Genomic DNA, 279,133 nt, shown 5'->3' with positions numbered 1-279,133 from the left:
AGGATGAGGAATTGGCCCTGGGGTCTCCATCACTCGGTAGTGTAGAGCAGTAATCGGTCTAGAGCAGGGCTTCTCACCACAAATTTTGGTGGTTCCCGGGTGCAATTTTTCTCAAAGACTTTAGGAAAATCAGATAAATATTCACAGCTACATGACCAAAGCATTGACATTTATTTATGTAGAGGCTTTTGGCAGACTCAAACCTTGTCTATACTTACCTAGAACGTTGAATCAAGAACCACAACTCCATCTTCGTTAATTGCGTACCATCAGTGCCGTCTTAATTTGACCATCAGTGCCGTCTCCACAGCTGGAGGTTGATGGAAGCAAACACCAGTCGACTTCCCTTACGCCTTGTGAATTGAGGAGTACTGGCGTCAACAGAGGGTTAGAACACAGTGGAAGACCTAAGGCAAGCAGGATCCTGGAAAAGGCTACGGATCTGGTGCCACTGACAACCAACTGAAAAATTGGAGAGACCTAGAATATAAGGAATTCTGGGGAGAGGAGAGACTCTAGAACCCAGGGACACTGCAGGGTTTATAAACAGTGAGATACTTGGAGCTCACCAGGTTTCAGAAACATCGGGAGTCTAGGAACAAATAAATCGCCAAGTTTTCAGCTCTCCCTAAGTCTGGGCAACTTTTTAGTTCATGACTTCTAACCTGTGTGTTCCACTAGTGCCGGGGCACTGCTGACGAATTAGTCAACAAATGCTGTCTTGACCAGGATGAGAAGAGACATCCTGAAGACCTCCCAGAACTTCTCCCCTCCAGATCCCATCTTGTGGTTCCATTCCAGACCTTCTGGAGATATTGTAATTGTTGAGGCAGGCGACTCTGCCCCCATCCAGCAGGCGGGTCTCCTGGAAAGCCAGGTAGGGAGCGCTGAGAGCAAAGGAGACCAGCCACACACTCATAGCCAGCTTCTCAGCCTGGGCCAGAGAGCAGTGGCTCTGGGACCAGACGGGATGGTGAGTGAGGGTGTAGAGGTCCAGGCTGATGAGGGTGAGCAGGAAGACGGAGGTGAACATGCCACGGAGACGCAGGTGTTGAGGAGTTTGCACGTGGCCGTGCTGAAGACCCCGTGGAAACCCAGGAGGATGTAGATGGCAAAGAAGGGGATCGGCAGGGTGAAGAGGAAGGAGCAGGAGACCAGGATGAGGTTGGGATGGCCCAGGAGGGAAAGGTGCTGTGAGGAGTCAGGCTGATGGGAAGGGGTAGGGGCTGTGAGGGGCTGGGACACGTGAGAAGGGGGGGTTGTAATGGGCTGTGAGAAGAGTGGAAAAATACAGGGGAGACTGGAGACGAGGGAGAGTCAGATGTGCGGAGCCCAGGCCTGGCAAACCCCATGTTCCAGTCTCCTCCCTGCACGAACCAGCAAGTCCCTCAGCTTGCTACAGGGAGAACCAGGCGTCCTGGCTCCCAGTCCCCACCCCTGGGTTTTCCCATTCCTGGCTCTCGAGGGTCTGGTTTGCCAAGAATACACACCCAGTCTGGGGAGGGCTTACTGGGGCTGAGGTTTTATGCCGGGCAGGATTTCAAAGGAGTTTTCTCACAGACACACGTCCCCACCACACGTCAATAGCACGAGAGATCTCAGAGCTATTCACCTGCTTTCACCACGGGACTCTTCCCCACTCCCAGAGATGGGTTCAGAACCCAGCAGTCCTGGCTCCCAGCCCCGCCCAAGCTAACCCCTCTTGCTGATCCTTCCCCCACTTGTTGTCCAGATAATGCATCATTTGTGTCTGAGCTTCTCTTGTGAGTTCACAGTTTATTTCTGTGGTTATCTCTGAAGTGCAGCTTGTGTCATGAAAAGGTGCAAAACACAGGCCCTTCCTCCCCACAGGGGCACCTCCCAATAGATGGGCTCCTAGCCCCACATCTGCTGTATTAGTGGGGCTGGGGGCCAGGGCACCTGGGTTCTCTCCCTGCCTCTGGGAGGGGAGCAGGGGCTGGTTCTAAGCTGGTGTCTGATGCCGTGGTGGGTTCTTTGCTTCAACTGTGTCCCGTGACCATTTGTTTACGGTTTGCAGCTTGTGGATCTCAGAGAGCAGCTGGGGGCGGAGAGTGCAGAAGACACAGAGTTAAGGGGAGTGAACTCCCCACACGGAGGAGGGCTCAGGAGTGCTGGGACAGACTCACAAATGCTTTGCTGGAGAAACACACCTCATCCAAGTCTCTATCTGCACTGGCTCCTGCGCCGCCCAGGTGAGTCGAGACGACAGGCAGAGGCAGGTTTTAAGGGGAATTTTCTTTCTAAGACCACGTAGAAGCCAAAGAAATGGGCCATTGTCAAGGCAGACCAGTGGAACTCCCTGCCACAAGGTTAAGATGAGGTAGCAGGGGAGGTCTGTCACAGGGGTGAATTTTACTCTTTTTCACATTAATTGGATGAGGTGTTCGCAACTTGGGAAGTTCTAAGACATAGCACTCCCGTTCCCTCCCACAACCCAAGGGAGGTGGTGGAATCTCCCTCTCTGGAGATATTTAAGAACAGGTTAGATAGACATCTGTCAGGGATGGTGTAGACGGAGCTTGCTCCTGCCTTGAGGGCGGGGGGCTGGACTCGATGACCTCTCGAGGTCCCTTCCAGTCCTATGATTCTATGATTCTATGAACCCTGGAGTTCTCACCCCCATTCCCAGAGTCAAGGAGCAAACCCAGGAGTCATGGCTTCCAGCCCCTCCTTCTCTAATTATTAGGTCATTCTAAAGTTCTTGGTGCTTTGCAGAATGTAAGAATGGCCATACTGGGTCAGACCAAAGATCCATCTAGTCCAGTATCCTGTCTTCTGTTAAAGTCATGGCCTTCACAATATCATCTAGCAAGGAGTTCCACAGGTTGACTGTGCATTGTGTGCATAAATACTTCTTTTTGTTTGTTTAAAACCTGCTACCTATTAATTTAAATTGGTGATCCCAGTTCTTGTGTTACGGGAATGAGTAAATAACTTTTTTTCTTAATTTCCTTTCTCCACACCAGTCATGGTTTTATAGACCTCAATCATATCCCCCATAGTGTCCTCTTTTTTTAAGATGAAAAGTCTGAGATTTTATAACCTCTCCTCATATTGCAGCTGTTCCAAATCCCTGATAATTTTTGTTGCCCTTTTCTGAACTTTTTCCAGTGCCAAGATATCTTTTTTCAGATTTGGTGACCACATCTATATGCAAGATGTGGGTGTCCCATGGATTTATACAGAGGCAATAAAGTATTCTCTGTCCGAATCCCTATCCCTTTTTTAATGATTCCTAACATTCTGTTAGCTTTTTTTGGCTGCCGCTGCACGCTAAGCGCATGTTCATAGAGAACTGTCCACAATGACTCCAAGATCTCTCCCAAGAGTGGCAACAGCTAATACAGTCCCCATCAATTTGTACGTATAATTGGGATTATGTTTTCCAATGTGCATTACTTTGCAATTATCAACATTAATATTCATTTGCCATTTTGTTGCCCCATCACCTAGTTTTGTGAGAGCCTTTTGAAGCTCTTCACAATCTGCTTTACTATCCTGATCAGTTTAGTATCATCTGCAAATGTTGTCACCTCAGTGTTTGCCCCTTTCTCCAGACCATTTATAAATAAGTTCAGTGCTTTTTTTCGAAGAAAAAAGGTGCCGGTTCTCCGGGGGAAAATTGTTGAGCAAAAGCAAAACAAACAAACAAAAAAGAGGAAAAAAAGGTGGATTGGGGGCTGAAATGCAGTTGGGGCCCCTTTATGAACTGCATGTCCCAAGTGGGTTTCTGTCGGGAGCCAAGCTGCCCCAGGAAAATACCAGTGAAGTCTCCTCTGACAATAGGTGCCAGAACTCTGCAGGGAAATGCCGTTCATTTCCGGTATGCTGGGAAAATAGGTGCTGGCATGCCATACCGGGGCGTACCATCACAAAAAAAGAACTGAATAAGTTGAATAGAATTGGTCCCAGTATGGACCCTTGGAAGACCCCACTAGTTACCTCTCTCCATTCTGAAAACTGACTATTTATTTCTACCCTTTGTTTCCTGTATTTCAATCAGTTATCAATCCATGAGAGGACCTTCCCTCTTATCCCATGACAACTTACTTTATTTAAAAGCCTTTGGAGAGGGACCTTGTCAAAGGCTTCCTGGAAACTAAGTACATTATATCTACTGGGTCCCCCTTGTCCACATGCTCAAAGAACGCTAGTAGATTAGTGAAGCATGATTTCCCTTTAAAAAGAACCATGTTGACCTTCCCCAGCAAATCATGTTCATGAATGTGTCTGACAATTCTGATAGAAATGTAGCCGTGTTAGTCTGGGGTAGCTGAAGCAAAATGCAGGACAATGTAGCACTTTAAAGACTAACAAGATGGTTTATTAGATGATGAGCTTTCGTGGGCCAGACCCACTTCCTCAGATCAAATAGTGGAAGAAAATAGTCACAACCATATATACCAAAGGATACAATAAAAAAAAATGAACACATATGAAAAGGACAAATCACATTGCAGAACAGGAGGGGGATGCGGGGGGGGGGGGGGGAGGAAGGAAGGAAGGTAAGTGTCTGTGAATTGATGATATTAGAGGTGGGGAGAGTGGGATGTTTGTGAGCTAATGGTATTAGAGGTGATAATTGGGGAAACTATCTTGGTAATGGGTAAGATAGCTTGAGTGTTTGTTCATTCCTTTTCGGAGAGTGTCGAATTTTAACATGAATGACAGTTCAGAGGATTCACTTTCAAGTGCAGATGTAAAAGGTCTTTGTAGCAGAATGCAGGTGGTTAAGTCATTGAGAGAGTGTCCTTTCTGCCTGGTACTGATGTTAGACTTACCGGTCTGTAATTGCCAGGGTCACCTCTGGAGCCCTTTTTAAATATTGGCATCATGTTAGTTAAACTCCAGTCGTTACTTGTGGAAGCTGATTTAAAGGACAGGCTACAAACCACAGTTAATTGTTCCGCAATTTCACATTTGAATCCTTTCTGAACTCTTGGGTGAATGCCATCTGGTCCCGGGGACTTGTTAGTGTTCAGTTTATCAATTTGTTCCAAAACCTCCTCTAATGACACCTCAATCTGAGACAATTCCTCTGATTTGTCACCTGAAAAGAATGGCTCAGGTTTGGGAATCTCCCCAATATGTTCTGTCGTAATGGCCGAAGCAAAGAATTCATTTAGCTTCTCTGCAATGACCTTATCATCGTTGAGTGCTCCTTTAGCATCTCAATCGTCCATGGGCCCCACTGGTTGGTTAGCAGGCTTCCTGCTTTTGACATACTTGAGGCTGGCACACCCTGGCCAAGGCTTGATGGGTGCGAAAGCGATTTGGTATAAAAGATTCCAATTTTACAAGGCCATGGCTGGGGTACAGTCTGAGGTAATAACCCAGGGTATGTCTACACTACCCTCCTAGTTCGAACTAGGAGGGTAATGTAGGCATACCGCACTTGCAAATGAAGCCGGGGATTTGAATTTCCTGGGCTTCATTTGCATAAGAGGGGAGCCGCCATGTTTAAAACCCCGCTGGTTCGAACCCCGTGCAGCGCGGCTACACGGGGCATGAACTAGGTAGTTCGAACTAGGTTTCCTAGTTCGAACTACCGTTACTCCTCGTGAAATGAGGAGTAACAGTAGTTCGAACTAGGAAGCCTAGTTCGAACTACCTAGTTCGTGCCCCATGTAGCCGCGCTGCACGGGGTTCGAACCAGCGGGGTTTTAAACATGGCGGCTCCCCGCTTATGCAAATGAAGCCCGGGAAATTCAAATCCTGGGCTTCATTTGCAAGTGCGGTATGCCTACATTACCCCGCTAGTTCGAACTAGGAGGGTAGTGTAGACATACCCCCAGAGAAGCAGCTTTGAGGACAGAGGCTTCCTGTGTTACAGGGAGGGGGGAAGAACCCTGCCCGTTCCCATGGGCCGGGTGTAGCAGCAGTTCCCGTGACAGGTAGATAACAGCTTGTTCCACCTTGTAGCAGAGAGTTCCACTGGTGTCAGGTCCTGCAGGCTAGTAGACAGCAACACCGATGTGACCTTCTGAGCCGACCCCTCCCTGGAGATAGATTGGAGCCAGGCCTCCTAGAGGGGAAAGGCCCCATAGTCCATCCCCACCCCTCTGAGCCAGCCTGTCCTCCAGCTCACAGCCACGTGGTGTTCTCAGTGTAGCTGTGTGTTAGACCACCTACACTAGGGCTGTGTCTAGACTCCACCCCTTTTGCGGAAAAGGGATGCAGATTAGACACAGTGCAATTGCAAATGCAGCGGAGATTTAAATCTTCCCAGCTTCATTTGCATAAACATGGCTGCCGCTTTTTTCCGGCTCGGGGCTTTGCCGGCAAAAAGTGCCAGTCTAGACGCAGATCTTTCGGAAAATAAAGCCTTTTCCGAAAGATCCCTTATTCCTGATTTTAAGAGGAATAAGGGATCTTTCAGAAAAGGCTTTATTTTCCGAAAGATCTGCGTCTAGACTGGCGCTTTTTGCCGGCAAAGCCCCGAGCCAGAAAAAAGCGGCAGCCATGTTCATGCAAATGAAGCGGGGGAGATTTAAATCCCCGCTTCATTTGCAATTGCGATGTGTCTAATCTGCATCCCTTTTCTGCAAAAGGGGTGCAGTCTAGACACAGTCTAGGGCTACTTAACACTCATGTGGCCCACGACCCATTGGTTTGTGGCCCACGGTGCAGTTAGGATTTACATGGGGCTTGACACGTTGCCCACAAGTGGGAGCCAAAACAAAAAAGGAGTCAATAGAACTATGGCATTTTATTAATAACAGCAGAACTGACTTAAGTGGGCCTGTGTATTGTGTAGTCTTGCCTTAATCTTTGTATTCATGCCCATCAGTGTGAAAGAAGCTATTTGCATTTATTTGCATATGTATTTACATGTTTATGCAACCACACTTAAGTTGCGGTCCTCAACATGTGCTGTGAGTATCATTGTGGCTCCCGGGGCTTCCAAAGTTGAGTAGCCCTGGACTAGACTGTCCCCTTCCTCTGTCCTGCCATGTCTGCTCTTCCTCCTCTGCTGCTCATCACTCCATCTTGCAGCAGTGAGTTCCACTGGCCATAGCCCAGTTGCTGAGCATATCCAGCCTGGATGTTCTAAAGGACCAGATAGGGCCCGTAAATTCTGCTAAGATTCTGTCTTCTCCAATGGTATATTCCCAGCCCATTGTGGCATTTCTCCTTTCCTCCTCTTCCACACTCCTCTCATCCTGTGTTGTGCCTTCCAAATCTAACGCCTCTTCTGTCTCTCCCCAGGGAACCATGGAACACAAGATCACAACTCTCCCACCAACCACAGAGGCAAACTCCAGCCAGAGCCCAGCAGCTGTGAGCCCCATTCACCTGGCCACAGTCGGGTTGCTCTTCATCACCTTACTGGTGGGTGTGGTGGGGAACGGGCTGTACCTGTGGGTGCTGGGGCTGAAGATGAGGAGGACGGTGACCACGCTCTGGTTCCTCCACCTGGTCTCCAGTTCTGTTCTCATCACCCTGCTGATCCCCTTCTTCGCCACCTACGTCCTCCTGGGTTTCCACTGGGTCTTCGGCACGGCCATGTGCAAACTCCTCAACACCTGCGTCTCCCTAGCCATGTTCTCCTCTGCCTCCCTGCTCACCCTCATCAGCCTGGACCGCTACATCCTCATTCACCATCCCATCTGGTCCCAGAACCACCGCACCGTGCACCGGGCTGGGAAGCTGGCTGTGGGTGTGTGGCTGGTCTCCTTTGCTCTCAGCGCTCCCAACTTGGCTTTCCGGGAGACCTGTGAGGTGAACAGGGGCAGAATCGCCTGCCTCAACAACTATGCTCTTTCCAAAGACTGGGACAGAGCTGAGATGCTGGATCTGGGGAGACAGATCCATCTGGCTGACTTTGTGATCCAGTTCCTTCTGGGCTTCCTGCTGCCCTTCTGCACCATGGCAGGATGCTACAGCCGGGTGGTGTTGAAGATGAAGGAGAAGAGACTGCTTTGGGCTGGGAAGCCCTTCAAAGTCGTGGTGGCTGCAGTGGTTTCCTTCTTCCTTGGCTGGCTGCCCTACCACCTCTACTACGGATTAAAGCTCTACAAGGATGTACCAGAGTCGGTGACGGGCGCTGTCTTGTTCATTTACGCTGTCATGTCCTGCTTCAATGCCTGTTGCACCCCAATCCTCTACCTGTTTGTGGGGGAGAAGTTCTGGGAGGTCTTCAGGACGTCTTTTCTCACCCTGGTCAAGGCGGCGTTTGTCGATGATCTTGAGCGCAGTGTCCACGAGTCTAGTGGAAGACACGGGTCAGAATTGCAGAACATTTAAAAGGGGATGATCTGAATTTGCATGGTCTTAGGGAGAGTTGAAAACATGACATGCCCCATTCATTGTTAGACCCCCCCAATGGTTCTTATGCCTGGTGAGTTCCAGGTGTCTCACTGTTTATAAACCCAAAGTGTTCCTAGATTCTAGATTCACAACTATCTCCAGATTCCCCTGGGTTCCAGATCTATCAATATTTTCAATCTCTGACAGTCGTCAGTGGCACCTTTTACTGGCACCAGAGTAGTAGCTAGATCTAGAACCTTGTTTGGTAAAATCTCTCACTGTGTTGTAACCTGAGTCGCTTGGTTTCTCCATCGCTAGCTGGCTCTAGAATCTCATTCATTCTAAGTCTCTCTGTTCAAACGCCAGATCATTTGTGGGTCATCCTGTGTTGTGAGCTGGGGATCTCTCCAGGTTGTGGGACACCCCTCTGCCCTCATGAAAGGACTTCAGCATACCACGAGCCCTTCCTCTCCCTGGGGTCTGTCTCAATCTGTGAGGTGCTGGTGAAGCATCTGGGGTATTAAAGCGGGGAAGTTGGAAACCAGGAACTTACAGACCAGATGGGGAGGAGCATGTAACAGACCTGCCCCCTGCGGCGGTGCTGACTGACAGGAATCAAATCCCACTTCATTGTCTCTGTGTTAAGCCACAGCGCTGGAGTCCCTCAGTCTCAGACCGTGTCCACGTGGGGGTACTGTGTAGCACTCCATGTCTCAGGCCAAAGGAAATTAAAATGCTTCTCCCTGGGGCCAGTGTCTGTAGGCGTATGTAACAGGAGGATTGAGGGGCTTTCCACGAGCACCCCGGCTAGGCCTGCTTCAGTCAGCAGGAGTCTTTCAAAAGCCTTGCAGCTACTCACCCCTCCAGCCGAGTCCCACGCCACAGGGGTGTTCACAGCCCCCTGCTGGGGTGCACCTCGAATAGGGCCCAGCCTGGTGTTCTTTGCTGAGTGTCCGAGTCCAATCCAGGCTCAGTCTATTTCCCGGCTCAGGAGGAGAGCAGTGCCAGGGGAGCTGTCCTGGAGACAGTGTCCAGACAGCTCCCCCCACTCAGAATTATGTCTGGTTCCACCAGCCCTTTTAACCATCTCCTTTCAGGTCTGGCTGCAACTGAGCTGCTACTGAGCCTGTGGCTTCTCTTATAGTCCTCCCCAGTTCCTGGTTGGCTGGTTATTCCATGGCCTCTCCAGCCTCCTGGAGGACTTCTCTATGGCCTTAAGGCCTAGTCCCATTACACCCCAATACAGCATGTGGCTGGGTAGATTAGGCCCTGAGATTTTTTGCTAGAAGCCTCGTGGCTTTGCCCCAGAAAAGCTCAAGGAAATGGATCCTCCAAGCTGCCTCAAGTGGCTGTGAGGGAAGCAGCCAATGAGAGAGCTGCAGACAGCAGCCAATGGGGGCCAAGCAGGCCCATATAAAAGGGGCTGCAGTGCAGCGCACCGTGGTGTTTCTTGCTGCAGTTGGAGGGGTGTTGCTGGAAGTGACAGGACCTTGGACAGAGCAGTGCTGCTGGGGATGGTGAGATGCGGGTCCTGGCTGAAGAACATGCTGGGGCCACAGGGAATTGTAGCAGTGACTGGGTGTGCTGAAGGGGACAAGGCAGATGGCTGAGGTCTATAGGGCCCTGGGGTGGAGTCTGGCGCAGTGGGGGGACCTGGATTCTACCCCCCCATGAGGACTTTGGATGCACCTGAAAAGAGGGATCTGAACTCTGTTACTGGCTGGACACGTCCCAAGAGGGAGGAGGCCTCGCCTCCAGGGAGGGAGCCCTGAAGAATTCAAGGGCAGGGCAATCGTAGGGAGCCCAGAGGGGCTGGAGCCACCCAGACGGGCTCTGTGCTGGGCCTCGTGGGACAGATCATCAAGTCTGGGACTGGGGAGTCTTTCATTCCCTCTGCGAGGCCCCGTGGGCTAGTTCCACCCAGCGAGCTGGCCGGGCAGTGCCTGTGCGCTATGTGCTCCCGGAAACACAGGCAGCTTGTACAGCAGGTCTCCCACAGCGTCATCATTCTTGTGGCTTGTCTCTTCCCCCTCCCTGATCTATCGCTGCTCCCGGGACTGGGGGCATTGGAACCAGACGCAGGCTCCTGGCAGGCAGGTCTAGCCCGGCCGTGAGGTGAACTGAAGTGGCTGCATCAGGTGCGGGGGGGGGGGGGGGGACCACTAGGACCCAGAGTGAGGACAATTGTGTCTGCTGCGGGTGCATATGTAAGTAGCAGAGCAGTCCCCTGACAGGAGCAGAACAGGAACAAGGCAGAATTGAACCTTTCAAAGTTTTGGCCCAAGCGAGGGGGCCTGGGGATGTCATTTGAGCTCCCCACCTCAGGTGCCAAAATGTTGTGGGCCGGCCATTCTGTCAGGGATCGAACAGGCCGAATAGTCTAGATCCTAGAAGGGAGAAACCGGGGCAAGGACTCCTGGGTTCAGTCCCAGCTCTGGGAGGGCAGTGGGGTCTATGGGTTAGAGCTGGTAGCTCAGCTCTTTGAATCATAGAATCCTTGGGTGGGAAGAGCCCTCAGGAGTCATCAAGTCCAGCCCCCTGCCCAAAGCAGGACGAATCCCAACTCAATCAGCCCAGTCAGGGCTTCGTCCAGCTGGGACTTAAGCACCCCTAGGGATGGAGATTCCACCCCCTCCCTAGGGAACCCAGCCCAGCGCTTCCCCACCCGCCTAGGGAAAGAGTTTTTCCTAATCTCCAACCTAGACCTCCCCCTCTGCAACTTGAGACCATTGCTCCTTGTTCTGCCATGTGTTGCTAGTGAGAACAGCCTCTCTCCAGCCCCTTTGGACCCCCCCTTCCGGGAGTTGAAGGCTGTGATGAAATCCCCCCTCCCTCTTCTCTAATGCAGACTGAACAAGCCCTAATCCCTCAGCCTCTCCTCATAGGTCTTGTGCTCCAGCCCCTGTATCATTCTGGTCGCTCTCTGCTGGACCCTCTCCAATGTGTCCACATCTTTTCTATAGTGGGGACACAATTCTCCAGATGTGGCCCCACCAGAGCCGAATAAAGGGGAACAATCACTTCTCTAGATCTGCTGGCAATGCTCATCCTAATGCAACCTGATATGCCACTAGCCTTCTTGGCTACAAGGGCGCCCTGTTGACTCATCTCCAGCTTTTCATCCACTGGGATCCCCAGGGCCTTTTCTCCCAAACTGCTACTTAGCCAGACAGTCCCCAGCTGGTAGGAGGGCTTAGGATTCTTCTGTCCCACGGGCAGGATTCTGCACATGTTCTTTTAGAACCTCTCTCTTTGGGCCCCATCCTCGAATTTATCTAGGCCTCTCTGGACCCTGTCCCTGCCCTCCAGCGTATCTACCTCTCCCCCTAGCTTGGTGTCATCTGCGAACTTGCTGAGGGTGCAGTCCATCCCCTCAGCCAGGTCATTAACAAAGATCCTGAACAGTGCCGTCTCTGCGGACATTGATGCTGCTGGCCACACGCGTGGGTCTGTTCTTGTCAGTTCCCCTCTCTGCTTGCGTTTGGTTCGTTCTCACACCACAACAAGTGCTGCCGAGAAAGTCGCCGCCCCCTCCCCGCAGCTGATACCTGCGTAGTCAGGCCACGCTTTGTCATTGCTGGATCTGGCTTGCACGCCGACCACAGTTGGAGCCACGGCTCACACGCCGTTTTAGCAGCAAAAGCCACAGCAGCTGGGTCAGCTGCTTAAAACCCGGCTGAAGTTGCAGCCCTGCAGAGCCTGGCCCCGTGACCTGGAGCTGCAGCCGCATGTGACTATGCAGGGTCCCCAGCCGGTGTGTTTGAGTCCCACCCCCGGCAGGTTTTGCTCTGAGAACATCTCTGTTCCTGCTGGACGTAGTGAATACAAGCAGAGAGAGGGTAAGTTTAGAAGATAGGATACAGAGAGAACAAGTTAAAAATCACTTAGGAAAGTTAGATGTCAGCAAGTCACCAGGTCCTGATGAAATGCATCCCAGGATACTCAAGGAGCTGATAGAGGAGGTATCTGAGCCTTTAGCTATGATCTTTGAAAAATCATGGCAGACAGGGGAGATTCCAGAAGACTGGAAAAGGGCAAATATTGTGCCCATCTATAAAAAGGGGAATAAGAACAACCCAGGAAACTACAGACCGGTCAGTTTAACGTCTGTCCCAGGGAAGATAATGGAGCAGGTAATTAAGGAAATCATATGCAAACACTTGGAAGGTAATAAAGTGATAGGGAATAGCCAGCATGGGTTTGTGAAGAACAAGTCATGCCAAACTAATCTGATAGCTTTCTTTGATAGGATAACGAGCCTTGTGGATAAGGGAGAAGCGGTGGATGTCATATACCTAGACTTTAGTAAGGCATTTGATACGGTCTTGCATGATATTCTTATTGATAAACTAGGCAAATATAACTTAGGGTATGTCTACACTACCCCCCCATTAGTTCGAACTAGCGGGGTAATGTAGGCATACCGCACTTGCAAATGAAGCCCGGGATTTGAATTTCCCGGGCTTCATTTGCATAAGCGGGGAGCCGCCATTTTTAAAACCCCGCTGGTTCGAACCCCGTGCAGCGCGGCTACACGGGGCACGAACTAAGTAGTTTGAACTAGGAACGAGGTGTACCGGTAGTTCGGAATAGGAATCCTAGTTCGAACTACCTAGTGCGAGCCCCGTGTAGCCGCGCTGCATGTGGTTCGAACCAGCGGGGTTTTAAAAATGGCGGTTCCCCGCTTATGCAAATGAAGCCCGGGAAATTCAAATCCCGGGCTTCATTTGCAAGTGCGGTATGCCTACATTACCCTCCTAGTTCGAACTAGGAGGGTAGTGTAGACATACCCTGAGATAGGGCCACGATAAGGTGGGTGCATAATTGGCTGGATAACCGTAGTCAGAAAGTTGTTGTTAACAGTTCTAAATCCTGCTGGAAAGGGATAACAAGTGGAGTTCCTCAAGGGTCTGTTTTGGGACCCGTACTGTTCAATATCTTCATCAGTGATGTAGATATTGGGATAGAGAGTACGCTTATTAAGTTTGCAGATGATACCAAACTGGGTGGGGTTGCAACTTCTTTGGAGGATAGGGACATAATTCAAAATGACCTTAGCAAGTTAGAGAGATGGTCAGAGGTAAACAGGATGAGGTTTAATAAAGAGAAATGCAAAGTGCTCCACTTAGGAAGGAACAATCAGTTCCATACATACAAGATGGGAAGCGACTGTCTAGGAAGGAGCATGGCGGAAAGGGATCTAGGGGTCATAGTGGACCACAAGTTGAATATGAGTCAACAGTGTGATGCTGTTTCAAAAAAAGCAAATATGATTCTAGGTTGTATCAACAGGTGTGTGGTAAGCAAAACTCGTGAAGTCATTCTGCCGCTCTACTCTGCACTAGTTAGGCCTCAGCCGGAGTACTGTGTCCAGTTCTGGGCGCCACATTTCAAGAAAGATGTGGAGAAATTGGAAAGGGTACAGAGAAGAGCGACAAGAATGATTAAAGGTCTAGAGAACATGACCTATGAAGCCAGGCTTCATGAACTGGGCTTGTTTAGTTTGGAAAAAAGAAGATTAAGGGGGGACATGATAGCGGTTTTCAAATATCTAAAAGGGTGTCACAAGGAGGAAGGAGAAAATTTGTTCCTCTTAGTTTCTGAGGACAGGACTAGGAGTAATGGGCTTAAAGTGCAGCAGGGGAGGTTTAGAATGGACATTAGGAAAAAATTCCTAACTGTCAGGGTGGTCAAATATTGGAATAAATTGCCAAGGGAGGTGGTGGAATCTCCCTCTCTGGAGATATTTAAGAACAGGTTAGATAGACATCTGTCAGGGATGGTGTAGACGGAGCTTGGTCCTGCCTTGAGGGCGGGGGGCTGGACTCGATGACCTCTCGAGGTCCCTTCCAGTCCTATTATTCTATGTTTCAAAGGCCTCACAGGCCCAGTGGGGTTGTCTTGAAACATGAGAGCTTTTCGGCCCTCTGAGGAAAGGGGCAAGAACCAACAAGATTGGTCAAGGGGCCTTACATAGACCTTCCCCCACCTGATGTAGGGTCTCTGAATTTTTTTCAGGTGGAAACTTAGATCTCCTTGGACTCCAGCCCAGTAGCACAGGGGCTGTCGGAGAGATTGTGCCCTTTTCTCCCCAGTGGGTATGTCTAGACTACATGCCTCTGCTGACAGAGGCATGTAGATTAGGCTACCTGACATAGTCAGTGAAGCGGGGATTTAAATAATCACTGCTTCATTAAAATAAAAACGGCCACCACGCTGTACCGATGATCAGCTGATCCGGCACAGCACGGCAGTCTAGACGTGGATCTGTCGGCAGGGGAAGCCTTTGCCGACCGATCCCGTAAACCTCATTGATTAGGCATGTCGGGTAGCCTAATCTACATGCCTCTGTCTGCAGAGGTATGTAGTCTAGACATACCCAGTGAGACCACCAGGCATCAGGCTGCTTGTAGATCAGCGTTTCTCAGCCAGTGGTACCCTTAGGGGTAATTGAGAGAAGTCTGGAGAGTATGTGAACAGAACTGAAACTTAGAGAAAACTGAATTTTTGTTTCAAGTTTTACAGCCTTTATTATTTTTGCACTTGTTACACCCAAAAATGTCATGGCCTGCCTGGCTACAATTAAGTTTTTTAAATAAATATGTTGCAATGGCAGGAGAAAATGGTGTGTCTGAAAACGGTAGGTACTGGGGGTACTTATATATTAAACTATATATATTTTAAAAGGGGGTACTTTATAATGAAAGGTTGAAAAACACAGAGCCAGGCCGGGGAAGATTGCAGATCCATAGGGATTGATTCTCTGCCCTCCTCGCTCCGTGTCTATTAGGGAGGAAAAAGTGCAACCGTGTACACAGCCAACAAGCCCGGGGTCATCGGCCAACCTTCATTGCTACACGCAGGCTCCCAGTACGCACCAAACCTCCCGGAGGGGGAGGGGGAGGCAGTGTTTGTAGGCAAGCACTGGCCTGTCTCCCATGGCCTGTGAGAGGGAGGGGTCATCCTCCAGGGTCCGGTGTACGTTGATTGTCAGTGATGTGCTGGAGGGGTCTAAGCTGGGGGCTGTGGGACCTGGTCTACACGAGAGAATTAATTTGAAATAACAAGCGGGGCCTCTGCACTGCCAAGCCCGTTATTTCAAAATCTGCCCTCCTGCTTTCCTCGAGAATAAGGGTCATATTGAAATAGCGGTTGTGTGGACACTCCACTGCTGCTATTTTGAAATAACGCCCCCACCAGAGACATTCAAACTCCTTACTCCCCAGTGCTTCTTGGGGAGGGCTGACGGATGGTTTAACAAAAACACTGAACTCCTCGCCCCCCCGCCCCCTCAGTAAAAACCACCAGGAAAAAATTCTGTTGAGAAAAAAAAAAGGGGGGAGCCAAAGTTATTAAGCAAAAGGTGCACCACTCCCTCCAGTTTGGGACCACACAGAACCCACAATGCACCCACATGTACCCCTGAGCCAGGCCTCCCGCAGCGTCCCCCATCCCTATGCTCTCACCCTTGCCTCAAACCCAGTCCCTCCTAGAGCCCCCCCATCCCAGTGCACTCCCTCTCCCCCAGAGCCCCGTCACCAATCAAATCTCCCCCGTCCCCCGCAGAGCCAGGCTCCTGAGGAACAGGACGGCAGGGTAAATGAATCTGACCTTTTAAAGTGGTTGCTCCTGCTGCCTGGCTGCCTCAGCTCACAGCTTGTAGGGGAGGCATCACGTGGCCAGCTCCTGGGTCTCTGCTGGTCACGTGGGCCAGAGCAGTGCACTCCGCTCCCAGCCCAACCCAGCGCCTCCCTAGCGTGGTGCCCTGCGAGTGCCCCCTCATGCCCCTTTCACTGTGACTCTGCTGTGCTCTTCACGCCCCTGCCCCCGCCAGAGGAAAATTGTCCCCGCCTGGCTTCCGTCCCAAAGAAACAGGAAATACCAAACACTGCACATTGCACATGTCTGGGATTTTCTTTTTTTTTAACCGGATGGAACCCGCAAATACCGGACAGTCCGGGTGAAAACCGGACACCTGGCAACCCTATTCCTGGGGCTCTTAATAGAGGTAGCACATCCATATTAAGGCTACATCTGTACTGCAGTGTTATTTCTGGAAGCCTCCGCTATTGCAAAATACCTATTGCGCATCTTTTGTGGGTGCCCATTATTTCAAACTGTAATGGCCTCGCTATTCCGACGTCCCTGTAAATCTCATTCCACGAGGAGTAACGGACATTTTGGGAATAGCAGGTTATTTCGAAAGAAGTGCTGTGCAGACAGCGCCAAACTTCAGTTGAAGCTATTTTGAAACACGCTCAAACGTAGGGTATGTCTACACTACCCCGCTAGTTCGAACTAGCGGGGTAATGTATGCATACCGAACTTGCTAATGAAGCCCAGGATTTGAATTTCATTTGCATAAGCGGGGAGCCGCCATTTTTAAATCCCCGCTGGTTCGAACCCCGTGCAGCGCAGCTACACGGGGCTTGAACTAGGTAGTTCGGACTAGGGTGCCTATTCCGAACTACCGGTACACCTCGTTTCATGGTTGCTTTTCTGGAAAAAGTGGCCAGTCTAGACACAGCCAATGTGTTTGTGCTAGCCCTTCCTGTTACCCATAGGACCATGCTATCCTTCCCATCCAAATGACTGAGCATTGTGATTGCTCTGACATGCTGAGGAGACATGCTCTTGGCTTGCAAGTGTTAGTAGCTAATCACAAGGATCATTCTGACAGGAGGTCTTTCCCTTTCAGCCACAATCACATTGTCACTGGGATCATCGACCAAATTAAACACAATCGTCTGTTTTCAGATAGTTGTCTCCCCACAATGTCAGCGTTTCATTTTCCTCTATGCTATTTCCTGAATACCTGAAGCCAAGGACACAGAATCATGTTTTCAGAAGAAATCGGCATTACACCCTTTTAGGTACCTAGATGCACTAATTAGATTTTCAAAAGCAACAATACCTGGCATTACAAATCCTCGTAAGTGCTCACTGCCAGCCAGCCCCCAGGGTTGCTAAGAGAGGGTGCTGTGCCCCTGCCCTGGAATCTCTGAGGTATATTAAGCTTCTCTAGCCTCAGCAGTCACAACACTGGCTCTTTCCTCAGCTCCTAGTGCACGTTTCCTGGACACTCACTTAATTCCATCTCAAACGGGGCTCCTCAGGCCTCCTGCCCTAGGGCCAGGACCAGCACTGATCCCCAAGATACCCCAGTTACTTACACACACCTGATCCCTCAAAATCACCTGACCAGACTTGAAGCTTCTGGTTTGCAGTTTTCTCTGTCTGCTCCACCCCCTCCTCTTCAACAGCGTCTCCCCTGGTGCAGCCATGGCTGGAGCATGCACAAGCTGCCGTCTGGGACCACCTCCTCGGCCCGCGCAATGGGAGCCGCGCTCGGGGCGCCTCTGCCCAGAGCACACGGGGCATGTTGCTCTGCCTCCCGGAGCGCGGCGCTGGAGGGGGGCCGCCGGGGGGTTGTGCCCCAGGCAGAGGCGGGACAGGCCTCAGGAAGATGGAGAGAGAGGCCCAGCTACTCGCTGTGCCCGGGCAGCATTTGCAGCCCCGGCCCCGCTGCCATCCCGCCTCTAGCCAGGCTCTCCTCCCCCACGCACTGAGCCTCCTTCCCCGAGCCACAGCTGGCCGTTTTTAAAAATAGTGCCATAACGTCACGCCGATGTGGCTCCACCCCCCGTGGTGCACCGCGCATGACCCTGCCCCCAGCACAGCCCTGGCTCCACCCATCTGCTGCTGCCCGTGTTGACGGCGCATGCTCCCCATGCCCACTTTCCCTTCCACTGGCCCGGTACCTTCCCCAGCTGGGGTCAGCTTGCCGGCCTCCTTGCCGGAGTTCCTCGGTCCGGTGGGGTCTTCTAGTGGGGCCGTCCGTCCCGGCAGAGTGGTGCCCCAGAAAAAGTGGTGCCCTATGCAGCTGCGTACTCTAAGGACGGCCCTGTTGCAGGTGTTTGTCTTGATTGGTAGGCCTGGAAGAAACCTGCTTGAATCTTTCCTTTAGGAGGCCTTCTTGAACTAACGGATCCCAGACAGACAGACAGATGCACATTTCTAAAATATAGAGATAGAAGAACAGCAGGTTTACCTGACATTGCTTGGTACGTCATTCCGAAATTCCATCAAGTGTATTTTATTCCTTCATCCCTATAAAGCCTTCACTATGTTTGAACACAAAGCGCGCGAGTCAATCTGGTTTCCAAATGTGAATGCCCATCGAACGCACGATCGTCATCCTGGCATTTGAGTTGATTCAGGCAGTTCTTGCACCACAAAACTCCTGAAATCGGGGGTAACCCTGAGCCCATTCCCCACTGGAGAGTTATTTCAGAACAAGCCTCCTTCTTTCGAAGGCATAAGTGGAACATCCACACGCCCGAGCCTGTCACGTCGAAATCTGCTCTCCGGCTCTCCTCGGGGAAGAAGGCTTGTTTCAAAATCGTTATTTTGAAACAGCAGCACTGGGGCGTCCACACTCTGGCTATTGCGAAATAACAACTCCCCAGACTCACTCGAACTCTGCTCCCCACCGTTGCCTGGGGCTCTGAGTGACCGCAGGGCCTGCGGGGGTTTGCTGTTGGTCACTAGCAAAAACTGGGGAGCGAGCTCAGGCCAGAGAGGCAGGGGGTGCAGCAGGCCCACGGTCCCAGGCTGCCCCCCTGGGGCCCTGTCCCACTCGTTTTGAAACAGTGGCTGTTGCTTGCGTGGTGGTTTGTGTCAGACTGTCCGGTGTTCAGTTCTGTTTATGGTTTGCAGAGTAGCTGGGGGAGGAGCGTGTAGGAGACACAGAGCAAAGGGGAGTGAACTCACCACACAGAGGAGAGCTCGGAAGTGCAAGGGACAGACTCTCGGATGCTTTGCTGGGCAAACACACCCCATCAGAGGCTCTCTCTGCGCTGGCTCTGTGGTTCCACAACCTGCTACTCTGGTGAGTTGAGACAAAGGGCAGAGGGCCCCTGGTTGGGTCTAAAGGGGAGTTTCCATGCTAAGGCCTCCTAGAATCTACAGATATTTGCTGTTGGCAAAGGAAACCAGTGGGACTTCCTGCCACTGGCTTTCAGCAAGATCAGTCTGTGGCATTCCCTGCCACTGGCTTTAAGTGGGGTTAACCTGTGGGACTCCCTGCCACTTGTGCTCAGTGGGATTAATCTGTGGAACTCCCTGCTGCTGGCGCTCAGTGGGGTTATCATGGGGATTGCGCAGTCAGAGTACGCAAGTGAGATGTGTGTTGTGTGAGTGACACTTCCATTTTATCTGAAACAGATGGCGTGTTCTCTAGTCACCAAATTCTTCTTCCCTCCCACTGCCCACTGCCCAGGAGTTTTCTCCCATCGCTTCCACCCTTCCTGGGAGTCCTGCCTCCCAGGCTCTCTAGCCATTAGGCAATTCTGCCCAGCACAGGGAATGCCAAGCTAAGAAGGCTGTGGGGATGCCGTGCCAGACAACCCCAAGTCTCACATGCACGGCACAGCTCCAAGCACCACAGAGGACTAGAAACAGCTCTGTAGATTGAGACTTCCTGTGTGAGACGTGGGGAGGGAAGGACTCTGTCTATTCTCATGAGTCAGTGTGCAGCAGCCACCCGCAGAGGAGCCCAAGGGATGAGGTGCGGGATGAATGGATTTTTCCCCTTGCTGCAGGGAGTCCCGCAGGCCACACGTCCTGCAAGTGGGGCATTACCACAGCCAATTCCCACCTGTTTAGGTCAGTGAGTCCCCACACTGAAGACAGAACCAGCACCCCCTGGTGGGGAAAGGTGACACCCCCATTTCCCACCCTTCTGTATCAGCCGGCCCCTCCTTCTGGTCACAGTCTCAGTGTTGACCAGTTCTATGACTTTCTCTTCCCGCCCCCCTCTTGCACTCTGCTATGGAGCTTGTCTCCCCCTACTGGCCGTAGCGCTATCTTGCGGCAGTGAGTTCCACTGGCTCTGCCCAGTCATTGGGACTGCCAGCCTGGATAGTCTAGAGAAATTCCAGAGAACCAGAGGGTGTCTTGGTGCATTCCTTGCCTGCTCTGTTATGTCTCCCAGCCTCTTCTTCTACGCTCCTGACTCATCTTCTGTCGCCCTTTCCAATCCCTCTTCTGTCTCTCCCCAGGGCATGATGGAGCAAGGCAACGGGACCCTCCCACCAGTAACCTGGGCAAATTCTAGCCAGTCACCAGCATATACGAATTACATTCAGCTGGTTGCAGCCGGGTTGCTGATCCCCACTGTCCTGGTGGGTGTTGTGGGGAACGGTCTGTTCCTGTGGATGCTGGGGTGGAAGATGAAGAGGACGGTGACCACGCTCTGGTTCCTCCACCTGGTCTCCTGTTCTGCCCTCTTCACCCTGCTGATCCCCTTCTTCATCATTTACATCCTGATGGATTTTCACTGGGTCCTTGGCACGGCCATGTGCAAACTCACCAGCACCTGCACCCACCTGGGCATGTTTTCCTCCGTCTTTCTCCTCACCCTCATCAGCCTGGACCGCTACGCCATCATCTGCCACCCTTTCTGGTCCCAGGATCACCGCACCGTGCGCCAGGCCCAGAAGCTGGTTGCAGGGGTGTGGCTGGTCTCCTTGGCCCTCAGTGTTCCCTACCTGGCCTACCAGGAGAGCGGCATGTTGAAGGATGGCAGAGTCGCTTGCACAGATTATTACGTTATCTCCAGAAACCAGACTGGAGATGCCTCGCAGGAGCCCGCACACATTGTGCTGTTTGTGAGCCGGCTTCTGCTGGGCTTTGTGCTGCCCTTCTGTGTCATTGCAGGATGCTACATCCGGATGGGCCTGACAATGAAGGAGAAGGGACTGGCCCGGAGCGGGAAGCCCTTCAAAGTCATGGTGGCAGCGGTGGTGTCCTTCTTCTTCGGCTGGCTGCCCTACCACCTCTACTATATCCTGACGCTCTTCAAAGAGGAGCCCAAGTCATTGACTGTCATCTTCCAGCTCATTTGTGTCATCATGTTCTGCGCCAACGTCTGCTTCATGCCCATCCTCTACCTCTTTGTGGGGCAGACGTTCCGTCAGGTCCTCAGGGCATCCTTGCTCTCTGTGATCAAAGCAGCGTTTTATGAGGATCTCGACAGCGATGGGTTGGGACCCGAATCCAGTGGGAGGAACCAGCGAGAAACTGACTGCACAGAAGTACAGAAAAAACTTGGGGCTGTGCTAGTTCTTGCTACCTAGTGACATTAGTTTCATGGGATTCTAGCTATTTTAACATTTTTTAGCTTGAATAGTTCCTTGGGTCTAGATTCAGAGCTGGCTCTAGATAATCTTGTGTTCTAGGCACCTTGGCACATTCTAATCCCCCTAGCATCTGGAGGGTTCTAGATTCCTCTTTGGTTCTAGAATGGTTTCAGGCCTTGTACATAAGTAGTTTTAAACTCTAAATGCTCCTGTGAGTTCTCTATTAAACTGACTCTAGAACTGTGTGTCGTTTTAGATGCCAAAATGTGTTCAAACTGCATAAACTCCCATGTATTCCAGATACATCACTGCACGCCAATCCCCCAAGGATTCCAACTTTCATTGTATGTCAGAGCCTGCTGGAATCACTTGGGTTCTAGATTTCTGGATATTGGTAGGACTTCACACTCTGTAACTGATTTGATACCCTCTACCCTCAGCCCTGAGCCCCCTCCCACACTCAGAACCCCTTGCCCTCACCCTTATCCCAAGAATTTGCTATGTTCCCCCATACGGCGGTGACGTGTCCCACATAACAAAATTCATTCTGCAGCTGGGTGTGAAAAATTGGAAGAGTGGTCAGAGCAAGGCGGGGCTTGGAGCAACATTCCCTCTCATATGATCCAGCCATGTGCAGATTGTTCCCATCCATGTGTGGAATAAATTTTGCAACGTGTGCTGGGGCATGTGCACCACCGGAAGAAACATAAACTTCACTGTGGGGCAGTATTGGAATCTCTCCTGAGAGACCCGGCTTCTAGGGGACACTGGCTTGGAGCCAGGACTCCTGGGCTGTGCCTTGGCGGTGGCAGGGGAGCGGTGTAGGTCTTGCTGTGACTCTCCCAGCACAGGTGGAGGGTGAACTCTGCTTGAACCCTTCCCCCCTGCCCTCCCACTGCTTTTGCAATGACACTGGTCTTGTGGAACCCTGCTGCCACGAGATAGGTCCGGCAGGGTGGCAGGAGACATCCACACACGTGGCTGGAGGCCGAGCCGGGTCCCACGGTGCCGCTGGCCGCGGGCTTGCTGGGATCTGCAAAGGGGCTGGGAGGCTGCTGAGGCCATGAGGAGAGGCAGGATGTGCACAGGCCAAGGCCGGCTCAAAAAGCGGCTGAGGGGGGAGCTGGGCTCCGGGTCGGCTCAGGGAGCTGCTGAGGGGGGAGCTGAGTTCCAGGAGCTGCCGTGACCATCTGGCATGTACAGAGCAGCTTGGGAAATGCTGTGATGGGAACTGAGACGGGCCCTGGTCCTTCCGCCCAGCTCTGGAAGGGGACGTGAACGTCACACAGAGGTGGGACCCGACCTCCTGCAGAGCTGAGCTGCCCCACACCAGGGAGAGCTCCGGCAGCCCAACCAAATCCCCCTCCCGCAGCGCCAGGCACCAGAGGACCGAGACAGGTAAGTTAATCTGACTTTTAAAGTGGCTGCTCCTGCCACCCGGCCTGACTGCCTCTGTTCGCAGTGTGTTCAGGGAGGCAGCATGTGGCTCAGCTTCTCCTGGCTCACTGCTCCGCTCCCACCCCATCCTAGCACCCCCCTAGTGTTTCGCCAGGAGACAACTGCCCCCCCTCTCCCTCACTACGTCTCTGATGTAGGACTTCTGAGTTCCTAGCAGCACCAGTGAGTTTGCTGGCTGGAGACCCCTTCTGGACCACGGCCTTGGCTCAGATGGTCGGCCAGGCCTTTGCGCCGAGCGTCACTTTGCAGAGACGTTGCTCCAGACAGGAGAAGCAGGCTAAGGAATTGGCATTGGGGTCTCCATCACTCGGTAGGGTACAGCAATAATTGGTCTAGAGTAATAATTGGTCTAAAGTAATAATTGGTCTACAGCAGTACACGGCCTAGAGCAGTAATCTGTCTAGGGTATTAATCGGCCTAGGGCAGTAATCAGTCTAGAGCAGGGCTTCTTCCAACAAATTTTGGTGGCTCCAGGGTGCAATTTTCTTCAAATACTTTAGGAAAACCCGAGATATAGGCAGTTACATGGCCAAATTATTGCCATTTATTTATGTAGAGGCTGTTGCAAGACTCAGGCCTTGCTTGTACTTTCTTAGAAGGTTGACTCAAGAAACACCACTCCATCTTCGTTACTTGCACAGCAGGAGTCGATGTGCCTTAATTTGACCATCAGTGCGGTCTCCACAGCTGGAGGTGGACAGGTGCAAACGCTCCTGTTGACCTCCCTTACATCCTGTGAATTTCGGAGTCCTGGTGTCAACAGAGGGTTAGAACACAATGTAAGACCTAAAGCAAACACGATCCTGGAGAAGGCTACTGATCTGGTGCCACTGACAACCAACTGAAAAATTGGAGAGACCTAGAACATATGGAATTGTGGAGAGAGCAGGGACTCTAGGAGCCAGGGACACTGCAGGGTTTATAGACAGTGAGAGACCTAGAACCCACATAGTGGAAAGGGGCAGTGTCATGATTATGGGTTAGCCAGCAGCCTGGGGATTAAGGGGTTAACTACACCTAGCCAGGTGGAGTGACCAGTAGGAATGTAGGTGGGACTTTCAAACTGGGACAAAGGAATTTGGGTTTTTTCCTTTCTCCCTTTTGTCTCTCTGACTGTGTGAGTCCTCTGCAGCTACAGAGAGGGGCAAGCATGTCTCTCTCTCTCCAAGACACCATTCTTCATTTTCTGTAAGTAGGGTAAGGTTTAGTTAGTTTCGTTAGGCTTTATTGTTTTAAGGGTTGGGTATGGGATCTGATGTCTGGCACTGCTTAAAAGATGTTTTGGTTTTTCTTTGTAACTAAAGTTCTAGGCCCATGGAGTTTCTCCATGAGTATATTTTGTTACCTTCCTCTCTAGTCATTATACTTGCAACAGGAATATTGTTGTAATAATAAAAGTTCTTTCTTTTCTTTTTATTAACCTGGCAGTGGTTAATTGTGTGCCTTGATTTTTGATTTATGGGTGAGATTTCCCAAATGATCTTTCCCCTGATTTCTTTGTCAACATTTGGGTGGTGGCAGCGGAAGTTTTATTCCCAAGATCTAGGTTTTTAAGATTTTGGAGGAAGTTTTATACCAAAGCCTGGTAGATAAGGCTTTGGGGTACACTTGCTGGCCCCCACTTCTGCATTTATCATGCCAGAGTGCGGAAGGAGCCATGACAGGCAGAATCGCCTGCATCCAAAGACTGGAACAGAGCTGAGGAGACAGATCCATCTGTCTGTGTTTGTGATCTGGTTTCTGCTGGGCTTCCTGCTTCCCTTCTGTACTATGGCAGGATGCTACGGCTGGGTGGGGTTAAAGATGAAGGAGAAGAGGATGGGGTGGGCTGGGAAGCTTTTCAATGTGATGGTGGCCACAGTGGCTTCCTTCTTCCTCAGCTGGCTGCCCTACCATGTCTACCACGGATTGAAGCTCTATAAGGATGTACCAGAGTTGGTGACTTGGTCATTTGCACTATCATGTCCTGCTTCAATGCCTGTTTCAACCCCATCCCCTGCCTGTTTGTGGGAGAGACGTTCTGGTAGGTCTTCAGGATGTTTCTTGTCACACTGATCAAGGAGGCGTTTGTCGACGACCTGGAGAGCAGTGCCCGTGGGTCTAGTGTAAGACATGGGTCAGAATTCTAGACCTCTTCAGAGGGGATGATCTGAATTTGCCTAGACTTAGGAAGAGTTGAAAATTTGGCATCCCCCATTCATTCTTAGATCCTTAATGGTTCTAAGTCCTGGTGGGTTCCAGGTGTCTCACTGTTCATAAACCCCGAGTGTTCCTGGATTCTAGATTCACAGCTATCTCCAGATTCTCTTGGGTTCTGGAACTATCAGTATTTCCAATCTCAGACAGTCATCCGTGGCACCCTTCAATGGCACCAGAGCTCTCACTGTGTTCTATCCCGAGTCACTTGGTTTTTCCATCACTAGCTGGCTCTGGAATCTCATTCATTCGAAGTCTCTCATTGTGTTCAAACTCCAAGTCCTTGGGTTTTAGATTCCAGATCCAGGACATCAATGGAGTCTGTTGTTGTTCGTCCATCGTATTCGAAGAGGACCTTGACATCTAACAGGTTATGGACTGTTCATGGTGTGTCCGCAAATGGCTGATAAGGCCGATACAGGCACGGAATGTTCTACCACAGGTCGGGCAGACATGTGTGGGCACCACTGTTGCAGCTTTTGCAACTCTGGCTTTACGGAGTGCTCGCTTCTCTTGTGCTATGGTTGTCCTTCTGGCTTCAGATGTTTGACAGCCTTGGTAGATCAGCGTGTGCCATGTTGATCGGTCTTGTGCCAGGGTCTCCCAGGAGGTGGTGTCAATATCCAGGGACTTGAGAGAGGCTTTAAGCGTATCTTTGTATCGCTTCTTTTGTCCCCCGTGCGATCGCTTCCCTTGAAACAGCTCACCATAGAAGAGCTGTTTAGGGATGCGATGATCTGGCATCCTTGCAACATGGCCTGCCCAGCGTGTCTGAGCTTTCATCAGCAGGGTGTAAACTGACGGCAGACCTGCTCTAGAAAGGACTTCTGTGTCTGGCACCTTATCCTGCCACCGGATCCTCAGAAGTCTGCGGAGGCAAATCGTGTGGAAGTGGTTCAGTTGCCTAGCGTGCCTCCTGTATACAGTCCAAGTCTCACTGGCGTACATCAGGGTAGTTAACACTACTGCTCGATAGACTTTAAGCTTTGTAGCAAGGCTTATTCCACGGCGGTCCCACACTTTGGTCAACAGTCTGCCGAACGCAGAGCTTGCCTTGGCGACTCTGCAGTTGACCTCGATGTCAATTGTCACTGAGCGGGAGAGGGTGCTGCCAAGATATGTAAATTGGTCCACTGCTTGCAGCTTTTGTCCCTTCACTGTGATGGTGGGCACTTGATGCTGAGCTTTTGGAGCTGGCTGGTGCATCACTTCGGTTTTCTTTGTGTTGATGAGAAGGCCGAAGTTGTCGCAGGCTGCTGCAAATTTGTCCATGCTGGCTTGCATTTCCTGCTCTGATCCAGCATTCAGGGCACAGTCATCAGCAAAAAGGAGATCTCGTAACACAGTCTCTTTTATCTTGGTGACAGCCTGGAGTCTTCGCAGGTTAAACAATTTCCCATCGGTCCTGTATCTCAGTCTGATTCCCAAGGAACTGTTCTGAAAGGCGTCTGACAGCATGGCTGAAAACATTATGCTGAACAGGGTCGGTGCCAGCACACACCCTTGCTTGACGCCGTTTGTGACGGGAAAAGCCTCTGAAGCTTCTCCATCATCCAAAACATGAGCCGTCATGCCGTCGTGGAACTGACGTACCATCAAGATGAATCTGTCAGGGCACCCAAACTTCGACATGATGCGCCACAGACCTTCGCGACTGACAGTGTCAAAAGCCTTGGTGAGATCCACGAAGGTGGTGTACAGTTCACGATTCTGCTCTTGACACTTCTCTTGAAGCTGTCGGGCTGCGAAGATCATATCCACCGTGCCACGCTCTTTGCGGAAGCCGCACTGTGTCTCGGGTAATAAACCCTGTTCCAGGTGGTTAATCAGACGATTCAGCAACACTCGTGCAAGGATCTTACCTGCGATGGAAAGCAGTGATATTCCTCTATGATTATCGCAAACTTGTCGATTTCCTTTCCTCTTGTAGAGGTGTACGATAGACGCGTCTTTCAGTTCCTGAGGAATAGATCCTTGATTCCAGAAGGACTGGAACAGCTGAGTGAGTTTGTTGACAAGCACTGCACCACCACCCTTATAGACTTCCGCTGGAATCGCATCAGATCCTGGGGCCTTGCCACTGGACAGCTGGCTGATGGCCTGTAAGGTTTCAGTCTCTGATGGTGAGACATCCAGGCTGTGGTTGATATCCGCCTGGGGCATTCTATCAATCGCCTCGTTATTGATGGAAGATGGGCGGTTCAGTACGGATTGGAAGTGCTCAGCCCAACGCTGTAAAATCAGAGCCTTCTCAGTAATGAGAGTTGCACCATCTGAGTCCAGTAGAGGGGAACTCCCTGAGGGCTGAGGTCCATACAAGGATCTAAGGGCTTCGTAGAACCGTTTGGCATCGTTTCTATCAGAAAACTCCTGGATTTCATCTGCTTTGGCACTCAACCAGGAGTCCTGCATCTTACGAAGCTTGTTCTGTACGATCCTGCGAATGTTGTTGAAGGCATTTTTCTTAGCTGTTGACGATGGGTCATTCTGGTGAGCACAGTGAAGGCGATGCTTTTCAGCAAGTATGGCCTTGATCTCTTCATCGTTTTCATCAAACCAGTCCTGCTGTTTCCTGTGTGAGGGTCCAAGAACCTTTAGTGCAGAAGAGTGCACAATATCCCGGAAGCGTTCCCAGTCCTTCTCAGCATTTTCTTCTAATTGCAGCTCTAAAAGTTGGTTGCCAAGATCTTCTGCTAGTAAAGTTGCTGTGTTGGGGTTCCTCAGTCTACTGACATTGATCTTTTTCATCACAGCTTTGTTTCCCTGCGGACGTCTCTTTGGCTTGATGTGAAAGCTTAATTTGGAGATGATAAGTCTGTGGTCAGTCCAACAGTCAGCACTCGGCATGGCCTTGGTCACCCTTACATCCTGTCTGTCTTTCCTCCGCACAATGACATAATCAATGAGATGCCAGTGCTTAGAGCGTGGGTGCATCCAGGACGTCTTTTTGCGAGTGGGCAGGCGGAAGATGGTATTGGTGATGATCAAATCATGAGCCGCACATGTCTTCAGTAATAGTAGGCCATTGCTGTTACATTTACCGATTCCATTTTTTCCAATGACGCCATCCCAGGCAGTGTGATCAGATCCTACTCTCGCGTTGAAATCGCCAAGTAGAATCAGCCTGTCAGTGCGCTTCACGGATGAGAGTAGGGCATCGAGATCTTCATAAAACTTGTCCTTTACTTCATCCGGATTCGTCATTGTGGGCGCGTAAGCGCTGATCAGTATGGCTTGCTTTCCTCTCGGTAGTGGAAGATGCAGTGTCATGAGTCGGTCATTCACGCCCTTGGGAAGACTGGCAAGATTGCGGACAAGATGATTCTTAACCGCAAAGCCAACTCCAGATTCACGACGTTCGTCACTGCTGCGTCCACGCCAGAAGAATGTGTAACCACCTCCTGTTTCCATGAGCTGACCTTCATTTGCTAGACGAGTTTCACACAGTGCCGCAATATCGATGTTAAATCTTGTGAGCTCTCTGGCGACCAGGGCTGTTCTTCTTTCTGGGCGGTCTGCTGAAGGGTTGTCCTGAAGTGTGCGTACGTTCCATGTGCCAATAGTGAGTGGTGTCATCTTGCATTTTGTTCGAAATTTTATTGTTCGACCGCATGAGATGGGATCCCCTCCAGCCGCGGTAAGCTGGCCAGGGTTCTGTGAAGCAAACAATGTTTAGGGCACCTTTTCTAGCCCCTTCCTCTTACTACGGAGGTGAGCAGTGCAATCCTAAAGAGGGCTGCTCAGTCACTCAGGTAGACGCCGAATCCAGCTGTTGCTTCCACCAGCAAGAAGACGACCATTAGACCTGAGCCGCCTGTGTGCAGGTCCGCGGCTACAGCTCCCAGTGTATCCACACCTGCTGCTTCGTCGCTCGCCCGTCGCCACAGGACTTAGGAGATGTCAAGATGTCAAGACTTGCGCGTGAATTGGATTAAAGTGAGGGAGAGGTGCGCATAGTCAGCCTCACTCTCTCTTCCCAGATTCCATCTTACTCCAATGGCAGGACTAAAGTCGAGACGGTTGTAGATGGGCTGGGCGCAGTGGTTGACCAGGGCATCTTTCATGTCTTGCCGTGCTCTTAGCGTACCACATCGCTTGCAGAAACCACCTTCATGACCGTTGGTCCTATTCTAGTAGGTCTCATCCGCTCGATCCGCCGGAGTCTGTCTTCACATGCTCGGGATAGACAATTCCCTATCTCACCGAAGGTCGATGACCCGACGGCTACTCTCAACCTGGTTTAGCCAGCCTGTCGAAGCTGTTGCCCGGGGTGTGGCCGCTGCACATGCTACAGCTACTAGGAGCCACAGGTGAGAGTTGAGTGACAAGTGGGGACCAAAGGTGGACGAGCTGCCCTAAAAGGACACGACATGCCCGTACATCAGAGGTGCTACCCCTCCCTGAACACCCCATACACCCCAATGGAGTCTAGAGTTGTATTCAAACCACATAGAATCCAACCAGTTCCAGATTGGTGGCTAGAAGGTTAATTGTGGTTCTAGATTTCCAAATGGTTGAAAATCCTGACACAGGATATTTGTAGGATTAACCTATGGGATGCAATGCAGAGGGCTGGACTGATGTCAGAGGGTGACTTTCCAGTCAATGAGATGAGACGTTCCCTATTTATAATGCTCAATCTCTGTCCCTGGTCAGAGTCAGGTTCCTGCCTAGGAGTCTTGATTCCCAACCACCCTCCTCCTCTGCTCTAACCACTAGGCTCCCCAGTCCTTGGCTAGGAGTTGCATCATTTGTGAGTCATCCTGTGTTGTAAGCTGGGGATCTCTCCAGGCTGTGGGACTCCCCTCTGCTCCCATGAAAGGACTTCAGCAAGTCACAGGCCCTGCCTCTCCTTGGGCTCTGTGTGAATCCGTGAGGTGCTGGTCAAGCATTGGGGGTAGCAAAGCAGGGAGGTTGGAAGCCAGGATCTTACAGACCAGATGGGGCGGAGCATGTAACAGGCCAGCCCCCTGCGGCGATGCTGACAGACGGGGAGCAAATCCCACTTCATTGTCTCTGTGTTAAGCCACAACGCTGGAGTCCCTTAGTTGCAGACCCTGTCGACATGGGGGCACCATGTAGCACTCTAGGTCTCAGGCCAAAGGGAAATAAAACGCTTCCCTTCCCAGAGCCAGTGTCTGTGGGCGTGTGTGCCGGGGGGGCACTCCCCTCCTGCGAGTACCCCCACAGCGGCCCTGCTTCAATCTTTAAAAAGCCTTGCGGCTGTTCACCCCTCCAGCCCAGTCCCACGCCGCAGGGGTGTTCACAGCCCCCTGCCGGGCTGGACGTCTAATAGGGCCCAGCCCGGTGCCCTCTGCCGAGTGTCCGACTCCAGTCCAGGTTCCATCTCTTTCCCCTCTGAGGAGGAGAGCGGAGCCACCAGGGCTTCTCCTCCTGGAGACAGTGACCCGGCAGCTCCCCACTCCGAGCTGTGCCTGGTTCCACCAGCCCTTTTAACCATCTCCCTTCAGGTCTGGGTTGCAACTGAGCAGACCTGAGCCTGCAGATTCTCTTATAGTCCTCCCCTGCTCCTGATTGGCCGGTTACTCCTGGGCCTCTCTAGCATCCTGGAGGACCTCTCTGTGGCCTTAGCGCCTAGCCCCAGTACACCTTACTACAGCGCGTGGCTGGGTAGACTAGGCCCTGACATTTCTTGCTAGACGGCTTATAGCTTTGCCCCAGAAAAGCTCAAGGAAATGGGTCCTCCAAGCTGCCTCAAGTGGCTGTGAGGGAAGCAGCCAATGGGAGAGCTGAAGAGAGCAGCCAATGGGGGCCAAGCAGGCTTATAAAAGGCGCTGCAGTGCAGAGCACAGGAGGGTTTCTCGCTGGAGTTGGAGGGGTGTGGCTGGAAGCAACAGGACCTTGGACAGAGCAGTGCTGCTGGGGATGGTGAGATGCGGGTCCCAGCTGAGGAACATGCTGGGGACCCAGGGAATTGTAGCAGTGACTGGGTGCATTGAAGGGGACAAGGCAGATGGCTGAGGTCTATAGGGCACTGGGCTGGGGTCTGGTGCCGTGGGGGGACCTGGATTCCACCCCCCATGAGAACTTTGGATGCACCTGAAAAGAGGGAACCGAACTCTGTTACTGGCCGGACAGGTCCCGAGAGGGAGGAGGCCTCGCCTCCAGGGAGGGAGCCCTGGAGAATTCATGGGCAGGGGCAATCGTAGGGAGCCCAGAGGGGCTGGAGCCAGCTGGACGGGCTCTGTGCTGGGCCTCGTGGGACGGACTGAGCAGCAAGCCTGGGACTGGGGAATCTTTCATCCCCTCTGTGAGGCCCCAGGGGCTAGTTCCACCCGGCGAGCTGGCCGGGCAGTGCCTGTGCGCTATGTGCCCCTGGAAACACAGGCAGCTCGTACGGCAGGTCTCCCACAGCTTCATCATTCTTGTGGCAGGACCAACCCCAACTCAATCATCCCAGCCAGGGCTTCGTCCAGCCGGGACTTAAACACCCCTAGGGATGGAGATTCCACCCCCTCCCTCGGGAACCCAGCCCAGCGCTTCCCCACCCACCTAGGGAAACCGTTTGTCCTAATCTCCAAGCTAGACCTCCCCCACTGCATCTTGAGCCCATTGCTCCTTGTTCTGCCATGTGTTGCTAGTGAGAACAGCCTCTCTCCAGCCCCTTTGAAACCCCCCCTTCCGGGAGTTGAAGGCTGCGATGAAATCCCCCCTCACTCTTCTCTTCTGCAGACTAAAGAAGCCCTAATCCCTCAGCCTCTCCTCATAGGTCATGTGCTCCAGCCCCAGAATCATTTTGGTCGCTCTCTGCTGGACCCTCTCCAATGTGTCCACATCTTTTCTCTAGTGGGGGGCCCAGAACTGGACACAATACTCCAGATGTGGCCTCACCAGAGCTGAATAAAGGGGAATGATCACTTCTCTGGATCTGCTCATAATGCTCCTCCTAATGCAACCTGATATGCCATTCACCTTCTTGGCTACAAGGGCGCCCTGTTGACTCATCTCCAGCTTCTCATCCACTGGGATCCCCAGGGCCTTTTCTCCCAAATTGCTACTTAGCCAGACAGTCCCCAGCCGGTAGGAGGGCTTAGGATTCTTCTGCCCCAAGGGCAGGATTCTGCACATGTTCTTTTAGAACCTCTTTCTTTGGGCCCCATCCTCGAATTTATCTAGGCCTCTCTGGACCCTGTCCCCTCCAGCGTATCTACCTCTCCCCCAGCTTAGTGTGATCCATGAGCTTGCTGAGGGTGCAGTCTATCCCCTCAGCCAGGTCATTAACAAAGCTGTTGAACAAAACCAGCCCTAGAACTGATCCTTGGGGCATTCCGCTAGAAACCGACTGCCAGCCAGACATCGAGCCATTGATCACTACCCGTTGGGCCCGACAATCTAGCCAGCTTTCTATCCACCTTACAGTGCATATATCAATCCAGACTTCCTTAGCTTGCTGGCAAGAATCCTGTGGGAGACCATCAAAAGCTTTGCTAAAGGCAAGATGTGTAACATCCACTGCCTTCCCCATGTCCACAGAGCCAGTCACCTCATCACAGAAGGCAACCAGGTTGGCCAGGCAGGACTTGCCCTTGGTGAATCCATGTTGACTGTTCCTGATCACTTTCCCCTCTTCCAAGTGCTTCAACATGGATTCCATGAGGATCTTCTGCAAGATTTTTCCAGGGACTGAAGCAAGGCTGACCGGCCTGTAGTTCCCTGGATTGTCCTTCTTCCCTTTTTTGAAGATGGGCACCACATTTGCCTTTTTCCAATCATCTGGGACCTCTCCCGATCTCCACAAGTTTTCAAAGGTAAAGGCCAATGGCTCTGTTGTCACATCTACCAACTCCCTCCGTGCCCTCGCATGTAGATCCAGGACCATGGGTTTGTGCATGTCTAGCTTTTCTAAATAGTCCTTACTCTGTTCTTTCCCCGTCTCCTCCCCATACCGCTCTACCTAGTGCAGCAGTCTGGGAGCTGACCTGCGAAGACAGAGGCAACAAAGCTTTGATTCCTTCAGCTTTCCCCACTGTCTGTCACTCGGTTACCTCCCCCTCTCTGATCATCCTCTTCTTGCTAACAGGCCTGTCGAAAACTTTCTTGTTCCCCTTCACATCTCTTGCCAGCTGCAACTGCCCTTTGGCCTCCCTGATAGCTCCCCTGCCTGCCCAGGAAATAGATTTATCCTCCTCCCTTGGGCTCTGTTCTGTTTACTGGTGTGTGCGGTGGCTCCCCCGGATGTGGTGCTCCCTAGCGGGGACCAGCCCCACGGCCCATTCCCACCCCCTGAGCTAGCCCGTCATCCCGATCTGAGCCAGGTCACGTCCTCTGCCTGCATCCGTGTCTGAACCGGTGCAGGATTCCCCCCGTCTCCTCCCCCCTTCACTGGTCTCCTGTCCCTGGCCACCCACCAGACTGCCAGTGCGAGTACCAGCCGTGAGGTAGACGCTGCGAGTGCTCTCTGGCCACAAGGTGGCGCTAAGGTAACAGGCGCCCTCGTACAGAGACCCTTGGGTCAACCCTGCTCCAATCCAGTGGTAGAAGGTCCCACGGGTTAACCACACCAAGTATCCAGTCGCGGGGAGTCCCAGGGGTAACCACGTCCAGTATCCAGTGGAGGGAATGCCAGGGATTTACCACCCCCCCCGTATCCAGCCGTGAAGAGTGCGAAGGGTTAACACCTGGTATCCAGAGGAGCAGGGAGTGCCAGAGGTTAACTGTGCCTGGTAACCAGTATCCAGGAAGGGCCAGGGGTCATCCACACCTGGTATCCAGTAGCAGGGAGTACCATGGGTTAACTGCCCTTAGGCTCAGCACTTGCAGTTGCTGATCTGTTTGGAGCAGCAAAAGCTTCTTTTTGCCCCGAGACTTTTCCTTTCTGGTGTTGCACTTTTTGGCGCAGGGTTTTGCCGTATTGTGAGCATCCGCGCCCCAGGCAGGACAGTCCCACACGGCTTCGCCCGTGTTCATAACAATGCCCCATTGCTCCCCTCTCCCCTGTTTGCACAGCTCAGGCTGGCAGGTTTCAATCAGCAGCAGGACCCCTCTGGCCTCTGCCCAGAGGGCTGGGTGCTCACGGAAGGCAGATTCACAGGGCAGACTCAGCCCGGGGTTTTCCAGCTCAGCTGACCCTTTCCATTGTGTTGCCAAACTCACAGGATTTGAAATATGCCCCCGTCAGTCGGTTTAGTCCCTGGGGGACTGGCTGGCAGCAAATATTCCTGCCTCTTGGCCGGGTTAGGCTTCTCCGCCATGTACCAATCACTCGACGACTTGTACATTTTAATCTGTGGCGCTATCAGACTGAAACCAGTTCAATTTCCTCTCCTGAGGCTTTGTCTGCACCTGGGGGAACCCATCTATTTGCCATCCTAGGTCTCTGGCTGCAGGCGGCCCGGCTCCCCCCATGGCTTTCACTTTCCTGCTTCTCGCCATCCCAAATGTTCAGAAATGCGGAGTCAGGCCCCCCACAAGTCGCGTGACTGGCTTTCAGATCCGGAGATGCTGCACATCTACTCGACGTGGGGGTCTTTCATTTGGCTTCTCCTTCCAGAGCTTTGAGGGGCTGGGGTCACCTCTGGACGTGAGTTAGAATCTCCCGTCCATGGCTGAAATGAGCCCAGATCCATTGATGCCCTTGAGGCTTTGTGGGGAATGTTCCTCGTCGTGTGACTCGTGGACAAAGCCAGGGGCTGGCGGCGCCGTCTCTGAGGACGCTGCCGCTACTGGCCATGCGAGTTGTCCCGTTCTTGTGCGTTCCCCTCTCTTCTTGCTTTTGGTTCGTTCTCACGCCACAACAAGTGTTGCAGAGAAAGCCACCGCCCCCTCCAGTCACCGCCTGTGTGGTTATTGCTGGATCTCACTTGCACGTACGCCTGCAGCAGGCTCAGGCAATGCCGACCACAGATGGAAGCCACGGCTCAGATGCTGTTTTAGCAGCAAAAGCCACGACAGCTGAGTCAGCTGCTTAAAAACCCAGCTGAAGTTGCAGCCCTGCAGAGCCTGGCTCCGAGACCTGGGGCTGCAGTGGAGAGTGACTATGCAGGGCCCCCACCCGGTGTGTTTGAGTCCTGCTCTGCGCAGGCTTTGCTCTGAGAACATCTCCCTTCCTGCCTGAAGAGCCCATATTTCAAAGGCCTCGCAGGCCCAGCCGGGGTGTCTGGAAACATGAGACCCTCTCGGCACTGGGAGGAAAGTGGCAAGGACCGACTGACTGGGATCAATCAGTCAAGGGGCCCTTCATAGACCTTCCCCCGTCCCTCTCTGAATTTTTTTCAGGTGGAAACTGAGATCCCTTGGACTCCAGCCCAGTAGCACAGGGGCTGTTGGAGAGATTGTGCCATTTCTACCCAGGGAGACCACCTGGCGTCAGGCTGCTTGTAGAGAGCCAGGTGGGGGAAGATCGCAGATCTGTAGGGCTTGATTCTCCACCCTCCACACTCTGTGTCTATCGGGGAGGGAAAAGTGCAACCGTGTACACAGTCAGCCAACAGGCCTGGGGTCATCAGCCAACAATCATAGCAACATGCAGGCTCCCGGTACGCACCAAGCCTCCCAGAGGTTGTTCTGGTTCTGCAGAGGGAGATTGTCTGTAGGCAAGGACTGGCCTGTCTCCCACGGCCTGTGAGGGGGGGGTCATCCTCCAGGGTAAGTTGTAGATTGATTGTCAATGATGTGCTGGAAGGGTCTAACCTGGGGCTGTAGGTCCTGGTCTGCACTAGAGAATTAATTCAAAATAGCAAGTGGAGCCTCCGCACTACCCAGACCGTTATTTGAAAATCTGCCCTGCTGCTTTCCTCGAGGGATACGGGTTGTTTCGAAATCACGGTGATGTGGATGCTCCGCTGCTGCTATATCGAAATAACTCCCCCCCCCCCCGAGTCGTTCAAACTCATTACTCCCCACTGCTTCCCGGGGCTCTAAATAGAGGTAGCACGTCCGTGTTAAGGCTTCGTCTATACTAACTCTGGAACCCTGAAATGCCAATTCCGCATCTTTTCAGTGCCCCCGTTATTTCAAAATGTAGTGGGCTCACTATTCTGCTGTCTCTGTAAACCTCATTCCACGAGGAGAATGGGATGAATAGCGGGTTAGTTCAAAATAAGCGAGGTGTAGACAGCGCCAAAATTCAAAATAAGCTATTTTGAAATAAGATCAAACTAAATTACACAGTGTGCCTAGCTGAAATGGCGGATCTTATTTCGAGCTACAAGTTCAGTGCTGACGTACCCTATAGGAGCCTGACTCGGACTAATTTTGAGGCTTCCCTGTATTGTGGATACACTATTTTGAAATTGCTATTTCAGGAGTTATTATTTTGAAATAAGTTATTTCACAGTAATTTCCTAGTGCTGATGTGCCCAAGGGTTCTGTTATTTTCCTTGTCGGGCCTGTTTTGAAGTAGCTGACTTTTGGGTTCTTGTCTGGCTCTGTCACTCTGGGTATGTCTACACTACAAAGTTAATTCGAACTAACAGACGTTAGTTCGAATTAACTTTGATAGGCGCTACACAGGCAAACCGCTAATTCGAACTTAATTCGAACTAGCGGAGCGCTTAATTCGAACTAGGTAAATCTCATTCTACAAGGACTAACGCCTAGTTCGAATTAAGTAGTTCAAATTAAGGGCTGTGTAGCCACTTAATTCAAACTAGTGGAAGGCTAGCCCTCCCCAGCGTTCCCTGGTGGCCAGACTGGGTACCACCAGGGAAACTCGTCTGCCCCCTTCCCAGCCTCGGAGCCCTTAAAGGGGCACGGTCTGGCTACGGTGCCCGTGCCAGGTGCAAGCCTGCCAGCACCCAGCCAGCAGACCCTGCACCTGGCATGGCATGAGCCAGCCACCCGCTGCCACCCAGCCTCCGCCTCTTCCCGGGACCAGGCTGGCAGCTCCCAGGAGCCTGCCCGGGGCCGCAAGAGGTGGGCGCCCGCCTGGTCTAGTGCGGAGATCATGGACCTCATCCACGACCTCCGCAATAGGCACAGAGAAGTGGCCGTCTAGGGCAGGAGAGCTGCCAGCCTGGCCACCCAGGAGCAGGTTTGCATGAAAATCAGGGTGGTCCAGTGAGACCCCCGACCCTGAGCCCTGAGCTTAGAACATAAGAACATAAGAATGGTCGTACTGGGTCAGACCAAAGGTCCATCTAGCCCAGTAGCCTGTCTGCCGACAGTGGCCAACACTAGGTACCCAGGAGGGGATGGACCGAAGACAGTGACCAAGCCATTTGTCTCATGCCGTCCATCTCCAGCCTTCCACAAACAGAGGCCAGGGACACCATTTCTACCCTCTGGCTAATACCACTCCATGGACCCAACCTCCATGAATTTATCTAACTTCTCTTTAAACTCTGTTCTAGTTCTAGCCTTCACAGCCTCCTGCAGCAAGGAGTTCCACAGGTTGACTATTTGCTTTGTGAAGAACAACTTTCTGTTATTAGTTTGAAGTCTGCTACCCATTCATTTCATTTGGTGTCCTCTAGTCCTTCTATTATGGGAACCAATGAAGAACGTTTCTGTATGCACCCTCTCCACACCACTCATGCTTTTATAGACCTCTAATATATCTCCCCTTGGTCTCCTCTTTTCTAAGCTGAGAAGTCCAAGTCTCTTTAGCCTCTCTTCATATGGGACCTGTTCCAAACCCCTGATCATTTTAGTTGGCCTCCCCTCTCCCACCTTCTCTCTTCCCGTCTCCCACCTCCTTTTCCCAGTCTCCCCGAGTTTCGTTCAATAAAGAGAGTTTCTATTTTTGAACACACGTGTCCTTTATTTTGTACATCAGGAAGGGGGCTAGAGAGGGGTAAGTGGAAGGAGTTGAGGAGGAATGGGGTACGAGCCCCCAATGGGGAGGACTGGGGTGGCTCTGCGGGCTCCTTGGGGTGGAAGCTCTCCTGCAGCCCCCCGATTGACACCCCCCCCGGATGGCAGCCTGCGGCAAGTGCAGCCGGGTTGATGGCCAAGTGCTGTGATGTGCCGAGTGTGGGCACTCAGGGCATTCCAAGCCAGGACTGCTTTGCAAGCGGGGAACCCCTGAGAACTGTCTGTCCAGGGTGGGGGTCAGGTCCCTTTAAGCACAGCCCTCGGCTAGCCTGAGACAGCAGCTCCACACTCTAAGTCCTAATCTGATGCCCTGCCGGCACTGTTTCCGGACATCCTTAACCTCGGTTCAGGATCCACTCAATGTGGACATGCTAGTTCGACGAACTAGTTATTAGTTCTAGCTGCACTAGTTCGAATTAGCTTAATTCGAATTAACTAATTCGAATTAAGTTAGTTCGAATTAGTGCTGTAGTGTAGACATACCCTCTGTTTTCCCACTTCCCCAGGTAGGTATTTTAGTTTTAAGAATGCCCAATAAAGATCTTGCAGATGTTTGTCTCCTTCTGTAGGACTGGAGCAAACCCACTTGTATCTTACCTTTAGGAGGAGTTCTTGAACAAACCGACTCGCAGACAGACGGACAGATGCACATTTCTAAAATATAGAGACAGAAGACTAGCAGATTTACCTGACATTGCTTGGGTCCGTAACTCAGGAATTCCATCAAGTGTATTTTATTCCTTCATCCCTATAAATCATTCGCTATGTTTTAACACAAAAGAGCGCTAATCAATTTGGTTTCCAAATACGTTTTCTTCTAGTTTTCAAACCTTAAGCTTTGATTTAGCTGGGCCAAAGCTGAGCACTACTCCAAGTTTCTTGGTTTCATCTCTTTTCTGTAAGGCTTATTGAGAAGCGATCCTGTTTCAGGTTCTTCCTATTTTTCTGGCTCATCTTGGTTCGGTTTCTTTCAACATTCACTGAGTGAGATCAACCTAGGGGCCTGGACTTGATTTGGTGATTCTGTTTCTTTGCTGTTTTGTCTTATGAGAAGCAATCCCATTCCAGGCACATCCCGTTTGCCTGGCGCAACCCAACCCTGACCTCGCTTTTAGTTACGAGCAGCGGACGCTGCCTGCCAAATTTGGTGATCTTAGCTCAGACAATTTAGGAGGAGTTCTTCACCAAGCAGAGAAACTCTCAACTCTATAGCAGATTGTGATCTTGCAAATAAAACAGGCCAAATTAAGAAAGGTTACGAAAGACTGAAACCCACTGTTCTGGCTAAATGTGTATATGCAGTTGTGAAATTGTGTTCATACAAATCCGGGGCGGGCAGAGACCTCTGGAGTCATCGAGTCCAGCCCCCTGACCAACGCAGGACCAGCCCCAACTCAATCTTCCAGCTGTGCTGCAGGCCTTTATTACAGATACTCACTCCTCCTGGGCCCCCCGAACCCGGGATGCGAGTGAGCAACGGATTAACCCAGGTTCACCCTGATATCTTAGCGAGGATGTAAATACGCGGATCCATTGCATCACTCATCGAATCCACAATCATCACCCTGTGATGAATAGATTGAGACCTGCCCCCTTCACACCGTTTGAATTGACTCAGGCTGTTCTCGCACCACAAAACTCCTTCAATCGGCAGCTACAAGCGGGAACGGGGATGTGACCCCGAGCCCTGGTCCCCAGTAGGGAGTTATTTCGGAACAAGCCCCCTTCTTTCGAAGGCAATAGCGGAACGTCCACACGCCCGAGTCCGTCACGTTGAAATCTGCTCTCCGGATCTCCTCGGGGAAGAAGGCTCGTTTCAAAATCGTTATTTCGAAACAGTCCACACTCCCACTATTGCGAAATAACGACTCCCCAGACTCACTCGCACTCTACTCCCCTGCGCTGCCTGGGGCTCTGAGTGACCGCAGGGCCTGCGGGGGTTTGCTGCTGGTCCCTGGGGAGCCAGCTCAGGCCGGAGAGGCAGGGGGCCCAGCAGGCCCACGGTCCCAGGCTGCCCCCCAGAGGCCCTGTCCCACTCGTTTGGAAACAGTGGCTGTTGCTTGCGTGGTGGTTTGTGTCAGACTGTCCGGTGTTCATTTCTGTTTATGGTTTTCACAGCAGCTGGGGGCGGAGTGTGTAGAAGACACAGAGCTAAAGGGAGTGAACTCACCACACAGGCAGGGGACAGATTCTCGGAAGCTTTGCTCGGCAAACACCCCATCAGAGGCTCTCTCTGCGCTGGCTCCGTGGTTCCCCAACCTGCTACTCTGGTGAGTTGAGACAAGGACAGAGGACCCCTGGTTGGGTCTAAAGAGGAATTTCCATGTTAAGGCCTCCTAGAAGCCATAGATTTTTGCTGTTGTCAAAGGAAACCTGTGGGACTCCCTGCCTCTGGCTTTCAGTAGAGTTACTCTCTGGAATTCCTTTCCACTGGCTTTCAGTGGGTTAACCTGTGGGACTCCCTGCCTCTGGCTTTCAGTAGAGTTACTCTCTGGAATTCCTTTCCACTGGCTTTCAGTGGGTTAACCTGTGGGACTCCCTGCCACTGGCACTCCATGGGGTTAATCCGTGGAACTTCCTGCCACTGGTGTTCAGTGGGGTTAAGCTGTGGAACTCCCCACCACTGGCATTCAGTGGGGTTATCATGGGGACTGAGTAGTTTTCAAGTGAGATGTGTGGTGTGGACGACACTTTCTCCCATTTTACCCTAAGCAGATGAGGTGTTTTCTATTTACCAAACTCTACCCAGAGGTAGGGCTGGAACCTGGGATTCCTGGCTCCCAGGCCCTCTAACCATTAGGTCTTTCTGCCCTGCACAGGGGATGCCAATCTAACAAGGGTATGGGGATGCTGTGCCAGACAACCCCAAAGGTCCCTGGTGCATGGCACAGCTCATAGCACCTCTGAGGGCTGAAAACAGCTCGGTGGATTGAGGCTTCCTGTGTGAGAAGTGGGGAGGGAGCAGCAGCGGCCCGCAGAGGAGCCCAAGGGATGGGCTGTGGGATGAATGGATTTTTTCTCCTCGCTGCAGGGAGTTCCGCAGGCACCAGCTCCTGCAGGCAGTGCTCACCACGGCCAATTCCCACTTGCTTGGGCCAGTGAGTCCCCGCACTGGAGACAGATCCAGCACCCCCGGTGGGGAAAGGCCGGGCCTCCTATTCCCTTCCCCTCTGAGTCAGCTTGTCCCCTCCCCGTCCCCATCACAGTCATTGGTGGTCTTAGTGTTGACCTGTACTAAGACTGTCTCTCCCGTCCCCAACTTTCCACTCTCCTAAGGCATTCATCTCCCCCTACTGGCTGTAGCGGTATCTTGCAGCGGTGAGTTCCACTGGGTTTGCCCAGAAACTGGGACTGCCAGCCTGGAAAACCTAGAGAAATTCCAGAGGACCAGAGGGTGTCCTGGTGCATTCCTTGCCCACTTGGTTATTTCTCCCAACCTCTTCCTCCAAGCCCCTGTCTCATCTTCTGTTGCCTTGTCTAATCTCTCTTATGTGTCTCCCCAGGGCATAATGGAGCAAGGCAACGGGACCCTCCCGTCTGTAACCTGGGCAAATTCTAGCCAGTCCCTAGCACCCACGAATGACGTTCAGCTGGTCTCAGCAGGGTTGCTGTTCTCCATCTTCCTGGTGGGTGTGGTGGGGAACGGTCTGTACCTGTGGGTGCTGGGGTGGAAGATGAGGAGGACGGTGACCACGCTCTGGTTCCTCCACCTGGTCTCCTGTTCTCTCCTCTTCACCCTGCAGATCCCCTTCTTCATCGTCTACACCCTAATGGGTTTCCACTGGGTCCTCGGCACGGCCATGTGCAAACTCATCAGTGCCTGCACCCACTTGGTCATGTTCTCCTCCGTCTTCCTCCTCGCCCTCATCAGCCTGGACCGCTATTCCATCATCTGCCGCCCTTTCTGGTCCCAGCATCACCGCACCGTGCGCTGGGCCTGGAAGCTGGTTGCAGGGGCGTGGCTGGTCTCCTTGGCCCTCAGTGCTCCCTACCTGGCTTTCCAAGAGACCAGCATATTGGAGGATGGCAGAGTCGCTTGTGGAAATTATTACAATGTCTCCAGAGACCAGGGTGGAGATGCCTGGAAGGAGCACATACACCTCGTGCTGTTCATGAGCCGGCTCCTGCTGGGCTTCCTGCTGCCCCTCTGCGTCATTGCAGGATTCTATGTCCGGATGGGCCTGACAATGAAGGAGAAGGGGCTGGCCCGGAGTGGGAAGCCCTTCAAAGTCATGGTGGCAGCGGTGGTGTCCTTCTTCTTCGGCTGGCTGCCCTACCACCTCTACTACGGCCTGACGCTCTTCAAAGAGGAGCCGAAGTCACTGACTGATGCTTTAGAGCTCATTTGTGTCATCATGTTCTGCATCAACTTCTGCTTCACACCCGTCCTCTACCTCTTTGTGGGGCAGACGTTCCAGCAGGTCCTCAGGGCATCCCTGATCTCTGTGATCAAAGCAGCGTTTTACGAGGATCTCGACAGCAATGGGTTGGGACCCAATTCCACTGGGAGGAACCAGAGAGAAACTGACGGCACGGAAGTATAGAAAAAACTTGGGGCTGGGCTAGTTCTTGCTACCTAGTGACATTAGTTTCATGCGATTCTAGGTATTTCGACATTTTCTAGCTTGAATAGTTCCTTGGGTCTGGATTCAGAGTTGGCTCTAGATAGTCTTGTGTTCTAAGCACCTTGGCACATCCTAATCCCCCTAGAATCTGGAGGGTTCTAGATCCTGGAATCTCGTGTATTACGGGGACTGACAGATCCCTCTTTGGTTCTAGAATGATTTTGGGCCATGTGCGTAAGTAGTTTTAAACTTTATATGCTCCCATGAGTTCTATATTAAACTAACTCTAGAACTGTGTGTCATTTTAGATGCCAAAATGTGTTCAAACTGCATAAACTCCCATGTATTCCAGATACATCACTGTACACCGATCCCCCAAGGATTCCAACTTTCATTGTATGTCAGAGCCTGCTGGAGTCGCTTGGGTTCTAGATTTCTGGATAGTGCCAGGACCTCAGACTCTGTAACTGGTTTGAAACAGTCTGCTCCCAGCCCTGAGCTCCCTCCCACACTCAGAACCCCTTGCCCCCACCCTCACCCCGAGAATGTGCTATGTGCCACCGTACGGCAGTGACATGTCCCACGTAACAAAATTCATGCTGCAGCTGGGTGTGAAAAATCAGAAGAGTGATTAGAGCAAGGTGGGGCTTGGAGCAACGTTCCTTCTCATCTTTCCCAGCCATGTGCAGATTGTTCCCATCCATGTGTGGAATGAATGTTGCTCTATGCGCCGGGGTATGTGCACCACCAGGAGAAACACCTCGCTGTGGGGCAGTGTTGGAATCTCTCCTGAGAGGCCCGGCTTCCAGGGGACACTGGCTTGGAGCCAGAACTCCTGGGCTGTGCCTTGGCGGTGGCAGGGGAGCGGTGTAGCTCTTGCTGTGACTCTCCCAGCACAGGCGGAGGGTGAACTCTGCTAGAAGCCCCCCCTGCAACACCGTCCTCCCGCTGCTTTCTCGGTGACACTCGTCTTGTGCCATCTCTGCTGCAGTGAGATGGGCCTGGACGTCTCGTTTGCAAGCCGGTGGCAGGACACGTCCACACACGCGGCTGGAGGCCGAGCTGGGTCCCACGGTGCTGCTGTCCACCAGCTTGCTGGGGTCTACAAAAGGGCTGGTCCTAGATTAGCCCAGGAGGCTGCTGAGGCCATGAGGAGAGGCAGGATGTGCACAGGCCAAGGCTGGCTTGAAAAACAGCTGAGGAGGGATCTGGGCTCCGGGCCGGCTCCGGGAGCTGCTGAGGGGGAAGCTGAGTTCCAGGAACTGCCGTGACCATCTGACGTGTGCAGAGCTGTTTGGGAAATGCTGTGATGGGAACTGAGATGGGCCCTGGTCCTTCCGCCCAGCTCGGAAGGGGAAGTGAACATCACACAGAGGTGGGACCCGACCTTGCACGGAGCTGAGCTGCACCACACCAGGGAGAGCTCCAGCAGCCCAACCAAATCCCCCTCCCGCAGCGCCAGGCACCAGAGGAAGCAGACAGATAAGTGAATCCAACTTTTAAGTGGCCACTCCTGCCGCCCGGCCCGGCAGTGTGTTCAGGGAGGCAGCACATGGCCAGCTCCTCCCAACTCGCTGCTCCGCTCTCACCCCATCCTGGCACCCCCCTAGCGTGTTGCCCAGGGACAACTTCCTCCCCCACCCCGCTCTCCCCCATTACACCTCTGATGTAGGACTTCTGAGTTCCTAGCAGCACCAGTGAGTGTACTGGCTGGAGACCGCCCCGGACCATGACCTTGGCTCAGATGGTCGGCCAGCCCTTTGCTCCAAGCGTCAGTTTGCAAAGCTGTTGCTCCAGACAGGAGAAGCAGGCTGAGGAATTGGCACTAGGGTCTCCATCACTCGGTAGTGTACAGCAATAATCAGTCTAGAGTAATAATCAGTCTAGTGCAGTAGTTGGTCTAGAGCAATAATCGGACTAGGGCAGTAATCAGCCTAGGGCAGGGCTTCTTGCAACTAATTTTGGTGGCTCCAGGGTGCAATTTTTCTCAAAGACTTTAGGAAAACCAGAGAAATATGCACACCTACATGGCCACATCATTGCCATTTATTTATGTAGAGGCTGTTGCAAGACTCAGGCTTTTTCTGTACTTTCCTGGAAGGTCGACTCAAGAAACACCACTCCATCGTCGTTAATTGCACAGCAGGAGTCGATGTGCCTTAATTTCACCTATGGTGCAATCTCCACAGGTGGAGGTGGACGGGTGCTAATACTCCTGTTGACCTCCCTGACGCTCTGTGAATTGAGGACCAAGGGTTAGAACACAGCGGGAGACCGAAGGCAAACACGATCCTGGAGAAGGCTACTGATCTGGTGCCACTGATAACCAACTGAAAAATTGGAGAGACCTAGAACATATGGAATTATGGAGCGAGCAGGGACTCTAGAACCCAGGGACACTGCAGGGTTTATAATCAGTGAGATACCTAGAACCCACCAGGTTTCAGAAATATCAGGGTTCTAGGAACAAATAAGTCGCCAAGTTTTCAGCTCTTCCTAAGTCTGGGCAACTTTTTAGTTCTCAACTTCTAACCTGTGTGTTCCACTAGTGTCTACGTTCTCCTGGGTTTCCACTGAGTCTTCGGCATGGCCACGTGCTAACTACTCTACACCTGCATCTCTCGAGCCATGTTCTCCTGTGTCTTCCTGCTCACCCTCATCAGCCTGGACCGCTACATCCTCACTCACCATCCCATCTGGTCTCAGAACTACCGCACCTTTTGCTGGGCTGGAAAGCTGGCTGTGGATGTGTGGCTGGTCTCCTTTGCTCTCAGTGCTCCCTACCTGGCTTTCTGGGAGACCCGCATGGTGGAAGGGGGCAGGATCGCCTGCATCAACAACTATGCTCTTTCCGAAGACTGAAACAGAGCTGAGATGCTGGATCTGGGGAGACAGATCCATCTGGCCATCTTTGTGATCTGGTTTCTGCTGGGCTTCCTGCTGCCCTTCTGCACTATGGCAGGATGCTACAGCCGGGTGGGGTTGAAGATGAAGGAGAAGAGGCTGGGTTGGGCTGGCAAGCTTTCAGTGTGATGGTGGCCGCAGTGGCTTCCTTCTTCCTTGGCTGGCTGCCCTACCGTGGATTGAAGCTCTACAGGAATGTACCAGAGTCGGTGACAGGTGCCGTCTTGGTCATTTACACTGTCACATCCTGCTTCAATGCTTGTTTCACCCCCATCCTCTACCTGTTTGTGGGGGAGACATTCTGGTAGCTCAGTGGTCCCCAACGCGGTGCCCGCAGGCGCCATGGCGCCCACCGGGGCACTTATGTGCACCCGCCAGGTGCCGGCTCTAGGCACCAGCAAACCAAGCACATGCTTGGCGTGGCACATTGCCAGGGGCAGCATTCTGGCCGCCCCTGAGAGAGGGCGGAGAACTCCTGAATTCCTAACCCTTACCGCCTGACGTGGGCCTCCCTGTGCCCACCCCAGGCAGCGGGCGGGGCAGTGGAGCAAGTGATGGGCCAGCAATGAGCCACCCTGGGCAAGCTGGGTGCGTGATTGGCTGAGGCGCCATGACATCATGGTTCCAGGGCTGCCTTCCTCCGGCACCAGGGAGAAAAGTGCGCCCTCTAGTGAGCGCGAGAGGGCGTCGCGGCGGGGCGGCCCCGGCAGGAGCACTGGCCACGCGCCACTCCAGTTGCCTTCCCGGCGCAGCTTCCAGTGCCCAGCACCCAGCAGCAGCGGAGCGGGAAATGCCCGAGGGAGCCTCCCATCCATGAAGCAGACTCCGGCGCCCGGGGATAATTTGCGCTCTTCTGACTGGCACCAGCCAGCTCAGCCCGACGTGCAGGGGGGCGCAGCAGCCCGGTCTGGTTGGTCTGGCGGTGAGGCTCTGCTGGAGGGGGCCTCGCCTGCCCCGGCTCAGAGATTTGGGGGGTGGAGGGGAGAGGTGTCCCTGGCCTTGCCCTTTATGTTTCCCGGCTGTGTCCACGTGCATCCGCAGGGGGACCTGTGCCACTTTCACCCTTTCCTCAGGGTGCGCCGAAGTTTCTGCACGTGCTGGGAGGAGGGGACAGGAGGGTTTGGTGGGGAGCGGGAAAAGAGATGGAGTTCGGTCAGTGGGGGGACGTGGGAGAGGGGTGCGGACTGGGTCAAGGGGGGAGGGAAGAGGAGAGGAGTGATGGGGTTTGGCTGGGAGGGAAGACAGGGCACAGGGTGGATCATGTGGAGGATAGAAGGGGGGGGCAGACTGCGTCCAGTCACTGGGGGGTAGAGTTTGCCTGGGAGGGGAGAGGAGGTGGAAACTGAGTTTGGTGAGTGGCGGTTGGGGGGTCGGCATGTGGGTGGAGGGGAGACAGGACGTAGGCTGGGTTTGGCCGGAGGGCGCGGTGGGAGTCAAAGAGCTGCAAGGTGAAAGGGGCGCTTTCCTCAGTGCCTGTCCTGCAGCAGTGTGCAAGGTGGGGGAGGAGAACGGTGTGTGGACAAACCTTTTTTTGCTTGAGACGGTAAAAAACCTAGAGCTGGCCCTGCTCGCAAGGCACGTGCGGCCCCACCCCCAGACGTGCGGCATACACACGGCCCCGCCCCCAGTGCCCGGCGCACGTGCAGCCCCACCCCCAGGCGCCCAGCAGCCCCAAAAGGTTGAGGACCACTGTGGTAGCTCTTCAGGATGTCTCTTCTCACCCTGGTCAAGGAGCCGTTTGTCGAACTCGAGAGCAGTGCCTGTGTGTCCAGTGTAAGACAAGGGTCAGAATTCTAGACCACTTAAGACGGAATGATCTGAATTTCCCTGAAGTTGAAAATTTGGCATCCCCCATTCATCGTTAGATCCCCAATGTTCCTAAGTCCTAGTGGGTTCCAGGTGTCTCAATGTTCATAAATCCAGAGTGTTCCTGGATTCCAGATTCACAGCTATCTCCAGATTCCCCCGGGTTCTAGATCTATCAGTATTTCCAATCTCAGACAGTCATCAGTGGCACCCTTCAATGGCACCAGAGCTCTCACTGTTCTATCCTGAGTCACTTGGTTTCTCCATCACTAGCTGGCTCTGGAATCTCATTCATTCGAAGTCTCTCATTGTGTTCAAACTCCATGTCCTTGGGTTTTAGATTCCTGACCAGATCCAGGACATCAGAGTCTAGTTCAAACCACATAGAATCTAACCAGTTCCAGATTGGTGGCTAGAAGGTTAATTGTGGTTCTAGATTTCCAAATGGTTGAAAAATCCTGACACAGGATATTTGTAGGATTAACCTATGGGATGCAATGCAGAGGGCTGGACTGATGTCAGAGGGTGACTTACAGTCAATGAGATGAGACGTTCCCTATTTATAATGCTCAATCTCTGTCCCTGGTCAGAGTCAGGTTCCTGCCCAGGAGTCTTGATTCCCAACCACCCTCCTCCTCTGCTCTAACCACTAGGCTCCCCAGTCCTTGGCTAGGAGTTGCATCATTTGTGGGTCATCCTGTGTTGTGAGCTGGGGATCTCTCCAGGCTGTGAGACACCCCTCTGCCCCCATGAAAGGACTTCAGCAAGTCACAGGCCCTGCCTCTCCTTGGGCTCTGTGTGAATCCGTGAGGTGCTGGTCAAGCATTGGGGGTAGCAAAGCAGGGAGGTTGGAAGCCAGGATCTTACAGACCAGATGGGGCAGAGCATGTAACAGGCCAGCCCCCTGCGGCGATGCTGACAGATGGGGAGCAAATCCCACTTCATTGTCTCTGTGTTAAGCCACAATGCTGGAGTCCCTCAGTCTCAGACCGTGTCCACACGGGGGCGCCGTGTAGCACTCCAGGTCTCAGGCCAAAGGGAAATAAAACGCTTCCCTTCCCAGAGCCAGTGTCTGTGGGCGTGTGTGCCGGGGGGGGGAGGGGGAGCACTCCCCTCCTGCGAGCACCCCCACAGCGGCCCTGCTTCAATCTTTAAAAAGCCTTGCGGCTGTTCACCCCTCCAGCCCAGTCCCACGCCGCAGGGGTGTTCACAGCCCCCTGCCGGGCTGGACGTCTAATAGGGCCCAGCCCGGTGCCCTCTGCCAGGTGTCCGACTCCAGTCCAGGTTCCATCTCTTTCCCCTCTGAGGAGGAGAGCGGAGCCACCAGGGTTTCTCCTCCTGGAGACAGTGACCCGGCAGCTCCCCACTCCGAGCTGTGTCTGGTTCCACCAGCCCTTTTAACCATCTCCCTTCAGGACTGGACTGCAACTGAGCAGACCTGAGCCTGCAGATTCTCTTATAGTCCTCCCCAGTTCCTGATTGGCCAGTTACTCCAGGGCCTCTCTAGCCTCCTGGAGGACCTCTCTATGGCCTTAGCGCCTAGCCCCAGTACACCCCAGTACAGTGTGTGGCTGGGTAGAGTAGGCCCTGTGATTTCTTGCTAGAAGCCTCGTGGCTTTGCCTCAGAAAAGCTCAAGGAAATGGATCCTCCAAGCTGCCTCAAGTGGCTGTGAGGCAAGCAGCCAATGGGAGAGCTGCAGACAGCAGCCAATGGGGGCCAAGCAGGCCCATATAAAAGGTGCTGCAGTGCAGAGCACAGGAGGGTTTCTCCCTGGAGCTGGATAGGGGTGGTTGGAAGCAACAGGACCTTGGACAGAGCAGTGCTGCTGGGGATGGTGAGATGCGGATCCCGGCTGAGGAACATGCTGGGGCCACAGGGAATTGTAGCCACGACTGGGTGTGTGGAACGCAACTAGGCAGGTGGCTGAGGTCTATAGGGCCCTGGGCTGGGGTTTGGCGCAGTGGGGGGACCTGGATTCTACCCCCCCATGAGGACTTTGGATGAACTTGAAAAGAGGGAAACGAACTCTGTTACTGGCCCCCAGGAGGGCAGAGGCCTGACAGGACCTGAGAGGGCGAAGGCCTCACCCCAGGGAGGGAGCAAATGGAGGGGGGAGCCCAGAGGGGCTGGAGCCCACCAGACGGGCGCTGTGCTGGGCCTTGTGGGACAGATTGCTCAGCGAGCCTGGGACTGGGCTGCAGACGGACGTTCCAGAGGGGCTGAGACTGGCCCCCGTTAGCTGCAGAACCAGGCCAGGGTCTGACAGGCTCACAAGGCTGTTCCTTACTCTGGCATGATGAATGCAGAAGTGGGGGCCCCCAAAACACCCCCTAACCTGATCTCCACAGGCTTTGGTACAAAACGTCCCCGCACAATCCTAATACCTGGACTTTGGGGAATCCGCTGCCACCATCAAGTATTTTTGAACCCACAACCAGGGGTGGACACTTGAACCCAACCCCAGGGGCATCCCAACCTCCTTTCCCCAAAGAGCTTGAAAAAGAAAAGAGAAAACACACCCTGCAGTCTGCGGTTGCTGTCCCTAGCCAGGTGCATGAGTCTCCAGGACACAGAAGTGAACCAATACCAGGTTAAATTAAAATAAAGAAAGAACTTTTAATATCAAAATAATATCAGAATTGCAAGGATAGTTGGAATGGCTAGATGGTAAGAGCCACCAATTAATATACTCGGGGGGGAGGGGGGGAGAGCCTATGGGCTCAGGACTTGGTCACAAAAGAGAGGAAAACCAATTCCTAACAGCACAGACATCAGATCCAAATTCCCAAACCAGAAAACACTAAACCCTGACAGATTTATCTAGACTTTACCCAACTTACACGTTATGACGAGTCTTTTTCTTGGAGAGAGACATGTCTTCTGTCTCCCTCGGAATCTAGAGAGCAACTTGTCTCAGAGTCAAAGGAGGGAAAACCCCAAAATTCCTTTGTCTTGGTTTGAAATTCCTTTCTGCATTTCTATTGTCTGTCTGCTACCTGGCTAGGCACAGGGACAAAGTTAACCCCTAGGGTATGTCTAAACTTGCGGCCTAATTCGAACTAGGACTGCAGATGTAGGCATTGGGAATTGCAAATCAAGCCCGGGATTTAACCATCACCTGCTGTTGTCCAGCAAGGGTGCTACAGCGCAATGAGGCCACATCGAGGGAATCACTCAGTCCTGCCAGGGGACTCAGGGACACCCCCAGACAGGCCTTGTGATCCGTGTCCTCCAGGCACATGCGCTACAGGAATGGAATTACACCCAGGGGTCCCAGGCTCCACCAGCCCCCTACCCCACCTGTGTTGCAGGCCCCCACGGCACTGAAAACCTGAGGACACTGATGGAAAGAACAGGCAGAGGCAGTGGAGGAAGAAGGCACCTTTATTGCAGATACTCGCTCTGCCTGGACCCCCCAATCCGGGCTGCAAGTGAGCAATGGACCAACCCAGGTTCACCTTGATGTCTTAGCGGGGATGTAAATACGCGGATCCATTGCGTCACTCTTGATTCCCTAATTCACTCATGTGAGCGCCTGTCGAATCCCCAATCATCACCCTCACCCAGTGATGAACAGACTTAGACCCGCCCCCTTCACACCGTTTGAAGAAGTTTCAAAGTGTGAGAACAACCTGAGTCAACTCAATCGGCAGCTACAAGGGAGAAGGGGGACGTGACGCTGAACCCTGGTCCCCACTAGGAAGTTATTTCGGAAGAAGCCCCCTTCTTTCGAAGGCATAAGTGGAACATCCCGAGCCCGAGCCCGTCACGTCAAAATCTGCTCTCCGGCTCTCCTCAGGGAAGGAGGCTCATTTCGAACTCGTTATTTTGAAACAGCAGCACCGGGGCGTCCACACTCCGGCTATTGCGAAATAACAACTCCCCGGACTCACTCGAACTCTCTACTCCCCTGCGCTGCCTGGGGCTCTGAGTGACCGCAGGGCCTGCGGGGGTTTGCTGCTGGTCCCTAGCAAAGCCTGGGAAGCCAGCTCAGGCTGGAGAGGCAGGGGGCCCAGCATACCCACGGTCCCAGGCTGCCACCCAGGGGCCCTGTCCCATGTGTTTGGAAACAGTGGCTGTTGCTTGCGTGGTGGTTTGTGTCAGACTGTCCGGTGTTCATTTCTGTTTATGGTTTGCACAGCAGCTGGGGGCGGAGTGTGTAGAAGACACAGAGCAAAGGGGAGTGAACTCACCACACAGGCAGGGGACAGACTCTCGGATGCTTTGCTGGGCAAACACACCCCATCAGAGGCTCTCTCTGCGCTGGCTCCGTGGCTCCGCAAACTGCTACTCTGGTGAGTTGAGACAAGGACAGAGGGCCCCTGGTTGGGTCTAAAGGGGAATTTCCATGATAAGGCCTCCTAAGACCTGGTTTTTTTTTTGCTGTTGTCAAAGGAAACCAGTGGGATTCCTTGCCGCTGGCTTGGAGCAAGATCAGTCTGTGGAACTCCCTGCCACTGGCTTTCAGCGGGGTTAGTCTCTGGGATTCCTTACCACTGGCTTTCAGTGGGGTTAGTCTTGGGACTCCCTGCCAGTGGTGCTCAGTGGGGTTAAGGTGTGGAACTTCCTGCCACTAGTGTTCAGCATGGGTTAACCTGTGGAACTCCTATGCACTAGTGCTTTAGAGGATTAACTCGTGGAACTCCCTGCCACTGGCATTCAGTGGACTTATCATTGGGCCTGGGAGTCAGAGTTTGCAAGTGTCTCACATTTCAGCAAATTCTCCCACTACCTAGGATTTCTGACCTGCCGCCTCCGCCCCTTCCCAGAGGTAAGGTTGGAACCTGGGAGTCCTGGCTGCCAGGCCCTCTAACCATTAGACAATTCTGCCCCATTGAAGGGAGACCAACCTTACAGTCTGTGGGGATGCCATGCAAGAGAACCCCAAGGTCCGATTTACTGCACGGCTTGCAGCACCACTGAGGACTAGAAACAGCTCAGTGTATTGAGGCTTCCTGTGTGAGAAGTGGGGAGGGAAGCCTCCTGTCTATTCTCAGAAGTCAGCGTGCAGCAGCAGCTGGCAGAGGAGCCCAAGGGACGGGGTGTGGGACAAATGGATTTTTTCCTGTTGCTGCAGGGAGTTCCATGGGTACCAGCTCCAGCACTCAGGACGTTACCACGGCCAATTCCCACCTGTTTGGGCCAGTGAGTCATAGAATCTTGGATTCATAGAACCATAGAGCTGGAGGAGACCTCAGCAGGTCATCAAGTCCAGCCCCCTGCCCTAGGCAGGACCAATCCCAACTAAATCAACCCGGCCAGGGCTTTGTCAAGCCGAGACTTTAAAATCTTGAGGGCTGGAGATTCCACCCCCTCCCTAGGGAACCCAGCCCAGTGCTTCACCATCCTCCTAGGGAAATAGTTTTTCCTAATATCCAACCTAGTCCTCCCCCACTTCCACTTGTGTCTCCTCACTGGAGACAGATCCAGCGCCCTCTGGTGCGAAAGGGCCCTGCATCCCATTCCCCATCCTTCTGAGTCAGCCTGTCCCCGCCCCGTCACAGTCACATGACGTTCTTAGTGCTGACCTGTTCTACCACTGTCTCCTCCCTCCTTCCACACTACTAAAGCATACAGCTCCCCCTGTTGGTTGTAGCACTATCTTGTGGCAGTGAGTTCCACTGGCTCTGCTCAGAAATTGGGACTGACAGCCCAGATACTGGGTGTCCTGGTGCATTCCTTGTCTGCTCTGTTATTTCTCCCAACCTCTTTTTCCACGCTCCTGTCTCATCTTCCGTTTCCCTGTCTAATCCCTCTTGTGACTCTCCCCAGGCCATGATGGAGCAAGGCAACGGGACCCTCCCACCTGTAACCTGGACAAATTCCAGCCAGTCCCCCGTACCCACGAAGGATGTTCAGCTGGCCTCAGCCGGGCTTCTGTTCCCCACTGTCCTGGTGGGTCTTGTGGGGAACGGTCTGTACCTGTGGGTGTTGGGGTGGAAGATGAAGAGGACGGTGACCACGCTCTGGTTCCTCCATCTGGTTTCCTGTTCTCTCCTCTTCACCCTGCTGATCCCCTTCTTCATCATCTACATCCTGATGGGTTTCCACTGGGTCCTTGGCACGGCCATGTGCAAACTCATCAGTGCCTGCATCCACCTGGGCATGTTCTCCTCCGTCTTCCTCCTCGCCCTCATCAGCCTGGACCGCTACACCGGCACCTGCCACCCTGTCTGGTCCCAGCATCATCGCACCGTGCGCAAGGCCAAGAAGCTGGTTGCAGGGGCGTGGCTGGTCTCCTTATCCCTCAGTGCTCCCTATCTGGCTTTCCAGGAGACCAGATTGTTGGGGAACGGCAGAGTCACTTGCACAAATTATTACACTGGCACTGGAGACCAGGGTGGAGATGCCTGGAAGGAGCACATGTACCTCGTGCTGTTCATGAGCCGGCTCCTGCTGGGCTTCCTTCTGCCCCTCTGCGTCATTGCAGGATGCTACGTCCGGATGGGCCTGACAATGAAGGAGAAGGGACTGGCCCGCAGCGGGAAGCCCTTCAAAGTCATGGTGGCAGCAGTGGTGTCCTTCGTCTTCGGCTGGCTGCCCTACCACCTCTACTATGGCCTGATGCTCTTCATTGAGGGGCCCAAGTCATTAACTGCCACCTTCCAGCTCATTTGTGTCATCATGTTCTGTGCCAACATCTGCTTCACACCCATCCTCTACCTCTTTGTGGGGCAGACGTTCCAGCAGGTCTTCAGAGCATCCCTGATCTCTCTGGTCAGAGCAGCATTTTACGAGGATCTCGACAGCGATGGGTTGGGGCCTCATTCCCATGGGAGGACCCAGCGAGAAACTGACTGCATGGAAGTATAGAAAAAACTTGGGGCTGGGCAAGTTCTAGACACCTGCTGACCTTAGCTTTATGGGGTTCTAGGTATTGCAATCATTCCTTAGGGTCTAGATTAGAACAATAAATCAGAGAGCTGGAATAGACCTTAGGAGGTCATCAAGTCCAGCCGCCTGCTCAACGTAGGACCAATCTCAACTAGATTTCTGACTGGCTATAGATTTATAGCAGGCTCTAAACAGTCTTGTGTTCTAGGCACGTTGGCGTATCCTTACCCCCTTAGTGTCCTGAAGGTTCTGGATTCCTGTTTGGTTCTAGAATGGTTTTCGGCCATCTGCATAAGTAGTTTAAAACTCTTTATGCTCCTGTGAGTTCTATATTAAACTGACTCTAGGACCGCAAGTTGTTTTAGATGTCAAAATGCTTTTGAACTGTATAGCTCTCCTGTATTCCGGATACATCACTGTGGGCAGATCCCCCAAGGATTCCAACTTTCATACTGTGTCACAGCCTGGTAGAGTCGCTTGGGTTCTCGATTCCTGGGACGTGCCAGAACCTCACACTCTGGAACTGGTTTGAAACTCTTTGCCCCAGCCCTGAGCCCCCTCCCCCACTCAGAACAACTTGTCCCCACCCTCACCCCTTGTCGCCACGTTTAGCCAGAGAGTTTGCTGCAATCCCCATATGGTGGTGACGTGTCCCAGGAAACAAAATTCATGCCGCAGTTGGGTGTGAAAAATTGGCAGAGTGGTCAGAGCAAGGCAGGGCTTGGAGCAACATTCCCTCTCATATTATCCAGCCATGTGCAGATTGTTCCCATCCATGTGCGGAATACATTTTCCAATGTGCGCTGGGGCATGTGCACCACCAGGAGAAACACAAACCTCGCTGTGGGGCAGTGTTGGAATCTCTCTGGAGAAGCCCGGCTTCCAGGGGACACTGGGTTGGAGCCAGAACTCCTGGGCTGTGCCTTGGCGGTGGCCGGGGAGCGCTGTAGCTCTTGCTGTGACACCTCCAGCACAGGTGGAGGGTGAACTCTGTAAGGACCCCCCCACTTCCACTTTTGCGATGACACTGGTCTTGTGCAACCCCCTGCTGCAGCGAGATGGGCCCGGAAGTCTCTTTGGGAAGCAGGCAGAGGGATACGTCCACATGCACGGCTGCAGGCCGAGCTGGGTCCCACAGTGTCGCTGGCCGCCTGCTTGCTGGGATCTGCAAAGGGGCTGGTCCTAGGTCAGCCAGGGAGGCTGCTGAGGCTGTGGGGAGAGGCGGGATGTGTGCAGCCCAACCAAATCCCCCTCCCGCAAAGCCAGGAACCATAGGAGTTATTTCGGAACAAGCCCCCTTCTTTCGAAGGCATAAGTGGAACATCCACGAGCCCATCACATCGAAATCTGTTCTCTAGCTCTCCTCAGGGAAGGAGGCTCATTTCAAACTCGTTATTTTGAAACAGCAGCACCAGGGCGTCCACACTCCGGCTATTGCGAAATAACGACTGCCCAGACTCACTCAAACTCTCTACTCCCCAGAACTGCCTGGGGCTCTGAGTGACCGCAGGGCCTGCGGGGGTTTGCTGCTGGTCACTAGCAAAGCCTGGGAAGCCAGCTCAGGCTGGAGAGGCAGGGGGCCCAGCATACCCACGGTCCCAGGCTGCCCCCCTGGGGCCCTGTCTCACGTGTTTGGAAACAGTGGCTGTTGCTTGCGTGGTGGTTTGTGTCAGACTGTCCGGTGTTCAGTTCTGTTTATGGTTTGCACAGCAGCTGGGGGCGGGGCGTGTAGAAGACACAGAGCAAAGGGGAGTGAACTCACCACACAGGCAGGGGACAGACTCTCGGATGCTTTGCTGGGCAAACACCCCATCAGAGGCTCTCTCTGCGCTGGCTCCGTGGGTCCGCAGCTTGCTACCCTGGTGAGTTGAGAAAAGGACAGAGGGCCCCTGGTTGGGTCTAAAGGGGAATTTCCATGATAAGGCCTCCTAGGATCTGTGGTTTTTTGCTGTTGTCAGGGGAAACCAGTGGGATTCCTTGCCACTAGCTTGCAGCAAGATCAGTCTGTGGAACTCCCTGCCACTGGCTTTCAGCGGGGTTAGTCTCTGTGATTACTTACCACTGGCTTTCAGTGGGGTTAGTCTTGGGACTCCCTGCCAGTGGTGCTCAGTGGGGTTAAGGTGTGGAACTTCCTGCCACTAGTGTTCAGCATGGGTTAACCTGTGGAACTCCTATGCACTAGCGCTTTTGGGGGTTAACTCGTGGAACTCCCTGCCACTGGCATTCAGTGGACTTATCATTGGTCCTGGGAGTCAGAGTTTGCAAGTGAGATGTGTGTTGTGTGAGTGGCAGTGTCTCACATTTCAGCAAATTCTCCCACTACCTAGGATTTCTGACCTGCCGCCTCCGCCCCTTCCCAGAGGTAAGGTTGGAACCTGGGAGTCCTGGCTGCCAGGCCCTCTAACCATTAGACAATTCTGCCCCATAGAAGGGAGACCAACCTTACAGTCTGTGGGGATGCCATGCAAGAGAACCCCAAGGTCCGATTTACTGCACGGCTCGCAGCACCACTGAGGACTAGAAATAGCTCGGTGTATTGAGGCTTCCTGTGTGAGAAGTGGGGAGGGAAGCCTCCTGTCTATTCTCAGAAGTCAGCGTGCAGCAGCAGCAGGCAGAGGAGCCCAAGGGACGGGGTGTGGGACAAATGGATTTTTTCCTGTTGCTGCAGGGAGTTCCATGGGTACCAGCTCCAGCACTCAGGGCGTTACCACGGCCAGTTCCCACCTGTTTGGGCCAGTGAGTCATAGAATCTTGGATTCATAGAACCATAGAGCTGGAGGAGACCTCAGCAGGTCATCAAGTCCAGCCCCCTGCCCTAGGCAGGACCAATCCCAACTAAATCAACCCGGCCAGGGCTTTGTCAAGCCGAGACTTTAAAATCTTGAGGGCTGGAGATTCCACCCCCTCCCTAGGGAACCCAGCCCAGTGCTTCACCGTCCTCCTAGGGAAAGAGTTTTTCCTAATATCCAACCTAGTCCTCCCCCACTGCCACTTGTGTCTCCTCACTGGAGACAGATCCAGCGCCCTCTGGTGCGAAAGGGCCCTGCATCCCATTCCCCATCCTTCTGAGTCAGCCTGTCCCCGCCCCGTCACAGTCACATGACGTTCTTAGTGCTGACCTGTTCTACCACTGTCTCCTCCCTCCTTGCACACTACTAAAGCATAAAGCTCCCCCTGTTGGTTGTAGCACTATCTTGTGGAAGTGAGTTCCACTGGCTCTGCTCAGAAATTGGGACTGACAGCCCAGATACTGGGTGTCCTGGTGCATTCCTTGTCTGCTCTGTTATTTCTCCCAACCTCTTTTTCCACGCTCCTGTCTCATCTTCTGTTTCCCTGTCTAATATCTCTTGTGACTCTCCCCAGGCCATGATGGAGCAAGGCAACGGGACCTTCCCACCTGTCACCTGGACAAATTCTAGCCAGTCCCCCATACCCACGAAGGATGTTCAGCTGGCCTCAGCTGGGCTTCTGTTCCCCACTGTCCTGGTGGGTCTTGTGGGGAACGGTCTGTACCTGTGGGTGTTGGGGTGGAAGATGAAGAGGACGGTGACCACGCTCTGGTTCCTCCATCTGGTTTCCTGTTCTCTCCTCTTCATCCTGCTGATCCCCTTCTTCATCATCTACATCCTGATGGGTTTCCATTGGGCCTTCGGCACGGCCATGTGCAAACTCTTCAGTGCCTGCACCCAACTGGGCATGTTTTCTTCAGTCTTCCTCCTCGCCCTCATCAGCCTGGACCGCTACACCTTCACCTGCCACCCTGTCTGGTCCCAGCATCACCGCACCGTGCGCCAGGCCAAGAAGCTGGTTGCAGGGGCGTGGCTGGTCTCCTTGGCCCTCAGTGCTCCCTACCTGGCTTTCCAGGAGACCAGATTGTTGGGGGATGGTAGAGTTGCTTGTACAAATTATTACACTGGCACTGGAGACCAGGCTGGAGATGCCTGGAAGGAGCACATACACCTTGTGCTGTTCATGAGCCGGCTCCTGCTGGGCTTCCTGCTGCCCCTCTGCGTCATTGCAGGATGCTACGTCCGGATGGGCCTGACAATGAAGGAGAAGGGACTGGCCAGGAGCGGGAAACCCTTCAAAGTCATGGTGGCAGCGGTGGTGTCCTTCGTCTTCGGCTGGCTGCCCTACCACCTCTACTACGGCCTGATGCTCTTCACTGAGGGGCCCAAGTCATTAACTGCCACCTTCCAGCTCCTTGGTGTCATCATGTTCTGCGCCAACGTCTGCTTCACGCCCGTCCTCTACCTCTTTGTGGGGCAGACGTTCCAGCAGGTCCTCAGGGCGTCCCTGCTCTCTGTGATCAAAGCAGCGTTTTACGAGGATCTCGACAGCGATGGGTTGGGGCCTCATTCCCATGGGAGGACCCAGCGAGAAACTGACTGCATGGAAGTATAGAAAAAACTTGGGGCTGGGCAAGTTCTAGACACCTGCTGACCTTAGCTTTATGGGGTTCTAGGTATTGCAATCATTCCTTAGGGTCTAGATTAGAACAATAAATCAGAGAGCTGGAATAGACCTTAGGAGGTCATCAAGTCCAGCCGCCTGCTCAACGCAGGACCAATCTCAACTAGATTTCTGACTGGCTATAGATTTATAGCAGGCTCTAAACAGTGTTCTAGGCCCGTTGGCGTATCCTTACCCCCTTAGTGTCCTGAATGTTCTGGATTCCTGTTTGGTTCTAGAATGGTTTTCGGCCATCTGCATAAGTAGTTTTAAACTCTTTATGCTCCTGTGAGTTCTATATTAAACTGACTCTAGGACCGCAAGTTGTTTTAGATGTCAAAATGCTTTTGAACTGTATAGCTCTCCTGTATTCCAGATACATCACTGCGGGCAGATCCCCCAAGGATTCCAACTTTCATTCTGTGTCACAGCCTGGTAGAGTCACTTGGGTTCTCGATTCCTGGGACGTGCCAGAACCTCACACTCTGGAACTGGTTTGAAACTCTTTGCCCCAGCCCTGAGCCCCCTTCCCCACTCAGAACAACTTGTCCCCACCCTCACCCCTTGTCGCCACATTTAGCCAGAGAGTTTGCTGCAATCCCCATATGGTGGTGACGTGTCCCAGGAAACAAAATTCATGCCGCAGTTGGGTGTGAAAAATTGGAAAAGTGGTCAGAGCAAGGCAGGGCTTGGAGCAACATTCCCTCTCATATTATCCAGCCATGTGCAGATTGTTCCCATCCATGTGCGGAATACATTTTGCGACATGCGCCAGGGCATGTGCACCACCAGGAGAAACACAAACCTCGCTGTGGGGCAGTGTTGGAATCTCTCTGGAGAAGCCCGGCTTCCAGGGGACACTGGGTTGGAGCCAGAACTCCTGGGCTGTGCCTTGGCGGTGGCCGGGGAGCGCTGTAGCTCTTGCTGTGACACCTCCAGCAGAGGCGGAGGGTCAACCCTGCTAGGACCCCCCCCACTCCCACTTTCGTGATGACACTGGTCTTGTGCAACCCCCTGCTGTGGTGAGATGGGCCCGGAAGTCTCTTTGGGAAGCAGGCGGCAGGACATGTCCACACACGTGGCTGCAGGCCGAGCTGGGTCCCACAGTGTCGCTGGGCGCCTGCTTGCTGGGATCTGCAAAGGGGCTGGTCCTGGGTCAGCCAGGGAGGCTGCTGAGGCTGTGGGGAGAGGCGGGATGTGTGCAGCCCAACCAAATCCCCCTCCCACAGAGCCAGGAACCAGAGGAACCAGAAGGGTAAGTTAATCTGACTTTTAAAGTGGCTGCAGCTCAGCTGCCTCGGCTCCAAGAGTGTTCAGGGAGGCAGCACATGGCCAGCTCCTCCCAGCTGCTGTGCTCCCATCCCAGTCCGGCACCCGGGGACAACTGCCCGCTCCTCCCACTCTCCCTCACTACACCTCTGATGTAGGACTTCTGAGTTCCTTGCAGCACCAGTGAGTTTGCTGGCTTGTGACGCCCTCTGGACCACGGCCTCGGCTCTGATGGTCGGCCAGCCCTTCGCTCCAAGTGTCAGTTTGCAGAGACGTTGCTCCAGATGGGAGAAGCAGGATGAGGAATTGGCACTGGGGTCTCCACCACCTGGAACCGTAGAGCAGTTATCGGTCTAGGGTGGTAATTGGTCTAGAGCAGTAACTGTTCTAGGGCAGTAATCAGTCTAGAGCAGGGCTTCTCGTAACAAATTTTGGTGGCTCCAGGGTGTAATTTTTCTCAAAGACTTTAGGAAAAACCAGAAAAATACGCACAGCTACATGGGCAAATCTTTGCCATTTATTTATGTAGAGGCTTTTGGCAGACTCAGGCCTTCTCTGTACTTACCTAAAATGTCGACTCAGGAAACACCACTCCATCTTCGTTAATTGAGTAGCAGGAGTCGATGTACCTTCATTTGACCTTCAGTGCTGTCCCCACAACTGGAGGTGGATGGAAGCAAACGCTCCTGTCGGCTTCTCTTACCCCTTGTGAATTGAAGAGTTCTAGTGTCAACAGGGGGTTAGAACACTGCGGGAGACCTAAGGCAAACACGATGCTGGACAAGGCTACTGATCTGGTGCCACTGAGAACTAAGGGTATGTCTACACTACCCTCCTAGTTCGAACTAGGAGGGTAATGTAGGCATACCGCACTTGCAAATGAAGCCCGGGATTTGAATTTCCCGGGCTTCATTTGCATAAGCGGGGAGCCGCCATTTTTAAAACCCCACTGGTTCGAACCCCGTGCAGCGCGGCTACATGGGGCACGAACTAGGTAGTTCGAACTAGGCTTCCTAGTTCGAACTACCGTTACTCCTCATTCCACCTGTTGGGTTCCAGGTGTCTTACTGTTCATAAGCCCTGATGGTTCCTGGCTTCTAAATTCACAGCTCTCTCCAGATTCCCCTGGCTTCTAGATCTATCAGTATTTCTGATCTCAGACAGTCATCAGTGGCACCTTTAACTGGCACCAGAGCTCTCACTGTGTTCTAAGCTGAATTGCTTGGGTTCTCCGTCACTAACTGGCTCTGGAATCTCATTTATTCTAAGTCTCTCGTGTTCAAACTCCAAGTCCTTGGGTGTTAGATCCCTGACTGGATCCAGGACATCACTGGAGTCTAGAGTTGTGTTCACATAGAATCCAGCCAGTTCCAGATTGGTGACTAGAAGGTTAAATGTGGTTCTAGATTTCCAAATGGTTGAAAATCCAGTAGGTGTAATATATTAGATAAGAGCCTGGGTATTATTGTAACTACATCTAGTTTTTCTCTAGTGCTTGTCATCTGTAGAGTTGAATGAATTTTACCAAGGTGATTAGTGGCAGTATCCCAGTTTTTGCACATGGGGAAACTGAGGCAGAGATCAGGGAAATCACTTGGCCAAAATCACTCAGCAGTGGGAGAACTAGGAACAATCCCAGATCAACTGCATCCCAACCCAGTTCTGTATTCATTATTTCTGCTTAGATTGTGAACTCTCTGGGACAGGGACTATATTTTTAGCATGTTTGTACAGTGCCCTGGTGTGGCAGGGTCCTGGGTTAAGACTGAGGCTCCCAAAGCTGTGGAAACAAGCAGTACTAATGAACAATTATTCCAAGGTGTGCCCAGGAGAAAGCAGGGCAGCTCTGCAGAAATCAACAGCCTGTGAACACTTCAGGCTAGTGACATGGTAACATCTGAGCTAGTAACTGTGCCACTGTATGGAATATGGGGGGCCATTTCTAATCTTTTGCATGCCAATATTTAGCAGTTGCCGGGAAATGTACCAGATGTGTCATGTAGGGTACCAATGTAAAAGTTCCGATTTGCTAAATACGATCAGCTAGGAGACTTACCCGGCGTCGCTTGGGTCCTTACTCATTCCGGTTGTTTTGGAAAATAAAAGGCAAACGTACATTTTCCTTTTAACATTGAAATGCTTTATTGAAATGATTCTACATCTAGATATGGGGAAGTTGTAGAAACAGCGGGGTTCCGAGTGATTCTCTTTTGGAAGCTGAAGAACGGAGAGAGGCCTCATCCGGAATTGAGACATTCCTTTGCTTTGCTGGTGAAGGACACGGCCGCCCTTAGGAACCAGGCCAGAGCCCCAGTCTCTTTGGCCACGTGGCTCCCTCGGAGAGGTGGCAGGTGACAGGGCCGTCTGAGCCCACCCAGGCTAAGGAGTCCGGCTGGGCCGTGCTGCAGCCTCAGTTTTGCTTTATGCGCTGGCCAGTCACTGGGGGATTTCCAGCCGTGGTGGACGGTTCATTATTGTTTCCATTCGTGGTTTGCATTCTCTGGGTCCGACAGCAGCCGGGTACAGGGTGTGAAGATTGAAAGATAAAGGGAGTGAAGTGAGCACATGGGAGGATGGGGGGGACACACGGCCTCTCTGCTGGACAAATACTCACTTTCTCCCTGGCTCTCTCCACACTGGCTCTGCATTCCCATTAGGCTCGCTACCAGACATGTGCTAGTGTCAGGGTTAACCTGCGGGACTCCCCGCCTCTGGAGTTCACAGGTGGGGCTCCTGCCAGAGGGGATTACTGAGGTGAAGCCGCAGGTCTTCCTGACACAGGATATTTGTAGGATTAACCTATGGGATGCAATGCAGAGGGCTGGACTGATGTCAGAGGGTGACTTTATAGATGAGAAATTCCCTATTTATAACGCTCAATCTCAGTTCCAACCCAGGAGTCTTGATTCTCAACCTCCCTCCTCCTCTGTTCTACCCACTAGGTTCCCCAGTCCTTGCCTTGGAGTTGCATCATTGGTGGATCATCCTGTGTTGTGAGCTGGGGATCTCTCCAGGTTGTGGGACTCCCCTCTGCCCCCATGAAAGGAAACCAGCAGGCCCCTCCTCTCCTGGGGTCTGAATCCGCTAGGTGCTGGTCAAGCATCTGGGGGATCAAAGCAGGGAAGGTGGAAGCCAGGCTCTTACAGACCAGATGGGGCGGAGCATGTAACAGGCCAGCCCCCTGCGGCGGTGCTGACAGACCGGGAGCAAATCCCACTTCACTGTCTCTGTGTTAAGCCACAGCGCTGGAGTCCCTCAGTCTCAGACCGTGTCCACACGGGGGAGCCATGTAGCACTCCAGGTCTCAGGCCAAAGGGAAATAAAATGCTTCTCTTCCCAGAGCCAGTGTCTGTAGCAGTGTGTGATGGGGGGGCACTCCCCTCCCAGGATCACCCCCACTCGGCCGCAGGCGGGCTCCAGCCCTGCTTCAGTCAGTGGGAGTCTTAAAAAAGCCTTGCGGCTGTTCACCCCTCCGTCCGAGTCCCACGCCGCGGGGGTGTTCGCAGCCCCCTGCCAGGGTGCATCTCTAACAGGGCCCAGACCGGTGCCCTCCGCCGAGTGTCCGACTCCAGTCCAGGTTCCATCTCTTTCCCCTCTGAGGAGGAGAGCGGAGCCTCCAGGGCTTCTCCTCCTGGAGACAGTGTCCCGGCAGCTCCCCACTCCGAGCTGTGTCTGGTTCCACCAGCCCTTTTAACCATCTCCCTTCAGGACTGGGCTGCAACTGAGCAGACCTGAGTCTACAGCTTCTCTTATAGTCCTTCCCGACTCCTGATTGGCCGGTTACTTCAGGGCCTCTCTAGCCTCCTGGAGGACCTCTCTATGGGCTTAGGGTCTTGCCCCATTACACCCCATTACAGTGTGTGGCTGGGTAGACTAGGCCCTGAGATTTCTTGCTAGAGGTCTCATAGCTTTGCCTCAGAAAAGCTCAAGGAAAAGGATCCTCCAAGCTGCCTCAAGTGGCTGTGAGGGAAGCAGCCAATGGGAGAGCTGCAGAGAGCAGCCAATGGGGGCCAAGCAGGCCCATATAAAAGGCGCTGCAGTGCAGAGCACAGGAGGGTTTCTCGCTGGAGTTGGAGGGGTGTGGCTGGAAGCAACAGGACCTTGGACAGAGCAGTGCTACTGGGGATGGTGTGATGCGGGTCCCAGCTGACGAACATGCTGGGGACCCAGGGGATTGTAGCCACGACTGGGTGTGTTGAATGGGACAAGGCAGGTGGCTGAGGTCTATAGGGCCCTGGGCTGGGGTTTGGCACAGTGGGGGGACCTGGATTCCACCCCCCTATGGGGACTTTGGATGAACTTGAAAAGAGGGAACCGAACTCGGTTACTGGCCCCCAGGAGGGCAGAGGCTGGATAGGACCTGAGAGGACGAAGGCCTCACTCCCAGGGAGGGAGCCCTGAAAAATTCCAGGGCAGGGGCAAATGGAGGGAGCCCAGAGGGGCTGGAGCCCACCAGACGGGCACTGTGCTGGGCCTTGTGGGACAGATTGCTCAGCGAGCCTGGGACTGGGCTGCAGACGGGACGTTCCAGAGGGGCTGAGACTGGCCCCCGTTAGCTGTGGAACCAGGCCGGGGTCTGACTGGCTCTCAAGGCTGTTCCTTACTCTGGCACAATGAATGCAGAAGTGGGGGCCCCCGAAACACCCCCCAACCTGATCTCCACAGGCTTTGGTACAAAACATCCCCGCACAATCCTAATATCCGGACTTTGGGGAATCCGCTGCCACCATTAAGTGCTTTTGAACCCACAACCAGGGGTGGACACTTGAACCCAATCCCAGGGGCATCCCAACCTCCTTTCCCCAAAGAGCTTGAAAAAGAAAAGAGAAAACACACCCTGCAGACTGCGGTTGCTGTTCCTAGCCAGGGGCATGCAGATATCCACAGACAGAGTCTCTAGGACACAGAAATGAACCAATACCAGGTTAAATTAAAATAAAGAAAGAACTTTTAATATCAAAATAATATCAGAATTGCAAGGATAGTTGGAATGGTAAGAGCCACCACTTTATATACTTTGGACGGGGGACCCCCATGGGCTCAGGACTTGGTCACAAAAGAGAGGAAAACCAATTCCTAACAGCACAGACATCTGATCCAAATTCCCAAACCAGAAAACACTAAACCCTGACAGATTTATCTAGACTTAACCTAATTTATACGTTATGATGAGTCTTTTTCTTGGAGAGAGACATGTCTTCTGTCTCCCTCAGCATCTATCTAGAGAGCCGCTCAGAGAGAAAGGAGGGAAAAACCCAAAATTCCCGTGTCTCGGTTTGCAATTCCTACCTTCATTTCTATTGGCTGTCCACTACCTGGCTAGGCACAGGAACAAAGTTAACCTTTAGTCCCCAGGTGCTGGCCAACCCTGGTCATGACCCAGGCATTGCCCATCCTGACGCATGTGATGCAGCCGGGGGACTGAAGAGTCGCTCCAAGGTAGGACACCAGGCCAAGCACACGCTTTGTTATGGGGCCGGCGAGAAGCGTGGGCGCCCTGGGACCGTTGCAACCACGGACTCTGGCAGCCGGATGCTCCCCTGCCCACACCAGGCTGGAAGAGGCTGTGGGCAGGTGCCGAAAGCCCATCGGAGGTACCCAAAGGGTCAGGGGTGCTTTCATCCCCTCTGCCAGGGCCTAGTTAAACCTGGCAGGCTGGCCAGGCAGCGCCCACACACTACATGCCCCTGTAAGCACAGGCAGCACGTACAGCAGGTCTCCCACAGCTTCATCATTCCTGTGGCTCGTTTCTGCCCCCTCCCTGGTCTATCGCTGCCCCCGGGACTGGGGGCATTGGAACCGGACGCAGGCTCCTGGCAGGGATCTAAGAGGCCGAGCAGTCTAGATCCCAGCAGGGAGAACCCGGGGGCAGGACTCCTGGGTTCTGACCCAGTTCTGTGAGGACAGTGGTGTCTATGGGTTAGAGCAAGGGAGAGGGTCTGGCAGCCCGGCTGCTTGGGTTCTGTCCTGTGGTGGCAAAAGAGACGCTGATCTTCCTTGGCGGGGGCACGAGGGTCCCTGTACCCCTGTCTGCCCCCTTCTCCAGCTTCTGGGGTCCCTCCCTTCTCGGCCCTGCCCTGACAACGCTGTCGACCCCAAGGCAGTGCAGGGGGAGGGGAAGTCCATTCCCAGCTCTGGGTTTTCTTCTTTGCCAGGATCTGGGCAGGGGAGGGGAGGGCTGGACCTCCGGGGGCTGGGACTGCAGGTGAGGAGACTGTCGGTCGGCCACTTGTTCCCACCTGGTTCTCAGCCTCTGTTCTTCTGGACACTGGCGTGTGCAGAGGCTCCCCTGGTCGTGGTGACCCTGAGCGGGGACCAGCCCCACAGCCCATTCCCACCCCTGAGCCAGCCTATTGTCCAGATCCGAGGCAGGCCATGTCCTCTGCCTGGGTCTGTGTCCAACCTGGTGCACAATTCCCCCCTTCTCTTCCCCCCTTCACTGGCCTCTTGTCCCTAGCCAGCTGCCAGACACGAGTGCCAGCAGTGAGGTAGGCCCTGCGAGTGGCCTCTGGCCACAAGGTGGCACTAAGGTAGCAGGCACCCTTGTACAGAGACCCTTGGGCCAACTCTGCTCGAATCCAGTGGTGGAGGGTCCCATGGGTTAACCACACCAAGTATCCAGTCGCGGGGAGTACCAGAGGTTAACCATCTCCCATATGCAGTAGCAGGGAGTGCCAGGGATTAACCACACCTGGAATCCAATTGTGGAGAGTGCCAGAGGTTAACCGTCCCTGATAGCCAGAAGTGGGCAGTGCTAGGGATTAATCATCCCCAGTATCCAGTTGTGGGCAGTGTCTGGGGTTATCTGCGCCTGGTAACCAGTTGTGGAGAGTTCCAGGGGTTAACGGTACCTGGTATCCAGTCACAGGCAGTGTCAGGGTTTAATTGTGCCTGGTATCCAGTTGTGGGGAGTTCCAGGGGTTAACAGTACCTGGTATCCAGTCACAGGCATGTCAGGGGTTAATTGTGCCTGGTATCCAATTGTGGGGAGTTCCAGGGGTTAACCGCACCTGGTATCCAGTCACAGGCAGTGTCAGGGGTTAATTGTGCCTGGTATCCAGTTGTGGGGAGTTCCAGGGGTTAACTGTACCTGGTATCCAGTCACAGGCTGTGTCAGGGGTTAATTGTGCCTGGTATCCAGTTGTGGGGAGTTCCAGGGGTTAACCGCACCTGGTATCCAGTCACAGGCAGTGTCAGGGTTTAATTGTGCCTGGTATCCAGTTGTGGGGAGTTCCAGGGGTTAACCGCACCTGGTATCCAGTCACAGGCAGTGTCAGGGTTTAATTGTGCCTGGTATCCAGTTGTGGGGAGTTCCAGGGGTTAACCGCACCTGGTATCCAGTCACAGGCAGTGTCAGGGTTTAATTGTGCCTGGTATCCAGTTGTGGGGAGTTCCAGGGGTTAACAGTACCTGGTATCCAGTCACAGGCAGTGTCAGGGGTTAATTGTGCCTGGTATCCAATTGTGGGGAGTTCCAGGGGTTAACCGCACCTGGTATCCAGTCACAGGCTGTGTCAGGGTTTAATTTTGCCTGGTATCCAGTTGTGGGGAGTTCCAGGGGTTAACTGTACCTGGTATCCAGTCACAGGCAGTGTCAGGGTTTAATTGTGCCTGGTATCCAGTTGTGGGGAGTTCCAGGGGTTAACTGTACCTGGTATCCAGTCACAGGCAGTGTCAGGGGTTAATTGTGCCTGGTATCCAGTTGTGGGGAGTTCCAGGGGTTAACTGTACCTGGTATGCAGACGAGGGCAGTGCTGTGGGTTAACCACCCTGAGGACCAGCACTTGCAGTTGCTGATCTGTCTGGAGCAGGAAAAACTTCTGTTTGCCGCAAGACTTTTCCTTTCTGGTGTTGCTCATTTTGGCGCAGGCGTTTGCCGAATCATGGGCACCTGCACCCCAGGCAGGACAGTCCCACATGGCTACATCCATGTTCAGAACATTGCCTCTGCTCTCTCCTGTTTGCACAGCTCAGGCTGGCAGGTGCTGATTAGCAGCAGGAGTCCTCTGGCCAGTTCCCACAAGGCTGGGTGCTCACTAAATTCACAGGGCAAACTTGGCACCTGGTTTTCCAGCTCACTTGGCCCTTCCATTGCTTTGCGAAATGCACAGGATTTGATACCCGTCCCCGCCGGTCGGTTTCGTCCCCATGGCGCTGGCTGGCAGTGCAAAATTCTCAACGTGGGGGTCTGTTCATTTGCCTTCTCTTTCCAGAGCCTCGAGGGGCTGGGCCCCTCCGGACCGGCACGAGGGTTAGAATCTTCCATCCATGGCTGAAATGAGCCCAGATCCATTGGTATCCTGGGGACTTTGCGGGGGACAATCCTCGTGTGACTCATGGATGAAGCCAGGGGCTGGGAGCACCATCTCTGCGGACGCTGACGCTGCTGGCCACAGAAGTAGGCCTGTTCTTGTGAGTTCCCGTCTCTTCTTGCTTTTGGTTCCTTCTCACGCCACAACAAGTGTTACAGAGAAAGCCGCCGCCCCTTCCAGCTGCTGCCTGTGTGGTCCGGGACATGCTTTGTTATTTCTGGATCTTGCTTGCACGCATGCCAGCAGCCAGCTCAGGCAACGCCGACCACAGATGGAAGCCACGGTTCAGACACCGTTTTAGCAACAAAAGCCACAGCAGCTGGCTCAGCGGCTTAAAACCAGGCTGAGGTTGCAGCTCTGCAGAGCCTGGGGTTTTCCAGATACTTTCCACAAAAATCCTGAACGTGGCAAACTTGGTTGAGCAAAAAGCAAAAATAACAACATGGGAGACCAAAGTTCTTGAGGGGGAAAAAAAAAAGTTGCTGCGTCTTTAAATAGCCCTACACTCCTCACTCCTCCACCCCCACCAGATGCGGCAGGGGAAGGCTCTCCCTGCCAGGCTTCCGTCCAAGGGAAACATTTTATATATCTGGTATTTTCTGTTTTTTTTACCCTACGGGAGACCCAAATTCCGGACTGTCCAGGTGAAAACCAGATACCTGGCAACCCTAGCAGAGCCTGGCTCCTTGACCTGGAGCTGCACTGGCGTGTGACTATGCAGGGCCCCCTGCACAGGTTTTGCTCTGAGACCGTCGCTCTTCCTGCGTGAAGAACCCATGTTTCAAAGGCCTCGTAGGCCCAGTGGGTTGTCTGGAAATGTGAGACCCTTTCGGCACTGGGAGGAAAGTGGCAAGGACCGACTGACTGGGATCAATCAGTCAAGGGACCCTTCATAGACCTTCCCCCGCCTCATGTAGCCTCTCTGAATTTTTTTCAGGTGGAAACTCAGATCCCATTGGACTCCAGCCCAGTAGCACAGGGGCTGTCGGAGAGATTGTGCCCTTTCTACGCAGGGAGACCACCTGGCGTCAGGTTGCTTATAGAGAGCCAGGCCGGGGAAGATCGCAGATCTGTAGGGCTTGATTCTCCATCCTCCACACTCTGTGTCTATCAGGGTATGTCTACACTACCACCCTAGTTCAAACTAGGGTGGTTAATGTAGGCAACCGGAGTTGCAAATGAAGCCCGGGATTTGAATTTCCCAGGCTTCATTTGCATCTTGCCGGGTGCCGCCATTTTTAAATGTCCGCTAGTGCAGACTCCGTGCCCCGCGGCTACATGCGGCACGAACTAGGTAGTTCGGACTAGGCTTCCTATTCCGAACTACCGTTACTCCTCCCCTTTACGGGCACTGGATATTACTGCATCTACCAGCCTGGATTCTCCTACAATTTCTGGGCTATGACATAAGTGTTGCTGACAGAGTTTCCAGGCCCAAACCAGCCTGCGATGGTATCTGCTAAGCCCCGTCGTTGCCTAATCAGGCGCTTGCCAATTCCATCAGCCAGTCTGGTAGTGCTGGTGCATTGCTGGTTTATACCTCAATGCAGATCTTAACCTTATAACTGTGGAATACCACTGAGGTGAGGACTGGCAACACTGGTCCTTTCATTACCAGTCCGGGTTCTGGGACAGGGATCTGCTCGGGCATGATGTACATTCAGGAGGTTTTATTTTGTCCTTAAGGTCCTGGTTAATAATACCCAAATGAGGGCAAGTTAGCAATGGCCATTGTTTAACCAATGACAGCCATGCCTCGGGGGTTACCTTGTCTGGGCTTTAAGTGGTAAACCCCAGTGGGAGTCAATAGGTCCAACTTCAGTGGCCTGGTATCAGAGTTTAGCTTCTTTCCCACAATATTCCATACAAACTTTAACTCAGAGGACTGTGGATTCTTTGTCCTCGTAGTGTTCATGGTGTTACAATAAACAAAATAATTCTGTGTGAATGAGGGGAGGCCGAAGGCCGTGGATTCCCCATCGCTATTAGCGACTCTAGTCAACGTAACCTCCTTCAAGTCACATACATAGAACAAATACACGCTGTTTCTCTTATAGGACCGAGCATGGTTCACAGATGTTTAATTGTTAATAGGAACCCATGCAATTCTATAATTCTTGAGGCCTTTTAAGGCATCGGGCACCAATGAGTAACAGGGCAAGTAGCTGTTATTGCAATGGTGAGGTTACTAGTTCCTCATTGTTGTGGGCATCTTTACTTAAATATGCTGATGTCCCACTTGCCCGTGTTGTTGCTTACAGATTTCTTATTATCTCCGGCCAAACCACTTTATGGTTGGTGTGCAAATTTGCAGAAGCTAAATATTTCATTTGTGTGGCCATTAAAGCAAAGCCAATCCGGTGGGGGAGAGGGCTGGTACCCCACTCCCAGTCCTTCTGTTCATGTGGCACATTTCTTGCTTCCTTCCAGTTCCTTTTTTATTCACCTGTGGAGACATTGTTAACATTCTCCTATCCTAAACAATTACCAAATTATTATCCTTTCACTGAATTTTAAAGTTGCCAATTGGCTAAGTTTAGAGTTGCCAATTGATTGGGCCCAATTATTAATTTTGTTGGTTTAAATTCATGCTTCTGCTTTACTCAGATTATCCTTTCATTAAAACAATATCCTACACACAACAATATTTGCAATACGTATTACAATTAAGACACACAAGACAAACTTGGACAGAACACAAACTTATGATGTCATGACATAGAACCATGTTTTTGTTGTTGTTGTTTTTCTTCAGCCAGCACCAGCGCTTTTTTGATGATCTGAAAGACAAAAAAACATTTCTACCCCCGTCGGGGTGGTACATTATACCTTAAAATACTTTTCTTTTACAGATGTTCTTTGTTAGTTTTGATCAGCCTGTTGTTACCCAATGGTATGCTTTTATTTTGTAAATCAGCTTCAGAGGGTTTGAGTGGATTACTTCAATTGTTCAATTATTAAGTTAAAGGTGGTATGCCTCGATTTCCCTCTTGTACCACAGATCAGGCTTAATGTGTGAAGCTATAATGCTTTTCCTTAGCACAAAGTGTTGGTCAGTTACTGTTCCAGCAAGCAAAAAGCTTTTCTTTTCCTGAAAAGTATCATATACAGTGTTACTTATTAAGACTATAGTAATAATAATATTGATATTAAATTTTGTTAAATGGGTGCTTATAAATATTTTGTTTGTATTTGGACAATTTACTTGAGGGGACAGGTGTTTTATATTGCTTTGAAAGCCAGGCAGCCTGTATTCACATATAACGTTGGATTTGAAAGCAACCCAAAAGTGTTATCAACTCAGCCTTGAAAAGAGACAGTGAAGTTTCAGGGCTTGGATTCTTAAAACGATGATTTGTTTTCTTAAAGAGTAAATTTAACCTTTAGGATTGAATGTATAGATTTCCTTCTTTTATACAGTTAACCAGTTAAGTGTCAGTCGAATTCCTTATTTTCCTTTTGCAGATTTAACAAAGTGTCTGTAGCCAAATAGTTAAATTTGATGGTTTCTTTGCCTGGATTATTGAAAGAGGCTGCAAGAAACAAGGGGTATGTCTACACTGCCACCCTAGTTCGAACTAAGGTGGCTAATGTAGGCATTCGAAGTTGCAAATGAAGCTCGGGATTTAAATATCCCGGGCTTCATTTGCATCTTGCCGGGCGCCGCCATTTTTAAATCCCCCTTAGTGCGGACTCCGTGCCTGCGGCTACACGGAGTAGGTAGTTTGAATTAGGCTCTCTAATTCGAACTACCGTTACTCCTCCTTAAAAATGGCGGCGCCCGGCAAGATGCAAATGAAGCCCGGGATATTTAACTCTTGGGCTTCATTTGCAACTTCGAATGCCTACATTAGCCGCCCTACTTCGGACTAGGGTGGCAGTGTAGATATACCCAAGGAGTCACTTTTTAAAGCAGGTTTCCCTTCACATATTACAACGATCGCTTAATTCCTTCCACACTCCTTCGGTGTCCACTTCTCACCTTCACATACCCTCAAATCACTTGCTTCGTCCTTCCAAAGAAAACGTTTCTCATTCCTAATAACTTTCCAATGTTTGCTCTACTTTCCTAATTCCTTCCACTATGCCCATAGGGCGCCAAACCTTTTGCCTTCCCCTTTCACATGCCTTTTCCTTCTTATGATCCGTCCTGATTCCTGCTAAATGACTTTTTTCAATGACACAGGTTTGTCCAGTATTAATGTGGTAAGGAGGGTGGGCTTTTCCATTAGTCCCCACACCTCCTAATTTTTTTCAATAGGTAAATCCAAATGTGTATTATTGCAGTCAGCTATTACTAATTTTAAACTTCTCAGTATAGGGTTTTCATAACATCCATGCTGCAGCAGTTGATCTATGCTGCTGACTCTGGGGTGGATCACTCTCCCATGCTCTGTAAGGAGATTTATGTTGCAGAATGTGCCTCCTTGTTAGTGCAGATTTAGCTTCTAGCGATTACATCTTCAAATTCAATTTCTACCTGTTGATTTTAGGGTGACTTTTAGGTTACCTCCTTCCACGCCCTCAAGCCAATTATAACGGCGTGTGAGGGAAAGGTTTTAACTGTTTATTATTTTTTTTCTGGACGGCCTCCACTCGTGTGTTGTGAAACACCCTTGGGTTGCCTGCGATTCCAGCCAGAGAGGCTGTCGTTATCTATTTGCTAACAAGGGCTTGGGAATCTCCTAAAGTTGCTTGGCAGCCCTTTCCTACTCCTGCGTTGTGTTCTGTGTATACATTTCCAACCAAAATGCCTAGGGCCAATATAGCTTGCTGGTCGGCAGGCATTCCTTCCTTGAGAATTTGGAGGAATACTTCCCACAAGCTAAGTCTATTTCAAAACTCGGTGTTTTGCTTTGGATAGGGCAGATTTGTAACTAGAACCTGTTCTTCCAGAGGGAAGTTCAGATCCCTTTAAATTATCTTCTGTGCCTCCTCTCTATCTTCAGTAATGTGTGGTAAGAGCCCATATAGGGCTGGGCATAGAGAGTAGAGGGGTAATGTTGGGCCAAATTCCCTCCTAAGCTTGGGAGAGGTGGTACAGTTGCCCGTAAGTTACGTTTCTCATTGCAGGGTGGATTTTTGCTTTTTTGAGCTTCAATCTCATTCCTAAGGGCTTTAATTTCTTCCTCTGTCAATTTGTTAAATGCATACAGGTCATAGGACCATGATGCACGTACATGTAGTATGCAGGGGTGCCTTTTGGCGGTCTGGGGGGTATGCTTAGACTGACCCCATCCATTTTAGTCATTCAGGGGAGCATCCTGTCCACTCCCCGTCCGTTCAGCAGCTTATAGGAAACTAAATCTACACACTCCAAAGAAGGGGTCTGCTGGGTCTAGAGCGTCAGACCTTATCAGCAGCTCATGAAATAAGGGGAGTCGTCACTCCCTCACATATCTGCTCGACCTCGAGGTTCGGCTGACCCCCCTTGCGTTCAGAACTCCCTCGTGGGAGAGCCCTGGTGCGGCTGGAATCAGCTTACTTCTCAGAGACCTGGGCAGCAGCATTCACACTCCACTCATTACATTCACACTCAGCATGCTTTTCACACAGAAATTCTCCTCCCGCATTTAGATGCATCTCTCTTTATGGACCTTGTCCATATTTGGGGCAGCAAACAACACTGTTCCCCCCAGGAGTGGCAAACGACACGTTTCCCCCCAGAACCACAGCAGTTCCCAGCACTGCATAAACCTAGGTGCCTTATGTCCGGACACAATACAATTTTCTTCCCGTATCCAGGGCGGCACCACCAATACCACAGCAGTTCCCAGCACTGCGTAAACTTAGGCCTACTCGGGGGTAACAAAGCAACTTCCCCGGAACCGCTTTGCATCTGACCTTGTTGCAGATTCAAGAAGTTTGGATGGCGTGAGCCCACAAGAAGCAGACGACCCCGCAGGCAGTCCTCCACCACACCCCAGTAGAGATTTCAAAAGGTCTCTTCCCTCTCATTTGGCACCCTGGGGGTGAAGGGGGATGGTCTGCAGCCGCTATTGCTGTCTTCAATCGGGCATTGCCATCAGAGTCACCAAATTGTGGAAGAAAACATTGTCCTCACTCTGCATTTGTAAGCAACAAGTAGCCAGAGGCAGTTTTATTACGAGCTGCAGCAAGGGAAAAACTGGTTCGGACGGGACGGGACGGGACGGGGGGGGGGGGGGGGAACCCCTCTGTCCCTCCGAGGCAGATCTTCGAATACAAGCAATTCTGAAGCAGTTTCTATACTGTCTATAAATATAATAACAATAACAATTAGTCTCCTCCCCATTACAAACCCCAATGGCGAACAGTTATTTAGTTCCACCCAGATGCTCCTTATCTCAAGGTCCCTGCCAGAGTCAGCGTTCTATCCTTATCTCCGTATGGAGGTGAGAGGCGAAGGCAGCGTCTAATTCCAGATCTCGCGTTGTCAGGCCACAGACTTAGCCTGACTCTTGCTCTCTTGTTAACAAGACCAAGATGGCTGCACACAAATTCCCTTAGTCCCTTTCCTGCCTCCACATCAGCCAACACGCAGGCTCCTGGTACACACGAAACCTCCCAGAGGGTGTTCCGGTTGAGGGGAGGGGTGTTGTCTGTAGGCGAGGACTGGCCTGTCTCCCACGACCTGTGAGAGGGAGGGGTTATTTTCCAGGGTAAGTTGTAGATTGATTGTCAGTGATGTACTGGAGGGGTCTAAGCTGGGGGCCCTGGTCTACATGAGAGAATCAATTCGAAATAAAAGCGGGGTCTTCACACTACCAAGACCGTTATTTCAAAATCTGCCCTGCTGCTTTCCTCAAGGAATACGGGTTCTTTCGAAATCGCAGTCGTGTGGACACCCCACTGCTGCTATTTCGAAATATCTACCTCCCCCCCAAGTCATTCAAACTCATTACTCCCCAGTGCTTCCTGAGGCTCTAAATAGAGGTAGCACGTCCATGTTAAGGCTGCATCTACACTAACTCTGGTATCCTGAAATACCTATTCCGTGTCTTTTGAGTGCGCTCGTTATTACAAAATATAACGGGCTCGCTATTCCAACGTCTCTGCAAACCTCATTCCACGAGGAGTAAGGGACTTTTGGCAGGGGCAGATGACCCTTTTGCGGGGCCCAGGGCAGCACAATTTTGCGGGGTCCCCCTTTGCCACGGCGCATGCGCGGGGAATCTTGAAGCGCGGGGCCCGGGGCAACCGCCCCACTCGCCCTGTCCTATATCCGCCCCTGACTTTTGGGAATAGCAGGTTATTTCGAATAAGCGAGGTGTAGACAGCGCCAAATTTCAAAATAAGCTATTTTGAAATAAGATCAAACTAAGATACACAACTTGCCAAGCTCAAATCACGTATCTTATCTCGAGCTACAAGTGCAGTGCAGGTTTACCCTAAGGAAGCCTGAGGCGTCTCTGTAGTGTGGACACACTATTTTGAAATACAGGGCATCCCCGCTCTAATTTGCACCGGTATTCATCCGTTCTGCACTAAAGTCACTGATGTTTGCAGGAACTGACGCATTATAAGTCCTGCTATTGCCCACTTAAGTTTTGCAACTCCCCTGCTCTCCAGTTTGCATGAATGGAAGTCAGCTACAGGCAGGGGCGGTCCGTGCGTATAGGCCAACCCGGCCGCCACCTAATGCGCCGCCTTCTACGGGGCGCCCAATGATGATGTCACACCATTGAGGGCCTTGCAGGTGGGGGTGCCGATCAAGAGTTCCACCTGGGGCGCCAGCGGCTGGCAGCCTGCCTAGGGTTGTCCCAGCTGAAGGAAAAAAATTCCCTGCTTTAAGTTGTTTCATCATAAGTTTTTTGGAACATATCTTGGACTAATAGTGAGGACTATTGTAGTTATTTCAAGAGTTATTATTTTGAAATAAGTTATTTCAAAGTAATTTCCTAGCGCCGATGTGCCCTAGGTGATAACCAGCGGGGTTCTGTTATTTCCCTTGTCGGGCCTGTTTGGAAGTTGCTGACTTTTGGGTACTTGTCTGGCTCTGTCAATCTGTTTTCCCACTTCCCCAAGAGGACATTTCACTTTTACGAATGCCTGAAATAGATCTTGCAGGTGTTCGTCTCGGGCTGCAGGACTGAAGCAAACCTGCTTTTATCTTCTCTTTAGGAGGAGTTCTTGAACAAACAGACTCACAAACAGACGGACAGACAGATGCACATTTCTAAATTGTAGAGACAGAAGACTAGATTTACCTGACATTGCTTGGGTCCGTTGTTTAGGAATAAGACCCTTTCTATCGAAGGCATAACATGAGTGTCCAGACGCCCAAGCCCGTCACGTCGAAATCTGCTCTCCAGCTCTCCTCCGGGAAGAAGGCTTGTTTCAAAATCGTTATTTCGAAACAGCAGCACCGGGGTGGCCACACTCCGGCTATTCCGAAATAACGACTCCCCAGAGTCACTCGAACTCTGCTCCCCTGTGCTGCCTGAGTCTCTGAGTGACCGCAGGGCCTGCGGGGGTTTGCTGCTGGTCACTAGCAAAGCCTGGGCAGAGCCGGCTCAGGCCAGAGAGGCAGGGGGCCCAGCAGGCTCATGGGCCCAGGCTGCCCCCCAGGTGCCCTGTCCCATTAATTTGGAAACAGTGGCTGATGCTTGCATGGTGGTTTGTGTCAGACTGTCCGGTGTTCATTTCTGTTTATGGTTTGCAGAGCAGCTGTGGGCGGAGTGTGTAGAAGACACCGAACTAAGAGGAGTGAACTCAACACACAGGCAGGGGACAGACTCTCGGATGCTTTACTGGGCAAACACACCCCATCAGAGGCTCTCTCTGCTCTGTATCAGAGGGGTAGCCGTGTTAGTCTGAATCTGCAAAAGCGGCAAGGAGTCCTGTGGCACCTTATAGACTAACTGAAGTGAACCTTATAGACTAACTCTCTGCGCTGGCTCCGTGGTTCCACAACCTGCTACTCTGGTGAGTTGAGACAAGGACAGAGGGCCCCTGGTTGGTCTAAAGGGGAATTTCCATGCTAAGGCCTCCAAAAGCTATAGATTTTTGCTGTTATCAAAGGAAACCAGTGGGACTCCCTGCCGCTGGTTTTCAGCAAGGTCAGTCTGTGGAACTCCCTGCCACTGGCTTTCAGAGGAGTTAGTCTCTGGAATTCCTTAACACTGGCTTTCAGTGTGTTAACCTGTGGGACCCCCTGCCACTGGCACACCCTGGGGTTAAACCGTGGAACGCCCTACCACTGGCATGCAGGGGAGTTAACCTGTGGGACTCCCTGCCACTGGCACACCATCAGGTTAATCCGTGGAACGCCCTACCACTGGTGTTCAGTGGAGTTAACCTGTGGGACTCCCTGCCACTGGCACACCGTGAGGTTAATCCGTGGAACTCCCCACCACTGGCATTCAGGGGAGTTAACCTGTGGGACTCCCTGTCACTGGCACACCCTGGGGTTAAACCGTGGAACGCCCTACCACTGGCATGCAGGGGAGTTAACCTGTGGGACTCCCTGCCACTGGCACACCGTCAGGTTAATCCGTGGAACGCCCTACCACTGGTGTTCAGTGGAGTTAACCTGTGGGACTCCCTGCCACTGGCACACCGTGAGGTTAATCCGTGGAACTCCCTACCACTGGCATTCAGGGGAGTTAACCTGTGGGACTCCCTGCCACTGGCACACCGTCAGGTTAATCCGTGGAACGCCCTACCACTGGCATTTAGTGGGGTTAACCTGTGGAACTCCCCAGCACTGGCATTCAGTGGAGTAATCAGAGTTCACAAGTGATATGTGTGGTTTGGGTGACACTTTCTCCCATTTCACCTGTAACAGATGGGGTGTTCTCTATTCCCCAACCTTCACTTCCTTCTCAGTGCCCAGGATTTCTGACCTGCCGCCTCCACCCCTTCCCAGAGCTAGGGCTGGAACCTGGGAGTTCTGGCTCTCAGGCCATCTAACCATTAGGCAATTCTGCCCCGCACAGGGGATGCCAACCTAACAAGGGTGTGGGGATGCTGTGTCAGACAACTCCAGGGTCCCCGGTGCACTGCACGGCTCGCAGTATCACTGAGGACTAGAAAGAGCTCAGTGGACTGAGACTTCCTGTGCGAGACGTGGGGATTGAAGGACTCTATCTGTTCTTGCGAGTCAGCATGCCACAGCAGCAGGCAGAGGAGTTCCCAGGACGGGGTGCGGGACGAACGGCTTTTTTCCCTTGCCACAGGGAATTCTGCGGGTACCAGATCCCGCAGGCAGGGCATTACTACGGCCAATTCCCACCTGCCTGGGCCAGCGAGTCCCTGCACTGGAGACAGATCCAGCGCCCTTTGGTGCGGAAAGGCTGCACCTGCCATTCCCCACTCTTCTGAGTCAGCCTGTCTCTCCTCCCCTCCCCACCCAGTGTTAGTGTTAACCTGTTTTACCACTGTCTCCCCATTCCTTCCACTCTACTATGGCACTCATCTCCCCCTGTTGGCCGTAGCACTATCTTGTGGCGGTGAGTTCCACTGGCTCTGCCCAGAAATTGGGACTGCCAGCCTGGATAGTCTAGAGAAATTCCAGAGAACCAGGTGGTGTCCTGATCCATTCCTTGCCTGCTCTGTTATGTCTCCCAGCCTCTTCTTCCATGCTTCTGTTGCCCTTTCCAATCCCTCTTCCATCTCTCCCCAGAGCATGATAGAGCAAGGCAACGGGACCCTCCCGCCTGTAACCTGGACAAATTCCAGCCAGTCCCCAGAACACACTAAGGACGTTCAGCTGGCCGTGGCCGGGTTGCTGATCCCCACTGTCCTGGTGGGTGTGGTGGGGAACGGGCTGTACCTGTGGGTGCTGGGGCGGAAGATGAAGAGGACGGTGACCACGCTCTGGTTCCTCCACCTGGTCTCCTGCTACCTCCTCTTCAGCCTGCTGATCCCCTTCTTCATCATGTACATCCTGATGGGTTTCCACTGGGTCCTCGGCACGGCCATGTGCAAACTCACCAGTGCCTGCATCCACCTGGGCATGTTCTCCTCCATCTTCCTCCTCACCCTCATCAGCCTGGACCGCTACACCCGCACCTGCCACCCTGTCTGGTCCCAGGATCACCGCACCGTGCGCCAGGCCAAGAAGCTGGTTGCAGGGGCGTGGCTGGTCTCCTTGGCCCTCAGTGCTCCCTATCTGGCTTTCCAGGACACCAGCACATTGGGAGACGGCAGAGTCGCTTGCACAAATTATTACTATGTCTCCAGAGACCAGGCTGGAGATGCCTGGAAGGAGCACATACACCTCGTGCTGTTCATGAGCCGGCTCCTGCTGGGCTTCCTGCTGCCCCTCTGTGTCATTGCAGGATGCTACGTCCGGATGGGCCTGACAATGAAGGAGAAGGGGCTGCCCCAGAGTGGGAAGCCCTTCAAAGTCATGGTGGCAGCGGTGGTGTCCTTCTTCTTCGGCTGGCTGCCCTACCACCTCTACTATGGCCTGACACTCTTCATTGAGGGGTCCAAGTCATTGACTGATGCCTTCCAGCTCATTTGTGTCATCATGTTCTGTGCCAACGTCTGCTTCACGCCCATCCTCTACCTCTTTGTGGGGCAGACGTTCCAGCAGGTCCTCAGGGCGTCCCTGCTCTCTGTGATCAAAGCAGCGTTTTACGAGGATCTCGACAGCGATGGGTTGGGACCCGAATCCAGTGGGAGGAACCCGCGAGAAACTGACTGCACAGAAGTATAAAAAAATGTGGGGCGGGGCAAGTGCTGGACACCTGCTGACCTTTGCTTTATGGGGTTCTAGGTATTTCAATATTTTCTAGCTGAATAGTTTCTTCGGGTCTAGATTCATAGTTGGCTCTAGATAGTCTTGTCTTCTAGGCACCTTGGCACATTCGAATCCCCCTAGCATCTGGAGGGTTCTAGATTCCTCTTTGGTTCTAGAATGGCTTCAGGCAACATGCATAAGTAGTTTTAAACTCTATATGAAGTCTTGAGTTCTATATTAAACGGACTCTAGAACTGCGTGTCGTTTTAGATGTCAAAATGCGTTCGAATGGCATAAACTCCCCTGTATTCCAGATCGCTGTGGGCAGATCCCCCGAAGATTCCAACTTTCATTATGTGTCACAGCCTGGTAGAATCACTTGGGTTCTAGATTCCTGGATTATGCCAAAACCTCACACTCCCTACCTGGTTTTTAACACCCAGTCCTGAGCCCCCTCCCACACTCAGAACTCCTTGTCCCCCACCCTCACCCAGAGAATTTGCTCCATGTCCTTGTATGGTGGTGACGTGTCCCATGTAACAAAATTGATGCCACAGCTGGGTGGAATATGTGTGGAATAATTTTTGCTACATGCACCAAGGCATGTGCACCACCAGGAGAAACACAAACCTCGCTGTGGGGCAGCATTGGAATCTCTCCTGAGAGGCCCGGCTTCCAGGGGACACTGGCTTGGAGGTAATGGCAGGGGAGCAGTGTAGCTCTTGCTGTGACATCTCCAGCACAGGTGGAGGGTGAATTCTGCTAGTATCCCGCGACTCGCACTTTCGTGGTGACACTCGTCTTGTGCAACCCCTGCTACAGCGAGATGAGCCCTGACGTCTCTTTTGCAAGCAGGTAGCGGGACACTTCCTCACATGTGGCTGCAGGCCGAGCCGGGTCCCACGGTGCTGCTGGCCGCCTGCTTGCTGGGATCCTCAAAGGGGCTGGTCCTAGATCAGCCAGGGAGGCTGCTGAGGCTATAGGGGGAGGGGGAGGGGGAGCAGGATGTGCACAGGCCAAGGCCGGCTCTGGAAATGGCTGAGGGGGAATCTGGGCTCCAGGCCGGCTCAGGGAGCTGCCAAGGGGGTAGCTGGGCTCGGGGATCTGCCGTGACCCTCTGGCGTGTACAGAGTAAGTTGGGAAATGCTGTGATGGGAATTGAGATGGGCCCTGGTCCTTCCGCCCAGCTCTGGAAGGGGAAGTGCCCGTCACTCGGGGGTGGGACCCTCCATGGAGCTGAGCTGCCCCACACCAGGGAGAGTTCCGGCAGCCCAACCGAATCCCCCTCCCGCAGCGCCAGGCACCAGAGGAAGCAGACGGGTAAGTGAATGTGACTTTTAAAGTGGCCGCTCCTGCCACCCGGCCTGACTGCCTCTGTTCACAGTGTGTTCAGGGAGGCAGCACGTGGCCAGCTCCTCCCAGCTCCCTGCTCCACTCCCACCCCAGCCTGGCACCCCCCCTAGCATGGCACCCGGGGACAACAGCCCCCCGCCGCTCCCCGTCACTACGCCTCTGATGTAGGACTTCTGAGTTCCTAGCAGCACCAGTGAGTTTGCTGGCTTGTGACCCCCTCTGAACCACGGCTTCGGCTCAGATGGTCGGAGAGCCCTTCACTCCGAGTGTCACTTTGCAGAGCAGGATGAGGAATTGGCACGGGAGTCTGCATCACTCGGTAGAGTAGAGCTGTAATCAGTCTAGGGCATAATTGGCCTAGAACAGGGCTTCTCGCAACAAATTTGGATGGCTCCAGGGTGCAATTTTTCTCAAATATTTTAGGAAAACCAGATAAATATGTATAACTACATGATCAAAGCTGGAAGGTTGAATCAAGAAACACCACTCCATCTTCGTTAATTGCATAGCAGGAGTCGATGTGCCTTAATTTGACCAATGGTACGGTCTCCACAGCTGGAAGTTGATGGGTGCAAACATTCCTGTTGATCTCCCCTACACCTTGTGAACTGAGGTATCCTGCGATCAACAGGAAGTAAGGACACAGTGGAAGACCTAAGGCAAGCACGATGCTGGAGAAGGCTACTGATCTGATGCCACTGACAACCAACTGAAAAATCGGAGAGACCTAGAACATATGGAACTGGGAGCGCAGGGACTCTAGAACCCAGGGACACTGCTGGGTTTATAAACAATGAGATACCTGGAACCCACCAGGCTTCACAAATATCAGGGTTCCAGAGTTTTTTGGAAAATGAAAGACAAATGTACATTTTCCGTTTAATATTGAAATGCTTTATTGAAATGATTCTAGATCTAGATATGGGGCAAGTTCTAGAAACAGCGGGGTTCCGAGTGATTCTCTTTTGGAAGATGAAAAACGGAGAGAGACCTCATCCGGAATTGAGACATTCCTTTGCTTTGCTGGTGAAGGACACGGCCGCCCTTAGGAACCAGGCCAGAGCCCCAGTCTCTTTGGCCACATGGCTCCCTTAGAGAGGTGGCAGGTGACAGATCCGTCTGAGCCCACCCAGGCTAAGGAGTCCGGCTGGGCCGTGCTGCAGCCTCAGTTTTGCTCTATGCGCTGGCCAGTCACTGGGGGATTTCCAGCTGTGGCGGATGGTTCATTATTGTTTCCTTTCGTGGTTTGCATTCTCTGGGACCGACAGCAGCCGGGTGCAAGGTGTGATGATGGCGAGATAAAGGGAGTGAAGTGAGCACATGGGAGGATGGGCGGGGGGGGGGGGGGGGGGACACGGCCTCTCTGCTGGACAAATGCTCACTTTCTCCCTGGCTCTCTCCACACTGGCTCTGCGTTTCTGTTAGCCCCGCTACCAGACATGTGCTAGTGTCAGGGTTAACTTGCGGGACTCCCTGCCTCTGTAATTTGTTGAGTCACTGGTGGGGCTCCCCGCCAGAGGGGATTTCTCAGGTGAAGCTGCAAGGCTGCCTGACACAGGATGTTTGTAGGATTAACCTACAGGATGCAATGCAGAGGGCTGGACTGATGTCAGAGGGTGACTTTCAATCAATGAGATGAGACATTCCCAATTTATAATGCTCAGTCTCTGTCCTTTGTTGGAGTCAGGTTCCAATGCAGGAGTCTTGATTCCCAACCACGTACTCCCTCAGCTCTAACCACTAGGTTTCTCAGTCCTTGGCTAGGAATTGCATCATAGTGGTCGTGTGGACACTCCACTGCTGCTATTTCGAAATATCTACCCCCCACTCCCTAGAGTCATTCAAACTCATTAATCCCCAGTGCTTCCTGGGGCTCTGAATAGAGGTAGCACGTCCATGTTAAGGTGACATCTACACTAACTCTTGTATCTCGAAATACCTAGTCCACGTCTTTTGAGTGCGCTCATTATTTCAAAACTAGCCAATTAGCACGTCATAAGACGGGATTTTCAGGTCTCTCCTCCATGTCAGTCTTCTCTCCTGAGCCTCTGGTATCTTGCTCCATCTCTCTCTCTCTCTCCTCCTCCTCCTACTGCCTCGCCCTCTCTCTCTCAGCTCTCCTCGGCCTTCTGCCTCTCTCTCCGTCTCTCTCTTTCTCTTCTCCCCCACCTGCCTCTCACTTCTCTCCGCTCTCCTCTGTCTCCGTTGGGAATGCACGCTCGTCCAGGCCCCGCCCCCTGGGCGTGTACGTCACCGCCCCGCCCCCTTCACCTCCCGCCATAGCGCTCAGCTGAGTTCTGCGCCGCTCAGCCGGGCCGCCGTGGGGAACAAGTGGAGGAAGCGGCCATTAGAGCTCCCCCGTGACAGCCCAGCTGAGCGTTCGGTGTCACTGAAACGTGCTGTAAGTTGGGGAATCTGCCCGACTGACTCCCTGGGGACAAAAGCAGGAAAAGGAACCAATGCCTGGGAGGGTGTCTAACACCCATCACCAGCTGGTGCCCAGCAAGGGTGCTACAGCGCAATGAGGCCACATCGAGGGAATCGCTCAGTCCTGCCAGGGGACTCAGGGACACCCCCAGACAGGCCTTGTGATCCGTGTACTACAGGCGCATGTGCTACAGGAATGGAATCACACCCAGGGGTCCCAGGCTCCACCGGCCCCCTGCCCCACCTGTGCTGCAGGCCCCCACGGCACTGAAAGCCTGAGGACACTGATGGAAAGGACAGGCGGACCTGGAGGTGGTGGGGGGGAGAAGTCAGATACTTTATTGCAGACACTCGCTCTGCCTGGACCCCCCCAATCCGGGGTGTGAGTGAGCAACGGGCTAACCCAGGTTCACCTTGTTATCTTAGCGAGGGTGTAAATACGTGGATCCATTGCATCACTTGTGATTCCCTAATTCAGTCATGTGAGCGCCTGTCGAATCCATGATCATCACCTTCACCCAGCGATGAACAGACTTAGACCCGCCCCCTTCACACCATTTGAGTTGACTCAGGCTGTTCTCGCACCACAAAACTCCTTCAATCGGCAGCTACAAGGGGGAAGGGGGACGTGACGCCGAACCCTGGTCCCCACTGGGGAGTTATTTTGGAACAAGCCCCCTTCTTTCAAAGGCATAAGTGGAACATCCACACGCCCGAGCCGTCACGTCGAAATCTGCTCTCCGGCTCTCCTCGGGGAAGAAGACTCGTTTCGAACTCGTTATTTTGAAACAGCAGCACCGGGGCGTCCACACTCCGGCTATTGTGAAATAACAACTCCCCAGACTCACTCGAACTCTCTACTCCCCTGCACTGCCTGGGGCTCTGAGTGATCTCAGGGCCTGCGGGGGTTTGCTGCTGGTCACTAGCAAAGCCTGGGGAGCCAGCTCAGGCGGGAGAGGGAGGGGGCTCCCCCCAGTTGCCCTGTCCCACGCGTTTGGAAACAGTGGCTTTTGTTTGCATGGTAGTTTGTGTCAGACTGTCCGGTGTTCTTTTCCCTTTATGGTTTGCAGAGTAGCTGGGGGCGGAGCATGTAGAAGACACAGAGCTAAGAGGAATGAACTTACCACACAGGCAGAGCTTGGGGCTGCAGGGGACAGACTCTCGGATGCTTTGCTGGGCAAACACACCCCATCAGAGACTCGCTCTGCGCTGGCTTCGTGTTTCTACAAACCTGCTGCTCTAGTGAGGTGAGATGAAGGGCAGATGGCCCCTGGGTGGGTCTAAAGGGGAATATCCAGGATAAGGCCTCCTAGAAACTTTGGGTTTTTGCTGTTGTCAAAGGAAACCAGTGGGACTCCCTGCCCCTGGCTTTCAGTGTGGTTAGTCTCTGGGATTCCGTAACATTGGCTTTCAGTGGGGTTTACCTGTGGAACTCCCTGCCACTGGCATGCAGTGGGGTTAACCCATGGAACTCCTTGCCACTAGCATTCAGTTGGGTTATCATGGGGACTGGGTAGTCAGTGTTTGCAAGTGAGATGTGTGTTGTGAGAGTGACACTTTCTCACATTTCACACGAAGCAGACGGGGTGTTCTCTATTCACCAAATTCTACTTCCCTCCCGCTGCCCAGGAGTTCTGACCTGCCGCCTCCACCCCTTCCCAGAGCTAGGGCTGGAACCTGGGAATCCTGGCTCCCAGGTCCTCTAACCATTAGGCCGTTCTGCCCCGCACAGGAGATGCCAACCTAAGAAGGCTGTGGGGATACCTTTGCACACAACCCCAAGGACCCTGATACACGGCACGGCTCGCAGCACCACAGAGGACAAGAAACAGCTCGGTGGATTGAGGCTTCCTGTGTGAGAAGTGGGGAAGGAAGCCTCCTTCCCATTCTCACAGGTCAGTGTGCAGCAGCAGCAGCAGACAAAGCAGCCAAAGGGACAGGGTATGGGATGGATTTTTTCCCCTTGCACCAGCTCCTGCACTCCGGGGCTACGTCTACACTGGCATGATTTTCCAGAAATGCTTTTAACGGAAATGTTTTCCATTAAAAGCATTTTCTGAACAGAGCGTCTAGACTGGCACGGACGCTTTTCTGCAAGAGCACTGTTTGCGGAAAAGCGTCCGTGCCAATCTAGACGCGCTTTTGCGCTAAAAAGCCCCGATCTCCATTTTCGCGATCGGGACTTTTTTGTGCAAAACAAATCTGAGCTGTCTACACTGGCCCTTTTGCACAAAACTTTTGCGCAAAAGGGACTTTTGCCCGAACAGAAGCAGCATAGTATTTCCGCAAAAAGCAATGATGTCTTACAGTAGGAAGTCCGTGCTTTTGCGGAAATTCAAGCGGCCAGTGTAGACAGCTGGCAAGTTTTTCTGGAAAAGCAGATGATTTTCCGGAAAAACTGGCCAGTCTAGACACAGCCAGGGTGTTACTCCAGCCAGTTCCCACCTGCTTGGGCCAGTGAGTCATAGAATCACAGAACCCTGGAACCTGAAGAGGCTTCAGGAGGTCCTCAAGTCCAGCCCCCTGGCCAAAGAAGAGCCAATCCCAGCTAAATCAACCAGCCAGGGCTTTGTCAAGCAAAGAATTAAACACCTCTAGGGATGGAGATCCCGCCCCAGGGAACCCAGCCCAGTGCTTCCCCACCCGCCTAGGGAAACAGTGCTTCCTAATATTCAAACTAGACTTCCCCTGCTGCAACTTGAGTCCTCACACTGGAGACAGAGCCAGAGCCTTCTGGTGGGGAAAAGCCCCGCCTCCCATTCCCTACCCTTCTGAGTCAGCCTGTCCCTCCCATTCCCCTGGTCACAGTCATGTGTCATTCTTAGTGTTGACCTGTTCTACGACTGTCTCTTCCCACCCTCCACTCTACTAAGGCACTCATCTCCCCCTGTTGGCCGTAGCACTGTCTTGTGGCGGTGAGTTCCACTGGCTCTGCCCAGAAATTGGGACTGACAGCCTGGATAGTCTAGAGAAATTCCAGAGAACCAGAGGGTGTCTTGGTGCATTCCTTGTCTGCTCTGTTATGTCTCCCAACCTCTTCTTCCAAGCTCCTGTCTCATCTTCTGTTGCCCTTTCCAATCCCTCTTCTGTCTCTCCCCAGGGCATGATGGAGCAAGGCAACGGGACCCTCCCGTCTGTAACCTGGGCAAATTCTAGCCAGTCCTCCGTACCCACGAAGGATGTTCAGCTTGTTGCAGCCGGGTTGCTGTTCCCCACTGTCCTGGTGGGTGTTGTGGGGAACGGGCTGTACCTGTGGGTGTTGGGGTGGAAGATGAAGAGGACGGTGACCACGCTCTGGTTCCTCCACCTGGTCTCCTGTTCTCTCCTCTTCACCCTGCTGATCCCCTTCTTCATCATCTACATCCTGATGGGTTTCCACTGGGCCCTCGGCACAATCATGTGCAAACTCATCAGTGCCTGCACCCACTTGGTCATGTTCTCCTCCGTCTTCCTCCTCGCCCTCATCAGCCTGGACCGCTACACGCGCACCTGCCACCGTTTCTGGTCCCAGCATCACTGCACCGTGCGCAAGGCCAAGAAGCTGGTTGCAGGGGCGTGGCTGGTCTCCTTGGCCCTCAGTGCTCCCTACCTGGCTTTCCAGGACACCAGCACGTTGGGAGACGGCAGAGTCACTTGCACAAATTATTACTATATCTCCAGAGACCAGGCTGGAGATGCCTGGAAGAAGCACGTACACTTCACGCTGTTCATGAGCCGGTTCCTGCTGGGCTTCCTGCTGCCCCTCTGCGTCATTGCAGGATGCTACATCCGGATGGGCCTGACAATGAAGGAGAAGGGGCTGTCCCGGAGCGGGAAGCCCTTCAAAGTCATGGTGGCAGCGGTGGTGTCCTTCTTCTTCGGCTGGCTGCCCTACCACCTCTACTATGGCCTGATGCTCTACAAAGATGGGCCCAAGTCATTAACTGTCATCTTCCAGCTCATTTGTGTCATCATGTTCTGCGCCAACGTCTGCTTCACGCCCGTCCTCTACCTCTTTGTGGGGCAGATGTTCCAGCAGGTCTTCAGGATGTCCCTGATCTCTCTGGTCAAAGCAGCTTTTTACGAGGATCTCGACAGCGATGGGTTGGGACCTCATTCCCATGGGCAGAACCAGCGAGAAACTAACTGCACAGAAGTATAGAAAAAACTTGGGGCTGGGCATGTTCTGGACACCTGGGGTACATCTAAACTACATGGCTCCGTCGACGGAGCCATGTAGATTTGTTGTTTTGGCAAAGTCAAATGAAGCTGCGATTTAAATGATCGCGGCTTCATTTAAATTTACATGGCTGCCGCGCTGAGCCGATAAACAGCTGATCAGCTGTTTGTCCGCTCAGCGCGCTAGTCTGGACGCTCCCCTGCCGACATCAAAGCCCTTTGTCGGCAGCCCCGCTATTCCTCGTGGGATGAGGTTTACCAGGGCTGCCGACAAAGGGCTTTGATGTCGGCAGGGGAGTGTCCAGACTAGCGCGCTGAGCAGACAAACAGCTGATCAGTTGTTTGTCGGCTCAGCACGGCAGCCATGTAAATTTAAATGAAACCGAGATCATTTAAATCGCGGCTTCATTTGACTTTGCCTACGTGTCTAATCTACATGCCTCTGACAACAGAGGCATGTAGTCTAGACACAGCCCTGATGACCTTAGCTATATGGGGTTCTAGGTATTGTAATATTTTCTAGCTGAATCATTCCTTAGGGTCTAGATTAGAATAATAGAATTATAAAGCTGGAAGAGACCTCAGGAGGTCATCAAATCCAACCCCCTGCCCAAGGCAGGATGTCAATTAGATGTATAGCTGACTCTAGATAGTCTTGAGTTCTAGGCACCTTGGCATATCCTTATCTCTGTAGTGTCCAGAAGGTTCTGGATTCCTGTTTGGCTCTAGAGTGGTTTGGGGCCATCTGTGTAAATAGTTTTAAACTCTATATGCTCCTGTGAGTTCTATATTAGACTGACTCTAGAAGCGCAAGTTGTTCTAGTTGTCAAAATGCTTTCGAACTGCATAAACACTCCTGTTTTCCAGATACATCATGGTGGCCAGATCCCCCAAGGATTCCAACTTTCATTATATGTCACAGCCTGGTAGAGTTGCTTGGGTTCTAGATTCCTGGGACGTGGTAGAACCTCACACTCTGGAACTGGTTTGCAACCCTCTGCCCCAGCCCTGAGCCCCCTCCCCCACTCAGAACCCCTTGTTCCCACTGGAGAATTTGCTGTATGTCCCCGTATGGTGGTGTCGTGTCCCATGTAACAAAATGAATGCTGCTGCTGGGTGTGAAAAATCGGAAAAGTGTTCAGAGGAAGGCAGGGCTTGGAGCAACGTTCCCTCTCATCTTTTCCAGCCATGTGCAGATTGTTCCCAGGGATTTGGAATGGGTCCCAGATGAGAAGAGATTAAAGAGGTGGGGACTTTTCAGCTTGGAAAAGGGGAGACTAAGGGGGGATATGATAGAGGTCTGTAAAATCATGAGTGGTGTAGAGAAAGTGAATAAGGAAAAGTTATTTACTTGTTCCATAATATAAGAATGACGGGCCACCAAATGAAACTAATGGGCAGCAGGTTTAAAAGAAATAAAAGGAAGTTCTTCTTCACACAGTGCATAGTCAATCTGTGGAACTCCTTGCCTCAGGAGGTTGTGAAGGTGAGGATTATAACAGGGTTTAAAAGAGAACTAGATGAATTCATGGAGGCAAAGTCCATAAATGATGATTATGAGTAGGGGTAAGGAATGGTGTCCCTAGCCTCTGTTTGTCAGAGGGTGGAGATGGATGGCAGGCGAGAGATTGCTTGATCATTGCCTGTTTGATTCACTCCCTCTGGGACACCTGGCATTGGCCACTGGGCTGGATCGACCATTGGTCTGAACCATTATGGCCATTTTCATGTTCTTATTCACATGTGGAATAAATTTTGTGACATGCGCCGGGGCATGTGCACCACCAGAAGGAACACAAACCTCGCTGTGGGGCAGTGTTGGAATCTCTCCTGAGAGACCCGGCTTCCAGGGGACACGGGCTTGAAGCCAGAACTCCTGGCCTGTGCCTTGGCATTGGCAGGGGTTCACTGTCGCTCTGGCCGTGACATCTCCAGCACCGGCGGAGGGTGAGCTCAGCTAGAAACCCCACCCCCGCGGCTTTTGCGGTGACACTCGTCTTGTGTAACCCTTTCACGGCGAGAGAGGCCTGGACGTCTCTTTTGCAAGGAGCCTGCAGGACAATTCCACTCACGCAGCTGCAGGCCGAGCCGGGTCCCACAGTGCCGCTGGCCACCTGCTTGCTGGGGTCTGCAAAGGGGCTGGTCCTAGATCGGCTGGGGAGGGGACGATGGGACAGGATGTGCATAGGCTAAGTCCGGCTCAGGGAACAGCTGAGGGTGGGAGCTGGTCTCTAGGGGCAGCTCCACGAGCTGCCATGAAGGAGGTGGGCATGGGGCCAGCTCGGGGAGTGTATGAGGGGGCAGCTGAGCTCCGAGCCATCTCAGGGAGTGGCCACGGGGGGAGCTTGGCTCTGGACTGGTTTGGGGAGCTGCTGAGGGGGGAGCTGGACTCTGGGTTGGCTCGGGGAGCTGCCGTGGGGGGAGCTGGGCTTTGGGAGCTGCCAAGGGGGGAGCTGGGCTCCGGGCCAGTTCGGGGAGCTGCTGAGGGGGGAGCTGGGCTCCGGGCCAGTTCAGGGAGATGCTGAGGGGGGAGCTGGGCTCCGGGCCAGTTCGGGGAGCTGCCGAGGGGGTAGCTGGGCACCGGGTCGGCTCAGGGAGCTGCCGAGGGGGGAGCTGGGCTCCGGGTCAGCTCAGGGAGCTGCCGTGGGGGGAGCTCCGGGCCGACTCAGGGAGCTGCCGTGGGGGGAGCTGGGCTCTGGGTCGGCTCGGGGAGCTGCTGAGGGGGAGGAGCTGGGCTCCGGGTCGGCTCGGGGAGCTGCCGTGGGGGGGGGGGCTGGGCTCCGGGCTGGCTCAGGGATCTGCCGTGTGGGTAGCTGGGCTCCGGGCCGGCTCGGGGATCTGCCGTGAGGGTAGCTGGGCTCCGGGTCGGCTCGGGGATCTGCCGTGAGGGTAGCTGGGCTCCGGGTCGGCTCGGGGATCTGCCGTGAGGGTAGCTGGGCTCCGGGCCGGCTCGGGGATCTGCCGTGAGGGGAGCTGGGCTCCGGGCCGGCTCGGGGAGCTGGTGTGGGGGGAGCTGGGCTCCGGACTGGCTCGGGGATCTGCCGTGAGGGGAGCTGGGCTCTGGGAGCTGCCGTGACCATCTGACGTGTGCAGAGCAGGTTGGGAAATGCTGTGATGGGAACTGAGATGAGCCCAGCTCGGAAGGGGAAGTGCCCGTCACTCGGGGGTGGGACCCGACCTGCCACAGAGCTGAGCTGCCCCACACCAGGGAGAGCTCCGGCAGCCGTGGGAGAAGTCTCTCCTCTTCCTTACTCCCCGCCAGTACGTAGCCAGGTGAGCGTGGGTTCCTTTTGAGGAAAGAGGGCTGGGAGTGAGGACAGTGGGGAGTAGTGGTGAGAGCAGCAGGGTGCTGGGTGGGAGCCAGGGCTCCTGAGTTCCTTTTCCTCCCTTGCTCTGGGAGGGAAGTGGGGTCTAGTGGCTAGAGGGGGGTGGGGGAGGGAGCGGGAAGAGGGGGAGCTGGGCGCCAGGACTCCTGGCTTCTCTCCCCAAGCCAGAGGAAGGCAGTGGGGTGTAGTGGTTACAGCACCTGCACACTTGTTGCCTCCCTTGGCAGCTGCAGGGTTCCGTGCGAGGGCTGGTGCACTTTACACAATCGGGCGACGCTCCTCTCCCTGCCGGGGGCCAGGGGCCGCGCCGGGGGCTGGGATCCGCTCTAGGGGAAGTTGTGGTGGTGACTGAGAGACCGCAGCGCGTGTGGTTTCCCAACCCCTCTTCCGGAGGGGAGGGCCGGCGTGTGGGTGACGGGTGGGGGCCGCAGCACGGGGGGGAGTGAAGGGGGGATCGAGGGGAGAGGAGAAATGGGGTTTTGGAGGGGGACCCGGGAGTCCAGCAAGGAGGGAATTTGGGGGGCTGGAGGTGTGAGGAGCGGAGGGGGGGACAGTGCTGTGGTGCTGGGTGAGGGGTGGGGGCCACAGCAGGGGGTCAGTGAAGGGGGATCGAGGAGAGAGGAGAAATGGGGTTTTGGAGGAGGACCAGGTAGTCCAGGAGCGGGGATTTGGGGGGTGGGGGGTGGGGGCTGGAGGCGTGAGGAGCGGAGGGGGGCACAGTGCTGTGGTGCTGGGTGAGGGGTGGGGGCCACAGCATGGTGGGGGGGCAGTGAAGGGGAATCGAGGGGAGAGGAGAAATGGGGTTTTGGAGGAGGACCAGGTAGTCCAGGAGGGGGGATTTGGGGGGTGGGGGCTGGAGGCGTGAGGAGCGGAGGGGGGCACAGTGCTGTGGTGCTGGGTGAGGGGTGGGGGCCACAGCACGGGGGGCAGTGAAGGGGGGACCAAGGGGCGAGGAGAAATGGGGTTTTGGAGGGGGACCCGGGAGTCCAGCGAGGGGGGATTGGGGGCTGGGGAGAGCTGGCAGCGGGGGAACCAGAGGGCCCCGTGGCCAGCCTCTCACCGGACCCCTCCCCCGCAGCCATGAACGGCTCGGCCGCCCCGTTCAGCGCCACCGAGGAGGCCATGCGGATCATCGCCATCACCACCAACGCCCTGGTGCTGGTGCTGGGCCTGCTCGGCAACGGCCTGGTGATCTGGATCACCACGGGCGGCCGCCGCGGGCCGCCCACCTTCCCCTCGGCCTGCTACCTCCACCTGGCCGTGGCCGACCTGCTCTTCTCGGCCGGGCGCATCCCCGCCATCGCGCAGGAGGCCCTGCACTCCCACTGGCCCTTCGGCCGGGCCCTGTGCAAGCTCCACTCCTTCGCCCGCTACCTGGTCGTCTTCGCCGGCGTCTTCATCCTCACCCTCATCAGCCTCCACCGCTGCCTGCTGGTGGCCCAGCCCGTCTGGGTCCGCAACCGCCGCAAGCCCCAGCTCGGGTGCTGGCTGATCGCCGGGGCCTGGCTCCTGGCCATCTGCTTCAGCATCCCCTACCTGGTGGTCCGGGACGTGCAGACCACCCAGGGGGAGACCTTCTGCGGCTACCAGAAAGAGCTGCGGCATCTGGCCGAGGTGCCGCTGAGGTGGAGCCGGTTCTTGGGCGGGTTCCTGGTCCCTTTCACCATCATCGCCACCTCCTACGTGGTCCTGGCCTGGAAGCTGAGGAAACGGCGCTGGGACGGCTACCGCCGGACCTTCGCCCTGGTGCTGGCCGTGGTGGCGCTCTTCTTCGCCTGCTGGCTGCCCCACCACGTCCTGGTGCTCTTCAGCACCTACCAGAAGGACAAAGAGTTGTGGGGCGTGCCCCTCAAGCTGGCCAACGCCTTGGCCTACCTCCACAGCTGCCTCAACCCCATTCTGTACGGGCTGGTGGGCTACGCCCGAAGCAGGGGACGCCGGAGGGGCTCCTTCCTGAGCATCTTCCGCAAGGTCCTGGCCGAGGAAGAGGAGGGGACGGGCGGGACGGAGGCGTCGCAGAGCATCAGCCATAATAGCGGCGGGAGCAGAGGAACCAGGACTCCTGGGTTCGATTGTCCAGATCGCCCGTGAATGCCTTGTGTGTGTGCGCGCGTGTGAGCTACAGCCAGTCTCTGTGTCTTCTGTCGGCTTCTATTTCTTCACCCACCAAACAGCAGCGGTTTGTCTGTTTTGACTGCGAACACCCACGGGACACGGCGAGTCACTCGCTGTGGGTCTGGGCAGCCCCCAAGCAAAGGGGCCCCGATCTTTACCTGGTGCTGAGGAGCAGGAGACGGAGCCCCCCCCACGGTGAGAGTTTGTGGGACTGGCTCGGTTGGTGGCGGTTTTATATCTCAGAAAAGTTTGGGAAGAAAACGTTGAAAGGTGTTGCCGTGGAAACGGCACCTTTCCGGGTCCACATGCTGCTTTTTTTGAAATGTTGGCTCAGTTTTGTTTAAAAGATGTTTAAATGTCAACATTACAAATGGAACATGCTAAAACGATCCCATCGAAATATTATGATGGAGCCACGTTGCGATTTTTCCCTCAGATTTTCAAGCTTGTGAAATTTTGGGGGGACATATCCTCCTTATTTAGCGTGGTACAAATGTTCAAAAACTTACAGACTGGGTCAGACCAAAGGTCCATCTAGCCCAATGTCCCATCTGCCCACAGTGGCCAGTGACAGGTGCAAAAAAAACTAATGTTGCAGGGCAGAAAATACCTGTTCGGATGGACAGATTATTTTAGAACACCCCACTGCAGATCTGCTGCCATCTGCCTCCAACACAGTTTGGGCCTGTCAGCAGCTGCCTTTAAGCCAATAGCTGCCATAAGCCAATCTGCTTCAGGTTCAACAGGGACACCAATGAAACCACTTTCAGGACTCGAGAGATCTACAGGCAAGGGGAGCTGTCGCCCAAGGTCACGGGGAAAGTCATGTGATTGGTCCGTGCCTCAGTTTCCATCCACCTCTTTGAAAAATGCTTTGAGATGTACTGAGAATGCTGTAGAACTGCTAGAAATTATACTGTCATATAGAAGTGTAATTAATATAAGCAAGAAAAATGACCCCGGGCTTGGAAAGCTGTCCTGTGCAGAAAGGGTTAAACTTTGGGCCTGTTTAGTCTTGAGGGAAGACTGGAGGGGGGCAGAGCAGGAAATGGGAGGGTGGAGCTGAGCAGTGGTGACTACTAGGGAGGGAATGGCCAGCCCCTCCACATGTCACTCCTTGCCTGGGGGGTGAACCTCACTTCTTCCCACCCACCCCCACTCCTCAGCAGGCCCTGCCTCCCCCAGACTCTGCCCCTCCCTGCCACCTTCCCCTAAGGTCATCTCCACATCCATCCACTGCCGCAGGTGAGTGGGGGGAGAGGTGTGCCTACTGACCCCCTGGGCCCTGCTGGGCTCCCCAAAGTGTGGGGCCCGGGGGGCCTGGATAAACCATCCATGGGATGGAATGCCTTTGTGTGCTGTCTCCTGGTCCCTTGCCCCTCCCTCCCATGGCCTTGGGGGGGGGGGGGCGTGACCCTTCATGCCCCCCATGCATTGCCCCTGAACCTCAGCAGGTTTGCAAAGAGGACGGGGATCAGTCTTCCTGTCTGGTCACCATTTTTTTTAAAAATTTTCAAGTCCGGACTGACTGCCCGTGTCTACACGTGGCAGGGACCGGGTAGTTCGAATTAAAGCCCTCGTTCGAACTACCTGTTATTCCTCCTGGAATGAGGTTTAGACACGGGCAGTTTGTCTGGACTTGTAAATTTCAAAAAAAAAAAAAAAAAAAAAAAAGAAAAGAAAAAAAGTCGACAGGCTGGGAAGATGCAAATCAAATGCGGGATATTTAAATCCCGGACTTGATTTGCAACTTCGAATGCCTACATTAGCCTCCCTAGTTCGAACTAGGGACTGAGATCTTCTAACCCGGGGTTCCCAACCTGTGGCCCTGCAGGGGGTCCATGGAAAGGTTTTAAAGGTCAGGATCAGACCCACTGCAGTGGAGTGAGGCGTAACAGTTAATTCGAACTAAGGACTTAGTTCGATTAACGTTTCACTGCCACGTGTAGCCGCGCGGCAGTGAGTTCGGGCTAGTGAAATTTCAAAATGGCGACCGGACGGGAACATGCAAATAAAGCCCGGGATATTTAAATCCCTGGCTTCATGTGCAACTCCTCTCGCCTCATTTGCCTACCTAGCTCAAATTAACGAACTAGTGTAGACATACCCCTTCAGGGGAAGAGGCTTCACCCCCTTCCTTGGTCTAAAACCATCCTCCCTTTCCCTCGCCCAGCCGAGACTACCCCACACTCCCAGCAACTGGTCCCTCCCCCCCCAGGCAGCTCAGCCTCCTGCTCTGTCCTGCTCCCAGATCCGAGGTGTATCCGAGGTGTCAGTGTACTGACATACTGCCACAGTGAGTCATGTCTGACTGCTTCTCCCCTCATGCCGAGAGAGCGCCGGGGAGGGGAAACTGAGGTACACGCACACACAATACAGCAGTGACTGTAACAGCACCCCCACTCAGGGGTAGATGACGATTTTGCAGGGCCGAGGGCAGCACAATTTCACGCCCCCCCCCTTTGACACGGCGCATGCACGGCGGTGCCATGGCACATGCACGGTTGCGCCACGGTGCATGTGAGGGGCTTCTTGAAGCACGGGGCCCGGGGTGGCCGCCCCGCTCGCCCTGCCCTATATCTGCCCCTGCCCCCACTACATCACAGATGGGCAGGGGACGGAGGGGCCAGGGACTGAGGAAACAGCACAGGCAAAGAGCAGCCACTGGGAGCTGAGAAGCTCCGTGCCCTGCGGTCGGCACGTCCCTCAGCCCACGCTGAAGCTGACAGGCTGCGGCTTCCTCTGGAGTCGGCTTAAAAACGGGTCAGTCACTTTTACCCTTTGTTTTCTTTTTTGAATATGTCGCCCCCCCTCTAACCGTTCACAAGCTACTAGCATGGCGGGTTGGGCCCCTCGCAAGAATGGATCGTTGGAGGGGTCCGTGAAATTGTAGTAGATTGAAAAGGGGTCGAAAATATGCTCGAAAAGGCGGGGAACCCCTGTTCTTACAGGTACCGCTGCAACAAAGTGGTTCTGTGGAGCAACACAAAATGGTTTGTACTGGGTGTGACGGCATGTCGGGGTTCCCCCTGATCCTGCAGTCCCGGAGCAGCAAGAACAGACTCCGCCAGACGGTTTATTGCTTCCCCAGGATACAGCCCAGCGTAGATGTGGTCTGGTTTCAGGAGTCAGGGCCAGGATGCCTAAGACCCCTTGGATTAGGGGGTCCTTTGTCACCCCTAGATCCTCAGCAAAAGCTGTTTCCTTCATGTTTCCCAGCCAGCAACTGACCCTTTCCTTGAAACCTCTCTTCCTTTGTTCCCTCCCTGCCCTCAACCAGTCGGAGTGGTTGGATCTTTGCCTATGTGACCTTAGGCATCCCCCCTGCTAGGCCGTGCTATAGACACCGGCCAGTAGGGGTCACCCCCAGCCCAAATGCAGCCACCAGTGAATGCCCAACAGAGTGGACAGCCCCCTACTGCATCACACTGGGCATTTCTGAAAGCATGCGAGGTTTGTGGGGACTTCGGCCATTTCAGCGTGAGATGAAAGAAAAGTTGGAACCGTCAGAATGTCCAATGGGACACACGTTCCTGTCGGCTCCCCTTGCTAGCTGGAAAGGGGAGAAGAATTACGTGTGTTAGGGCTTTTACGGGATTTCTGGTTCTTTAGACTAGAAACTGCTTGTGGAAGGGAGGGTCGAGCGTTTCCCTGGTCGCACGACATCAGCAAAACAGCAAACGAATGTTAATGGTGATAAATGCAAAGTAACGCACATTGGAAAACATCGTCCCAACTGCACGTACGACTAAAGGAAACTAAATGAGAGAGAGAGAGATCTTGGGGTGTGTCTAGGCTACAGGGTTTTGTTTACAAAAGTGGACTTTTGTTGACAAAACTATACCTGCATCTACACTACCGCCGAGTTCTGTCGACATCTGAAGAAGTGGGCTGTGCCCACGAAAGCTCATGATACCATCTACATGTTTTGTTAGTCTTTAAAGTGATACCAGAATATTTGTTGTTTTCTAAAGGTGTAAGAACTAGGGGTCACCAAATAAAATGAATAGGCAGCTGGTTTAAAACAAACTAAAGGAAATTTTGATGCACACAACGCACAGTCAACCTGTGGAACTCCTTGCCAGAGGATGCTGTGAAGACCTGGACTTTAACAGGGTTCAATGCATGGAGATTAGGTCCATCAATGGCTATTAGGCAGGATGTTCAGGCACGGTGTCCCTTCCTCTGTTTGTCCGAATCTGGGAATATGTGACAGAGGAAAGATCGCTTGATGATTCCCTGTTCTGTTCATTCCCTCTGGTGCACCTGGCATGGACCACTGTGGGCAGACAAGACCCGGGACTGGATGGACCTTTGCTCTGCCCCAGCCTGGATGCTCTGATGCTCTTAAATATGAGATCTGGTGCATCCACATGGTGGAGCTTGTATCGCGTTCACTGGGACTGAGTGTAGCAAGTCTCCCAGGTGCAGAACGATTGGCAGACAAGTGCTGCAGACCTATCTGTGGCTGGAAGTGACATCTCAGACTCTGCTTTTTGCCAGTGTTTGGCTGCACTCAGGGCGGCCTGGAAACCTCTGAGGGGGTAACAGCGGATGGGTGGGCGGCACAGGCCACGGACAGCGACTGGAGCCAGGCGGGGCACAGGAAGGCAGCCCCAGTGATGGGAATGTGGCCCATTGACACCGATGGAGCGACAGCTCATTGGCCCCAGCCGGGGATTTGGCCTCCCAGTCCCATTACTCCCCCCGCAGCCAGGCGGGGCGCTGAGGACACTCTGTGAGAAATTAACAGGTAGTTGTGACCTGCAAGTGCTGGGTCCAGCTGGGTGTCAGCCGGCCGGCCGCCTGCGCCGAGCGGGTGTTGCGTTACAGGCGCGGAACAGGTAAAGGTCACTGTCTTAGCATCTCCCGGCTGCCTCGAAATCCCCGCGACCGGTGACTGAGCTGGAGGCTTCGTGCGGAGTAACCGTTAGCTGCGTGACCTCATTTCCACCTTCCCCAGGTGCCAAACCAGCACTGGGTCCCCCACCCCCACCTGCCGGTGCCCCCCACTCCCGCCCTGCCCCCCCAGCTCCATCCCTGCCCCCGCCTCCGCCTTGCCAGTGCCCCCACTCCCGCCCTGCTCCCCCAGCTCCATCCCCTCCCCCGCTCTGCCAGTGCCCCTCACTCCTGCTCTGCTCCCCCAGCTCCAGCCCCCGCCCCTGCCCCGCCCCTGCCCTGCCTCACTCCCGCCCTGCTCCCCTAGCTCCATCCCCTCCCTCGCCCTGCCAGTGCCCCTCACTCCCGCTCTGCTCCCCTAGCTCCATCCCCTCCCCCGCCCTGCCAGTGCCCCTCACTCCCGCCCTGCTTCCCCAGCTCCATCTCCCCACCCTGCCGGTGCCCACTCCCACTCTGCCCCCCCCCCGCTCCATCCCCTCCCCCGCCCTGCTGGTGTCCCTCAAGCCCAACCTGCCCCCTTCCGGTGCCCCTCACTCCTGATCTGCCCTTCCCAGCTCCACCCACCCCCCAGCCCTTCCGATGCCCCTCACTGTCGCCCCGTATCCCCTGCCAGCATAGGCCCCATTTGTAAATGTCCTGCAATACCTGCCCCCTCAGCTGTTACGCCAGGTGTCCGACAAGGACCTGCACTGGGCATGTGCTGCCATCTACTGGCCCCATGGCTTTACTGCCACGCTCAGCCCAGAGCCTGTCGGGTCTTTCCCACACTGGGATGCAGCTGCCTCTGTGGTAGGGCTGGGGGCTGATTATACAGGGGCAGGGCGGAATTGGGGGGGCTGCTGTGGGGTGGGGTCAGGCGCACCGGGGGTGCTGAGAGCCACCGAGTCAAACTGTAAACTCTGCATCGATGGACACCTCTTCCCTGGGGGGGAATGGAGGGCAGGGAGGGAATATGGAGGGGAGCGGGATGGGAGGCAGAGAGGAATCCAGGGGAGGGGGGCAGAGACAGAGCTGGGGGGCTGCTCTGCCTCCCACCCCAGCACTGCAGCTGGACGGTTGAATCTTGCTTCCTTCCCCGTGTCCCTGGCAGACACAGAGCATGGGACGCCTGCACCCCCATTCCTTGGCCTTCCTTCCCCCAGAGGCTGCGTGGGGGCAGGGAGCTGGCGTCTGTGGGGAGGGGGGAGTCAGCAGGGGTGGGAGCTGCTCACACAACTGGCTCTGCAAAGCCACCGCGGCGGCCAGAGCCTCGCCCAGCGCGGGGCCCGGGAAACCATCCGACGAGGCCACACCCGGGGCAGCCGCGGCCCCAGAGCAGGAGCCGGGCAGAGCTGAGGCTATGTCACTGCAAACCATCAGCCCATTTACCCCAGCCACAGCTGGGCCCCCGAAGCGATGCTGGGGGGGGGGGGGGATTCGGGGGTGGGGCCCCAAGGCCTTTGTCCCACTTGCCCCTGGAACATCCCAGAAAGGCCTCCCCAGGCGTCAGGCACATGAATCTCTCGCTCTGTCGGACGTGGGGCTGCATCAGGCTGCTCTCCCCCGGCCAGGCCCCACACTCGCGCTCCCCTCCCCCAGCTCAGAGCCACAAGTCACCCCTAGCCAGGCCGGAGCTCACAACAGGGGGCTCCAGCCAGTCCTCAGCTCCCCGCCCTGCCCCCCAGAGCTGCCCCCTGCGGCCTTGTTCAGAGCCTGGACAGGGGCAGCTCAGTGCCCAGCCCGCCCCTCCCCCGCCAGTTGTGGGATTTGGGGTTTCCCAAGGCCTGCGACCAGGGCACACAGGGGGGCCCATGGCCAACAGGGTGATTAGCTGCAGCCAAAGCCAGGCTGGGGGGGGGGGGGGAAGCAGCCAGCGCGGGGGTCTCAGCTGGCACCTGGGGTTGCCAGGTGTCCGGTATTGTACCGGACAGTCCGGTATTTGCGCTTTCTGTCCGCTAAAAAAAATCAGGCAATACCGGACACGTGCAGTGTGCAATGTGCAATGTCCGGTATTTGCTGATTTTTCCGGCTGCGCACCAGACGGAAGTCCAGCGTGGGTGGGGGGAGCAGCTGGGAGTCCCAGCTGGGAGGCGGGGCTGTACCGCCAGGAGCCCTCAGTCGGTTGAGTGTGAGGAGGAGGGGAAGTGTGAGGAGATTGGGGAAACAGGTGTCAGAGAAACATGGTGGAACCTGGATGATCAGTGGGACAGGGTAATACCCGGGTATCAATTATATTGGAAGGGTGGGTTGCGGAGGTGGGGTGCTGCCGCTGTATGTGAAAAGAACCTAGAATCAAATTAAGTAAGAACTTAACTGCAGCATGGACGTTCTATGGATAGTTATTCCATGCTCTAAGGACAATATAGCAGGGGGGATACATAACCAGTCGTAGTGACTGTGAAATACTCAGGGGGTATGTCTCTACTACAGCACTATTTCGAATTAACTTAATTCAAAATAGTTAATTCGAATTAAGCTAATTCAAAATAACACATCTATACACAAAAACGATTTTGAAATAGCATTTTGCTAATAGTGCCGGCAGGGAATCAGGTTAGGACTTAGTATGTGGGGCTGCTGCCTGAGGCTAACTGAGCTCCGTGCTTAAAGGGATCCTACCCCCACCCCGGTTCTCGGCTGTGTGCCGGCAACATCAGGGTTCCTCGCTTGCTTGTCTACCTCGATGAGGGATAGCAAAGCAGTCCTGGCTTGGAGTTCCCTGAATGTCCAAACTCAGGACACCACAGCACTCGGCCACATGGAGCCAAAGCTGCCCCTGGGCACACCGGTGTGTCTCGTGGGGTCGTTGCCATCAGCCCGGCTGCACTTGCTGCAGGATGCCATCCGGGGATCCATCGCGGGGCTGTCAGGATCCAGGAGGCCCTGAAGGAGAGCGTCCACCCCTCAGAGCCTTCCCGGTTCTCCCCACCGGGGGCTCGTGCCCCATTCCTCCCTCACGTCCTTCCACTTACCCCTCCCTAGCCCCCCTTCCTGATGTCAAATAAAAGACACGTATGTTCAGAAATAGAAACTGGGTTTATTGAACAAAACTGGGGGGGGGGGTGGACCTCTGGGGAGAATGTGAAAAGGAGGTGAGAGAGGGGAGGGGGAACCTGGGAGGAGGGAGCTGGAAGGGAGAAGCAAGGGGAAGAAGGGGGAGGGGAAGCTCAGGGCTCAGGGTCGGGGGTCTCACTGGACCAACTTGACTTTCATGCGAACCTGCTCCTGGGTTTGCATGTGGCCTTTGGTGGCCAGGCTGGCAGCTATCCTGCCATAGATGGCCACATTCCTCCATCTAGGGCTGAGATTATGGAAGTTGGGGGCATCCCCCCCAAACCTGAATAAGGTCCATGATCTCCACCCTGGACCAGGATGGTGCTCGCCTTCTCTTGCCCCCGTCAGGCTCCTGGGAGCTGGCAGACTGTTCCTGGGGAGCGGTGGAGGGCTGACTGCCAGTGACTTGCTGGCTCATGTTTTGGGACCACTGGGACAGGGGCCCTGGTGGCCACTGCTGGCTCTGGGCTGGCAGGCTTGGAGCTGGCACAGGCACTGTGGCCAGGGTCTACCCCTTTAATGGCTCCGGAGCTGTGGGAGAGGAGAGGAAGTTTTCCTGGTTGTGCCCAGAGTGGCCACCAGGGCTCCCTGGGAAGGGCTGGAGGCCTCCTAATTTGAAATAAGTGTCTACACAGCACTTCATTCGAAATAGCTATTTCAAATTTGGCGTTACTCCTCGTAGAATGAGGTTTACCAAAGTCGAAATAAGGGCTCCACTAGCAGTTTGCCTGTGTAGATGCTATTAATGTTAATTCAAAATAACTGCTATTTCGAATTAACTTTGTAGTGTAGACATACAAGGAGATTAGAGAGGCCTTAAACAGTTACATCTCAATTATAATGGGGGATTTCAACTATCCCCATATTGACTGGGGACACGTCACTTCAGGACGGGATAGAAAGTTTCTTGAGACCTTAAACAGCTCTTTCTGGGAACAGCTTTTTCTGGCACCCACGCAGGGAAGGGCCATTCTTGCTCAGTGGAGCACAGGATCTGATCCCAGAGGTGACAACAGCTGCATCGCTTGGGAACAGTGACTATCAGATAATTAGATTTAACATCCCCATGGCAACAAAAACACCTCAGTGCCCCAGCCCTGGGGCATTTAATTTCAGAAAGGGGAATGCCACAATAATGAGGTGGTTAGTTCAACAGAAATTGAAAGTTACAGGGACAAAAGTGAAATCCCTGCAAATTACAGGAAAAATGTTTCAACCCATCACGCTAGAGGGTCAACTTAATGAATAGTCCAAATTAAAAAACATAATAAGAGAGCCAAAAAAAGTGCCGCTCTGGCTCAACAACCAATTACAGTGGCCTGAAGGCACGGTTTAGAAAGTGAAAGTTCACTCCTGCTGAGGAAATCAGAAAGGAGCGTACAGCTCTGGCAAGCAAGGGGTATAAATAGAATGAGGGAGGCCAAAATAGAAACGGAAGAACCGCCAGCCAAAGACTCAGAAAGGATCAGCAATTTTTTTAAGTCCCTCAGAATCAAGAATCCTGCCTCCCATCAGTGAGACAGGCTAAAAGTGAAAGCCCTGCAAGCCACATGGGAACTTTGTTAAGCACCCTCATAGAGGCTCCACTTCAATGTGTGTGCTAAATTTAAAAAAAAAAAAGTGAGAGCACTAAAAACGCACCACGGTGGCTAAACAGAAAGTAAAAGCTGCTGGGAGAGGCATGAAAGCCTGGTTTAGAAAGTGGAAGTTAAGCCCCACTGAGGAAAATCGAAAGGAGCATAACCTCTGGACTCTGAAGTGTACTAATACAATGAGGGAGGGCAAAAGAAGTTGGAGAACAGCCAGGCAACGACTCAAAAGGAAATAGCAAAAGAATGTGTCATTTGTCAATTGTCAGAAGCAGGAAGCTGCTAACCAACCAGTGGGGCCGCTGGACAATCGAGACGTGAAAGGATGATAAAGCCATTCCGAGAAACAAAAGGAATTATTTGCATTGGTCTCCACTGCTGAGGGTGTGTGGGAGATTCCCACCCCTGAACTTTATCTTTCAAGAGACACATCTGAGGAATGCCTTGACTGAGGCCACATTAGAGGAGATGACATCAATAACTCACCAGGAGCAGACAGTATTTCTAAAACAAAAAACAGGACTATGTAGCACTTTAAAGAAGTGCCAGACCCACAAAAGCTCATCACCTAATAAACCATCTTGTTAGTCTTTAAAGTGCTACATAGTCCTGTTTTTTGTTTCAGCTACACCAGACGAACACGGCTACATTTCTATCAGTATTTCCAAAGGAAATTACAGACCTGCTCGCTGTGGGTTATAACCTGTTACTTAAATCTCCTTCTGTGCCAGATAACTGGAAGGTAGCGAAGGTGATGCCAGTTTTAACAAGGGCTCTAGAGGTGATCCTGGCAATTACAGACGGGTAAGTCTAACGTGAGTGTCGTGCAAACTGATGGAAATCCCAGTAAAGAGACGTCTTGTCAGACACAGAGATGAACCCGATTTGTTGGGGAAGAGTCAACGTGGTTTTTGTAAAGGGAAATCCTGCCTCACTGATCTACTTGAGTTCTTTGAGGGGGCCAAAGACACATGGACAAGGCAGATCCAGAGGAGATGGTGCACACGATGAGACATGGCAGGAAGGTGCCCGGCCAGGTTTATTGTAAGTGAAGCCCCGTCTCTAGTGCCCTGGAGCAGACGTCCACGGTTCTGCTGGTACCCGAGTGGCCAGACAATGGACTGAGCGCAGACAGTGGCGGGGTTCTCATTGCCCCCTGGGCTGGACAGCGGCAGACCCCCTGAGATCCATGGTTAGACCTAGACACAGACAAGTTACACCTCACTGCGGATGTGTCAGGGTGCTGACATTGTTAGATACCACCTAGTACCTTGTACATGGGGGTTGGACCTAAGCTTCTCTGTCCATCATGCTGTCATGCTGGCCATGTCCTGAACCAGGGTCAGGGTGTCCCTCTTATCTGTGTGGAGTGTGTTGGTCCCAAGATGTTTCTGAGCCAGGTGTTCTGGTACCACCCCTCTGGACTGTGTTTTCGGCCTGTGCCTGGTACCTCTGAGGTGCGGGTGTTTCTGAAATATCAGCCTGGATCCTGCTGGATTGGGGGAGCCGGGCCTGCCTCTTGCTTAGGGCTCAAGTTTGCTTTGTAGCAGCAAAATTGTGCCTACTTTCAACTAGGCCTCAGGCCTCACCCCAGGCCTGTGAGGCACGGCCGTGTGTTTCAGGCCCTCTTGTTACTGCAGGTGCAATGCCAACAAAATACTCCCCCTCCCACCAAATAAATGGTGGTGTCACATGGACCATTCATGGAAAAACATTGATTCAGGGTGAAGTGGTGGTGAAAATAAAATTGTATTGAATTTTGGAGGCATTAGGAAAGGGACAGCGAACATGGCAGAAATGTCGGATCACACAGCCTCTGTTGGAAGCCATGAGACGCCCACACCTTGAAAGCTCCATAAACAGGGAATGGGAAAGGGACTGAGAAGGGCAACAGACATGATCAAGGTATGAAACAGCCTTTCTATAAGGAGAGATCAAAGAGACTGGGACTGCTCAGCTCGGAGCAGAGACGATGGGGGGGATATGACAGTGATCTATAGACCCATGACTGGCGTGGAGGAGGTACATAAGGCAGTGGTGCATCCTCCTCTACCTCAGAACACAAGCAGTAGGGGTCGCCAAATGAAATTAGGAGGTGGCAGGTTTCAAACAAGCCAAAGGAGGGATTTCCAGAGGGGAGAGGAAGGCAGGGCCCCCGAGCGGAGCTCCGGCATGAAGCCGACTGATTGGGGCGCTTGGATGCAGGGGGAGGGATGCTCCCAGCTCAGTTCCAGGCTTCCTGCTGTGCTCAGCTACAAGACCTAGCCCTGAGGGCCCCCGTCGCCACCACAATTTTGAAGTAATATGAGGAACTGCAACCGCACATACCAGCTCCCTGCTTCTTGTGCCTAGGGAGTGAGGGGAAGCACAGAGCCTGCTGCCTCCCTCCTCTGCCCCTCCCCTGAGCAGCCCGAAGCGAGAGGATGCAGGAGGCTGGGCACTTTCCCTCATTCCCTGGTCACAGGAAGCAGGAAAAGCGACAGGGAGATGGTATGTGCGGCTTCAGCCTCTTACAGTCCCCGAAATAGAGCCCTTGGCCCCCCCACTCATCACGCCCCACACTTAGCCCCATGTCCTGAATCCTGCACTCTCTGCTTTGAGCCCCCCTGCTCCAGTCTCCTGACCTGAATCTCGAGATCCCATAGTTCAATATCTGTTCCAGTCTGAATATCTTACAGACTGGGATGCAGTCACCTGCTCTTTGTTCAGCTACACGGATCTAGCGCCTGGATCTCTTGGCTCTCGTTACAAGGCAAGTTTTCTAATCCTGCAAAAGGAGGCCCAGAATTCACTTGCCATAAAAGACGATTTTGGGGTCAAAAGGAAACTATTAGTCCTAGTGCACAGAATTCTTCCTCCAGGAAATATCGAAATTCTGGGCCCTGCATCCCCTAAAATTGGCTCTCGCACCTCGGGGGCAGAGGGGGACGGCGCAGGAGAATGGGGCTGTTGGCCAGTTCTAGCCCTGAGTGGTCTGTGGTGTGCGGGTTGCAAGCATGTTGCCGGTACCTCAGAAACTCTTCCTCCATGGTGAGATACAAGATGGGACTAAGGCAGCTGTAGAAACACATCGGCGCCAGGACACAAGCCAAGGTGATTTCAGTGTCTTTGTAAGGCACCAAGTACAGAGCTGTAATCCGCAGGAAGTAGAAGACGTGATACGGCAGCCAGCAGAGGAAAAAGGTCGGGATCAAGCAAGGAAGGATCTCGAGGGGCTGGGTGGCCTGGATCAGCCGGTTCCTTCCCAGCCTGGCAGCGAGAACGATGCAGAAGGTTGGGATCAGGCTTAAGGCTAATGGGATCAGAAACCCAGCCAGGAACTGGATTGCGACGGCGGCCTTCACCCTCCCTGGATCCACTTGGAAATTCATGCTGGTGCTGGCAGATGGGACGAGGGATTCCCAGAGGTCACCGTACCGCAAGCTGAACCCAGCCGACAGGCCCCATGTGCCCAAGAAGGCCAGGGAGACCGTGAGGCATTTCTGGGCCCACTCAGGTCGTGTCGCAAGGACACAGCGATGGATACTCATGGCCGTGAGGAGGAAGGTGCTGGCGAACATGTGCAGGGAGATGATGGTGCTGCTCAGCCTCCTGGCCCAGTCTACATGCGGTAAGTAGATGAAGACAATTCTGAGGGGCACGCAGAGCATGAAGATGAAATTGGACACGGCCTGGTTCAGGAACAACAGGGCGCTGGCCGTCCTCTCCACACGGCAGCCAGCGACGAAGAGGACGTAGCCGTTCAATGGTGCCCCGGTGAGGAAGGCCAAGCCATAGAGCACCAGGAAGAAGACCTGGAGGAACTCCATTCTCGGAGGAGCTGCCGTCACAGTATCACCTCCTTCTTCTCAGGGCTTGGCAGGGGCGGGGCAGATGCTGGGCTGAGGGGAGGAAGGGAGAGCAGTGAAAAGGGCTGCAGGACGGGGACAGAGAGACAGAGGCGGCGTTTATAAACTCCCAGTCTCTGGGCTGAGCTGAGGAGGGATCGAATCCTTGTGGACCGATGGCACCCAGTGGTACAAAGCCCTTAGAAGCAGCGAACCGCAGGGTGAGCAGGGGACCGAAAGGGTCGATTCAGTGATGTCGCTGCCAAGATGCAGGGTTTGTTTTCTCTGTTCCCAGCCCCAGAGGGTTTGGTTTTACATTGGGGTGGATTTTCCTTCTTTCAACAACCGTAGACAACAAACAAGGCCCCGGGCAGTGCACCAGAGAAAGGGCAGGCCCCTAACACCTTTTGTCTAGTGAAAGGCTGTTGCAAGAAGCAATTTGAACAGCTGGATGGGGAGTCAGGACTCCTGGGTCCATCCCAGACTCTGCCACTGAACTGCTGAGGGAGCTTGGCCCAGTCATGTTACAGCCTTGGGCCTCAGTTTCCCCTCCGAACATTTGCCAGTGCAGCACCCTGTTGAAGCAAAAAAAAACCTCCTTTCTGTTTAGGCAGCTAACAAACAGCTTTATTAATTAATAAAGCACAGCATGAGCCAAACGTGGTCCCAGCAAAGCCAGGCCCAGTAAGGCTGCTAATACAATCAATCCTAGTATCTTTATGCCCTTAGCCACACAGTCTGACGTCAGGGCATCCAATTACAGAAATCCTCAATTAAATTTGGAAAAACAAAGCCTTATCAACAAGATGGTGGACAGGTACGAGGGAGTACATCTCCTGTCCCAACCAGCCCAATTAACACATACCAATAGCCCATCCTGAAGGCCTCTTCTCACGGGGTGACAGAAAGTTCACTCTGGTCTACGTGCTTGAGAGAAAAGCTGAAATGGTTTCTGATATACAAGATGGCTTCTAGCAAAATATGAAAATGGTTTCTACAGCTTCTACAACCCCTTGAGATGGGACCCCTGAGCTCGGACAGTGTCGCTCAACACCCAGCGGGATGGGGGCTCATGACCTCTTACCAAATGACACCCAACTAATGTCAGGCTCGGCTACCAAGTGGGATAGGGGGAGGGATGGATGGGGCAGGATGTGAGAGATCCAGGGGACAGCTGCGGGGAGGTGGGAGGGCAGAATGACACCCTGTGGGGCAGCTGGAGGGTTTCCTTCATTTCCTTACCTGTGTCTTGGGGAGATGCAGCGTCTCTGAGTCGAGCCCCATCCAGGTCCCCCACACAACTCCTGCAGCTCGCCTGGACTGGCTCAGCCGGCAGCAGGAAGCCGTGTGCGTGCTTGTATCTGGGAGGGTGAGCAATGGGGGGAACCCACAGGATGTAGCTGGGTCCGTTCACTTCTGCAAAGCCTGAAAGGCCTCCAATGGCGATTGCTCCATGTAGCTGTTACGTGAATCACAAACTCATGGCCGGGGAGGGTGGGGGGGGGGGGGGGCAGGGCAGCCAGCGGAGAGCTGGGGCTGAGACCAACTCGTCCAGCCAGTTCCACCGGGTGAGGTCCCAGGACCAGAGACCCCAACCTGAACTTTTCCCCCTCCGATCGCCTCCCGGCTGGAGCAAGAGACCAGAGCCTGGCTGGGAATTGGCCTCATGAGATCTGAGCCCCACCTCTGTGCAGGGACCCCAGCCCTGGCCCAGCCAGCACTAAGGAAACCGCAGAGCTGGGCTAGAGATCACACAAACCACAGCCCAGTATTAATAGACAGGATCCTAGCCCCAATTTCCCTGTTATGCCGTCTACTTCCCCAGTCTTTGCCCTGCATCTGGGAGCGCGGGAAGTGCAGTTCTGCATTGCAGTGCACACGGATTGTTATTCGCTGTTCTGATGCCTCGGGAGGGATCCATTTCTCAAAGCCCAGTTCCTGAATCTTGTTTGGTTTCTGTTTTGTCACATGCTTGCTGAGAGGTGTTAAGAACATAAGTACTGGGTCAGACCAAAGGTCCATCTAGCCCAGTATCCTGTCTGCCGACAGTGGCCAGCACCAGGTACCCCAGAGGGGGTGGACCGAAGACAGTGATCAAGCGATTTGTCTCCTGCCATCCCTCTCCAGCCTCTGACAAACAGCGCTGATCACACCCCGCCTCCCACACACTCCTCCCGCCCCCACCGGGTTTCTGCTTGCGACCAGACGCTCCCAGCACCGATCGTGGCCCCACCTCCCAGCCTGGGACTTCCAGGCACTCCCTCCGCACACACCAGGATTCTGATGGGTGCCTATCCGGATTATCAGAAAATACCAGACACTGCACGTGTCCGGTATTGGCTGATTTTTTTTTACCGGACAGAGGGTGCAAATACCAGGCTGTCCGGTAGAATACTGAACAACTGGCAACCAGGGGAGCAGGGGTCTGGGAAGATTGAGAGCCACTGGTCTGCAGGGTCTTCGCCTGCTTATAAAACTTTTGGGGAGGGGGCAGATTTGGGGGACCATGGCAGATTTCACCCCAGAATGGAAGCTGGAAGGTTGAATCTCTCTTGCTAGTCTAGGTCCTGGAGGAATCAGACCCAGCATCTCAGAACTGATCCCCTTGTGACACAGCCCACCTGTGGCCCCCCTCCCGGGAGCTCCCCTCTCGGGGGCAGGGCAGAGCAGGGGGGCGGTGGCTGAGCAGGGGGGAGAAGCTCATGAAGCGACTCAGCAAAGCCCCCGAGGCAGCCGGATCCATGCAGGCCTCAAACGGTTCGGCCCAGCGCTGGGCCCTCTGGTGATGTGGACGCACCCGGGACAGCCGCAGCCCCAGAGCAGGAGCTGAGCTGAGCCGGGGCCGTGTTGCTGCAAAACTCCAGCTGGCTCACACCTGGGCAGGCGCCAGAGCCAGCTGGGGCCATTAAAGTAAAGCGGGGGGGGGGGGGTATTTTGGGGCCCACTGCCCTTCAGCCCCGCGAGTGACCACAACAGGAGGCTCCCGGCATCCCCCAGCTCCCTGCCATGGCTCCCAGAGCTGCCGTCTGAGGCCCTGTTCAGAGCCCAGCCAGGGGCAGCTCAGTGCCCAGCCCACCCCTCCCCCTGATGGAAGTGTCTCCCATCCCCCATCCCCAGATCTGGGAGCTGGGCTGGGGTTTCCAGAACACGCAGGGGGGAGGAGGCACGGCAAAAAGGGTGACTAGCTGCAGCCAGAGCCAGGCCGGGATGGGGAGCAGCCAGTGCGGGGAAACAGAAGGGAACTCGCAGGCTGGGGGCTGCAAACAAAGCCGGATTTGAACTCAGCCATGTCCCCCTCGACAGATGGGACTAGCCAGGGGTAGATCCTCTGCCAACAGGCCAGGACCCTCCTCCCATCGGGACACCCGTCCTGCCAAACGCCCAGCCCTGAGCCACCATCTGCCTGCTCCGTTGTCGTACCTGAGGCTGCGGCTACACTACGTGCTTTGCCGGAAGAGGCAATGAAAATGAAGCATGGATTAGCATTTTCTCACGTTTCATTTGCATAATTCCTTTCAGTTCGTTTTGGGGCAAGATCGTTATCCTTCTCCCTGGGAGAACAGCTGGGTTTGGGGTTTTCCCAGTATCGCAACGTATTCAGTAAGACACAAAACTAGACTGCACAGCCTCACCCACAAGGAGAGCACAGGTACAGTCCAGCAGCGTTTTCATGTTCAATAGATGAAGACTCTTTGAGGGACTCCTCTTACGGCGGGCTCGGTACAAAACACCCCATGATTACATGACACTGGTGGAGGTGTGGGCTCCAGGGTGCTGTTGGGAGGTGCTCAGTGCCAGAGACACCCCCATTGTATTTAAAGCCCCCAATATTTAAACATCACCTCATCCCATTGGCCTCCACAACAGGGCTGGATATTTCTGCCTTTCCACGACTTTCAATAGAGTTTTGCAGCCTCCCCGACACTTACAATTTGACTGCGGCATTCGCCTGCTTCTCGTTTTTCTCAGCCTCTCCAGTCCTGCAATCAGATGCCCAGGTGGGACTTTCAGCTTCCTTTGCTTTTCAAGTCAGTTTCTAGCCTGTCATTGTAAAGAAATGCTGGAAATAGCCCCTAAGGAATCAGAAAGCACCAAAGAACCCACAGGCCCCTTTCAAACCCACCTCCTGAGGTTTCAGGGGCAGCTGGTGAGGTTAGGAGGCTAATGCTTGACTATGAAGTTGCTGGACTAGATTTTTCAAAGCGTCAAAGGGAGTTAGGCACCAAATTTTCCCACTGCAGGGCAGTAGGAGTGAAGCCCCTAACTCACACAGGAGCATTTGGAAATCTCTAAATTCATTGAATCCCATCGTGTGCAGGCCGGCAGTGAAACAGGGACAATTGTAAGTGTCGGTGCACAAATGGCAGAGGTCTAAGGAATCAATTGGGTGAACTCGAGTTAGGAAATGAGAAGATTGGGGAAACAGGCGTCAGAGAAACTTGGTGGAACCTCGATGACCAGTGGGACAGGATAATACCCTGGTACCAATTATATCAGAAGGGCAGAACGGGCTGGGCGAGGTGGGGGCACTGTATGTGAAAACAGCCAAGAATCAAATTAAGTAGGAATTTTAAATGAACTAAACTGGAGCACGTGTAACCCAGGCACCTAGTAGGGAGCTGTGTCTTTAAGAAACCCCTGTGGGGAGGTAGGAGCGAGTTGAGTGTTACTGTTGCTGGGCGGATTTAGCCTCCACACCCAGAAGGTTCTGGAATTGGGTGGGGTAGTTTGGGGTCAGGCTCCATGAGGCTGCAGGCAGGGCAGGTGCTCATCTAAGTGAGCTGGGAGGAGCAGAGAGCAGGCTGCTGTTCCTCACTCTGCAGCAGATGGTGATGGTGTTAACCCTCTACCAGGGATCATGGGCCATGCTAAATTATATGGTAGGTGGAACCTGGGAGGGGAAATCCCTTCTTCTGTGCTAATTGTCTGTTCTCAGTGCAGGTTTGAGTTTGGCCAAACTGCTGTAGTTACTTTCTCAGTCAATTGGACTCTTCAGCTCCTCGGTAAACGTAGTGTAGGGAATAATATCCGGACACACTGGGTGCAGGTGAAAACAAGCCGAGGAGTTCTTACGTTAAAGTATTTGCGCAAGAGAGCGTCTACACTGGCATGTGTTTTTGCACAAGAGCATCTGTGCCAGTGTAGACGCTCTCTTGCACAAGAAAGCTCCGATGGCCAGTTTAACCATCGGGCTTTCTTGCACAAGAAATGCATGCTCCTGTCTACACTGGCCTCTTGCACAAGAACAGTTGCACAAGAGGGCTTATTCCTGAGCGGGAGCATTAGAGTCCTTGCACAACAAGCCCTGATTTCACACATTAGAACGTCAGTGTTCTTGAGCAAGAACTCCCCGCCAGTGTAGACAGGCAGCATGTTTTTGCACAAAAGCGGCTGCTGTGGCGCAAGTTCGCACCAATGTAGACACAGCCTCAGTGTTTGTATTATCTTGCCTCAGGGTTTCTGAAAGTCTGTTCACTTGAGAGTTAACTGCCTGGTTAATCAGGGAGCGAGCTGCCTAGCAGTGATCCACGGTAGGGGAAGAGGCTGCCTGGACTCCAATTGCGAATCCCTGCGAGCAAGTGGAGAGATGGTTCAGACTCAGCGTATGGTGCAGATTGGACGAGCAGAGGCACGAACTGAGGCTTTGGGGAACTAAATCTGAGCTTCTGGGGCCTCTGACTTTTCCTGTTGTGTCTGTGTGGAGTGGACTGGTCACACTTTACTTTTGGTTTCCTCTTCACTTCTGTTTGCTGTCACTGTGGGCAGTATCTGTGGGTTAGACGATGGGCGTGTTCTGTTGTGAGAATTAGACAATTTGTTTCTCCATAAGATTTTATAAAGTTATTTAATTAAATTCAGTTCTTTAGTTTCTTTTGGAACGTGAATGTAGGGAGGCTGACACCAGGCAATCCTTGCTACTGTTCCTTAGAGATTGAACTCTGGCTCTCCAGTACTTTCTATGGGACTGGGATTTTTGTAGATGCTGGAGAAGGGCAGTGAAGTCTGGCCCACCCAAGGTTAAATCTCAGTTATAATAGGGGATTTAAACTATCCCCATCTTGACTGTGGACACGTCACTTCAGGAGGAGATACTAAGGGAAAGTTTAAATGACTCCTTCTGGGAACAGCTTTTCCTGGCACCCACACGGGGAGGGGCCATTCTTGCTCAGTGGAGCACAGGATCTAATCCCAGAGGTGACAACAGCTGCACCATTTGGGAACAGTGACCATCAGATAAGTAGATTTAATATCCCCGTGGCAACAAAAACACCTGAGTGGTGCAGCTCTGAGGTATTTAATTTCAGAAATGGGAACGCCACAAAACAAGGCAGTTAGTTCAAGAGAAATTGAAAGTTACAGGGACAAAAGTGAAATCCCTGCAAGCTGCAGGAAAACTGTCTCAACCCACCACGCTAGAGGGTCAACTTAAATGTATACCCCAAATTAGAAGACTCAAAAGGGAATAGAAAAATACTGTGTAGTTTGTCAGAAGGAGGAAGTGGCTAACCAACCTGTGGGCCGCTGGACGATCGAGATGAGAAAAGATGATAAGAATATTCCGAGAAACGAAATGAATTCTTTGCATTGGTCTCTACAGTTGAGGTTGTGAGGGAGATTCTCACCCCTGACTAGTTCCTTTCATGTGACACATCTGAGGAAATGCCTCTGACTGAGGTGTCATTAGAGCAGATTACAGAACTAACTACTCGCTGGGGTTTGTAAACTATTAATTAAATCTCCTTCTGTGACAGATAACTTTGAAGATAGCGAATGTGACACCAGTTTTCAAAAGGGCTGTAGAGGTGATCCTGGCAATTACAGACTCGTAAGTCTAATGTCGGTATCGGGCAAACTGGTTGAAATCCCAGGAACAGACTTGAGTCGGCCAGCCCCAGCCTCCTGTCTTGAATCTCCACATCCCATAGTTCAATATCTGTTCCCGTCTGGATACTTACAGACTGGGATCAAGTCACCTGCTCTTTGTTAAGCTATAGACTGAGCACTTAGATCTCTCAGCTCTTGTATTAAGGCAGGTTTTCTAATCCTGCAAAAGGAAGACAAAATTCACTTGTCATCAAAGTCAATTTTGGAGTAAAAAAGAAACTATTAGTCCCAGTGCGCAGAATTTTTTCTCCAGGGAATATCGACATTCTGGGCTCTGCCTCCGCTAAAATTGGCCCTTGCACCTCATGAAGGGGGAGGTGGAGGAAGGGGCTGATTGCCTGGTCCTGGTCCTGCGTGGTCTGTGATGTGAGAGTTACAGGTACTTTGCCGGTACTTCAGAAACTCTTCCTCCGTGGCGAGGTAGAAGATAGGACTGACACAGCTGTAGAAATACGCTGGAGCCAGGACAGAAGCCAAAGTGCTATCAGTGTCTTTGAAAGGCACAAAGTACGGAGCTGAAATCCACAGAAAGAAGAAGACGTGATACGGCAACCAGAAGAGGAAAAAGATCGGGATCAAGCAAAGAAGATTGTTGAGCGGCTGGGTGGCCTGGATCATCCGGTTCCTTCCCAACCTGACAGTGTGATCGATGCAGAGGGCTGGGATCAGGCTCAAGGCTAACGGGATCAGAAACGCAGCCAGGAACTGGAGGGCAACAGCGACTTTCGCACTCCCTGGATCCACTTGGAAATTCATGCTGGTGCTGGCAGGTGGGAAGAGGGATTCCCAGAGGTCATTGTACCTCAAGCTGAACCCAGCAGAAAGGGCCCATGTGCCCAGAGCCACCCAGGAGGCCAGGCAGGGCGTGCAGCGTTTCTGGGCCCACTCAGGCCGTGCGGCGAGGAAGCAGCGATGGACGCTGATGGCCGTGAGGAGGAAGGCGCTGGAGAACATGTGCAGGGAGGTGATGGTGCTGCTCAGCCTCCTGGCCCAGTCCACATGCAGGAAGTAGATAAAGACAAATCTGAGGGGCAGGGAGAGGATGAAGATGAAATCGGACACGGTCCGGTTCAGGAGCCACACGGTGCTGGCCGTCCTCTCCACACGGCAGCTGGCGATGTAGAGGACGTAGCCGCTCAATGGCGCCCCGGCGAGGAAGGCCAAGCTATAGAGCACCAGGAAGAACATCTGGAGGAACTCCATTCTCGGAAGTGCTACCCTGACGGTATCACCCCCTTCTCCTCAGGGCTGGGCGAGGGCGGGGCAGATGCTGGGCTGAGGGGGGGAAGGGAGAGCAGTGAAAAGGGCTGCAGGACAGGGACAGAGAGACAGAGGCAGCGTTTATAAACTCCCGGTCCCTGGGCTGAGCTGAGGTGGGATCGAATCCTTGTGGGCCGATGGCCCCAGTGGTACAAAGCCCTTAGAGGCAGCGAACTGCAGGGCGACCAGGGGACCGAAAGGGTCGTCTCAGTGAAGTTGCTGCCGAGATGCAGGGTTTGTGTTCTCTGTACCCAGCCCCAACGGGTTTTGGTTTTACATCGGGGAGGGGGTTACCCAGCCCAATTTCAAATAATCACTTTAGCTTCTTGCTGATCATTTGTGTGTCCAAGCGGGAGAGGAGGCAAGGAGGGGCGAATTGCTCAGATGCAGAGACAGAGCCCTGGAGACGTCTTCCTCCCCCTCCGCCCTCCTGAGCCTCACTCACCCCGGCCCACGCTACGGGACAAGATTGAATTCAGGAACTTCAGCTTTCATCTTTACTCAGCTTTTGGCTGTTTTCGACTTCCCCTACTCCTCATACGAGCACGGTTACTGGCCCTCTCAGTTTGGAGTCCCTCTCCGGGGCTTCACTAGATCCGCCAAATCAAAGCCTAGAAGACTGACGGACGCAGCTTCAATCTTTTCCGTCGGGTAGACATGGCCTGAAAATCCCAACTACTCTTTTTGCTGTTGGTTTCCCAAAGGGGCTGGCGACTCTCTGGGTTTATGTGAGAATGTACCCAGTGACCAATCTCCCCCCTACCCTTTTAAAAATGTTGTGAAGAGGATTTTCTGGCTTTTAACAACCGAGACAACAAATGAGCTCCCGGATAGTGCACCGGAGAAGGGGGGACCCCTGAGCTCAGATTGTCTCTCTCAACACCCAGCGGGTTGGGGGTTCATACCCTCTCACCAGAGGACACGCAACTAATGTCTACCCAGTGGGATGAGGGGGGTGGATGGGGCAGCTGGAAGGGGGAGATATAGCTGCGGGGAGGTGGGAGGGCAGTATGACACCCCGTGGGGGAGTTGGAGGGTTTTCCTCGTTTCCTTACCTGTGTCTTGGTGGTACGCAGCATCTCTGAGTCGAGCCCCATCCCAGGTCCCCCAGACGACTCCTGCAGCTCGCTCAGACTGGCTCAAACGGCAGCAGGAAGCCGTGTGTGTGTGTGTGTATCTGGGAGGGGGAGCAATGGAGGGAGACCACAGGATGTAGCTGGTCCAATCACTTCTGCAAAGCCTGGAAGGCCTCCAATGGCCATTGGTACATGCAGCTGTCACATGAATCACAAACCCAGGGCCAGTGGGGCAGGGCAGCCAGCAGAGAACTGGGGCTGAGACCAACACATCCAGCTCCTCTAGGTGAGGTTCCAGGAGCAGAGACCTCAGCCATGACTTTGCCCCCTCCGATCCCCTCCCGGCTGGGGAACGAGACCAGAGCTTGGCTGGGAATCGGCCACATGAGATCCGAACCCGGCTTCTGCTGCAGGGACTGCCCCCTGGCCCAGCCAGCACTAAGGAAATCCTCATGCAAGGCTAGAGACCACACAGACCACAGCCCAGAATCCCAGCCCTCAGAGTGGGGAACTGCAGTTGTGCATGGCAGTGCACACGGACTGGCACTCGCCGTTCTGAATTCACGTGCCTGGTGAGGAATCCATTTCTCAAAGCCCAGTTCCTCAATCTCATTTGGTTTCTGTTTTGTCACATACTTGCTGACAGGTGTTGCAAAAATAATGATTGAAATGGCGGCGGGGGGGGGGAGGGGAGGATTATATTGTGTAAGTTCGACAAATACAATTTGAAGAATTTTGCAGAATTTTAAAATATTTTGCGCCGCGGGTTTGGTTTTTTTCTTGTCGAATTTTAATTTTCCTGCAGAATTCCCCTCCCGGGTGCTTAATCTGCTCTATGCAATGTATTCCACAATGGCCCAGTAAAATGTGAAGGCAAACCATCGCGTAGGTTTGCCAGGTGTCCGGTTTTCTACCGGACAGTCCGGTATTTTGGGGCTCTGTCCAGTAAAAAAAATCTAGAAAATACTGGACATTGCTGGTTTTCCGGCTGGACACCAGATGGAAGCCTGGCAGGGGCGGGGACGGGGGCGGGGGTGGGGGCGGGGGTGGGGGCGGAGGGGAGTGGCTGGGAGCCCTGGTCGTGTGTGAAGCGGAGGGGCAGCCCGGTCTGTGCTCCTGCGCGATGGACAAGTGTGTAATGGCGCCGCAGCTGGACTGACTTGCGCTTTCTCTGGACCGTGCGGGGGACGGGCAGCGCCCTGGGATCTGCACGTGCCCGGGTCAGTCCTGCTCCCCTCTGGCCGATTTCTTCCCCCATCCCCTCCTGGCCAGCCGGTTGGTTCTCCTCCTGGTCTTCAGAGCAGGAGCTGAGCTCTACCTCCCGCCAGCCGGTTGATCTTCCCAGCCAGCCTCGCTGCACCCCTCGCCAGCGCTGCTTCCAGCAGCCAGTTCTCCCCCCCTCTTCCTGAGCTCCCCCAGCCAGCCCCATTCCTGCCGGCTGCTCCCTTCCTCCAATTTCCCTCGGCCATCCCCACTCTGCCCTCCCCCCACCGACCAACTCTACTTTCTGTCGGCCGCCCCCCCAATCTCCGGCCAGTCCACGACCCACTCCCACCAGCTCTACTTCCTGCCCTCCTTCCTCCTGGTCCCCCCCTTCCTCCCGCCCAGCTCCGCTCCCCTCCCGGCCGGCCGGTATGTCCGGTATTTTGTCTAAGCCTACCTAATAACCCTAACCATCGGTCGGCACCAGTGTGCAGGGGCACTTGTATTTCTAGCTCTGAGTTGGCACCGAAGTCACTCTGAAGTGCGGAGAAACTTGGGGCTACTCGGGACAAGTCAGAATCCTGCGAGGGGAACAGGAATCTGAAGATGAGAGCCACTGGTCCGCAGGGTCTTTGCCCACTGATAGGGCTGGGGGGGGGGCAGATTTTGGGGACCCTGACAGATTTCACCCCAGAACGGAAGCTGGAAGGTTGAATCTCACTTGCTAGTCTAGGTCCTGGAGGAATCAGACTCGGCATCTCAGAACTGATCCCCTTGTGACACACCCCACCTGTGGCCCCCCTCCCGGGAGCTCCCCTTTCGGAGGCAGGGTGGAGCGGGGGGGAGGTGACTGAGCAAGGGGGAGAAGCTCAGGAAGGTGATTCTGCAAAGCCCCCGAGGCGGCCAGCTCCATGCAGGCCTCAAACGGCTCGGCCCATCACTGGGCCCTCTTGTGACGCAGGTTCTGAGAGACCATCTGATGTTGCAGCACCCGGGGCAGCCGCAGCCCCAGAGCAGGAGCTGAGCTGAGCTGGGGCCCTGTTGCTGCAAAACTCCAGCTCGCTCACACCTGGGGAGCCACCAGACCCAGCTGGGTCATTAAAGGAAAGCTGGGGGGGGGGGGTTTGTGGGGCCCTTTGGCCCCACCCACCCATGAGCGATCTTGCCAGGTGGTGGTAGACACTAATCACTCCCCAGCCAGGCCGGAGCTCACAACAGGCGGCTCCAGCCAATTCCAGCTCCCTGCCCTGCCCCTCAAGAGTTGCCCCCTGCGGCCCCGCTCAGAGACTGGCCAGGGGCAACTCAGTGCCCAGCCCGCCCCTCCCCCAACAGGTCGAGTTCCCCCCCTGTGGCCCACCGAGTTCTGGGAGCCGGGATGGGATCTCCCAAGCCCTGCAAATGGAACACGTGGGGAGCGGGAACACGAGAAACAGGGTGATTAGATTCAGCCAGGGCCGGGATGGGGAACAGGGTTGCCAGGGTTGAACCAGACAGGCCAGTATTGGAGGTTTCTGTTCGGGAAACAAATGGAGACAATCGAAATGTCGGGTATTTTCGGAAGGAGATGTCATGCAGATTGTGATGTCATGTCAAGTGTGACCCGTATTATTGTTGAAACCACCTGGCAACCCCAACTGGGGAGCAGCCAGCGCGGGTCCCAGCTGGCACCTGAGACTCAGAAGGGAACTCGCATTCTGGGGGCTGCAAACAAAGCCGGATTTGAACCGAGCCGCATCCCCCTGACAGACTGGACCAGTGGGGGTGGAGTGGAGGGTGAGAGGGCAGATCCTCAGCAAACAGGCTTGGCCTCTCCTCTGGCCTTGTCTCCAGGGGCTGGGCTGGGGTGGAGGGTTCCCAGTCGTGATGTCACTTTCTAGCTCTTCCTGTTTGGCTGGAAAGGCCGTTTGCTGTGAGGTGGGGCAAGTCTCCCCTCAGTCTGTGCTCTGAGAAGCCTCCCTTGGCTGCAGCTCCGGGGCGGGGAGGGGAGGGGGGGGAGTCCTGACTCACCATCTGGCTGCTCCATTGTCGTACCTGAAGGGCTGGGTGTGGGTGTTCCCAGAATCGCAACTTACTTCAGTAACACACACAGCAAGACTGCACAGCCTCAGCCACAAAGAGAGCGCAGGCACAATCCAACAGGGTTTTCATGTTCATCAGAGGAGGACTTCTCCCATGGCGGGCTCAGTACAAAACACCCCACAATTACATGACACTGGTGGAGGTGGGGGTACCAGGGTGCTGTTTGGAGGAGCACAGTGCCAGAGACACCTCCCTTTTAATTAAAATCCCCAAGAATTAAACATCATCCCATTGGCCTCCACAACAGAGCTGGATATTTCTGCCTTTCCAAGACTTTCAATGGAGTTTTGCAGCCTCCCCAACACTTACAATTTGGCTGCGGCATTCGCCTGCTTCTCGTTTTTCTCAGCCTCTCTGATCCTGGAATCAGACGCTCAGGTGGGAATTTCAGCTTCCTTTGCTTTTCAGGTCACTTTCTAGCCTTTGTCATTGCAAAGAAATGCTTGAAAGAACCCCCAAGGAATCCGAACGCACAAAAGAACCCACAGGCCCCTTTCAAATCCACCTCCTGATGTTTTTGGCGGCAGCTGGTGAGGTTAGGAGGCAAATGCTTGGCTATGAAAACAATGGACTGGATTTTTCAAAGTGGCGAAGGGAGTTAGGCCCCAAATGTTCCCACTGCAGGTCAATAGGAGTTAAGATCCTAACTCACACAGGAGCATTTGGAAATCTCTACATTGATTGAATCCCATCGAGTGCAGGCCGGCAGTGAAACAGGGACAATTGTAAGTGTCGGTGCACAAACGGCAGAGGTCTAACGAATCAATTGGGTGAATTCGAGTTAGGCGATGAAGAGATTGGGGAAACAGGTGTCAGAAAAATATGGTGGGTCGTGGATGATCAGTAGGACATGGAAATACCCAGGTACCAATTATATTGGAAGCAAAGAACAGGATGGGCGGAGGGAGTAGGGGAGAGGAGGGAAGCGGCGCTATTTATCTATATGTGAAAAGGGCCGAAAATCAAATTAAGTAAGAATTTTAAATGAACCAAACTCTGGTAGTTACTTTCTCCGTCGGTCGGATTCATCAGCCCCTCTGTAAACCTAGCACTGGGGGAAGAGCCATTTCTGTGGTGTTGTTCTCAGTGTTTGTATTGTCTCGTGACAGGGTTTCTGTAAGTCTGTTCACTTGGGAGTTAACTGCCTGGTTGATCAGGGAGCGGGGCTGCCTCGCAGTGATCCACGGCAGGGGAACAGGCTGCCCGGACTCCAACTGAGGATCCCTGTGAGCAAGTGGAGAGATGGTTCAGACTCAGCGTATGGTGCAGATTGGACGAGGAGAGGCACATACTGAGGCTTTGGTGACCTAAATCTGATCTTCTGGGGCCTCTCCGACTTTTCCTGTTGTGTCCGTGTGGAGTGGATTGGTCACATTTTACTTTTGGTTTCCTCTTTGCTTCTGTTTGTTGTAACTGTGGGCAATGTCTGTGGGTTAGACAATGGGCGTGTTCTGTTGGGAGAATAAGATGATTTGTTTTTCCATAAGATTTTATAAAGTAATTAAACTCATTCTGTATTTTCTTTTGGAACGCGAATGTAGGGAGGCTGGCACTGGGCAGTCCTTGCTGCAGTTCCTTAAAGACTGCACTCTGGATCTCCAGTACTTCCTGCAGAAGTTGGTGGGCTTGGGGGGCAAAGGGAGAGGGTTAGATGCTGCAGAAGGGCAGTGAAGTCTGGCCTCCCAAGGTTACACTTGGACGTTCGATGGACAGTCATTCTATGCGCTAAGGACAATATAGAAGCATACCTGACCAGTCGTAGTGACTGTGCAATACTCATGGAGATTGGAGAGGCCATAAACAGTAAAAAAATTTCAACTATCCCCATATATTGACTGGGGACACGTTACCTCAGGACGGGATACTAAGAGAAAGTTTCTTGAGACCTTAAACGACTCTTTCTGGGAACAGCTTTTCCTGGCACCCACACGGGGAGGGGCCATTCTTGCTCAGTGGAGCACAGGATCAGATCAGCAGTGACATCACCTGCACTGCTTGGGAACAGTGAGCATCATATAATGGGGCCTGTCATTCCCATGGCAACAAAAACACCACATTTAATTTCAGAAAGGGGAACACCACAAAAATGCGGTGGTTAGTTCAACAGAAATTGAAAGCTACTCCCAGCCTCCGAGTTTCCTTTACTGTGTATGCCACACCCAACCCAGAGATCATTATTCCCCAAAACCGCTGTGTTTGTTATCTCTCTGTAGTTTCGGATTCTATTACCAGGGAGGCGGTCAATGATTCGAATGGCTGGGAAGACTGCCCCGATATAGCAGGTTCCACTCCAATCTTTTGACAGGCTGTGTCTACACTGGCCCCTTCTTCGGAAGAGGCATGCTAATTTCTAACTTTGGAATAGGGAAATCTGCGGGGGATTTAAATATCCCCCACGGGATTTAAATAAACATGGCCGCTGTGTTTTTTCCGGCTTGGGGAAAAGCCGGAAAAGAGCGTCCAGACTGGCGCGATCCTCCGGAATAAAGCCCTTTTCCGGAGGATCTCTTATTCCTACTTCAGGATCGCGCCAGTCTGGACGCTCTTTTCCGGCTTTTCCCCAAGCCGGAAAAAAAGCGGCGGCCATGTTTATTTAAATCCCGCGGGGGATATTTAAATCCCCCGCGGATTTCCCTATTCCAAAGTTAGAAATTAGCATGGCTCTTCAGAAGAAGGGGCCAGTGTAGACGTAGCCACAGTGTTTTATAAGCCCTACGGCCACATATAAAGTAAGGGCCAACCTTTGCTGTTAAGGTTTTATGGCATTGGGGCTCCATCATCTACTGCAAATAGTACCCATCGATTCCGAAGTCATAAGGGCCTTTGTTTTTCTCCCAAGTATTATTTCTATACCAAACCTCATTCCGGACAACACTTATCTCACACCTGCTTTTTCCCACCCTGGCTCCTGAACCATTACATGTCCAACAGTATTCTCCAACTGGGGCTAGGGCTAGACGGATATGCCCTAGGTTAGTGAACCCTTTATCCTGCCAAGTATCATTTGGCCTCAATTCACTAAACAATGGGCCATTCATCTGAGTGTTGTTCAGTGGGACTGGAATCATGGGGATGCCTCCTTCTGAATGTACAGGACTGTGAGCACATACCAAACAATCTGTGGTATTAAATTCTTGGGAAACTTGGTTCATGAAAAGCATCAACACATTTGAACCATATAGGTTGTAACTGCTAGGTATTAAAAACAAAATTACGCCTAAGTTTAGCATGAATTGTTTGTCCAGCCTCATGCCGGCTGTTCTTTAGGACTTCATAGTTTGCTTCACCTATCGCTGGCAGGTTCTCCTGGGCCGCAGCTGGTACTGTAGCCTTGGTCTCTCAGGATCATCTGCTTCTGGGTCTGGATTGCCGATACCAGGCCTGCGCTGATCCCCGTCTACTTCTAGACCTCGGTTCTTGGTACCAGGTCTGCGGTGATCCCCGTCTACTTCTGGACCTGGCATCCTGGTACCAGGCCTGTGCTGATCCCCATCTACTTCTGGATCTGGGTTCCTGGTACCAGGTCTGCATTGCTCCTTGTTGGGAGCTGACCTCTGTGGGGGCTGGAACCGGTTTGCAGTGGGAGGCATGGATCCAGGTGGGCAATCCCTCGCATTTTACAGCCATATGGGTGGTCAGAAGGACTTGGTAGGGACCCTTCCACCTGGATTCCAGGGCAGTCTTTCGCTGGTGAATCTTCATGCAAACCCAGTCTCCTGGTTGTAGTTTATGGTACGGCTAAGTTGGAGCCTCCTGGAAGGCGTCCTTAACCTGTGAATGATAGGACTGTACACACCTCATAAGTTCCTGCAATACTTGACTATGCTTCCTTTAACAAGTGTGGCATCAGGCAGGTCAATTTCCGAGCTGCTCAATAGTCTCATAGGCTGGCCACACACAATCTCATATGGACTGAGTCCAGTTTTCTGATTAGGAGTGGCTCTCATTCTCATTAGGGCAGTCAGGAGGGCTTCTACCCATGTTAAGCCAGACCCCTCACATATTTTTGCGAGTTTATTCTTTAAAATCCCGTTTCGTCTCTCTACTGTTCCTGCGCTCTCTGGGTGTCGCACACAGTGCAGTGCTTGTTGGATAGAGTAGTACTTTCCCAAATTTTGTACAATTTGTCCAGTAAAGTGTGTACCTCTATCACTGGAGATCACGAGGTGTATTCCCCATGATGGGATGTATTGGTTTAGATGTTTTTTTTCCACTGTGATGGCATCAGCTTTCCTACAGGAATAAGCTTCTATCCATCCCGAAAACAAGCAAACAATAACCAGCACGTATTCAAAGGATCAGCATTTAGGCAATTGAATAAAATCCATTTGTAAATTCAGGAATGGTCCCAAAGGCGGAGGTCTGGTTGCTGGAACTGTCTTTACAGATTTACCCACGTTATGGGCTTGGCAGACAGGGCAAGCCAGGCAGTAATCTTGGGCTGCTTGGGAGAATTTGGGAGCAAACCAATTTTGTTTTAGGGTTGCTACCATCCCCCCTTTGCCAACGTGCGACAATCCATGGAGCACGGAGGCGAGGTGAGGTAGCAAGACCACTGGGGCAACAATGCGGCCGTCAGAGCTGCACCAAAAGCGGTCTGGGTGCAAGGTGCACCCTGCCAGTCTCCACTCCTGCTTTTCCGATTCTGGGGCTTGGTCTTGCTGGAGGGTCAGTTCCGAAAGAGATGGCGTAGGAGATGGTGATGGTAGGAGAGAAGGGTATAATGCTTCAGCCCGAGGAGGACATAAGGCGGCTGCCTTAGCAGCCCGATCGGCCATATCGTTCCCTATTGCAACTTCATTAGAAGAAAAGGAATGAGCTTCACACTTAATAGCAAAAGCCGAGGGTAACAATACAGCATCAAGCAAAGCAGCCACATAAGGTCCATTCTTTATACAGTGGAGGTAGGAAAACCTCGCTGCTTCCAGAGTGTGCCAAAATCATGAACTACACCAAAGGCATACTGGGAGTCTATGTAAATAGTAGCAGAAGCTCCCGTAGCAATATGACAGGCCCGCGTAAGAGCCATTAACTCAGCCACCTGTGCGGAAGAAACAGCAGGTAAAGGAGCAGATTCCGCTATATCCCAGACAGTACAAACTGCATAGCCGCTACTAAAACTCCACTAGAATGATATAAGCAAGAACCATCTGTGTAAAGCACAAAGTCAGAGTTTTCTAAGGGGATTTCAGAAAGGTCGGGTCTGGAAGAAGTGATTGTGTGAACAACTTGCAAACAGTCATGAGAATTGCAGGGAGCAGTGTAGCAGGATTTAAAGAGGTACAACAAACCACAGAAACATTAGGAGAGCCGAAAAGGAGCCGTTCATATTCACAAGATGGGCATTAGAAAGGTGCTGAGTTTTCCCTTTCAAAGCGACGCTGACACTGAATGAGGAACAGCCAATGTTAAGGGAGATTGTAAACCCAAAGGCTCCGCCTGCTCTAAAATTCGTGCGGCTGCTGCAACCGCACGCAGGCAGGGAGGGAAAGAAACTGCCACAGGGTGAAGATAAGTACTATAATAAGCAAGAGGGCGATGTTTATCACCATGTTTTTGCACCAGCATACCCAAAGCACATCCTTCTTTTTCATGACAAAACAAAGGCTATGTCCAGACTCAGGGTTTTTTTCGGGAAAAGTAGCCTTTTTCCGAAAAAACTTCCCCTGCGTCCAGACTCAAGCCACGTTCTTTCGAAATTAAATCGAAAGAACGCGGCTTTTCTTTCGATGGCGGTAAACCTCATTTCATGAGGAAGAACGCCTTCTTTTGAAAGTTCCTCTTTCGAAAGAAGGCGTTCTTCAATGTAAATAGGGCTTCTTCGAAAGAGAGCATCCAGACTCACTGGATGCTTTCTTTCGAAAAAGCAAGCCGCTTTTTCGAAAGTTCAACGTGCAGTCTAGACGCTCTCTTTCAAAAGAGGCTTGCAGTCTAGACATAGCCAAAGTGAAATGACAGGAGTAATCGGGTAAGCCCAAAGCAGGAGCAGACCCCAAAGCCTGCTTTAGGGATGTGAAAGCAGCGTCTTGCTGAGAGCCCCGCGGGATAGGAGAAGGGGTGGCATTGCGAGTGAGATCCTGGAGCGGTTTGGCTAACTGAGAAAAGTTAGGAATCCATTGTCTACACTAGCCAGCCATACCCAGGAGAGGACGGACTTGAGAAGGAGTAGTGTGCTTAGGGGCAGAAAGGATTGCCTGGATTCTGTCAGCAGAGAGGTGACGGCTCCCTGCTGAGAGGTCGTGGCCTAAATACCGAACCGTAGGCTTGCAGAGCTGAAGTTTTTGTTTAGACACTTTATGACCCTTTTTGGCTAGAGCAGCGAGAAGTACAAGAGAATCTGGGCTGCAGGCCTGAAGGGAAAGGCTGCAAAGAAGCAAATCATCGACATACTGAATGGCTACGTCTAGACTGGCATGATTTTCTGAAAATGCTTTTAACGGAAAAGTTTTCCGTTAAAAGCATTTTCGGAAAAGCACGTCTAGATTGGCAGGCTGCTTTTCTGCAAAAGCACTTTTTGCGGAAAAGCGTCCGTGGCCAATCTAGACACGCTTTTCCGCAAAAAAGCCCCGATTGCCATTTTCGCGATAATATTCTTCCCCTCTGTGGGTTTCCCTGATCGCAACTGATATGTCACATGGTGCACTTCTTTTCCCTTTTGTTCCCTCCCACCATTAACTACTGGGCTCTCCAAATCTTCCTGGGACTGGGGAGCTGGGTCCGGATATGGTGGAGGATTCCACACAGAGCACAGGGCATTGTTCATGTCATCCCATGAATCAGGGTTTGAGAGACAAGGATACATTTGCCCCATAGGTGGTGCTCTAGGCTGTGTTATTACTGCTTTAGGTTGAGCACCGGATTCTTTCAGCTGCTTAATCTGCACTTGCAGCTTTTCCTGAGTATCTTTAAAACGTCTCAGTTGAGATTCTTTCTTTTAAAAGTTTCTTCATACCATGGGAGATAGGCAGACCATTGCAGATCAGGAGTTTTCGTTCCACGACCCTTAAGAGTGCCCCTTAAATGTAGGATCTTAGTGGAATCAAAAGTCCCCAGTGATGAGAACTGCAGTTTAGGGTCGTTTTGGGTATGCAAATTCCACTGATCTAAAAACTTGCAAGTATTTTTCCCATAATGAGTAGACATAAAGCCGGACTGCCCTTAATAGGCACAGGAATTCCTGTAGACTGACTGTGACATAGTGGGGGTATCGGGCTGCTCTCTCTGCTGGCTCTGTGGTAACTCCCACTGGCTGCTGTCGGTACCACGGCCCATCAAGACAGGGAATGAGTCATTATGCAAAGAGGGTCTCTCAACCTGTCTGACCAGCTACCCGAACCAGAGTTCACCTGCTTGCAAGATCCACCCCCCTTTTGGTTGTGAAGCATTGGACCAAAGTCCACCTGGCTCACAAGGGTTTCTGGCACCCGCCCCAGCCCGGCAGGACACCTCATCCTGGCACCTGGAGACAGCCTGACGGAATGGGGAACTACAATGGCCTGGGGTTAGCCTTAAAGGTTAGTCTTACTTTCGCAAGTAACAGAGGGTATGTCTACACTAGCCCCTGAGTTCGAACTAGGGAGGCTAATGTAGGCATTCGAAATTGCAAATGAAGCCTGGGATTTAAATATCCCGGGCTTTATGTGCATGTTCCCGTCCGGTCGCCATTTTTAAATTTCACTAGTCCGAAGTAACTGTACACGAGGCAGTGAAATGGTAATTCGAACTAAGTCCTTAGTTCAAATTAACTGTTACTCCTAATGGAATGAGGAGTAAGGACTGCCACGGGCAGTTACTTCGGACTAATGAAATTTAAAAATGGCAACCGGATGGGAACATGCTAATAAAGCCCGGGATATTTAAATCCTAGGCTTCATTTGCAATTTCGAATGCCTACATTAGCCTCCCTAGTTCAAACTAGGGGGCTAGTGTAGACATACCCAGGGTATGTCTACACTACCCCGCTAGTTCGAACTAGCGGGGTAATGTATGCATACCGCACTTGCTAATGAAGCCCGGGATTTGAATTTCCCGGGCTTCATTAGCATAAGCGGGGAGCCGCCATTTTTAAATCCCCGCTGCTTCGAACCCCGTGTAGCGCGGCTACACGGGGCTCGAACTAGGTAGTTCGGACTAGGGTGCCTATTCCGAACTACCGTTACTCCTTGATCAATAAGGCACAAAGTGAGCCAAATGTGACCCCAGCAGAGCTGGGCCCAGTAAGACTGCTCAATACAAATCAAACCTAGTATTTTATACCCTTAACCAAACAAGTCTGATGTCAGGGCAAGAAATCAAAGTGAACTTCAAAGGGAAACTGCTATCAGCAAAGAAAGAAACAGATATTAGGGCGTAGGAGCTTCAGCTCAAAATAGTTCATTAACGCATTCCAGCAGCTCATCCTTCTGACTTTTCTCACATCGGTGAAGATCAGTTCACTCTCTAGTATACGTGAATTCACTCTCTAGTATATCTCAAATTGCCGTTTCACTTCTGCGTGTAGCCACACGGCAGTTACTTCGGACTAGTGGAATTTCAAAATGGCGATATTTAAATCCCGGGCTTCATTTGCAACTCCGGTCGCCTGCTTTGCCTACCTAGCTCGAATTAATGAGCTAGTGTAGACATACCTTGAGGGGTTAACAAGCACGTGGGCAAGGGGGATCCAGTGGATCTAGCATACTGAGATTTCCAGAAAGTATTTGAGGAGGTCCTTCATCAAAAGCTCTTACGTAAAGTGACCTTTCATGGAAAAGGAGTCAAGGTTCCATCATATCTCGGTAAATGATTAAGAGGTAGGAAGCAAAGGGTAGGAATAAAGGGTCATTTTCAGACAGGACAATGGTGACTAGTGGTGTCCCGCAGGGGTCCACACTGGGGCCAGTGCTAGTCAATCTATTCATAAATAATCTAGACAAAAAGCTAAATGGTGAGGAGGCAAAATTTTCAGGGGATACCAGAGCACTCAGCTGAACCCAGAGCAAAGTGCAAAGAATGACAAAGGGGCCTGACAGAACTGGGCATCTGAGGGACAAAATGGAGGATAACATTCCGCGTTGATAACTACAATGTAATGGGCATCGTAAAACGTCATCCCGACTGTACATGCAAAGTGCTGAAAGGTCCAAAAAAGCATCGTGCCTGATCTGAACCAGAGGGCTAAAGACAGTGACCTGGCACCCCAACCTTGTCCTGTTCCCATTCACACCCCACCCAGCCCTGAGCCAGCACGTTACATGATGTGACCGAGGGACAATAATTATTGTCCAGTTATTTTCAATTCCTTGCAGTGGGCCTGGGAATGCCAAGCCCGGGACCAGAGGTGGGGGATGGGTTTGTGTGTCTGAGCCTAGGCAGTGCTCCCCAATAACGGATCCATGTGACTAATATCCAAAGGCCGTGTGTTTGAATGACATTGGACCGCCGAATGTCCTCAGAAGTCACCAGTGTGGTGTCTTGACAGGGATTTCGCTCTGTCAAAGGTGCCCTCAGAACCGCAGCAGACTCTGCGTGATGAGACACAGTGGGCAGGTGCCCGGCCAGGTTTATTGAAAGTGAAGCCCGGTCTATAGTTCCCTGGAGCAAACGTCCACAGTTCTGCTGGTACCCGAGTGCCCCCGACAATGGACTCAATATAGGCAGTGGCATGGGCTGGACAAGGGCAGCCCCATGGGCTGGACAAGGGCAGCCCCTCTGAGATCCATGGAGATGCCCAGATACAGACCAGATAAGCCTCAGTGCTGATGTGTCAGGATGCTGACGTTTTTAGATGCCACTGTATAGGGTTAAAATTCTCTGAAACACCATCTTGGGCACAGGCGCCATTTTGAGAGCCTAAACAACAACAGGGACTCCATTTTGGCCACCCTTCTTCTCCCTCCTTTTCCTGCTTTTTCTGTGTTTTGGCGGGAAACCCAGCAGACATGTGATCATAGTCTGCCTGGTAACAGCAAGGTACTTAGAGGATGCCTCTGGCTTTACCTGGGGCTGCCCATCTGAGCGGCAGCGTGCAGGAGTCATTCAGACGGGTACACCAGGGTCCACACATATTAGGTATCGGCGTTGTGGGAGGTACACTCGCATGCCAGGAGTGATATCCATCATCACTCCTCTGCCTAGAACACACTCGCACCCACAACGGTGCAGGGAAGAAGGGTTTCTTAGGCTGAACAGATCCAGCCGAGGGAGGTTCCTGCTGTTCCGATCCTGCTGCTGTTCCAAACAACTGAGACCAAATCTGGAATCCAGATTCCAGGCGTTGTCTGGAGACTCTCAAGCTGCGAGATGTGGTATTGTCCCTGTGACATTCTTTCTCCAGTCACCTGGGTTCTTACCTGGTACTCACTTTAAGTTGCAGTCAAGCCTATTTTGTTCTATTTGCTGTGTGGGGTCCTATCTTATTCCTGTTTTAATTACCTTTTTTGTTGCTTAATAAATCCTTGTTAGTTCACCTCTACTGTCTGTCCTAGTCCTTGAGGAACTCCCAATGATAGATGTGGGTTTGGGATGGGCCTGAAAGCCAGCTTAGGTTGAAATCATTAATTTGCTGGTTAAGAACTCAGTAACTTGTACATGGGAATTGGACCAAAACATCTCTGTCCATCATACTGTCATGCTGGTCCTGTCCTGAACCAGGGTGTGTCAAGGCTATTCCTCACTCTAGCATGATGAATGCAGAAGTGGGGAACCACAAAAGCAACCTAAAATCTGAACTCCATGGGCTTTGGTACAAAACTTCCCCCAAAATCCTAATACTTGGACTTTGGGAAATAAAAAAAAATTGCTGCCACCACCCAAGTATTACGAGAAAAACCAGGGAAGAGATCACTTGGGAAATCTCAGCCCTAAAATAAAGGCAAGACACAAAAATTAACCAATACCATGTTAAATGGAAAAGAAAGAACGTTTATTATCAGAACAAGACCCCAGTTACAATCATAGTATGAATGGCTAGATGGTAAGAGCCACCAATTAATATACTCACGGAGGATTCCCTCATGGGCCAAAACTTAGTTACAAAAGAGAGGAAAAAGCGTTTCTAACAGCACAGACATCAGATCCAAATTCCCAAACTAGAAAACAATAAAACCTGATGAATTTATCTAGACTTGACCCTATTTACACATTAGAAGAGTCTTTTTCTTAGAGAGAGACCTGTCTTCTGTCTGCCTCGGTATCCAGAGAGCAAACTGGCTCAGAGACAAAAGGAAGGAAAAGTTAAAAATTCCTTGTCTCAGTTTGAAATTCCTACTTCCCTTACCACTGGCTGACCAGATACCTGGCTAGGCTAACCCCTTAATTCCCAAGCTGTTGTTCACCGTCATGGTTATGACAGGGTGTCCCTCTTATCTGTGGGGAGTGTGTTGGTCCCAAGATGTTTCTCAGCCAGGTGTTCTGGTGCCACCCCTCTGGACGGTGTTTTCGGCCTGTGCCTAGTACCTGTGAGGTACGGGTGTTTCTGCAATATCAGCCCAGATCCTGCTGGATTTGGTGAGCCGGGCCTGCCTCTTGTTTAGAGCTCAAGTTTGCTTTGTAGCAGGAAAATTGTGTCTACTTTCAGCTAGGCCTCAGCCTCAACCAAGGCCTGTGAGACATCACCATATGTTTCAGCCTCTTTTGTTACTACAGCTACCAAGCAAATACCCACCCTCCATATAAAACCCACACCATGGTGGTGTCACCGTGGAGCGTTCATAGAAACACATCGACTTGGGGTGAAGCGGCGGCAAAAACAAAATTGTCTAGAGCTTGGGAGGTGTTAAGAAAGGGACAGCGAATACACCAGAAATGATCGGATCTCGTGGCCTCTGTTGGAAGCCGGGATACCCCCACACCTTGAAACTTGCATAAATAGTGAATAGGAAAGGGGCCGAGAATGGCAACGATCAGGGTATGAAACAGCCTCTCTATTAGGAGAGATCAAAGAGACTGGGACTGCTCAGCTCAGAGCAGACGATGGGGGGGATATGACAGGGTATGTCCGAACTACTGTTACTCCTCGTGAAGCCTAGTCCGAACTACTAGTTCGAACTAGGGTGGTAGTGTAGACATACCCACAGAGATCTATAAACCCATGACTGGCGTGGAGGAGGCACATAAGGCAGTGGTACGTCCTCCTCCGCCTCATAACACAAGCACTAGGGGTTGCCAAATGAAATTAGTAGCTCACAGGTTTAAAACAAGCCAAGGAAGGATTTCCAGAGGGGAGGGGAAGGCAGAGCGCCCCGTGCGGTGCTCTAGAAGAAGCTGTTCGGTCGGAGCACTTGGCTACAGGGATGCAGGGGAGCTCCCATCTTTGCTCCAGGCTTCCTGCCATGGTCAGCAGCAAGCCCCAGCCCTGAGGGCTTCCCTCCCTCACCATTTCAGAGGGGTGTGAGGGGCTGCAACCACACGTACCAGCTCCCTGTTGCTTTTCCTGCTTCCCTTGCCTAGGGAGTGAGAAGAAGCACCACGCCTGCTGCCTCCCTTCTCTGCTTCACCCTCTTCCCCAAGCCTTTCCTCACCCCTGCTCCTGACTCCTGCCCCTGCTAGATCTCCTCACCCCCAAGCTCCTGCCCTGACTCCTGCTACACCCCTCCACATCCCCCCTGCCCTGAGTCCCCAGCCACCAAGGGGGGGAAGCCGCTCTGTGGAGGATGTGGGGGGAGCTGCACTCAAGATTTCAGGGTTACAGGGGATTACCCAGAGCAGTAGGGGCCAGGAGCAGGAAAGGGAGGCAGCAGAGGCTGTGGGGGGCTGGGCCCACTTTGCACTCACTGACAGCAGCTGGGTGCTGAGCAGGCAGCAGAGGTTGGGGGAAGGGTGCACTTGGGTTGGGGAAGGGCAGTGATAGGATGGGGGGGGCAGTTATTCTAGGTCTTGCACTCCCCTATAGAAGTGGCTTCCCAGGCTAAAACCTGTGGTTGGGCTGGCTGGGGGGTGGGACTGGCTCCTGGAGCTGGCAATGGCACACACACAATGGGCAGCTACGTAGGGCACTATGAAGGTTGGTGCCCTTTAGTGGCACCCTACCCAGCTGTACATTTGTGTATTGGGAGGGACAGTCCTGGATCCACCACGACACTTGGGACATTGCTCCCTGGGTCAGCGTCCCTGGCCGTTCAAAACGTTCCCCTCACGTCCTGGCTGAATTTGTCTGGGTGCAACTTCTGTTCCCTGGCTCATGTTAGACCTTCTTCAGCTGGACTGAAGAGCCCCTTGTTCAATATTCGTTCCCGTCTGGATACGGATAGCCTGGGATCAAGTCACTTTCTCTTTGTTCAGCTACACGGATTTAGCCCCTAGATCACTCGGCTCTTGTTATGAAGCAGGTTTTCTAATCCAGAAAAAGGAGGCCCAGAATTCACTTGCCATAAAGCACAATTTTGGGGCCAAAAAGAAACTATTAGTTCCAGTGCACAGAATTCTTCCTCCAGGCAATATCAACATTCCGGGCCCTGCATCCCCAAAAATTGGCCCTACTGGGTGCAACTCCTGGTGGGGAGGACTGGAGGGATGGGGCTAGTCGTCTGGTTCCGCTCCAAGTGATCGGTGGTGTGGGGGTTGCGAGCACGTTGTCGGTATCTCAGAAACTCTTCCTCCATGGTGAGGTAGAAGATGGGGTTGAGGCAGCTGTTGACGTATGTCAGGACGTAAGTAAATGCGCAGCCTATTTCCAGAAAAGGCCGAGAGGGCATAGCTGAGAGCTGCATGAAGAAGAAGACGTGATACGGCAGCCAGCACAGGATAAAGGTCGGGATCAAGCCGAGAAGGATCTTGAGCGGCTGGGTGGCCTGGATCAGCCGGTTCCTTCCCCGCCTGGCAGTGTGAATGACGCAGAAGGTTGGGATCACACTCAAGGCTAATGGGATGAGAAACCCAGTCAGGAACTGGATCGCAATGGCGGCCTTCGCCCTCTCTAGATCCATTTGGAAACTCATTCTTGTGCTAGGAGGTGAGAAGAGGGATTCCCAGAGGTCACTGTACCTCCAGCTGAACCCAACAGACAGGACTAGTGTGCCCAGAGCCACCCAGCGGGCCAGGGAGGCCGTGCAGCATTTCTGGGCCCACTCAGGCCGTGCCACGAGGATGCAGCGATGGACGCTGATGTCCATGAGGAGGAAGGCGCTGGAGAACATGTGCATGGAGGTGATGGAGCTGCTCAGCCTCCAGGCCCAGTCTACATGCCGAGAGAAGATGAGGATGAATCTGAGGGTCAGGCAGAAGATGAAAATGAAATCGCACATGGCCCGGTTCAGGAACCAAATGGCGCTGGCCGTCCTTTCCATACGGCAGCCGGTGACAAAAAGAACGTAGCCATTCAATGGTAGCCCAGCGAGGAAGGCCAAACCATAGAGCACCAGGATGTAGTTTGGGAGGAATTCCATTCTCAGAGGAGCTGCTGACACAATATGGCCCCCTTCTCCTCAGGGCTGGGCGGGGGCGGGGCAGATGCTGGGCTGTCGAGAGGAAGGGAGAGCAGTGAAAAGGGCTGCAGGACAGGGACAGAGACAGAGGCAGCGTTTCTAAACTCCCAGTCCCTGGGCTGAGCTGAGGTGGGATCGAATCCTTGTGGGCTGATGGCCCCAGTGGTACAAAGCCCTTAGATGCATCGAACCGCAGGGTGAGCAGGGGACCGAAAGGGTCGACTCAGGGTTGCTGCTGAGATGCAGGGTTTGTTTCCTCTGTACCCAGCCCCAACGGGTTTTGGTTTTACATTGGCGGGAGGGGTGGTTTACAAGCCCAGTTTCAGGAAACTACTTTAGCTTCTTTCTGATCATTTGTGTTTCGAAGCCAGGGGAGGGGCGAGTTGCTCAGATGCAGAGACAGAGCTCTGGAGACCTCCCTCCCTCCCCCCCCCGAGCCTCGCTTAGCCCTGGCCCACACTATGGACAATCATAGAATCATAGAATACTAGGACTGGAAGGGATCTCGAGAGGTCATCGAGTCCAGCCCCCTGCCCTCATGGCAGGACCAAATACTGTCTAGACCATCCCCGATAGACATTTATCTAACCTACTCTTAAATATCTCCAGAGATGGGGATTCCACAACCTCCCTGGGCAATTTATTCCAGTGTTTGACTACCCTGACAGTTAGGAACTTTTTCCTAATGTCCAACCTAAACCTCCCTTGCTGCAGTTTAAACCCATTGCTTCTTGTTCTATCCTCAGAGGCCAAGATGAACAAGTTTTCTCCCTCCTCCTTATGACACCCTTTTAGATACCTGAAAACTGCTATCATGTCCCCCCTCAATCTTCTCTTTTCTAGACTAAACAAACCCAATTCTTTCAGCCTTCCTTCATAGGTCACGTTCTCTAGACCTTTAATCATTTTTGTTGCTCTTCTCTGAACCCTCTCCAATTTCTCCACATCTTTCTTGAAATGTGGTGCCCAGAACTGGACACAATACTCCAACTGAGGCCTAACTAGCACAGAGTAGAGCGGAAGAATGACTTCTCGTGTCTTGCTCACAACACACATGTTAATGAATCCCAGAATCATGTTTGCTTTTTCTGCAACAGCATCACACTGCTGACTCATATTCAGCTCCTGGTCTACTATAACCCCTAGATCCCTTTCTGCCTTACTCCTTCCTAGACAGTCGCTTCCCATTCTGTATGTGTGAAACTGATTTTTCCTTCCTAAGTGGAGCATTTTGCATTTGTCTTTATTAAACTTCATCCTATTTACCTCAGACCATTTCTCCAATTTGTCCAGGTCATTTTGAATTATGACCCTATCCTCCAGAGCAGTCGCAACCCTCCCAGTCTGGTATCATCTGCAAACTTAATAAGCGTACTTTCTATGACAATATCTAAATCATTGATGAAGATATTGAACAGAGCTGGTCCCAAAACAGACCCCTGCGGAACCCCACTTGTTATGCCTTTCCAGCAGGATTGTGAACCATTAATAACTACTCTCTGAGTATGGTTATCCAGCCAGTTATGCACCCACCTTATAGTAGCCCCATCTAAGTTGTATTTGCCTAGTTTATTGATAAAAATATCATGCAAGACCGTATCAAATGCCTTACTAAATTCTAGGTATACCACATCCACCGCTTCTCCTTTATCCACAAGACTCGTTATCCTATCAAAGAAATCTATCAGATTGGTTTGACATGATTTATTCTTTACAAATCCATGCTGGCTGTTCCCTATCACCTTGACATCTTCCAAGTGTATGCAGATGATTTCCTTAATTACTTGCTCCATTATCTTCCCTGGCACAGAAGTTAAACTAACTGGTCTGTAGTTTCCTGGGTTGTTCTTATTCCCCTTTTTATAGATGGGTACTATATTTGCCCTTTTTCAGTCTTCTGGAATCTCTCCTGTCTCCCATGATTTTCCAAAGATGATAGCTAGAGGCTCAGGTACAGGATGCATTTCACCAGGCCCTGGTGACTTGCAGGCATCTAACTTTTCTGGGTGATTTTTAACTTGTTCTTTTTTTATTTTATCTTCTAAACCTACCTCCTTCCCACTAGCATTCACTATATTAGGCATTCCTTCATCAGACTTCTCGGTGAAGACCGAAACAAAGAAGTCATTAAGCATCTCTGCCATTTCCAAGTTTCCTGTTACTGTTTCTCCTCCTCACTGACCAGTGGGCCTACCCTGTCCTAGGTCGAATTCAGCCATGTTCAGCGGCTTCAGCTCTGTTCATCGTTACTCGGCTTTTCGCTCCCTTCGACATCCCTTACGCCTCGTAGGAGCAGTGCTACCGCCCTCGAGCAGAGCGCCCCTCTCACGGGCTTCACTAGACCGGCTGAATTGAACCCCGGCAGTTTAACAGCAACAGGTTCGATCTCTGTCATGTAGACATGGCCTAAGAGTCCCAAATACTCTTTTTGCTGTTGATTTCCCAAAGGGGCTGGCAACTCTCTCTCTCTCTCTCTCTCTCTCTCTTTTTCTTTTTTTTTTTTGAGAATTTAACCGGTGACCAATCCTCCCTCTCCCCCTGTCCTTTAAAAAAAAAAAGGGGGGGGATTTCCCGGCTTTCAACAACACTGACAACAAACAAACCCCCGGGCAGTGCACAGAGGAAAGGGGAGGCCCCTAAGGCCTTTTGTCTAATGAAAGGCTGTTGCAAGAGACAATTTGAGTGGCTGGATGGGGAATCAGGACTCCTGGGTCCATCCCGGACTCTGCCACTGAACCACTCAGGGAGCTTGGCCCAGTCATGTCACAGCCTTGGGCCTCAGTTTCCCCTCCAAACATTTGCTTGTGCAGCACCCCTTGAGATGGGACCCCTGAGCACACACAGTGTCACTCAACACCCAGCGGGACGGGGTCTCATGACCTTTCACCAGAGGAGGCAACTAATGTCAACTGTCTCTAGCCAGTGGGATGAGAGGAGTGGAGGGGGCAGGAGAACGGAGGAGATTCAGGGGACTGCGGGGGGCGGAGAGGGCAGAATGACACCCTGTGGGGCAGCTGGAGGGTTTCCCTAATTTCCTTACCTGTGACTTGAGGGAACGCAGCGTCTCCGAGTTGAGCCCGGTCCCAGGTCCCACACACGACTCTTGCAGCTCACCCGGACTGGCTTAGCAGGAAGCCGTGTGTGTGGGTGTATCTGGGAGGGTGAACAATGTGGGGAGACCACAGGATGTAGCTGGTACAATCACTTCTGCAAAGCCTGGAAGGCCTCCAATGGCCATGGCTCCATGCAGCTGTCACATGAATCACAAGCCCACAGCGAGTGTGCCGGGGAGCCAGCAGAGATCAGGGACGGAGACCAACATGTCCAGCCAGCTCCACCAGGTGAGGTCCCAGGAGCAGAGACCCCAGCTGGGACTTTGCCTCCTCCAGTTCCCTCCAGGCTGCGGAAGGAGACCAGAGCTTGGCTGGGATTCGGCTACATGAGATCTGAACCCGGCCTCTGCTGCAGGGACCTTTCCCGTGGCCCACCCAGTGCTAAGGAAACCCTCATGCAAGGCTAGAGATCACACAAACCACAGCTCAGGATTAATGGCCAGGATCCCAGCCCCTATATCCCTGTTATGCCTGCTCCCCTTCCCCCGCACTCTGACTTCGCCCTGCACCTGGGAGTGGGGAACTGCAGTTGTGCATTGCAGTGCACACGGATTGTTACTCGTCATTCTGAATTCATGTGCCTAGTGAGGAATCCATTTCTCAAACACCAGTTCCTCAATCTCATTTGGTTTCTGTTTTGTCACATGCTTGCTGACAGGTGTTGCAAAAATAATGATTGAAATTGGGATTATATTGTGTTAGTTTGACAAATAAATTATGTGGAATTTTGGAGAAATTTTAAAATATTATACGCAGCAGGTTTGATTTTTTTTTTGTAGAATTTTTAATTTTTGAAGCAGAATTCCCCTGCCAGGTGTTTACTCTGCTCTATGCAATATATTCCACAATGGCCTGGTAAAATGGGAAGGCAAAACATCTGTCAGCACCTGTGCACAGGGACACTTGTATTTCTAGCTCTCATTTGGCTCACAAGTCGTTCTGAAGTGTGGAGTACCTTGAGGCTGCGCAGGAGAAGTCAGGGTATGTCTAGACTACATGACTCTGCCAACAGTGGCATGTAAATTAGACATACCAACATAGTCAATGAAGCGGAGATTTAAATATCCCCCACTTCATTAGAATAAAAATGTCTGACACATTGTGCCAGCTCAGCTGTTTGTCGGCACAATGCGGAAGTCAAGACGGGGATCGGTCGAAAAGGAAAGTCTTTGTGGACCAATTCTGTAAACCACGTTTCACGAGGCATAAGGGATCAGTCGACAAAGGCTTTCCTTGTCAACCGATCCCCGTCTTGACTGCCACGGTGTGCCGACAAACAGCTGAGCTGGCACAATGTGGTGACCATTTTTATTTTAATGAAGCGTTGGCAGAGGCATGTAATCTAGACATACCCTCAGAGTCCTGAGGGGAACAGGAATCCGGGTAGATTAAGAGCCACTGGTCCTCAGGGTCTTTGCCCGCTGAAAGGACTTTGGGGCAGGGGAGCAGATTTGGGGGTCCATGGCAGAGTTCACCCCAGAATGGAAGCTAGGAGGTTGACTCTCACTTGCTAATCTACGTGCTGGAGGAATCAGATGCTGCATCTCAGAACTGATACCTCACGACACCCCTCCACACCTGCGGCCCCCCTCCGGGGAGCTGTCCTCTCAAGGGCAGGGAGGAGCAGAGGGGGAGGTGGCTGAACAGGGTGGACAAGCTCAGGAAGGCGACTCTGCAAAGCCCCCGAGGTGGCCAGCTCCATGCAGGCCTCAAACAGCTCGGCCCAGCACTGGGCCCTCTCGTGACGCAGAGTCTGAGAGACCATCTGATGTCGCAGCACCCGGGGCAGCCGCAGCCCCAGAGCAGGAGCTGAGCTGAGCTGGGGCCCTGTTGCTGTAAAACTCCAGCTCGCTCACACCTGGGGAGCCACCAGACCCTACTGGGGACATTAAAGGAAAGCTGGGTCTGGGTGATTTGTGGGGCCCACTGCCCTTCAGCCCCGCTCACCCATGAATGACCTTGCCAGGTGGTGGGAGTCACAAGTAACCCCCCCGGACAAGCTGGAGCTCCCAACAGGGGTCTCTAGCCAACCCCCAGCTCCCTGCCCTACCCCCAGAGCTGCCCAATGTGGTCCTGTTCCAAGCCTGGCCAGGGGCACCTCAGTGCTTAGCCCACAACTCCCCCGAGGGGGGGAGTCCCCCCCACAGCTGTGGGAGCTGGTCTGGGGTTTCCCACGCCCTGAGACCGGACCACATAGGGGAGCCAATGGCGAGCAGGGTGATTAGCTGCATCCAGAGCCGGGCCGCGGGGGGGAGCAGTGGGGGTCCCAGCTGGCACCTGGGAAACAGAAGGGAACTCGCAGGCTGGGGGCTGCAAACAAACCCAGATTTGAACCGAGCCGCATCCCCCGACAGGCGGGGACCAGCCAGGGGCAGATCCTCAGCCGACAGCCTGGGACTCTCCTCCGGCCAGGACACCCGCCCCCACCCAATGCCCTGGTGCACAGATGTGTCTCCAGGGGCTTGCTTGGCGGGGGGGTTCCCAGTTATGATGTCACTTCCCTTCTTTCTAGCTCCTCCCAGTTGGCTGGAAGGGCCCTTTGCTGTGAGGTGGGGCAGGCTGTCCCTCGGTCTGTGCTCTGAGAAACCCCCCTTGGCTGCAGCTCCGGGGGGGGGGGGAGGATTCTCTGGTGGGGGCCGATGAGCCCTGAGCTGCCATCTGGCTCTCCAGCCTCGTACCTGATGGGCTGGTTGTGGGTGTTCCAAGAATCACAACTTATTTCAGTAACACACACGCAGCAACACTGCACAGCCTCACCCACAAGGAGAGCGCAGCTACAATCCAGCAGCGTTTTCATGTTCATCGGATGAAGACTCTCAGAGGGACTCCTCCCATGGCAGGCTCAGTACAAAACACCCCACGATTACATGACACTGGTGGAGGTGGGGGCACCAGGGTGCTGTTTGGGGGTGCTCAGTGCCAGAGACACCCCCATTGTATTTAAAGCCCCCTACAGATAAAATCACCTCCCCTATTGGCCTCCACAACAGGCCTGGATACTCCTTCCTTCCCATTTGTTTCAGTGCAGTTTTCCAGCCTCCCTGACACTTACAATTTGTCTGCGGCATTCGCCTGCGTCTCATTTTTCTCAGCCTCTCCGGTCCTGGAATCAGATGCTCAGGTGGGAATTTTAGCTTCCTTGGTTTTCAGGTCAGTTTCCAGCTTTTGTCATTGCAAAGAAACCCTTGAAATACCCTTCCCGCCCCCAAGGAATCAGAAAGCCCCAAACAACCCACGGGCCCTTTTGAACGCACCTCCTGATGTTTTCAGGGATGGCTGGTGAGGTTCGGTGGCTCAGGCTTGGCTATGAAGATGCTGGACTAGATTTTTCAAAGTGTCAAAGGGAATTAGGCACCACATTTTCCTTCTGAAGGCCAATAGGTGTTAAGCCCCTAACTCACACAGGAGTATTTGGAAACCCCTAAGTTGATTGAATCCCATCGTGTGCAGGCCGGCAGCGAAACAGGGACAATTGTAAGTGTCGGTGCACAAACGTCAGAGGTCTAACGAATCAATTGGGTGAACTCGAGGTATGAAAAGAAGAGATGGGTGAAACAGACATCAGAGAAACTTGGTGGATTGTGGATGGTCAATGGGACAGGGTAATACCTGGGTACCAATTATATCGGAAGGGCAGAAGAAGCTGGGCGGGGTGGGGGGTGCTGTATGCCTATATGTGAAAAGAGCAGCGAATCAAATTAAGTAGGAATTTTAAATGAACCAAACTGGAGCATGTGCAACCCAGGCATCTAAGTGGGGAGCTGTCTCCTGAAGAGACCCCAGTGGGGAGGTAGGAGTGAGCTGAGTGTTACTAGGCAGATTTAGCCTCCACACCCAGAAGTTTCTGGAGTTGGGGGGGAAGTTTGGGGTTAGACTCCATGAGGCAGCAGACACGGCAGGTGCTTTTCTATGGGCTGGGTGAGCTGGGAGCAGGGCAGGCTCAAGGTTTTGACACCCCCACCCCTCCACAAAAAACAAACAAACAGGAAAAAAAAGGGGGGAAAATTCTGTTGAAGGAAAAAAAAAGGGGGGAGGGAGACCAAAGTTGTTGAGCAAAAAAAAAAGACCCAAGACTTAAGCCAAAAAACAAACTGCATGTCAGGGATAGAAACAGGGGAGAAGTTGAGCACTAAGACTTGCTTCCCCTCGGTCTTTTGGCTGGTAGCCATTTTGTGCCGGCAGCCTTGTGGAACCAGGTAAGCATGGGGGCTGGGGTCGGGGCACTGAGGGTTTGGGGCCCGGGGAGGGCTCGGGGCAGAGGGGGAGGCCGGGTGCTGAGTGTTTGTAGGGTTGCCAGGTGCCCGTCATTTTCACCTCCTGAATGGGGAAAAAACCAGAAAATACCTGACATCTCAGGTGTCCGGTAATCTCTGAATTTTTTTACCGGACAGGAGGCAAAAATGCCGGACTGTCTGGGTGAATATTGGACACCTGGCAACCCTAGGCGGGAAGGGGGCATCCTACCTGGGATTTCCACATGATGTAGGCGGAGGGGTGGCTGATGGCCGGGTCCAGGCTGTGAGTCTGGTGGAGCGGAGCCTCTGCTTGGAGTGGAGAGGCCCTTGGAGGAGGTTGCGGCCACCAGGGAGGAGCAGGACGCAGGAGTCAGGGTTGGCCAGCAGGCGCACATGGTGCCAGAGCTGGCTGCGCAGCTGCAGCATCTCCCACGGCCCTTTAAAATCGGCAGGGCAGGACTGGGCATTGCCATGGGTGGCGTTGGCTGCTTAGCGACTGCTGGGGTGAGGAGGAGCAGGAGAGGAGACGGGGCGGCCAGCAGGCTGCGGATTCACATTGATGCCAGCTAGCTGCGCAGCCACGGCATTTCCCACAGCCCTTTAAAATCGGTGGGGTGTGGCTAGGCATTGCTGGGGGTTGGGGCCGGCTGCTTATCTGAAATGCTGCCCCTGGCAAAGTGCCGCCCCAAGCACCTGCCTGATTTGCTGGTGCCTAGAGCCGGCCCTGGCTGGGAGATGCTGAGGGAGGAGCAGAGAGCAGGCTGCTGTTCCTCTCTCTGCAGCAGGTAGGGTATGTCTAGACTCCATGGCTCCATCAACAGAGCCATGTAAACTAGTTTATCCGGCATAGGCAAAGAAGCGAGGATTTAAATAATCCCCGCTTCTTTGCCTATGCCAGGTAAACTAGTTTACATGGCTCCGTTGATGGATTTAAATAATCCCCTCTTCATTAAAATAAACATGGCCGCCGCGCTGTGCTGACGATCAGCTGATCCAGCACAGCGCCGCAGTCGAGACGTGGATCTGTCAGCTGGGGAAGCTTTTGCCGACTGATCCTGTAAACCATCTATGGAGCCATGTAGTCTAGACATACCCATAGTGATGTTGTTAACCCTTTACCAGAGATCATGGGCCATGCTAAATTATATGGGAGGGGAAATTCCCTCTTCAGTGCTAATTGTCTGCCCTAATGCTGGTTTGAGTTTAGCCAAACTCTGGTAGTTCCCTTTCTCAGTCAGTCAGATTCATCAGCTCCTCTGTAAACCTAGCACTGGGGGAAGAGCCATTTCTGTTGTGTTGTTCTCCATGTTTGTATTGTCTTGTAACGGGTATGTCTACGCAGCAAAGTTATTTCGAAATAACAGCCGTTACATCGAAATAACTTTCCTAGCATCTACACAAGCCAACTGCTATTTCGAAATTAATTTGAAATAGTGGAGGGATAATTTCAAAATTGGAAAACCGCATTCCATGAGGAATAGCGCCAATTTTGAAATTGCTATTTCAAAATAAGCGCTGTGTAGATGCTTATTTTGAAATAGAGGGCCTCCGGCCCTTCCCAGGATGCCCTGCTGTCTGCCATGGCCACAAGGTAACTTCTGACCTGATACAGTTCTAGCTAGCCTTAAATGAGAGTCAGCATCCAATCAGTGTGGACGCGCTATTTCGAAATAGCAAAAAGATATTTCAAAATGCATTTTGTGTGTAGACGCGCTATTTTGAAATGAGATATTTCAAAATAATGCTGTAGTGTAGACATACCCAGGGTTTCTTTAAGTCTGTTCACTTGAGAGTTAACTGCCTGGTTAATCAGGGAGTGGGCTGCCTAGCAGTGATCCACAGAAGCGGAGGAGGCTGCCTGGACTCCAACTGAGGATCCCTGCGAGCAAGTGGAGAGATGGTCCAGACTCAGCGTATGGTGCAGGTTGGACGAGCAGAGGCACAAACTGAGACTTCGGTGAACTAAATCTGAGCTTTGGGGGCCTCCGACTTTTCCTGTTGTGTCCGTGTGGAGTGGACTGGTCACATTTTACTTCTGGTTTCCTCTTTGCTTCTGTTTGCTGTCACTATGGACAGTGTCTGTGGCTTCTGCCATAGGCGTGTTCTCTTGTAAGAATTAGATGATTTGTTTCTTTACTTTAGTTTCTATTGGAACTTGAATGTAAGGAGGCTGACACTGGACAATCCTTGCTGAAATTCCTTACAGACTGAGCTGTGGGTCTCCAGTACTTTCTACGGGACTGGGGTTTTTTTAGACGCTGGAGAAGGGCAGTTAAGTCTGGCCCATCGAAGGTTAAATCTTAGCTATAATGGGGGATTTAAACTATCCCCATCTTGACTGGGGACACGTCACTTCAGGACGAGATACTAAGGGAAAGTTTAACTGACTCCTTCTGGGAACAGCCTTTCCTGGCACCCACATGGGGAGGGGCCATTCTTGCTCAGCGGAGCGCAGGCTCTGGTCCCAGAGGTGACAACAGCTGCACCATTTGGGAACAGTGACCATCATATAATTAGATTTAATATCCCCAATGGCAACAAAAACACCTCAGCGGCCCAGCACTGGGGCATTTAATTTCAGAAAGGGGAACACCACAAAATGAAGCAGTTAGTTAAACAGAAATTGAAAGTTACAGGCTAAAAGTGAAATCCCAGCAAACTGCAGGAAAAAATGTTGTGTATGGAGTGTGTATGGGGGAGGGATAGCTCAGTTGTTTGAGCATTGGCCTGCTAAACCCAAGATGGTGAGTTCAACCTTGAGGAGACCATTTAGGGATCTGGGGCAAAATTTGTCAGGGATGGTACTTGGTCCTGCTGTGAAGGTAGCAGACTGGACTCAATGACCATTCAAGGTCCCTTTCAGTTCTAGTCGATAGGCATCTCCATTCATTATTATGTTGAAACGCACCACACTAGAGGGTCAACTTAAATGTTTACCCCAAATTAAAGGACTCAAAAGGTAAAAGCAAAAGAACATGGAGTTTGTCAGAAGCAGGAAGCTGCTAACCAGCCAGTGGGGCCACTGGATGATTGAGATGTGAAAGGACGATAAGAACATTCAGAGAAAGGACATGGATTCTTTGCATTGGTCTCCAGGACTGAGGGTGTGAGGGAGGTTCCCACACCTGAGCAGTTCCTTTTAAGTGATACATCTGAGGAAAAGTCTGTGACTCAGGCATCATTAGAGGAGATAACAGAAGAAAGTGATGAGATCAATACATCACCAGGAGCAGACAGTATTTCTAAAGGAACTCAACAGTGAAATTACATACCTGCTCACTGTGGTTGTAACCTGTTACTTAAATCCCCTTCTGTGCCAGATAACTGGAAGGTAGCGAATGTGACGCCAGTTTTAACAAGGGCTCTAGAGGTGATCCTGGCAATTACAGACGGGTAAGTCTAATGTCAGCTTCGTGCAAACTGGTGGAAATCCCGGTTAAGAGCCGACTTGTCAGACACAGTGATAAACACAATTTGTTGGGGAAGATTCAACATGGTTTTTGTAAAGGGAAATCCTGCCTCACTGATCTACTCGAGTGCTTTGAGGGACCCAAAAACACGTGGACAAGGCGGATCTAGTGGATTTTGCATATACGATGAGACACGGTGGGAATGTGCCCAGCCAGGTTTATTGTAAGTGAAGCCCAGTCTCCAGTGCCCTGGCGCAGACGTCTACACTTCTACTAGTACCTGAGTACCCCTGACAATGGACTGAGCGCAGGCAGTGGTGGGGTTTCCCGCTGCCCCTGGGCTGGACAAGGGCAGCTCCTCTGAGATCCATGGTTAGACCTAGACACAGACAAATTATACCTCGCTGCTGATGTGTCAGGGTGCTGACGTCGTTAGATGCCACCCAGTAACTTGTACATGGGAGTTGGACCTAAGCATCTCTGTCCATCACTCTGTCATGCTGGCCCTGTCCTGAACCAGGGTCAGGGTGTGTCAAGGCTGTTCCCCATTCTGGCACAATGAATGCAGAAGTGGGGGCCCACAATTGCACCTGAAAACCTGATCTTCACAGGCTTTGGTACAAAACTTACTCCCAAATCCTAACACCCGGACTTTGGGAAATTAAAAACAAAAAGAAAAACACTGCCACCTCCCAAGTATTACGAGAAAAAACAGGGAAGAGATCGCTTGAGAAATCTCAGCCCCAAAGTAAAACCAGACTTAAAAATTCACCAATACCAGGTTTAGTGGAAAAAGAAAGAACTTTTATTACCAAAACAATTCCCCAGTTACAAGCATGGTATGAATGCCTAAATGGGAAGAGCCACCAATTAATATCCTCATGGAGGATTCCCCCATGGGCCAAAACTTAGTTACAAAAGAGAGGAAAAACCATTTCTAACAGCACAGACATCATATCCAAATTCCCAAACTGAAAACAATAAAACCTGACAGATTTATCTAGACTTGGCCCTACTTACACATAATGAAGAGTCTTTTTCTTGGAAACAGACCTGTCTTCTGTCTCCCTCGGTATCTAGAGAGCAAACTGGCTCAGAGACAAAGGAGGGAAAAGTTAAAAATTCCTTTGTCTCAGTTTGAAATCCCTACCTGCCTGACCATTGGCTGACTAGGTTAACCGCTTAGTCCCCAGGCTGCTAGTCAATCGTCATGGTTATGACAAGGTGTCACTCTTATCTGTGAGGAGTGTGTTGGTCCCAAGATGTTTCTGAGCCAGATGTTCTGGTGCCACCCCTCTGGACTGTTTTCGGCCTGTGCCTAGTACATCTGAGGCATGGGTATTTTTGCAATATCAGCCCGGTTCCTGATGGATTGGGGGAGACGGGCCTGCCTCTTGCTTAGAGCTCAAGTTTGCTTTGTATCAGCAAAATTGTGTCTGCTTTCAGCTAGGCCTCAGGCCTCACCCCTGGCCTGACAGAGCTCTATAAACCCATAACTGGCGTGGAGGAGGTACATAAGGTGGTGGTACGTCCTCCTCCTCCTAGGGGTCGCCAAATGAAATGAGTAGGTGGCAGGTTTAAAATAAGCCAAAGGAGGGATTTCCAGAGTGGAGAGGAAGGCAGGGAGCCCGTGCGGTGCTCCTGCAAGAAGCGGGCTGGTTATTCAGGACACTCGGCTGCAGGAGGGATGCTCCCAGCCCGGCTCCATGCTTCCTGCCATGCTCAGCAGCAGGCTTCAACCCTGAGGGCTCCCATCCCCCACCCTCACCATTTAAGGAGGGTATGAGGGGCTGCAGATGCATGTACCAACTCCCTGTTGCTTTTTCTGCTTCCTGTGCCTAGAGTGAGGGGAAGTACCGAACCTGCTGCCTCCTTCCTCTGCCCTGAGCCTTTCCTCACCTGTGACCCTGACTCACGCCCATGTTCCCCCCCTGACTCCAGCTACACCTCCTCCCTGCCCTGAGTCCCCAGCCACCAAGTGGGGGAAGCCGCTCTGCGGAGGATGGGAGGACTGAATTCAGGATTTCAGGGCTGTAGGGGGTGGCCCCAGAGCTGTAGGGGGCAGGAAAAGCGAAGGGAGGCAGCAGGGGCAGGGGAGCCTGTGGGGATGGGAAGTCTGGGGGGGCTGGGCCCACCCTGCATTCACTGACAGCAGCGAGGTGTTGAGCAGGAAGGAGAGGTTGGGAGAAGGGTGCAGTCGGGTTGGAGCAGGATAGGGACAGAGCTGGGAGGTATACCCCCCACGCACACCCTTCAAGGTGAAGTCCATTGGGGGGACTGGCTGGGGGATGGGGATGGCACCTAGAGCTGGCAATGCCACACACACAGTGGGCAGCTACATAGCGCACCATGAAAGTTGGTGCTATTTGGTGGCACCCTACCCAGCTGCACATTTGTGTATTGGGAGGGAGCGTCCAGGATCCACCACAACCCATGTGAAATTGCTCCCTGGGTCAGTGTGTCTGGCCGTTCAAAACATCCCCCTCATGTCCAGGCTGAATTTTTCTAGGTGCAACTTTGACATTCCAGGCCCTGCGTCCCCTAAAATTTGCCTTACTTGGTGCAGCTCATGGTGGAGAGGGCTGGAGGGATGGGGCCAGTCGGCTGGTTCTGGCCCTGAGTGGTCGGTGGTGTGGGGGTTGCGAGCACGTTGTTGGTACCGCAGAAACTCTTCCTCCATGGTGAGGTAGAAGATGGGGTTGAGGCAGCTGTTGACATACGTCAGGACACAAGCAGATGTGCTTCCTATTTCCAGAAGAGGCCGAGGGTGCGTAGCTGAGAGCTGCAAGTAGGAGAAGATGTGATAGGGCAGCCAGCAGAGGAAAAAGGTTGGAATGAAGCCAAGAAGGATCTTGAGAGGCTGGGTGGCCTGGATCAGCCGGTTCCTTCCCAGCCTGGCAGTGTGAACGACGCAGAAGGTTGGGATCAGGCTCAAGGCTAATGGGATCAGAAACCCGGCCAGGAACTGGATAGCAACTGCGGCCTTGGCCCTCTCTATATCCAGTTGCAAATTCATGCTGGTTCTGGCAGGTGGGGGGAGGGATTCCCAGAGGTCACTGTACCGCAAGCTGAACCCGGCAGACAGGGCCCATGTGCCCAGAGCCACCCAGCAGGCCAGGCAGGGCGTGCGGCGTTTCTGGGCCCACTCAGGCCGTGCCATGAGGATGCAGCAATGGATACAGATGGCCATGAGGAGGAAGGCGCTGGAGAGCATGTGCAGGGAGGTGATGGAGCTGCTCAGCCTCCTGGCCCAGTCTATGTCCTGGATGAAGATGAAGGTGAGTCTGACGGGCAGGCAGAGGATGAAGATTAAATCGGACACGGCCCGGTTGAGGTACCACACTGCGCTGGCCGTCCTCTCTGTACGGCAGCCAGTGACAAAGAGGACGTAGCCGTTCAATGGCGCCCCGGCAAGGAAGGCCAAGCCACACAGCACCAGGAAGAAGACCAAGAGAAACTCCATTCTTGGAGGACCTGCTCTCACAATATGGCCCCCTTCTCCTCAGGGCTGGGCGGGGGCGGGGCAGACGCTGGGCTGAGGGGAGGAAGGGAGAGCAGTGAAAAGGGCTGCAGGACGGGGACAGAGAGACAGAGGCGGCGTTTATAAACTCCCAGTCCCTGGGCTAAGCTGAGGTGGGATCGAATCCTCGTGGGCTGATGGCCCCAGTGGTACAAAGCCCTTAGAAGCAGCGAACTGCAGGGCGAGCAGGGGACAGAAAGGGTCATCTCAGTGAGGTCACTGCCACGATGCAGGGTTTGTTTTCTCTGGATCCAGTCCCAAATGGGTTTTGGTTTTACATTCGGAGCGGGAGGGGTGACCCAGCCAATTTCAATAAACCATTTTAGCTTCTTCCTGATCATTCATATTTCGAAGCCGGTGACGAGGCAGGAGGGGCGAGTTGCTCAGACACAGAGACGGAGCTCCGGAGACCTTCCCTCTTCCCCTCCACTGCCCTCCCCTCCGAGCCCTGCTCAGCGCTGGCCCACACTATAGGACAAGGTTGAATTCAGCCATGTTCAGCAGCTTCAGCTCCGTTCATCTTTACTCAGCTTTCAGCTCCCTTCCACTTCCCTTACTCTGCGTTGGAGCAGGGTTACTGGCCTCGACCGGCACGCCCCTCTCAGGGGTTTCACTTGAGCGGTTGAATTGAACCCCAGCAGATTAACAGCAACAGGTTCGATCTCTGTCATGTAGACATGGCCTAAAAGTCCCAAATACTCTTTTTGCTGTTGGTTTTCCAAAAGGGCTGGCAAATCTTTCTCTTTTTTGAGAATTTAACCAGTGACGAATCCTCCCTCTCCCCTGGCCCTTTTAAAAAAAATTAAAGGGATTTTCAGGCTTTCAGCAACAGCAACAGCAAACAAGGCCCCGGGCAGAGCACCAGAGAAAAGCGAGGCTGTTAACACCTTTTGTTTAATGAAAGGCTTTTGCAAGAGTCAATTTGAGTGGCTGGAGGGAGAGTCAGGACTCCTGGGTCCATCCCAGATTCTCCCACTGAACCGCTCAGGGAGCTTGCCCAAGTCACATCACAGCTTTGGGCCTCAGTTTCCCCTCCAAACATTTTCCTGTGCAGCACCCCTTGAGATGGGACCCCTGAGCTTGGACAGTGTCGCTCAACACCCAGTGGGACGGGGACTCATGACCTCTCACCACGGGACAAAACTAATGTCAACTGTCTCTAGCCAGCGGGATGAGAGGAGTGGATGGGGCCGGAGGAAGGGGGTGATCCAGGGAATAGCTCTGGGGGGGAGGGCAGAATGACACCCTGTTCCCTCATTTCCTTACCCGTGTCTTGTGAGGATTCAGCGTCTCCAAGTCGAGCCCTGTCTCAGGCCCCCACACAACTCCTGTAACTCACCCAGACTGGTTCATCTGGCAGCAGGAAGCCGTGTGTGTGGGTGTATCTGGGAGGGTGAACAGTGGGGGGAGACCACAGGATGTAGCTGGGTCTGATCACTTCTGCAAAGCCTGGAAGGTTTCCAGCGGCCATTGCTCCATGCAGCTGTCACGTGAATCACAAGCTCATGGCCAGGGGGGCAGGGCAGCCAGCAGAAAGCTGGGGCTGAGACCAACACGTCCAGCCATCTCCCCTGGGTGAGATCCCAGGAGCAGAGACCCCAACCCGGACCTTGACCCCTCTGATCATCCCCCAGCTGGGGCAGGAGACCAGAGCCTGGCTGGGAATTGGCCGCATTAGATCTGAGCCCTAAGGAAACCTCCCCACTGGGCTAGAGACCACAGAAACCAGAGCGCAGGATTAACAGCCAGGATCCCAGTCACCATTTCCCTATTCTGATGGCCCACTTCCCCAGTCTTTGCCCTGCTCCTGGGAGTGGGGCACTGCAGTTCTGCATGGCAGTGCACACGGACTGGCACTCGCCATTCTGAATTCATGTGCCTGGTGAGGAATCCATTTCTCAAAGCCCAGTTCCTGAATCTTCTTCGGTTTCTGTTTTGTCACATGCTTGCTCACAGGTGTTGCTAAAATAATGATGGAAATGGGGGCAGGTTATATTGTGTTCGTCTGACAAATAAAAGATGCAGAATTTTGCAGAATTTTAAACTATTGGGTGTGTCTAGACTACAGGGTTTTGTCGACAAAAGTCCACTTTTGTCGACAAGACTATACACTACCACGGAGTCCTGTCAACATAATGTCGACAGAAATCGGAAGTTTTGTCGATGACAGTAAACCTCATTCCATGAGGAATAACACCTTTTGGCGACAGAGTTCTGTCTACAGAAGGCGTTATTGCATCTACAGTGTACTTTGCGTCTACACTCTCATGTCGACAGTGGCTTGCTTTGTCTACAGAACAGGATGTAGTCTAGACGCTCTTTGTTGACAGAAACTTTGTTGACAGTATCTGTCGACAAAAGCCCGTAGTTTTGACGTACCCATTTTGTGCAGCAGATCTAATTTTTATTCTTGTCGAAGTTTTAATTTTTCACACAGAATTCTCCTCCCAGGTATTTACTCTGCTCTGTGCAATATATTTGACAATGGCCTGGTAAAACATGAAGGCAAACCATTTGTCAGCAGCGGTGCCCATGGACATTTGTATTTCTAGCTCTGATTTGGCACACAAGTCATTCTGAAGTGCGGAGAACCTTGAGGACAAGTCAGAGCGCTAAGAGAGGAACAGGAGACTGGGAAGATTGAGAGCCACTGGTCTTCAGGGTCGTTGCCCACTGATAGGGCTTTGGGGGAGGGGTAGATTTGGGGAACCATGTAGGATTTCACCCCAGAATAGAAACTGGAAGGTTGAATCTCACTTGCTAATCTATGTCCTGGAGGAATCAGACCTGGCATCTCAGAACTGATCCTCTCATGACACATACCACACCCGTGGCCACCTCTGTGGAGCTGCCCTCTCGGGAGCAGGGTGGACCAGGGAGGGAGGTGGCTGAGCGGGGTGGAGATGTTCATGAAGGGATTCTGGGAAGCCCCCGAGGCGTCCGACTCCGTGCATGCCTCAAATGGCTCTGCCCAGCACTGGGCCCTCTTGTGACGCAGATGTGGCCACATCTGGGGCAGCTGCAGCCCTAGAGCAGGCGCTGAGCTGGGGCCCTGTTGCTGCAAAACTCCAGCTCTTTCACACCTGGGGAGGCATCAGACCCAGCTGGGTGGGGGTTGATTTGTGAGGCCCACCACCCTTCAGCCTCCAGGGGGTGGGAGACACGAGCCACCCTCCAGCCAGGCCGGAGCTCACAACAGGGGGCTCCAACCAATCCCCAGATCCCTGCCCTACCCCCAGAGCTGCCCCCTGCAGCTCTGCTCAGAGCCTGGCCTGGGGCAGCTCCGTGCTCAGCCTGCCCCCTCCTCTGACAGGAGAGTCCCCCCCAATCTCCCAGCTCTTGGAGCCAGCCTGGAGTATCCCAAACCCTGCGACCAAAACATGTGAGGGGGAGTGGTGGGGGAGAACAGGGTGACTAGCTGCAGTGAGAGCCAGCCCAGGGTGGGGAGCAGCCAGCGCAGGGTCCCATCTGGCACCTGGGAAACAGAAGGGAACTCGCAGGCTGGGGGCTGCAAACGAAGCCGGATTTGAACCGAGCCGCATCCCCCGACAGACGGGACCAGCCGGGGGCAGATCCCAGCCAACGGACTGGGACTCTCCTCTGGCCAGGACACCCGCCCACTGCCCTGGTGCCCAGATGTGTCTCCAAGGGCTTGGTTGAGGGGGGTCCCAGTCATGACGTCACTTCCTCTCTTTCTAGCTCCTAGCAGTTGGCTGGAAGGGCCCTTTGCTGTGAGGTGGGGCAGGTCGCCCCTCGGCCTGTGCTCTGAGAAACCCCCCTTGGCTGCAGCTCCTGGTTGGGGGGAGTCTCTGGTTTGGGCTGACAAGCTCTGAGTCGCCGTCTGGCTGCTCCGCTGTCATACCTGAGGTTACGGCTGCACTACGCACTTTGCTGGAAGAGGCAATGCAAATGAAGCACGGATTAGCATTTTCTCATGCTTCATTTGAATAATCTCTTGCAGTCCATTTTTGGGAAGAGGATTTTGCACAAAAACAAGCAGTGTGGCCTTTTTTTGTTTTGTTTTTGCGTGAGATCCCCAGGAAAGTGGCTGGGTGTGGGTTTCCCCAGTATTGCAACTTATTCAGTAACACAAATAGCAACACTGCACAACCTCACCCACAAGGAGAGTGCAGCTACAATCCAACAGCATTTTTACCTTCATTAGATGGAGACTCTTAGAGGGACTCTTCACATGGTGGGCTCGGTACCAAACACCCCACGATCACATGAAACTGGTGGAGGTGGGGGGCTCCAGGGTGCGATTGGGAGGTGCACAGTAGCAGAGACACACCCATTACTTTTAAAGCCCCCATTATTTAAACACCACCTCACACCATTAGTCTCCACAACAGGGCTGAATATTTCTGCCTTTCCAATTCTTTCAGCACAGTTTTGCAGCCTCCCTGACACTTACAATTTGCTTGCGGCATTCGCCTGCTTCTCGTTTTTCTCAGCCTCTCCGGTCCTGGAATCAGATGTTCAGGTGGGAATTTCAGCTTCCTTTGCTTTTCAGGTCAGTTTCTAGCCTTTCTCATTGCAAAGAAACGCTGGAAATAGCCCCCCAAGGAATCAGAAAGAACAGAAGAACCCACATGCCCTTACAAACTCACCTCCTGATGTTTTCGGGGGCAGCTCGTGACGTTAGGAGGGTCAGGTTTGCCTATGAAGATGCTGGACTAGACTTTTTAAAGTGTCAAAGGGAGTTAGGCACCAAATTTTCCCACTGCAGGTCAATAGTAGTTAATTCCCAAACTCACACAGGAGCATTTGGAAATCTCTAAATTCATTGAATCCCATCGTGTGCAGGCCGGCAGCGAAACAGGTACAATTGTAAGTGTCGGTGCACAAACAGCAGAGGTCTAACGAATCAATTGGGTGAACTCAAGGTATGAAATGAGGAGATGAGTGAAGCAGGCATCAGAGAAACTTGGTGGGACCTGGATGATCAGTGGGACAGAACAAGCTGGGTGGGGCGGAGCTGTATGTCTATATGTGAAAAGAGCAATTAAGTAGGAATGTTAAATGAACCAAACCAGAGCATGTGCAACCCAGTCACCTACGAGGCTATGTCTAGACTGCAGGCTTCTTTCGAAAGAGGCTCTTTCGAAAACATCTTTCGAAAGAGCCTCTTTCGAAAGAGAGCGTCTAGACTGCACGGAGAAATTTCGAAAAAGCGGCTTGCTTTTTCGAAAGAAAGCATCCAGTGAGTCTGGGTGCTCTCTTTCGAAGAAGCCCTATTTACATTGAAGAACGCCTTCTTTCGAAAGAGGAACTTTCGAAAGAAGGCGTTCTTCCTCGTAAATTGAGGTTTACCGCCATCGAAAGAAAAACCGCGTTCTTTCGAATTAATTTCGAAAGAACGCGGCTTGAGTCTGGACGCAGGGGAAGTTTTTTCGAAAAAAGGCTACTTTTTTCGAAAAAACCCCTGAGTCTGGACACAGCCCTAGGGAGCTGTGTCTTTAAGAGTCCCCCGTTGGGAGGTAGGAGTGAGTTGAGTGTTACTGGGTGGATTTAGCCTGCACACCCAGAAGTTTCGGGGGCGGGGGAGAATTTGGGCTCAGACTCCACGAGGCTGCAGGCAGGGCAGGTGCTTTTCTAAGGCCTGGGTGAGCTGGGAGAAGCGGAGGCAGGAGCAGAGAGCAGGCTGCTGTTCCTCACTCTGCAGCAGGTGGTGATGGTGTTAACCCTCCACCAGGGATCACGGGCAAAGCTAAATTATATGGGAGAGGGAACCTGGGAGGGGAAATCCCTTCTTCTGTGCTAATTGTCTGCTCTCACTGCTGGTTTGAGTTTGGCCAAACTCTGGTCGTTCCCTTTCTCCGTCAGTCGGATTCATCAGCCCCTCTGTAAACCTAGCACCGGGGGAAGAGCCATTTCTGTTGTGTTGTTCTCAGTGTTTGTATTGTCTTGTGACAGGGTTTCTGTAAGTCTGTTCACTTGGGAGTTAACTGCCTGGTTAACCATGGAGCGGAGCGGCCTGGCAGTGATCCACGGCAGGGGAGGAGGCTGCCCGGACTCCAGCTGAGAATCCCTGCGAGCAAGTGGAGAGATGGTTCGGACTCAGCACGTGGTGCAGGTCGGATGAACACAGGCAAAAGCTGAGACTTTGGGGCCTCTCCCTCTTTTCCTGTTGTGTCCGTGTAGAGTGGACTGGTCATATTTTACTTTTGGGTTTCTCTTCTGTAACTGTGGACAGTATTTGTGAGAATTTGTTTCTGCATAAGATTTTATACAGTTATTTAATTAAACTAATTAAATGGCTGCATCTGGACTGGCAAGTTTTTCCACAAAAGCAGCTGCTTTTGTGGAAAAACTTGCCAGCTGTCTACACTGGCCGCTTGAATTTCCGCAAGAACACTGACGATCTCATGTAAGATTATCAGTGTTCTTGCGGAAATACTGTGCTGCTCCCGTTCGGGCAAAAGCCCTTTTGTGCAAATGCTTTTGCACAAGATGGCCAGTGTAGACAACGCGGTATTGTTTTGCGCAAAAAAGCCCCGATCGGGGCTTTTTTGCGCAAAACCGCATCTAGATTGGCACTGACGCTTTTCCGCAAAAAGTGCTTTTGCGGAAAAGTGTCCATGCCAGTCTTAGACACTCTTTTCTGCAAATGGTTTTAATGGAAAAACTTTTCTGTTAAAAGTATTTGCAGAAAATCATGCCAGTCTAGACGCAGCAGGGAGATCAGAGAGAAACAGTCCAATATCAGTTACAATGGGGGATTTCAACTATCCCCATATTGACTGGGGACATGTCACTTCAGGACGGGATACTGTCACCAACATGGGGAGGGGCCATTCTTGCTCAGTGGAGCACGGGTTCTGGTCCCAGAGGTGACAAGAGCTGCATCACTTAGGAACAGTGACCACCTGATAATTAGGTTTAACATCCCTGTGGCAACAAAAACACCTCAGCAGTTTAAGCACTGTGTAATTTAATTTCAGAAAGGGGAACATCACAAAAATGAGGGGGTTAGTTCAACAGAAATTGAAAGTTACAGGCCAAAAGTGACATCCTGCAAACTACAGGAAAAATGTTTAAACCCACCACGCTAGAGGGTCAACTTAAATGTATACCCCAAATTAGAAGACTCAAAAGGGAATAGCAAAAGAACATGTCGTTTGTGAGAAGAAGGAAGCTGCTAACCAACCAGTGGATGATCAAGATATGAAAGGACGATAAGAACATTCAGAGAAACAAAATGGATTCTTTGCATTCGTCTCCACAGCGGAGGGTAAGGGAAGTTCCCACACCTGAGCCGTTGCTTTCAAGTGAGACATCTGAGGAAATGGTCCAGTTTCATGGGAGAAGAGGCAAGGTTCCATCGTAACTTGGTAAGAGGTAGGAAGCGAAGGGTAGGAATAAAGGATCATTTTCAGACTGGACAGTGGTGACTAGTGGTGTCCCGCAGGGGTTCACACCGGGGCCAGTGCTAGTCACTATATTCATAAATAATCTAGAAAAGAAGCTAAACAGTGAGGAGGTAAAATTTGCAGGGGATACCAGAGCACTCAGCTGAACCCAGAGCAGACTGCAAAGACTGACAAAGGGGCCTGACAGAACTGGGCGTCCGAGGGACAAAATGGCGGATAACATTCCACGTTGATAACTACAACGTAATGGGCATTGTTAAAGCATCATCCCCACTGTACATGGAAAGTGCTGAGGGGTCCAAAAAAGCATCGTGCCTGGTCTGAGCCAGAGGGCTGAGGAGGGTGATGTGGCCCCCTGAATTTGTTCTGTCCTATTCACACCTCACCTGGCCCCGAGCCTGCACGTTCCCTGATGTGACTAACGGACAAGTTTTATTGTACATTTATTTTTAATTCTTTGTGGAGGGCCTGGGATTGCCACGCCCAGGATCACGGCTGGGGGATGGGTTTGTGCGACGGAGCCTGGGCAGTGCTCCCTAATAACGGATACATGTGACTAATATCCCAAGGCTGTGTGTTCGAATCACCTCAGGCCGCTGAATGTCCTCAGAAGTTGCCAGTGTGGTGTCCTGACAGGGATTTCGCTCTGTCAAAAGCGCCCTCGGTGCACTGCCCAGGCTCTATGCTGAGAGCCACCACAGCAGACCCCGCACGACGGGACACGGTGGGAAGGTGCCCGGCCAGGTTTGTTGTAAGTGAAGCCTGGTCTCTAGCGCCCTGGCTCAGACGTCTACAGTTCTGCTGGTACCCGAATGCCCTGAGAAAGGACTCAGCCCAGACAGCGGTGGAGTCAGGACTCCTGGGTCCCATCGCAGACTCTGCCACCCAGTCGCTCAGGGTATGTCTACACTTGCAGCCTATTTCGGAATGTAGGCATTCGGAATTGCAAATCAAGCCCAGGATTTAACTATCCCGGGCTTGATTTGCATCTCCCTGTCCGGTTGCCATTTTTGAAATGTACAAGCCCGAAGTAGCTGCCCGTGTCTACGCGCAGCAGAGAAACGGCCGTTCGAAATAAAGCCCTATTCCGAAATACCTGTTATTCCTCCTGCAATGAGCTTTATTTCAAACGCCTGTTTCCCTTCCGTGTGTAGACGCGGGCAGTTACTTCAGGCTTCTAAAGTTAAAAAATGGTGACCGGCCAGGAGGATGCAAACCAAGCATGGGATATTTAAATCCCGGGCTTGATTTGCAATTCTGAATGCCTACATTTGCAGCCTTATACTGAATTAGGCTGCCAGTGTAGACATGCCCTCAGGGAGCTTGGCTAAGTCCCAGTACAGCCTAGGGCCTTGATTTCCCCTCCAAACATTTGCCTGTGCAGCACCTCTTGTGCTGGGACTCCGACCTCTGACAGTGTTGCTCAACACCCAGCAGGATGGGGGCTCATGATGTCTTGCCACAGGACACACAACTAATGTCAACCAGCTCTATCCAGCAGGATGAGGGGGGTGGATGGGGCAGGAGCATGGGGGATCCAGGGGACAGCTGTGGGTGGGAGGACAGAATGACACCCTCTGGGGCAGCTGGAGGGTTCCCCTCATTTCTTTACCCATGTCTTCAGGGGACGCAGCGTCTCCAAGTCGAGCCTTGTCCCAGGTCCCCCACGTGACTCCTGTAGCTCACCCAGACTGGCTCAGCCGGCAGCAGGAAGCCGTGTATGGGGGTGTATCTGGGAGGGTGAACAATGCGGGGAGACCAAAGTACGTAGCTGGGTCCAATCACATCTGCAAAGCCTGGAAGGTCTCCAGTGGCCACTGCTACCTGCAGTTTTCATGTGAATCACAAGTTTCCTACACACACCCCTGGCCCTAGCAAGCTGTCTGCGTTCAGCAGCCACATCCAGGGTCAGGGGGGCAGGGCAGCCAGCGGAGAGCTGGGGCTGAGACCAACACGTCCAGGCAGCTCCACCAGGAGAGGTCCCAGGAACAGAGACCCCCAGCTGGGACTTTGCCCCCTCCGATCCCCTCCCGGCTGGGACAAGAGACCGGAGCCTGGCAGAGAGTCGGCCGCATGAGATCTGAGCCCGGCCTCTGTGCAGGAACCACACCCTGCGTCAGGCAGTGGAAAGGAAACCCTCGCGCTGGGCTGCAGACCACACAAACCACAGCTTGGCCTTCAACCTGCCTGCATCTCGTCTCCATCGTCTGCAGACCCCAGGCCTTAGGCAGGTTTTGGTTCTGCCTGAGCCCCCAGAAGAGCTGGTCTCAGGCCAGCCTGGGACCCATTCCCAGGGGAACCTTGCTGGGCAAAGGGAGGGGTTCCCTTGCTGTATCTGGCCCTGATGCACCAGGTGCTGGGATCCCCTGTTTTCCTCTTATGCATGCTCCGCTCCCCTACTGCCCCCCAGTCTTTGCCCTGCATCTGGGAATGTGGGAACTGCAGTTCTGCATTGCAGGGTTCATGAACTGTTAGTCCCCATTCTGAATTCATGTGCCTAGTGAGGAATCCGTGTGTCAAAGAGCATTTCCCGAATCTCGTTTGGTTTCTGTTTTGTCACATACTGCTGACAGGTCTTGTGAAAGTCATAAAACCGTAGAGCTGGAAGAGACCTCAGGAGTCATCAAGTCCAGCAGCCTGCCCTACGCAGGACCAATCCCAACTAAATCAACCCAGCCAGGGCTTTGTCAAGCCGAGACTTAAAAATCTCTAGGGATGGAGATTCCAACCCACCCTGGAGAACCCATCCCAGTCAAAATGGTTTTTCCTAATATCCAACCTGGACCTCTCCCACCACAAATAAAACACCACCCCATGGTGATGTCACCGTGAACTGTTCATGAAAACACATCGACTCAGGGTGAAGCAGCGGCAAAAACAAAACTGTATTGAAGATTGGCGGCATTAAGAAAAGGACAGCGAACACTTCAGAAAAGGTCAGATCACATGGCCTCTCTTGGAAGCCGTGGGACGCTCCCACCTTGAAACCTGCATAAACGTGGAACTGGAAAGGGACCGAGAGGGGCGACAGAAACGATCAGGGTATGAAACAGCCTCTCTATCAGGAGAGATCAAAGAGACTGGGACTGCTCAGCTCGGAGCAGAGACAATAAGGGGGGATATGACAGAGCTCTATAAACACATGACTGGCATGGAGGAGGTACATAAGGCAGTGGTCCGTCTTCCTCCACCTCATAACACAAGCACTAGGGGTTGCCAAATGAAATTAGTAGGTTGCAGATTTAAAACAAGCCAAAGGAAGGATTTCCAGAGGGGAGAGGAAGGCAGGGCCCTCGTGCGGTGCTCCGGCAAGAACACTTGGCTGCAGGAGGAGGGATGCTCCCATCCTGGAATCAGGGTTCCTGCCATGCTCAGCAGAAGCCCTCAGCCCTGAGGGGGCTCCCCCCCACAATTTCTTGGCTGTTGTCATCAGGCAGGCTTTTTAATCCAGAAAAAGGAGGCCCAGAATTCACTTGCCATAAAGCACAATTTTGGGGTCAAAAAGGAACTATTAGTCTCAGTGCACAGAATTCTTCCTCCAGGCAATATCGACTTTCTGGACCCTGTATCCCCTAAAATTGGCCCTACTGGGTGCAGCTCAGGGTGGGAAGAGCTGGAGGATGGGGCTAGTTGGCCGGTTCCAGCCCTGGGTGGTTGGTTGTGTGGCGGTTGCGAGCACGTTGCCAGTATCTCAGAAACTCTTCCTCCATGGTGAGGTAGAAGAAGGGGTTGAGGCAGCTGTTGACATATGACAGGATACAAGCAAATGAGCTCTCTATTTCCAGAAGAGTCCACGAGTGCGTAGCTGAGAGCTGCAAGAAGTAGAAGACGTGATAGGGCAGCCAGCAGACGAAAAAGGTCGGGATCAAGCCGAGAAGGATCTTGAGCGGCTGGGTGGCCTGGATCAGCCGGTTCCTGCCCAGCCTGGCAGTGTGAATAACGCAGAAGGTTGGGATCAGGCTCAAGGCTAATGGGACCAGAAACCCGGCCAGGAACTGGATGGTGACGGCGGTCTTGGCCCTCTCTGGATCCACTTGGAAATTCATGCTGGTGCTGGGAGGTGGAAGGAGGGATTCCCAGAGGTCATCGCATCGCAAGCTGAACCCAGCAGACAGGGCCCAAGTGCCCAGAGCCACCCAGCAGGCCAGGCAGGGCGTGCAGCGTTTCTGGGCCCACTCAGGCCGTGCGGCGAGGAAGCAGCGATGGATGCTGATGGCCATGAGGAGAAAGGCGCTGGAGAACATGTGCAGGGAGGTGATGGTGCTGCTCAGCCTCCTGGCCCAGTCTACTTGCAGGAAGAAGATGAAGGTGAGTCTGAGGGGTATGCACACTGTGAATATTAAATCGGACACGGCCCGGTTGAGGAACCACACTGTGCTGGCCGTCCTCTCCACATGGCAGCTGGTGATGAGGAGGACGTAGCTGTTCAATGGCACCCCGGCAAGGAAGACCCAGCCACACAGCACCAAGAAGTAGTTCGGGAGGAACGTCATTCTCAGAGGCACTGCCAACACGATATGGCCCCCTTCTCCTCAGGGCTGGGCGGGGGCGGGGCAGACGCTGGGCTGAGGGGAGGAAGGGAGAGCAGTGAAAAGGGCTGCAGGACAGGGACAGAGAGACAGAGGCGGCGTTTATAAACTCCCGGTCCCTGGGCTGAGCTGAGGTGGGATCGAATCCTTGTGGGCCGATGGCCCCAGTGGTACGAAGCCCTTAGAGGCAGCGAACCGCAGGGAGAGCAGGGGACCGAAAGGGTCGACTCAGTGAGCTCACTGCCGAGATGCAGGGTTTGTTTTCTCTGGACCCAGCCTCAATGGGTTTTGGTTTTACATTGGAGGGGAGAGGTGACCCAGCCCAATTTTAATAAACCACTTTAGCTTCTTGCCGATCATTTGTGTTTTGAAACCAGTGGAGGGGGAGAAGGGGCGAGTTGCTCAGATAGAGAGAAAGAGCTCTGGAGACTCCCCCCCCCCCCCCCGCCCGAGTCTTGCTCTCCCCTGGCTCACACTATGGGAGAAGGTCGAATTCAGCCACGTTCAGCAGCTCGTATCTCCATTCTTGTTTACTCTGCTTTTGGCTCCCTTCTGCTTAACTTACTCCACGTAGGACCAGGGTTACTGGCCTCAACAGGAGCGCCCCTCTCAGGGCTTCATTAGAGCGGCTGAATTGACCTCCCCCCCCCCCGGTAGATTAACAGGAACAGGTTCGAGCTCCGTCATGTAGACATGGTGTAAAAGTCGCAAATACGCTTTTTGCTGTTGCTTTGCCAAAGGGGCTGGCAACTCCCTTTTATTTTTGGAGAATTTAACCAGTGACCAATCCTCCCTCTCCTGCCATTTAAAAACATTTTTTTGAAAGGGATTTCCCAGCTTTCAACCACAGTGACAAGAAACTCTCCCTCTCTTTCCCGCCGCCCTCCAGGAAGTGCAGTAGAGAAAAGGGAGGCCCCTAACACGTTTTGTCTAGTGAAAGGCTGTTGCAAGAGTCAATTTGAGCAGCTAGATTGGGAATCAGGACTCCTGGGTCCATCCCAGACTCAGCCACTGAACCACTCAGGGAGCTTTGTTGAGTCACGTCTCAGCCTTGGGCCTCAGTTTCCCCACCAAACATTTCTCTGTGCAGCACCCCTTGAGATGGGACACGGGAGCTCGGACAGTGTCGCTCAACACCAGCAGGATGAGGGCTCATGACCTCTCACCACAGGACACCCAACTAATGTCAACCGGCGCTACCCAGCAGGATGGGTGGGGTGGATGGGGCTGGAGGAAGGGGGAGATCCAGAGGACGGCTGAGGCAGAGAGTCCAGAATGACACTCTGTGGGGCAGCAGGAGGGCTTCCCTCATTTCCTTACCCGTGTCTTGTGAGGATTCAGCATCTCCGAGTTGAGCCCGGTTTCAGGTCCCCCACACGACTCCCGCAGCTCGCCCGGACTGGCTCAGCCGGCAGCAGGAACCCATGTGTGGGGGTGTAACTGGGAGGGTGAGCAATGGGTGGAGACCACAGGATGTAGTTGGGTCCGATCACATCTGCAAAGCCTGGAAGGCCTCCAGCGGCCACTGCTACATGCAGTTTTCATGTGAATCACAAGTTTCCCACAAACACCCCCGGCCCTAGGAGGGTGTGTGTGTTCGGCAGCCCACACACAGGGCCAGGGGAGCAGGGCAGCCAGCGGAGAGCTGGGGCTGAGACCAACACGTCCAGCAACTCCACCAGGAAAGGTCCCAGAAGGAGAAACCCCAGCTGGGACTTTGCCCCCTCCGAACTCCTCCTGGCTGGGGCAAGAGACTGGAGCCAGGCAGGGAGTCGGCCACATGAGATCTGAGCCACCCGTGGCCTAGGCAGTGCAATGGAAAGACTTGCACTGGGCTACAGACCACACAAACCACAGCCCGGCCTCCAATTTCCTGTGTCTCACCTGTTTCCTGCAGGTCCCAGGCCTTGGGCAGGTTTTAGTTCAGCCTGAGCCCCCAGGGCAGCCGGTCTGAGGCCAACCTGGGATCCGTCCACAGGGGAATCTCTCTGGTTGCAGGGAGGGTTTTTTTTCTGCTGAATCTGGCCCTGATTGGCCAGGTGCTAGGACCCGCTGGGATAAACAGCCAGGGGACCCAGCCCCCTGTTTTCCTCTTATGCCTGCCTCACCCTCTCCCCTGCCCAGCGCCCCGTCTTTCATCAGGGTATGAAACAGCCTCTCTATAAGGAGAGATCAAAGAGACTGGGACTGCTGTGACGGACCGGGCCGTGTCTGGGCACAGCTAAGGGCATCCGCTCAGGGCGTATTACTCGAATCCGGGGCTTCTTACAGCCCCCGACTGGCGACCTCTCCACACAGGCCAAAAACCAGTCTCACAGAGCGCTTCAGCTGCCTGCCTGAAGCCTCCCGAGCAAAACCCCTCCGACACCCCAGCAATATCCGTGCCCCAGATGGCCCCGGGCCTCATACACAGGTGGGGGGTCCTAGCACCCAATCCCACCTACCCCGAACAAGTTCTGTCCGGTTCCAAGAAACCAGCCACAGATCCCTGGTCAATTTACCCTCTGGACCTTACCACAAATCACGCTGGGCCAATCCTTTAGAATCTATATCTAAAGGTTTATTATTACAAGAAAGAAAAGCACGAGAGTAAGGTTATTAAAGTACAGTACGTTACATGCACCGAATCTCCCAGTTCTCGATGCAGGCTCTAGCAGAGGTGTTGCAGCTGCTGGTTAAAAGTCCTTATTGCACATCCTACGATCAGGATGGGTTCACAGGTCTTCCGGGCTCTTCAATCCCTGCAATGCTGCCTCTGGGATGAAGTGCTGAGCTGAGAACAAAATGGCATCGACCACATGGCCTCTTTATACTCCTTCCTGGCCTCTTCTTGTATGCAGCAGGTCACCTGGTCAGAGGCCAATCTCTATATTTCCTGTTGGCTGCCCTCAGGTGACAAACCCCATTCTTTGGGTGTGTCCATAGCCTATTGAGAGCCATTGTCCCACAGGGCTTTGCTACTCAGCCTGTCCATAGCCATGCTTAACCACATTCACAGAAATATTCAGCTTCCACACAGATTACAGTTTCCTACCTACACACATAGACATTATACACTCACATAAATAGTGTACATAAGATTAACAAACAATAAGCTCCCATTCAATACCCCACATGGCTCCCTTTCATACAGATTTCTGGGGCCAACACCCCCACCTAGGGGTGCAGCAGCGATCTGGCTGCTTCCCTCCAATTCGGTAATGTGACAACTGCTCAGCTCGGAGCAGAGACGATAAAGGGAACATGACAGAGCTCTATAAACCCATGCCTGGCGTGGAGGAGGTACACAAGGCAGATGTCCGTTCTCCTCCACCTCATAACACAAGCACTAGGTGTTGCCAAATGAAATGAGTAGGTGGCAGGTTTAAAACAAGCCACAGGAAGGATTTCCAGAGGGGAGAGGAAGGCAGGGTGCCCCCGCTGTGCTCCAACAAGAAGCCGGCTGGTCATTTGGGACACTTGGCTGCAGGAGGAGGGATGCTCCCAGCTTGGATCCAGGCTTCCTGCCATGCTCAGCAGAAGCCCTCACTCCTGAGGCCCCCCCCCAATTTCAGGAGGGTAGAAGGGGCTGCAGCCACACGTACCAGCTCCCTGTTGCTTTTCCTACTTCCCGTGTCTAGGGAGTGAGGGAAAGTACTGAGCCTGCTGCCTCCCTCCTCTGCCTCACTCTGTACCCTCAGCCTGTCCTCACCCCGACCCTGACTCCTGCCCCCTCTAGGTCTCCTATCCCCCAAGCTTTTGCCCCGACTCCTGCTACACCCTCCACGTCCCCCCTGCCCTGCATCCCCAGCCAGAAGGGGGAATCCCCTGTGTGAAGGCCGGGGGGCTGCACTGAAGACTGGAGGGCTGGAGGGGGATGCCCCAGAGACATAGGGGGAGGAGCGGGTCAGGGAGGTGAGATGAGCTGGGCCCACCCTGCTCTCACAGACAGCAGCTGGGTGCTGAGCAGGCAGGAGAGGTTGGGGGAAGGGAGCAGTCGGGTTGGGGTAGGGCAGGGACTGAGAATGCCCCGTACTCTGCCCGCCCCTACACACAGGGCTTCCAGGGTGAAGCCCATGGGTGAGGGGGGGAAGATGGCGGGGGAGTGAGGCTGCCTACTGGAGCTGGCAATGCCGCACACACAGCGGGCAGTTACGTAGGGCACCATGAATGTTGGTGCCATCTGGTGGCACCCTACCCAGCTGCACATTTGTGTATTGGGAGGGACAGTCCTGGCTCCACCACGACCCTTGGGAAACTGCTCCCGGGGTCAGTATCTCTGGCCATTCAAAACGTCCCTCACGTCCCGGCTGAATGTGTCTGGGTGCAACTTCTGTTCCCTGGGTCACCTTCGACATTCCTAGGCTGGACTGAAGAGCCCCTTGTTCAATATTCGTTCCGGTCTGGATACGGACAGCCTGGGATCAAGTCACCTTCTCCTTGTTCAGCTACACGGATTTAGCCCCTAGATCTCTTGGCTCTTGTGATCAGGCAGGCTTTCTAATCCAGAAAAAGTAGGCCCAGAATTCATTTGCCATAAAGCACAATTCTGGGGTAAAAAAGAAACGATTAGTCCCAGTGCACAGAATTCTTCCTCCGGGCAAAATCGACATTCCGGGCCCTGCATCCTCTAAAATTGGCCCTACTGGGTGCAGCTCAGGGTGGGAAGGGCTGGAAGATGGGGCTAGTTGCCCAGTTCCAGCCCTGGGTGGTCGGTGGTGTGGGGGTTGCGAGCACGTTGCTGGTATCTCAGAAACTCTTCCTCCATGGTGAGGTAGAAGATGGGGTTGAGGCAGCTGTTGACATATGACAGGACACAAGCAGACGCGCTTCCTATTCTCAGAAGAGGCCATGAGCGCATAGCTGAGAGCTGCAGGAAATAGAAGACGTGATAGGGAAGCCAGCAGAGGAAAAAGGTTGGAATGAAGCCAAGAAGGATCTTGAGGGGCTGGGTGGCCTGAATCAGCCGGTTCCTTCCCAGCCTGGCAGCGAGAACGATGCAGAAGGTTGGGATCAGGCTCAAGACTAATGGGACCAGAAAGCCGACCAGGAACTGGATGGCGACGGCGGCCTTGGCCCTCTCTGGATCCACTTGCAAATTCAGGCTCGTTCTTGCAGTTGGGAAGAGGGATTCACAGAGGACACCGTACCGCAAGCTGAACCCAGCAGAGAGGGCCCATGTACCCAGAGCCACCCAGCAGGCCAGGGAGGCCGTGCAGCATTTCTGGGCCCACTCAGGCCGAGCCACGAGGATGCAGCGATGGACACTGATGGCCATGAGGAGGAAGGCGCTGGAGAACATGTGCAGGGAGGTGATGGTGCTGATCAGCCTCCTGGCCCAGTCCACATGCAGGAAGAAGGTGAGTCTGAGGGGCACGCACACTGTGAATATTAAATCGGACACGGCCTGGTTCAGGAGCCACACTGCGCTGGCCGTCCTCTCCACACGGCAGCCGGTGACGAAGAGGACGTAGCTATTCAATGGCGCCCCAGCAAGAAAGGCCAAGCCACACAGCACCAGCAAGAAGATATAGAGGAACTCCATTCTCAGAGGCACTGTACTCACAGTATTAATCTCTTCTCCTCAGGGTGGGGACGAGGCAGACGCTGGGCTGAGGGGAGGAAGGGAGAGCAGTGAAAAGGGCTGCAGGATGGGACAGAGAGACAGAGGTGGCGTTTATAAACTCCCAGTCCCTGGGCTGAGCTGAGGTGGGATCGAATCCGTGTGGGCCGATGGCCCCAGTGGTACAAAGCCCTTAGAGGCAGTGAACCGCCGGGCGACCAGGGGACCGAAAAGGTCGACTCAGTGAGGTCGCTGCCGAGATGCAGGGTTTGTTTTCTCTCTACCCAGCCCCAATGGGTTTTGGTTTTACATCAGGGAGGGGGTTACCCTGCCCAATTTCAATTAATCACTTTAGCTTCTTGCTGATCATTTGTGTTTCGAAGCCGGGGATGGGGCAGGAGGGGCGAGTTGCTCAGACGCAGAGACAGAGCCCTGGAGAAGTTTCCCACCCTCGCTTCCCCCCCAAGTCTTGTTTCCCCCTGGCCCACACTACGGGAGAAGGTTGAATTCAGCCACGTTCAGCAGCTTCAGCTCCGTTCATCTTTACTCGGCTTTCAGCTCCCTTCCACTTCCCTTACTCCTCATAGGACCAGGGTTCCTGGGCTTGACCAGCACGCCCCTCAGGGGCTTCATTAGAGCGGCTGAATTGAACCCGGCAGATTAACAGCAACAGGTTCCAACTCCATTGTGTAGACATGGACCAAAAGTCCCAAATACTCTTTTTGCTGGTGGTTTCTCTAAGGGGCTGGCAACTCTCCCTTCTTTTTTGAGAATTTAACCAGTGACCAATCCTCCCTGTCCTTCTGTGGGGCAGCTGGAGGTTTCCCCCATTTCCTTACCCGTGTCTCGGGGAGATGCAGCGTCTCCGAGTCGAGCCCCGTCCCAGGTCCCCCTCACGACTCCTGCAGCTCGCCCGGACTGGCTGAGCCGGCAGCAGGAAGCCGTGTGTGGGGGTGTATCTGGGAGGGTGAACGGTGGGTGGAGCCCACAGGACGTAGTTGGGTCCAATCACATCCACAAAGCGTGGAAGGCCTCCAGCGGCCATTGCTACATGCAGTTGTCATGTGAATCACAAGTTTCCCACGCAACCCCTCAGCCCTAGAAGGTGTCAGTGTTCGACAGCCCACATCCAGGGCTGGGGGGCAGGGCAGCCATCAGAGAGCTGGGGCTGAGACCAGCAGGTCCAGCCAACTCCACCAGAAGAGGTCCCAGGAGCTGGGATTTTGCCCCGTCTGATTCCCTTCCGGCGGGGGCAAAAGACCAGAGCCTGAGACGTGAGCCCGGCCTCTGTGCAGAGACCCCACCACTGGAGCAGGTAGTGCAAAGGAAACCGTCGCGCAGGGCTTCAGACCACACAAACCACAACTCAGCCTCCAACTTGCCTGCGTCTCACCTCTGTTGCCTGCAGGTCCCAAGCCTTGGGCAGGTTTTAGTTCATCCTGAGCCCCCTGGGACCCGTCCACAGGGGAATCTCTCTGGTTGCAGGGAGGGGGTTTCCCTGCTGAATCTGGCCATGTTGCGACCCACTGGGATAAACAGCCAGGGGATCCAGCCCTCTGTTTTCCTCTTATGCCTGCCTCACCCGCCCCCTTGCCTAGTGACCCGTCTTTGCCTTGCACCCGGGAGTGCGGGAAATGCAGTTCTGCACTGTAGTGTACACGAATTGTTACTCGCTGTTCTGAATTCATGTACCTAGTGAGGAATCCACGGGTCAAAGAGCATTTCCTGAATCTCGTTTGGTTTCTGTTTTGTCACCTACTTGCTGACAGGTGTGAAAAGAATGATTGCAATTGGGGGGATTCTATTTTGTTACTGAAGCTGAATTAACTGTTACTCCTCATTGCATTTTCCTGCATGTCACGTGCATAATCTCTTCCACTCCATTTTTGCACAAGAGGATTTTGTGCAAAAACAAGCAGTGTGGACATTTCGTTTCCGTGCAAGGTCGTTAAGCCTCTCCCTGGGAGAGTGGCTGGGTGTCAGATTTCCCACAATCGAAACTTATTCAAGAACACACTCGGCAACACTGCACAACTCCACGCACAAGGAGAGCACAGGCATAATCCAACAGGGTTTTCATGTTCATCAGATGACAACTCTCAGGGGGACTGGGCTCGGCATGACACTGGTGGAGGTGGGGGCACCAGGATGCTGTTTGGAGGTGCATTGTGCGAGAGCCACCCCCGTTGCATTTAAAGCCCCCAACTGATAAAATCACCTCACTCCATTGGCCTCCAAAGTGGAGCTGGATATTTCTGCCTTCCCAGTCCTTTCAGTGCAGCTTTCGAGCCTCCCCAACACTTAAAATTTGGCTGCGGCATTTGGTTGCTTCTCGTTTCTCTCAGCCAATCTGGTCCCGGAATCAGATGCTGAGGTGGGAATTTCAGCTTCCTTTGCTTCTCAAGTCAGTTTCTAGCCTTTGTCATTGTAAAGAAACCCTTGAAATACCCTGCCCACCCCCAAGGAATCAGAAAGCCCAAAACAACCCACAGGCCCTTTCAAACCCACCTCCTGATAGTTTCAGGGGAAGCTGGTAAGGTTAGGAGGATCAAACTTGGCCAGGAATCAAATTAAAAAGGAATTTAAATTAAAAACAAACTGGAACATGTGTAACCCAGGTACCTACTAGGGAGCTGTGTCTTTAAGAGACCCATGTAGGGAGGTAGGAGTGAGTTGAGTGTTACTGGGCAGATTTAGCCTCCACCCCCAGAAGTTTCTGGAGTTGGGGGGGGGGGGTAGTTTGGGGTTAGACTCCATGAGGCAGCAGGCAGGGGGGAGCTGAGATTAACTGAGCAGGCAGCTTCCCTGCCTCTAGAGCACTTTGCAGCAGGTAGGGATGTTGTCAGCCCTCTACCAGGGCAATGCTGCTGAGAGCAAGGAGAACCTGGGAGGGAAATCCCTTCTTCTGTGCTAACTGTCTGCCCGCAGTGCTGGTTTGAGTTTGGCCAAACTCTGGTCGTTCCTTTCTCAGTCGGTTGGATTCTTCAGCCCCTCTGTAAACCTAGCACCGGGGCAGAGCCATTTCTGTTGTGTTGTTCTCAGTGTTTGTATTGTCTTGTGACAGGGTTTCTGTAAGTCTGTTCACTTGGGAGTTAACTGCCTGGTTAACCATGGAGCGGGGCTGCCTCGCAGTGATCCACGGCCGGGGAACAGGCTGCCTGGATTCCAACTGAGGATCCTTGCAAGCAAGTGGAGAGATGGTTCAGACTCAGCCTATGGTGCACATTGGACAAGCAGAGGCACAAACTGAGACTTTGGTGAACTAAATCTGAGCTTCTGGGACCTCTCCCGACTTTTCCTTTTGTGTCCATGTGGAGTGGCCTGGTCACATTTTACTTTTGCTTTTTTCTTCTGTAACTATCGGAGGGGTAGCCGTGTTAGTCTGGATCTGCAAAAGCGACAAGGAGATGCATCTGACAAAGCTGGTCTTTGCCCACGAAAGCTTATGCTCAAATACATCTGTTAGGGTATGTCTACACTACAGTACTAATTCAAACTCACTTAATTCGAATTAGTTAATTCAAAATAAGCTAATTTGAATTAGTGCATCTAGACCTAAAAACTAATTCGAATTAGTATTTTGATAATTCAAACTAGCATGTCCACATTGAGTGGACCTTGAACCGAAGGTAAGGCTGGCCGGAAGCAGTGCCGGCAGGGCATCAGGTTAGGGTTTAGAGTGTGGAGCTGCTGCCTCAGGCTAGCCGAGGGCTGTGCTTAAAGGGACCCGACCCCCACCCCAGACAGACAGTTCTCAGGGCTCCCCACTTGCTTGTCTACCTCGATGAGGGACAGCAAAGCAGTCCTGTTTTGGAGTGCCCTGAGTGCCCTCACTCGGCACATCACAGCACTCGGCCATCACCCCGGCTGCACTTGCCGCAGGCTGCCATCTGGGGGGGTTCAATCGGGGGGGGCTGTCATGATCCAGGAGCCCCGGAAGAGAGCTTCTACCCCAAGGAGCCTGCAGAGCCACCCCAGTCCTCCCCATTGGAGGCTCGTGCCCCATTCCTCCCTCACCTCCTTCCACTTACCCCTCTCTAGCCCCCCTTCCTGATGTAAAAAATAAAGGACACGTGTGTTCAAAAATAGAAACTCTCTTTATTTAACAAAACTGGGGGGGCAGGAGGGGGATTAACCTCTGGGGAGACTAGGAAAAGGAGGTGGGAGAGGGGAAAAGAGAGGGTGGGAGAGGGGAGGGGGAAACCTGGGAGGAGGGAGCTGGAAGGGGGAAGCCAGGGGAAGAAGGAGGAGGGAGAGTATCAAACAATGGTACGCCATATCTTCAGTACTGTGTACAGATGTGGTCTCCTCATCTCAAAAGAGATGTTTTGGCCTTGGAAAGGGTCCAGAAAAGGGCAACTAAAATGATTAGGGGTTGGGAACAGGTCCCATATGAAGAGAGGCTAAAGAGACTGGGACTTTTCAGCTTAGAAAAGAGGAGACGGAGGGGGGATATGATAGAGGTCTATAAAAGCATGAGTGGTGTGGGGAGGGTGCATAAAGAAAAGTTCTTCATTAGTCCCCGTAATAGAAGGACTAGCGGACACCAAATGAAATGAATGAGAAGCAGGCTTCAAACTAATAAAAGAAAGTTCTTCTTCACAAAGCAAATAGTCAACCTGTGGAACTCCTTGCCACAGGAGGCTGTGAAGGCTAGAACTAGAACAGAGTTTAAAGAGAAGTTAGATCAATTCATGGACGTTGGGTCCATGGAGTGCTATTAGCCAGGGGGTAGGAACGGTGTCCCTGGCCTCTGTTTGTGGAAGGCTGGAGATGGATGGCACGAGACAAATGGCTTGGTCCTTGTCTTTGATCCATCCTCTCAGGGGTAGCTGGTGTTGGCCGCTGTTGGCAGACAGGCTACTGGACTAGACAGACCTTTGGTCTGACCCAGTACGGCCATTCTTATGTTCTAAGCTCAGGGCTCAGGGTCTCACTGGACCACCTTGATTTTCATGCAAACCTGCTCCTGGGTTCGCATGTGGCCTTTGGTGGCCAGGCTGGCAGCTATCCAGCCTTAGACGGCCACTTTCCTGTGCCTAGTGCGGAGGGGGTGATTTAAATCCCCGCTTCATTAGAAATTGCGATACGTCTAATTTACATCCCTTTTACGAAAAAGGGATGTAGTCTAGACGTAGCCGCATTGTCTTGGATCTGTCTCCCAGACCTTCTCCACCCTTGCAACTGCTGCTGGAGGTGCTCCCCTTTCATTCTCCATTCACACCTCATTCATTTCAACAGGGCAATCAAGGAAAGGGGAGAGGTCTGTTCTACTCCTAGCAAAAGACAATTGTCTTTACCTTAACTATTCCTAAGGCCTATAACACAAAGGGCTTAATACAAAGTTCTATGAGAATGACACATGGTTTTATGGAAGTGTTACAGAGATTCATCCATATATGAGAATGATGCGTGGTTATATGAAAATGTTGTAGAGATTTATCCGCAGATACATGTAGATTCAGGGTGAAGAGGCAGCAAAAACAAAGTTGTCTAGAGCATTGGCGGCATTAAGAGAGGGACAGCGAACACGCCAGAGAAGATCGGATCATGTAGCCTCAGTTGGAAGACGTGCGGTACCCGCACCTTGAAACCTGCATAAACATGGAATTGGGTATGACAGAGATCCATACTCCCATGACTGGTGAGGAGCAGGTACATAAGGCAGTGGTAGGTCGCAGTTCAAAAGAAGCCAAAGGAAGGATTTCCAGAGGGCAAGTAAGGCAGGGCACCCCATCATGGGACGCTCTCTGCCCTGCTCCAGGCTTCCTGCAGGCTGCCCTGCGCAGCAGCAGACCCCAGCCGGGAGAGCCCCCCTCACCACTATTTCAGGAGTGTATGAGGGGCTGCAGCCACACGTACCAGCTCCCTGTTGCTTTTCCTGACTCCTGTGCCTAGGAGTGTGGGAAGCACAGAGCCTGCTGCCTCCCTCCTTTGCCTCTCCCCTGGGCAACGAGGAGTCCCAGGGATGCAGCAGGCTGGGCACTTTCCCTCACTCCCTAGGCACAGGAAGCAGGAAAAGCGACAGGGAGATGGTATCTGAGGCTGAAGCCTCTCATACTCTCCCAAATGGAGTCCTTGTCCCCCCCCTCGCTCCGCTCCCAACAGCCCCATGTCCTGAATCCTGCACCTCCATATCCCCTCTGCTTTGAGCCGCTCTATGCCAGCCCCCTGCCCTGAATCACCTCATCCCAATCCTCTGCCCTGAGCCCCTCCCCACCCCAACCCTGAACTCCTGCCCCCCTAGGCCTCCACACCCTGCCCTGAGCCCCTCCTCACCCCAACCCTGAACTCCTGCTCCCCTAGGCCTCCACACCCTGCACTGAGCCCCTTCTCACCCCAACCCTGAACTCCTGCCCCCCTAGGCCTCCACACCCTGCACCGAGCCTCTTCTCACCCCAACCCTGACTCCTCCCTCCCACACCCAGATCTCCTCTCCCCCAAATTCCTGCCCTGACTCCTGTTACGCCCCTCCACATCGCCCCTGCCCTCGGTTCCCAGCCCCCCAGAGGGGGGCAAAGCTTCTGCAGAGGATGAGGGGGCTGCACTGAAGGCTGCAGGGCTATAGGGGCAGGAGCTGTTGGGGGGCGGTGTGATGGCGCATCTGGGATACCCTCGATCCTGCACCATGTAGCAGCAATATGAGACTCCCTCTTCCATTAGAATAAGGAGGGTTGATTGCTTCTCCACAATAAAGCAGAGCAGAGACAGGATGTGGACATAAGGAGTCAGGGGCTGGCAGCCCTAGACCTCTTGGGGCAGGAGTGCATAGACCCCTCAGCTCCCAGCACTCTGCTTAGTCTCTTCTCTCCACGTTTCTTTAGCCAAGACTGACTCTTCCCCAAACCACCCCCTGCCTTTGTTCCAACTCCTTCCCTCTCCGGTGAGAGCTGGTTGGGTCACTGTTCATGCAACATGTGGGCCCTCAGGGCGACCCCCCGCTGGGCCGTGCTTACAGACAGAGGCCAGTAGGGGTCATTCACAACCCACAGCCCAAGCATAGCAACTAGCGAGTGGACCGTCTCCCCACTACATCACAGGCGGCCCCAGAACAATAGGGGGCAGTAGTGGGGCAGAGAGGTCATAAGGGCTGGGTCCAGTGTACCCCACACTCACTGAGAGGAGCTTGGTGTTAAGCAGACGGGAGAGCAGGGTGCAGTTGGGTTGGGGCAGGACAGGGGGACAGAGCAGGGGGTTAATCTGGGCCCTGCACCTCCCTACGAGATGGCCTCCCATGGTGAAAGTTTTGGAGGGGTTGGCTGGGGGTTGGGGCTGGCCCCTGGAGTGGCCAACGCCACACACAGAGCAGGCTGCTGTGTAGGGCACCACAAAAACTGGCCCCATTTGTTCTTACCCTACCCAGCTGCATATTTGTGTAGGGACAATCCTGGATCTAGCACGACCCTTGGGAAATTGCTCCCGGGATCAGTGAGTCTGGCCTTTCGAAACGTTCCCCTCACGTCCAGGCTGAATTTGTCTGGGTGCAACTTCTGTTCCCTGGGTCCCGTTAGACCTTCCTTGGCTGGACTGAAGAGTCCCTTGTTCAATATCTGTTCCCGTCTGGATACTGACAGACTGGAATCAAGTCACCTTCTCTCTGTTCAGCTACACACATTGGCTGCGTCTAGACTGGCATGATTTTGCGGAAATACTGTTAACGGAAAAGTTTTTCCGTTAAAAGTATTTCCGCAAAAGCGCGTCTAGATTAGCAGAGATGCTTTTGCGCAAAGCGCCCGTGGCCAGTATAGACACCATTTTGTGCAAGAAATCCCATTTTCGCCATCGGGGCTTTCTTACACAAAAAAATTCTTTCCCTGTCTACACTGGCCCTCTTGTGCAAGAACACTTGTGCAAGCGGGCTTTTTCCCAAGCGGGAGCATAAAAGTATTTGCGCAAGGAGCACTGATTTTGTACATTATGAAGTCAGTGCTCTTGCGCAAATTCAAGCGGCCAGAGGAGAAAGCTGGCAAGTTTTTGCGCAAAAGTGGCTGCTTTTGTGCAAAATCTTGCCAGTCTAGATGCACCCATTTAGTGCCTAGATCTCTCAGCTTTCATTACAAGGTAGGTTTTCTATTCCTGCAAAAGGAGGCCCAGAATTCACTTTTCATAAAAAACCAATTTGATGTCAAAAGGAAACTATTAGTCCCACTGCAGAGAATTCATCCCCCAGGCAATATCGACATTCCAGACCCTGCACCCCCCAAAATTGTCCAGTTTACCTCGTGGGAGGGAGCTGAGGGATGGGGCTAGTTGCCAGTTCTAGCCCCGAGTGGTCGGTGGTTTGGGGGTTGTGAGCACGTTTCCGGAACCCCCGAAATTCTTCCGCCATGGTGAGGTAGAAGATGGGACTGAGGCAACAACAGAAATATACTGGAGCTAGAACACAAGCCAAAGTGCTTTCAGTGACTTTGAGAGGCAGATGGTACGGAGCTGAAATCCAGAGGACGTAGAAGACGTGATAGGGCAGCCAGCAAAGGAAAAAGGTCGGGATCAAGCTGAGAAGGATCTTGAGGGGCTGGGTGGCCTGGATCGGCCGGTTCCTTCCCAGCCTGGCAGCGAGAACAATGCAGAAGGTTGGGATTAGGCTCAAGGCTAATGGGATCAGGAATCCAACCAAGAACTGGATCACGATGGCATCCTTCACCCTCCCTGGATCTACTCGTAAATTCATGCTGGGACTGGCAGGTGGGAAAAGGGATTCCCAGAGGTCATCATACCGCCAGCTGAACCCAGCAGACAGGGCCCATGTAACCAGACCCATCCAGAAGGCAAGGGATGCCGTGCTGTGTTTCTGGGCCCAGTCAGGCCAGGACGCAAGGACGCAGCGATGGACACAGAGAGCCGTGAGGAGGAAGGCGCTGGAGAACATGTGCAGGGAGGTGATGGTGCTGCTCAGCCTCCTGACCCAGTCTATGTGCAAGAAGTAGACGAAGACGAATCTGAGGGGCAGGCAGAGGATGAAGATGAAATCGGACATGGCCCAGTTCAGGAACCACACTGCGCTGGCCGTCCTCTCCACACGGCAGCTGATGATGAAGAGGACGTAGCCGTTCAATGGTGCCCCGGCGAGGAAGGTCATACCCAAAAACACCATAAAGAAGGTTAGAAGGAGCTCCATTCTCAGAAGTGTTGCTGTCACAATATGGCCCCCTTCTCCTCAGGGTTGGGTGGGGGTGGGGCAGACGCTGGGCTGAGGGGAAGAAGGGAGAGCAGTGAAAAGGGCTGTAGGACAGGGACAGAGAGACAGAGGTGGCGTTTATAAACTCCCAGTCCCTGCACCGAACTGAGGTGGAATCAAAACCTTGTCCAGTGGTACAAAGCCCTTAGAAGCAGCGAACCGCAGGGCGAGCAGGGGTCCGAAAAGCTCGTCTCAGTGCCGATGATACTGAGATGCAGGGTTTGTTTTCTCTGTGCCCAAACTCAATGGGTTTTGCTTTTAAATTGGGGGAGGCTTCTTTAGCTTCTTGCTGATCATTTTCAAGCCAGGGAGGGAGGCAGGAGGGGCGAGTTGCTCAGAGGCACAGAAAGAGCTCTGGAGACATTCCCTCCCCCCCCCCCCCCCCGCAGTGTTGCTCACCCCGGCCCACGCTACGGGACAAGGCCGAATTTAGTCACGGAGCTTCAGCTCCGTTCATCTTTACTTGGCCTTTGGCGCCGTCCACACTGCAGGAAGTCGCCTGGAGCACACGCTCCTCTCCACTTCCTTTACTCCTCATAGGAGCAGGGTTACCTTCCTCGACTGGAGCACCCCTCTCAATTCAGTGACACACGAATTGGATCCCGGAATATTGAGAGAGGCCTACAAGTCCCAAACACTGTTTGCTGTTCACCAGTGACCGGTCCTCCCTCTCCGTCTGCCATTTTAAAGCATTTTTAAAAGGGATTTCCCAGCTTCCAACAATGGGAACAACAGACCTCCCTTCCCCTGCTCTCCCACCCCACCTTACCCGTGTCTTGGGGGGACGCAGCATCTCCGAGTTGAGCCCCATCCCAGCTGCACGACACGACTCCTGCAGCTCGTCCGCACTAGCTCAGCCGGCAGCAGGAAGCCGTGTGCGGGGGTATATCTGGGAGGGTGAACCATGGACGTAGCTGGGTCCAACCACTTCTGAAAAGCCTGCAAGGCCTCCAGCGGCCACTGCTACATGCAGTTGTCACATGAATCACAAGTCCCCCACCCGGACCTAGCAAGTTGTCCATGTTTGGCAGCCCCCATCCGGGCCGGGGGGGCAGGGCAGCCAGCGGAGAGCTGGGCCTGAGACCAACACACCCGGCCAGCTCCTCCGGGTGAGGTCCCAGGAGCACTGGGACTTTGCACCCTCCGATCCCCTCTCGGCTGGGGAACAAGACCAGAGTCGGCCACATGAGATTCTAAAAGAAGCCTCTGCTGCAGGGACCCCAGCACTGGCCCAGCCAGCACTAAGGAAACCCTCGTGCTGGGCTAGAAACCACACGAACCACATCCCGGCCTCCAGTCTGCCTGTGTCTCACATCCGTCACGTGCAGGCCCCAGGCCAGGGGCACGTTTCGGTTCAGCCTGAGCTCCTAGGGTAGCCAGGATCATGCCAGCTTGGGAGCAGTCCTTAGGGGAATCTCGCTCGGGCAAAGGGAGGGGTTCGCCTGCTGGATGTGGCACTGGTGTGCGAGGAATCCACGTGTCAAAGAGCATTTCCTGAATTTCATTTGGTTTCTGTTTAGTGAGATATTTGCTGACAAGTATTGTGAAAATAATGGTTGAACAAAGAGAGCCGAAAGAGCGGCAGAAAAAATGCAGAGTCGCACCAGAACTGTCAAGTAAAAAAAAGGCGGGTACCTTAGGTTTTTTTGACCATATCAGGCTCCCATCGACAGCTGTCATCTTGAGCACCATTCTGAATTGCTCAGTGAGCACAGGGAAGCTGGGGGACTCTGGGGTGGCCTTGGAAAAGCTTTGCGAGCCACACTTTTTAGGGGAAGAGCTGCATGCGGCTCACAAGCCATGGGTTAGCCACTCCTGTGTTAGTTTGACAATGAAAAGATGTTGAATATTGCCGAAATTGAAAATATCGTGCCCAGCAGCTTTCATTTTGTTTTGCAGAATTTTTAATGTTTCATACAGAATTTCCCTCCTGGGTATTTACTCTGCTCTACGCAATATATTCAACAATGGTCCAGTAAAGTGTGAAGGCAAACCATCTGTTGGCACCAGCATGCAGGGACACCTGTATTTCTAGCTCTGATTTGGCACACAACTCATTCTGAGTGCTGAGAGGGGAACAGGAGTGTGGGAACATTGAGAACTACTGGTCTGCAGAGTCTTTGCCCACTGATAGGGCTGGGGGAGCAGATTTGGGAGTCCATGGCAGATTTCACCCCAGAATGGAAGCTGGAAGGTTGAATCTCACTTGCTAATCTACGTCCTGAAGGAATCAGACCCGGCATCTCAGAACTGATCCCCTCATGACACCCCCCCACCTGCGGCCCCCTTCTGGGGAGCTGTCCTCTCGGGGGCAGAGCGGAGCAGGGGGGGAGGTGGCTGAGCAGGGTGGAAATGCTCATGAAGGCGACTCAGGCCCACTTGTTACTTCAGTTACTCGCACAGAACATTTGGAAATCTTTAAATTGATTGAATCCCATTGTGTGCAGGCCGGCAGTGAAACAGGGACAATTGTAAGTGTCGGTGCACAAACGGCAGTGGTCTAACGAATCAATTGGGTGAACTCGAGGTATGAAAAGAAGAGATGGGTGAAACAGGCATCAGAGAAACTTGGTGGATTGTAGATGATCAGTGGGACAGGGTAATACCCGGATACCAATTATATCGGAGGGGCAGAACAGGCTGAGCGGGAGGAGCAGCGGGTGGAGGGAGAGGCGGGTGCTGTTTATCTATATGTGCAAAGAGCCAAAAATCACATTAAGTGAGAATTTTAAAGGAACCACGCTGGAACATGTGTAACCCAGGGTATGTCTACACTACCCCCCTAGTTCGAACTAGCGGGGTAATGTATGCATACCGAACTTGCTAATGAAGCCCGGGATTTGAATTTCCCGGGCTTCATTAGCAAGTTCGGTATGCATACATTACCCTCCTAGTTCGAACTAGGGGGGTAGTGTAGACATACCCCTAGGCATCTAGTAGGGAGCTGTCTCTTTAAGAGACCCCCCATGGTTTGGGGACTCATGACCTCTCAACACAGGACACACAACTAATGTCAACCAGCTCTAGCCAGTGGGATGAGGAGGGCTGATCAGGCAGGAGGAAGGGGGAGATCCAGGGAATGGCTGGGGGGAAGAGGGAGAAGGGCAGAGTGGCACCGTGTGGGGCAGCTGGAGGGTTTCCCTCATTTCCTTACCTCTGTCTTGAGGGGAGGCAGCGTCTCCGAGTCGAGCCCCGTCCCAGGTCCCCAACCCGATGCCTGCAGCTCGCTCAGACTTGCTCATCCAGCAGCAGGAAGCCGTGTGTGTGGTTTTGTCTGGGAGGGTGAACAATGGGGGGAGACCACAGGACGTAGCTGGGTCCAATCACATGGCAAAGCCTGGTTGGTCTCCAGTGGCCACTGCTACCTGCAGCTGTCACATGAATCATAAGTTTCCCCCACACCCACCGGCCCTAGCAAGGTGTCTGCATTCGGCAGCCCACATGCAGGGCCACTGGGCAGGGCAGCCAGCAGAGACACGTCCAGCCAGCTCCACTGGGTGAGGTCCCAGGAGCACAGACACTAGCTGGGACTTTGCCCCCTCCGATCCCCTCCCAGCTGGGGTAAGAGAGCACATCAGATCTGAGCCCGGCTTCTGTGCAGGGACAGAGAGCAGGTTTCCCTGCTGGATTTGGCCCTGGTGCCATGATTGTGGGATGCATTATCAGGAATGTTGTGAGCAAGCCACGAGAAGTCATTCTTCCGCTCTACTCTACGCTGATTATGCCTCAGTTGGAGTATAGTGTCTAGATCTGGACACCACATTTCAGGAAAGATGTGGAGATATTGGAGAAGGTCCAGAGAAGAGCAACAAGACTGATGAAAGGTCTAGAGAACATGAGCTATGAAGGCAGACTGTTAGAACTGGTCTTGTTTAGTTCGGAAAAGAGAAGACTGAGAGGGGTTTTCAGGTATCTAAAAGGGTATCAGAAGTAGGAGGAAGAAAAATTGTTCTCCTTGGCCTCTGATGATAGGACAACCAGCAATGGGCTTAAACTGCAGCAAGGGAGGTTTAGGTTGGACATTAGGAAAAATTTCCTAACTGTCAGGGTGGTCAAACACTGGAATAAGTTGTCCAGGAAAATTGTGGAATTCCATCTCTGGAGATATTTAAGAGCAGGTTGGACAGACATCTATGAGGGATGGTAGATGGTGCTGAGTCCTGCCATGAGGGTAGGGGACTGGACTCGCTGACCTCTCGTGGTCTCTTCCAGTTCTAGTGTTCTGTGATGCTATGTTCTATGAATTGCTGGGATTAACTGCCGGGAACCCAGCCCCCCGTTTCTCTGGGTATGTCTACACTACCCTCCTAGTTCGAACTAGGAGGGTAATGTAGGCATACCGCACTTGCAAATGAAGCCCGGGATTTGAATTTCCCGGGCTTCATTTGCATAAGCGGGGAGCCGCCATTTTTAAATCCCCGCTGGTTCGAACCCCGTGTAGCGCGGCTACACGGAGCTCGAACTAGGTAGTTCGGACTAGGTTCCTATTCTGAACTACCGTTACTCCTCGTGACTAGTGGGGTAGTGTAGACATACTCTCTGTTATGTGAGCCCCGCCCCCAAATCACCCCACGCCAGTCTTTGCAGTGCATTTGGGAGTGCAGTTGTGCATTGCAGTGTACACGGATTGTTAGTCGCCGTTCTGAATTCATGTGTCTACTGAGAAATCCATTTCTCAAAGAGCATTTCCTGAATCTCATTTGGTTTCTGTCTTGTCACCTGCTTGTTGGGAGGTATTGTGAAAAGAATTATTAAAATTGGGGGGATGATATTGTGTTAGTTTGACAAATAAAACATGCAGAATTTTGTAGAATTTAAGAATATTGCGTACAGTAGTTTGGATTTTTTTTCTTGTAGACTGTTTAATTTTTCATGCAGAATTCCCCTGCTGGGTATTTAATCTGCCCTATACAATAAATTCTACAATGGCCTGGTAAAATGTGAAGTTATGAAATGAGGAGATTGGCGAAACAGGTGTCAGAGAAACTTGGTGGAACATGGATGATCAGTGGGACAGGGTAATACTTGGGTACCAATTATATTGGAAGGGCAGAAGAGGCTGGGCGGGGTGGGGGACACTGTATGTCTATATGTGAAAAGAGCAGAGAATCAAATTAAGTAGGAATTGTTAATGAACCAAACCAGAGCACGTGTAACCCAGGCACCTACTAGGGAGCTGTGTCTTGAAGAGCCCCTTGTGGGGAGGTAGGAGTGAGTTGAGTGTTACTGTTGCTGGGTGGATTTAGGCTCCACACCCAGAAGTTTCTGGTGTGTGTGTGTCGGGTTTGGGGTCAGACTCCACGAGGCTGCAGGCAGGGCAGGTGCTTTTCTAAGGCCTGGATGAGCTAGGAGAAGCGGAGGCAGGAGCAGAGAGCAGGCTGCTGTTCCTCACTCTGCAGCAGGTGGTGATGGTGTTAACCCTCTACCAAGGATAACGGGCAAAGCTAAATTATATGGTAGGTGGAACCTGGGAGGGGAAATCCCTTCTCCTGTGCTAATTGTCTGCTCTCACTGCTGGTTTGAGTTTAGCTAAACTCTGGTCGTTCCTTTCTCCGTCAGTGGGATTCTTCAGCCCCTCTGTCAATGTAGCGACGGGGGAAGAGCCCAGGGGCGGATATAGGGCAGGGCGAGCGAGGTGGCCGCCCTTGGCCCCGTGCTTCAAGAAGCCCTGCACATGCGCTGTGGCAAAGGGGGACCCTGCGAAATTGTGCTTCCCTGGGTCCCCCCAAAATGGTCATCTGTCCCTGGAAGAGCCAGTTCTGTGGCGTTTGTTCATATTGTCTTGTGACAGGGTTTCTGTAAGTCTGTTCACTTGGGAGTTAACTGCCTGGTTAATCAGGGAGCAGGGCTACCTCGCAGTGATCCACGGCAGGGGAACAGGCTGCCCGGACTCCAACTGAGGATCCCTGCGAGCAAGTGGAGAGATGGTTCAGACTCAGCGTATGGTGCAGATTGGACGAGCAGAGGCACAAACTGAGACTTTGGTGAACTAAATCTGAGTTTTGGGGGCCTCCGACTTTTCCTGTTGTGTCCATGTGGACTGGTCACATTTTATTCTGGGATTTCTCTTCACTTCTGTTTGCTGTAACTGTGGGCAGTATCTGTGGGTTAGACAATGGGCGTGTCCTGTTGGGAGAATTAGATCATTTGTTTCTCCATAAGGTTTTATAAAGTTATTTAATTAAATTCATTTCTTTAGTTTCTTTTGGAGCTTGAATGTCAGGAGGCTGAGAATAGGCAGTCCTTGCCGAAATTCCTTACAGACCGAACTCTGGCTCTCCAGTACTTTCTATAGCGCTGGGTTTTTTTAGAGGTTGGATAAGTGCAATGAAATTTGGCCCACCCAATGTCAAATATCAGTAATAATGGGGGATTTCAACTATCCCCAGCCTGACCGTGGACACGTCACTTCAGGACGGGTATTAAGAGAAAGTTTAAATGACTCCGTCTGGGAACAGCCTTTCCCTGCACCCACACAGGGAGGGGCCATTCTTATGACATGGAGCGCAGGCTCTGCTCCCAGAGGTGACAACAGCTGCTACACTTGGGAATAGTGACCATCAGAGAATTCGATTTAAAATCCCCATGGTACAAAAACACCTCAGCAGCCCTGCACTGAGGCATTTTATTTCAGAAAGGGGAGCACCACGAAAACAAGGCGGTAACTTAAACAGAAATTGAAAGTTACAGGCCAAGAGTGAAATCCCTTCAAACTGCAGGAAAAAATGTTTAAACGCACCACGCTAGAGGGTCAACTTAAATGTATACTCCATATTAAAAGACTCAAAAGGTAAAAAGCAAAGAGCGTGCAGTTTGTCAGAAACAGGAAGCTACTAACCAACCCGCAAAACCCCTGGACGATCGAGATGTGAAAGGACGATAAGGCCATTAAAAGAAACTGAATTAATTCTTTGCATTGGTCTCCACAGCTGAGCGTGTGAGGGAGGTTCCCACCCCTAAGCCATTCCTTTCAAGTGACATGTCTGAGGAAACATCTGTGACTGAGGCGTCATTAGAGGAGATAACAGAAGAAAGTGATGAGATCAATACATCACCAGGCGCAGGCAGTATTTCTAAAGGAACTCTCATGTCCCCCGTCAATCTTCTCTTTTCTAAACTAAAGAAACCCAATTCAGCCTTCCCTCATAGGTCATGTTCTTTAGACTTTTAATCATTCTCGTTGCTCTTCTCTGGACCTTCTCCAATTTCTCCACATCTTTCTTGAAATGCGGTGCCCAGAACTGGACACAATACTCCAATTGAGGCCTAACCAGTGCAGAGTAGGACAGAAGAATGACTTCTCGTGTCTTGCTCACAACATACCTGTTAATGAATCCCAGAATCATGTTTGCTTTCTTTGCAACAGCATCACACTGCTGACTCATATTCAGCTCCTGGTCTACTATAACCCCTAGATCCCTTTCTGCCGTACTCCTTCCCAGACAGTCGCTTCCCATTCTGTGTGTGTGAAACTGATTGTTCCTTCCTAAGTGGAGCACTTTACACTTGTCTTTATTAAACTTCATCCTATGTGGACAAGGGGGATCCAATGTGCTAAGAATTCCAGAAAGTGTTTGATGAGGCCCCTCCCCAAAAGCTCTTATGTAAAGTGACCTTCCATGGAAGAGGAGTCAAGGTTCCATCATAGTTCAGTAAATGATTAAGAGGTAGGAAGCAAAGGGATCCTAGGGACAGGTTTTAATGTCCAAGTATTTCCTTGTAGAGTGCCTGAGAATGCCAAGCCCGGGACCAGGGGTGGGGGATGGGTTTGTGTGTCTGAGCCTGGGCGGTGCTCCCCAATAACCGATACATGTGACTAAAATCCAAAAGCCGTGTGTTCGAATCACCTCAGGCCACCGAATGCCCTCAGAAGTCACCAGTGTGATGTCCCGACAGGGATTTTGCTCTGTCAAAAAAGCCCTCGGTGCACTGCCTGGGTTCTATGCTGAGAGCCACCACAGCAGACCCCACACGACGAGACATGGTGGGAAGGTGCCCGGCCAGGTTTGTTGTAAGTGAAGCCCGGTCTCTAGCACCCTGGAGCAGATGTCTACAGTTCTGCTGGTACCTGAGTGCCCCTGACAATGGACTCAGCACAGGCAGTGGTGGGGTTTCCCGCTGCCCCCTGGGCTGGACAAGTGCAGCCCCTCTGAGATCCATGATTATACCCAGATACAGACCAGTTAAGCCTCAGTGCTGACGTGTCAGGATGCTGACGTTGTTAGATACCACCATGTAGGGTTAAAATTCTCTGAAACACCATCTTGGGCACAGGCGCCATTTTGAGAGCCTAAACAACAACAGGGACTCCATTTTGGTCACCCTTCTTCTCCCTCCTTTTCCTGTGTTTTGGCAGGAAACCCAGCATCCAGAGGCTGCCCATCTGAGCGGCAGAGTGCAGGAGCCATTCAGACGGGTACACCAGGTTCCACACATATTAGGTATTGGCGCTGTGGGAGGTACACTCACATGCCAGGAGTGATATCCATCATCACTCCTCTCTGCCTAGGACACACTTGCACCCATGACAGCGCAGGGAAGAAGGGTTTCTTAGGCTGAACAGCTCCAGCTGAGGGAGTGTAGCCAGCCAGACCCTCCTCCCCATCACATCCATCTTATTTGCCTCTCTGAGGTTCCTGAAGCATACAGGACAGAGAAGGAGCAATAAAATCAGCATAGTCTATGCTGGCTCATCTGATCCTGAGAAGCTGAAAACATAGATATGAGGAGAGAGCGATTAAGGCAATAAGCTGGCCTCGAGGCTGCGAGAAGTGCCCGGCTGGCATCCATGTTGATACGAACATACACACAGTCCCTGGGAGAGGAATTTCCCACTGAGAAAAGAATCCCCAGTATTTCCAATTTAGTTATCTCTCTCTTACAAGTGTAAATTAAGTTCACAACTCCCTTGTAAAACTGGTCTCACAAAAGACAGACCAGCCCCATTTGGCATCACAGATAAGAAAAATACGTGACCCCATGGGTATAAAGATGGGTACAGCAGCACACTCACTTTGAGTGTCAGTCTACCCTCTACCTGCTGGTCGGGTTAGGTGTTTGACCTCCCGAGGTTCTATGGGGACGCCCACCTCGTATTTTCGTCTTTCCTAGGAACTGAGGGACCAGCCCTGGCCTGACACGCTGGAGTCGAGAGGCACAGAAGGGGGTAAAAATTGTACCTGGATGTGGTCCTCTGTCTTGAGTGTACACATAGAAAGAGTAAGCTGTTACTTGGTACCATTATTTCTATTTTTCTATCTTTATCTTCTTTGTAACCACTTCTAAGATCTATATATTCTAGCAGTTAAGAAATAGAGCAATAGCCATTGTAACCATATGATTTATAAGCTTCTTTAATAAACCTGTAATTGTTTAAGTTTTAATCTGACTCCTTCAGTTGCTGTAACAGAACCAAGCACAATTTAAAAGAACTTCAGCCGGTCATAAGGGACAGGTATAGGGAGAGCTTGGGCGTTTGGATCGTGTCACTCCCAGGTGACAGATCCGTTGGGGCATCTCTCAGCCTTTCCTAGGCTGCCCGCTGCGAAGGAATCCTGTATTCTAGCAGCTAAAATCTGAGGTGTAATAAGCTCTTCCTATAAACAGGGGCGTCTGTCAGCCTGTTGGCTGCCCTCTGCGACAGGACCCCGGTCCTAGCAGGAAAGTCACGGACGTTAAACCTTTTCTCAGCACACATACACACACTGCCCTGACCGTCGGCTGACAAGCCCCCAGCTTCTGCCCTGACTCCTGCTATATCACTCCACACAAACCAGCCCTTATTCCCCAGGCCCAAAGAGGGAGGGCAGACCCTCTGTGGGGGATGGGTGGCTGCACTCAAGGCTTCAGGGCTAGGATCTGTTGGGGGCAGCCCCAGAGTCACAGGGGGAAGGTGCAGGTCAGGGAGGTGGCAGGGGCTGGGCTTAACCCACACTGGGGCTGTGTCCAGACTCCATGCCTCCGTCGACGGAGGCATGTAGATTAGCCAGATCGGAAGAGGGAAATGAAGCCGCGATTAAAATAATCGCGGCTTCATTTAAATTTAAATGGCTGCCCCGATCTGCCGATCAGCTGTTTGTCGGCAGATCGGGAGAGTCTGGACGCGATGCCCCGACAAAGAAGCCTTTCTTCATCGACACAGGTAAGCCTCGTGAAACCAGGTTTACCTGTGTCAATGAAGAAAGGCTTCTTTGTCGGGGCATCGCGTCCAGACTCTCCCGATCTGCCGACAAACAGCTGATCGGCAGATCGGGGCAGCCATTTAAATTTAAATGAAGCCGCGATTATTTTAATCGCGGCTTCATTTCCCTCTTCCGATCTGGCTAATCTACATGCCTCCGTCGACGGAGGCATGGAGTCTGGACACAGCCTGGGTGCTGCGCAGAAGGGAGATCTTGAGGGAAGGGTGCAGTGGGGTTAGGGCGAGGTAGGGACAGAGCAGGGAGATCATTCCAGGAGCTGCACCTCACCAAGAGATGCCCTCCCAGGGTGAAACCCATGAGGGGCAGCTGTGGGATGGGGTTTAACCCTGGAGCTGGCAACGCCGCACACACAGTAGGCAGCTGTGAACGGCACGACAACATTTGGCGCAATTCGGTGCCCCACATTTGGTGGCACCCTACCCAGCTGCAAATTTGTGTATTGGGAGGGACAGTCATGGATACACCACGACCATGGGGAAATTGATCCTTGGATAAGGGTCTCTAGTCATTCAAAACGTTCCCCTCACTTCCAGGCTGAATTTGTGTAGGTGCAACTTCTGTTCCCTGGGTCACATTAGACCTTCTTTGGCTGGACTGTAGAGACTCTTGTTCAATAACTGTTCCCGTCTGGATACTTACAGACTGGTATCACGTCACATTCTCTTTGTTCAGTTACACAGATTCAGTGCCTAGATCTCTCATCTCTTGCTATAAGGCAGGTTTTCTAAACATGGAAATGGAGGCCAAAATGCACTTGCCATAAAAAACAATTTTGGGGTCAAAAAGAAACTATTAGTCCCAGTGCACAGAATTCGTCCTCCAGACAATATTGACATTCCGGGACCTGCATCCCCTAACATTAGCCCATGTGCCTCCTGGGCGGGGGAGGGCTGGAGGATGGGGCTAGTCGGCCAGTTCCAACAGCAAATGGTCGGCGGTGTGGGGGTTGCGAGCACGTTGTTGGTACCTCAGAAACTCTTCCTCCATGGTGAGGTAGAAGATGGGGTTGAGGCAGCTGTTGTTATATGTCAGGACTGAAGCAAATGCGCTTCCTTTTTCCAGACTATGCGGAGGGTGCGTAGCTGAGAGCTGCAGGAAGTAGAAGACGTGATACGGCAGCCAGCAGATGAAAAAGGTCGGGATCAAGCCGAGAAGGATCTTGAGAGGCTGGGTGGCCTGGATCAGCCGGTTCCTTCCCTGCCTGGCAGCTAGAACAATGCCAAAGGTTGGGATCAGGCTCAAGGCTAATGGGATCAGAAATCCAACCAGGAACTGGATAGCGACAGTGGTCTCTATCTTCTTTGGAGACACTCGGAAATTCCTGCTGGTGTTGGTAGATGGAATGAGGGCTTCGCAGAGGTCACCGTACCGCAAGCTGAACCCAGCAGACAGAGCCCATATAAGCAGACCCACCCAGAAAGCCAGGGAGGCCATGAGGCCTTTCTGGGCCCACTCAGGCCGTGCTGCAAGGACACAGCGATGGACGCTGATGGCCGTGAGGAGGAAGGCGCTGGAGAACATGTGCAGGGAGGTGATGGTGCTGCTCAGCCTCCTGGCCCAGTCTACGTGCAGGAAGTAGATGAAGACGATTCTGAGGGGAAGGCAGACGTTGAAGATTAAATCAGACAGAGCCCGGTTCAGGAACAACAGGGCGCTGGCCGTCCTTTCCACACGGCAGCTGGCGACGAAGAGGACGTAGCTGTTCAATGGTGCTCCGGCGAGGAAGGCCAAGCCGCACAGCATGATGAAGATGATTTGGAACTCCATTCTCAGAGGTGCTGCAGTCACAATATGGCCCCCTTCTCCTCAGGGCTGGGGCGGGGCAGACGCTGGGCTGAGGGGAGGAAGGGAGAGCAGTGAAAAGGGCTGCAGGATGGGGACAGAGAGACAGAGGCGGCGTTTATAAACTCCCAGTTCCTGGGCTGAGCTGAGGTGGCATCGAATCCTGTGGGCCAATGGCCCCAGTGGTACAAAGCCCTTACGAGCAGTGAACCGCAGGGCGAAGAGGAGACCGAAAGGGTCGACTCAGTGAAGTTGCTACCGAGATGCAGGGTTTGTTTTCTCTGTACCAGCCCAAATGGGTTTTGGTTTTACATTTTGGGGGAGGAGGTGACCCAGCCCAATTTCAATAAATCACTTTAGCTTCTTGCTGATCATTTGTGTTTGAAAGCCGGAGAGGGGGGCAGGAGGGGCGAGTTGCTCAGACACAGAGACAGAGCCTTGGAGACGTTTCCCCCCGAACCTCCCTAACCCCTGGCCCATGCTACGGGACAAGGCTGAGTTCAGCCATGCAGCTTCAGCTCCGTTCATCTTTACTTGGCCTTTGGCGCCATCCACACAGCAGGAACACACGCTCCTCTCCACTTTCCTTACTCCTCGTAGGAGCAGGGTTACTGGCCTTGACTGGAGCACCCCTCTCAATTCAGTGACACGCTAATTGGAACCCCGGAATATTGACAGAGGCAGCTTCGATCTTCCTCGTTGTGTAGACGTGGCCTACAAGTCCCAAATACTCCTTTTGCTGTTCACCAGTGACCGGTCCTCCCTCTCCGTCTGCCATTTTAAAGCATTTTTAAAAGGGGTTTCCCAATTTCCAACAATGGTGACAACAATTCTCCCTACCCCCGCTCTCTCGCCCCACCTTACCCGTGTCTTGGAGGGACGCAGTGTCTCCGAATTGAGCCCTGTCCCAAGTGCACGACACGACTCCTGCAGCTCACCCACACTGGCTCAGCCGGCACCAGGAAGCCACGTATGTGTCTGTATCTGGGAGGGTGAACAATGGACGTAGCTGGGTCCAACCACTTCTGCAAAGCCTTCAAGGCCTCCAGCCTGCCTGTGTCTCACGTCCATCATGTGCAGGCCCCAAGCCAGGGACACGTTTCAGTTCAGCCTGAGCTCCTAGGGTAGCCAGGATCATGCTAGCTTGGGAGCAGTCCCCAGGGGAATTGAACAAAGAGAGCCGAAACTGTGGCAGAAAAAATGCGAAGAGCCACACCAGAATTGTCAAGCAAAAGAAAAAAAAAGGCAGGTGCATTTTTTGGCCATATCAGGCTCCCGTCGGTGGCCGCCATCCTTGGAGCTATTTTGTGCACAGCAGGTTTGATTTGTTTTTGGAGAATTTTAAATTTTTCATGCAGAATTCCCGCTCTGTGCAATATATTCAATAATGGCCCGGTAAAATGTGAAGGCAAAGCACCTCTTGGCACCAGTGCGCAGGGTTACTTGTATTTCCAGCTCTGATTTGGCAAACAGCTTGTTCTGAAGTGCGGAGAAAGGACAAGTCAGAGTGCTGAGAGGGGAAACTGAGTTTGGGAACATTGAGATCCACTGGTCCGCAGGGTCTTTGCCCGCTGATAGGTCTTTGAGAGAGGGGGGCAGATTTGGGGGATCACAGCAGATTTCACCCCAGAATGGAAGCTGGAAAGTTGAATCTCACTTGCTAATCTACGTTCTGGAGGAATCAGACCCGGCATCACAGAAGTGATCCCCTCGTGACACCTCCCCACTTGCAGCCCCCTCCGGGGAGCTGTCCTTTTGGGAGCAGGGCAGAGCGGGGGGGGGGGGGGCAAGTGGCTGAACAGGGTGGACAAGCTCAGGAAGGCAACTCTGCAAAGCCCCCAAGGCAGCCAACTCCATGCAGGCCTCAAACAGCTCAGACCAGCGCTGGGTCCTCTCGTGACGCAGGGTCCAAGAGACCATCTGACGTGGCCACATCCTGGGCAACCGCAGCCCCAGAGCAGGAGCTGAGCTAATCTGAGCTGCAGCCCTGGTGCTGCAAAACTCCAGCTCATTCAACCCTGGGGAGGTGCCAGACCCAGCTGGGGCCATTAAAGTAAAGTACAGAAGAGAAAGGGCAGGACCCTAACACCTTTTGTCTAATGAAAGGCTGTTGCAAGAGACCATTTGAGTGGCTGGACGGGGAGTCAGGACTCCTGGGTCCATCCCAGACTCTGCCACCGAACCACTCAGGGTGCTTGGCTGAGTCATGTCACAGCCTTGGGCCTCAGTTTCCCCTCCAAACATTTGCCTGTGCAGCACCCCTGAAGTTGGACAGTGTCGTTCAACATGCAACGGGATGGGGGCTCACGCCCTCTCACCACAGGACACACAACTAATGTCTACCGGCTGTAGCCAGTGGGATGAGGAGGGTGGATGGGGCAGCAGGAAGGGGGAGATCCAGGGAACAGTTGGGGGGGGGGGGAAGAGGGAGAAGGGCAGAGTGGCACCGTGTGGGGCAGCTGGAGGGTTTCCCTCATTTCCTTACCTCTGTCTTGAGGGGAGGCAGCGTCTCCAAGTCAAGCCCCGTCCCAGGTCCCCAACCCGATGCCTGCAGCTCGCTCAGACTGGGTCATCCAGCAGCAGGAAGCCGTGTGTGTGGTTTTGTCTGGGCGGGTGAACAATGGGGGGAGACCACAGGACGTAGCTGAGTCCAATCCCATCTGCAAAGCCTGGTTGGTCTCCAGTGGCCACTGCAACCTGCAGCTGTCACATGAATCACAAGTTTCCCCCACAGCCACCCGGCCCCAGCAAAGTGTCTGCATTCGGCAGCCCACATGCAGGGCCACCGGGCAGGGCAGCCAGCAGAGACACGTCCAGCCAGCTCCACCGGGTGAGGTCCCAGGAGCACAGACACCAGCTGGGACTTTGCCCCCTCCGCTCCCCTCCCAGCTGGGGTAAGAGAGCACATGAGATCTGAGCCCGGCTTCTGTGCAGGGACCCCAGCCCTGGCCCAGCCAGCGCTAAGGAAACCCTCGCGCTGGGCTAGAAACCACCCAAACCACAGCCTGGTCTCCAACCTGCCTGTATCTCGCCTCTGTCGCCTTCAGGCCCCTCTGAATGTTTGGGCTCAGGCCAGCCTGGGACCCATCCCTAGAGGTATCTTGGGCACAGAGAGCAGGTTTCAATGCTGGATCTGGCCCTGGTGCCATGACTGTGGGATGCATTAACAGGTGTGTTGTGAGCAAGCCACGAGGAGTCATTCTTCCGCTCTACTCTGCACTGATTATGCCTCAGTTGGAGTATTGTGTCTAGATCTGGACACCACATTTCAGGAAAGATGTGGAGATATTGGAGAAGGTCCAGAGAAGAGCAACAAGACTGATGAAAGGTCTAGAGAACATGAGCTATGAAGGCAGACTGTTAGAACTGGTCTTGTTTAGTTCGGAAAAGAGAAGACTGAGAGGGGTTTTCAGGTATCTAAAAGGATGTCACAAGAGGAGGAAGAAAAATTGTTCTCCTTCGCCTTTGATGATAGGACAAGCAGCAATGGGCTTAAACTGCAGCAAGGGAGGTTTAGGTTGGACATTAGGAAAAATTTCCTAACGGTCAGGGTGGTTAAACACTGGAATAAATTGCCTAGGGAAACTGTGGAATTCCATCTCTGGGGATATTTAAGAGCAGGTTGGATGGACGTCTATCAGGGATGGTAGATGGTAGATGGTAGACGTCTATCAGGGATGGTAGATGCCATGAGGGTAGGGGACTGGACTCGCTGACCTCTCGTGGTCTCTTCCTTTCCTAGTGTTCTGTGATGCTATGTTCTATGAATTGCTGGGATTAACTGCCGGAAGCCCAGCCCCCCATTTCTCTGTTATGTGAGCCCCGCCCCCAAATCACCCCACGCCAGTCTTTGCCGTGCATTTGAGAGTGTGGGAAGTGCAGTTGTGCATTGCAGTGTACACGGATTGTTAGTCGCCGTTCTGAATTCATGTGCCTACTGAGAAATCCATTTCTCAAAGAGCATTTCCTGAATCTCATTTGGTTTCTGTCTTGTCACCTGCTTGTTGGGAGGTATTGTGAAAATAATTATTAAAATTGGGGGGATGATATTGTGTTAGTTTGACAAATAAAACATGCAGAATTTTGTAGAATTTAAGAATATTGCATACAGTAGTTTGGATTTATTTTCTTGTAGACTGTTTAATTTTTCATGCAGAATTCCCCTGCTGGGTATTTAATCTGCTCTATACAATATATTCTACAATGGCCTGGTAAAATGTGAAGTTATGAAATGAGGAGATTGGCGAAACAGGTGTCAGAGAAACTTGGTGGAACATGGATGATCAGTGGGACAGGGTAATACCTGGGTACCAATTATATTGGAAGGGCAGAAGAGGCTGGGCGTGGTGGGGGGCTCTGTATGTCTATATGTGAAAAGAGCAGAGAATCAAATTAAGTAGGAATTGTTAATGAACCAAACCAGAGCATGTGTAACCCAGGCACCTACTAGGGAGCTGTGTCTTGAAGAGCCCCTTGTGGGGAGGTAGGAGTGAGCTGAGTGTTACTGTTGCTGGGTGGATTTAGGCTCCACACCCAGAAGTTTCTGGTGTGTGTGTGTGTCGGGTTTGGGGTCAGGCTCCACGAGGCTGCAGGCAGGGCAGGTGCTTTTCTAAGGCCTGGGTGAGCTGGGAGAAGCGGAGGCAGGAGCAGAGAGCAGGCTGCTGTTCCTCACTCTGCAGCAGGTGGTGATGGTGTTAACCCTCCACCAGGGATCACGGGCAAAGCTAAATTATATGGTAGGTGGAACCTGGGAGGGGAAATCCCTTCTCCTGTGCTAATTGTTGGCTCTCACTGCTGGTTTGAGTTTGGCCAAACTCTGGTCGTTCCTTTCTCCGTCAGTGGGATTCTTCAGCTCCTCTGTCAATGTAGCGACGGGGGAAGAGCCCAGGGGTGGATATAGGGCAGGGTGAGTGAGGCGGCCGCCCTGGGCCCTGCGCTTCAAGAAGCCCTGCACATGCGCCGTGGTAAAGGGGGACCCCACAAAATTGTGCTTCACTGGGCCCCCCCAAAATGGTCATCTGTCCCTGGAAGAGCCAGTTCTGTGGCGTTTGTTTGTATTGTCTTGTGACAGGGTTTCTGTAAGTCTGTTCACTTGGGAGTTCACTGCCTGGTTGATCAGGGAGTGGGGCTGCCTCGCAGTGATCCACGGCAGGGGAACAGGCTGCCCGGACTCCAACTGAGGATCCCTGCGAGCAAGTGGAGAGATGGTTCAGACTCAGCCTATGGTGCAGATTGGATGAGCAGAGGCACAAACTGAGACTTTGGTGAACTAAATCTGAGCTTTGGGGGCCTCCGACTTTTCCTGTTGTGTCCGTGTGGAGTGGTCACATTTTACTCTGGGTTTTCTCTTCACTTCTGTTTGCTGTAACTGTGGGCAGTATCTGTGGGTTAGACAATGGGCGTGTCCTGTTGGGAGAATTAGATCATTTGTTTCTCCTTAAGATTTTATAAAGTTATTTAATTAAATTAATTTCTTTAGTTTCTTTTGGAACTTGAATGTCAGGAGGCTGACAATAGGCAGTCCTTGCCGAAATTCCTTACAGACCGAACTCTGGCTCTCCAGTACTTTCTATAGGGCTGGGTTTTTTTAGAGGTTGGATAAGTGCAATGACATTTGGCCCACCCAATGTTAAATCTCAGTAATAATGGGGGATTTCAACTATCCCCAGCCTGACCGTGGACACGTCACTTCAGGACGGGTATTAAGAGAAAGTTTAAATGACTCTGTCTGGGAACAGCCTTTCCTGGCACCCACACAGGGAGGGGCCATTCTTGTGACATGGAGCGCAGGCTCTGCTCCCAGAGGTGACAACAGCTGCTACACTTGGGAATAGTGACCATCAGAGAATTCGATTTAAAATCCCCATAGTGCACAAACACCTCAGCAGCCCTGCACTGAGGCACTTTATTTCAGAAAGGGGAGCACCACGAAAACAAGGCGGTAACTTAAACAGAAATTGAAAGTTACAGGCCAAGAGTGAAATCCCTTCAAACTGCAGGAAAAAATGTTTAAACGCACCACGCTAGAGGGTCAACTTAAATGTATACTCCATATTAAAGGACTCAAACGGTAAAAAGCAAAGAGCGTGCAGTTTGTCAGAAACAGGAAGCTACTAACCAACCCGCAAAGCCCCTGGACGATTGAGATGTGAAAGGACGATAAGGCCATTAAAAGAGACTGAATTAATTCTTTGCATTGGTCTCCTCAGCTGAGCGTGTGAGGGAGGTTCCCACCCCTAAGCCATTCCTTTCCAGTGACACGTCTGAGGAAATGTCTGTGACTGAGGCGTCATTAGAGGAGATAACAGAAGAAAGTGATGAGATCAATACATCACCAGGAGCAGACAGTATTTCTAAAGGAACTCAACAGTGAAATTACAGACCTGCTCACTGTGGGTTGTAACCTGTTACTTAAATCCCCTTCTGTGCCAGATAACTGGAAGGTAGCGAATGTGACACCAGTTTTAAAAAGGGCTCTAGAGGTGATCCTGGCAATTACAGACCAGTAAGTCTAACGTCAGTATCGGGCAAAATGGTTGAAATCCCAGAAAAGAGCAGACTTGTCAGACACAGTGATAAAGTGTTGGGGAAGAGTCAACCTGGCTTTTGTAAAGGAAAATCCTGTCTCTGTGGGTGATTGGGGGCTGCTCTCAAGGCTTCAGGGCTGGCACTTTACCCAGCTGCACATTTGTAGATTGGGAGGGACAGTCCTGGATCCACCATGAACCTTGGGAAACTGTTCCCAGGGTCAGTGTCTCTGGCCGTTCAAAACGTTCCCCTCACGTCCCGGCTGAATGTGCCTGGGTGCAGCTTCCGTACCCTGGGTCACGTTCCACCTTCCTCGGCTGGACTGAAGAGCCCCTTGTTCAATATCTTCCTACCTATCAGGGTGGCTAAACATTGGAAAAGTTGTCTAGGGCGGTTGTGGAATCTCCATCTCTAGAGATATTTCAGAACAGGTTAGATAGACATCGCTCACGGATGGTCTAGACCAGCGTTTCTCAACATTTTTTTTATAAAGTGCCCTTTTTTCCCAAAAGAAGAAAAAAAATTGTAAGTACCCCCTTAAATTAAATTAAATTAAAATACCCCCAGTATCTACAGCTTTCAGACAATTCTTTTTTCCTCCGTGGCAACACATTCACTTTCCATAAAGCACAATTTAGGGGTCAAAAAGAAAGAATTAGTTCCAGTGCACAGAATTCTTCCTCCAGGCAATATTGACATTCTGGGCCCTGCACTCCCTAAAATTGGTCCTTGTGGGTGCAGCTCATGGCGTGGAGGTGATGGAAAACGGGGCTAGTTGGCCTGTTCCGAGTGGTCAGGGTTGCAAGCACGTTGCTGGTACCTCAGAAACTCTTCCTCCATGGTGAAATATGACAGGAGACAAGCAAATGCACTTCCTAATTCCAGAAGAGGCCAAGGGTGCATAGCTGAGAGCTACAGGAAGTAGAAGATGTGATAGGGCAGCCAGCAGAGGAAAAAGGTCGGGATCAAGCCGAGAAGGATCTTGAGAGGCTGGGTGGCCTGGATCAGCCGGTTCCTTCCCAGCCTGGCAGCGAGAACGACGTAGAAGGTTGGGATCAGGCTCAAGGATAATGGGATGAGAAACCGGCCAGGAACTGGATAGTGACAGCGGCCTTCATCTTCCCTGAATCCACTGGGAAATACATTCTTGTGTTGGCACGTGGGACAAGGGATTCCCAGAGGTCACCGTACCGCAAGCTGAACTCAACAGACAGGACCCACGTAACCAGACCCACCCAGAAGGCCAGGGAGACCGTGAGGCATTTCTGGGCCCACTCAGGCTGTGCCGTGAGGAAGCAGCGATGGTCGCTGATGGCCGTGAGGAGGAAGGCGCTGGAGAACATGTGCAGGGAGGTGATGGTGCTGCTCAGCCTCCTGGCCCAGTCTAAATGCAGGAAGAAGATGAATCTGAGGGGCACGCAAAGGATGAAGATGAAATCGTAAATGGCCTGGTTTAGGAACTATACGGTGCTGGCCATCCTCTTCACACGGCAGCCGGTGACGAAGAGGACGTAGCCGTTCAATGGGGCCCCAGTGAGGAAAGCCAAACCATAGAGCACCAGGAAGAAGATTGGGAGGAACTGCATTCTCAGAGAAGCTGCTGTCACAATATGGCCCCCTTCTCCTAAGGGCTGGGCGGGGGCGGGGCTGACACTGGGCTGTGGGGAGGAAGGGAGAGCAGTGAAAAGGGCTGCAGGACAGGGACAGAGAGACAGAGGCGGCCTTTATAAACTCCCAGTCCCTGGGCTGAGCTGAGGTGGGATCGAATCCTTGTGGGCTGATGGCTCCAGTGGTACAAAACCCTTAGAAGCAGCGAACTGCAGGGTGACCAGGGGACCAAAATGGTCATCTCAGTGAAGTCAGCTGCTCCTCATAACCATGGGGTTCGCGGCACGGGGTTCGCAGTAGCCGGCTTTTAAAAATGGCGGCGCCGGCTTTATGCTAATGAAGCCCGGGAAATTCAAATCCCGGGCTTCATTAGCAAGTTTGGTATGCATACATTACCCCGCTAGTTCGAACTAGCGGGGTAGTGTAGACATACCCTTACAGACTAAACTCTGGGTGTCCAGTACTTTCTACAAAAGTTGGTGGGTTTTGGGGTTAGATGCTGGAGAAGAGCAATGAAGTCTGGCCCACTCTATGTTACATGTGGAGTTTCGGTGGATAGTCATTAAATGCCCTAAGGATAATATAGCAGGGGGGATACGACTCCTTCTTGGAACAGCTTTTCCTGTCACCCACATGGGGAGGGGCCATTCTTGCTCAGTGGAACACAGGTTCAGATCCCAGAGGTGACATCAACTGCACTTCTTGGGAACAGTGACCATCAGATAATGAGGCCGATCATCCCCATTGCAACAAAAACACCTCAGTGACCCAGCACTGGAGCTTTTATTTTCAGAAAGGGGAACTCCACAAAAATGAGGAAATTGAAAGTTACAGGGCAAAAAGTGAACTCTTGCAAACTACAGGAAAAAAAGTTTAAACCCAAAATGATAGAAGGGTGAACTTAAATATTTACCCTAAATTAAAAGACTCAGAAGGGAATAGCAAATGAACATGTTGTTCGTCAGAAGCAGGAAGCTGCTAACCAAGCAGCGGGGTCACTGGATGATCGAGATGTGAAAGGACGATAAGGGCATTCAGAGAAATGCAATGATTTTTTTGCATTAGTCTCCACAGCTGAGATTCCCACACCTGAGCCGATCCTTTGAAGTGACACATCTGAGGAAATGCCCAGACTGAGGTGTCATTAGAGGAGATTACAGAACAAACTAATAAATGAACATCAATAAATCACCAGGAGCAGACAGTATTTCTGAAGGAACACAACTGTGAGAATGCAGAACTGCTCACTGTGGTTTGTAATCTGTTACTTAAATCCCCTTCTGTGCCAGATAACTGGAGTTTACCTTACATGAAGCCAAACTTTAAAAAGGGCTCTCTAAGTGATCCTGGCAATTTTGTGGTGGTAAGTGTAACATCAGTACTGGGCAAAGTGGTAGAAAGTATAGTAAAGAGCAGAATTATCAGACACAGAGATGAACATAAATCATGCCTCACTGATCTATGAGAGCTCTTAGAGGGGTTAACGAGCATGTGGATCCAGTGGATCTAGCGTGCTGAGAATTCCAGAAAGTGTTTGATGAGGCCCCTCCCCAAAAGCTCTTATGTAAAGTGACATTCCATGGAAGGGGAGTCAAAGTTCCATCATAGTTCAGTAAATGATTAAGAGGTAGGAAGCACAGGGTGGGAATAAAGGGTCATTTTCAGACCGGACAGTGGTGTCTAGTGGTGTCCCGCAGGGGTTCACACTGGGGCCAGTGTTAGTCAATCTATTCATAAATAATCTAGACAAAAAGCTAAACAGTGAGAAGGGAAAATTTGCAGGGGATACTAGAGCACTCAGCTGAACCCAGAGCTGATTGCAAAGAATGACAAAGGGGCCTGACAGAACAGGATGTCCGAAGGACAAAATGGCGGTGTGACGGGGCGCCGAGACCCAGCACTGAGCCCCGGGGTGTGTGCCCCCTATTGACGCTGCTGAGGAGCAGCTACTGGCCATGCACCGGACGCTCCTGAGCCGCGGGGCAGCTGAGGAAACGCCGCAGTGGACGCGGGAAAGAGGAGGGATGGATCAGCTGGCCGGTTGGCGCAGGGGGCGGGACGTACATCAGCGTCCCGGCGCAGCGGGAACTTCAAAACCCGCCGGACAGCGGAGGGAGGGGGAGACAGGCGAGGAGGAGTGGACCCACCAGTAAGGGGGGTAGTGGCCCAGGACCGCCTCCCCGGTGAGACCGGAGGCTACCGGTAATATTTAGAGGAGAGGAGAAAGGCAAGTAGCCCAGGGCAGGGCGGTGAATGAAGCCCGTGGGCTGGCGCGTTTAAGGATGCAACCCCGTCAGCCAGACTGGGACTGCCGGGCAGTCTGAGTCCTTAGGGCCCTGGGCTGGGGCCCGCGAGTGAGGGCGGGCCCGGGCCCCCCTTTCGCCTCCTTCTCGTAGGGGGAACCGAGGGACTATAGTGCCCAGCGAAAAGGGGCTAAGCAGACCGACATCAGAGGGCCGGACGTCCCGAGACTGGGTAAAGGGTGGGAAGGAACGGGGACGGCAGACCCACGCCCCCCTTTTCGGGGGGGGGGGCACAGTTACAGGCGGATAACATTCCGCATTGATAACTACAATGTAATGGGCATTGTAAAACGTCATCCCGACTGTACATGGAAAGTGCTGAGGGGTCCAAAAGAGTATCATGGTTGGTCTGAGCCAGAGGGCTAAAGACGGTGATGTGGTGCCCTGACTTTGTCCTGCTCCCATGCACACCTCAGCTGGCCCTGTGCCTGCACATTCCCTCATGTGACCTAGGGACAGGTTTTATTGTCCAATTATTTCCTTGTAGAGTGCCTGGGAATGCCAAGGCCAGGACCAGGGGTGGAGGATGAACAGCTCCAGCTGAGGGAGGTTCCTGCTGTTCCGATCCTGCTGCTGCTCCAGATGACTGAGACCGAATCTGGAATCTGGTATTCAGGCGCTGCCGTGAGGGTCCCAAGCTGCGAGACATGGTATTGTCCCTGTGACATTCTTCCTCCAGTCAGCTGGGTTCTTACCTGGTACTCACCTTAAGTCACAATCAAGCCTATTTTGTTCTATTTGCTGTGTGGGGTCCTATCTTATTCCTCTTTGAAGTTACCTTGTTTGTTGCTTAATAAATCCTTGTTAGTTCGCCTCTACTGTCTGTCCTAGTCCTTGGGGAAATCCTAATAACTCCCAATGATAGATGTGGGTTTGGGGATGGGCCTGAAAGCCAGCATAGGTTAAAATCGGTTTTCTGGCTAAAGCCCAGTAACTTGTACATGGGGGTTGAACCAAACATCTCTGTCCATCATGCTGGCCCTGTCCTGAACGAGGGTGGGTCAAAGTTGTTCCCCACTCTAGCATGATGAATGCAGAAGTGGGGGACTGCAAAAGCACCCCAAATACCTGATCTCCACGGACTTTGGTACAAAACTTCCCCCAAAATCCTAACACCCAGACTTTGGGAAATAAAAAAAAATTGCTGCCACCACCCAGGTATTGCAAGAAAAACCAGGGGAAAAAATCACTTGAGAAATCTCAGCTCTAAAGTAAAGCCAGGACACAAAAATTAACCAGTACCAGGTTGGATGGAAAAAGAAACAACTTTTATTATCAAAACAATATTCCAGTTACAAGCATAGTATGAATGGCTAGATGGTAAGAGCCACCAATTCCCCCATTCCCCCATGGGCCAAAATTTAGTTACAAAAGAGAGAAAAAAACATTTCTAACAGCACAGACATCAGATCCAAATTCCCAAACTAGAAAAAAATCAAACCTGATAAATGTATCTAGACTTTAACCTATTTACATATAAGGGTGGCCCTAGACTAGCTGCCAGTAACTGGCACCCTAGGCGAGCCAGGCAATTGGCGCCCCACCTCCAAACCCCTCAATGATATTGTGCCACCATTTGGCATCCCATTTAACTTGGCGCTCTACGGACCGCCTAGTTCGTCTATATAGATAGGCTGCCCCTGTTATGAAGAGTCTTTTTCTTGGAGAGAGACATGTCTTCTGTCTCCCTTGGTATCCAGAGAGCAAACTGGCTCAGAGACAAAAGGAGGGAAAAGTTAAAAATTCCTTGTCTCAGTTTAAAATCCCGACTTCCCTTATTATTGGCTGACCACATACCTGGCTAGGTTAACCCTTAGTCCCCAGGCTGCTGGCCAACCCTCATGGTTATGACAGGATGTCCCTCTTATCTGTGAGGAGTGTGTTGGTCCGAAGATGTTTCTGAGCCAGGTGTTCTGGTGCCACCCCTCTGGACGGTGTTTTCGGCCTCCACCTAGTACCTCTGAGGTGCGGGTGTTTCTGCAATATCAGCCCAGATCCTGCTGTAATCGGTGAGCTGGACCTGCCTCTTGCTTAGAGCTCAAGTTTGCTTTGTAGCAGCAAAATTGTGTCTACTTTCAACTAGGCCTCAGGCCTTACCCCAGGGCTACGTCTAGACTGGCCCCTTCTCCGGAAGAGGCATGCTAATTTCTAACTTTGGAATAGGGAAATCCGCAGGGGATTTAAATATCCCCCGCGGGATTTAAATAAACATGGCCGCCGCTTTTTTTCCGGTTTGGGGAAAAGCCGGAAAAGAGCGTCCAGACTGGCGCGATCCTCCGGAATAAAGCCCTATTCCGGAGGATCTCTTATTGAAAGTAGGAATAAGAGATCCTCCGGAATAGGGCTTTATTCCGGAGGATCGCGCCAGTCTGGACGCTCTTTTCCGGCTTTCCCCAAGCCGGAAAAAAAGCGGCGGCCATGTTTATTTAAATCCCGCGGGGGATATTTAAATCCCCCGCGGATTTCCCTATTCAAAAGTTAGAAATTAGCATGCATCTTCCGGAGAAGGGGCCAGTCTAGACGTAGCCCAGGTGTGTGAAGCATGGCCGTATGTGTCAGGCCCTCTTGTTACTACAAGTTACCAAGCAAATACCTTCCCCCCTCCAAATAAAACCCACCCCATGGTGACATCACCATGGAGCGTTCATGAAAACACGTTGACTAATTGTGAACCAGCGGCAAAAACAAAATCATCTGAAGTGTTGGAGGCTTTAAGAAAGGGACAGCTGACACGCCAGAAAAGATCGGATCACATGGCCTCTGTTGAAAGCCATGAGACCCCCCCACACCTTGGCTGTGTCTAGACTACACCTCTCTGTTGACAAAGAGATGTAGATTAGGCATGTCAAAATTGCTAATGAAGCAGGGATTTAAGTATCCCTTGCTTCATTAGCATAAACACAGTCGCCACTTTTTTTTTTAAATGGAGTTTTTTTGAAACCCCCACCTCCCTGGCAGTCTAGATGTGGATCTTTGAAAAAATAAACCCTTTTTCGAAAGATGCCTTATTACAGGATCTTTCAAAAAAGGGTTTATTTTTCGAAAGATCCGCATCTAGACTGCCTTTTTTAAAAACAAAAAGCTCCATTTCCAAAAAAAGCCATGGGGGCAGGAGCAGGGAAGAGAGGCAGCAGAAACTGGGGGGGCCTGGGTGCACCCAGCACTTACTGACAGCAGCTGGGTGCTGAGCAGGCAGGAGAGGTTGGGGGAAGGGTATAATTGTGTTCGGGGAGGGCACGGACAGAGTAGGGGGGGATATTCCAGGCCCTGCAGCCCCCCAGAAATGGCTTCCCAGGCTGAAGCCCGTGGGGGGGGAGGGGTTGGCTGGGGGATGGGGATGGCTCCTGGAGCTGGCAATGCCACACACCCATGGTTGGGGACCATGAAATTTGGTGCCATTGGGTGGCACCCTACCCAGCTGCACATTTGTGTATTAGGAGGGACAGTCCTGGATCCACCACGACCCTTGGGAAATTGCTCACGGGGTCAGTGTTTCTGGCCGTTCAAAACGTTCCCCTTACGTCCCGGCTGAATTTGTCTGGATGCAACTTTTGTTCCCTGGGTCATGTTAGACCTTCCTCAGCTGGACTAGAGCCCCTTGTTCAATATCCGTTCCCGTCTGGATACTTACAGCCTGGGATCAAGTCACTTTCTCTTTGTTCAGCACCTAGATCTCACGGCTCTCATTATCAGGCAGGTTTTCTAATCCAGAAAAAGGAGACCAAAAATTCACTTGCCATAAAAAACAATTTTGGGATAAAAAAGAAACTATTAGACCTAGTGTACAGAATTCTTCCTTCAGGCATTCCAGGTCCTGCATCCCCTAAAATTGGCCCTAAAGGGTGCAGCTCATGGAGGCTGGAGGATGGGGCTAGTCAGCTGGTTCCGACTCCGAGTGGTCGGTGGTGTGGGGGTTGCGAGCATGTTGCTGGTACCTCAGAAACTCTTCATTCATGGTGAGGTAGAAGATGGGGTTGAGGCAGCTGTTGACATATGTCAGGAAGTAAGTAACTGCACATCCTATATGCAGAAGAGGCCGAGGGTGCGTAGCTGAGAGCTGCAGGAAGTAGAAGATGTGATATGGAAGCCAGCAGAAGAAAAAGGTTGGGATGAAGCCAAGAAGGATCTTGAGGGGCTGGGTGGCCTGGATCATCCGGTTCCTTCCCAGCCTGGCAGTGTGAACGACGCAGAACATTGGGATCAGGCTCAAGGCTAATGGAATCAGAAATCCGACCAGGAACTGGATTGCGATGGCAACTTTTGCCCTCTCTGGATCCATTTGGAAATTTATGCTGGTGCTGGGAGGTGGAAGGAAGGATTCCCAGAGGTCACTGTACCGCAAGCTGAACCCAGCAGACAGGGCCCATGTGCCCAGAGCCACCCAGCAGGCCAGGCAGGGAGTGCAGTATTTCTGGGCCCACTCAGGTCGTGCCAAGAGGACGCAGCGATGGACGCTGATGGCCGTGAGGAGGAAGGCGCTGGAGAACATGTGCAGGGAGGTGATGGAGCTGCTCAGCCTCCTGGCCCAACCTATGTGCAGGGAGAAGATGATGATGAATCTGAAGGGCAGGCAGAGGAGGAAGATGAAATCGGACACAGCCCGGTTGAGTAACCACACGGTGCTGGCCGTCCTCTCTGTACGGCAGCCGGTGACGAAGAGGACGTAGCCGTTCAATGGTGCCCCGGTGAGGAAGGCCAAGCCATAGAGCACCAGGAGTAAGATTGGGGCAAACTCCATTCTCAGAGAGGCTGCTGACACAATATGGCCCCCTTTTCCTCAGGGCTGGGTGGGGCCGGGGCAGACGCTGGGCTGTGGGGAGGAAGGGAGAGCAGTGAAAAGGGCTGCAGGACGGGGACAGAGAGACAGAGGCGGCGTTTATAAACTCCCAGTCCCTGGGCTGAGCTGAGGTGGGATCGAATCCTTGTGGGCCGATGGCCCCAGTGGTGCAAAGCCCTTAGAAGCAGCGAACCGCAGGGCGAGCAGGGGACCGAAAGGGTCGACTCAGTGAGGTCGCTGCCGAGATGCAGGGTTTGTTTCCTCTGTACCCAGCCCCAACGGGTTTCGGTTTTACATTGGAAGAAGAGTGTTACCCAGCCCAATTTCAATGAACCGTGTTACCTTCTTGCCGATCATTTGTGTTTCAAAGCCAGGGAGGCGGCAGGAGGGCGAGTTGCTCAGACGCAGAGACAGAGCCCTGGAGACATTTCCCCCCGAGCCTCACTCACCCCGGCCCACACTACGGACAAGGTGAAATTCAGCCACATTCAGCAGCTTCAGCTCCGTTCATCTTTACTCGGTTTTTGGCACCGTCCACTTCCCTTACTCCTCGTAGGAGCAGGGTTACTGGCCTCGACCTGTCAGGGCTTCATTAGACCGGCTGAATTGAACCCCGGAAGATTAACCGCAACAGATTCGATCTCTGTCGTGTAGACAGGGCCTAAAAGCCCTAAATACTCTTTTTGCTGTTGGTTTTCCAAGGGGGCTGGTGACTCTCTCTCGTTTTTTTTTTTTTTTTGAGAATTTAACCAGTGACCAATCCTCGCTCTACCCCGGCCCTTTTAAAAAAAATTGAAAGGGATTTCCAGGCTTTCAACAACACTGACAACAAACAAGTCCCGGGGCAGTGCACGGGAGAAAGGGGAGGCCCCTAACACCTTTTGTTAAATGAAAGGCTGTTGCAAGAGACAATTTGAGCGGCTGGACGGGGAGTCAGAACTCCTGGGTTCCACCCCAGACTCTGCCACTGAACTGCTCAAGGAGCTTGGCCAAGTCACATCACAGCCTTAGGCCTCAGTTTCCCCTCCAAACATTTCCCTGTGCAGCACCCCTTGAGATGGGACCCGTGAGCTCAGACAGTGTCTCTCAATACCCAGTGGGATGGGACTCATGATCTTTCACCACAGGAGACAACTAATGTCAACCATCTCAAGCCACCGGGATTAGAGGAGTGGATGGGGCAAGATGGGGAAGATCCAAGGGACAGATGGGGACTGGAGGGAGAAAGACACCTTGTGGGGCAGCTGGAGGGTTTCCCTCGTTTCCTTACCCGTGTCTTGAGGGGACGCAGCATCTCCAAGTCGAGCCTCCTCCCAGGTCCCCCACACAACTCCTGCAGCTCACCTAGACTGGCTCAGCCGGCAGCAGGAAGCCGTGTGTGTGGGTGTATCTGGGAGGGTGAACAATGCGGGGAGACCACAGGATGTAGCTGGTACAATCACTTCTGCAATACCTGGAGGGCCTCCAGTGGCCATGGCTCCATGCAGCTGTCACGTGAATCACAAGCCCACAGCCAGGGGGGCAGAGCAGCCAGCAGAGAAGTGGGGCTGAGACCATCATGGCCAGCCAGTTCCACCGGGTGAGGTCCCGGGAACAGAGACCACAGCTGGGAATTTGCCCCCTCTGATCACCTCCTGGATGGGGAACAAGACCAGAGCATGGGTGGGAATCGGCCTCTGCTGCAGGGACCCCAGTCCTGGCCCATCCAGTGCTAACAAAACCCTCGCGGAGGGCTAGAGACCACGGAAACCACAGCCCAGGCTTACCAGCCAGGATCCCAGCCTCATCTCCCTGTTATGCCTGGCCCCCCTCCCTCGCACCCTGACCTCGCCTTGCATCTGGGAGTGCGGGAACTGCAGCTCTGCTTTAAAGTGTGTACGGATTGTTACTCGCCGTTCTGAATTCATGTGCCTAGTGAGGACTCTATTTCTCAAACACCAGTTCCTCAATCTCGTTTGGTTTCTGTTTTGTCACATGCTCGCTGACAGGTATTGCAAAAATAATGATTGAAATTGGGATTATATTGTGTTGGTTTGACAAATAAAAGATGCAGAATTTTGGAGAAATTTTAAAATATTGTGCACAGCAGGTTTGATTTTTTTGGTAGAATTTTTAATTTTTCATGTAAAATTCCCCTCTCGGGTGCTTACTCTGCTCTGTGCAATATATTCGACAGTGGCCCTATAAAATGTGAAGGCAAATCATCTCTATGGTGGTATTTCTAGCTGATTTAGCGCAGAAGTCGTTCCAAAGTACAGAGAACCTTGAGGCTGAGAGGGGAAGGAGTCTGAGTAGATTGAGAGCCACTGGTCTACAGGGTCTTTGCCTAGTGATAGGGCTTCGGGGAGGGGGGGTGGCAGATTTGGGGGACCATGATGGATTTCACCCCAGAATGGAAGCTGGAAGGTGGAATCTCGCTTGCTAATCTACATGCTGGAGGAATCAGACCTGGCTATATCTGGGAGGGTGAACAATGGGGGGAGACCACAGGATGTAGCTGGGTCCGTTCACTTCTGCAAAGCCTGGTAGGCCTCCAGTGGCCATTGCTACATGCAGCTGTCACGTGAATCACAAGTTTCCCCCACAGCCACCCGACTCTAGCAAAGTGTCTGCATTTGGCAGCCAACATCCAGCCTCTCATCCACTGTAACCCCCAGGTCCTTTTCTGCAGAACTGCTACTTAGCCAGTCGGTCCCCAGCCTGTACCAATGTTTGGGATTCTTCCATCCCAAGGGGGCTCTGCATTTGTCGTTGTTGAACCTCATCAGATTTCTTGTGGCCCAATCCTCCAATTTGTCGAAGTCACTCTGGACCCTATCTCTGCCCTCAAGCGTATCTACCTCTCCCCCTAGCTTAGTGTCATCTCCAGACTTTCTGACGGTGCAATCCATCCCCTCGTCCAGGTCATTAATAAAGATATTCCCTTGTAAGCCAATCCGGTCTCCGATCATATTTGCTTCTCATGGTGCACATCGGGATGGTTTCTTTCTATGCCTTCAGTAAGGCTTCTTTAAAATACTGTGAGCTATCCTGGACTGCTTTCCCCTTCATGTTAGCATCCCAGGGGATTCTGCCCATCAGATCTCGGAGGGAGTCAAAATCTGCTTTTTTGAAGTCCCAGGTATGTATTTTACTACTCTCTTTTCTTTCTTTGGTCAGGATCCTGAAATCTGAAATTTGGCGCACAAGTTGTTCTAAAGTGCAGAGAATCTTGCGGCTACACAGGACAAGTCAGAGTCCTGAGAGGGGAACAGGAGTCTGGGAAGACTGAGAGCCACTGGTCACTGGGGGGGTTCCCTGTCATGGCACCACTTCCCCGCTTCCTAGCTCCTCTCACTTGACTGGAAGGGCCCTTTCTTGTGAGGTGGGACAGGTTGCCCCGGTCTGTGCTCTGAGAAACCCCCCTTGGCTGCAGGTCTGAGGGGGGGCGGATTCTCTGGTTTGGGCTGAGAAGCTCTGAGTCGCCGTCTGGCTGCTCCATTGTCATACGTGAGGCTATGGCTGCACTACGCGCTCTGCCGGAAGAGGCAATGCAAATGAAGATCCTTATGCCTCTCCCCGGGCTGGGTGTGGGGTTCCCCAGACTCACAACTTATTCAAGAACACTCAGCAGCACTGCACAACCTCACCCACAAGGAGAGCGCGGCTACAAACCAACAGGGTTTACTCGTTCATCAGATGAAAACTCTTAGAAGGACTCCTCACATGGCAGGCTCAGTACCCCATGATTATATGACACTGGTGGAGGTGCGGGCTCCAGAGTGCTGTTGGGAGGTGCTCAGTGGCCACCCCCATTGTATTTAAAGTCCCCAGTAGATAAAATCACCTCACCCCATTGGCCTCTACAACAGGGCTGGATATTTCTGCCTTTCCAATTCTTTCAGTGGAGTTTTGCAGCCTCCCCAACACTTACAATTTGGCTTCTACATTCGCCTGCTTCTTGTTTTTTTCAGCCTCTCCTAAAGCTCTTAAGCAAAGTGACCTTTCATGGGAGAAGAGGCAAGGTTCCATCACAACTCGGTAAATGATTAAGAGGTAGGAAGCGATGGGTAGGAATAAAGGGTCATTTTCAGTCTGGACAGTGGTGACTGATGGTGTCCCGCCAGGGTTCACACTGGGGCCAGTGCTAGTCAATCTCTTTATAAATAATCTAGAAGAAAAGCTAAACTGTGAGGAGGCAAACTTTGCAGGGGATACCAGAGCACTCAGCTGAACCCGGAGCAGACCACAAAGACTGACAAAGGGGAATAACAGAACTGGGCATCCGAGGGACAAAATGGTGGATAACACTCCATGTTGATAACTACAACGTAATGGGCATTGTAAAACGTCATCCCAACTGTACATGCAAAGTGCTGAGGGGCACAAAAAAGCATCGTGCCTGGTCTGAGCCGGTCATCTAAAGACAGTTATGTGGCCCCCACACTTTGTGCTGCTCCCATTCTCACCTCACCTAGCCCTGAGCCTGCACGTTCCCTAATGTGACTGAGGAACAAGTTTTATTGTCCAGTTCTTTTTTGTTCTTTGTGGTGGGCCTGGGAATGCCACACCCGGGACCATGGTTGGGGGAAGGGTTTGTGTGACGGAGCCTGGGCGGTGCTCCCCAATAACGGATACATGCGACTAATATCCAAAGGCCGTGTATTCGAATCACCTCAGGCTGTGGAATGTCCTTAGTAGTTACAAGTCTGGTGTCCTGACAGGGATTTTGCTCTGTCAAAAGCGCCCTGGGCGTGCTGCCCAGGCTCTGCGCAGAGAATCACTACAGCAGACCCCACACAAGGAGACACGGTGGGGAGCTTCCTGGCCAGGTTTGTTGTAAATGAAATCCAGTCTCTAGATCCCTGGTGCAAAAATTTACGGTTCTGGTCATACTTGAGCGCCCGTGACAATGGACTCAGCTCAGGCAGTGGCGGGGTTTCTCACTGTCCCCTAGGCTGGATAAAGGCAGCCCCTCTGAGATCCATGGTTAGACCCAGACACAGACACTTACGCCTCACTGACATTCCATGATGCTGACGTCATTAGATGCCACCCAGTACCTTGTACATGGGGGATGGAGCATAACATCTCTGTCCGTCATGCTGGCCCTGTCCTGAACCAGGGTCAGGGTATGTCTAGGCTGTTCTCTACTCTGCTACAATGAATGCAGAAATAGGGCCCGTAAATGCACCCCATAACCCGATCTTCACAAACTTCAGTACAAAATTTCCCCCAAAGTCCTAACACCCGGACTTTGGGAAATAAAATAAAAACAAAAAACAAAATGCTGCCATCTCCCACGTATTATAAGAAAAACCAGGGAAGAGATCACTTGGGAAATCTCAGCCCTGAAGTAAAACCAGGACTGAAAAATGAACCAATACCAGGTTAAATGGAAAAAGAACGAACTTTTATTATCAAAACAATACCCCAGTTACAAGCATAGTATGAATGGAAAGAGCCACCAATTTATATACTCATGGAGGATTACTTAGTTACAAAAGAGAGGAAAAACTATTTCTGACAGCACAGACATCCGATCCTAATTCCCATACCAGAAAACAATAAAACCTGACAGATTTATCTAGACATTACCCAACTTACACATTGGGTGTGTCTAGACTTCATCTCTCTGCCGACAGAGAGATGCAGATTAGGCACATTGAAGTTGCTAATAAAGCAGGGATTTAAATATTCCACATATCATTAGCATAAAAGTGGCCACTGCTTTTTTCGGCATGGAGCTTGTCGAAGAAAAGTGGCAGTTTAGAGGCTGATCTTTCGAAAAATAAAGCCTGTTTCGAAAGATCCTGTAAACCTCATTTCATGAGGGATAAGGGATCTTTCGAAAAAGGCTTTAATTTTTAAATGATCGCCCTCTAGACTGCCACTTTCCTCCGACAAAGCTCCGTGCCGAAAAATTCATTAGCAATTTCGATACATCTAAGTTACATCCCTTTTCCGAAAAAGGGATGTAGTCTAGATGTACCAGTTATGAAGCATCTTTTTCTTGGAGAGACCTGTCTTCTGTCTCCCTCAGTATCCAGAGAGCAAACTGGCTCAGAGACAAAGGAGGGAAATGTTAAAACTTCCTTTGTCTCAGTTTGAAATCTCTACCTGCCTTACCATTGGCTGACCAGATACCTGGCTAGGTTAACCCCTTAGTTCCCAGGCTCCTAGCCAACCCTCATGGTTATGAAAAGATTGGATCACATGGCCTATGTTGGAAGCCATGGGATGCTCACACGTTAAAACCTGCATAAACGTGGAACTGGAAAGGGGCCGAGAAGGGCGACAGAAATGATCAGGGTATGAAACAACCTCCCTATAAGGAGAGATTAAAGAGACTGAGACTGCTCAGGTTGGAGCAGAGACGATGGTGGGGGGATAAGACAGAGATCTATAGACCCATGACTGGCGTGGAGGAGATACATAAGGCAGTGGTCCATCCTCCTCCACCTCATAACACAAGCACTAGGGATCGCCAAATGAAATTAGTAGGTTGCAGATTTAAAACAACCCAAAGGAAGGATTTCCAGAGGGGAGAGGAGGGCAGGCGCCCTCATGCGGTTCTCTGGCAAGAAGTTGGTCGGCTGGGACACTCGGCTACAGGGGGAGGAACGCTCCCATCTCGGCTCCAGCCCTGAGGGCGCCCTGCCCCCGCCCTCACCATTTCAGGGCTGTGTGAGGGGTTACACCAGCTCCCTGTTGCTTTTCCTGCTTCCTGTGCCTAGGGAGTGAGGGGGAACACAGAGCGTGCTGCCTCCCTTCTCTGCCTCACCCTCTACCCCAAGCCTTCCCTCACCCTGACTCCTGCCCCCTCTAGATCTCCTCGTGCCCAAGTTCCTGCCCTGACTCCTCCTACACCCCTCTACATGCCCCCTTCCATGAGTCCCCAGTGACCAAAGGGGGGAGCCGCTCTGTGAGGGATGGGGGGAGCTGCACTCAAGACTTCAGGGCTGTAGGGGGAGGTCCCAGAGCTGTAGGGGGTAGGAGAGGGGCAGGAGGATGCTCGGCCCACCCTGCACTCACAGACAGCAGCTGGGTGCTGAGCAAGCAGGAGAGCTTGGGGGAAGGGTGCAGTCGGGTTGGGGCGGGGCAGAGACAGAGCAGGGGAGTTATTCCATGCCCTGAACCCCCCCACCCGTCACTGGCTGGGTACTGGAGCTGGCAATGCTGCACACACAGTGGGCAGCTACGTAGGGCATCACAAAAGTGGGTGCTGTTTCGGTGCACCCTACCCAGCTGCACATTTGTGTATTGGGAGGAACAGTCCTGGATCCACCACGACCCTTGGGAAAGTGCTCCCGGGGTCAGTGTCTCACTTTCAGGATGAATTTGTCTGGGTGTAACTTCTGTTCCCTGGGTGATGTTAGACCTTCCTCAGCTGGACTGAAGAGCCCACTGTTCAAAATCCATTCCCGTCTGGATACTGACAGCCTGGGATCAAGTCACCTTCTGTCTGTTCAGCTACGCAGATTTAGCACCTGGATCTCTCGGCTCTCGTTATCACACAGGTTTTCTAATCCTGGAAAAGGAGGCCCAGAATTCACTTGCCATAAAAGACAATTTTGGGGTAAAAAAGAAACTATTAGTCCCAGCGCAGAGAATTTGTCTTCCGGGCAATATCGACATTCCGGGTCCTGCACCCCCTAAAATTGGCCCTAGTGGGTGCAGCTCATGATGGGGAGGGCTGGAGGATGGGGCTAATTGGCTGGTTTCGGTCCCAAGTGATCGGTGGTGTTGGGGTGTCAGCCGATGGTCAAGGCTCCCTATATCTGTCCCTTAAGACCGGCTGAAGTTCTTTTAAATTGTGCTTGGTTCTATTACAGCAACTGAAGGAGTCAGGTTAAAGCTTAAACAGTTACAGGTTTATTGAGGAAGCTTATAAATCATATGGTTACAATGGCTATTGCTCTATTTCTTAACTACTAGCAAAATATAGATTTTAAAAGTGGTTACAAAGAAGATAAAGTCAGAAAAATAGAAATAATGGTACCAAGTAACAGCTTACTCTTTCTATGTGTACACTTAAGACAGAGGACCACATCCAGGTACAATTTTTACCCCCTTCTGTGCCTCTCGACTCCAGCATGTCAGGCCAGGGCTGGTCCCTCAATTCCTAGGAAAGACGAAAATACAAGGTGGGCGTCCCCATAGAACCTCGGGAGGTCAAACACTTAACCCGACCAGCAGGTAGAGGGTAGAATGACACTCAAAGTGAGTGTGTGCTGGACCTATCCTAGGGTATGTCTACACTACCCCCCCTAGTTCGAACTAGGGGGGTAATGTATGCATACCGAACTTGCTAATGAAGCCCGGGATTTGAATTTCCCGGGCTTCATTAGCATAAAGCCGGCGCCGCCATTTTAAAAAGCCGGCTAGTGCGAACCCCGTGCCGCACGGCTACATGCGACACGGGCTAGATAGTTCGGATTAGGCTTCCTAATCCGAACTATCTGTACACCTCGTTCCACGAGGAGTACAGATAGTTCGGAATGGCTACGTAGTTCGAACAATCTAGCCCGTGCCGCGTGTAGCCGCACGGCACGGGGGTTCGCACTAGCCGGCTTTTAAAAATGGCGGCGCCGGCTTTATGCTAAGAGAGGCAAATAAGATGGATGTGATGGGGAGGGAGGGGGTGTCTGTCTGGCTACATGGGGTTGCGAGCACGTTGCCGGTACCTCAGAAACTCTTCCTCCAGGGTGAGGTAGAAGACGGGGTTGACACAGCTGTAGAAATACACCGGAGCCAGGACACAAGCCAAAGTGCTATCAGTGACTTTGAAAGGCAGAGACTGCCTAGAAGAAATCCACAGGAAAAAGAAGACGTGATAGGGCAGCCAGCAGAGGAAAAAGGTCGGGATCAAGCCAAGAAGGATCTTGAGAGGCTGGGTGGCCTGGATCAGCTGGTTCCTTCTCAGCCTGGCAGCGAGAACGATGCAGAAGGTTGGGATCAGGCTCAAGGATAATGGGATCAGGAATCCGACCAGAAACTGGATTTCGACGTCTGCCTTCGCCCTCCCTGGATCCACTCGTAAATTCATGCTGGTGCTGGCAGGTGGGAAGAGGGATTCCCAGAGGTCACCGTACCGTAAGCTGAACCCAGCAGACAGGGCCCATGTAACCAGACCCACCCAGAAGGCCAGGGAGGCCGTGCGGTGTTTCTGAGCCCACTCAGGCTGTGCCGTGAGGACGCAGCGATCGATGCTGATGGCCGTGAGGAGGAAGGCGCTGGAGAACATGTGCAGGGAGGTGATGGTGCTGCTCAGCCTCCTGGCCCAGTCTACATGAAGTAAGTAGATGAAAACGAATCTGAGGGGCAGGCAGAGGATGAAGATGAAATCGGACAGGGCCTTGTTCAGGAACAACAGGGCGCTGGCTGTCCTCTCCACACGGCAGCTGGCGATGAAGAAGACGTAGCCGTTCAACGGTGCCCCAATGAGGAAGGCCAAGCTGCACAGCACGAAGAAGAAGATTCGGAACTCCATTCTTGGAGGAGCTGCTGTCACAATATGGCCCCCTTCTCCTCAGGGCTGGGCGGGGCAGACTTTGGGCTGAAGGGGAGAAGGGAGAGAACTGAAAAGGGCTGCAGGACAGGGACAGAGCGAGACAGAGGCAGCGTTTATAAACTTCCAGTCCCTGGGCTGAGCTGAGGAGGGATCGAATCCTTGCGGGCCGATGGCCTCAGTGGTACAAAGACCTTAGATGCAGTGAACTGCAGGGCGAGCAGGGGTCGACTCAGTGACGTCACTGCAAAGATGCAAGGTTTGATTTCCCTGTACCCAGCCCCAACAGGTTTTGGTTTTACATGGGGGGAGGGGGTTACCCAGCCCAAATTAAAAAAACCTGTTTAGCTCATTGCTGGTCATTTGAATTTTGGAGCCAGGGGGGCAGGGCAGGAGGGACGAGTTGCTCAGATGCAAAGACAGAGCTCTGGGCGACATTTCCCCCTGAGCCTCCTTCACCCTGGTGCACCCTACAGGACAAGGTCAAATTCAACCACATTCAGCAACTTCAGGTCCGTTCATCTTTTCTCGGCTTTTGTCTGCCTTTGGCTTCACTTACTTTTTGCAGGAGCAGGGTGACCGGCTCTCTCAGTTCAGAGCCCCTCTCAGGGGCTTCACTAGACCCACAAATTCAAACCCCAGAAGATTGACAGAGGCAGCTTTGATCTCCTCTGTTGTATAGTCATGGCCGGAAAGTCCCGAATACTCTTTTTGCTCTTGGTTTCCTAAAGGGGCTGGAGACTCTCTGGTTTAGTTAAGAATGTAACCAGTGACCAATCCGCCCTCTCCCCCAGATCTTTTTGACATTTTTTAGAAGGGGATATTCCAGCTTTCAACAACCCCAACATCAAACAAGCCCCCGGATAGTGCACCAGAGAAAGGGGAGGCCCCTAACCCCTTTTGTCTAATGAAAGGCTTTTGGAAAAGACCATTTGAGTGGCTGGACGGGGAGTCAGGACTTGGCTGAGTTGCATCACAGGTTTGGGCCTCAGTTTCCCCTCCAAACATTTGCCTGTGCTGCAACCCTGAAGTTGGACAGTGTCATTCAACACCCAGTGGGATGGGGGCTCATGACCTCTCACCACAGGACACACAACTAATGTAAATCGCCTCTAGCCAGTAGGATGAGGGGGGTGGATGGGGCAGGAGAAAGGGGGAGATCCAGGGAACAGCTGGAGGGAAGGGGGTAAGGGCAGAATGACACCCTGTGGGGCAGCTGGAGGGTTTCCCTCGTTTCCTTACCTGTGTCTTGAGGTGACGCAGTGTCTCCGAGTCGAGCACCGTCCCAGATCTACAACACGACTCCTGCAGCTCGCTCAGACTGGCCCAGCCGGCAGCAGGAAGCCGTGAGTGGGGGTGTATCTAGGAGGGTGAACAATGGACATAGCTGGGTCCAACCACTTCTGCAAAGCCTGCAAGGCCTGCAGCAGCCACATGCATTTGTCACGTGTATCACAAGTGCCCTCCCAACCCTAGCAAGTTCTCTGTGTGCGGCAGCCCACATCCAGGAGGGCAGGGAAGACGGCAGAGAGCTGAGGCTGAGACCAAACATATTCAGCCATCTCCACCGGGTGAGGTGCCAGGAGCAGAGACCCCACCTGGGACTTTGCACCCTCTTTTCCCCTCCTGGCAGCGGTACAAGACCAGAGTCAGCCACATGAGATTCTAAACCCCGCCTCCGCTATGGGGACCTCAGCACTGGCCCAGCTAGCACTCAGGAAAACCTCGCGCTGGGCTAGAAACCACACGAACCACAGGCCTGCCTGTGTCTCACATCCGTCGCCTCCAGGCCCCAAGTGTCATGCCTAGTGAGGAATCCATGGGTAAAAGAGCATTTCCTGAATCTCCTTTGGTTTTTGTTCTGTCGCATATTTGCTGACAAGTACTGTGAACATAATGATGGAAGAAAGAGAGCCAGAACAGCGGTGGAAAAAATGCAAGAGCCACACCGGAATTGTCAGGCAAAAAAAGAAAAGGTGGGTGCCTTAGATTTTTGGCCATATCAGGCACCCTTCAACAGCTGCCATCTTGGGCTCCACGAGCACACGGATACTGGGGGACTTTGAGGAAGCCCAGGAGAAACTTTGCCAGCTGCACTTTTTGGGGGGGGGGGGGGGAGAGAGTGACCTGTAGGGCAGCTGAAGGGTTTCCCTCATTTCCTTACCTGTGTTCTGAGGTGACAGTGTTTCCGAATCGAGCCCCATCCCATGTCAACCACATGACTCCTGCAGCTCGTCCGGACTGGCTCAGCTGGCAGCAGCAAGCTGTGTGTGTGCTTGGTTTTTTTTCTTGTAGACTGTTTAATTTTTCATGCCGAATTCCCCTCCTGGATACTTAATCTGCTCTATAAAATATATTCTGCAATGGCCTAGTAAAATGTGAAGTTATGAAATGAGCAGATTGGCGAAACAGGTGTCAGAGAAACTTGGTGAAACATGGATGATCAGTAGGACAGGGTATTACCCGGGTACCAATTATATCGGAAGGACAGAACAGGCTGGGTCGGATGGGGAGCACTATATATGTGAAAAGAGCAGCGAATCAAATTAAGTAGGAATTTTTAATGAACCAAACTGGAGTATGTGTAACCCAGGCACCTAGTAGGGAGCTGTGTCTTTAAGAGACCTCAGTGGGGAGGTGGAGTGAGTTGAGTGTTACTGTTGCTGGGCTGCCTAGCCGTGATCCACGCCAGGGAAGGAGGCTGCCCGGACTCCAACTGAAGATCCCTGTGAGCAAGTGGAGAGATGGTTCAGAATCAGCACATGGTGCAGACTGGACGAGCAGAGGCACAAACTGAGACTTTCGTGAACTTTTCTTATTGCGTCCGTGTGGAGTGGAAGGTTCACATTTTATTTTTGGTTTTCTCTTTACTTCTGTTTACTGTAAACAGTAGCTGTGGGTTCCACAGTGGGCGTGTTCTATGTGTTTCTTCATAAGATTTTATAAAGTTATTCAATTAAATTCTTTTTTTTTAGTTTCTTTTGGAACTTGAATGTTGGGAGGCTGACACTGGGCAGTCCTTGCTAAAATTCCTTCCAGTCCGAGTTCTGAGTCTCTAGTACTTTCTAGAGGAGTGGGGGGTTTTTAGACACTGGAGAAGGGCAGTGAAATCTGGCCCATCCAAGGTTACACATGGACTTTTGCTGGATACTCATTCCATACCCTAAGGACAATATAGCAGTGGAGATATATGACCGGTCATAGTCACTGTGAAATACTCCGGGAGAAAGATGGAGAAATTGGAGAGGGTCAAGAGAAGAGCAACAAGAATGATTAAAGGTCTAGAGAACATGACCTATGAAGGAAGGCTGAAAGAATTAGGTTTGTTTAGTTTAGAAAAGAGAAGATGGAGGGGGGACATGAGAGCAGTTTTCAGGGATCTAAAAGGGTGTCATATGGAGGAGGGAGAAAACTTGTTCATCTTGGCCTCTGAGGATAGAACAGGAAGCGATGGGCTTAAACTGCAGCAAGGGAGTTAAACTGTCCCACCTCCAGTCTGAGAGCCCCAATGCTCTTAAAGAGGATGAAAGTCTCAAGGGAACAGAACATTCAATGGGAACAGAGGGAAACCATCCCGTAGTTGGGACCCTCCTTCCAGAGGATGTTGCGGTATCCTCTCACACTGAGGATACCTTTGAGGGGGAGGGAACGCCAGTTGTTAGGAAGAGGCAGGTGTTAGTAGTGCGTGATTCGATTGTTGGAAGCATAGATAGTTGGGCTTGTGATGACCGGGAGAACTGTATGGTGACTTGCCTGCCTGGTGCGAAGGTTGCGGATCTCTTGAGGCATCTAGATAGACTTATGCATAGTGCTGGGGCGGAGCCGGTGGTCGTGGTACATGTAGGTACCAATGACATAGGGAAGGGTAGGAGAGATGTCCTGGAGGCCAAATTGAGGTTGCTAGGAAAGAGACTGAAATCCAGGACCTCTATGGCGGCGTTCTCGGAAATGCTTCCAGTTCCACGTGAAGGGCCAGGTAGGCAGGCAGAGCTTCAGAGTCTCAATGCGTGGATGAGACGATGGTGTAGGGAAGAGGGGTTTGGCTTTATTAGGAACTGGGGACACTTTTGGGAGACGGGGAACCTACACAGGAAGGATGGGCTGAACCTAAACCAAGGTGGATCCAGACTGCTGGCACTAAACATTAAAAAGGCCGTAGAGCAGTTTTTAAATTAAGAGATGGGGGGAAAGCCGATTGGTGCAGAGATACACATAAATCGGATGGAGACTTCTCTTAGAGGAGAATCCATTGATAAAGATTCTCTAAAGTGTAGTCAGAAAGGGTATGTCTACACTACCACCCTAGTTCGAACTAGGGTGGTAATTTAGTCAACCGGAGTTGCAAATGAAGCCCGGGATTTGAATTTCCCAGGCTTCATTTGCATGTTGCAGGGCGCCGCCATTTTTAAATGTCCGCTAGTTCGGACTCCGTGCCCCGCGGCTACACGTGGCACGAACTAGGTAGTTCGGACTAGGCTTCCTATTCCGAACTACCTGTACTCCTCGTAGTTCGGAATAGGAAGCCTAGTCCGAACTACCTATTCGTGCCGCATGCAGCCATGGGGCATGGAGTCCGAACTAGCGGACATTTAAAAATGGCGGCGCCCGGCAACATGCAAATGAAGCCCGGGAAATTCAAATCCCGGGCTTCATTTGCAACTCCGGTTGACTACAATACCCCGCTAGTTCAAACTACGGTGGTAGTGTAGACATACCCAAAGAGAGGAGGGGAGAGGACAAACCATGGGCCAGAGCAGACAAACAACCGCATATAAAGGAATCCAATGCATCAGGGAAGGGTAGACAAATAAGCAGTGACAAATTTTTAAAGTGCTTCTACACAAATGCTAGGAGTCTGACTAATAAGATGGGTGAACTAGAGTACCTCGTATTAAAGGAGGACATTGACATAATAGGCATCACTGAAACCTGGTGGAATGAGGAAAATCTGTAGGACACAATCATACCGGGATATAAAATATATCGAAAGGATAGAGCAGGCCGGGTGGGTGGCGGAGTGGCACTGTATGTGAAAGATAATGTAGAATCAAATTAAATAAAAAGCTTAAATGAATCAACATGTTCCATGCTCCAATAGTAATGGAGCCATTACCATGTTCCATAGTAATTCCATGCTCCAATAATATGAAATTAGCAGTATGGATATATTACCAACCACCTGACCAGGACAGCGATACTGACATTGAAATGCTGAGGGAGATTAGAGAGGCTACCAAAATAAAGAACTCTATAATAATGGGGGACTTTAATTATCCCCATATTGACAGGATACATGTCACCTCAGGAAGAGAACCAGAGATAAAATTTCTCAATGGCTTAAATGACTGTTCCTTGGAGCAGCTGGTGCAGGAACCCACAAGGGGAGAGGCAATTCTCGATTTGGTCCTGAGTGGAGTGCAGGATCAGGTCCAGGAGATAACCATTACAGGACTGCTTGGGTATAGTGACCATAATATAATAACATTCAACATTCCTGTGGTGGGAAGAAAAACTCATCAGTCCAACACTCTGGCATTTAATTTCAAAAAGGGGAATTACACAAAAATGAGGAGGTTGGTTAAACGGAAATTGAAAGGCACAATGACTAGAGCCAAATCCCTGCAAGCTGCATGGAAACTTTTTAAAGACACCATAATAGAGGCCCAACTTAAATGTATACCCTAAATTAAAAAACATATCAAGAGACCTAAAAAAGAGTCACCGTGGCTTAACCACCATGTAAAAGAAGCAGTGAGGGGCAAAAAGGCCCCACTTTTAAGAAGTGGAAGTCCAATCCTAGTGAGATAAATAGAAAGGAACATAAACACTGTCAAATCAAGTGTAAAAATGTAATAAGAAAAGCAAAAAAAGATTTTGAGGCGCGGCTAGCCAAAAACTCCAAAAGAACTAACAAAATGCTTTTTAGGTACATTAGAAGCAGGAAGCCTGCTAAAAAACCCATGGGTCCCCTAGACGATCGAGATATAAAAGGAGCAATCAAGGACGATAAAGCCATTGTGGAGAAACTAAATGATTTCTTTGCTTCGGTCTTCACGGCTGAGGACGTTAGGGAGATTCCCAAATCTGCACCGTCCTTTGTGGGTGATGAATCTGAGGAACTGTCCCGGATTGAAGTGTCATTAGAGGAGGTTTTGGAACAAATAGAAAAATTTAATGTTAACAAATCTCCGAGACCTGATGGCATTCATCCAAGGGTTCTAAAGGAACTCAAATGGGAAATTGCTGAACTATTATCTGTGGTTTGTAACCTGTCCTTTAAATCGGCTTCCGTACCTAATGACTGGAGGGTAGCCAACATGACACCAATATTTAAAAAGGGCTCTTGAGGCGATCCTAGCAATTACAGACCGGTAAGTCTAACTTCAGTACTGGGCAAATTAGTCGAAATAGTAAAGAATAAAATTGTGAGGCATGTAGAAGAACATAATTTGTTGGACAAAAGTCAACATGGTTTCTGTAATGGGAAATCATGTCTTACTAATCTATTAGGGTATGTCTACACTACCCCGCTAGTTCGAACTAGCGGGGTAATGTATGCATACCGAACATGCAGATGAAGCCCGGGATTTGAATTTCCCGGGCTTTATTTGCATAAGCCGGCCGGTGCCATTTTTAAATGCCGGCTTGTTCGAACCCCGTGCTGCGCGGCTACACGCGGCACGGGCTAGATAGTTCGAACTAGCTAGCCATTCCGAACTATCTGTACACCTCATTCCACGTGATTCACGTTCCACGAGGCGTACACATAGTTCAGAATGGCTAGCTAGTTCGAACTATCTAGCCTGTGCCGCGTGTAGCCGCGTGGCACGGGGTTCGAACAAGCCGGCATTTAAAAATGGCGCCGGCCAGCTTATGCAAATAAAGCCCGGGAAATTCAAATCCCGGGCTTCATTTGCACGTTCGGTATGCATACATTACCCCGCTAGTTCGAACTAGCGGGGTAGTGTAGACATACCCTCAGAGTTCTTTGAAGGGGTTAACAAACATGCAGACAAGGGTGATCCAATAGATACACTATACTTAGATTTTCAGAAAGCCTTTGACGAGGTCCCTCACCAAAGGCTCTTGTGTAAATTACATGGCCATTGGATAAGAGGGAAGGTCCTTTCTTGGATTGAGAACTGGTTAAAAGACAGGAAACAAAGGGTAGGAATAAATGGTAAATTTTCAGAATGGAGAGGGGTAACTAGTGGTGTCCCCTAAGGGTCAGTCCTGGGACCAATCCTTTTCAACTTATTCATAAATGATCTGGAGAAAGGGGTAAGCAGTGAGGTGGTAAAGTTTGCGGATGATACCAAACTGTTTAGGATAGTCAAGACAGAAGCAGACTGTGAGGGACTCCAACAAGATCTCACCAAACTGAGTGATTGGGCAACAAAATGGCAAATGAAATTTAATGTGGATAAGTGTAAAGTAATGCACATCGGGAAAAATAACCCCAACTATACGTACAGTATGATGGGGGCTAATTTGGCTACGACAAATCAGGAAAGAGATCTGGGAGTTATCGTGGACAGTTCTCTGAAAACTTCCACACAGTGTGCAGCGGCCGTCAAAAAGGCAAATAGGATGCTAGGAATTATTAAGAAAGGGATAGAAAATAAGACCCAGAATATCTTACTGCCCCTGTATAAAACTATGGGACGCCCACATCTTGAATACTGTGTACAGATGTGGTCTCCTCACCTCAAAAAAGATATTTTGGCCTTGGAAAGGGTTCAGAAAAGGGCAACTAAAATGATTAGAGGTTTGGAACGGGTCCCACAAGAAGAGAGGTTAAAGCGACTGGGACTTTTCAGTTTAGAAAAGAGGAGACTGAGGGGGGATATGATAGAGGTCTATAAAATCATGAGTGGTGTGGAGAGAGCAGATAAAGAAAAGTTATTTATTAGTTCCCATAATAGAAGAACTAGAGGGCACCAAATGAAATTAATGGGTAGCAGGTTTAAAACTAATAAAAGAAAGTTGCCCAGAGAGGTTGTGGAATCCCCATCTCTGGAGAGATTTAAGAGTAGGTTAGATAAATGTCTATCAGGGATGGTCAAGAGAGTATTTGGTCCTGCCATGAGGGCAGGGGACTAGACTCAATGACCTCTCGAGGTCCCTTCCAGTCCTAGTAATCTATGATTCTATGATTTTCTGTCGTGTAGACATGGCCTGAAAGTCCCAAATACGCTTTTCGCTGTTGGTTTCCCTAAGGGACTGGAGAATCTCTGGTTTATTCGAGAATGTAACTGGTGACCGATCCTCCCTCTCCCCCTGCTCTTTTAAAAAAAATTTTGACGGGGATATTCCAGCTTTCAACAACCACTGACAACAAACAAGCCCCCAGGCAGTGCACCAGAGAAAGGGGAGGCTCCTAACACCTTTTGTTTAATAAAAGGCTGTTGCAAGAGTCAATTTGAGTGGCTGGACGGGGAGTCAGGACTCCTGGGTTCCATCCCAGACTTACTGAACCGCTCAGGGAGTTTGGCTGAGTCACGTCACAGCTATCGGCCTCAGTTTCCCCTTCAAACATTTGCCTGTGCAGCACCCCTGAATTTGGACAGTGTCGCTCAACACCCAGCGGAATGGGGGCTCATGACCTCTCACCACAGGACACACAACTAATGTCAACCGACTGTAGCCAGTGGGATGAGGGTGGTGGATGGGGCAAAAGGAAGGGGGAGATCCTAGGAATAGCTGGAGGGGAAGGGCAGAATTACACCCTTTGGGGAAGCTGGAGGGTTTCCTAACCCTCATTTCCTTACCCGTGTCTTGAGGTGACGCAGCGTCTCTGAGTCGAGCCCCATCCCAGGTCCCCAACACAACTCCTGTAACTCACCCGGACTGGCCGGCAGCAGGAAGTTGTGTGTGGGGGTGTATCTAGGAGGGTGAACAATGTACGTAGCTGGGTCCAACCACTTCTGCAAAGCCTGCAAGGCCTGCAGCAGCCACTGCTCCATGCAGTTCTCATGTGAATCACAATTGCCCTACCAACCCTAGCGAGTTCTCTGTGTTCGGCAGCCCACATCCAGGAGGGCAGGGAAGACGGCAGGGAGCTGGGGCGGAGACCAACATGTTTAGACATCTCCACCGGGCGAGGTGCCAGGAGCAGAGACACCAGCTGGGACTTTGCACCCTCCGATCCCCTCCTGGCTGCGGTACAAGACCAGAGTCGGCCACATGAGATTCTAAAAGAAGCCGCTGCTGCAGGGACCCCAGCCCTGGCCCAGCTAGCACTCAGGAAACCCTCGCGCTGAGCTGGAAACCACACGAACCACAGCCCGGCCTCCAGCCAGCCTGTGTCTCACATCCACGTTTCAGTTCAGCCTGAGCTCCTAGGTAGCCAGGCTCATGCCAGGTTGGAAGCAGTCCCCAGGGGAATCTCGCTCGAGAGCAGGAAGGGGCTCCCCCGCTGGATGTGGCCCTGGTGCACCAGGCATTGGGATCCACTGGGATTAACGGCCAAGAGCTCAGCCCCCTGTTCCACCCCCTTTCTGCCCCACAGTTTTTGACCTCTGTCTGGGAGTGCGGGAAATGCAGTTCTGCATTGCAGTGTATGTGACTTGTTGCTCGCCATTCTGAATTTACGTGCCTAGTGAGGAATCCATGGGTCAAAGAGCACTTCCTGAATCTCGTTTGGTTTCTGTTTTGTCACCTGCTTGCAGGATGCACAGCTAATGTCAACCGGCTCTAGCCAGTGGGATGAGGGGAGTGGATGGGGTAGCAGGAAGGGGGACAACCCCCCTCAAGGAGCCCCCTCTAGTGCGACAATCCCCCCTCAAGGAGCCCCCTCCAAAGCAACAACCCACACTCGGGGAGCCCCGCTCCAGTGTGACAGGCCCCCCTCAGGGAACCCCCTCTCTCTTGGGGTGTGGGGTCCATCTCTCTGCCTCCTGGGCCAGTGCCTCTCAGAGCCCTCAACCCGTCTCTGCTGTGGGCCCCCTTGGGGGGGTCCCCTCCCTCTGGGCCCTGGGTCCTTCACTCCCAGAGGGGACAGTGCAGCCCTGTTCCCCAGCCCAGAGTGACTCTCAGCCAGTGTCACATGGGGGGGGGGGGTGGTTATTGAGCTTTGAACACAGAAAAGGGTCCCTCAGGCCTGGACCCCCTCTGCCCAGCATGTCTGTGTCTCCCCTGACACCATTTGGGCTCTGCCTGCTCTCTCTGCCCTGTCCCACAGCTCCCTCCTTCCAGCCCAGCCTATATCCCCTATAGCAGCCGCTCCCCTGGACTCAGTCTCCTGTCCAGGCAAATAGGGTCACCTGGGCCCCTCTTCTCCCCTCTCCCATCCTCCACCCTTTGTTCCCCCCTGGATGGAACCAGCTAGGTAGGGCACCGGGGGCCTCTCTCTGGAGCCCATTGGACTCCCATGACAAGGGAAGAAACAAGGGGCGAGTGGGTGCTGGTGTCTGCGCAGTGAGGTGGGGACAGAGGAGAGTTTGTTAGGGTTTCTTAAAGGGGCAGCCTCTTTTTTTTTTTTTTTTTGCTTGACAATTCTGATGTGGCTCTTCGCATTTCTTTTGCTGTTGTTTTGGCTCTTTGTTAAATGGGTTGGTCGCCCCTGGACTAGCTCATGATATTTGCATGATTACACTTCAAACGAAGTTTACATTGGTGTTAATGGCTTATGGTCAAGAAGAAAAGGGTTCTTTTAACAGAATTTTTTTTAGTGTTGCAGATCTCTGCAAACTCTGATCTTAATTTTTTTTTAATCCTGTGTCACTAGTTAATAGATGGTAAAGTGTTACAACTGGAAGAACTGTATCATGGACCCCGTTTCACTTGTTTGGCCTTTCAATTGGAGTAGGATTCTGGCCACGCACTCTGAGGGTTGCTACTCTTCGAGTTAGTGATATACACAGGTGAAAGTTGAATCAAATGAACTAAAAATCATAAATGAACCAAACTCTGCCAGAGACTCTCTGTGGGTAGTAGTTCCATGCTCCAGTAATAATACAGCAGGAGGGATATATCACCGAACACCTGACCAGGACAGTGATAATGCCTGTGAAATGCTAATGGGAGATGAGAGGCTATCGGCATTAAAAACTCAATAATAGTGGGGGATTTCAATAAGTGCTTTTTTTGGGGTGGTACTGCTGGGTACGCAGTACTGGCACCTCCAGACACAATACCGGCATCTCCAGGCGCAGTACCGGCACCTCCAGTCAGAGCTCAACAACTTTTCCCCTGGAGTACTGACACCTTTTTTTAATAGAAAAAAGCACCGATTTCAACTATCCCCACAATGACTGGGTACACGTCACCTCAGGATGTGATTCAGAGCAGAAGTTTGACACTATAAATGACTCTTTCTTGGAGTAGCTGGTCCTGGAACCCAGAAGGGGAGGGGCTACTCTTGATTTAGTTCTAAGTAGGGTGCAGGATCTGGGCCAAGAGGTGAATACAGCTGGACCGCTTAGTAATAGTGACCATCATATAACACATTTAACGTCTCTGTGGTGGGGAAAATGCCAACATGGTGGCATTTAATTTCAGAAAGGGGAACCACACACAAAGAAGGAGGTTAGTGGAACAGAAACTGAAAGGCACAGTGTCAAAAGTAAAATCCCTGGTAGCCGCATGGAAAAGTTTTAAAGCCACTGTGACAGAGGGTCAAATTAAATGTGTAGCCCAAATTAAAAAGGAACTAGTGAGAGAACTAAAAAAGTGCCACAGAGGCTAAACAACAAAGTACAAGCAACTGGGAGAGGCATGAGGGCTTGGTTTAGAAAGTGGAAGTTAAACTCCACTGAGGCAAATAGAAAAGAGCAGACACGTAGGTTTGCAAAGTATGAAAACGCAATGAGGGAGGCCAAAAGAATTTGAAGAATTGCCAAGCAAACACTCAAAAGGAAATAGCAAAAAAATGCCTAGTACGTCAGAAGCAGGAAGCCAAGGAGATGCTAAGGAGACACTCAAGGACAATAAGGCTGATAAGGTCATTGTACAGTAACTCAGTGAATTCTTTGCATTGCTCTTCACGGCTGAGGGCATGAGGGAGATTCCTACGCTTGAGCCATTCCTTTCAAGTGACACCTGAGGAAATGTTCCCGCTTGAGGTACCATTAGAGGAGGTTTGGGAACAAATTGATAAGCAGCAATAAGTCACCAGGACCGGATGGTATCGCCCAAGAGTCCTGAAGGAACTCAAATGCGAAACTGCAGAACTGCTAAGTGTGGTTCGTAATCCGTTACTTAAATCTCCTTCTGAAGCAGATGACTAAAGAATAGCTAATATGACACCAACCTTTAAAAAGGGCTCTAGAGGTGACCTTGACAATTGCAGACTGGTAAGTCTAATGTCAGTACCAGGCAAAGGAATAAAACTGTCAGACACATGAATGAATATAGCTTTTGGGGGGGGGGAATCAATATGTTTTTTGTAGAGGGAAACGTACCTCACTGACCTACTAGAATTCTCTGAGGGGGCCAACAAATATGCGGACAAGGGGGATCCAGTGGCTCTAGTGTACTTAGATTTCCAGAAAGCCTTTGACAAGGTCCTTCACCAAAGGTTCTTAAGCAAAGTAAGTTCTCATGGGATAAGAGGGAAGGTCCTTTCATGGATTGGGAACTGGTTTCATAGAATCATAGAATACTAGGACTGGAAGGGACCTCGAGAGGTCATTGAGTCCAGTCCCCTGCCCTCATGGCAGAACCAAATACTGTCTAGTCCATCCCTGATAGACATTTATCTAACCTACTCTTAAATATCTCCAGAGACAGAGATTCCACAACCTCCCTGGGCAATTTATTCCAGTGTTTGACCACCCTGACAGTTAGGAACTTTTTCCTAATGTCCAACCTAAACCTCCCTTGCTGCAGTTTAAGCCCATTGCTTCTTGTTCTATCCTCAGAGGCCAAGATGAACAAGTTTTCTCCCTCCTCCTCATGACACCCTTTTAGATACCTGAAAACTGCTCTCATGTCCCCCCTCGATCTTCTCTTTTCTAAACTAAAGCCCAATTCGTTCAGCCTTCCTTCGTAGGTCATGTTCTCTAGACCTTTAATAATTCTTGTTGCTCTTCTCTGGACCCTCTCCAATTTCTCCACATCTTTCTTGAAATGCAGTGCCCAGAACTGGACACAATACTCCATCTAGACTGCAGGCTTCTTTTGGAAGAAGCTTTTTTTCAGAAAAGATCTGGAAAAACTTCTTCCAAAAAGAGCGTCCACCCTGCCGAAGTGCATCAGAAAAGCTATTTGTTTTTTTGAAAGATCACATCCATTGAGTGTGGATGCTCTCGCTCATGTAAGCTATGATTGCTAAGGATGGAGTGGCCACCAGGGCACCTGTACTTTTTCTTCTTTCAAAAAAAGTCCTTCTTTCCTGTCCACATATGCCTTTGTAAAAAAAGAGCTTTTGCAGAAAAGGGCTTCTTCCTCATAGAAAGAGCCATACCAATGCTGGAAAAACCCCTCTGTTCTTTTGATTTTCCTGCAAAAGAATGCAATTGCATTTCCTTGGTCTTTAGGCTTTTTGCCAGCAGCCATTTTGTGTTCTTGTTCAAGTCAGAAGTTAGCTTCCCTGTGGAACCAGATAAACAGTTCCAGGGGCAGGGGGTATCAGGGTCTGGGGAGAGAGGCTGAGGGCTGGGCCCTAGGGTGGCCAGGTATCCAGTATTTTTGCCTCCTCGCTGGGGGGAAAAAAAATCAGAAAATACTAAACATTTTAGGTGTCCAGTATTTTCTAAATTTTTTTCCCCCAGACAGGAAGCAAAAATACCAGACTGTCCAGGTCAATACTCGACACCTGGCAACCCTACAGGGGCAAAGGGGTGTGGACCTGCTGCCCCTGCCTGCCTCACTACAGCCCTAGTAGCCTCAGGCCTTGCTTCAGACCCTGTAGCCTGGGAGAATGCTTGGCCAAAGCTTCCCCAACTCTGCCTGCCTTCCCACCCCTGCTCTGTCTCCAGGAAGCCACCTCCTACTGCTGCTGCTGCTGCTGCTGCTGCTGCTGCTTCCCTGGCCACCAGGTCCCTCCCGCTCTCTAGCCAAAGCAAAAGTCAATTCTCTCTCCCCCCCCAGAGTCTTTCTTTATATAACCCCCAGCTGGGCCCTCATTAACCAGAACGGCCTCAGCTGGGCTTCCCTTGCAACCCTCACCCAGGGCTGGGATTTTGCCCTTAAACGGCCAGTGCAGGGCCAACGCTCTGACACATGTAGACATACCCGGATCTGTATTTTCTTTTATAGAGGAATAAGATCCAACCGCTAATTGCTAAGTGACCTGCCAAAACGTCAGCATTTTCTAGTGCCCAGGAATCTAGTGGAATCAGGGTTAAATTTGCTTCCCTCTGTGACAGGGTGCCTGCCCTACACTGGCCCTTTAAGGCCAAGACTCAGGCCCTGAGCCGGGGCTGAGCCCAGAGAGGTCAGCTGAGGCCGTTAGGGCTAGTGAGAGCCCAGCTGGCAGCTATCTAGTGAAGCACAGTTTGCTTGAAGAGGCCAGCTGAAGCCGTTAGGGTGGGTGAGAGCCCAGCCGGCAGCTATCTAGAGAAGCACAGTTTCCTTAGAGGGGGAGGGCTAGTGAAGGGCTGACTGGAGAGGAAGCAGGAGCTCCCAGGAGGAAGAACAGCTGGGGATAGCTAGCTAGGGCTGGGAGAGGGCCAGCCAAGACTCCCCTTGGCTAGGGGCCGGAGGCAAGGCCCAGGGTTTGGAGGTGGATCATAATGCAGTCTAGGTACGCGGGGCAGTAGAAATAACCCCAATGCCAATGATAAGCAACCCGCACAGACTGTAACTTGCCCTGAGAGGGGCTAGATGAGGACAGTCAGGGGGCACTGAGGCACAGGGGGGGGGGGGTGCACCCTGACACCCTCCCCAAAACCAGAATGGTGTGGCTGAGAGCAATGAAAAAGGACAGAGATAGAAAGAGTTTATAAACTCTCCAGATCCTGAGCTGAACTCAGATAGGATCAAACCTTCTAGGGCAACAGCCCTAATGGTTTGAAGATCTTAAAAGCATCAGGCCACAAGTTGAGCAGGGACCACAAAGTTTGTCCCGCCTGACCCCTACCAAGAGGCAGGGTGTGTTGTGTCTCTCCCCAGCCCGAAGGTTATTTGTTTTTACATTTTTTAACTAAATCAAATATTTTAAAGCTCCCACGTTTATTTCAAGATGCAAATGTGGATTTCTCGGCAACAGGAGGTAGCTAAGGGGGAGTCCAAAGTGCAATGACCGAGAGGAGGGACCCCCCTGCCCTCTGAGCCTCACCAAAGTTCCCAACTAACCTGCTTGCTGGGAGTTTCCCAGAGGAGCTGGTGCGGTTCCTCCCCCTTCCTTTTGTAAAGAACGGAAATTTTAAAAGGGATTCTTCTCCCGTCCGCCATCATGTTGAAGTGGAGTCTGTGTGCGGCGTGGGCTGTTTTGGGGAGGTGAGTTAGTGGAGCAGGCGAAATCGCCACTGAACGAACTCCCCACAACAATCTCCAGGACAGAGAGCAGCTTCCCCGGAGGGAAAACGTGAGCGGAAGATGAGAGCAGGACCAAGCCAAACGATTGTTGTGAAAGGGAGGCTGTTGCAAGAGTCCATGTCGGTGGTTAGATGGAGAGTCAGGACTCCTGGGTTCCATCCCAGAGTCTGCCGGGGAAGGCTTGGAGGCCTTGGACAAGTCATGTCCTGCACCCATGCCTCAGTTTCCCCTCCAAACATTTCTCCCATTACTGTGTGACCTCACTGTGGCCAAGCCTGTTTCTCCCAGTCAGTCTGTGCAGCACCCAGCACAAGGGGCCCTGAACATGGTTGGGATTTGGGCAGGGCCTTGCCCATTGATCTCCGGTGGGAACTGGGCAGCACCTTGCACGATGGGGCCTCGCACGTCCAAAAGGACCCTCAAGAATTTCAGCTGGCTCTCTCCAGAGCAGAGGCATGGAGCAGATGGGGAAGCAGGGAAGGGGGAGACCCAGTGGGGCAGCTGGAGGGTTTACCGCATTTCCTTCCACGTGTCTTGGGGGGACGCAGCACCTCAGAGACGACCCCCGTCCCAGGTCCCCGACGCGATGCCTGCAGCTCCCCGGACTGGCTCAGCCGGCAGCAGGAATCCTGTGCAGGATGGTGGAGATCACAGGACATGGCCAGGTCCGATCCCTCTGCAAAGCCTGGCAGGCCTCCAGTTCCCACGTGAACCACAAACTCCCCTCGCTGGGTCCCAGCAAGGTGTCTGTGTTCTGAGGCCCATGTCTGGGGGACAGCGGGCCAGGCACCCCGCAAGGAACAGAGACAGCCACGTCCAGCCAGCTCCACCGGGTGAGGTCCCAGGAGCAGAGACGCCAGCTGGGACTCTGCCCCCCGGCTGGGAAAGAGACCAGAGCCCCGCTGGGAGTCGGCTGCAGGAGATCTGAGCCCGGCCTCTGCTGCAGCGTCCCCAGCCCTGCTAAGGAAACCCTCGCGCTGAGCTACAGACCACACAAACCACAGCCCAGCCTCCAGGCTCACAGAGAGACAGGTTTTCCGCATCTCCGAGCTGCGTTGCAACACCGACGCCAGGGGCTGCTGCAGACCACGGGGCAGGGAATCGTAGAATCATAGAATACTAGGACTGGAAGGGACCTCGAGAGGTCATTGAGTCTAGTCCCCTGCCCTTGTGGCAGGACCCAGTACCATCTAGACCATCCCTGATAGACACTTATCTAACCTGCTCTTAAATATCTCCAGTGATAGAGATTCCACAACCTCCCTGGGCAATTTATTCCAGTGTCTGACCACCCTGACAGTTAGGAACTTTTTCCTAATGTCCAACCTAAACCTCCCTTGCTGCAGTTTAAGCCCATTGCTTCTTGTCCTGTCCTCAGAGGCCAAGGGGAACAAGTTTTCTCCCTCCTCCTTGTGACACCCTTTTAGATACCAGGGAAGGGAAATTTGATTAACAGCTTAGGGCATGTACCTGAATTATGCTGCTGGGTGGTTTGGCTGCCATGCTGAGCCCCAAGCAGTCTAGGGCAGTGAGACTCAGCCAGCGGTATGCACGCCCCAGGGCAGGCAGAGCTCTTCCAGGGGGTACATCAAATTGTCTCACGATTTGCCTGGCTTTCAAGCAGGCGCCATAGACCGCACAAGCAGAGACAGAACATGCTAACATTGCAGACGGACAGTACCCTGCGTGTTTGCACCTTGCGGGGTGGGAGGGGGGGTGTTCCATGCTTTGGCACGGGAGGTCTGCATGGGGGATGCTCACTAACAATCCTTCCCACCAAAAAAAACCCCCTATTCCAATCTTTTCCCACCCACACCCAACAACTCTCTGAGTACGCACCCAGGACACACCCCACAATTTCCTTCCATCTCCCCCGCCTCCCCTGTAGCCTCAACTCCCCCCAGCCTTTTGCCCTGCTTCTGGGGGTGCAGGAAATGCAGTTCGGAAATGCAGTGTACACGAATTGTTACTCACCATTCTGTGTTAATATGTCTAGCAAGGAATCCACTTCTCAAAAACCATTTCCTCAATCTTTTTAGTTGTCGAAGGGTATGTCTACACTAGCCCCCTAGTTTGAACTAGGGAGGCTAATGTAGGCATTCAAAGTTGCAAATGAAGCCCGGGATTTAAATATCCCAGGCTTTATGTGCATCTTCCCATCTGGGTGTCATTTTTAAATCCCCTTAGTCTGAACTAATTGCCCGTGGCTACATGTGGCAGTCAAATGTTAACGCGAACTAAGTCCTTAGTTCGAGTTAACTGTTACACCTCGTGGAAAAACTGGGGGGATTATATTGTGTTATCTTGACAAATCATATCTGCAGCATTTTGCAGTGTTTTCAAACATTGTGTGTGGAATTTTTCATTTGTTCACATAGAATCTTTATTCATTTTTTCATGCAGAATTCCCCCAAGGAGTGTTTAATCTGATCTATAGGCTGAAAAGCTTGGGGCTACACAGGACAAATCAGGATCCTGAAAGGGAAACAGGAGTCAAGAAAGGTTCAGAGCTCCGGTCTGCAGGGTCCTTTCCCTCTGAGATGTGGCTACCTCTGGGGTGTGTCACGGGGGCTGTTTATGCAGGTGACAGGGAGGAATTCGAGGGGCTGCTATGGGGAATGGGGTGAGGTTAGAGGTGCTGGAACAACTCGTATAGTGGGAATGTCAAGAGCTACTCAGTCAAACTGCAAAACCTGGATAGGATGGAGACCACTTTATGCCTGGCGATGCAGCACCTATTGAGGGGTAGGGAGTGATGGGAGGGGGCATTGCAGAATTCACCCTAGAATTGAAGCTGGAAGGTCTATTCTCACTTTCTTTCCTGTGTTGCGGGGGAATCGGACACAGCGCCTCAGGACTGATTCCCTAAACATTCACACACCATGTGTGGCTCCGTCCCCATAGAACTGCCCTCTCCCGGAGAGTGGAAGGAGGAAAGGGATGACTCAGTGGGGATGGGAGACACTTACGAAGCTGAGTGACATTGAGCCTCCAAAGTCTCTGAGGTGGGCAGCTCCGTGCAAGCCTCAGACAACTTGGCTCAGCTCTGGGGCCCTTAGTGATGAAGAGGCTGAGAAACCATCAGCAGAGATGGTCACTCACATTTGGGGCCGCTGCAGCCCAAGAGCAGGAGTTGGCCTGAGCTGCAGCCACTTTTTTACAAAAATTCCTTGAGAGGCATCAGAGCTGGGTTGGACCCCGGAAGTGTCTCTGGGTCAGGCGTGGTTTCTGGTTGAGCCCCACCACCCTTCCCTCTCGGTCACCCTGTGAACACCCGTGTCAAGGCTGTTCCCCACAAGAGCTCTCCAAAACCTTGCCTCTACAGGTTCTGGTACAAAAACTTGTCCCCAAAATCCTAATATCCAGAGTCTGGGGAATCTGCTGCCACTACCCAAGGGAAGAGATCACTTGGGAAACCTCCTCCCTAAGGTAAAACTTTCCCCCTCCCCCAACCTCCATTTTGCTTGGAGTCGGGAAACATAGAGGCTACGTCTAGACTGGAATGATTTTGCGGAAATATTTTTAACGGAAAAGTTTTTCCGTTAAAAGTGTATCCGCAAAAGCACGTCTAGATTGGCACGGATGCTTTTGCGCAAAAAGTGCTTTTGTGCAAAAGCATCTGTGGCCAGTGTAGATGCGATTTTGCGCAAGAAAGCCCCGATCGCCATTTTAGCCATTGGGGCTTTTTTGCACAAAACAGTTCTTCCCTGTCTACACTTGAGCACGTATTCTTGTGCAAGAGGGCTTTTTCCCGAGCGGGAGCGTGAAAGTATTTGCACAAGAAGCACTGATTTTGTACATTACAAAGTCAGTGCTCTTGCGCAAATTCAAGCGGCCAGTCTAGACGCACCCAGAGGGAATCTACAGTCAACAATGGACTCTTCCCTTGTAACTAGGCACTGAGTCCTAAGGACACAATAATCAACCAATCCCGGTTCATTCGAAAAAAGAAACAATCATTTATTATCAAAACAAAACTACAGTTGCAAGCATAGTCAAGTGGCTAGATGGAAAGAGACACCAATTGATATAGATACTCAGGGAAACCCCCTGGGCTAAAACTTAGTTACAAAGAAAAAAGAAAAATGCAATTTCCAGCTCAGACATTAGTTCCAAATTCCCAAACAAGGAAAATAACAAATCCTGATGGACTACCTAAACTTTTCTCTATTTACACATTGTAAGAAGTCCATTATTGGAGAGAAAAGTGTCTCCCATCTCCCCCAGTCTTGGAAGAAACTGCTCTGCCTCTCAAACACAGAAGAGAGAGAGAGAGTGAGAGAAAACCCTCTCTTCCACTTTGAAATTCCTACCTGCATTATTATTGGCTGACCACTCAATACCTGGGTAGATACAGGAGACATTAGTTAACCTCTTAGTCAGCGGGGGCTGGTCAGCACCCCTGGTTATGACAGCCCGTGAGAGGCCTCCCCAGGCAGCAGGCACATGAATCTCTTGCTCTGTTGGACGTGGGGATCCCGACAGGCACCCCAATGCTAGGTGCTGCACTTGTGCCCCCATCCCAGACTCGCCCAGCTCAGAGCCATCAGTCAGCCTGCAGCCAGGCCAGAGCTCACAACAGGGGTCTCCAGACAACCCCCATCTCCCTGCCCCACATGAGCTGCCCCCTGTGGCTCTGCTCAGAGCCTGGCCAGGGACAGATCAGTGCACAGCCTATCCCTCTCCCGACAGAGAGAGCCTCTGCCCCTCTCTGGGAGCTGAGCTGGGGTTTCCCTAGCCCTGCAACAAGAACACAGGGGGCGGGGGTGGGCAGACACGGCAAACAGGGTGATTAACTGCAGCCAGAGCCAGGCCGGGATGGGGAGCAGCCAGCACGGCAGTCACAGCTGGCACCTGAGAAACAGAAGGGAACTGATTTTAAAGAGGAATAAGCCCCGAGCCGGAAAAAAGCGGCAGCCATGTTCATGCAAATGCCGTGGGGAAAATTTAAATCCCCGGGGCATTTGCAATTCCGACTGGTCTCATTAGCATCCCTTTTCCAGAAAAGGTTGCCAATGTAGACACAGCCTACGAGTTTTGCTGGAAGAGGCAATGCAAATGAAGCGCAGATTAGCATTTTCTCATGCTTCATTTCCATAATCTCTCCCAATCTGTTGTTGCACAAAAACAAGCAGTGAGGACGTTTCCTTTTTGCACAAGATCCATGTGCCTCAAACACTCGCATTTTCTAGTGCCGGGTAGCCTCTGGAATCAGAGTTAAATTTGCTTCCCTCCCCAAAATGACACTGTAGAAAGCAATGAAAAAGGCTCTCGGGGTGGACAGGACAGTGAAAAGAGAGAGAGAGAGAGAGTTTATAAACCCTCTGGAACTGACTGGTGCCAAACCAGAGAATGTTTTAGACTGTGGGAAGTCAATATTGCTTAGTAGTGTTACCAACACTTCCCCTGCTTGCTGGGCAGGAGGGGAACATTTAGGGGTAAATATGAGCTAACTAACAGCACAGAACACCCTGAGCCAGGACTGGTGGCGATAAAAAAACTTGATGGGACCTCAATAAACTAGGCCAAACCCATGAAAAGTGGGCATGTGGCTAACTGAAATCATGCTGATGACATGTTGCCCGACCAGAGTGGTTCAGCCTTTATTTGTTGTCAGGGTGGATACTTACAGACTATGATCCAGTGACCCCTTCACATTTTTCTTGTTAAACTACATAGACTGCTCTTCTTGTGTCTCTCACACTAAGGCGGGTTCTTCATTCTCCTCACACTTCCCTGCAGAAAACTGAAAATCTACTTGCCAAAATACAATCTGGAGATCAAAAGGAGCCGACAGCAGCCAGTGAACAGAATTCTTTCTCCATGTCATGTTCACCAATACCGTCTATTCCCCTATTCAGCTGGCTCCAGCCTTGACTGGTCAGCGGTGTCGGGATTGTGTGCGCATTTCTGGTACCTCAGAAACTCTTCTTCCATGGTGAGGTAGAAGATGGGGTTGAAGCAGCTGTTGACATATGTCAGGACACAAGCAAATGCGCTTCCTCTTTCCAGAAGAGGCGGAGGATGCGTAGCTGAGAGCTGCAGAAAGTAGAAGACGTGATATGGCAGCCAGCCGAGGAAAAAGGTCGGGATCAAGCTGCAGAGGATCTTGAGAGGCTGGGTGGCCTGGATTGGATGGTTCCTTCTCAGCCTGGCAGCATGAATGATGTAGAAGATTGAGATGACGATCAAGGCTAATGGGATCAGGAACCCGACCAGGAACTGGATTGCAACGGCGACCTTTGCCCTCCCTTCATCCAGTGGGAAATGCATGCTGGTGCTGGCAGTTGAGGGGAGGAATTCACAGAGGTCACCGTATCGTAAGCTGAACCCAGCAGACAGGGCCCATACAAATAGACCCTCCCAGAAGGCCAGGGAAGCTGTGCGGTGTTTCTGGGCCCACTCAGGCCATGCAGTGAGGACGCAGCGATGGATGCTGATGGCCGTGAGGAGGAAGGCACTGGAGAACATGTGCAGGGAGGTGATGGTGCTGCTCAGCCTCCTGGCCCAGTCTAAGTCAGGGATGAAGATGAAGATGAATCTGAGGGGCAGGCAGAGGATGAAGATGAAATCGGAAACGGCCCGGTTCAGGAACCACACGGCGCTGGACGTCCTCTCCATACGGCAGCCGGTGACGAAGAGGACGTACCCGTTGCACAACACCCCGGTTGGGAAGGCCATGCAGCAGAGCACCACCAAGATGGTCCAGTACACCATTCTTGGAGGAGCTGCTGTCACAGTATCTCCCCCTTCTCCTCAAGGCTGGGGCAGGGCAGGGCAGATGTTGTTCTGAGGGAAGGAAGGAAGAGCAATGAAAAGGGCTCCAGGAGAAGACAGAGAGAGACAGATGCAGAGTTTATGATCTTCCAAATCCTGTGCTGAACTCAGACCGACCATTGGCCCCATTGGCTAGAAGACCTTAGAAGAACAGAACGACAGGGTGAGCAGTGGGGGTGAAATTGTCGTCTCATCTGAGCCCTGCCAAGATACAGCGTTTGTTGTGTCTGTCCTCAGCCCGAATGGTTTGTGTTTCTGCACAATAGCAGGGATTTTAACTAAACCAAATGTATATATTTTTAAAAACCCACATTTGCTTCTTGCTCAAAAGTTGGATTTTTAGGCAACATAGTGACCTGGGAGCAAAGACAGAGACATACGATACCTCCCTATCTCCCCCAAAGTCCCAAATGTTCGTCTTACTCATAGTGTCCCGCAGTGCTGGCAATCCCACGTTGGATCAATGTTAAAAATTAACAAATTATCCTTTCATCTTTTTTTAATATTCAATTTTTTTAAATCCATTTTTCTCCCGCCACTCTGCATGTTGAAGCAGACATTTTGGGTTTGAGGCTTATGGAGGTGAGCTACTGGAGCAGGCAAAATCCCCACAGAGCCCTTCCTCCCCCCAACATGGAAACCTCTGGTGATGAAAAGGTTCCAAGGAGGAGGAAAGTAAGATAAAAAAGCCACCCAGAAAAACACCAAAGAGTGAAGAGAGCAGGAACAAGCCAAAAGTTTTATTTTTAATGAAAGGACATTTCTAGAGACTATTTTGCTGTATAGACCAGGAGTCAGGACTCCTGGTTTCATCCCAGACTCTGCCACTAAAATGCTCAGTGGGTTTGGGCAAGGCACATCATGGCCCCGTGCCTCAGTTTCCCCTCTGACCATTTGCCTGTTTAGAGTGTGAGTTGGCTGTGGCCAGACTGTTTCTCCCTGTGGATTGGGGCAGCACCTGGTATAACGGGACCCCGAACTCAGTCAGGGTCTGTGCAACGCCGGGTGGGAGGCAGCCCCTGAGCTTGGTCGGAGTCTGTGCCGCACCCTAAACTCTGACAATGGGATGGGCAAATAATATCAACCGGCTCCATCCAGAGGTGATGAGGGGAGGAGCTGGGGAGAGCAGGAGGAGGAGATCCAGGGAAGAGCAATGGGGGGCGGAATGAGATCTAATGGGCAGCTGGAGGGTTTCTGTCTATTCCTTACCCGTGTCTCGGGCAGACGCAGTGACGCAGAGCCGACCCCTGTCCCAAGTCCCCTCACGATGCCTGCAGCTCACCCAGACTGGCCCAGCCAGCAACAAGAAGCCGTTCATATGGGGGGATCTCTGTGGGGAGGGAGCCGTGGGGGGAGATCACAGGACGTGGCTGGGTCCGATCACGTCTGCAAAGCCTGGAAGGTTTCCAGCTCCCACAGCTCTAAGCAGAGCTCATAGAAACCACGAGCTCCCCCCGCTGGGCCACGGCACAGTGTCTGCATTTGGCTCTCACGTCCTGGGGCCAGCAGGGGAAACACCCAGGGGGGAGCTGGGGCTGAGACAGCCACATCCAGCCAGCTCCCCGGGGGAGGTCCCAGGAGCAGAGACCCCAGCTGGGACTTGTCTCCCAGCCGCTCCAACCTGGGAACAAGACCAGACCCGCTGGGAGTCAGCTGCTAAGGAAACCCTCGCGCTGGGCTAGAGACCACACAAACCACAGCCCGGCCTCCAACAAGCCTGGGGCGCATTTTGGTTCAGCCTGAATCCCCAGGGCAGCCAAGTTCAGGCCAGCCTGGGCCCCGTCCCCAAGGAACCTTGCTGGGGTGCAGGGAGGGGGTTTCTCCATTGGATTAGGGATGTAAAATGTCAATGAGGTGTGTCAAATCTCAGAGGTGCTGAATGACTGAGGAGGGGTCAGAGAAGGGCCTGGAGGATGATTAACGGCCAGGAGCCCAGCTGGGGCAGAGACAAAGTCTGCAAGCACTGGCTATTTATAGTGTTTTCAGCTTGCAAAACTTGCTGCTGCTGCCTGTACCTTAGGACCAGGTCTACACTACCGGAGAGATGGATTTCCACTCCATACGGCTGAATGTCGTGCCTTGCATGTTCAAAAGTTAAGATATACAACTCCAATTTCTCTCATTACCTTCCCTTACTCCTTATGACCCCATGGAGTATGGGAGTTGACAGGGGCACTATCAGCGGTCAATTTAGGAGGTCCTTACTAGACCTGCTAAATCAAACCCCAGAAGATCGATCTCCAGAGTGTCAATTTCTGGGTAAGTGCAGACAAGCCCCAAGACAACTGTGAGAGTTAATCTCTCTAGGCTCAGGTCTCCCCATCTTCCTAAGCTTTTCTGCACACCCCACCGCTTTGCTCTGCCTCGCCTCACTTTGACTCTCTGTGAGTTAATAGTTAAAAGTTCCCTTTTTTATAGAACCGTCCAAAAAATAAAACAATTGAAAAAAGAACAAAGCAACAAACAAAAAACCAGGTAAAAGCTTTACTTTAAATACATCCAGTCAATGAATTATTTTAACACTGGCGTGTGCAACAGCTGGAATTACTCCTAACTTTTTGGAAAATATGATTCCTTAGCATCAGAAATGCTGCCCCTGCTTCTAAGTCTAAGACTAATATTTGAAACTTCGGCTTTTCTTATTACCACAAAGCATAGTTTTAAATTAGAGTTAATATAAAGTAATGGAAAATGAAATAAGTGACTAAATTAATAGAACAAATTTGGCAAATATTAATATAAATTGTATCAATTTTTATTAAGTTTTAATGAGAAATGTAATAACTTACCTATTTACATGTTTAACCCTTTTGTTTCTTTTTGTTTGTGTGTTTGTTTTTGATTTATCTATTATATATTTGAGAGAGTTTGTCTGTTTTTTTCAAGAACTCCTAAACGGTAAGAGCCAGGACCACCAAATTCGGCATGACAACCGAAAGCAATGTCAGGGTTTGCTTGTGCCTGGAAAATGGGATGTGCCTGGAATAGGATTGCTTCTCGTCAAACCAAGCAGAAAAAAAGAGACGGAATCAAGACATCACTGAGCAAACATTGAAACATACTGAACCAAGATGAGCCAGAAAAACAGGATGAACTTGCAAGAGGGTCGCTTCTCATAGAAAAGAGATAAAATGGAGAATTTTGGAATAGCGCTGTCAGGGCACAGCTAACTCCATTATTGAGCTTTGAAAACTAGAAGACAATGTTATTGGAAATGAAATGGTCTACAGCCATTTTTTTAAATTAAAACATAGCGACTGATAAGAGTTTATAGGGATGAAGAAAAACCTCCCCACACTTAATGGAATTCCCATTTAAAAAAAATTAAACTAAAAAATGTTAACAATCCCTTTCTTTAAAGAAATCCAAAATAAACATGAACATCATAAAAAGAACACTGTATTTAAAAAAAAAACCCACTCACTTCAATCAAGCATGTACCTTTTCCTTTTATTAAAAAACCCACAACCCTGAATTAAGGATCTGAGATAAATGTGCTCATCTTGTTTAGTTATAAATAGAATTCTGGCGCCATGCGTTTGTAAGTGTAAGTTGTCCTGTATGTTATGTATGTTGTCCTTTGTTGAGTGCTGTGTGTTACATGGCTAGTTTTAATTCTCATTTTGTTGCAACAAAAGTCAATTTCATACCCTTTTACTTAAAAACGTAGCCCCAGCACCCAACAGGGAGCTGTGTCTTTAAGAGACCCCGGGGGGAACGACGGGGGGAGTGTGAGCTTGGGCTGTGTCTGAGTCACTGTTGCTGGGCTGATTTACCCTCCACAGCCTGACGCTCCTGGAGTTCGGGGCAGCGGGTCTGTGGCTTAGAAAACAGCCCTGCTCTGTTGTAAAACCCAGATGATTATTTGTGTCCTCATCACAAGATTTGATAAAATTATTTAATTAAATTCAATCCTTGTGGGACTTGAAGGGGGGAGGCTGGCCCTGTGCTGGCCCTGCTGAAAGTCCTTAGAGACCGAACGCTGGGTCACCAGCTACTCTCTGTGGGAGTTGGGTGTTTTTTTAAGGCACTGGAGAAGGGCAGGGAAGTCTGGCCCAGCCAAGCTTACATGAGCACTTTCCGAAGCAGTCCCAATTACTCCCAGTTCCTACCAGGGTTGCCAGATACCTTCACAAAAAATCCTGAACGGGCAGGGAAAAATTGGTTGCGAACAAAAAAAAAAAAGAGGTTTCTGTGACTTTAAATTACCATGCTCCTAGCTCCCCTGCTCTCGCACATGCTGCCGGCCATCCCTCCGAGGAAAACAGAAAATACCAGACATTTTACATCTCCGGTATTCTCTGTTTTTTTACTGGACAGAAGTCCAAAGTACCAAACTGTCCAGGCCAAAACCGGACACCTGGCAACCCTAGTTCCTACCCTGCAGACCCTTCCCAGGCAGAGCCAGAGTCCCTCCCCTGCAGGGAAAATCCCCAACAGCCTCTGAAATGTCCTGCTCCATCAAAGCCTCCACCAGCTCCAGCTTCCAGCAGCAGCTCCTGGTCTGGGCCCAGCTCCACCCCAGCCACCTGGTTCCTCCCTGCAAACTGGAGCCCACCACCTGCTCTCCCTGCATTGCCTGGAAGAGAAGCCATTTCCCCCCTTTTCCCAAGGGATCATGGGAGTTGTAGTCTCTATGGCTAGATTGCAGACTCTTCCCAGAAAAGTCAGAGGCTCCTATAGGAAAAGGGGCCTAGGATAGAGAGGGATCAGTTTGTCAAAATCCACTGAACATTTTTGTTGTCTGTTTTGTTACATATCTGCTGACAGGCATTTTGAAATGAATGACCAGCAATAACTGAAACTGGAGTGATTATACTGGGTTAGTTTGACAGATAGTATTTGCAGCATTTTGCAGAATTTTAAAATATTTACGCAGCATTTTTTTTTTGTCCTTGCGGAATGTTTAATTTGGGGGGCAGAATTCGCCCAGAGGTATTTAAGCTGCTCTATAGCCTGTCCAGGAAATGAAAGTACAACAATTGTACAGTGCTATTGATTGACCGATTATACAATGGCACGGTAAAATGTGAAGGCAAACAGTGTGACAGCACCAGTGCACAGAGACACTTGTGTTTCTAGCTCTGATTTGGTGCACAAGGCGTTTTGAAGTGCAGAGAAACTTGGGGCTACGCAGGACGAGTCAGAATCCTGCAAGGGGAAGAGGAGTGGGAAAGATTCAGCGCCACTGGTCTGCAGGGTCCTTTTCCTCTGAGATGTGGCCACCTCTGTGGTGTGTCATGGGGGCTGTTTATACAGGTGACAAGCAGGAATTTGGAGGAGGGACTGCTGTGGGGAGTGCGGGGGATGGGCTCAGGGATGCTGGGACAGTTTGCATAGTGGGGGTGCTGAGAGCCACTGAGTCAAACTGCAAACCCTGGAGAGCCTGAAAACTGGGAGCTGTCCTCTTGGGAGGGGAGGTGCACGGGGCGGGGGTGGGGTGCATTTGGCTGGTGTAGGAGATGCTCATGAAGCTGACTCTGCAAAGCCCCTGAGGTGGCCAGTTCCGAGCAAGCCTCAAACAGCTCGTCCCAGCCTGGGCCCGCTCATGACGCAGGGTCTGAGAAACCATCTGCAGAGACGGTCGCCCACATCCGTGGTAGCTGCAGCCCCAGAGCAGGAGCTGGGCTGCAGCCGCGTTGTTGCAAAATGGCAGCTCGTTCGCACCTTGAGAAGCACCAGACCCAGCGCAGGCCCGTGAAGTGACGCTGGGTGGGGGGTGATTTGTGGGGAGCCCCATCGTCCTTTGGCCCTGGTCACCCCATGAGAGGCCTCCCCACGCGTCAGGCACATGAATCTCTAGCTCTGTTGGACGTGGGGCCGTGACAGGCTGTAACCCCCTGCCAGGCCCTGCACTTGCACCCCCATCCCCAGGCAGGGACTCGCCCGGCTCAGAGCCACCAGTCACCCCTCAGCCAGGCTGGAGTTCAGAACACGGGGCACCAGCTAATCCCCAGCTCCCAGCCCCCCAGACCTACCCCCTCTGGCTCTGCTCAGAACATGGCCAGGAGCAGCTCAGTGCCCAGCCCTCACTCCCCCAATGGGGGGATTCCTCCCCTGCCGACTCTGGGTGCCAGGGTGTGGGTTCCCAAGCCCGGCGACCAGATCACACAGGGTGGGGGGCGGGGGTGTACATGGCAAACAGGATGATTAGCTGCAGCCAGAGCCAGGCCAGGCTGGGGAGCAGCCAGCATGGGGGTCCCAGCTGGCACCTGGGAAACAGAAGGGAACTTGCAGGCTGGGGGTACAAACGAAGCTGGATTTGAACTGAGCCGCATCCTCCCTGCAGGTGGGACCAGCCTGGGGCAAATCCTCAGCCAACAGGCCGGGACTGTCCTCCAGCTGGGACACCCGCCCCCTCAAGCGCTCTGGTGCCCAGACATGTCTCCAGGGGCTGAGCAGGAGGGTTAGACCCAGTATCTTAATCCCCCTTTGCTGCGAGGTGGGTCAGGCCGTCCCCACGGTCTGTGCTCTCGGAAACCTCCCTTGTCGGCAGCTCCTGGGATGGTGGATTCTTTGCTGGGAGCTGATGAGCCCTGAGCCCTAGTCTGGCTGCACCATGGTCTGGTTATGCTTATAAAGAGCACAAGGGACCTTTCTCAGGGGAAAAGGCAACACGCCGCGTTTATTGAGTACAGTCGAAAAGCAGTTAGCGTCTGATAACACAGACACACACACCCAGACAGACAGACACACACACACACAGACACACACACAGACAGACAGACACACACACACACCCATCTTGCCAGTTGATGTTTATAATGACCAGTCTGTTGCTCGCCTTCACTAGTCGGCCATGCCAGTGAAGTACGAGGCTCAGGACCTGGCTCCTTTCGGCCCGGGCTGAGATCTCAGTGGACGTGGCAGCTGATCCCGAAGTCTGTGGCCGCGCAGCCCTTTCTTAGAGCAGTTTCCCTGCATTGGGGCCAGTGGGGTGTTGCATCGTCAGGCCGCCTTGAGAGGGGCTTGTTTTCTCCAGTTGCTCTTCTCACCCCTTATCTATTGTCCCATCAGTCTGGTTTCGGTCACTGCTGTCTTGTCTGGATTGAGAACTCCCAGCCTTCCTCCTTCAGCGTCCGCAATATGCCCCCTTCTCACGTTGGGATGCGGTGTCCCTGTCTGTCCTGGTCCCTCCCTAGAACACCTGGTGATGGCTTCCCTGCTTATCTCGTCCCACACGCATCCCTCATTCACACACCAGGGAGCGTTCATGAACATAGACACAATATCAGCCTTTGGGCGAGGACGCCCAGTCCCCGTTTTCAGGGACACCACCAATCTTTTCCACAATATTCTTCTCAAGTAATATTCATAAAGGTTTTGTTCTTGTCCTGAACATCAGACACACGCCGTCTGCCTAATGCTAAACTATGACGCCATTATCCTAACTTAAATATGGCGAAAATAGAAAGTTACACTACAGCCATACCGGAAGAGCTGGGTGTGAGTGTTCCCAAAATCACAACCGATGTCAGGAGCACACACACAGCAACACTTCACAGCCTCCCCGAGACTGCAACACACCCAATCCAACAGTAGATCAAGACTCTTGACATTACACCTCACAAGGCAGGCTCAGTACATGACACGTAACTACGTGAGTCTGACGCTGGTGAGCTTGGGGATCCCAGGGCGCTGTTTGGAGGTGCAGGCTGCCAAAGCCTCCCACATTCTATTTAACATCTCTACATTTAAACCCCACCTCACCCCATTAGCTTCCAAATCAGAGCTTGATGTGCCTGCTATTTGCAAATGTTTGGTGGCAATTTGTACTATTGTCAAATGTTACCCTATGGCTGCAGCATTCGCCGTATTTTGCATTTTTCTGAAAGCACCAGACCCTGGGATCAGATGATTGGGGGGGGGGGGGATTTCAGCTTCCTTTTCTTTTTTTTCTTTAAGTAAGTTTCTTGCCTACCTTGTGTCAGAAAAAAGCTTGAAATGGTCACCAAAAAGAACCCAAATGTCTTTCTTTTCAACAAATCTCCTGATGTTTTTGGTGAACTGTGAGATTGAAAGACTCAGGCATGGCACTGAAGGTGGAGGGCTAGATTTTTAGAAGTGGCCAAGGGCGTTAGGTGCCAAATTCCCATTGAAGGTCAACAGGAGTTATGCTCCTAACTCACAGAGGTGCTTTTGAAAATCTTCAGTTCAAATAGATCATGTACTGGCAAGACCACTAAACAGTGATAATTTTAAGTGCTGATGTACAAAAGGTAGAAGTCTGAATAATAAGATGAGTGAACTCGAGTGTCCCAGATGAAGGGAGGAGATTGATGTAACAGGCAATACAGAAACTTGGTGGGAGGAGGACAAGCAATGGGACATGGTCATACTCGGATACAAAATCTACTGGCAGGAGAGAACAGGTCGTGCAGAGGGGGATGTGGCGCTATATGTGAAAGAAAGGGTAGAATGAACTGAAATGAACCAACTGGTACCATAGAATCTCTATGGATAGTAATTAAGAATCAGAATAAAGCAGTAGGGAGATACCAGCGACCACCCAACCAGGATGTTGAAAGTGAGTGTGAAATGCTGGGGGTGGGTACAGAGGCTCTAAATACTAACAACTCAATAATAATGGGAGAGTTCAACTATCCCAGTTGAATGTGTGCCCCTCCTCTCAGGATGGGAGGTGGACAGTAAGTTTCTTGCCACCTTAAATGACTGCTTCTTGGAGCACCTAGTCCTGAAACCCAAGGGGAGAGACAATGTTTGATTTAGTCCCAGATGGAGAACAGGCTTGGGTCCCAGAGATGAATACAGCTGGATCGCTAGGTGATAGTGACCATCATATAATTAAATTGAACATCCGTGTGGTGGGGACGGCTCCACAGAAGCTCACAGTTGTGATATTTAATTTCCAAAAGGAGAACTTCTCAAAAATGGGGAAGTCAATCAGAAATGAAAAGGGACGGGGCCAAAGGTGAAATCCCTGCTCCCTGCATGGAGACTCTTTTAAAAGATGCCACAGCTGAGAGTCAACTGAAACCTGTACCCCAAATAAAAACAATGGTAAGATAAAAACGTGCCACTTTGGCTACACAACACAGTAAAAGCAGTTCTGAGAGGCCGAGGGGTGTCCTTTCAAAATGGAAGTTAAATCCTAGTGAGGAAAAGAGAGAGGAACATGAACTTTGTCAGATGACGTATAAACATATAGTTGGGGAGGCCCAAGAGAAGCTGAAGAACAGCCAGCCAAAGACACAAAAAGTAATAGCAGGGCCATTAGCGGCTGAAACCCGGGATGGTGTCTCTAACATCTGTTTGCTAGAGGCTGGGTATGGACGACAGGGGAGGGATCACTTGGTGATTCCCTGTTCTCTCAATGCCCTCTAGAGTACTTGGTACTGGCCACTATCAGGACACTGGGCTAGACGGCCCCCACAAATCTAAGAACGAACAAAACCTCAAACTCGAATCTGTTTTGTTAAAGTCGATGAATCGATTCTTTTAAGTGTCTAAGGAACCATCATCATCATCTCATCAGACCTCCCATATTGAACGGGCCAGAGAGTGCTCCCCCCCATAATTCCAAGAGCAGAGCTTTTAGAAAAACACGCAAGCTTGGTTTGAAAATGCCAGTGATGGAAGATCCACCATGAACCCTGGGAATTTGCTCAGAGGGATCCCTACCTCACTGTTAAAAACGTATAGCTCGTTTCCAGATCAAATTTGTCTAGGTTCAGCTTCTGTTCACTCAACCCCCCTTAGACCTTCCTCAGCTAGACAAGGGAGATCTTTATTAAATATTTGTTCCCCAGGGAGGTAATCACAGACTCTGATCACTCCCAATCTCTTTGTTAGGCTAAATAGCTCGAGATCCTTGAGTCTATCACTCAAAGGTAGATTTCCTAACCCTGTAACTCTTCTTGTGGCTCTTCTCTGAAATAGACAAGAAAATTAGCTTGATTAAAAAAGGCACTTATGGAAGAAGAAGCCGGTATGGGAACCAGGGCACAGAATTCTTTCCCCGTGCCGATATCAACAATTCTATCTATTCCCTTATTCATCCAGATCCTGCCTTGTGTTGGTGGTGGTGTGGGGGGGTGCGTGCCCATTCCTGATACCTCTGAAACTCTTCCCCCATGGTGAGGTAGAAGGAGGGGTTGAGGCAGCTGTTGAAATACATCAGGATACAAACAAAAACACTTACTGTGTCCAGACACAGAGGGGATGCAACTGACAAGAACAGGAAGGAGAAGACGAGGTACGGCAGTCAGCAGAGGAGAAATGTCGGGATCAAGCCAAGAAGGCTCTTGAGTGGATTGGATCAATTGGCTCCTTCTCAGCCTGGCAATTAGTATGATGTAGAAGGTTGGAAACCAGATCAAGGCTAATGGGATCAGAAACCCGCCCAGGAACAGGATCCCAACGGCGGCTTTTTCCACTGGAGAAATCATGCTGGTGCTGGCAGGTGGGAAGAGGGATTCCCAGAGGTCACCGTACTGCAAGCTGAACCCAGCAGACCGGGCCCATGTAACCAGACCCATCGAGAAGGCCAGGGAGGCCGTGAGGCATTTCTGGGCCCACTCAGGCTGTGCCGCGAGGACGCAGCGATGGACGCTGATGGCCGTGAGGAGGAAGGCACTGGAGAACATGTGCAGGGAGGTGACGGAGCTGCTCAGCCTCCTGGCCCAGTCTAAGTGGGGGATCAAGATGGAGTCGAATCTGAGGAGCAGGCAGACGATGAAGATGAAATCAGCTACGACCCTGTTCAAGAACCACAAGTGCTGACCCTCCTCTGCACTCGGGTGCTGGTGACGAAGAGGACGCAGCTGTTCAATGACACTCCAGCCAGGAAGATCGTCCCATCCAGCACCAGCGGAAGGGCTGGGGAGTCCATGCTTGGAGAAGTTACTGATACCACGTCCCCTCCTTCCTCCCAGGGCTGGGCGCGGGCAGCGCAGCCGCTGTTCTGAGCAAAGGAAGGAAGAGCCATGAAAAGGGCTGCGAGGGCAGAGAGACAGAGTTTATAATCCCCTAGATCCTAGACCCATTTTCTGGAAATGGGTGACTGGGGAGGGATCGCATGAGGATTCCCTGTTGTGTTCCCTCCCTCTGCGGGCATCTGGCTTTTGCCACTGTGGGCAGACAGGACACGGGGCTAGATGGACCTGGCCGTTCTGACATCCTTGTGTTCTGAGCTCAACTCAAACAGCATCTCACATCCCCTCTTGTTGGCCAGTGGCACCAATGGTTCCAAGGCCATTGAAACCGAGAGGCACCGAGTTAGAAGGGGACCGTGCAGGTCGTCTCATCTTTTGCCTGTTTATTCGCTGCCTGGAAATTCCTGGGGTTTACAGAGTGTCGGTGTTTTCTACTAAATCAAATATTTAAATAACCCATTTGCTTCTTGCCGAATGTGTGGGTTTCTAGGCAGGGGTGGGGTATCCTGGATGCAGACCCAGAGTGTGAGACATCTCTCCCTCCTCCTCCCACCCCGCCTCACTTTCTGACTGCGATTCCCAGATAATCCTTTTACATTTTGCTTTCCAAAGGGCAGGGGAGTCCTGTCTTTGGTTGAAGAGTTAACGAATGATCATTTCCCCACCTTTCCTTTCAAGAATATTTTAAAGTGAGTCTTCTCTCCCTCTTCCTGTTTGGAAGTGCAGCTTTTCTGCACATTTGAGGTATCTGAAGGGATAAATTAGAGGAGGAAACATCCCCACCAGAAGACCACACCCCCATCGAAACCTCCAGGAACAGAGAGCAGCTTCCAAGGAGGAGAAAAGTGGAGCTTGAAATGACAAAGAGAAAAACACCCACCCTTCAAACACAGAGGAAGAATAGAGAAGTAACAATCAAGCACGACAAAAGAAGAGAGCGATGGTTTTTATTAAAGGAAGGCTACTGCTGGAGTCTATTTCAGTGGTCAAGACGGGCAGTCAGGACTCCTGGGTTCTCCCCAGACTCTCCCACTGAACTGCTCATGGAGTTTTGACACATCAAGTCACGGGCCCGTTCCTCAGTTTCCCCTCCATACATTTGTTGAGAGTGTGAGCTGGCTATGGCCAGGCCCATTTCTCCCTTAGGGTCCCTGCAGCGCTAAGCTTACTGGGACCCCCAATCTGTCAGGGTCTGGGCATCCAAGGTCTATGAAAACAGGACCCACAAAACCAGTTCAGCTGTCTCTGTCTGGAGCCGATGAGAGGAGTGGATGGGAACAGAAGGAAAAGAGCAGACCCAAGAGGCGGGGGGGGGGGGGGGGGGGGGGTAAAAGGAGACCCACTGAGGCAGCCGGAGGGTTTCCCTCATTTCCTTACCTGTGTTGTGGGGGGAGGTGGCATCTCAGAGTCGATCCCATCCCAGGTCCCTGAATCGAGGCCTGCAGCTCGCATGGACTGTCTGAGCCCGGAGCAGGGAACCGTCTGTCTGGGGGGCTGTCTGGGGTGGTGGGACCGATGCTCTGTGCTGGGGGCCTGCCCCCTCCCCCAGACGTGGGCTGCCGAAGGGGAGAGTTTGTGGTTTGCGTGAGCTCTGCATGTAGCTCTGGGTGCGGAGGCCTTTCAGGCTTTGCAGACAGAGCTCGAGCCAACCACGGCCTGTGATCTCCCCCACACATGTGGGGCTGTAGCTTGGGGGAGGCAGCTGTGGGGAAGAGATCACAGGATGTGGCTGGGCCCAGTCATGCCTGCACAGCCTGCAGGCCCTCCGGTGCCCGCGACTACATGCAGAGCTCACCCAAACCACACGCCCCCCCCACAGGGCCCAGCAAGGGGGCTGCATTCGCAGGCCCACACCCCGGGGCAGGCGGACAGGTCCCATGAAGAGCACAGGGGATGAGAAAGCCCTGTCTCGACGAATCCAACAGGAGAAAACCCAGGAGCAGAGACGCCAACTGGCACTTGGCACCCTCTGATCCCCTCCAGGCTGGGCAAGAGACCAGGGCCCCGCTGGGAGTTGGCCGCAGGACATACTGAGCTGGACCTCTGTGCAGGGGCCCCAGCCCTGGCCCATGTTCCAGCCCAGCCATCACTAAGGAAACACTCGCGCTGGGCTAGAGACCACACAAAGCACATCCCGGCCTCCAACTGGCCTGTGTCTCGCCTCCGTCTCCTGCAGGCCCCAGGCCTGGGTGTCTTCTAGTTCGTCCTGAGCCCCCAGAGCAGCCGGGCTTAGGCCAGCCTGGGACTCATCCCCACGGGAATCTCGCTGGGTCTGGCCCTGGTAGGTGGGTGGGGAAGCCCTGGGCTGGGTTCCCTAGGGAGAGGGTGGAATCTCCATCCCTAGGGGTGTTTAAGTCCCAGCTGGACAAAGCCCTGGCTGGGCTGACTGAATTGGACTGGTCCTGCCTTGGGCAGGGGGCTGGACTCGACGCCTCCTGAGGTCTCTGCCCGCCCGGGGGTCCTGTGATCCCCTGTCCGGTTCTGGTGACCTCCCTCTCTCCCAGCAGGGAGCTGAGTGACTGATGTTGTGTGTATAAGAAGCAGACAGGATCTTTTTCACGGGAAAAGGCAACGTGCCACATTTATTGAGAATACAACATGAAAAGCAGCATATGCATTTACACACACCCAGGTGCACACACGTCCTGCAGAGGGTGTGTAGTTACCAGTCTGTCGTGACTGACGTCCCTCTCACTGGCCAGCACGACTGACGGAGTGAGGAACCGGGGCCCATCGATGATGATTCGAGGTCCTCTGGGGCTTGACTCGCAGGACCTAACCCAGAGTTTACCGGCCAGAGTTCCCCCTCTTAGCCATGCAAGTTCCCCTTGGACCGGGTGGGTTTGGCAGTGTCACGCTGGGACCCTCCACCCCTAGGAGCTGTGAATCTCGGGGTTTTCCGTGGTTCTCCTTTGATGGCCATTGTCGGGTTCCCCATGTGTTTGTCTTGCTTGTCTCACTTTGGGGGGTCTCTGCCAGTCCCCAGCGCTGCTCATTCGATTCCGCCGCAGACGCAATGGGTGTCTCCTGGTTCTCTTCAAGGTTCCCACTTCTTGACCATCTGGGCGTTTGTGACGCTGTCACACTCACCCCTCCCCCCTCCACTCACACCCCACAGTTGTGCAGAGAGCGTCAGACAAAGGCTCCCGTTGTAACTAGAAGACACTACTTAGTTTGTGGGGCAGGCAGGAGGTGTCACACAATGTGAATGCAACAGAAGCAAGGCCTCACGGCAAACGTTCTCCGACCCTGTGAGTCGGGGGTGAGATAGACGCAGGCAGACTCATCAGCAAGTCCTACAGGGCGTTTTACATTCATTGCACTCGGATGCAGAGGCCAATACGGAAATGCTACAATTTGGGTACATGAGGAGGGGTCAGAGAAGGGCCAGGAGCCCAGGCTGGGGAGAGACAGACTCTGGGGGCTCCAGCTGTTTGCGCTGTGGGGCTCTACCGTGGGAGGAGGCCAGGGAGACGTTACCTGTGCAATCGGAGGAGCGTTGCCAATGGATCTGGGGACATGAATATTCCCCTTTATTCAGCACTGGGGAGGCCACATCAGGGCTGCATCTACATTGTGCATTCTTGAGCAAGAGGATATGCAAATGATGAATATTGGTGAGTCTCATTTAAATACTGAACGAGCCGCCATTTTGAGCAAGAGTCTTTTGGGCAAGAAGGAGCAGTCTACACTGCTCTTTCTTGCGTAAAAACCTCCCTCTTGCACAAGAGCCGTTCTGCCTGAAAATAAGTGGCAGAATGACTCTTGTGCAAAAGTTCCTTTTGCAAAAATGGTGGCTCATTTGGTACAGTGATATTCATTACTGTGTCTCATTTGCATATCTTCTTGCACAAGAATGTGCAGTGTAGACGTAGCCCTGGAGTATTGCATCTAGTTCTGCCCCCTGTCCAATACAGGCAGGATGTGGATGAATTGGAGAGAGTCCAGTGGAGAGCAACCAAAATGATTCGGGGGCTGGAGCACATGACCTATGAGGAGAGGCTGAGGGGTTTGAGTTTTTTTAGTCAGCAGAAGAGAGGAGTGAGGGGGGATTTGAAGGGGGAGAGAGGCTGTTCTCAGAGGTAGCAGGTGACAGAACAAGGAACAAGCTGCAGTGGAGGAGGTTGTCAGCCGACGGTCAGGGCAGTATGTGTGTGTGTGTGTGTTACCGAGAAAAGGTTTAACGTCCATTCTGTTACCGCTAGGACTGGGGTCCCATCGCGGAGGGCAGCCAACAGGCTGACAGACGCCTCAGAGTTTATAGGAAGAGCTTATTACATCTCAGATTTCAGCTGCTAGGATACAGGATCCCTTCACAGCGGGCAGTCTAGGGATGACTGAGAGATGCTCCAACGGATCTGTCACCTGGGAGTAACAAGATCCAAAATGCCCAAGCTCTTCCTAACCTGTCCCTTATGACCGGCTGAAATTCTTTTAAATTGTGCTTGGTTCTGTTACAGCAATTGAAGGAGTCAGGTTAAAACTTAAACAGTTACAGGTTTATTAAAGAAGCTTATAAATCATATGGTTACAATGGCTATTGCTCTATTTCTTAACTACTAGCAAATATAGATTTTAAAAATGGTTACAAAGAAAATAAAAATAGAAAATAGAAATAATGGTACCAAGTGACAGCTTAATCTTTAAAGAGCGCTTTAAAGACGGCTGTGTGTTTGTATCAATATAGGTTTTAGTCAAGGGCACTCCTCGGCAGCCTCTTGGCCAGCAATTGGCATATCTCTGTTTACAGCCATTCACAGTCACAGCAGCCTGGGCCTTCTGTTCAAGGCTTACTGCTCTGTATGCCCTGCATGCTCCAGGCAAGCAAAGATGGATGTTACGGGGGGAGTCCTGTCTGGCTACAGAGGTCTAGTTTGGATATTAGGAAAAACGATTTCCCTAGGCGGGTGGGAAAGCCCTGGGCTGGGTTCCTTAGGGAGGGAGTGGAATCTCCATCCCTAGAGGTGCTTAAGTCCCAGCTGGACCAAGCCCTGGCTGGGCTAATTGAGTTGGGTTGGTCCTGCCTTGGGCAGGTGATGGACTGGATGACTCCTGAGGGCTCTGCCAGCCCTGGGATTCTGTGATCTTAATTCCCCTCTTTAATAGCTTCTCCCGGTTAGCTGGAAAGGTGCTTTGGTGTGAGGGACGGAGAACCATCCCCTCCCCCCCCACTTCGGTCTGTGCTCTGAGAAACCTCCCTTGGCTACAGCTCCTGGGTTGGAGGATACTTTGGTGGGTGCTGAGGAGCCTTGAACCTTGTCTGATGGCTTCGTTGTCCCCCCAGGAGGGCTGGGAGCCGGTGTTCCCAGCAATTCACATCTGGCTTATTCTACTCTGGTGTGGGAGTGACAAGGCTTCTGCCCATCACAGGTGCTTAGCTGCTCCCCCGCACCCTTTGAAGGACAAAGCTTTAGTAGTTCTGTTGCTAAAAGTACAGCAGGGTGAACGCCGGGTGAGGACAGGAAACTTCCGACCCTCAAGAAGTGGTGTTTGCATTGTGGATCATTTGCCAGTATACAGTAAGCCTTAGAGAGAGAGAGACGCAACCTCCCCAAAAAAACTTCACAACCTCATGTGCAAGGAGCGCATACACACAAACACACACACACACCCATGCACAATCCAACAGGATATTAATTTTCCACAGATCAAGACATTTAAAATGTCACCTCACAAGGCAGACGTGGTACAAATAAGGACGTAAAACCACCCACATTTGTTAACCAGCTAAATGGTTTGTTTAACCAGGTTAACCACCTGCAATGGGCAGTAGGCTGCTCCAGCACCAGCTCAGTGCATGGCTGGTAGCAGGGCTGCTTCTGCTGGCCAAGCCCTCTGGTTAACTGGTGGTGGCATGCATATTGGAAAGGCATATCGTTACCGGGTAGCCAGTTAACTGGTTAAACTTTTCATCCCTAGTACAAAATACATTGTAATTATATCACAGTTATGAATATGGTAGCCCCAGGGCGCTGTTTGGAGGTGCAAAGTGCCAGAACCTCCCTCCTTGTATTTAACGTCCCCAATATTTAAACATCACCTCACCCCTTTGGCTTCTAAAGCAGAGCTGGGAACTTCTGGTTTTCTGAAACTTTTTTTACAGAGTTTTGTAGCATCATCGACTCTTAACATTTCTTGGCAGCATTCACTGAGCTGCTTGCTGGTTTTCTCAAAGCTCCAGATCCTGGAATCAGATTTTTAGTAGGAATTTTTCTTTTCTTTTCTTTTCTTTTCTTTTCTTTTCTTTTCTTTTCTTTTCTTTTCTTTGTTGCAAAGAAAACTTTGAAATGCCCAGCCCCATTCAAAAACAAAAAACGCCCAAATACAAGAAACCAAATGTCTCCCTTTTCAAACCAATCTCATCATGCTGTAGAAGATAGCTCATGAGGTTTGAAGGCACAAACTTAGCAATGAGAAAACAGAGCTAGTTTTTAAAAAGTGGCAAAGGGAGTTAGATGCCAAATTCCCATGCTTAGTTCTAAAGCTGTTAAGCTCCAAATTCTCAGAGATGCTCTGGAAAATCTCAAATTCAGTTACATCATGTACTTGCAAATAGCTAAAACATGGCAATTTTTAAATGTTTTTATGCAAAAGTTACAAATCTAATTAATAAGGTAGGTGAAATAGAGTGCTTCATAGTAAATGAAGAGATGAATGGGAAAGTCATCGCAGAAACTTGGCGGAATGAGGATAATTAATAGGACATGGTAATACTGAGGTAAAAACTGTATTGGAAGGACAGAACAAGCCGTGATGGCGGGGGAATGGTGGTATATGTGAACAGAAGCAACCCAACAGTTCCGTAGACTCTCTGTGGGTAGTAATGCCACGCTATGAGAAGAATAGAGCAGTCGGGATATGTTCCTGCCCACCTGACTAGTGATGGGGATAGGGACTGTGATATGCTCAGGGGGATCAGAGAGGCTGTACAATTTAAAAACTCAAGAATAATGGGGGATTTCAACTCTTCCCAAATTGACTGACTGGCTACACACCACCACACGACGGGATGGCGAGAGACAGGTTCTTGACACTTTATATGACTGTTTCTTGGAGCAGCTAGTCCCAGAACCAACAATAAGGCCGAAAATTCTCTTGCTCAAAAAGACAGTTTTGGGGCAAGAGGAAGTTGCTGGTCAGTGAACAGCAATATCGACAATTCCTCTATTTTGCTGGCGCTGGCCCCGAGTGGTCGGTGGCGTGAGGGTTGGGTGTACGTTGCCAGTACCTCAGAAACTCTTCCTCCATGGTGAGGTAGAAGATGGGGTTGAGGCAGCAATTGAAATACATCAGGAAATACGGAAAAGTGCTGTCTGCAAGCAGGAAATCCTGAGGGTACGGAGCTGAAATCGACAGCATGAAGAAAACGTGATACGGCAGCCAGCAGAGGAAAAAGGTCGGGATCAAGCCAAGAAGGATCTTGAGTGGCTGAGTAAACTGGATCAGCCGGTCCCTTCTCCACCTGGCATCTAGAACGATGTATAAGGTTGGGATCAAATTCAAGGCTACTGGGATCAGAAACCCCACCAGGAACTGGATCACAATGGCCTGCATCCTCTCTTTATATTCATCGACGCCAAAGTACATTCTAGGCCTGGCAGGTGGGAAGAGGGATTCCCAGAGGTCACGGTACCGCCAGCTGAACCCAACAGACAGGGCCCATGTGCCCAGAGCCACCCAGCAGGCCAGGGAGGCCGTGCAGCATTTCTGGGCCCACTCAAGACGTGCCGCAAGGACGCAGCGATGGACGCTGATGGCCGTGAGGAGGAAGGCGCTGGAGAACATGTGCAGGGAGGTGATGTAGTTGCTCAGCATCCTGGCCCAGTCTAAGCTCAGGAAGATGAGGACGAATCTGAGGGGCAGGCAGACAGTGAAGATGAAATCGGACATGGCCCGGTTCAGGAACCACACGGTGCTGGCCGTTCTCTGCATACGGCAGCCGGTGACGAAGAGGACATAGCCATTTAAGGGCACTCCGGCGAGGAAGGCCACACCCCACAGCACCAAGAAGAGGTGTGGGAGGATCGTCATTCTCAGGTAAGGTCCAGTTCCAATATCCACGTCCTCCTCAGGGCTCAGGGAGGGCAGCGCAGATGCTGTACTGAGGAAAGGGAGAGCAATTCAACGGGCTTCAAGAGCAGCAGACAATCACAGAGTTTCTAATCTCCTCAGAGTTCACAGGGCTGGGGAACCATTTTTAGGTCAAGGGCCACCGACCCCACCGAAAAATCAGTCGGGGGCTGCGCAGAAGTGAGAAGCTAGTTGGTCCCCAGCCTGTAACAATGCTTGGGATTCTTCTGTCTCTACACTTGTCCTTGTTGAACCTCATCAGATTTCTTGTGGCCCAATCCTCCAATTTGTCTAAGTCACTCTGGACTCTATCCCTTCCCTCCAGCGTATCTACCTCTCCCCCTAGCTTGGTGTCATCTGCAAACTTGCTGAGGGTGCAATTCATCCCCTCATCCAGGTCATTAATAAAGATGTTGAACAAAACCGGTCCCAGAACTGGGGGACTCCGCTAGAAACCGACTGCCATCCTGACATTGAGCCGTTGATCACTACCCACTGGGCCTGGCCTTTCAGCCATCTTTCTATCCATCTTACTGTCCATTTATCCAATCCACATCCCCTTAACTTGCTGTCAAGAATGTTGTGGGAGACGGTATCAAAAGCTTTGTTAAAGTCAAGGTATATCACATCCACTGACTTTCCCATGTCCACTGAGCCAGTTACCTCATCATAGACGCTAATCAGATTGGTCAGGCATGACTTCCCCTTCATGAATCCATGCTGACTATTCTTGATCACCTTCCCCTCTTCCAAGTGCTTCAAACTGGATTCCTTGAGGATCCCTTCCATGATTTTTCCAGAGACTGAGGTAAGACTGACCGGCCTATAGTTCCCTGGATCGTCCTTCTTCCCTTTCTTAAAGATGGGCACTATGTTTACCTTTTTCCAGTCATCCGGGATCTCTCCTGATCTCCATGACATTTCAAAGATAATGGCCAAAGGTTCCTCAATGACTTTTGCCAACTCCCTCAGTACTCTTGGAGGTATTAAGTCTGGACCCATGGATTTATGTACGTTTAGCTTTTCTAAACAGTTCCTAACCTGTTCTTTCCCTACCAAGGGCTGCCCACCTTCGGCCCATATTGCATCACTTAGGGTATGTCTACACTAGAAAGTTAGTTCGAACTAACGGACGTTAGTTCGAACTAACTTTCCTATGCGCTACACTAGCGCTCCGCTAGTTCGAATTTGAATCGAACTAGCGGAGCGCTTAGTTCGAACTAGGTAAACCTCATTTTACGAGGACTAACGCCTAGTTCGAACTAGCTAGTTCGAACTAAGGGCTGTGTAGCCCTTTAGTTCGAACTAGTGGGAGGCTAGCCCTCCCCAGGTTTCCCTGGTGGCCACTCTGGCCAACACCAGGGAAACTCTATGCCCCCCTCCCGGCCCCGGACCCCTTAAAGGGGCACGGGCTGGCTACGGTGCCCGTGCCAGGTGCAAGCCTGCCAGCACCCAGCTAGCAGACCCTGCACCTGGCACGGCACAGAGCCACCCACCCGATGCCCCCCAGCCCACCCCCTCTTGCCGGGACCAGGCTGGCGGCTCCCGGGAGCTTGCCCTGGACCGCAAGAGGCGGGCACCTTCCTGGGCTAGTGCGGACATCGTGGACCTCGTCCACGATCTCCGCACTAGGCACAGGAAAGTGGCCGTCTAGGGCAGGAGAGCTGCCAGCCTGGCCACCCAGGACCAGGTGTGCATGAAAATCAAGGGGGTCCACTGAGACCCCCGACACTGAGCCCTGAGCTTACAATGGCCGTCCTGGGTCAGACCAAAGGTCCATCTAGCCCAGTAGCCTGTCTGCCAACAGCGGCCAACCCTAGGGACCCTGGAGGGGATGGACCGAAGACAATGACCAAGCCATTTGTCTCGTGCCATCCCTCTCCAGCCTTCCACAAACTTTGGGCAGGGACACCACTCCTACCCTCTGGCTAATAGGACTCCATGGACCCAACCTCCATGACTTGATCTCACTTCCCTTTAAACTCTGTTCTAGTTGTAGCCTTCACAGCCTCCTGCAGCAAGGAGTTCCACAGGTTAACTATTTGCTTTGTCAAGAACAACAACTTTCTCTTACTAGTTTCAAGCCTGCTACCCATTCCTTTCCTTTGGTGTCCTCTAGTCCTTCTTTATGGGAACTCAGGAAGAACTTTTCTGAATGCACCCTCTCCACCCAACCCCTGCTTTTAGAGACCTCTATCCTGTCCCCCCTCCGTCTCCTCTTTTCTAAGCTGAACAGTCCCAGTCTCTGTAGCCTTTCTTCATCTGGGACCTGTTCCCAACCCCTGATCATGTTAGTTGCCCTCCCCTCTCCCAGCCTTTCTCTTCCCCTCTCCCACCTCCTTTTCCCAGTGTCCCCCAGTTTTTTTCAATAAAGACAGAGTCAATGTTGGAAGAAACGTTATCTTTATTTTGTACATCAATAAGAAGAGGGGCTAGGGAAGGGTAAGTGGAAGGAGGTGAGGGAGGAATGGGGTACGAGCCCCCGATGGGGAGGACTGGGCTGGCTCTGCGGGCTTCTGGGGGTGGAAGCTCTCCTGCAGCCCCCCAATTACTCCCTCTCCCCAGATGCAGCCTGCGGCAAGTGCAGCCGGGCTGATGGCCGAGTGGTGTGATGTGCCCAGTGTGGGCACTCAGGGCACTCCAAGCCAGAACTTCTTTGGAAGCGGGGCACCCCTTAGAACTGTGTGTCCGGGGTGGGGGTCGGGACCCTTTAAGCGCAGCCCTCGGCTAGCCTGAGACAGCATCTCCACGCTCTAAGTCCTCCTTTTATGCCCTGCCGGCACTGCTTCCGGCCATCCTTAAGCCCTGTTCAGAGTCCACTCAATGTGGACTTACTAGTTCGAACTAGCAAAACGCTAGTTCGAACTAGTTTTTAGTTCTAGACGCGTTAGTTCGAACTAGCTTAGTTCGAATTAACTAATTCGAACTAAGTTAGTTCGAACTAGCGCTGTAGTGTAGACATACCCTCAGTGATTAGTCTGGGAGCTGACCTTGTCCGTGAAGACAGAGGCAAGGAAAGCATTAAGTACTTCAGCTTTCCCCACATCATCTGTCACTAGGTTACCTCCCTCATCCAGTAGGGGCCCCACACCCTTTCTGATCATCTTCTTCTTACTAACATGCCTGTAGAAACCTTCTTGTTCCCCTTCATATCTCTTGTGAATTGCAATTCCAATTGCCCTTTCGCCTTCCTGATAACTCCCCTGCATTGTCGAGCTAGACATTTAAACCTCTCCCTGGTCATTTGTCCAAGTTTCCACTTTTTGTAAGCTCCCTTTTTGTGCTTCAGTTCACCAAGGATTTCCCCTGGAAGCCAATCCGGTCTCCTACCATGTTTGCTTCTCTTGCTACGCATTGGAATGGTTTCTTTCTGTGCCTTCAATAAGGCTTCTTTAAAATACTGCCAGCTGTCCTGGACTCCTTTCCCCTTTATATTAGCATTCCAGGGGTTTCTTCCCATCAGGTCTCTGAGGGAGTCAAAGTCTGCTTTTCTGAAGTCCTGGATGTGTATTTTACTACTCTCTTTTCCTCCTTTGGTCAGGATCCTGAAATCTACCATCTCATGATCACTGCTTCCCAGGTTGCCACCCAACTCTACTTCCCCTATTAGTTCCTCCCTTTTTGTGAGCAGCAGGTCAAGCTGCGCACGGCCCCTTGTTGGATCCTGCAGCACTTGTACCAAGAAGTTCTCCCCAACATTCTCCAAAAACTTCCTGGATTGTCTCAACAGGCTTTTCTCCCTCTGCATAATACCGGTTTGTTTGTTTTTTACTAAGCTAAATATATTTTTCAAAGCCACGTTGCTTCTTCGTGAAAAGGTGGATTCCTAGGCATGGGGAGGTGGACAATTCAGGGACAGAGCGAGAGACTCCTCCACCCTTCCTACAGCCTCATTGAAATTCCCAAATCCTCTTGCTGTTACTTTCCCCCTGGAGCTGGTGATTCCCATCTTTGGGTTTTGTTTTTTTAATTTAGTGAGCGATCGTTCCCCTCTTTCTTAAAATCATGAATTTTTCAAAGTGATTCTTCCACCCGACCCTTGGCTTTTGTGCCGTCTGAGCCATGTGCAAGGATACATTAGTGCCATCGTGTCAATATTTCTGCAGCCCCCGACTACGTCTTTATAAATTATCTAAGTGCAGCCTACCCGGTTCCATTGTTTATAACGGGGGTGGGTAATCCACAGCTCTCAAGCCCCATGCAGCTCTATGATTAATGAAATATGACTCTGGCTGCTTCTGAGCCGTGTGCCCGGTCTGCTCACGGCCGGCCGCTCTGTGCACCCGTCCCAGCGTCTGGAGGGAGAAGCGCCTAGTGGCAGTGGCGGTGGCTCTGGAACTGAGACATTAAGTTAGAGCCGGGGGAGGGAGGATCTGGGGGTGCCTGGCTCTGGGAGGGGGATTGGGTTAGAACAGGTTACCAGGGGGGCTGGGAGTGCCTGGCTCAGGGGTGAGGCATTGGGTGAGAGTGGGTTGGAGGGTAGCTGGGGGTGCCTGGCTTTGGGGGAGAGGGGAAGCATTGAGTTAGAGGGGCAGGGGGATAGGGGTGCCTGGCTTTGAGGGAGCGGAAGGAGATTGGGTTACAAGTGGGGCATGGAGGTGCCTGGCTCTGGGGGAGAGGATGGGGATATTTTGTTAATATTTTGTTTTTTATTTATTTATTCCCAAATAGATTCACCAAATTTATTATATTAATTTTATATCAATAAATATATGTCCATTTTTTGCAATCGCACGCATAATTATACGTTTATGCAAAACCTCAAACTTTCAAAGTATCTTCAGTTTTCACAGAAGCCTCTTCTATTTGGTTAACCACTGTCTGTACTTGTTTGTATTTCAACAAAACAAGTTGTGTATCAGATAAAAACATTAAAAAAGTATCTTCAATTAATATTTAAATTAAAAAATATTATGTATGAGCAAAAAACAATTGTACACATCAAATGACTGTATTATATTCAAACAACACCTGAACAAATATTATCATATACCTAAACCGTAATCTATAATAATAAATAATGATGGCTTTCCAATAGAAGTACATTTTCTTTGGTGGCCCTGAAAGCTGTCAGTTTTCCTTTGTGGGGCCTTCAGTAGGATTTCAGTTTGACATGCCCGAGTTAGAGGAATAGGCAAAACCCACCAAACAACCCTCCTCTCAAAACCTCCCATGAGCTTCCGAGAGGGAGAAAAGGGAGTTTGAAACAACAGCAACGAATCACCCGCCTGGCAAAACATCACTGGAAGAAGAGAGCAATAACCAGTCAAGACATTTTTTCAAGGAGGGCTATTGCAAACGTCTACTTTAGTACATAATCGGGGAGTCGGGGCCCCTACGTTTTATCCCAGCCTTGGCCACTGAAGGGCTCAGGGAGCTGAGATGACTCATGGCAGACCCTGTGCCTCAGTTTCCCCTCTAAACCTTTGCCTATTTCACGTTAGAATGTGAGCTGACTGTGGCCAAGTCTGATTCTCTCTGTGGGTCCGTACTGGACCAGGCAACCCGCCCTGTCCGGAGTCAATGAGGGGAGTGGGTGGGAGCAGAAGGAAAGGAGCTGACCCAGGGGGCAGTGGTGTTGGGGGCGGAGGGGAGAAGAGACACAGCAGCAGCCAGAGGGTTTCCCTCATTTCCTTACCCGTGTCTTGGGGGGACGCAGCGTCTCAGAGCCGACCCCTGTCTCAGGCCCCAGCGCGATACCTGCAGCTCGCCCCGACTGGCTCACCCTGGAGCAGGTAGCCATTCATATGGGGTGGTCCGGGGGGGGGGGGAACACAATGCTCTGTGCCGGGGACCCGCCCACCTCCCTCGGATGTGGGAGCCAAATGCAGACATCTTGCTGAGCCCGGCTGAGGGGGGGCGGACGGGGTGGCTTGTGGTTGGGGTGAGCTCTGCATGTATCCGTTGGGCACCGGAGGGCCTGCAGGCTTTGCAGATGTGACCAGACCCAGCCACGTCCTGTGATCTCCCCCCTCTTTTTAGCTCAGCCCCAAGCAAACCCCACAAGGCTGTCGCCTGAGCTAATTTGGCTGAGCTGAAGGTGTCGTGTTGGGAGCCTAGACCAGGGGGTCCCCCCAAGACACAGGTAAGGCAGCCCCACAGGATCTCACTCTGCCCCCCACCACTGTCCCCTGGATCTCTCCCTTCCTGCTGCCCCCAGACTCTGCCCATATCCCCGGTTGAAGTTACTTGTGGCTCCTGTTAGAGGTCAGCGGCCCCCTCATGCTGGCTGCTGCTCAGAGCCCCTCCTTGCTCTCGGGCCCGTCCCACTGGGTGCTACACAGCAGCACCAGGCCTGGCCACAGGCAGCTCACATCGTGAACAAGCAAATGTGTGGAGGGGAAACTGAGGCACAAGGCCATAATGTTAGTTGTCCAATTTCCCTGAGCAATTTGGTGGCAGAGTCTGCGATGGAACCCAGGAGTCCTGACCCCCATCCCCAATGTATCTACGGAAACAGACGCTTGCAACCTCGTTCCTTTTTTGGCCTGTGTCTGGTCTCTTCTTCCTCTGGGGTTTTGCTGGGTGGCTCTTTTTGTGTGTGTTCAGTTGTTCCAGTCTTACTTTTCTCTCCCTTGAAAGTTGTTCTCTATCACTGGAGATTTCCATGGGGTGGGGAGGGGGGTTCTGTGGGGATTTTGCTCGCTCCACTAACCACCCCCTTAAAAATGGTTCAAATCACCCGAAATCTCTACTTCAAAATGACGGGGGAAGGGAGAAGAATCATTTTAAAAATTCCGTTATTAAAAAAATAAGTGGGGTGGAACATTCCTTCCTGAATTTCTCTTGTTTTTTAAACCAAACTTGGAGTAGACAGCTCCTTTGGCAAACTAACAGCACAAAGAGTATTTGGGGTGTTATTTTGGCTTCAGAGGGGCAGGAAAGGGCTCTCAAGCAACTTTTTGGCATGAAAGAAATGTGGCTTTTAGAAATATATTTGAGAGTAAAAATCCCGATATTATGTAAAAACCAAAAGCGTCTGAGCTGAGGATGGACGCAACAAATCCTTCACCTCGGCAGGGGTTAGAGTCAAGGACCCCTGTGGTCTCCAAATGGCCTTGTGGTTCGATGCTTCTAAGGTCTTCAAACCAGTAATGCCAAGAGCCTACCGGGACTTGATTCTACCTGAGCTGAGCTCTAGATTTGGGGCGTTTATAAACTCTCTGTCACTCCCAAAGGTCACAGATTCCCTGACCTCAGGTGGGATTCAGTTCCGTTAGGGTACGTCTACACAGCAGCGTTCTTTCGGAATAATGGGCGTTCTTCCAAAATAACACAGAGCACATCTATACCACAAGGCATTATTTAAGAATAATTGTGAGCTGGAAGACTTCTTACTCTGACACAGAACGCAGTTTAAGAAACACTGCTTTAACCAATTTAAAAACAAAGGAGACAACCTGATCGTGTCTAACTAAATATTCTCTGTTCACTTACGTATCCTTTGTTCCAGGGTTCCGCCTTTTCTTCGGCACAGATATCGCTAACCAATCCGTACCTTTGTTCCTTGTTCAGTCCATCTCTCTCATTCCCCAACTCCTGCTCCAAACTCACACACACAGGGAAAAGGAATCAGGCAAATACGTGTTTCATGTCAAACTTCTCCCACTCTCTTCCCATTGGCTCTCATGGCTCCCTGCCAACACTTCCTGGACACCCAGAGTTCTGTTTTTAGCCCTTTAGTTCCTGAATGCTGGGTGGTCTAGAAAAGGGTAGGGCCCCTCCCATCATTCACAGCAGTCGACTCCCAGCAGGGCTCTGTTCTCTTTCCCCAGTCATGAGGGATGTGTGTACGTGGGAGGGAGGTGAGTGCCAGATGGTGTCTCTATTCCCCTGTGTCCTCTTCTGGTAGATGCGGCTGGATGCGTCTCTGCTGTGCTGGGGACTCTGCCTGCCTGCCCCAGACATGGGCTGCAAGTGCAAACACCTTGCAAGCCCTCAGCAGGGGGAGGTAGCTGTTCATGTGACATGTGCATGTAGCTGCGGGAGTCAGAGGCCGGCCAGGATTTGAAGACGTGATCGGACCCAGCCGTGTCCTGTGATCTCCCCTGTCCTGGGTTCCTGATGGAACGACCACAGCTCACCCCGACTAGCTCAGGCGGCAGCAGGAAGCCAGGTCCGTGGGTGTATCTGGTGAGGGACAACAACAGGAGGTCACAGACCGTGGCTGAGTCTGATTATGTTTGCAAAGTCTAAAAGGCCTCCAGCCCCCATGGCAACCTCATGTGAACCACACGCTCCCCCCACTGGACCCAGCAATGGGGCTGCATTCGCAGGCCCACACCCCGGGGCAGGCGGATGGGTCCCAGCAGAGCGCAGAGGCAGAAGCAGCCACATCTGGCTGAATCTACCGGAAGAGGACACAGGAGCAGAGACACCAGCTGGCACCTTGCTCTCCTGGACCTCTCAGCTGGGGCAAGAGACCAGAGACCCAAACAGCCAAGAAAAAGAAGCAGTGAGAGACAAAAAGGCAGTGTTTAAAGAGTAGAAGTTAACCCCCCTGAGAAAATATAACACCTAAATTCTGGCAAGTGGAGCATAAAGATATAATTAGGAAGGCTCAAAAAGAATTTGAAGAACAGCCAGCCAAAGACTCAAAAAGTTATAGCAAAAACCATTGTTAGTACATCCAAAGCAGGAAGCCGGCTAAACACGTAGAGGGACCCCGGATTGAAACAGGACAACATGGCCTTGCTGCAGCTGGGATCTGCCCCATTGGAGCTACGGCCCATTGACCCAGCTGGGATCAGCCCCAGTGACTCCAGTGGAGCTATGGCCCATTGACCCAGCTGGGATCTGCCCCAGTGACTCCAGTGGAGCTACGGCCCATTGACCCAGCTGGGATCTGCCCCAGTGACTCCAGTGGAGCTATGGCCCATTGACCCAGCTGGGATCTGGCTGATTTGCTTTGTCATTCTCCCGCAATCTGTGCGAAGTTCAGTAGCTGTCACAAGAGACCAGGCACCCCGCAAAGAACAGAGACAGCCACGTCCAGCCAGCTCCACCGGGTGGGGTCCCGGGAGCGGAGATGTCAGCCCTGCCCCCCTGGTCTCTCGGCTGGGGAAAGAGACCAGAGCCCCGCTGGGAGTCGGCCGCAGAGATCTGAGCCCGGCCTCTGTTGCAGCATCCCCAGAACTGCTACGGAAACCCTCGCGCTGGGCTACAGACCACACAAACCACAGCCCAGCCTCCAGCCGGCTTGCATCAGCACCATTAATCACACCCCATGTGGCGTAGCTGAACTGCCAGGGAAGCGCCATCTGCACCGGTGGTCAGCTGCAGGGCACAGGCTCACACAGAGACAGGTTTTCCGTACCACCGAGCTGCATCCTGACACCGAGGCCAGGGGCTGCTGCAGACCCCGGGGCAGGAAAGGGGAAGGGGGACTTGATTAGCAGCTTATGACAAGTACCTGCCTTACGCTGCCATTATCGCTGGGGTGGTTTGGCTGTCATACCCAGCCCTGAGCCTTTGGAGAACAGTCTAGGGCAGTGGGTCTCAGCCAGCGACACACACGGCCCACGGGCAGGCAGAGCTCTTCCAGGGGTACATCAGCTCGTCTCGCGATTTGCCCGGCTTCTGAACAGGCGCCATAGAACTCGCAGGAAGAGACGGAACAAACTACCATTGCAGATGACAGTGCACTGTGTGTTTGCGCATGGGAGGGGGGATTTTCCACCCTAAAGTGGGGGCACGTGATTAATGAGCCGCACACGATTTCAGTTTTTGGGGCAGAAAAAGCTCCTGCTGAAAAGTTGCCGTTGTTCTGACCGTGCCCAGAGGAGGCGCTGTGGGAACGGAGCAGCAGCAGCTCCCAGCTGGTGGGGGAAGAGAAGGAACTTGCAGAGCCTACTTCACAGTGAGCTGGGTCAGGAGACAGGAGCTATGGGGAGACAGGCCCCATGGGAGTGCTGGGGGGGGGTCAGGCAGGGCTGTGGGATGACACACTGGGGCAGGAGCAGTATGAGAGTGGAGGGGCGGGGCCGTGGGGGAGAGAGGTGGAGGGTCACACGGTGATGGGGAAGGGGTACAGAGCTACACAGGGACAGCATGGGACTAGGTGGGGGCCCAGAACTGCATGTGGAGAGCAGAAGGGGTTCAGGGCTACATGAGAAAGTGGCAGAGGGTATCTGAGTCAGGGTGGAGGGATAACATGATCTCACGTTGCAGTGGGGGAGGTCTAGGCTGGATATGAGGAAAATCTATTTTCCTAGGTGGGTGGAGACACACTGGGATGGGTTCCCTAGGGAGGGGGTGGAATCTCCACCGGCAGATAGTTTTAATGGTTGTGTCTGAGGGTACGTCTACACTAGCCCCCTAGATCGATCTAGGGAGGCTAATGAGGGCGACCGGAATTGCAAATCAAGCCCGAGATTTAAATATCCCTCTTGATTTGCATGTTCCCATCTGGTCGCCATTTTAGAAATTGACTATCCCAAAGTAACTGCCCAAGTCTACATGCAGCGGTGAAACAGGATTACGAAATAAACCCCTAAATCGAATTAGGTGGTATTCCTCGTGGAATGTAGACTTGATTTGCAATTCCGGTCACCCTCACTAGGCTGCCTAGATTGATCTAGGGGGCTTGATTTGCAATTCCAGTCGCCCTCATTAACCTCCCTAGATCGATCTAGGGGGCTAGTGTTGACGTACTCTGATTTGATTAGCCTCATTAACACTGGTTCTACACTTGACAAGTAACTTCTTTTGTTGTTCTTCTGCATACCCCTGCTTCGGTAACTTCCACTCCAGTACATCTGATGAAGTGGGTTTTACCCACGAAAGCTTATGCCCAGATCAATCTCTGAGTCCCTATGGTGCCACAGGACTTTGCGTTGTTTCTTCGATGATTCTGTGATTCTGTGATGCACGTGGACACGGGGTGCAGGGACATGAGGGGTGCAGGGGTACGTGGGGATAAGAGCAGATCTGCCGACTGAATGAGAGCAGCTGGTGTTCTGCATGGGGGATGCTCAGTAACCCTCCTCCCCCCCAAAAAAACCCTGTTACCATCTTTTTCCACCCACACCCAACAACTCTCTGAGTTCAAACCCGGGCTCCTTCCCAGCAATTTACTTCCCTCTCCCCCAGCTCCCCTGTAAGCCCGATTCCCCCCAACCTTTTGCCCTGCTTCTGTGGATGCAGGAAATGAAGTTCTGTAGTGCAGTGAACACAAATCGTTACTCACTGTTTTATTAATGTGCCTAGCAAGGCATCCATTTGTCAAAAACCATTTCCTGAATCTTTTTTGTTGTCTGTTTTGTCACATACGTACTGATGTGTATTTTGAAATTAATGAGTAAAAACAATTGAAAAACTGGGGGGATTATATTGTGTTATTTTGACAAATCATATCTGCAGCATTTTGTAGCATTTTAAAATATTGTGTGCGGAATTTTTCACTTGTTCACGTAGAATCTTTATATTTTTTTGCAAAATTCCCACAGGAGTATTTCATCTGATCTATAGGATGAAAAACATGGGGCTACACAGGACAAGTCAGAATCCTGAAAAAGGGAACAGGAGTCGGGAAAGGTTCAGAGCCTCTGGTCTGCAGAGTCCTTAGAGATGTGGCTACCTCTGGGGTGTGTCGTAGGGGCTATTTATACAGTTGATAGGGAGGAATTCGGGGGGTGGCTATAGGGAGTGAGGTGAGGTCAAAGGTGCAGGAACAATTCGTATAGTGGGGTGTCAAGAGCTACTGAATCAAACTGCAAACCCTGGATAGCATGGAGACCACTTTGAGTCTAGGGATGCAGCACCTAATGAGGGTATGGGGGCGATTGGTGTGTGTGGGGGGCATTGCAGAATTCACCCTAGAATTGAAGCTGGAAGGTCTAATCTCACTTTCTTTCTTGTGTTGTGGGGGAATCGGACACAGCGCCTCAGGACTAATTCCCTAAACACACACACACCCATGGAGCTGTCCTCTCCCGGAGAGTGGAAGGAGGAAAGGGATGACTAGGTGGGGATGGGAGATGCTCACAAACCTGAGCTCTGTTGAGCCTCCAAAGCCTCTGAGCTGGGCAGCTCTGTGCAAGCCTCAGACAGCTCGGCTGAGCGCTGGGGCTGGGGCTGGGGCCCCTCATGACGAAGGGACTGAGAAACCATCAGCAGAGACGGTCGCCCACATCCGGGGCCGCCTGTTTCCAAGAGCAGGAGCTGGCCTGAGCTGCAGTCGCATTGTTGCAAAAATTCCTTGAGAGGCATCAGAGCTGGGTTAGACCCCGGAAGTGTCTCTGCGTCAGGAGTGGTTTCTGGGTGAGCCCCACCACCCTTCCCTCCCGGTCACCCCATGTCACAGCTGTTCCCCACTCTGGCAGGACAAATGCAGAAATCTCCTCCCTAAAGTAAAACTCTCCCTCTGCCCCAACCTCCATTTTGCTTGGAGGTGGGAAACACAGAGGGAATCCACAGATAACAGTGGACTCTGCCCTTGTAACTAGGCACTGAGTCCTAAGGACCCAACAATCAGCCAATCCCAGTTCATTAGAAAAAAGAAACAATCATTTATTATATAAAAAAACTACAGTTCCAAGCATAATTAAGTGGCTAGATGGAAAGAGCCACCAAATGATATAGATACCCAGAGAAACCTCCAGGGCTAAAACTTAATTACAAAGACAAATGCAGTTTCCAGCTCAGACATTAGTTCCAAATTCCCAAACAAGGAAAACAACAAATCCTGCTGGACTAGCTAAACTGTTCTCTATTTACATATTGTAAAAAGTCCATTCTTGGAGAGAGACGTGTCTCCTTTCTCCCCCAGTCTTGGAAGAAATTTCTCTGCCTCTCAAACACAGAAGAGTGAGAGAGAGAAAAAATCCCCTCTCTTCCAGTTTGAAATTCCTACCTGTATTGTTATAGGCTGGCTAGATACAGGAGACTTTAATTAACCCCTTAGTCAGCAGGGGCTGGTCAGCACCCCTGGTTATTACAGCCTGTGAGAGGCCTCCCCAGGCAGCGGGAACATGAATCTCTTGATCTGTTGGATATGGGGCTGTGACAGGCACCCCACTGCCAGGCCCTGCACTTGTGCCCCCATCCCCAGGCTCGCCCAGCTCAGAGCCACCAGTCACCCCTCACCTTCTCGCAGCGAGGCTGGAACTCACAACAGGGGGCTCCAGCCAATTCCCTGCTCCCTGCCCCCGAAGAGTTGCCCCCTGCTGCCTTGCTCAGAGGTGAAGCTCGGTTCCCAGCCTGTCTTTCCGCCGACAGAGAGAGTACCTGCCCCTCTCTGGGAGCCGAGCTGGGGTTTCCCAAGCCCGGAAACGAGAGTATGAGGGGGGCGAGGCAAAGACACAGTAAACAAGGTGATTAGCTGCAGCCAGAGCCAGGCTGGGATGGGGAGCACCCAGCGTGGGGGTCCCAGCTGGCACCTGAGAAACAAAATGGAACTCTCAGGCTGCAAACGAAGCCGGATTTGAACTGAGTCACATCCCCGTGACAGACAGGACCAGCCAGGGGCAGATCCTCAGCCAACTGGCTGGGAGTCTCCTCCAGCTGGGACACGCAGCCCATCTAATGCCCTGTTGTCCTACCTGAAAGCCTAGTTTTGTTACCCACTTCATGTTCTATTTCAGCAACACACACAGCAAAACTTCACAACCTCCCAGACAATGAAAGCAGGGACAATGCAACAGGTTACTACTGTTCAACAGATGAAGTCTTTTGAACTGACACCTCACATGGCAGATTTGTACCATAATTACATGGCACGGCTGAATGTGGGTTCCAGGCTGCTGTTTTGAGGTAGACCATCTCACTTCCATTGGCTTCCTAGATTTTCTAAACTTTTAGTGGAGTTTCGTAGCATCCCTGACACTTACAAATTTGGCTGTGGCATTTGCCGCTTGACATTTTTCTCAATGCCTCAGGTCCTGGAATCAAAATGCAGGACAATGTAGCACTTTAAAGACTAACAAGATGGTTTATTAGATGATGAGCTTTCGTGGGCCAGACCCACTTCAGATGCTGAGGTGGGAATTTCAACTTCCTTTTCTATTCTTTAGGTAAGTTTCTAGCCTTCCTTGTTACAGAGAAAAGCTTAAAATCACCCCCTCACCCCCAAAATAAGAAGGCAAAAATAAAGAACCCGAATGTCTTTTATTTCACACCAGTCCCATGGTGTTTTGGTGGGTGTCTCATGAGGGTTGGAGGACCAGATATTTAAAGGTGGCTAAAGCAGTTAGATGCCAAATTCCCACTGAAGGCCATTAGGAGTTAAGTGCCCAACTCACAGAGGTTCTCAAGCAAATCTAACCCATAGATACCTAAGTCTCACTGACTCTCAGTGAGGTTCCTACGGACCTTAACCCTTTTGAAAATGTTCCCCTTTGTTTCATAGAAACGCTGGTCTTCAAGGAACGCAGGACAGAAGAAGGGGTGGAGCTGCAGCGGAGGAGAAGATGGTGTGAATCGTGAGATGGAGATGCAGAAGAGGACAGCCCAGAAGGGACCACATGCCCCCAAATGATCCATGAATAAAACCACGACTCTACTGTATTTAGTTAAAAGGATCAATTCCTAGATTCCAAGGCAGGCAGGGAGCATTGTGATCACCTCTTCTGATGTTCCTGATCCCACAGGCCAGAGACAGCCCCAAAAGAATCCCTAGAACCGAGCTTTTAGAAAAACCATCCGAACTCCATGTAAACTCACTAGTGATGGAGGATCCACCACGGCCCTTGGGAAATTGTTTCCATGGCCAATGACTGTTAAAAACTTTCTAGTCTGAATTGGTCTAGGATCAACTTCCAGCCACGGGATCATGCTAGACCTTCCTCTGCTGGATAGAAGACCCTGTTATTAAATAAAGGTAGAACCTCTTTAGGCCAGCACCCTTGGGACATGGCTGGTGCCGAACTCGAGAATTTTCTGGACCATGGGAGATCAGTATTATCTAGTAGCATTACCAACACTTCCCCTGCTTTCTGGGCTGGTGGGGGACATTTAGGGGTAAATATGAGCTAAATAACAGCAAAGAACATCAACGAGGACTGGTGGCTATAAACAAACTTGATGGGACTGCAGGAAACTTGGCCAAATCCATGAAAAGTGGGCGTGTGGCTAACTGAAATCATGCCGATGACAGATGTTGCCGGTCCAGAGTGGCTCAGCCTTTCTTTGTTGTCAGGGTGGATACTTACAGACTACGATCAAATGACCCCTTCACATTTTCCTTGTTAAGCTGCATAGACTGCACTTCTTATGTCTCACGCTAAGGCGGGTTCTTCATTCTCCTCACACGTCTCTGCAGAAGACCAAAAATCTACATGCCAAAATAAAATTGGGGGATCAAAAGGAGCCAGAAGAAGCCAGTGAACAGAATTCTTTCTCCGTGCCATGTTCACAGATATCATCCATTCCCCCCCCTAGTCAGCCAGCTCCGGCCCTGTGTGGTCAGTGGTGTCTGGGTTGCGTGCACTTTCCAGGTACCTCAGAAACTCCTCATCCATGGTGATGTAGAAGATAGGGTTGAGGCAGCTGTTGACATACGTCAGGACACAAGCAGATGTGCTTCCTATTTCCAGAGCAGGCCGAGGGTGCATAGCTGAGAGCTGCAGGAAGTAGAAGACGTGATATGGCAGCCAGCAGAGGAAAAAGGTCGGGATCAAGCCGAGAAGGATCTTGAGCGGCTGGTTGGCCTGAATCAGCCGGTTCCTTCCCAGCCTGGCAGCGTGGACAGCGTAGACAATTGAGATCAAGATCAAGGCTAATGGGATCAGAAACCCGGCCAGGAACTGGATGGTGACAGCAGCCTTCACCCTCCCTTCACCCAGTGGGGAATTCATGCTGGTGTTGGCAGGTGCGGGGACGACTTCCCAGAGGTCACCGTACCGCAAGCTGAACCCAGCAGATAAGGCCCATGTGCCCAGACCTACCCAGAAAGCAAAGGAGGGCATGCGGTATTTCTGGGCCCACTCAGGCCGTGCCACGAGGACGCAGCGATCGATGCTGATGGCCGTGAGGAGGAAGGCGCTGGAGAACATGTGCAGGGAGGTGATGGTGCTGCTCAGCCTCCTGGCCCAGTCTAAGTCAGGGATGAAGATGAAGATGAAGATGAATCTGAGGGGCAGGCAGAGGATGAAGATGAAATCGGACACAGCCCGGTTCAGGAACCACACGACGCTGGCCGTCCTCTCCATACGGCAGCCGGCGACGAAGAGGACGTAGCCGGTGGGGAAGGCCACAGTGCAGAGCACCAGCAAGAGGATCCAGAGCACTATTATTGGAGGAGTTGCCATCATAGTATCCCCGTTTCTCCTCAGCGTTGGTAGGAAACGGGCAGGGCCGATGTTGTTCTGAGAGAAGGAAGGAAGAGCAATGAAAAGGGCTGTAGGAGAAGACAGAGAGAGACAGATGCAGAGTTAATTATCTCCCAGATCCTGAGCTGAACTCAGACCGACCATTGGCCCCATTGGCTGGAAACTCCTTAGAAGAACAGAATGACCAGGTGAGCAGAGGGGGTGAAATTGTCGTCTCATTTGAGCCCTGCCGAGATACAGGGCTTGTTGTGTCTATCCTCAGCCCAAACAGTTTGAGTCTCTACACAATAACAGGGATTGTAACTAAATCAAATATATATATATATATATATATATATATATATATATATAAACCTACATTTGCTTCTGCTGAAAACTTGGATTTCTAGGCAATATGGTGACCTGGGAGCAAAGACAAAGACATACACTACCTCCCTATCTCCTCCAAATTCCCAAATGATCGTCTTACTCGTAGTGTCCCACAACGCTGGCAATCCCCACATTGGATTAATATAAGAAATTAATCAATGATCCTTTCATCTTTTTAATATTTGAATTTTTTAAATCAATTTTTCTCCCGCCGCTCTGCATGTTGAAGCAGACTTTTTGGGTTTGAGGCATTTTGGGGGTGAGTTACTGGAGCAGGCAAAATCCCCACAGAGCCTTTCTTCCTCCCAACATGGAAAACTCTGGGGATGAAAATGTTCCAAGGAGGAGGAAAGTGAAATAAAAAAGCCACCCGGCAAAACGCCAGAAGGAGAAGAGAGCAGGAAGAAGCCAAAATTTTTATTTTTAATTAAAGGATATTTCAAGAGTCTATTTTGCTGTATAGACCAGGAGTCAGGACTCCTGGTTTCATCCCAGACTCTGCCACTAAAATGCTCAGGGGGTTTGGGCATGTCACATCATGGCTCCGTGCCTCAGTTTCCCCTCTGACCATTTGCCTGTTTAGAGTGTGAGTTGGCTGTGGACGGACTGATTCTCCCTGTGGATTGGGGCAGCACCTGGTATAACGGGACCCCGAACTCAGTCAGGGTCTGTGCAACTCCTGGTGGGAGGCGGCCCCTGAAGTCGGTCGGAGTCTGTGCCGCACCCTAAACTCTGACAATGGGATGTGGAAATAATATCAGCCGGCTCCATCCAGAGGTGATGAGGGGAGGAGCTGGGGAGAGCAGGAGGGGGAGATCCAGGGGACAGCGGAGGGGGGATGGAATGAGATCTAATGAGCAACCGGAGGGTTTCCATCAATTTCTTACCCGTGTCTCAGGGGGACGCAGCGGCGCAGAGCCGACCTCTGTCCCAAGTCCCCTCACGGTGCCTGCAGCTCACCCAGACTGGCCCAGCCAGCAACAAGAAACTGTTCACATGGGGGGATCTCTGTGGGGAGGGAGCTGTGGGGGAGATCACAGCACGTGGCTGGGTCTGATCACGCCTGCAAAGCCTGAAAGGCCTCCGGCTCCCACAGCTCTACGCAGAGCTCATGGGAACCACAAGCTCCCCCCGCTGGGCTCCACCCCGGTGTCTGCATTTGGCTCCCACATCCTGGGGCCAGCAGGTGAAACACCCCAGGGGGAGCTGGGGCTGAGACAGCCACGTCCAGCCAGCACCCCCGGGGGGAGGACTCAGGAACAGAGACACCAGCTGGGACTTTGCCCTCCAGCCCCTCCCAGCTGGGAACAAGACCAGACCCGATGGGAGTCGGCCGCTAAGGAAACCCTCGCGCTGGGCTAGAGGCCACACAAACCACAGCCTGGGCCCCGTCCCCAAGGAACCTCGCTGGGGCACAGTGAGAGGGTTTCCCCACTGGACTAAGGATGTGAAATGTTGATGATTTCGCTAATTGAATAGTTGATGCAAATTGCATCGATTATTCGATTAGCTGATAAGGGCGCTTCTGCCTCAGGGCTGTTGCTACACTTCCAAGGCAAAAGCGCAGCAGGGAGCACAGGGACAGCTGGGGACTCAGTCAATCCTGTGCTGGCCCCGTGCTCCCCGCGGTGTTTCAAAGCATCAGCGCTGAAGGGAGTCCGGGGTCTGGCCCAGACTCCACACGGTGCTGCCACTCTGAAGCACCCTCTCCTCCTCTCCCCTTGCTGCCTCTGTCTGATAGGATCAGCAAGGTGGGGGGAAGCGACTAGTCGACTAGGCTATCGACTATCCCGACTCTGGCCCTCGCCCTGCTGCATCAGGCACTGGGATCCCATGTCAGGCTCTGGTGTCCTCTCTCCCACAGAGGTGCTGAGTGACTGAGGAGGGGTCAGAGAAGGGCCTGGAGGAAGATTAACGGCCAGGAGCTTAGCCGGGGCAGAGACAAATCTGGGAGCACCGGCTGTTTATAGCATTTTCAGTTTGCCAAACTTGCTGTTGCTGCCGGTACTTTAAGGCCAGGTCTACACTACCGGAGAGATGGATTTCTACTCCATACGGCTGAATGAAGTGCCCTGAATGTGCAAAAGTTAAGAGTCACAACTCCAATTTTTCTCATCACCTTCCCTTACTCCTTACAGCCCCATGGAGTATGGGAGTATATGAAACTTCGGCTTTTCTTATTACCACAAAGCATAGTTTTAAATTAGAGTTAATATAAAGTAATGGACTAAATTAATAGAACAAATTTGGCAAATATTAATATAAATTGTATAAATTTTTATTAAATGTTTTAATGACAAAGGTAATAACTTACCTATTTACATGTTTAACCATTTTGTTTATTTTTTCTAATTTTTGTTTGTTTGCTTTATCTACTTGTGTTTCTAGCTCTGATTTGGCGCCCAAGTTGTTCTGAAGTGTGGAGAAACTTGGGGCTACACAGGAGGAGTCAGAATCCTGCAAAGGGAAGAGGAATTGGGACAGGTTCAGAGCCACTGGTCTGCAGGGTCCTTTTCTCTGAGATGTGGCCACCTCTGGGGTGTGTCATGCAGGCTGTTTATACTGGTGACAAGAAAGAATTTGAGGGAGGGGCTGCTATGAGGAGTGCAGGAGGTGGGCTCAGGGATGCTGAGACAATTTGCATAGTCGGGGTGCTGAGAGCCACTGAGTCAAACTGCAAACCCTGGAGAGCCTGAAAATTGGGAGCTGTCCTCTCTGGAGGGGAGCTGCACGGGGTGGGGGTGGGGGTGGAGCGCATTTGGCTGGTGTAGGAGATGCTCTGCAAAGGCGGCCAGTTCCGTGCAAGCCTCAAACAGCTCGTCCCAGCCTGGGCCCGCTCGTGACGCAGGGTCTGAGAAACCATCTGCAGAGACGGTGGCCCACATCTGTAACCACAGAGCAGGAGCTGGGCTGCAGCCGCGTTGTTGCAAAATGGCAGCTCGTTCGCCCCTTGAGAAGCACCAGACCGGGCGCAGGCCCCTGAAGTGACACTGGGTGGGGGGTGATTCGTGGGGGCCCCCACCACCTTTTGGCACCGGACGCCTCATGAGAGGCCTTGCCAGGCAGCGGGCACGTGAATCTCTCGCTCCGTTGGACGTGGGGCTGTGACAGGCTGCAACACCTGCCAGGCCCTCCCCTCGCACCCTCATCCCCAGGGAGAGACACGCCCGGTTCAGAGCCACCCCTCAGCCAGGCCAGAGCTCACAACAGGGGGCTCCAGCCAATTTCCTGCTCCCTGCCCCCCAGAGCTGCCCTTACGGTCCCATGGAGTATGGGCGTTGACAGGGGCATTATCAGCGGTTGAGTTAGCAGGTCCTTACTAGATCTACTAAATCAAACCCCAGAAGATCGATTTCCAGAGTGCTGATCTCTCGGTAAGTGCAGGCAAGCCCCAAGACAACTGTGAGAGTTAATCTCTCTAGGCTCAGGTCTCCCCATCTTCCTAAGCTGTTCTGCACACCCCACCGCTTTGCTCTGCCTCGCCTCACTTTGACTCTCTGTGAGTTAATAGTTAAAAGTTCCCTTTTTTATAGAACCGTCCAAAAAATAAAACAATTGAAAACAGAACAAAGCAACAAACAAAAAAACAGGTAAAAACTTTACTTTAAATACATCCAGTCAATGAATTATTTTAACCCTGGCGTGTGCAACAGCTGGAATTACTCCTAACTTTTTGGAAAATATGGTTGCCCAGCATCAGAAATGCTGCCCCTGCTTCTAAGTCTAAGACTAATATTTGAAACTTCGGCTTTTCTTATTACCACAAAGCATAGTTTTAAATTAGAGTTAATATAAAGGAATGGAAAATGAAATAAGTGACTAAATTAATAGAACAAATTTGGCAAATATTAATATAAATTGTAACAATATTTATTAAATGTTTTAATGAGAAACATAATAACTTACCTATTTACATGTTTAACCATTTTCTTTATTTTTTCTAATTTTTTTTATTTGCTTTATCTACTATATATTTGAGAGAGTTTGTCTGTTTTTTCAAGAACTCCTAAATGGTAAGAGCCAGGACCACCAAATTCGGTATGACAACTGAAAGCAAAGGCAGGATTCCGCTGTACCAAGAAAATGGGATGCGCCTGGAATAGGATTGCTTCTCGTCAAACCAAGCAAAAAAAAAGAGATGGAATCAAGACATCACTGAGCAAACATTGAGACATACTGAACCAAGATGATCCAGAAAAACAGGATGAACTTGCAAAAGGGTCGCTTCTCACAGAAAAGAGATAAAATGGAGATTTTTGGAATAGCGCTCTGTCAGGGCACAGCTAACTCCATTATTGAGCTTTGAAAACTTGAAGACAATGTTATTGGAAACAATATGGTCTACAGCCTTTTTTTTATATTAAAACATAGTGAATGATAATAGTTTATAGGGATAAAAAAAACCTCCCCACACTTAATGGAATTCCCATTTAAAAAAAAATTAAACTAAAAAATTTAACAATACCCTTCTTTAAAGAAATCCAAAATAAACATTAACATCATAAAAATAACACTGTATTTTCAAAAAATAGTCACTTCAATCAAGCGTGTACCTTTTCCTTTTATTAAAAACCCACAACCCTGAGTTACAGATCTGAGATAAATCTGCTCGTCTTGTTTAATTATAAATAGACTTCTGGCGCCATGCGTTTGTAAGTGTAAGTTGTCCTGTATGTTATGTATGTTGTCCTTTGTTGTGTGCTGTGTGTTACATGACTAGTTTTTATTAGTCTCATTTTGTTGCAACAAAAGTCAATTTCATACCCTTTTACTTAAAAACTCTCTCTGACGCCGCAATATTTTAATATCATAATTTTATTATTACCATTGTTTGCAAAGTTCAAAAAGGTCTCGTGTATGTACATATAATTTTGCCTGAACAAATAATGCAAACAAATAGAATCCTCTTTTATTAATCAAAATTTGGTTTTTTATTTTTAAATTCAAAGAATAAATGTAAGAGAGAATGTCGACATGAAGGTAACAAGAATTATTCACCAAATGTCAATGTCTTGTTTCAATGTTCAAATACACTTATAAAATGTCATACCAAAAATGTTTCAAAAATAACAATTTATGCATAAAAGAAACCAAACAATCCCAGCAGGTTTCCACCAGTTTTGGCCTTTGTCCCCCAAACATAACCACGCATCATGACAGATTAATTCCCTGAAAGTAGTTGCATCGACCTGCATCTAAAATTCTTTTTGGTTTAATTTTTATTCTCTTCTAAGTTATGGTAAAGGGAAGTAGTGGTTGCTAATGTCTGCTTCTAAACACTTAGCAGGAGTGGAATTGGTACCAGAAACGAATCCATTCTAAAAGCTTGGTAAAAATGATGTTACGGACTCTGTTGCTAAAGCAGTGTGCTCAGCAGGGGAAAGCAAAACACAGAAAGGAATAAGCAGCTATTTTAGTGGGTACTATTATATTTAGAAGTAGAGGACTGACCAGGCATTGCTTGGGTCCGTTGGGGGGGGGGGGGGGTGCTCAGGGCAGAGGTAGGGTTGCCAGGTGTCCGGTTTTGAACCCGACAGTCCAGTATTTGAGCTTTCTGTTTGGGAAACAAATTGAGAAAATAAAATGAGAAAATAGAACTGTCCGGTATTTTCTAACTAAGATGGAATGTTGATTGTGATGTCCACCTATCCACCCCTTTGCTGCTCCCTCACCCCTAAAGCAGGGGTTGGAAAAAGGGCCTCTATGGGCCGAATCTGGCCCGCCAAGTGGGTTGATCCGGCCCGCGGAAGCCCTGCCGCTCCCCTGCCCCCAGGCCAATCAAGGCCTGGGGGTGGGGAGAAGCGCACAAAGTTTCCTCCGCCTGGCAAGGCGGGCATGGTGCTTAGAAGCTCAGCACTCTCCTGGAAGGCAGGAGGAGACTTCGCACGCTCCTGCCCCCAAACCGGACTGGCCTGGGGACCGAAGGGGGGGCACGTGAAGTCTCCTCCCACCTCCAGGGGCACAGGCACCTAGGGGGAGACTTGAGGGGGAAGGTGAGCAAGAATTCACAGTCCCCCACCCGCAGAACAGTCATGGCCTGCGGGTGGGGAAGCATCCTGGTTCCACCCTCTACCAGGGCACAAGGCCAAGTTAAAATTTCCGAAGTGGCCCCCAGTAAAAAATTATTGAGAGGCCCCGCCCCTGCCCTAAAGGTATTCACAATTGGCATCTCCCCTGGCTGGCTCCTGAACACGCTCCCTGGGCTGCCTGGGGCCCCCCAGGAACAAACCCTTTTCCAGTTGCGACCCGGGGCCTGGACCTGCCTCGGAAAGACCAATTTGAAATGCCGTGTCACTAACGGGCTGTAACGAGACCGAACACACCCTGACGCACAGGAACAGGGTTAACACGTCGAGTGTCGCTCCGACGCCGAGTGCCCAGTGCGCAGCGGAGTGAAATCAGTGACCAGCTACAGCGGAGAGTAATAAACTGAGCTGGCATTTCCCCTGCTACCACGCCCCCGCCCCGGGTCCCAGCCTGCCAGCCACGGCCTGGGCGCTCGCAGACCCGCAGCTGGAGGGGACACGCCCGGTGCAGGGTCTCTGGCTCAGTCCAACCCTGGGCACAAGCCGCACAATCCCTCTGGCGACTGGAGCGGCTGCCACACGCCAGCTGCTCTGGGCCCTGGTTCACCCGGCGGATCCCGCGGCCTCGCCTCAGACTCAGTCTCTCTGCCGTGCGCCGTCCCTTGCCAGCGTAGCCCCGGCACCTAATGGGGAGCTGTGTCTTTAAGAGACCCCGGGGGGCGGACGGAGGGAGTGTGAGCTTGGGCTGTGTCTGGGTCACTGTTGCTGGGCTGATTTAGCCTCCACCGCCTGACGCTCCTGGAGTTGGGGGTGGTAGTTGGGGCCTGTCCTTGTGGCTGGGCTCAGACTCCATGGGCCAGCAAGGGTAGCTGTGTTTCTAAGGGCCTCCTGCCCTGGGAGCCACTGAGCCGGAGCAGAGAGCAGGCTGTGGTCCCTCACTAGGGTTGCCAGATGACTTCAAGAAAAATACCAACCCCCCCCCCCCCCCCCCCCCCAAAAAAAAATAGGGAAAAAATTCTGTTGGCTGGAGGGAAAAGAAGGGGTGTGGGACCAAAAAGTTGTTGAGCAAAGAAAAAAAAGGATCCCAAAATAAATAAAGAAATCAAACAAAAGAGCATTAAAACAGCACGGCCCCTTTAATTGCATGCAGAGCCAGAATAGGCCAGGGAGAGGAAGGGGGACGGTTGAGCGCTAAGACCCAGGCGAGGCCTCGCTTCCCCTCTTGCTTCCCCTCTTGCTTCCCCTTGCTCTGCTCTTGAGGTTTTTATCCGGCAGCCGTGTTGGTTTTTTGGTCGAGCAGCAAGAAGGGAGCGTCCCTGCGAAACCAGGTATGCAGGGCGGCTGGGGGCCAGTTGCCAAGTGTGTCGTAGGGTTGCCAGGTGTCCAGTATTTTCACCTCCTGGCTGGGAAAAAGACAGAAAATACTGGAGAGTTCAGGTGATTTTAGCAAATTCCCTTCTCAGCCAGGGGATTCATCAGCGCGTCCTCACGCGCAATGGGGGAAAGAGCCTTTGCTGGTCTGTTAGTCTCAGTGTGCGGAGTTTCGTGTATCAGGGTTTCCTTTAACTCCGCTCCCTTGTGCTCAGCTGAGGGAGCTGCCTGGCTCGTCCTGATTCAGATGAGGCTGTCTGGCTTACAACCTGAGCACTCCCAACAAGCGGAGGGATGGGCCAGACTCAGCAAGTTGTGCAGGTGTGGGGATCAGAGACGCTCCCAGAGACTTGGGGGACCCAGCCCGAAGTTTTGGGGTTCTCTCAGCTTCCTCTCACTGTGGGTGTTCTGTGTGGCCTGACCCGCTCAGCTTGACTTTGGGTTTTCTCTTTATTTGTGTGTGTTGTGACTGCGGGTCTGAGGCTTAGAAAACAGCCCTGCTCTGTTGTAAGACCTGGATGATTATTTGTGTCCTCATCATGAGATTTGATAAAGTTATTTACTTACATTCGATCCTTGTGGGACTTGAAGGAGGGAGGCCGGCCCTGTGCTGTCCCTGCTGAAAGTCCTTAGAGATGGAAGTCTGGGTCGCCAGCTACTCTCTGTAGGAGTTGAGTGGTTTTTTAAGGCACTGGAGAAGGACAGCCAAGCTTACATGAGCACTTTTCCAAACAGTCCCTGTTCCTCCTAGTGCCTATAAGGGTTGCCAGATACTTTCACGAAAAATCCTAAACAGGCAGGGAAAAATTGGTTGAGCAAAAACAAAAAAAAGGAGGGGGGACTTGTTAAGCAAAAAAAACAAAAAGAAGGTCGCTGTGCCTTTAAATTACACGCTCCCCCACCCTCGCAGAAACCACCGACCATCCGTCCAAGGAAAACAGAACATACCAGACATTTTGCATATCCAGTATTCTCTGTTGTTTTTACTGGATGGAAGAGTGTGGTGACACTTGTGTTTCTAGCTCTGATTTGGCACCCAAGTTGTTCTGAAGTGTGGAGAAACTTGGGGCTACGCAGGACGAGTCAGAATCCTGCGAGGGGAAGAGGAATTGGGACAGGTTCAGAGCCACTGGTCTGCAGGGTCCTTTTCCTCTGAGATGTGGCCACCTCTGGGGTGTGTCATGGGGGCTGTTTATACAGGTGACAGGGAGGAATTCAGAGGAGGGGCTGCTATGAGGAGTGCAGGAGGTGGGCTCAGGGATGCTGGGACAGTTTGCATAGTGGGGGTGCTGAGAGCCACTGAGTCAAACTGCAAACCCTGGAGAGCCTGAAAACTGGGAGCTGTCCTCTCGGGAGGGGAGGTGCACGGGGCGGGGGTGGGGTGCATTTGGCTGGTGTAGGAGATGCTCACGAAGGCAGCTCTGCAAAGGCGGCCAGTTCCGAGCAAGCCTCAAACAGCTCGTCCCAGCCTGGGCCCGCTCGTGACGCAGGGTCTGAGAAACCATCTGCAGAGACGGTGGCCCACATCCGCGGCAGCCACAACCCCAGAGCAGGCAGCACCGTTGTTGCAAAATGGCAGCTCATTCACCCCTTGGCTGTGTCTAGACTGCAGGGTTTTTTCGAAAAAACTTCACCTGCGTCTAGACTACAGCCGTGTTCTTTCGAAATTAAATCAAAAGAACGCGGCTTTTCTTTCGACGGTGGTACTCCTCATTTCACGAGGAAGAACGCCTTGTTTCGAAAGTGCTCTTTCAAAAAAAGGCAGTCTTGAATGCAAACAGGGCTTTTTCGAAAGAGAGCATCCAGACTGCCTGAGTGCTCTCTTTCGAAAGAACGCCTCACTTTTTCGAAAAAAGAGGTTGCAGTCTAGACGCTCTCTTTCGAAAGAGGCTTGTAGTCTAGACCTACCCCTTGGGAAGCACCAGACCCGGCACAGGCCCCTGAAGTGACGCTGGATGGGGGGTGATTGGTGGGGGACCCCACCACCTTTTGGCCCCAGTTGCCCCATGAGAGGCCTTGCCAGGCAGCAGGCACGTGAATCTCTCGCTCCGTTGGACGTGGGGCTGTGACAGGCTGCAACCCCTGCCAGGTCTTCCCCTCGCACCCTCATCCCCAGGGAGCGACTCGCACATCTCAGAGCCACCGGTCACCCCTCAGCCAGGCCGGAGCTCACAACAGGGGGCTCCAGCCAATTTCCTGCTCCCTGCCCCCCAGAGCTGTCCCCTCCGGCCCTGCTCAGAGCCTGGCTGGGGCAGCTCAGTGCCCAGCCTGCCCCTCCCCCAATGGGAAAGTCCCTCTTTGAAACTCTGGACTCCGGGCTGGCGCTTCCCAAGTGACCAGGCCATGCAGGGTGGGCCATGGCAAACAGGGTATTTAGCTGCAGCCAGATCCAGGGCAGGCTGGGGAGCAGCCAACATGGGGGTCCCGGATGGCACCTGGGAAACAGAAGGGAACTCGCAGGCTGGGGGCTGCAAACGAAGCCAGGTTTGAACCGAGTCACGTTCCCCCGACAGACGGGGACCAGCTGAGGGCAGCCGACAGGCCGGGACTCTCGTCGTGCTGGGACACCCGCCCCATCCAGCGTCCTGATGCCCAGTCGTGTCTGCAGGGGAGGGGTCGACCCAGTCATTAACTTAATCCCCCTTTGCTGCGAGGTGGGTCAGGCCGTCCCCATGGTCTGCGCTCTCGGAAACCTCCCTTGTCGGCAGCTCCTGGGATGGTGGATTCTTTGCTGGGTGCTGATGAGCCCTGAGCCCTTGTCTGGCTGCACCATTGTCTGGTTATGCTTATAAAGAGCACAAGGGACCTTTCTCGGGAAAAAGGCAACACGCCGCGTTTATTGAGTACAGTCGAAAAGCAGTTAGCGTCTGATAACACAGACACACACACACACACACAGACACACACAGACAGACACACACACACCCATCTTGCCAGTTGATGTTTATAATGACCAGTCTGTTGCTCGCCTTCACTAGTCGGCCACGCCAGTGAAGTACGAGGCTCAGGACCAGGCTCCTTTCGGCCCGGGCTGAGATCTCAGTGGACGTGGCAGCTG

General features: G+C 52.1%; 18 protein-coding genes and 6 pseudogenes across 20 annotated transcripts; 9 read left to right on the top strand and 15 right to left on the bottom strand.

Annotated features, from left to right (window-relative positions):
• Positions 1-2,134: 2,134 nt before the first annotated feature.
• Positions 2,135-9,521, top strand: LOC102459983 (putative G-protein coupled receptor 33; annotated as a pseudogene).
• A 10,720-nt stretch (positions 9,522-20,241) lies between these two features.
• On the top strand, positions 20,242-21,718 carry LOC142819569 (putative G-protein coupled receptor 33; annotated as a pseudogene).
• A 19,629-nt stretch (positions 21,719-41,347) lies between these two features.
• LOC142819645 (putative G-protein coupled receptor 33) lies at positions 41,348-42,650 on the top strand. Its single transcript, XM_075908036.1, has one exon. It carries the CDS (start codon positions 41,351-41,353, stop codon positions 42,383-42,385), a length of 1,035 nt encoding a protein of 344 aa, XP_075764151.1. The 5' UTR covers positions 41,348-41,350; the 3' UTR covers positions 42,386-42,650.
• Positions 42,651-42,951: 301 nt separating this feature from the next.
• On the top strand, positions 42,952-45,618 carry LOC142819695 (putative G-protein coupled receptor 33; annotated as a pseudogene).
• A 7,116-nt stretch (positions 45,619-52,734) lies between these two features.
• On the top strand, positions 52,735-54,297 carry LOC102457658 (putative G-protein coupled receptor 33). Its single transcript, XM_075907819.1, has one exon. It carries the CDS (start codon positions 52,893-52,895, stop codon positions 53,928-53,930), a length of 1,038 nt encoding a protein of 345 aa, XP_075763934.1. The 5' UTR covers positions 52,735-52,892; the 3' UTR covers positions 53,931-54,297.
• Positions 54,298-57,320: 3,023 nt separating this feature from the next.
• On the top strand, positions 57,321-58,383 carry LOC142819694 (putative G-protein coupled receptor 33; annotated as a pseudogene).
• Positions 58,384-77,500: 19,117 nt separating this feature from the next.
• On the top strand, positions 77,501-79,935 carry LOC102456431 (putative G-protein coupled receptor 33). Its single transcript, XM_075907676.1, has one exon. It carries the CDS (start codon positions 78,524-78,526, stop codon positions 79,628-79,630), a length of 1,107 nt encoding a protein of 368 aa, XP_075763791.1. The 5' UTR covers positions 77,501-78,523; the 3' UTR covers positions 79,631-79,935.
• A 4,582-nt stretch (positions 79,936-84,517) lies between these two features.
• Positions 84,518-87,661, top strand: LOC112544232 (putative G-protein coupled receptor 33). The gene is made up of 3 exons (XM_075907820.1): positions 84,518-84,681; positions 85,167-85,329; positions 86,535-87,661. Exon 3 carries the CDS (start codon positions 86,538-86,540, stop codon positions 87,573-87,575), a length of 1,038 nt encoding a protein of 345 aa, XP_075763935.1. The 5' UTR covers positions 84,518-84,681; positions 85,167-85,329; positions 86,535-86,537; the 3' UTR covers positions 87,576-87,661.
• Positions 87,662-90,735: 3,074 nt separating this feature from the next.
• Positions 90,736-98,038, top strand: LOC106731346 (N-formyl peptide receptor 2-like). Its single transcript, XM_075907729.1, has 2 exons — positions 90,736-90,865; positions 91,997-98,038. The coding sequence occupies exon 2, from the start codon at positions 91,999-92,001 to the stop codon at positions 93,007-93,009; it is 1,011 nt and encodes a 336-aa protein (XP_075763844.1). The 5' UTR covers positions 90,736-90,865; positions 91,997-91,998; the 3' UTR covers positions 93,010-98,038.
• A 2,917-nt stretch (positions 98,039-100,955) lies between these two features.
• On the bottom strand, positions 100,956-107,882 carry LOC102456173 (chemerin-like receptor 1). Its single transcript, XM_014568836.3, has 2 exons — positions 107,624-107,882; positions 100,956-106,435 (listed from the first exon to the last, which is right to left on the bottom strand). Exon 2 carries the CDS (start codon positions 106,361-106,363, stop codon positions 105,446-105,448), a length of 918 nt encoding a protein of 305 aa, XP_014424322.2. The 5' UTR covers positions 106,364-106,435; positions 107,624-107,882; the 3' UTR covers positions 100,956-105,445.
• Positions 107,883-109,613: 1,731 nt separating this feature from the next.
• LOC102455921 (chemerin-like receptor 1) lies at positions 109,614-116,003 on the bottom strand. Its single transcript, XM_075907482.1, has 2 exons — positions 115,582-116,003; positions 109,614-114,541 (listed from the first exon to the last, which is right to left on the bottom strand). Exon 2 carries the CDS (start codon positions 114,467-114,469, stop codon positions 113,570-113,572), a length of 900 nt encoding a protein of 299 aa, XP_075763597.1. The 5' UTR covers positions 114,470-114,541; positions 115,582-116,003; the 3' UTR covers positions 109,614-113,569.
• A 13,805-nt stretch (positions 116,004-129,808) lies between these two features.
• Positions 129,809-137,603, bottom strand: LOC102455685 (C3a anaphylatoxin chemotactic receptor-like). Its single transcript, XM_075907786.1, has 2 exons — positions 136,327-137,603; positions 129,809-133,319 (listed from the first exon to the last, which is right to left on the bottom strand). The coding sequence occupies exon 2, from the start codon at positions 133,245-133,247 to the stop codon at positions 132,339-132,341; it is 909 nt and encodes a 302-aa protein (XP_075763901.1). The 5' UTR covers positions 133,248-133,319; positions 136,327-137,603; the 3' UTR covers positions 129,809-132,338.
• Positions 137,604-141,552: 3,949 nt separating this feature from the next.
• On the bottom strand, positions 141,553-148,950 carry LOC112544231 (chemerin-like receptor 1). 2 transcript variants are annotated; one of them, XM_075907383.1, is made up of 2 exons: positions 148,831-148,950; positions 141,553-148,353 (listed from the first exon to the last, which is right to left on the bottom strand). In XM_075907383.1, the coding sequence occupies exon 2, from the start codon at positions 147,505-147,507 to the stop codon at positions 146,515-146,517; it is 993 nt and encodes a 330-aa protein (XP_075763498.1). In that variant the 5' UTR covers positions 147,508-148,353; positions 148,831-148,950; the 3' UTR covers positions 141,553-146,514. The 2 variants fall into 2 exon arrangements, with proteins under 2 accessions (XP_075763498.1, XP_075763499.1); XM_075907384.1 differs by having other exon boundaries at positions 141,553-147,579.
• Positions 148,951-157,814: 8,864 nt separating this feature from the next.
• On the bottom strand, positions 157,815-159,686 carry LOC102455193 (chemerin-like receptor 1). Its single transcript, XM_075907821.1, has one exon. The coding sequence runs from the start codon at positions 159,428-159,430 to the stop codon at positions 158,564-158,566; it is 867 nt and encodes a 288-aa protein (XP_075763936.1). The 5' UTR covers positions 159,431-159,686; the 3' UTR covers positions 157,815-158,563.
• Positions 159,687-163,291: 3,605 nt separating this feature from the next.
• LOC102454937 (chemerin-like receptor 1) lies at positions 163,292-164,990 on the bottom strand. Its single transcript, XM_006113701.2, has one exon. The coding sequence runs from the start codon at positions 164,988-164,990 to the stop codon at positions 164,130-164,132; it is 861 nt and encodes a 286-aa protein (XP_006113763.2). The 3' UTR covers positions 163,292-164,129.
• A 6,471-nt stretch (positions 164,991-171,461) lies between these two features.
• LOC102454190 (chemerin-like receptor 1) lies at positions 171,462-174,168 on the bottom strand. The gene has a single exon (XM_075907759.1). The coding sequence runs from the start codon at positions 174,124-174,126 to the stop codon at positions 173,224-173,226; it is 903 nt and encodes a 300-aa protein (XP_075763874.1). The 5' UTR covers positions 174,127-174,168; the 3' UTR covers positions 171,462-173,223.
• An 11,047-nt stretch (positions 174,169-185,215) lies between these two features.
• On the bottom strand, positions 185,216-186,192 carry LOC102453953 (chemerin-like receptor 1). Its single transcript, XM_006113698.2, has one exon. It carries the CDS (start codon positions 186,153-186,155, stop codon positions 185,292-185,294), a length of 864 nt encoding a protein of 287 aa, XP_006113760.2. The 5' UTR covers positions 186,156-186,192; the 3' UTR covers positions 185,216-185,291.
• Positions 186,193-193,469: 7,277 nt separating this feature from the next.
• On the bottom strand, positions 193,470-194,284 carry LOC142819693 (chemerin-like receptor 1; annotated as a pseudogene).
• A 5,647-nt stretch (positions 194,285-199,931) lies between these two features.
• LOC102453715 (chemerin-like receptor 1) lies at positions 199,932-201,749 on the bottom strand. The gene has a single exon (XM_075907796.1). It carries the CDS (start codon positions 201,345-201,347, stop codon positions 200,481-200,483), a length of 867 nt encoding a protein of 288 aa, XP_075763911.1. The 5' UTR covers positions 201,348-201,749; the 3' UTR covers positions 199,932-200,480.
• Positions 201,750-209,217: 7,468 nt separating this feature from the next.
• Positions 209,218-219,766, bottom strand: LOC102453473 (chemerin-like receptor 1). Of its 2 annotated transcripts, XM_006113696.4 has the most exons (4): positions 219,648-219,766; positions 213,041-213,602; positions 212,119-212,238; positions 209,974-210,924 (listed from the first exon to the last, which is right to left on the bottom strand). In XM_006113696.4, the coding sequence occupies exon 4, from the start codon at positions 210,856-210,858 to the stop codon at positions 210,022-210,024; it is 837 nt and encodes a 278-aa protein (XP_006113758.2). In that variant the 5' UTR covers positions 210,859-210,924; positions 212,119-212,238; positions 213,041-213,602; positions 219,648-219,766; the 3' UTR covers positions 209,974-210,021. The 2 variants fall into 2 exon arrangements, with proteins under 2 accessions (XP_075763592.1, XP_006113758.2); XM_075907477.1 differs by lacking the exons at positions 213,041-213,602; positions 219,648-219,766 and adding an exon at positions 209,218-209,490 and having other exon boundaries at positions 210,053-210,924; positions 212,119-212,985.
• A 12,018-nt stretch (positions 219,767-231,784) lies between these two features.
• On the bottom strand, positions 231,785-233,341 carry LOC102453209 (chemerin-like receptor 1). The gene has a single exon (XM_006113695.2). The coding sequence runs from the start codon at positions 233,014-233,016 to the stop codon at positions 232,153-232,155; it is 864 nt and encodes a 287-aa protein (XP_006113757.2). The 5' UTR covers positions 233,017-233,341; the 3' UTR covers positions 231,785-232,152.
• Positions 233,342-241,246: 7,905 nt separating this feature from the next.
• LOC142819593 (C5a anaphylatoxin chemotactic receptor 1-like) lies at positions 241,247-243,963 on the bottom strand (annotated as a pseudogene).
• Positions 243,964-251,135: 7,172 nt separating this feature from the next.
• On the bottom strand, positions 251,136-252,065 carry LOC142819733 (chemerin-like receptor 1). The gene has a single exon (XM_075908456.1). The coding sequence runs from the start codon at positions 252,000-252,002 to the stop codon at positions 251,136-251,138; it is 867 nt and encodes a 288-aa protein (XP_075764571.1). The 5' UTR covers positions 252,003-252,065.
• A 15,350-nt stretch (positions 252,066-267,415) lies between these two features.
• LOC142819692 (chemerin-like receptor 1) lies at positions 267,416-268,288 on the bottom strand. Its single transcript, XM_075908236.1, has one exon. The coding sequence runs from the start codon at positions 268,286-268,288 to the stop codon at positions 267,416-267,418; it is 873 nt and encodes a 290-aa protein (XP_075764351.1).
• Between the last annotated feature and the right edge of the window lie 10,845 nt (positions 268,289-279,133).

Source organism: Pelodiscus sinensis, chromosome 24 (assembly GCF_049634645.1).
Source record: "Pelodiscus sinensis isolate JC-2024 chromosome 24, ASM4963464v1, whole genome shotgun sequence".
Lineage (NCBI taxonomy): Eukaryota > Metazoa > Chordata > Testudines > Trionychidae > Pelodiscus > Pelodiscus sinensis.
The sequence above is the reverse complement of the archived record's forward strand: the minus strand, read 5'-3'. Positions and strand labels throughout refer to the sequence as shown.

What these genes read in the sequence shown, in the direction of transcription:
- LOC102454190 (XM_075907759.1), bottom strand. Translation starts at nt 174,126, where the DNA reads ATGGAGCTCCTTCTAACCTTCTTTATGGTGTTTTTGGGTATGACCTTC.
- LOC102453953 (XM_006113698.2), bottom strand. Translation starts at nt 186,155, where the DNA reads ATGGAGTTCCAAATCATCTTCATCATGCTGTGCGGCTTGGCCTTCCTC.
- LOC142819692 (XM_075908236.1), bottom strand. Translation starts at nt 268,288, where the DNA reads ATGGCAACTCCTCCAATAATAGTGCTCTGGATCCTCTTGCTGGTGCTC.
- LOC112544232 (XM_075907820.1), top strand. Translation starts at nt 86,538, where the DNA reads ATGATGGAGCAAGGCAACGGGACCCTCCCGTCTGTAACCTGGGCAAAT.
- LOC102453209 (XM_006113695.2), bottom strand. Translation starts at nt 233,016, where the DNA reads ATGGTGTACTGGACCATCTTGGTGGTGCTCTGCTGCATGGCCTTCCCA.
- LOC102456431 (XM_075907676.1), top strand. Translation starts at nt 78,524, where the DNA reads ATGTCTCCCAGCCTCTTCTTCCATGCTTCTGTTGCCCTTTCCAATCCC.
- LOC102457658 (XM_075907819.1), top strand. Translation starts at nt 52,893, where the DNA reads ATGATGGAGCAAGGCAACGGGACCCTCCCACCTGTAACCTGGACAAAT.
- LOC102455193 (XM_075907821.1), bottom strand. Translation starts at nt 159,430, where the DNA reads ATGACGTTCCTCCCGAACTACTTCTTGGTGCTGTGTGGCTGGGTCTTC.
- LOC142819645 (XM_075908036.1), top strand. Translation starts at nt 41,351, where the DNA reads ATGGAGCAAGGCAACGGGACCCTCCCGTCTGTAACCTGGGCAAATTCT.
- LOC102455921 (XM_075907482.1), bottom strand. Translation starts at nt 114,469, where the DNA reads ATGGAGTTCCTCCAGATGTTCTTCCTGGTGCTCTATAGCTTGGCCTTC.
- LOC102456173 (XM_014568836.3), bottom strand. Translation starts at nt 106,363, where the DNA reads ATGGAGTTCCTCCAGGTCTTCTTCCTGGTGCTCTATGGCTTGGCCTTC.
- LOC102453473 (XM_006113696.4), bottom strand. Translation starts at nt 210,858, where the DNA reads ATGGAGTTCCGAATCTTCTTCTTCGTGCTGTGCAGCTTGGCCTTCCTC.
- LOC102455685 (XM_075907786.1), bottom strand. Translation starts at nt 133,247, where the DNA reads ATGGAATTCCTCCCAAACTACATCCTGGTGCTCTATGGTTTGGCCTTC.
- LOC142819733 (XM_075908456.1), bottom strand. Translation starts at nt 252,002, where the DNA reads ATGACGATCCTCCCACACCTCTTCTTGGTGCTGTGGGGTGTGGCCTTC.
- LOC102453715 (XM_075907796.1), bottom strand. Translation starts at nt 201,347, where the DNA reads ATGGAGTTTGCCCCAATCTTACTCCTGGTGCTCTATGGCTTGGCCTTC.
- LOC106731346 (XM_075907729.1), top strand. Translation starts at nt 91,999, where the DNA reads ATGAACGGCTCGGCCGCCCCGTTCAGCGCCACCGAGGAGGCCATGCGG.
- LOC112544231 (XM_075907383.1), bottom strand. Translation starts at nt 147,507, where the DNA reads ATGGAGTTTCTCTTGGTCTTCTTCCTGGTGCTGTGTGGCTTGGCCTTC.
- LOC102454937 (XM_006113701.2), bottom strand. Translation starts at nt 164,990, where the DNA reads ATGGAGTTCCTCTATATCTTCTTGCTGGTGCTGTGTGGCTTGGCCTTT.